The 288,358-nt window shown below is 37.0% G+C and overlaps 3 protein-coding genes, 1 non-coding gene and 2 pseudogenes across 7 annotated transcripts; 4 read left to right on the forward strand and 2 right to left on the reverse strand.

Moving 5' to 3' along the window:
• Positions 1-57,015: 57,015 nt before the first annotated feature.
• Positions 57,016-200,557, reverse strand: Commd1 (copper metabolism domain containing 1). Of its 3 annotated transcripts, none has more exons than XM_047522927.1 (3): positions 200,474-200,557; positions 144,184-144,465; positions 57,016-57,230 (listed from the first exon to the last, which is right to left on the reverse strand). In XM_047522927.1, the coding sequence occupies exons 2-3, from the start codon at positions 144,445-144,447 to the stop codon at positions 57,123-57,125; spliced, it is 372 nt and encodes a 123-aa protein (XP_047378883.1). In that variant the 5' UTR covers positions 144,448-144,465; positions 200,474-200,557; the 3' UTR covers positions 57,016-57,122. The 3 variants fall into 3 exon arrangements, with proteins under 3 accessions (XP_047378883.1, XP_047378881.1, XP_047378882.1); XM_047522925.1 differs by lacking the exon at positions 200,474-200,557 and adding an exon at positions 188,542-188,718; XM_047522926.1 differs by lacking the exon at positions 200,474-200,557 and adding an exon at positions 187,997-188,224.
• On the forward strand, positions 59,575-59,869 carry LOC124963484 (small nuclear ribonucleoprotein G-like; annotated as a pseudogene).
• On the forward strand, positions 127,200-128,669 carry LOC124963485 (cysteine-rich PDZ-binding protein-like; annotated as a pseudogene).
• On the reverse strand, positions 169,011-169,114 carry LOC124963763 (small nucleolar RNA U13). The gene has a single exon (XR_007104801.1). It is a non-coding gene; the product is annotated as a small nucleolar RNA U13 (small nucleolar RNA).
• A 94-nt stretch (positions 200,558-200,651) lies between the features above and the next one.
• On the forward strand, positions 200,652-216,231 carry Cct4 (chaperonin containing TCP1 subunit 4). Its single transcript, XM_047522923.1, has 14 exons — positions 200,652-200,909; positions 204,141-204,193; positions 205,206-205,295; positions 207,280-207,388; positions 208,098-208,240; positions 209,271-209,392; positions 209,715-209,847; positions 211,663-211,802; positions 212,792-212,888; positions 212,969-213,079; positions 213,196-213,326; positions 213,715-213,949; positions 215,342-215,455; positions 216,020-216,231. The coding sequence occupies exons 1-14, from the start codon at positions 200,783-200,785 to the stop codon at positions 216,032-216,034; spliced, it is 1,620 nt and encodes a 539-aa protein (XP_047378879.1). The 5' UTR covers positions 200,652-200,782; the 3' UTR covers positions 216,035-216,231.
• A 4,722-nt stretch (positions 216,232-220,953) lies between these two features.
• Positions 220,954-239,668, forward strand: Fam161a (FAM161 centrosomal protein A). 2 transcript variants are annotated; one of them, XM_047523016.1, is made up of 7 exons: positions 220,954-221,212; positions 227,031-227,263; positions 228,851-229,990; positions 230,344-230,511; positions 232,489-232,588; positions 238,171-238,325; positions 239,102-239,668. In XM_047523016.1, exons 1-7 carry the CDS (start codon positions 221,027-221,029, stop codon positions 239,244-239,246), a joined length of 2,127 nt encoding a protein of 708 aa, XP_047378972.1. In that variant the 5' UTR covers positions 220,954-221,026; the 3' UTR covers positions 239,247-239,668. The 2 variants fall into 2 exon arrangements, with proteins under 2 accessions (XP_047378972.1, XP_047378973.1); XM_047523017.1 differs by lacking the exon at positions 230,344-230,511.
• Positions 239,669-288,358: the final 48,690 nt, after the last annotated feature.

Consider the following 288,358-nt stretch of genomic DNA (forward strand, 5'->3'; position numbering starts at 1 on the left):
CAGTTTCATTTTCTGTAAAATGGGGATGCTAAAACATACCTACCTCTCAGGGTTATTTCAAGGAATCAAGGAAATAAGTACTTTCTACAGTGTGAAGTCTCAAAGTCAGTATGAATCACAAAAATGAGTGATTTCCCTGTCTAGAGCCCCCACATGGCCCCAGATACACCTACATCTCTCTCAGTTGCCCTTCAGAGAAGACTGTGACTCTCTGCTCCAGAGGAAGTTGTAATTTTGCCCCAGAGACAGGACAAACACATGCAAAACAATTAGAAAGGGATGCGCAGCTGTGTCTGATTAAGTGCTAAATTGTAAGGTACAGACAAAAAAGCTCCAAGAACAGAAAAGGGAATGATGAACTAGGTTTGGAAAAATCTGGGAGGCTTCCTGGAGAAGGTGGAATGGAGGGCGCCCAGATTGCTCACTTATCCTAAGAAGATCATTTGCGAATATGTCCCTTTCTTTGTGGTTGCAAAGACTGTTGATCTGACATGGGTCTATAAGAAGGTCCTAGGTCCTAGATTTCTCTCTTGACATACCTGCATCTCAGTTTATTCTTGCTCCTGGAGCCCTGTCCCCTCTCAGTCATACTCATTTTCTCCTCCCAGGGGGACCTGCAGCCTAGGCTACAAAATGAATCCAAGTGCTTTACCCTGGGTCTCTCATCTTTGAGTTTCCCATGTCACCCATTTTTTCTGTTGAGGAAATTGAGGCTGACCTTTACCAAATTTCCCATGCCTTCTCTTTGGTTTTAGTATCCACCTGGTATTTTTTGCCTAGCCAGACAGCAAGCACTTGAGTAAGCAGACTTGGATGCCCCGCCTTCTTGGTTTTCAAGCTCTGTAGTTTGCCTTACTGTACCTGGCCAAGCTAGGGTACCTGTGTGCCCACACAGCCAAAGCCCAGGTCACACCTGACTCCTTTGTTCTTTACTGCCTCTGCCTTGCTAACCCAGGAGTACCCACCAAACCATTTAGTATAAGCCCCTCACAGCTGCCACCCTGGACCTGAAGTTCAAGCATCTTGAAGCCCAGAGCTGGATTCCACCTCCTTGATTCTAATGGAATCAGTTTTTGTAACCCATAAGCCTGTGGCCTGGTTGACACCTCAGCCCTGTACCTCTTCCTCCTTTCCCTACAGGCCCATCAAAGCTCCCAGTATACCTATGGGCCAGGCACACATAGATAGCATCAGCAACAGAAATTCTCAAACCTCATGCATTCTGTGACCTTAGATTGTTCTAGAAGGATAGCAGTGTTTTCTAGTCTGTTAATCAGTTCCAGGTGGGACTATGAAAACAATCACTTGCCAATGGATAAAACATTAATTATTGATGGGAAGTATGGAATCTTGGCACTAGGATTCTTAAGAATTCCAGTTCAAATCTCTTGGAACTGGCAAATAAGCAAAAGGCCCCAAAAGTAGCTTCCCAGAGGCCAAATACCTGATACTAGAGATAGTATCTTGAATGCTAAACAATTAAGTCACAGGTTAAAAACCACCTGACTCCTAAAGCAGTCGCTTTGCTCCCAAGGTTACTGTGACTTTGCAACAGCAGAAAAACATAAAGCCTCATTATCAGATGCAGATACTAGAGACAAATGTCATGATTCCCAGAGGACTTGCTCCATATTCCACAATCCTGATGCTAGAAGAACTCAAAATTCCCAGGTTAGTGAAGTCCAGCTTGTAATGACATTGTGGTGGAGCATAAAGTCAGCCATTGAGGGGGCATGAACAGCTGTCTCTATGAGGGTCATCACATTGTTTTGGAAATGGAATCCTCATTAAGGAGAAATGCAAAATCATACTCCTAATTATCATTAAACTGCAAAATTATGTTCAGGAGAAGAGGCCTATAACTGCAGCACTGAGCATGAGACAGTGCTGTTAATATGATTATCAGGGCATAAGCCTATTAGAGAACTTAATGCCTCTTTGCTGGCATCATCTCCTGTAAAGCTTCCCAGGGTCTAGAAATCATCTCAATTGTAAACATAACTGTGACAAAACAGTGATTTCCAAGGGGCAAAACAAAAATCTGCTGACCTTTACCAAAGGCCAAATCTGCCTGGCTAAGGAGAAAGAGAATATTTCTGGAAAATGAAGACTGATCAGCAACTCTGGTTGGCTCTTATTGAGGAAGGAAGTACATCTGGCTGAGTCCCATGGAACCTTGCAGCAACCCAGTGGTGGATATAATTGTGAGGTCTAAACACCAGCAGGAGTTATGTATGAGTGAACTCAGATGGCCACAGTGACCCAAGTCTCAGCTGCTGCTAGTGAAAAATCATGGTATGAGAGTCTCCAAACCCGAGTTCAGATCCCATTCTGGGAAAAAACTGAATGTAGTACTCATGGGAATAATAAGAACTATTTGAAAGAGTTCCAAGGAAGAGGAAAGGAAGCTGTTTATGTCCAAGTGCCTGCAGACACTTGGTGTTTAATAAGTGTTTTTTCCCTCCTTTTTCTTAGTCATAGGACCAAGTCCTAACAAGGATGAAGTATGGGGTGAGTGGTATCTACATTCTACAATGCTAGGCAGTATCAACATTAGTCCTGGGTCACAGGAAGAAGTGCCATTTTGTCTTCATTCCAAAATGTTCTGATATCATCATCATCATCATCATCATCATCATCATCATCATCATTATCCAGAACAGAAAAACCAATCGGTTATCCCTGGGAGGAACCACCCGCTTGGTCTTTAGGACCCAGTGCTGTTTGAAACTCAGTAAGTCCATCCCACAGCAAAACCACCACCAGGAGGGGCATGGCCTCTTTCTTAAATATGACAGTTGATAGGAAAATCAGAGAGCAACAGACCCCATGAATAGTCTTAAAAGCAAATCAGGATACATAAACATGTAGAATCTGAAAACGCCAAATGAAAGAAGTCTTATACGAAGAATATATATAAAGTTCAAGAACATAAAAAAGTTCATCTTTAGCAGTAGAAATCGGAATACTGGATGTCTTTGGGATCAGGAGAGGATTAACTGGAATGAGATATGAGAGAATTTTGTGGGATAAGAAAAATATTCTCTTGACTAGAATTGTTGTTCCATAGGAGAATATGATTGTCACAACTCATTATACATGCATTTCAGATTTGTACTTTCAAAATAATTTTTAAAAATAATCTTTTTACTGGTTAACTGCTTGATGCAAGTGCACTTTGCGAATTTTCTTTTTCTTTTCAAAAAAAGAAAAGGAAGCCACCATCTTTAGAGAAAGGGGAGTACAGGCAAGTAGAAAAATGAAAGGGGCTCCCCACCCATCAATCCCACAACCATCTGGGGCAATTTCCCCAGTGCCAAACTCTAGGACAGTTAGAAACTGACATTACAAAATAAACCAGATAGAAGGGGATGCATTTTTTCTAAAAATTAATATCTTAGTCTGGGCTCACCATTTAGGATCAAGCCCTGTTCCTTTACATTTTGAAAGCTTTTTCATCACCATTTCCTTCCTTTGTCATCTTAGTGAAATGACTTTTCAGAGTCAGTATCCTTCACCCCCAGCAGCACACACCTATTGCATAACATTGCCTTTACAAACTTGGTGCTCATAATACCATAGAAAAACAAAGCCGCATTTAGTTGATCTAGTCAATATATATTAATGATCATCAAAACTCAGAAGAAAGAGTGTTCGGGTTACCAGCAAACTTCCAAGAACAAATTCTGACAATTAAGTTTTCAACAAACAAAGACCCTTAAAGGGTAAGAAAACAGACTGGACCACTGAAACTAGAACAAATATCACACACTGTAGATGCAACACCATCATTAGGTGCCTGTGTGACAGTTCCCTTCTGTGCTGTCAAAAGGGACTCATTGCACATGACAAGAAGATTGTAGGCAGGGCAGGCTTCAGCCCAGCATGTTATGGCTCTTCTTCAGTTTGACTTTCCTGCTGTTCTCTTGGCTCTGTCTTCCCACGTCTGTTCTTTTCCACAGCTATTTCAGGCATCTTATTCAGAGTCAACAACCAAAAAAGGGACTCTTTCTTCCCTTGTCTCTTTTTATGACCCAAGAAACCTTTCCTATAGTTCCCTACCAGATTTCTCTTCCCATCTCTTTGGCTAGGATAGAGTCAAATGACCCTTCCTAAGCCAGTCACTGGCAAAAATGAAGGTACCACCCTGAATCACTTGGGCCAATCAGGATTTACTCCTGAATCTTCACATGAAGAGAGCATGGTCCCCTAGACACAGTCAGGGCTCTACTGGCCAGGATAAATCAAGTGTTGCAGGTAGAGTTTCCCAGCCTGAGAAAGAGGTTTGCAAATAGGAAGTTTGTTGGGGAGTACTCTTAGCATCAACACCTGAAGGGAAGAGAAGTAAGCAGGAATGGACAGGGAGAGAAACTGAACAGCAGTGCAATCCTGATAATGGCCTTCACTTATCTGTCAGGGAACTCTGGTACCGGGATGACTCAGAGTCGTTCCAAATTGGATGAAAGGACTAGGCCTTTTTACACCTACATCAGTCAGTCATTGGGTGTAGGCTGCCCTTGGTTAATGAAAACATGATTTTAGGCAAGGTCCTTCAGCAGAGGACAAATCTCAGAGAGGGGCTCAACTGAAAGTTGCTGCCATCAACTCTTCTAGTAGAGAGACAAGGGTATAGTTTAGAGGTGGCACATATGACCTGCACCATGCACAAGGCCCAGAACCAAAAAACAAACAAATCAAAACAAAAAACCCAAAACAAAACCCCAATCCCAATAGACAGGGTAAATGAGTGCATCTGTCTCAGAGGGAAGATGGGTTTGGGAACATGTCATCCACTTCAGGGGAGATGGATATTGCCTGGGCAATCCCTCAGATCTCCTAAAAATCAAACTGGAGTCCACACTCTTGTTTGGAGAAAATATTATGTGGCTACCTTTACCAGGAATATCTCTGGAGTCCCATTATCTCCTTACCCCTCCACCTCCTTAAGGAGAGGGGACAGGAGACCTTCCATGTGTCAGCTACTACTTTGGTCTTTATGAGGACAGCTGAGAAAAGGCTCTCTAGACTAAGTTTGGGTGGAACCCAAGCCCTCAGACTTAAGGGGCATGATGCCCACAAGAATGAAAATCCACAGGATTAATTTTGAACAAGCCAAGAGCCTGCTAAGCCCTGGCATCTGCTGAACTTCCCAAATCACACACATTAGACCATTCAGTTCCACATTTCTACAGTGTGCTTCCTGCCAAGCTTCCCAACACAGTTGACACAATAGGAGAATCAAAATGAGCAGTTAGAGCAATTATGGATATGCAGGTCAAATAAATAAGCCTTTATCTAGAATTTAAACAGACATAGTCAACAAGGGTCTAATCCAAAACTGAGTTTTAGACAAAGAAAGGCTTTCTAAAACAAAGGGGAAGAGGGAGTGGAGATGTTTTTTCTGCCTCACTGAAAATACTAAAGAAATATTTTATCCAGTCTCTCCCTGCTGCCCTGACGCCCTACCTCCCCATCCTCCACACCTTAAACATTCCCTAGCTATATTACAGCCTGACCACAGGGTCAACTCACAGGAAGTGTTATGCTAGCAAATGAAAACAGTTGTCATTGAAAGGAGCTGGGGAGGGCTGGGGCTGTGGCTCAGTGGCAGAGAGCTTGCCTACCATGTGTGAGGCCCTGGGTTCAATCCTCAGCACCACACAAAAATAAAATAAAGGTATTATGTCCACATACAACTAAAACAAAAACACAGAAAGAAAGGGGCTGGGGAAACCACTTGTTCATTGTTATATAGTTAGTAGAATGCTTAAGAATTAGAACCATATACGTGAGTATTTGTATTTGTGTGTATGTTAAGGAAGTACAGAGATTTTGTTGCTTACTGACACCTCAAGTATGTCAATCAACTGAATAGGTAAATTGAGGAACTTGAATCTGATACTGAGAGGTGTTACAAAGCCAGAGGAGCTACAACTTTCTCTTCTTTTTTTCCGGGGGTTGAGGGGGAATAGTGTGCTCGGGATCAAAAATCAGGGCCTTGATCACACTAGGCAAATACTATACCTCCAGGCTCACCCCTCTTTTTTTTTTTTGGCACTGGGGATTAGACCAGGGGCATCTTATCACTGAATATACCCCCAGTCCTTTACTATTTTTTATTTTGAGACAGGGTCTTACTAGGTTGCTTAGGGCCTTGCTAAGTTGCTGAGACTGGCCTCAAACTTGTGATCCTCCTGCCTCAACTCCCTGAGTCTCTGGGGTTATGGATGTGTGCCACAGAGTTGAGTCCCTATTTTTTTTTTTTTCATGAGAAAAATTGTATACAAGTTTCACTCCTCATTTTAGCAGTGGAGACACCAAGTCCCCCTAGGAGGAACTATTGGAAGACCTCTTTGATTGTGTAGCTGTAAGGCCAGTGGATTTTTGTTTTTCCAGGGAAAAGGAAATTAAGAACAGTTTTGTTTTCTTTGCCCTACCCCACCTGGCCTGACAAAAATCACTCCCACTCAAACAACCCCACAATCTTCCCTAAAATTATTTTTATTTCTACTTTTATAGTTTTGGTGCATGGGATGAAACCCAGGATCTCATGCATGCTATGTACCTGCTCCATCACTGACTACATCCCTAGCTCTCTCTGCAACTCTAAGTCGGTAAAACTGAAAAATGAAAATTTTTTTTTTTTTTCCCATAAGATGGCACTAAAACTAAACTGGCTGCAAAATCTTAAAGGAATTTGTGGGAGAATAGTTAGAGTTTTTATCATTCCCACTTTATTTATTCCCTCTTTATTTACAAATATGTTAATGTGTTTGATCACAGGTGCTGCTGGAAACACATTACTATATCTAGTGAAGGATATTAAATAGTATACAGTATGTGTACCCTGTTACTTCCCTAAAATCCACAAAGTTCTAATTTCTGAATAAGAAGTGTGGGCCTGTATTAGACTCTGATGTAAGGACCCAGGCGAGATTAGAATACGGGATCATCTCCCTCAGCCCCCACTCCCCAAGTACTGGGGTTTGAATTCAGAGCCTCACACATTTCAGGCAAGTGCTGTACCTCTGAGCTACACCCCCAACCATGCATCATCTTGACAGAGTGACCAAGGTTTAGCTCTAGGGCTTACAATGGTGGGGAGGGAGGAGGCAGTGTGTGCTGCCAGTTCTGGGCACAGCAAGTAGTTGATGGGGAGCCACCTGTGCAGTGGGACAACAACCTAGCCCATCCTGTCTTTGGTGGACAAAAGCATCTATTTCTGTTAGCTAAAATACCCAGGTATTGAGCTGCTGGAATATATATATATATATTTAGTTTTAGTAGCTACTGCCAAACAGGTTTCCAACATTGTCATACCAATTCATATACTCCCATCAGTATAAAATTCTAGTTGCCCCAAATCCTTAGGTCTTCTAAAATATTAGCTGTTTCATTGGAGCTGTAGTTGTGCCTCACTGCGGTTTTAAAATGCATGTCCCTGATAATGACAGGAAGTACCCTGTCATATGCATGCTAATTGTTTAGATATCTTCTTTTGTAAAGTTCCTGTTTGTGTCTGTTGTGCATTTTAAATAGTCTTTTTCTTATTGATTTATAGGCATTCTCTATGCATTCTGGATGAATCTTTTGTTGACTATATATATAGTAAATGTCTTTCCCAGACTCTAAATTGTCTAGATTTTTTGGGGGGAGGGGGATAACTGGGGATTAGACTCAGGGGCACTCAACCACTGAGCCACATCCCCAGCCCTATTTTGTATTTTATTTAGAGACAGGGTCTTACTGAGTTACTTAGTGACTCACTTTTGCTGAGGCTTACTTTGAATTCGTGATCCTCCTGTCTCAGCCTCCTGAGCCACTGGGATTACAGGTGTGTGCCACCATGCCTGGATACATTTCTTTTTAAATTACAGATTCCTTGCACTGGGAGGTGGACATGTCATTTCTTTAATCACTCAGTGATCAAGGTGGAGCAAACAATCAGGTGAACAGGAAAACTTCCACATAACAGGGAGGCAGTGATCCTGAATGTTGGAATCAATTTTGGAACTTCCTCCCATTTGTTATAAATAGGTCCTCTTGTTCCACTGACAAGAGGCTAATGTTCATCTGTTCCAAATAAACTCTTTTGAATTTAAATTAAAAACAACAACAATCCCCTGGATCAAGGAAAGTGACCTGGGGAGAAGCAAGGTTAGACGGGGATACCAGTTAGAAGGCTGGGTGAAGAGTATAGATAAGAGATGGAGGTTTAGATGAATGTAGCAGCAGTGGGTATGGGGAGAAAGATATTTATGAGGCAATTTTACTGACTATTAGGGGCAGGGATGGGAAGATTGTGGAAGAGAGAAAAGAGTTGGAATAACTGGGTAGATGATGACAGTGCCCTTTATTGAGTGTGGGAAAACAGGGAGAGTGAGGAAGAGCAAAGTGGTAGGGAAGGTGAAGATCTGGTAGAAACCATGAGTCTGAGGTGTGATATCAAAGTAGAGATATCATGAGACAGCTGGATAAGATCTAGAACCCAGAACAACCAAGAATGAAGAATCTATGGGAATTATCAGCATACAGATGATAACTGAAGTCATGGGAATGTTTAGAATGGTCCTGAGATTGAAAGTGAGTGAGAGGAGAGAGCCTAGGATGGCTTCTCTGAGGATCTAATTTAGCAGATGGGCTAAAAAAAGAAAATCTAGCAAAAGTAAGCCAGGAAGAACTGAGAAAAAGAAAGCCCAGAGAATGGAAGTCCAGCAACCTAGGAAGAGTTCATTTCCCTGTGGGGGGTGGTGATTAGTGCTGGTTCAAGGAGGTCCATGACTGACCATAAGGCAGCTAATGGATTTGTAGTCCCCAAAGTCTTGTCTCCTAGGAGGTTGAGAACATGTCTTCAACTTATTTTATCTTTTTAACAGCACTGATCTGTGTGCGCTTTGTTCATTGCAGGTACTCAATAAAGACTTGTTTATTCATTGAATATGTGAATTACAGCCATAGATCAGAGGCAAACCTGCTTAAGAGAAGCCTCATTTGGGATAAAAAGACGGGGAAAATGACAGAAAGAACCCAGAGCAAGAGCACCAAAATGACTGAGAAGCAAGAGAAGTTTGTTCACTGCCATGAAGAGTTGAAAGAAAATTTTACTTCTTACCAAGTAGAAGAGTGACAGGTCTGGGCAATGAGATAGTGAACATTGCTAAATCCCTGAGGTAAAAATAGGAAGAACCGTGGCATAGAGGAAGTAAATTAATGCAATAAATATTTGATTCTTAAGCTCTATAAATCAGAGCAATTTATAGAACCTTAGAGATAATTAAATCAACTGTATTATTTCACAAATGAGAATGAGAAGTAAGAAGGGTACTCAGAGAGCTGAGAGACTCGCTTAAGGAAGCATCTACTTACTGGCAAAGCTTGGACTCAAACTGAGGGCTCAGTCCCAAGACTTGTGCTAAAGGACAAAGGTGTCTGGTACTATGTTCACTATAAGCATAAAATCTCACTACTAAGTCCTTCTTTCCACTTCCTGTCCATTCTTTTCATTTGCCTATGAGTGAAGTGTGGTTAGAAAGAACATCTAGGCAGCTGTGACCATCCGTGTGAAATCATAGACACTGAGACTATAGTACTCTCAATGGTCGATGGTACCATGAAGGAGTTGGGGGCCAGAAGTGGAGGGTCTACTCATCCGGAAACCCCTGAGAGGGAAAAGTCAAACATGGCTTCAGAAAATTACTTCAGAGGAATCATTTAAAAATGCAGTGGGGGAGAAGACAGTGTGCTATTTTCTAAATGGTAATTATTATTTTTCCTAATCAGAAACATTCTTTTTTTTTTTTTTTTTTTTATGTGTGTAGGCAATTGGGGGAAAAGAGTTAAGTAGAAACAGACTTTTGTCAAAATGACCAGCAACCATTTAGAATCAGGATGTGCCAGATGAAAACAAGGTAGCGATTGATGGGAAAGTGTTCTACTTCCCCTCCCTTCTTGTTTTCATTTGTCTCAATTTGTGGGTTGTTGGTTGGTTTAAAGGTAAATTTCAGGGCAAGGCAGCAACTTGCATAAGGGGGATGCGGCATATTTCTTAACTTGGTGAGATGGAGACCAGTCAAAGGAGTCAAGGGGATAAAAAAGAAATGGACACTGGAGAATGGGGTGAAGTCATATGACTTTGAGGAACCATTCAATGAAATATTACCTAAGTACCTATTATGAGCAAGAAAAAGAAGAATGGAATGGGGGCCTTTCTTTAAAATGAGTGCAGTTGGATTCACTGCTCTATTCTCCCATACTCAGCATGGAAGAATAGGATGTTCATTCTTGAAAAGATGCACCACATTCTGTCCACTGGAAAAGGTTCTCATACCCTTTTCTTTCAGTTTTAGATCCATTAATCCCAATAGGTACCCTGTGCTCCTGGTACTGAAGGGCCATCATTTCCCCTCTCCTGATATTCAACACTGCTGGGCATTACATACTGAGTCTGTCTTTTGAATTCCTGGGCGTTGAGAGAAGACCCAGACCCTACTGGACAGTCAACTGAGCAGGCAATCTTCTCCAAGACTGCTCAGTCCTCATGCCTAAGGTCAAACATATCATTCTGACCCATAAGCTCACCCCCAGGGGCAGTTTCTTCCCTATTTAGTAGCAAGATCCAGGCCTGGCTGATGTGCTATGGTGTCACAGGCCAAAAGCTATTATAATTTACTCCCCAAAGTCACTTTTAGGTCCCAGAAAAAGGAAGTTATCTCCTCTACAACATGAAACACAACACTGCAAAACAGCTGAAAAGGTCTTAGAAATTTCTCAGATGAGATTAATTCCAACCTTCCCCTCCCTCAAGGGTCAGCTCCTGCTGTTCACTGAGACACCCCGAGTTGCTGTGCTGTCTGTGGGTAAATGAGCCTTCCAAGGACTTGAGAATCTGGTTTGGAACACAGTGTTGTGTAGTAAGTGTTGGCTGTCCCTAAGACGGAAAGTTTCCTGCCTCAGATGTTATAAGCCACAAGTGTAGGAAAGCCCAGAGGCATTATTGCCAGGAGCATTAAGTATGGTTCATAGCTCTAATTTTCAGCCAAAGAAATTCTATCCTCCAGTTTCACTATGAAGAAAACATCTCATGGCATGGAAGCACTAAGCTCACCATCAGAAAAACCAGCTTTGCTTTGAGAAGAATTCAGGGGAATCAATCTCTCCATCCCATGTCTATAAGCTCTTACCACTGACATGAAATAAGAGGTTCACCATAGAATTGAGGCAGCACCTGACTGACTCTTGCTACTGCAGGAGATTTCTTAGTGCATAGAGTTGAGCCTAGCCCTGGCTTGGTTACATACTGCTTGGAGGCATTTCAGGAAAAAGGGAGACATTGTCCTCAACAGGATGCACACCCAACCCAAACACAGGTTGGTTTCTCTGCCTATGGATCAATGACATCCTTCTTAACAAATGTCAAATGTCTTTGTGCTTTAAAAGATCCATGTGAATGGATGTGCTGAGGCATCTGATTATAATTTAGGGGTTTTTTTTTCACCCAGTCTAAGTAAATATTACATACAGGAAATGATGTCACATGCTGCTAGAAAACCAATGTAACACCCAGGCCCCTAATCTCAAGGAGCTCATCATCTAGTGGTGGAGAGCATGGGGCATGTCAGCTATGAACTCTGCCATACCCAGAGTCCCCAGAGACTAGACAATGACCTAGTATACTTTTGCTATCTGGTTTTCTCTGTGTACTGATACATTATACTCAATTCTATCAACAAATATTCTTTGCTTCATAGAGGCAAGATGGCTGGGGAAAAATGTTTACTCAAACTGGCCCAGTAGGAGGTGAGGGTGGTGGGATGATAGGAAGAAGGAAGAGAGTCACCCCTCAAAGTCAGTAAATCTATTGCATAGGGGCTGGGGAGGTAGCTCAGTAGTCGAGCACTTGCCTAAATTATGAGGCCCTGGGGCTTCAGCTCCTGCACCACAAAAAAAGTAAAAGTTAAAACTTAAAAATGCATTGCATAAAAACCAAGTGAGGAGACACTTGACATGGTGGCTCCCTTTCCCCAGAATGAACTCTAGGTCCAACCTTCTGTTAGGCAAGAAAGGTTCTCTTCTCAGATAAAATTAGTTTATTTGGCTAAAAATGCTTTGTTTTGAATGTTTTATTGCACAATCACAAAATAATCAAAAAGTCTCTCTTGGTGAGAAGGGCCATTGCTCTGCTCTAACTATACAGTTAATTTACTCAAATTAATGCAGCAGAAGAAGAGTGGGGGTGGAATCTTCTTTTCTATCCCATTTTTGCATTTTTAATACTGATAAGCTTTCATAAGCTGTGCTCTTGCAGCCTTTAGTTTGAGGTTAAAGAGAATGAGTTGGAAGGAATAGGATTATATTTATTTTGATAATTTACCCTCTCAAAACAATGAGAAAAAGTACATTTTAGATCTTCTAAAAAGAACATTAAAATGCTTTCAAATAATCCTAAGCTTTCTCTTGCCTCTAAAAAGGTACTTTTTCTCATCTCTTGGTGCATATTATCTTGTTTGCCTGGGATCTGCTTTTAAAGCACATTTCCCACTAGGCCAATTCAACAGCAGTCTACGAAATGTCAGATTTCTTACCTAAAACACAAATGGAAAAACACAGGATCTGAATTCACTTGTTCCTTCCCCTCCCCCATCCCTTTTAAATAAAGGATATATTTATTTCTTTCATCCTAAGGCTTTTGGCAACAGCCATTTAAAAGAAAGAATCATACGGTAATTATTAATTTTGCATGAAATCGACTCTGGCCTCAGCTTTCATCTGAGATGCAGTTACATGAAAAACAGACTGCGATAATTTCATTCCTCTGGGGTTGCTTGGCAACAAGGCCTTGTTCCAGACCATCTCTTCTTGGCCCAGTGTGATCTCTTTGGGGTGTCTCTCATGCTAAGGCAATCATCACCCTGTTGCTGTTTCTTTTGTGTGTCTTATGGTCCTGGTGACCCAGGGGGTTAGTGGCTTTGCCCTAGTCATACTGAGTAGAGTCTGTATAAGTTCAGACTAGCTGAGATAGTAAACTAGGCTTGGAGAGTTTGGATTTGTGCTATCCAGGTTAGACAGAAAAGACCTATCTTTTCTGAGCCTGAGAAATGTCTGAGGTGATGCTAGAGAATAATTGGGCTGAGATGAGGTAAATAGTAGTCCTTAAAAAAAAAAAAAAAAAAAGCATTACTATGTTCTACTTCAGAAATATTTCTAAGTTACATTGCTAAATAATAATGCAAGGTCCAGGACAGTATGCCTTAGATACTAGCTTTCGCATGTATGCAGAGAGAGAGGGATTAAGAACATATTTTGCTTATGTTTGCATAAAGAAAAATACAGATGGTCACCTGTGAGTGTTTGTGAGGGATAAAAGTGGTGTATAAAGGGCAGAATCCAGAACAATATTTTTCACTGTGTATTTCTTTATATTGATTTGCTTTATAAACTCAAAGAATGTGTTACTTAGTCTAAAAAAAAAACCATCAAAAATGTTAGCAATCCAAGTTATTAACATTTGGGGGAGTTGAGAAAACTGAAGGTTTTTCTTTGTTTTTGTTTTTGTTTTTGTTTTTTATTTATTTATTTATTTTTTGGTTTGGTTTGGTTGGTTGGTTTTTGGTGAGTCTGGAATTATTTCAAACTTTAAAGTTAAATGTATTAACAACCCAAACAGATTTTGTGTACTTTTCTCTTACGGTTTAAACCCCATTCTTGACATCCTATTTTAATAAAGGAAGGCAATCTGTACATTTTGAACATTTTGAGTGACTTTGTAGGAAACAGGAGTATCAATGAACATTTTGAGCTACAAAGAAAAGCCTGCAGGAACATTAGCCTTCATCAGAGTGTGGTTCCATTCCTGCCCTGAATGGCTTCTGCTGTGGACCCTGGGGGCTGGCCTCTGAGTGTGGAACTCTCATGATGAAGGCATTTCTCTTTTATTTAAATAAGCCCTTGGTTTTGCCTTCCTGGCTTTCCTGGACATCCAGTCTTCTCACTTAGCAAAAAGCTATCTCCTCCTCCTTTCATTGTTCATGTGTATCACTCTAGTTATATCTTTCTCCACTAGGTTTAGCTCCTTGAAGGTAGGTTTGATGGCTGAGTTATCACCTTACATGGTTCCCTGGCATAAATTTTTTTCTTAAGTTTTTATTTAAAAATAATTATAGATTTGCACGAAGTTGCAAAAATATATTCTTTGGTCACATTCTGCATTCCATCCTGGAATGCTGCAAGCTCCTGAATGATTCTTTAAAAATTTGTGCATATAAAAAAATTTTGTGATATAAAGTTCTATGGGTTTTGAAAAATGTTTACTGTCTTGTATTCAGCCTTGTAGTATCATAAAGAATAATTTGACTGCTCTAAAACTATCCCTTGTGCTTCACTTGTTCAAGTCTCTCCCACCCCAAAACCCTGGCAGTCTCTGATATGTTTACCATTTCTATAGTTTTGCTTTCTTTTGAATGTTAAATAATTGATCTCATGCAATATCTTACTTTTTTTTCCTGATTGACTTCTTTCACTTCACTGTGTATTAAAAAGTCATCCATGCCTTGAACAGCTCCTTCCTTTCTTTTCCTTCTTCTATTTTTTTTCACCTCTTTTCTTTTTTGGCACTGGGGGTTGGACCCAGGGCTTCACACATGCTAAGCATGTGCTGTACCACTGAGCTACAGCCCTAGCCCTGGCTTCTTTCTTTCTTTTCTTTTTTAACATTTTTAGTTGTAGATGGGCACAATGCCTTTATTTATTTTTATGTGGTGCTAAGGATCAAACCCAGTGCCTCACTCATGCTAGGTGAGTGCATTACTACTGAGCCACAACCCCAGCCCCCTTAGCTTATTTCTTTTTATTGCTATATAATATTCCATTGTGTGGATGTGCCAGTTTGGATTTCTAGCACCATAATCACAATTTAGAACAGTTCCATAACTTTAAGGATCTCTCTTTGTTGCCTCTTATAACCATAGCCATTTCACCACTCCTCCCCAAGAATATTATATAAATCAAATTATTTAGTTTGTACCTTTTGGGATAGTTTCTCCCCACTGATGCAACACAATTTCCTTGAGATACATCCAAGTCGTTCCGTGTATCAATAGCTCATTCCATTTTATTAATGCATAGCATTATATGATAAACAAGTACCAAAGTTTGTCTAACCATTCACCTATTGACAGGTGTGACACCTGAGTTGTTTCCACAGTTTGGCAATCATGAAAAAAGTTCCTGTAAACATTCATGTGCATGTTTTTGTGTGAGCATAGATTTTTATTTCTCAGGAGTGCAATTGCTGGGTCAAATGTGTGATTTTAGGTTTATAAGAAACTGCCAATCAGTTTTCCAGAGTGGTATATCATACACTATATTCAGCAATATTTGAGTGGTCCAGTTTTTCTTCATCTTTGCTAGCATTTGGTTGCTAGCCTCCACGTTAGGCTCTTGGAGTGTGGAGGAGACCCCATTCCTGAATGTGAGGGATTGGAGGGCAAGTGCATGAGAGGAAGCCAGTTCCTCCAATGTCATTCCTAAGAACCCTACAGTCTCACAAGTAATGATGTGTGTTGAAAGATAAACCCTGAACCCCTAACAGAAACCTGTATCAGGGACAACTTTTCTATGGACTGCCCAACTCAGAGAGAAAAAAACAACTATAGAAGGTGTTACAGTTGGGGGCTGGGGATATAGCTCAGTTGGTAGAGTGCTTGCCTCACAAGCACAAGGTCCTGGAAAAAAAAGAAAAAAAGGTGTTACAGTCGGGATATGAGGTGTCCCCTAAAAGCTTCCTTGTTAATGCAGGCATATTCACAGGTGCAATGATTAGTTTATGAAAGCTGTAACCTAATCAGTCATCCTAGTTTGAATGGACTGACTGGGTTGTAACTGTAGGCAGGTGAGGCACAGTGCAAAGAGGTGGTTCACTGGGGGCCAGTCCTAGAAGGGTGCCTCTTCCCTGTGGCCCCTTTCTCTTTCTCTCTCTGTTTCCTGGTTGTCATGTAAGCTTCCTCTGCCACAATCCTTCTGCCATGGTGTTCTGCTTTCCTCAGGCCCAAAGCAATGGTTAGCTGACTATGGACTGAACCTCTGAAATCATGAGCCCAAAATAAACGTTTCCTCCTCCAAGTTGTTCTTGACAGGTATTTTGGTCACAGTGACATAAGGTTGACTAATACAGAGGAGTAAAGAAGAAAATCACTGTCAGGATCCAATAGAGGCTCAAGTCAGCGGTTTGAAGCTGTGGGTAAAAGGAATGACATTTACTGTTTGGGTCTTCCAAAAGTAGTTCATATTCTACCTGTGTTTTGCAAAGAAATAAAACGAAGCTAACAAAGGCTCCAGCCTATGTGTGGCAAAATTGGACTGATTTTTTTTTTTTTTTTTCAGTATTCAGGGCCTTGTGCTTGCAAGGCAAGCACTCTACCAGCTGAGCTATCTCCCCAGCCCCTGGACTGATTTTTAATCCGAAAGAATACCCTATCCTTTCCCAGTAGATTTTGCTAAAGAAGATTCCTAAGTCACGGTCTAAGACCTACTCTCTCATTTTCTTCAACTTCCATCTATTTAATTAAGCCTAGGACAGTAAGTTCTATTTACTGGTAGTTGTGAATGTGGACAAAACCATGTTTCTATATAATTAATGGATCTCAGTTATCTAAGGAACAGAGGACTTTGATTATTAAAAAAAAAAAAAAAATACCTAGCTTTTAAAAAGCAACTCTTCAGACAAAAGTTAGTTTTGTCTGAAATGGCACAGAACACTGTGCTTAGGACTTCATAGAGGAATAATGCTATCAGGGAACTTTCTGTCCTTCCCTGCATACCTTTCTCCACCCCTGTCCTTCCTGGCTTCACCCTAGGGGATATCTATTGTCCTCATTCTAGTCAGACTTTTTAAAAGTATTTATGCCCCACCCTACTCCAAAAAACTTTGAAGAAATTTAAAATTTGAAATATTTTCCTCTGTAAAACTGCACAACAAAAAGGAAAACTGAATCAAAACCACTTAAAAGAAGCAGAAAAATCGATGTAGCCAAATTTGCATTTGTCATTCATAATGATCTTACTTGGCTTTAAGAAATACTCCTAGTATCTAATACTCTAATATAACAACACTTTTAAAAAGCTATCACTTGACTTTTCCCATATGAAATCTCCAAAATTCATTGTATACTCCCATATTTTCCATTTCATGATTTTGTTTCTCAGTCACTGAGCTCTTAGTGACTTACACACTTAAATGAACATCATAAGGATTTTCTAGTAGTCTGACTCTAGTTGATGGCTATTGTTTCTTCTAGAGAACAATACAGAGGGCATTTCTGTTGCTACTATGGACAGATAATTCATCTCAAAAACTTTCTGATGATAATTTGCAAAGATATGATAAAAACAGTGCTATCAACTGAACTGTGTCCCCCTCACACTCATATATTAAGGGGCTGGGGTTGTGGCTCAGTGGTAGAGCATTCACCTAGCATGTGTGAGGCATTGGGTTTGATCCTCAGCACTACATAAAAAGAAAAAAATAAAACAAAGGTATTGTGTCCATCTACAACTAAAAGATAGGTTAAAAAAAAAAAAACTCATAAGTTGAAGCCCCAACCTCCGATGTAATGTTTAGAAGAGGGGCCCTTGGAAGGTAAAAGTAAGATCTTCATGATGAGATTAGTGTCCTTCAAGGAAGAGGTAGAGTATGCAAGATCCTCTGCACCCCACCCCAACCGACCCCACCATGTAAGGACATGAGAAGGCCATCATCATCAGCAAGCCAGAAAGTGTGCCACAGGGACCAAATAGTTGGCACATTGATCTTGGACTTCCCAGACTCCAAAACTGTGAAAAATACATAATTGTTTAAACTATCCAGTCTATGGTATTTTGTTATAGTCACCTAAGCTGATTATGTTGACCAAATCAGCCAATGAATAAATACATTTTGAGGTACTCCTATTGATAAATGCTATCAGAGAGTAGAGGTCTTGTCTTTCTTGTGTCCCTCACACAATGCCTAGGACAGAGACTCAAATACTGACCCACAGTTGTTGTGTGCCTTCTCTGAATAGCATACTGGTCTTACACCTTCTAGAAATATGCCCAGATAAAGAATTCAGGGGTTCATGACCAGCACCCCCCATGCTCACCCAAGGCCCATCATGGCACATATATTTATTGGTGAGAAAAGGCTTTGACCTCCTAGGCAAAAGCCTTTCAGATGACCAAAGATTCCCATCTTCCTTGATGACCACAGAAACCCTATGCAGGCCCATCACATGGAAATGAGAGGAGCATTATTCACTAGATGTAGGGAGGATGTAGTTGTGCAAAGCCTTGGCTAGTTGTAGGTAGAGATGCACTAGCACACAGTCACCCGTTTAGCTACTCAGCCTCTGGAAATGGCACAGTGCCACCATGTTTTAGGGAACCACAGAAGCAAGAAATCAAGTGTGAAATAACCCCTTAGGTCTTATTCTCTGAGGTTGTAGTTTATACCAGTGCATAAAACTGGGACCAGATCTTCCAAGCCACAGGTGCTACTAACCTTGCACCCTCCCACCCTGCCACCAGCTATGTTAACATTGCCACCTGACTTCCCAGCTGCTACCTCTTTTTTACTTTTTCTTTTTCTTTTCTTTTCTTTTTTTTTTTTTTTTCTTGTACCCAGGATTGAACCCAGGGGCACTTAACCACTGAGTCACATTCGCAGCCCTTTTTATATATTTTTTATTTTGACACAGCATCCTGCTAAAGTTGCTTAGGGTCTCACTAAGTTGCTGAGGCTGGCTTTGAATTCCTGATCCTCCTGCCTCAGCGTCCCAGGCCACTGGGATTACAGGTGTACACACCACAATGTTCAGTGCTTCATCATCTTTTCCAAACACTTTGCCATTAGTTTAGGATGGCGCTCAGAGGCTGTAGCACTCTAAGTTTGGTTCTTGTCCCCTCAGGCAACAGGCAAATGTTTAGGGCAGGAGAAACAACCTAAAGATCAACTAATAAACCATATGAGATACTTACTCCCCACATTCCAAAACACAAACCTGAGAGTAGTCTGTTTAATTAGACCTCAGTCTTTCTCTTTTCTGATAAAGCCACTGAGTAGAGTAAGTTCTTAACCTTGGTGTTATTAGCATTTTGGTTCAGATAATTTTTTGTTGAGAGGGCTGTTCTGTGCATTATAGGGTTGTTTAGCAGCATTCTTGGTTTCTAATCACTAGATGCCAGTAGGAGTCACCCCCAACCAAAAATGTCTACCAACATGGTCAGATATCACTGGGGTAAAGTCAGCAACACAATCTGAAGCCCAGGTGTACAAAAAAAAGTCAACGAATGCATTAGCCACAGCTGGTGGAATTTGTTCTTAAAAAAGAGTCAAAATGTCAGTAATTGATGAAACTTGTTAGTTTCTGAAAACTTGGACTTGTTTCCAAATCCAAAGTCTTAAAAAGAGAGAAACAGATATCACTTGGATTGTAGAAGGAAGGAAGGAAGGAAGGGAGGGAGGATAGAAGGGAGGGAGGAAGGAAGGAACTTCATTGAGATAATTCATATATCAAACTATTCACCCATTTAAAGGGTGAATTTAACTCCATGTTTTCCCTTAAATTTCATTTTAACATTCCACTTAAAGTCAATGTTCTTTAGTAAGTCCATAGGATTATGCAAACATAACCACAATTTTAGACATTCATTCCCCCTAAAAGAAATTCTACACTTGATACCAGTTGCACAGTTTGCTCACCAGGCAACCACAAACCTACTTTGTCTCTACAAATTTACCTATTCTGGACATATATATAATTTTACAAAATGCGGTCATTTGTGATGCATTCTTTCACTTATAATAACATTTTTTGAGGTTCATCCATATTGTGGCATGTATCATTACTTTGTTCCTTTTTATTGCTAAAAAATAGTTATTGGTGAATGTATGTTTTCATTTTTCTTGAATTTACATGTGGGAGTGGAATTACTAGATCATATGGTAACTTTCTGATTTTGAGGAACTGCCAAACTGTTTTTGAAAACTGCAGCATACATGAAGCCCAGGGTTCAATCCCCACTACCATACAAATGTGCACACGCGCACACACACACACACACACACACACACACACACACACAAAGACTGCACCATTTTATATCCCCACCAGCAATGTATAAGGGCTTCCGTTTCTCTTTGTCTTCCTCAATACTTGTTATTTTCTGTTTTGGGGTTTTTTTTATTTTTTATTTTTTTAAGTCATAGCCATCCTTATCTCATTGTGGCTTTGATTTGCATTTCTCTACAGACTAATGATGTTGACATCTTTTCGTGTACTTAGGGGCCATCTAGCCATCTTCTTTGGACAAATATCTATTCAAATCCTTTCCCATTTTTTTCAAATTAAGCTTTTTATTTTAAGATATAGATTTACATGCACTTCTAGGAAATAATACAGAGGTCCTATATATCCTTTACTCAATTTTCCCATGGTAACATTTTATAAAGCTATAGTATAATATCACAACCAAAATATTGACATTGATACAATCAAGATACAGAACTTTTCCATCACTGCCAGGATCCCTCATGCTGCCCTTTTACAGCCAACCCACTTCCCTCCTGCCCCACCCTGGCAACTCTTAATCTGTTCTTCAAGACATTCTGTCATTTCAAGAATGTTATAAAAATGAAATAATGTGACAGTTTGGGATCCACCCCCCACCTCAGTATAATTCTCAGGAGATTCATCCACATTGCTACATAATAGTTTGTTTCTTTTTATTGCTGAAAAGTACATTATCCTCAGGATGTATCAATTTGCTTAATTATTTACCTATTGAAAAACATGGAGTAGCTTTACAAGCTACTATAAGCATATTTATAGGTTCTGGTTTGGACATTTGTCTTCATTCCTCCAGGATGAATGCCTGGGATTGAAATTGGTGGGTTGTACATTTAATTTTCAAAGAAATTGCCCAACTGATTTTCAGCATTGCCATATCATTTTACCTTCCTTCAGCAAGGTATGAGCAAACCAGTTTCTATACAAAAGTACAGCTTCTGCCCTCTGGGTGAATACTGAGTGGGAAAACTGAGACCTGGTCTTCTCTGAGGCACGGGTTGGACCAGAAGGGGAAAGGTAAATGAGCCGGTTTATGTTTCAATGCCATAGACTCTCTGTTCTTACAGAGAGATTTTAGCAGATTTTCTTGAAAGAATGTTTCTTCATTTGCCATATGCCCTAGAGACTTCTTTTAAAAAATTGCTAGGAAGAGGATCTGCTTAGCTCCTTATACATTCTGGAAGTCCCAACCTCCAAGCTTGATTTTTATTTTTAAAAATAGACAGTCACATTATGTTACCCAGGCTCATAACATTGATAGACATAATACCAATATTGAACAGCCCATGCAACCTAGAGGTCCCCTGCTCCTAGGAGCCACCATATTGATGTCAAATTTAGTGCAGACACCTGATCAGCTTAGCACACTACAGTCTCAAACTCCTGGGCTAGGTGGTCTTCCTGCCTGAGCCTCCCACTTAGCTCCCACAGCATTGCACCTGGCTCTTGGTTTTTGATATGACCAAGCATTTGGTAAAGGGGAAAAATTCCCCATCCTGTCCCCAAATTCTAGATCCTCTAACAGAGCAAGCATTCCAAGTCCTCCAATGGACCATGAGAGTGGAAATGTTGCTGCCTTCCAAAGTCTTGGTTGCCTGTAAGGCTGGATGAAGTACACTGCCCAAACATCTCAGAGGCTGGCCTGTCTTGAATTTAAAAAATAGAGTCTCTCCTCTCCTCTCTTCCTCTCCCCTTCTTCCCTCACCTCTGTCTTCTTTTCTTTTTCTTGAAGGGGTTGGATATGTCAGATAATAATAATGAATTCATTCTGGAAGATCAAAGCTATTTAGTACTTTTAAGTTTTATGCCAAATATACTTCTAGTTCCAGAAGCATATTGTCTTTGGAGCATCCAGTTGAGTAGCTTATTAAAGCTAGTCACCAACAGGGGAGTCAGTGGACCAAGTTAAAGAAGTAAAGCAAAGACAAAATTTTTTGTTTGTTTAGGGTCGGGGGTGCAGCTCAGTAGTAGAGTGTGTGCCTAGCAGGTGTGAGGCCCTGGGCGTGATCCCATACACCCTCCACTCCCAACACACACACACACACACACACACACACACACACACACACGGACACACAGAATTTTTAAAAATTACTATTATTGGACAGCACTGGGAAATAGTTTACAGAATGGCACATAATAGGACTTCTGCCACTCCTATTCCCCTGCCACCCAATTCTCCTCTACTGGCAAGCCATCCATGAACTTAGTCCCTTATATATCTTTCCATGGATATGCTATATAAACAATATGTATCTTGTTTTCCTCCAAAGCCTATGTTGAATTCCAATTTTGTTCTTTACTAGCTGAGTGATCATTAGCAAGTAAGTTAACTCTTTGAGCCACAGATTCTTCATCTGAAAAATGGGGATAATGATACTTACTGACAGGGTTAGGGTGAGCACTTTTGTATTTAAGCCAGGCATGGTGGCACATGCCTGTAACCCAGCTACTCAGGAGGCTAAGGCAGGAGGATTCCAAGTTCAAAAGCCAGCCTGGGCAAATTAGTGAGACCCTGGCTCAAAATCAAAATTAGAAAGGGCTGGGAATACAGTTCAATGATAAAGCACCCCAGGGTTCAATCTCTAGTACTAAAAGAAAAGAAAAAGATTGTGGCTTTTTTTTTTTCAGTACTGAATATATTCATTTTATTATTTGTTTTTATTTTTGTTGTAATCTTTATTGATGTGGAATTATTAGCCAGGTTTACTGGAATGGAAGAGAGATGGGTAGGTTAGCAGGAAGTTGATGGCATTAATTAGTGAGAATACCAATGATGAAAGTTCATTAGACTAGGAAGAAGTTTTGGAATATGATCATTTTTTTAACTCTATTCCTAAAAGTGGTCTGGTCTAATCTCCAGCCTTACAACACATGACACTGAATCATCCCACACTAATATCTTTCATAATCTTAGATTTTTGACATCATCCTTAAATAACCCATTCCAATGTTAAGATGTCCTTGATAACGTTTTCCTCCTCAGTCTCTTCCCAATGTTTTTTTGTGTCTTTTTCCTTGTTTCTCTGCCTGAATGAGAAATGTAGAATAACTACAATCCACTCTGAAAATCATACACCTTCAAATTTTTGAGGACAAACTTACAACATTCCTGAATTTTATTTTGTTAAAGACACTTCTACTTCTTTGTGATCATCACTTATGGCATAATATTAAAAAGTGATAAATGACCAGATGATTATTTTTTTAAGAAAGTTCAGTGTATGTAACCCATGTCAGCATTTCAATATGTGTGGTCATTTGATGGGCTGCTTGATGAAAGAGGCACTTTTGAACCAGAGTTGAATGGACCAGATGCCTGAAGCATCTGTGTCAGGTTAGTCAGCAAAATGATCAGTAACATGCCCATAGTCCCTTTTTATAATCTTTTAAATTGATTCATCATCCTTTAAATTTAAACTTCTAGCATATAGCAAATCTGAAACTAAACTAGCTTATTAGCATTTTAACATTCCTCACATGAAGAATGCATTTATACTTTTTATATGGGATCATAGTTATAAGATTTTCTACAGACCATCTGCATGTCTCTTTTTTTTTTTTTTTTGACCCTTTTTTTTTTATTGTAAACAAATGGGATACATATTGTTTCTCTGTCTGTACATGGAGTCAATTTACATAGGGTAATGTTGTTTGATTCATTCTGTTTTTTTTTTCTTCCCCCCCACCCCTCTTTTCCCTCTATGCAGTCCTTCCTTCCTCCAAAGATTGTGTTTAATGGTACTTTTTAAATAGAAATATAACATACCAATGCCAGCTGTTGTTCTAATGGAAGCAGCTACCATGTACCAATAGGGAGGTAAACTAACTGTATTCGGTAGGTTCTCCAGAATGAGAACCATTGGTGCAGGGAAACACCAAAAGTGGATTGAGAAAAAAAGAACATAAGCCATTGTAGTTAAAGTAGGTATAAAGTAGGATCTGAATCATTTGCAAGGGAAGAACTCTGGGGAGTCAGTGACACACAAAAACTATCAGGGTAAATTAGAGAACCTTTTCATCTATCATCCATGGACTGATGGCATTCTGCAGGGTTCAAGCCTCTATGTGACCCTTCTCCCCAAAGAAGCCCACTTTTGAATCAGTGACAGTGTTGGGTTTAACCGAATATAGACTTGAGTGGGTTTGGGTCTTCCAACAACCATGTGGAAAGACTGTTTCAAAGATTATCTAGAATCCAATTTATAACAGGATCAACCTAGGAGATCTGACAGAGACTCAGGCCAGGAGACTAAGACTCACACTGAGGTAAGCATACATTTGTTTCCAACCTTCTCCTTGACAGAATGAGTAAGAATAGCAGCAGGCAAAATAAGAGAAAGAGAGGGGATAGAAAGTTCAAAGCCAGCCTCTGCAACTCAGCAACACCCTGTCCCAAAATAACAAATAAAAAGGGCTTGGGATGTAGCTCAGTAGCAGAGCACTCCTGAATTCAATCCCCAGTACCACAGAATAACAACAACAACAACAAACAAAAACCCCACCAGCCAAACAAACAAGCAAACAAAAACTACCCAGAGAAATTCTCATACATGCACACAATATAACAATTTAATTTGGTCAGTATCATTCCCTAATATCCCCCCTTTCCCTCCTATCCCATACTCTGCTGATCTCCCTTCATGAGTTCCCCAACTCCACCTTTCTTTTCCTTTATCCTCTCTAGCTTCCATATATGAAAGAAAACACAACTCCTGACTTTTTGAGCTTTGCCTATTTTGCTTAACATAATGTTTTCCAATATCCCATAAATGTCATAATTTCATTCTTCTTTAAGGCTGAATAAAATTCCATGTGTATATACCACATTTGATTCATTCATTAATCCACTGATGGACATCTAGTTTGGTTCCATACTTGGATATTGTGAATTGTGTTGCTCTAAACATGGATATACATGTATCACAATAGTATGCTGACTTAAATTCTTTAGGATAACCCCAGGAATTGGATAGCTGGGTAATATGGTTGTTCCATTCATAGTCTTTTGAGGAACTTCCACAATGATTTCCATAGTGGCTGTGCTAATTTACAATCCCTCCAACAGTGTGAAAGTGTTTCTTTTACTTCACATACTCTCTAGCATTTATATTTATTTAGGTACTCCCCCAGGGGTGCTTAACAACTGAGCTGCATCCCAGCCCTTTTTATTTTTTTGAGACAGGGTCTCACTAAGTTATTTAGGGCTTTGCTATGTTGCTAGGCTTGCCTTGAACTTGTGATCCTCCCGCCTCAGTCTCTGGAGTTGCTGGAATTACAGGCATATACTAGCACACCCAGCTTCCAGCAATTATTATTGTTTGTATTCTTGATGGTGGTCATTCTAACTGGAGTAAGATGAAATCTCAATGTAGTTTTGATTTGCAATTCCCAAATTGCTAACAATGATGAACATTTTTTCATTTATATGTCAGTTATTTGTACTTTCTTCTTTTGAGAATTGTCTGTCACTTACCCATTTATTAATTGGGTGACTTGTGGGTTTTTTTTTTCAGTTTTTATATATTCTGGATATTAATCTTTTGTGAGAAGAGTAGCTAGCAAACATTCTATTGATCTCTCTCACATTCTTTATTATTTTCTTTGCTGTGCAGAAGCAAAGACCTCAGAGAGGACTTTTACCTCATTGGTTAGATTTATTTCTAGGTGGTTTTATTTTTTTAGGCTACTGCAAATGGGATTGTTTTCCTGATTTCTTTTTCAGCAGATGCATTATTGATGTATAGGAAAGCTACTGATTTTTATATGTTGATCTTGTGATCTGCTACTTTTCTGAATGTTTATTAGCTCTTATACTCTTCAGGTGGAACTTTTGGATCTTCTAAGTGTAGGATCATATCATATGTAAACTGTGATAATTTGACTTCTACCTTTACTATTTTTAATTCCTTTTATTTCCTTTACTTGCCTAATTGCTCTGGTTAGAATTTCAAGTGATAAGAGTGAACATTCTTGTCTTATTCCATTTTAAGCATTTTAAGGAAATGCTTTCAGTTTTTCCAGATTCACTATGATATTGACTTTGAGTTTGTCATAGTCTTCATGATGTCAAGGTATGTTCCTCCTATCCCTAGTTTCTTCAGTTTTTTATCATCAATTGGGTTCTGAATTTCACTGAATGTTTTCTTTACATCTATTGAGATGAGTAACTAATTTTTGTCATATATTCTATTTGTTATGAATTACACTTATTGATTTGTATATGTTAAATCATCCTTGCATCCCTGGGAAAAAACCAACACTTCCAGAATGAATCTGGAAGTGTTCCACCCCTTTCTATTTAAGGGAATAATTTGAGAAGCACAGGCATTACTTCTTTAAAGGTCTGTAGAATTCAGCTGAGAATTCATCTGGTCCTGAATTTTTCTTTGTTGGAAGGCATTTTACTTCTGCTTCTATCTCATTGTTAGTTATTGGTCTGTTTAGGTCCTCTTGATTCAATTTTGGCAGGTCATGTGTGTCTAGAAACGTATTCACTTTTAAGTTTTCAAGTTTATTGGAGTGTGTTTTCCAAAATAGTCCTTAATGATCCCCTGCATTTCTATGATGTCTGTGGTGATTTCTCCTTTTTCATCTCTAATTTACTAATTTGGGTCTTCTTTCTTTTTCTTTTGGTTAGTTTGGCTAAGGGCTTATCAATTTTATTTATCTTTTCAAAGAGCCAACTCTTCATTTCATTGACCCTTTGTAATTTTAATTCTCAATTTTATTGATTTTTGGCTCCAATTATTTCCTTCCTTCTATTGATTTTGGAATTGATTTGTTTTTGTTTTTCACAGGCTTGGAGGTTCATCATTGTGTTGCTTATCTAGGATATTTCTAATTTTCTTATGCAGACACTCATAGCTATAAATATTCCTCTCAGAACCACCTTCATAGTTTCCCAGAGATTCTGGTATGTTGCATCTCTATTCTTGTTTTATTCTAAAAAACTTTAAATTTCTCTCTCATTTCTTCTATCACCATTCATCATGCAAAGTATATTGTTCAATTTCCATGTATTTATATAGTTTCTGTATGTTTTTTATTTATGGTGTTGATTTTTAATTTCATGCCATTATGATCTGATAAGATGCAAGGAATTATATCAGTTTTTTTTTTTTTTTTTCACTTTGGTAGACTTTCTTTGTATTCTAGAATATGGTCTATTTTGGAGAAATTTCCATGAGCTGCTAAGAACAAAGTGTATTCAGCTATTGTTTGAAGAACTATTCTACAGATGTCTGTTAAGTCCATTTTATTTATTATGTTATTCACATCCAAAAAGTCTTTACTGAGTATATCCCTGGATACACTGTGTATTAGAGAGGTGTGTTGAAATTATCCAGTTATTACAATACTGGGATCTGAGTCTTTGAGTCTTTGAGTAATTAGGTGCACCAATGTTTGTGGCATAAGTCTTCACTATTATTATGTCTTCTTCTTGGATTATTCTCTTTACCAGTATGAAGTGACCTTCTTTGTCTTTTCTGATTAATTTTTGTGGTTCAAAATCTGCCTTGTTGGATATAAGAGTAGCTACTCCTGCTTGTTTCCAGGTTCCATATGCTTGTTATATTAATTTTCATCCTTTCACTTTCAACCTTTGGCTCTCCTTGCCTGAAAGGTAAGTTTCGTGTAAAATCATATAGTTGGATCTTGTTTTTTAAATTCATTCTGCCAGGTGATGTCTTTTGATTGGGGAGTTGAGACCATTAACATTTGATGTAATTACAGAGAGATGTTTGTTAAATTTGATAATTTTTATTTTCTTTCTTTCTTTTTTTCTTTCTTTTTTAGAGGATGAAGTTTATTTTGACTGACAGTTTCAGAATTTCAGTCATAGGGAGCCTACTCCATAGTTCTGGGTGGAAGGTGGGGCAGAACAATATGATGTAAGGAAAGCAGCTCAGTGCATCACAAACAGGAAGAGGAGACAGAGACGGGGGGGGGGCAGGAAGAAGGGGGAAGAGGAGGATCCATTTTGATCTATTTCTAATGCCTAATTTGGTCCTGTTTCTCCTTTGTTTAGTTACTCTTCAAATGATATTTGTTCATTTGTGAGCTCTGGTTTGTTTTTTTCCCCTCTGTGTGAAGTAGTTCTTTAAGTATTTTCTGTAGTGCCAGCTTAGTAGTCATGAATTCTTTTAGTTTTCTGTTTACCTCAGGAAGTTTTTGTTTCTCATTTGATTCTGGATAGATTTTTTTTTTTTTTTTTTTTTGGATATAGCAATCTTGGTTGACAGGTTTTTTTTGTTTGTTTGTTTGTTTGTTTGTTTTCGGGGGTGGGGGGCACTTAGAATATGTCTTTCCAATCCTCCTGGATTTTTAAAATTTGTGCTAAGAAATCAGAAGTAATTCTGATTGGCTTGCCTCTCAATGTGACCTGACAATTTTCTCTTCAGGTTTTTAAAACTACCCTTGTTTGGTGTGGTGGCATACACCAGTAATCCCAATGGCTCAGGAGGCTGAGGCAGGATGATCACAAGTTCAAAACCCAGCCTCAGGAGCTTAGCAAGACCCTCATCAACTCAATAAGACTCTGTTTCAAAATAAAACATAAAAATGCTGGGGATGTGGTTCTGTAGTTAACCCTCCTGGGTTCAATTCCTGGTACCAAAAAAACAAAACAAAACAAAAACTCTATCCTTGTTCTGTATGTTAGGCATTTTAATCATAATGTGTTGTGAAGTGGTTCCTTTTAATCTTGTCTATTTGAGGTTCTGAATGCTCACAATTTCTGGAAGTCCATCTCATTCTCAATGTTTGGAAATTTTTCTCTTGTTATCCTGAAGAGGTTATTAATTTCATTAGCCTGCATCTCACAACCTTCTTCAATTCCAATGATTCTTAAATTTAGCCTCTTAATGTCCCAGAGTTCTTGTATATACTGGTTATGGTCATTTTTATTTATTTATTTATTTATTTATTTATTTATTTATTTATTTATTTCTGGGAATTGAACCCAGGGGTGCTTAACCACTGAGCAACTTCCATAGCCCTTTTTTATATTTTATTTAGAGACAGGGTCTTGCTGAGGCTGACTTTGAATTCATGATCCTCCTGCCTCAGCCTCCCAATCTGCTGGGATTACAGATGTGCATCACTGCACCTGGCTTTTTTCTTTTATTTAATACTGCCTGAATGTTCAAGAATGATCACCTTGTCTTTCAGCTCTGAGATTCTGTCTTCATCATGGTCTATTCTATTAGAGGCACTTTCAACTGAACATTTAATTTGATTTATTGTGTTTATCATTTCTAAGATTTATGTTTTATTCTTTTCCAATGGCTCTCCTTATTGAATTTCTGATTCATATTCTACACTGACTTCCTTAATTCATTTAGTTGTTTTTCTGTGTTATCTGGAACTCATTGATCATTTTTATAATCACTCTTTTGAATTCTTTATTTGGTATTTCATCTACTTCAATATCTTTGGAGTCAGTTGCTAATGATTATGAACTTTAAGAGGTGTTATGTTACCTTTTTTTTCATATTTCTTGTATTCATGTGTTGGGTTTTATATATCAGTTGGGATGGATTTCTCTTCATTCTTAAGTGTGGGCCTCTTAAGGGCACAGCCTTCCCTTGCCAAAGTATCCTACAGTCATCTAGATTGAGACCCCTCATAGGTGTGGTATCCACAGACTTTGTGTTAATTTTGTTTTTGCTGCAGAAGTCAATGTCCATGAGTGGGCTCTGAGCACCACCCCAGCCATTCCTACTTCGGCCCTCATCATTTGTTTGGGTTTTTTTTTTTTTTTCTCTTTTATTCTTTATATTAAACTATATATAGTTGAAGTTTGAGTGTGGTTAATTTGTGTGGATTAGGGTGTGTTTTCTTGGCTTGGTTTAGTTCAGCAACAGACTCCCTACCCTGTGAACTTGTAGCATCCCTCTAGATTCCAAGTATCTCACAGAAAAGGGAGAAACAATAGCAAAAACTGAAACAATACACAGAATTAAAATAAAACACCTGGTTCCTACTATGACATCTACAACCCTAATTACCACAAAAACAGGAATGGTGGGATGGGCAATTGCAAACAACAAAAATAATAAATAACTATGAACAGGATCAGACATTAAAGTAAACAGCAGGTGTCAACTACGTCATCCATAGTACTAAAAACTGCCGTAACATGAACAATGGGGGCAGGAGTTAAATAAACCAAAACTTCTAAAAGATGGTAAAAATACAGTTTGTTAAGAGAAAATAAAACATGATAGGAAGGTAGAAGAAAGTTTAGAATGTTCAAAATGTGAACAAAGAGATGCAGAAGAAATGTAGCAGGTGATGGGTGTAAAGGAGGAGGAGAAAAATAGAAAAGACAGAATAAAGGGAGAAAGAGAGAGAAAGAACAAGAGAATTTGGCTATTAGAAGAACAAAGATAAAGAGAAACAAAAACAACAACAAAACCAAAACCAAAATAAACAAACCAAATACCCTCAAACAACAAGAAGGAAAAATGACTATTTAAAAAATGCTAAAAATGAGAAAAAAGCAACAAAGGTATATATGAACCCATAAATCAATCAGCACAGCAAGAAGACCACCACCAACAATTGAAAGAAAGAAAGAAAGAAAGAAAGAAAGAAAGAAAGAAAGAAAGAAAGAAAGAAAGAAAGAAAGAAAGAAAGAAAAAGATTCTTAATGAAAAGTTTAAAACATCTCCAATGAGGTGGTCAAAATAGGCAATGAGGATGGATGGTTACTGCCTATGCTGACTATCCCTTCTGTTTCTTCTTGAGCTATGTTCTGAAGAGCAGGAGGGGCAGAGAAAGCAAGAGCATGTGCATGCAAGGACTGGGTGTTGTTAACCCCCTCCTCTTTTTGTGATACTTACCAAGCTGTCAGTTTGAGTGGCCTAAAACTAATGCTGGTTGAAATAGTTCTCAGTTTTTCTTCTCACCAGTATAATGTGGGATAAAATGGGAAGTACTGTTGATAGGAGTTTTGTCTGGACAGACCAGATGGATGCACTCCCAGGGTGGGATTGCTACATAGTTCTAAGAGGGCAGTTCTGATGACTGGGACTTAGGTCTAAGCAGGTCTTAGAGGCTTTGTTGGGTGGTATCTGCTCTGAAGAGATTAGATCAACATACCACAAGGCCCAGGCAGATGCTCATCTCTGCTGCAAGTCTGAATTTCAGAAACTTCCCAAGAATTCTACTCATGAGGCAGAGAAGCCAGTCCTCCATACACTCCACTGCCCAAGAATATGGCCTTCCCAGGCTTAGTTCCTGACTGTACTCACACCTGCCTGTTAAGTTTCCTGACCCTCTTCAGCTGGTCATGTTAGCTGCTAGATTCAAAAGGGAAAGTGCATTGTACTCCTCTGTACTTGAATTCCCTCAGGTACAATCTTCTCTGTGCCTGTTTTCTATTCTGCTAGTTCTGCCACAGACCAATAGGGACAGTATGGCAATGTTTGCTATGATCTCCTGAGCTCTGGTAGCAGCAAGCTGCAGTGCGGTCTCTTTAAGATGGCTCCCAATTCAGTTCTCTATTTGCCAGTTGAGAAATACAGAGCACTTTTCAAACAACAGTTTTCTGTGCAGCATCTAGATGAGCTAAGTTCAGGCTGCTTTTCTGATCCATAGGTTTTTTCCCTTACCAAATTTGTCCATTGTGTTTCTGTGTATCATCTCTCTGTGTATCATCCCTCCTTTCTGCAGTTAAACAGCATCACTGACACTGCTTCACTTGGCTTGCCTCCAATGTACTCTTTATTGTTCTTTGTTCAATGTACCCAATTTCTGAGTCTCTAAGAGGCTGACTGTCTGATATGAATTTTAGTGAATTCCCTTTCACCCACCTTGCTGAAAAGCAGTACTCCCATTGATTAAATACTGATTCATGGAGCAACTGGAAATGCAGCCATCCTTTAAACTGCCATCTTGAATCTCCTCAAGGTCTCCTTTCAGAATTCACTAAAAGTAGTATTAATTGGCTGGGGTTGTAGCTCAGTGGTGCAGCATTTACTAAGCATGCATGAGGCCCTGGGTTCCATCCTCAGCACCACATAAATAAATAAAATAAAGGTATTTTGTTCAGCTACAACTAAAAAAAAAAGTAGTATTGAACAAGGGGGTTGGGGATTAGGAGGTTGAGGCAAGAATGTCAGGGAATTGACAGATGGATTAAAGAATTGTCCTCTCTAACATCTGTATTACTATCCAACTTATGTCGATGTCTTCAAAGATAAAATTTCCCTGAACAGCAAATTAGAAGCAATCAAAATTGCATCTTACAGATAATCACTCCCAACTAAGATGACACATAAATTATGTTTCCTTCTGCATGGGTCTGCTTTTATAAGAACTGGCCACCTCCTACATCCTGCAAAGGAGGGATTCTGGAAACCTTCCATACCACACAAAAACTAGTTTATGTATTAGGCAATGTAGCATCCTCAGAGGTGAAAGATTGCATTATGAGAGCTATAACCTCATCAAATTAATCTATGTGATGGATTAGTAATTTGAAAGGACTGCTGGGTAATAATTGTAAGTCACCTGGGGTAGCTTTGAACTATATCTTGTCCCTGGCTTCTTGCACACTCTCTCTGCTTCCAGTTGCCATGAACTGAGCAGCTTTCCTCTGCCATCTCCTTCTAACATGTCCTGCCTTGTCTTGGGCCCAGAGCAATGATCAGCTGACCAAGGACTGAAACTCTGAAAACATGAGTTCAAAATTAATGTTTCTTCCATTAAACTGTTTTTCCCCCCACCCCCAAAACTTGTTGTTTTGGTCACAACAAGTAAAAACTAACACAGAAATTGGTTCTGGGAGTTGGACCATGAATGTGACATAATTGACCATGTTGCTCAGAAACCTTTGAAACTGGTTTGTGGGAGTTTTGGAAAGTTTGGAGATGCAGGCTGGAGAAGTCTTAGAATGCTATAAGCAGAGTTTAGAGGATCCAAGATGGTGGACTAGAGGGAGATTGCGTTCCTTGTTGCTCTGTAACTCGGGTTTCAAGCAGAGGATATCTGTTCTTTGGTGAGGCAGTCTTTGCTGCTTATGGATCCCCTGCTGTTTACCCCATTTGTCCAGTGTTATCACCTACAGTCTACCAGCTTATCAACATCTTTTTGAATGCAGATTGCTCACTGACTGGTGCCTATCATCTGCCATTTGCCTGCCTCTTGCCTGCCCATCACCTACCTTTCCCCTACACATCACCCACTGCCCAAGGTCCCCCTGCAGATCATCTGCTGGTGGCCTGCAGACCAACCGCAGACTGCCAGCAGATCACCAGTTGCCTGCTGTTGCCTGGAAGTCCATTATCACAGTATCCGCACATTTGGTCACACATGGCTACCACAATTTTGACACAACAGCCAGGACCTGTAGGACCCCTGGTGGGACTGACCAAGTCCCCTTTCCGGGGCCCCTGGACCAACTGACCATGCCCCACCTCCAGGACCCCTCAACCAGACTGACCATACCCCACCTCTAGGACCCCTCAACCAGATTGACCACACCCTGTCTCCAGGACTCCCAGATGACCATGCCCACACCTCGAATTGTAGTTCCCCATTTGCCAACACATTTGGAAGCCAGAGTGGCCATCTTGGATTATCCTGGAAATGGAAGCTCCCATCTTTAGGTGGGGCAAATCCTATCCTGAGACACCTGCTGGAGACTGGAAGCTCATTGTCAGAACAGGTTTTGGAAACCTATAGGATCACTATAAGCCTATAGGGGGGAACTGCAATACCTCAGATCTGCACTGAGGGGAAGATATGTGAACAATATGAAAAACAAGGGAAGAAAATGTTCCAAACAAACCAAGATTGTATATTAATAGAATCCAGCATGGTAGAAGAAATGTCAGAAAAGGAGTTCTGAATATACATAATTATAATGATTCATGAAGCAAAGGATGAGATAAGAGAGCAAATACAGGCAATGAATGATAAAACCAATAAGCTGAAAGAGCAACTGCAGGAAGCAAAAGATCATTCAACAAAGAGATAGAGATTCTCAAAAAAAGAAAACACAACAACAACAAAAAACACAGAAATCCTTGAAATGAAGGAAACAATAAACCAAATAAAAAACTCAATGGAAAGCAGTACCAAAAGACTAGACCACTTGGAATACAGTGAAGACAATGAAGACAAAATATTTAATCTTGAAAATAAAGTTGACCAAACAGAGAAGATGGTAAGAAATCATGAGCGAAACCTCTGAGAACTATCGGATATCGTGAAAAGACCAAATTTAAGAATTATTGGGATTGAGGAAGGCACAGAGATACAAACCAAAGGAATGAACAACCTATTCAATGAAATAATATCAGAAAATTTCCCAAGCCTGAAGAATGAAATGGAAAATCAAATACAGGAGACTTACAGAACACCAAGTGTACAAAGTTACAACAGATCCACACAAAGCACATTATAATGAAAATGCCTAACATACAAAATAAAGATAGGATTTTGAAGATTGTGAGAGAAAAGCATCAGATTACATATAGGGGGAAACCAATAAGGATATCAGAAGATTTCTTAGCTCAGACCCTAAAATGTAGAAGGACCTAGAACAACATATTCAAGCTCTGAAAGGACATGGTTGCCTACCAAGAATCCTATACCCAGCAAAACTAATCTTCAGATTTGAAGATGAAATAAAATCCTTCCATGATAAACAAAAGTTAAAAGAATTTACAAATATAAAACCTGTGCTCCAGAACATTCTCAGCAAAAATATTCCATGAGGAAGAAATGAAAAACAACAATGTAGGTCAGCAAAGGGAGGAACTACCTTAAAGGAAAAATCAATCAAAAAAGAAACCAAGTCAAGTTAAAGACTAAAAATAAGCCCAAATGACTGGGAATACAAATCATATCTCAATAATAACCCTGAATGTTAATAGCCTAAACTTATCAATCAAGACATAAACTGGTAGATTGGATTAAAAAGAAAGACCCAACAATATGCTGCCTTCAGGAGACTCATCTCATAGAAAAGGACATCCACAGACTAAAAGTGAAAAGATGGGAAAAAATTTACCATGCACATAGACTCAGTAAAAAAGTGGGGGTTTCCATCCTTACATCAGAAAAAGTGGACTTCAAGCCAAAGTTAGTCAGAAGGGATAAAGAAGGACATTTCACACTGCTTAAGGGAAACATAAATCAGGAAGACATAATGATCATAAATATTTATGCCCAAAACAACGGCACATCCATGTATATCAAACAAATCCTTCTCAATTCCAGGAATCAAATAGACCACAACACAATTATTCTGGGTGAATTTAACACAGAGTTTAATGGGCAATTCTGGTGTGAACTCAGAAGTCCAGTATGTGGACAAAGAATGTGCTCATGAGTTCAGATGGAAATGAAGGTACTCAATTGGGAATTGGACTAGAGGCCATTTTTGTTATATTCTGGCAAAGTATTTTGTAAATGTACTGAAAATCTCTGTGAGGCTGAATTTATTTATATATTTGTACTTTTTCTCCAGTTTTCATATATACATACATTTTTCAGGATGATAAACATAGAATATATGTAATTTGATCTTTTACTTTGTAACTTAAAAATCTCTCAATGTTGCTATAGAGTCTTTTCCCCCCTCTTCATTAAACTTTGTCTTATTGAATCATAAAACTCTATAAAAGATTTTTAGTCAAGTTGTTTCCATTGAAAAGTACTGATTTTAAAAACTAATAAATTAAAACTTTCTGTGTGACTGAATTTAAAGGTGATGGAGTAATTCATCTGGCAGAGGAAATTCCAAAGCAGCCAGCAGTCAGGTGATGGCATGCATATTGCTGGTTGATTTTAGCCAGGTTTACTGTGATAATCAGGAGAAGAAATATTTTTAAAACTTGGAGTTTGTCCAGAAAAGCATGTGTAAAACTGGGGCCAAGGAAGACATGGTTGCTGAAGAGATTACTGTCACTAAACATAAGCTAAGTACTTTGCACAGAGACAGTGGGAAACATATCTTGATAGCATCTCAGGAACCAGCAAGACTAAATCCATCACAGGCTTAAAAAACTCATTTGGAAAGACAATGGGGGCATCTGCTTGCACACAGGTGGCTTGGGAGTAGTTTCCCCAGAATTCATTTCATTGTGCTCAGCAGCATAGGTACTGAGAAGTCATTGCAGTCATAATCCAAGGGGTCAGGTTACTGCTCAAGCTGGCAGCAGATTTCTGCATCATCCACATGACATTGACTCTACAGGAATGCAGGTGGCAGGAGTTAGGGGATCTTGGAGGCTTCCAGTGAGATTTTAAAGAAAGATCTGGAAGGACAGGCAAAGTATAGTAGGGTTGAAATCGCTATAGACAGCTCCTAGAGAGGGTGATGTTTGAGGCTGTGAGAAATAAAGTCAAAGCTGGAACAGAGGCCCCAGGGATTAAGAGATGCTAAGACATGGGAAGTCTGTTGAGGTAAGCTGCAGGAAGAGAGCAAAGGCAGGCCAAGAGAGGTCATGTGGGCTGCAACTATCAAAGCCATGGGGCAGGATATCATACCTCACTGCCATGTGCCCTATATGCCAGATGTGTAGCTACATTTTAGTCTTGTTTAGTCTTATTCTTTCTTTTTGTCCCTATTCCTCTCTTTTGGAATAGGGATATTTACTTTGTGCCATTACATATCATATGTATGCAATTTGCTTGCTTTTGATTTTTACAGGGGTTCATAGACAAGAGTTCACCTTGAGTCTTAGAGGAGACTTTGGACTTGGGACTTTTTAGAAATGCTGGAACTGATAAGATTATGGGGACTCTTGGATATGGACTGAATGTATTTGTTTTCTTTTCTTTTCTTTCTTTCTTTCTTTTTTTTTTTTTTGGTGGTCAATGGACCTTTATATTTTATTTATTTTTATGTGGTGCTGAGAATCAAATCCAGTGCTTCACACATGCTTGGCAAGTGCTCCACCACTGAGCCACAATCCCAGCCCATGGACTGAATATATTTTGCATGGTGAGATGGACATGAGCATCTGGGGAAAATGTTTAGGTCTAAAAATGTGCCCCAAAGACCGCATGTATTAGGCAATGTAACAATGTCAGAAGTGAAGAAATCGGATGATGAGAGTTATAACCTCATCAGATTAATGCATTTTATTGGTTAATAATTTGAATGGGTGCTAACCGTAGGCATGGATGGAGGAAATCAGATCATTTGGGGGTGTGGCCTTGAATTAAACTGTCCAATACTTCTCGCTTTCTCTCTCTCTTGCTTCCTGCCTGCCATGAGCTGAGCAGCTCTATTCTACCATACCATTCTACCATGATGTTCTGCCTTACCTCGGGGCTAGAGCAATTGGAATAAGCTGACCATGGACTAAGTCTGCTGAAACCTTGAACTCAAAATAAACTTTTCTTCTCTAAATTGTTATTATCAGCTATTTTGGTCACAGAAAGGAAAAGCTGACTAACACATAGTTCTTTCCTTTTCCTCTTTCTTCAATACTGAAGCCACGGGCACTCTACCACTGAGTTACTTTCTCAACCCTTTTTACTTTCTATTTTGAGACAGGGTCTCCTAAGTTGCCCAGGCTGATCTGGAATATGCAATCCTCCTGCCCCAGACTCCAAGCAACTGGGATTACAGGCCCACCATGCCCAGTTCAGTCCCAGTTCATATAGCAGGCACTCAATACAATTTGAGAATATTCCTCCAATTTCATTCTCTAGGATAGACCAAAAACCTCTTGATGGGCAACTGTTTCCAAACTACAAAGGCTCCTATAAATCATTAAAAGAAAAATAAGAGGAAAAGGTGCAAAGGACCATTTTATGAGGAATAAAAAATATATAGCAAATATGTAAAGATGTTCAACCTCAGTGGGAAAATTGAAAAAGTTTTTGGCTCATATTGGTAAAGATGTATTTTATCAAACATTGTCAAGAGTAAAGGGAAACAGATGCTTTCATATACTACTTGTGTAAGTATAAATTGGTCAGGTTACTTTAGAGGGCTTTTGGCCAACATTTGATGGCATTCCATGTTTGAGGGGCCATTTCAAGAGTTGAATATGCATTAATGTCACATTAGTAGCTTGAAATCAGTCATGGTAGGAGAATTCACACAATGGAAATCTCCAAGTGCTACAAATCAGTACCTATCAACCCACTCCCATTTTTTTTTTAAAAGACTGATTATTAAACATTTATCTGCACTCCACACATAACCCATAACATGGCATGCTATAGTTTGGATCTCAACTGTCTCTCAAAGGCCCATGTATGTGTTAAAGAATTGGCCTCAAGCTTGGTGCTTTTGAGAGGAGATGTAACCTTGAAAAACTGGAGTCTAGTGGAAGAAAGTTAAATCATTGGGTATATGCCCTTGAAGGGAATTATAGGATCCAGATGTGTTAGTTAGCTTTCTTGTCACTGTAACAAAGTACCTGAGAAAGTTAACATATAAGGAGGAAAGATTTATTTTGGCTCATGGTTTCAGAGATTTCACCTCTCAACATCCTTTTGAGGGGAGTGCTGATAAATGTCAAACAATTAATCTTAAAAAAAAAAAAAGAAGGTGGGGTGTGTTGGTAAGTGCTGATTTGTAGCATTTGTAGATTTCCATTTTGCCTTTGGGCCTGTAGTGAGGCAGCATATTATGGTGGAAGACATGGTGGTAGAAATTGCTCATCTCATGACAGTCAGGAAGTGGGTAGAGAGAAAGAGGGAAAGGGAGTGAGAAGGAAAGAGAGGGAAAGAGAGGAGAGGGAAAGGGAGAGGGAGAAAGAGAGAATTTTATAAGGGATCAGTGTTCCAATATACCCTCCATGGGCATAGCCACAATTACCTAACCTCCTTCCACTAGGCCCTACCTCCTAAAGGTTCAACCTTCTCCCAGTAGTGACACAGGTTTGAGACCAAGCCAACAACGCAACCTTTGGGAGACATTCAAAATTCATACTAAAGCACCTGATATCTCTCTCTCTCTCTCTCTCTCCCTCTCCATTTTTCATACGCAGCCATCAGCCATGAGATGAACAACCTTCCTCTGCCATGAGGAACTATGCTGTCACAGACCCACCAATAGAGTCAATTGGTCGTGGACTGAAATCTCAAAAACCCGTGAGAGAAGTCTGTCCTTTTTATCAGTTGGTCATCTCAGGCATTTTGTTAATAGTAATGAAAATCTGCCGAACACAGCAATTCCTGGGTTCTAAGGTGTATGTAAACATACATACAGGGAGGCATGTGTAAGGATGTTCACTGTAATGTTGTTTGCAATGGAGAAAAGTTGAAGACAAACTAAAAACTCATTGTTTAGGGAACTCAAACAACCACAACGTGTTGTGGCACTTGAAATTAATGAAGTAAATTTATATTTAACAGTTGGAAAGAAAAACTTATCTATCACTGACTTGTCAGTGACCTAGGAATTAACTGACAACAGGCAAATGAACAGGAGAAAAATGTACATGCAAGGAGTACCTCAAAGAGAGTAATTTAGGAGTAAAGAAACATCAGCTTAATAAAAGCAGAGGAATTTAGGACTTCAAAGGGTGGAAGGTTTTGAATGAGGCTTATTTATACACTTTTTTTTTTTTTGGAATGTCCTTGTGCTCAAGGTTAGTAACTCCCTAACTGGAGCCCTTCCTGGGGAGGGGCTGGTTAGGGCAACAGATTCCAGTAAAACTCTGCTTTCACCAGATAAGAGAATTACAGATATTTTTTTCTATATCTTCTGTAGGTCAAATGTTTCTACTCTGAAGTATTTCCTAGGACAATTTGATGAGTAGTTGGTCTCTTTAATACTAATACATAAGTCTTAAGACATACTGTGGGGTGGGGGAGAATTTCCAAGACAATACATAATGACTATACTTATGTTATAGAAACACAGAAAACAATACTGTAAATGTGGACATACCTACAAGTAGGTAAACAAAAAAAAATCACAGAAAGAACCTGGAAGGTAACACAATCAAAATGACAGTAAAGGTTATTGCTGGAGAAGTAGAGAAATAAACTAGGATCAATGGTATTGGTCATGGGGACCTTTGTTTTAACTATAAGGTTTAAATGTTTCTCAAGTATGAGATTTACATGCATTATTTGTGTAGCTGAAATAAAATAAAATTCCTTGAAGACAGAACGTCCATAAGCTTCCACCCAAAAGGTCAAGAAAGCAGAGTTCTGTGCTCCTGGAAAAAAGCACCTTACTCCTGTGATATAATCCCTTCTTCTCTAGTGACCTAGGTCTCTTGAGGGGTCCTATACTTCTCCCCACAGGATAATCTGTAGGATATATGGCTAGATGAAGACTCTTAAAAGCCCCTGAAAAACACTAAAAAGATTATGGTTCTCCTCCCTCCTCCCTCCTCTACATTTGGAATTAAAAAGAAAAAAAATCGTTTCTACAAACTTCCGATTTTTCCTATTATGACTACAGTGATGCTTTTGATATTTGAAAAAAATTAATTTCTCAAAAAATTGTGACTTAATTGGAGGCTTGTGCTTAATTCTGACTTACTGGGTCATTTAGCATGTGGCAATATAATGAAGGGAAATGGCACCATCAACTTTTGGTCATTTCCCAAAGAGAAGGATAAAAGAATGGAAGGAAAAGGTAACAGTTTAATCACTATGAGCCTCCTCAAACCAGAACCTTAACAACCATGTACACAATTAATTGGGTAAACTGCCAGACAAAACTAGGTGTGGCACTTGAGCTACAAAGAATGGCACAGGCTGTTGTTACTGTAGTAACCACCTCTCTCCCAAGGCTTGCTCAAAGCAACAGGGACTTACTTGCTGGGTCTTGCCCCTCCAGCAGTGATTCTCGGGCTGGTTGCCCAAGGGTGCTTCAAGTTGATTCTCTCAGGGTTGGGTCCCCAGTGAGGAGATTTCTCCAGCTCTTCAGGGACCATCAGAATGAAATTCCCTTAGCTTTTTGCTCAACTGTTCTCCATGTGTGTAGGGAAAGGGAAGGATGCTGTTTGTTAAAATTTTGCATTAACATTCCCCGTTTATTAAAATTACTTTCATAATGATGAAAAGTCAGTTTTTCCAACCTGTCTCATTAAGGGAACTGGGTGGTCTTGAAAACTTACTAGATGCTCCTGGTCCCACATTATTCTGGTCATTTTTAAACTTCCTGATGTTGGGAGAAAATATTCTTCTCTGAATTCCTCCTAGACCATACTTATAGCAGTGGTTCTCTATCCAGCAAATGGATATATATATATTATATATATATACATATACATATATATATACATATACATATACATATATAATATAGCCATATAATATATATTATATATTATATATAGCCATATAATATATATGATTTAAATGCATCATACATTAACTTATGAAATGATTTGCTTTCTTCCAACTCAAAGGGAATCCCAGGAAAGGCATCTTCTTGGTCTATGCACACCATCTGCATGCAGAGGATTTGGAGTCTCATCTCTTGCCCCACCTGGCCAGGCAACAGGTCAGCCTGAGGGTCTGTGGATAGCCTGCCTTCTTGTGCCATTATTAGGCTAACATGGGTTGTGTTGTGGTTGAGATATGAGGTGTTCCTGAAAAGCTCACGTGCAAGATAATGCCAGAGGGTTTAGAGGTAAAATGATTGGGTTTTAGAGTCTTAACCTAATCAGTGCATTCATCCTCTGATAGGAATTAATTGGGTAGTAACTAGAGGTGTGGCTAGAGGAGTTGAGTACCTGGATGCATGCCTTTGGATTACATATTTTCTCCTTGTTGAGCCAAGTTCTCTGCTTCCTGGGTGCCATGTTCCCAGCTGCTTTCCTCTGCCACATTCTTCAACCATGATGTTCTACCTCACTTCATACTTCAAAGAATGGAGCTTGGTCATCTGTGGGCTGAGACTTCTAAAACTGTAAGCCCCAAAATAAACTTTTCCACCACCTCTAATTTGTTCTTGTTGGGTCTTTTAGTCACAGTAGCAACAACAACAACAAAACAAAAACAATAACAAAACAAAAAACCTGACTAGAATAGGTTGATGGGTAAATATAAATCCTGGGACGAAGTTAGTTTTGCACAGAGTAGCAGTCTTCATTCCTTTTAAGTCTTCCACAACTGAATTCTGCTTTGAAAGAAAGGTCAGGAAGAGATTTTATGTTTTTTTTTTTTTAAACCCTCATTTTCTCTGGCAATCTGCTTGGGGGATATGAATAAATCTTCTAGGTTAACAGGACATTGGTTCCTTTTTTGTATTCCACTCACTTTCCCTTCCCTGTACAGGATCTAAGCTCTAGTGACTCTATTTCAGGAGGCAGGGAAGAGGCCCCTGAAAGACATCACCTTCCTTCTGAGGCAAGTCAGAAAGGCCCCACAGCACTCTCATGGATACTACAGAAATTGCTTCATGTCTCAACTCCCCAGGGAGGCAGTGAGTCTTGGGATTTGTTTAGTTGCACAGTTCCACTTCTGTTAAGGGTCATAGGTTCTCTTATCCAGCTATGTTTGGCTTTGTTTGATTGTCTTCCATGGGAACACAACTGCCTTGCCTTCCTTTTCTGAGTTCTCAATTTATAAGAACTTGTCACCAAAAACCTGAGCCCTAGATAATGAGCTGGGTGTGATCCAGGTTTGTAAATATCAAGGGGAAAAAAAAGATCCCTTCCATGAAGAGGTGTGACCACATTCATTCTTGGACATATGTTCCCATCTCACCTCCAAATCCACATTGTTTTTACCTTCATTTATTTGGCTTCTCTACCCAACTTAGAATACTCCTCTGATTCTTTTCAAATTTGCCTGATTTTTAAAAGGTTTTGGTCTTTCCTAAAGTCCCCAGGTCCCTCTGCCCTTTCTCTTTGCTAAAACTCACAGCAATTGCAGTTTGCACCACTTATTTTAGCAAATGAGCTTTAATTGGCTCCTGACTTTTATTACTTGTAAATTGTTACTGGTTTCAGTTTCCTAAGGAGACAGTTCCTAACAGTAATGATAATAATAGCAGCAGCAACAAACATTTGTATGTGTTGACTCAATGCCAGGTAGTGCTCCAAAAGTGGAAACATTAACTTATTTTATTCCAAATATTCTATATTCTACCAAAGTAGGTACTATTGTATTATCATCTCTTTTTTTTTTTTTTTTTTTTGCGGTACTGGGGATTGAACCCAGGGCCTTGTGCTTGTGAGGTAAGCACTCTACCAACTGAGCTACATTCCCAGCCCCTCATCTCATTTTTTTACAAAGAAAAGGCACAGAACTGTTAAGGTGCCCAAGATTACATAATTAGTAAGTAAAAGAGCCAGGATTTTATCTGGATATTTTGCCCTTAAGTCTCTAAAAGATGTCTTTTAGATTGTCTCCTAAATCCCATTTACTCCACAGTACCTAATCCTGTGAATTAGATTTATCATCCCTATTTTCATATGAAAAAACTAAACTTATAAACCTGGTGCAGAACTGGGATTCAGATCTATGTTTGACTCTAATGCTATCTTTTTCCTCACCAAATATAATATTCAACTCAATCATCACATCTCTCTCTCTCTCTCTCTCTCTTTTTTTTTTTTTTTTTGTGGTACTGGGGATTAGAACTCAGTGCCTTGCTCATGCTAGGCAAGTGTTCTATCACTGAGCTACATTCCCAACTCTCATCACATCTCTTGATGCTCGTTCATCTCATGCACATTTGTAGAGAGACTTGGAGCACAACACAAGGTGAGTAGAGGGGACCCAAAAATGTATAATATGTGGCCCCTGCTCTTAAGGAGTTCACAGCCCTGTAAAGACAGATGTGAAGACAAGGAGGTCTACTAAATGTAGCTACTGAGATGGCAGCTGGGGAAGTTCAGCAAGCACAAAGACAAAGTTTAAGTCCTTGGAGGTATCTGGGACTGACGCATAGAGAAGTGGACTCAGAATTTACAATTTGTTATGCCTAACAAAGATCTTCACTATAGGAAGTATTTTCTAAATACAGTGAGCAAGGACATAGATGGTTTTGTAAGCATATTTTTTTTGAAAGGTCTAGCAAGCAGAACATAGAAATGAAAGACAGTAGCCCTGAAATTTCTTCCTGACCATGCCACTGTACAAGTCCTCTGCCCTTTTCTACCCAGATGTTTTCTTATGATTGACAAGATTCCAAAATAGCTTCCACCAGAACCTACAAACCAGTCATTCTAAGATCTATACCAATTCTTAGCCATGTTTCTAAAAATAGAATAAAATCATATATGATCCCCAAATTTCTATTTCTTTAATAAAAAAACCATAATAACATTAAAGGAAAGAGATTTTTAAAAATATTTCATCCTAAAATTCTTTTCTCATTGTAGAGGTCTTTCACCTCTTTTGTGAGATTGATTCCCAAGTATTTTATTTTTTTCGATGCTATTGTGAATGGGGTAGTTTTCCTAATTTCTCTTTCTGAAGATTCATCACTTATGTATAAAAATGCATTGGATTTATGAGCATTGATCTTGTAACCTGCTACTTTACTGAATTCACTTATGAGTTCTAAAAGTTTTCTGGTGGAATTTCCAGGTTCCTCTAAATATATAATCATGTCATCAGCGAACAGGGATAGTTTGAGTTCTTCTTTTCCTATTCGTATCCCTTTAATTTCTTTGGTTTGTCTGATTGCTCTGGCTAGAGTCTCAAGGACGATGTTGAATAGAAGCGGTGAAAGAGGGCATCCCTGCCTTGTTCCAGTTTTTAGGGGGAACGCTTTCAGTTTTTCACCATTTAGAATGATATTAGCCATGGGCTTAGCGTAGATTGCCTTTATAATGTTTAGGAATGTTCCCACTACCCCAATTTTTTCTAGTGTTTTGAGCATGAAGGGATGCTGTATTTTATCAAATGCTTTTTCTGCATCTATTGAAATAATCATGTGATTCTTAACTTTAAGTCTGTTGATATGGTGAATGACATTTATTGATTTCCTAATGTTGAACCAACCTTGCATCCCTGGGATAAAACCCACTTGATCGTGGTGCACTATCTTTTTAATATATATTTGTATGCAATTTGCTAAAATTTTGTTGAGAATTTTTGCATCGATATTCATTAAGGATATTGGTCTGAAATTTTCTTTCCTCGATGTGTCTCTGTCTGGTTTAGAACTACAGAACACTAAAGAAAGAAATTCAAGAAAACCTTAGAAGATGGAAAGATCTCCCATGTTCCTGGATAGGCAGAATTAATATCATCAAAATGGCTATACTACCTAAAGTGCTATACAGATTCAATGCAATTCCAATTAAAATCCCAATGATGTACCTTGCAGAAATAGAGCAAGCAATTATGAAATTCATCTGGAAGAATAAAAAACCTAGAATAGCTAAAGCAATCCTCAGTAGCAAGAGCGAAGCAGGGGGTATTGCAATACCAGATCTTCAACTCTACTACAAAGCAATAGTAACAAAAATGGCATGGTATTGGTACCAAAATAGACAGGTAGATCAATGGTACAGAATAGAGGACATGGACACAAACCCAAATAAATACAATTTTCTCATACTAGACAAAGGGGCCAAAAATATGCAATGGAGAAAAGATAGCCTCTTCAACAAATGGTGCTGGGAAAACTGGAAAACAATATGCAATAGAATGAAATTAAACCCCTATCTCTCACCCTACACAAAACTCAACTCAAAATGGATCAAGGACCTCGGAATCAGACCAGAGACCCTGCATCTTATAGAAGAAAAAGTAGGTCCAAATCTTCAACTTGTTGGCTCAGGATCAGATTTCCTTAACAGGACTCCCATAGCACAAGAAATAAAAGCAAGAATCAACAACTGGGATAGATTCAAACTTAAAAGCTTTCTCTCAGCAAAGGAAACTATCAGAAATGTGAAGAGAGAGCCTACAGAGTGGGAGAATATCTTTGCCAACCATACCTCAGATAGAGCGCTAATTTCCAGAATCTATAAAGAACTCAAAAAACTCTACACGAAGAATACAAATAATCCAATCAACAAATGGGCTAAGGAAATGAACAGACACTTCACAGAAGAAGATGTACAAGTAATCAACAGATATATGAAAAAATGTTCAACATCCCTAGTAATAAGGGAAATGCAAATCAAAACTACCCTAAGATTTCATCTCACCCCAATTAGAATGGCGATTATCAAGAATACAAGCAACAATAGGTGTTGGCGAGGATGTGGTGAAAAAGGAACACTCATACATTGCTGGTGGGGTTGCAAATTAGTGCAGCCACTCTGGAAAGCAGTGTGGAGATTCCTCAGAAAGCTTGGAATGGAAACACCATTTGACCCAGCTATCCCACTCCTTGGCCTATACCCAAAGGACTTAAAATCAGCATACTACAGAGATACAGCCACATCAATGTTCATTGCTGCTCAATTCACCATAGCCAGATTGTGGAACCAACCTAGATGCCCTTCAGTTGATGAATGGATAAGAAACTGTGGCATATTTATACAATGGAATATTACTCCGCAATGAAGAATAATAAAATTATGGCATTTGTAGGCAAATGGTCGAAATTGGAGAATATCATGCTAAGTGAGATAAGCCAATCTCAAAAAACTAAAGGACGAATGATCTCGCTGATAAGCGGATGAGGACATATAATGGGGGGTGGGAGGGGCTAGCATTAGGTTTAGGGTTAGGTTTAGAGTTAGGCTAAGGAGAGCGGCAAGAATGAAGGAAAGAAGGACTGTGTAGAGGGAAAAGAGGGGTGGGAGGGGTGGGGGGAGGGGAAAAATAAAATAAACATCATTACCCTATGTAAATGTAAAAAAATAAAAAAATTAAAAAAAAAGAAAATACAAATGGACGTTAAGATTTGATCATCAGTCTAATTGATGATCCAGAAAATGCAGATTGTAAAAAAATAAAAATAAAAATAAAATAAATAAATAAAATTCTTTTCTCTTCTTCCACTTGAGCAATCAAATTTTTCCCCCCTTTTCCTCTTCCCCACTTGCATCCTGTGAATCAACAGATTGAACACCTCACACCAGCCGGAAACCAAAATCAATCAAGAGTAGGTGAAAGAGGAAAAAAAGGCCTAATTATACATCTTAGTGAATAAATGATACAAATATGCATATTTTGCTATCTGCTTATGTACAGCTTTAGTATTTTATTCTGATAATTTATGCACTGAACTTTTAAGTTCTGTTAACTGGCACCCTTATCTGAGAGGAAGCAGTTCTAAGCAGATTCCTTTACAATAAAGGCTAGCTCAATGTGGCATACAGTTGTGATGTTATACAAGACAACTGTGGTCCTCTCCATGTAAGGGCCAATTGACCACACTTAGATAAAATTGGAGGTTAAAAACTATCCACTCTACAACTAGAGTTAAACATAAGCTAATCATATTCTATTTAGGTTTTCCCTTCTAAAATATCCCAACATCTTGTCTGTAGAGGTGGAAAGCTAAGAATTGGAAGATAGCAGATGTCCCACAAAGGGGTGCAGCATGCTGTTCTCTTAAAAAGTATTCCAATCATTTCTCAGCTGACCCTAGGATTCTTTCTATATCCTTGTTTCTTTCACTGGTCTAGGTACATACTGTTCACCTCAGGAGACAATTATTTTCTAACATCTGTTTAACATTTATTTTCCTTTAATTTCTATTTATATTCTGTTTTCCAAATTTTCACCCAGGTCTATAAAAAGAACTTCAACAATTAATAGCTCCACATGATGCTAGCTATTTAAGATTTTAGATACTCAGTGTCATCCTTTGTTTTTCACTGCCTTCTTGCATTTGTGGGAAAACAGTTGAATAAGGTTTTTTAAATGCTGTAATTCTTTTTGAATCATCATTAAAATAAGACTGGGGAAAGAGAGATTACATAAAGGAAAGAAGAGGCCACACTAGTGGAATTCAGGTCTCCACTGATAAAGCTGATAAATCAGAACCAGAGCTTCCAAGAAAGCCAGACCTGAGAACAAGGCCGAACCCTGCTTACTATCAACATGAAACTATCAAAGTCTGTACTTTCTGACCAGATTTTGACTTGGCTGGATTGCTTCTAACAGACTGAAGTTAGAGTGCTTATTGCTGAAGTAATTCAAGAAGTCCTGATTCAGACTGAGAATTATTTTTGTCTTTTGTTTCCTGAACTTGAAGCAGTTTAAATCTAGGATCACTAAAGTAGAAAACCTAGTGGAGTCTCTGGAATATTTATGCTAGTTTTCTTCCTATGTGCTTTCTTCATGCTTGCATTGTAAATGTCTCTTACAAAAATTACAAAAACAACTTAGTTTCAGAAAATATAAAAAATATTCAATCAGGTGAGGAGTGATTTATTCTCATACTTTCTAAGATCAAATACAAATTTATATAACCTTTCTGAAGAGCAATTTGGCAGTGTTTATCAAAATCTTAAAAACCATGTATTCTACTTCTAGGAATTTATTCATGGAAAGTAAACTCTTTTCCTGGTTCTCTCTTTACATTAGGTTGATGGGTCATTTAACTGTTTTTGTTTATTTCTAAATTTTTATAGTAGACTATAATAAACATATACTCCTTTGACAATAAAAAAAAATCAATAAATATAAAACACCCTATTCAAAACCACTTTCATTCAAAAGTGGTTAGTATTAAGTGTGGGAACCATCTTCAGCATTTTTTAAAGTTATTTTGGAAAACAGTACACATTAATGGAAGTTTTTCTCACAACCTAAGGACTAGGGATTTAAGAAACAAAAAAACTCATGCCCACTTTTGTGACCATTACTTTCATGGGATAATAAGCAGACTCAAACCACACTAATGAGTGGCCCATGGGCCATTCCTTCATGCTTCCACAAACTTGCATGGGCTCTGTAAGTCAATACTAATGTGGTAGCTATAGTTCTTCCTTCTAAGACTATCTGAAATTCTATTATCTGATGATATTCTTTTCCTCCATTTTACAGCAGGAGACATTATCTAAATTCTCCTTATTAATGGTGGTAGCCTGGGGAACAGAAAGCAGTGTTAATAGTTTATTTATTTATTTATTTTGCCAAACCACATGCCTTTTCTGAATCTACTTAAAGTACTGTTTCAAAATGTTTTCTGAGGGGTCCATAGGGGCTACATTTAAAACCTCTGGTCAATGTTTGCTAACTGCTGGGATGGTTTTAATCAGGGAAGAGGCCAATATTTTCAGTTTGAGTGTTGGAAGAGCTCCTAAAATATCTCTAAATTATTTAAGAGAAGCTCCTTAATAGAAGAGGACTTATGCCTATCCTAGAATAAACTCATTAGAACTGACATACAACAAAAGACAAAGAGAATCACATTTTTTGAACATGTTATATCCCCAAATCAAGTGAAGTTTCTAAATATCATCAGTATTAAATGACGAGGCTGTTCAAAAAAGGACTATAGCCTCAATGTGCTGGTTGACAGTTTCCCTCTATTGAAATATTCTTGAAGTTTGATAACTTACTATGGTTTAGATGTTAAATATCCCCCTAAGCCATTTGTTGAAGGCTTAATTGCCAACCCTTGGTGCGATAGGGAGGCAGTGGAATCTTCAGGAGGTGGGACCTAGTGGAAGGAAGTTAAATCATGGGGTATGTGCCCTTGAAGAGGATACTGGGGCCCTTGTTCTATTCAACTTCTTTGGTTCCTGGCCATCATGAGGTGAGCAGCTTTGTTCTAACATGTCTCCTCACCATGATGTTCCCCCTCACCACAGGGACAAAAACAATGGTTCGGGAGATCCAAGATGGCAGACCAGAGGGAGGCTGCGTTCCTTGTCGCTCCATAACTCCAGTTTCAAGCAGAGGATATCTGTTTCTTGGTTCACCTCCCGATCGTCCGACAACAGTCAGCAAACTGATCGCTGACCACCAGTGGAAAACCAGTTACCTGCTGTTGCCTGGAAGTTCACTGTTATAGTACCTACAGGTTTGATTACATGTGGCTGCCGCCATTTTGAGACAACAGCCAGGCCCCAGAGGACCCCTGGCCGGACTGACTGAGCCCCTTCTCCAGGATCCCTCAGCCCGACCGAGCACTCCCTGCCTCCGGGGCCCTCACATCGACTGACTGCTCCCTGCCACCAGGACCCCCAGACCAACTGACTGTGTCCTATCACCAGGATCCTAGACCAACTGCACCTGGCCTCCAGGATCCTGCAACCACACCAAACACACCCAAGTTCCAGGACCCCTGCCTGACCAACTGCACCCCGCCTCCAGGACATCCAGCCGACCAAGTCCACATCCCTAGCTGCAGCTCCCCATTTGCCAACACATTTCAAAGCCAGAGCGGCCATCTTGGATAATCCTGGAAGCCAGAACTCCAATCTTTAGGTGGAGCAAATCCCATCCTGAGACGCCTGCTGGAGCTTTGAAGCTCATTGTCACGTACCTCTCATGCATCAGGCTACTGAAGACTGGGAGTTTCATTACTATATGACTGTTATACTGTAGATTTTCTTTTTTCTCCTTATTGAAAAAATTTAAGTTTTTATTTCTTCACTTTTCTTGCTCTCTTTTCCTTTTGTTTACCTGTTCCCTCAGAGTCTCTTTCTCCCTTTTTTGCATGCTAACATCCAATTTCTTTTGATTACACTCTCACCCTTTCTATTATCTAGAACTTCTGTATATTCTTTTCTTATCCCATTAACAGCCACATTCTACATCCCTCTGCATCCTCTTTGTCCTCCATTTGAAACTGCAGACCTTATTGCAAATCTGTTTGTTTTACTGAAGACAATATTTGAAATCATTCTGTTTATTATGACAATTTTGTTATTGTCCTCATAGGGGCTATTTGGTCTAGGATTGCATAGTGTCTGAATTGGGCACTGCTAATATTGATCTCCCCTTAAAGAAAGGGTTTTGGAAACCTGTAGGGCCACTATAAGCCTATAGGGGGAAATCTGCAATACCCCAGATCTGCACTGCTAGAGGGGAAGATACATGAGCAACATGAAAAAACAAGGGAAGAAAATGATCCAAACAAATCTAGATTCTATATTAATAGAATCCAATGACAGTATGTTAGAAGAAATGTCAGAAAAGGACTTCAGATTACACATGATTAAGATGATTCGCAAAGCAAAGGATGAGATAAGAGAGCAAATGCAGGCAATGAATGATAATACCAATAAGCTGAAAGAGCACCTGCAGGAAGCAAAAGATCATTTCAACAAAGAGATAGAGATTCTCAAAAAAAATCAAACGGAAATCCTTGAAATGAAGGAAACAATAAACCAAATAAAAAACTCAATGGAAAGCATCAGCAAAAGACTAGACCACTTGAAGACAGAACTTCAGACAATGAAGACAAAATATTTAATCTTGAAAATAAAGTTGCCCAAAGAGAGAAGATGGTAAGAAATCATGAACAGAATATCCAAGAACTATGGGACATTGTGAAAAGACCAAATTTAAGAATTATTGGGATTGAGGAAGGCACAGAGATACAAACCAAAGGAATGGACAACCTATTCAACGAAATAATATCAGAAAATTTCCCAAACCTGAAAAATGAAATGGAAAATCAAATACAAGAGGCTTACAGAACACCAAATACACAAAATCACGACAGGTCCACACCAAGGCACATTATAATGAAAATGCCTAACATTCAAAATAAAGATAGGATTTTGAAGGCCGCGAGAGAAAAGCATCAGATTACATATGGGGGGGGCCAATATGGATAGCAGTCGACTTCTCAACCCAGACTCTAAAAGCTAGAAGGGCCTGGAACAACATATTTCGAGCTCTGAAGGAACATGGTTGCCAACCAAGAATCCTATACCCAGCAAACTAACCTTCAGATTTGAAGATGAAATAAAATCCTTCCATGATAAACAAAAGTTAAAAGAATTTACAAACAGAAAGCCTGCGCTACAGAACGTTCTCAACAAAATATTCCATGAGGAGGAAATGAAAAACAATGTAGGTCAGCAAAGGGAGGAACCACCTTAGAGAAAAACCACTCAAAGGAGAAACCAAGCCAACTTAAAAATGAAAAATAAGCCAAATGACTCGGATTACAAATCTTATCTCAGTAATAACCCTGAACGTTAATGGCCTAAACTCATCAATCAAAAGACATAGACTGGCAGAATGGATTAAAAAGAAAGACCCAACAATATGCTGCCTGCAAGAGACTCAAATCATGGAAAAGGACATCCACAGACTAAAGGTGAAAGGATGGGAAAAAACCTACCACGCACATGGACTCAGTAAAAAAGCGTGGGTTTCCATCCTTATATCAGATAAAGTGGACTTCAAGCCAAAGTTAGTCAGAAGAGATAAAAAAGGACATTTCATACTGCTTAAGGGAACCATAAATCAGGAAGACATAACGATAGTAAATATTTATGCCCCAAACAATGGTGCATCCCTGTACATCAAATAAATCCTTCTCAGTTTCAGGAATCACAGAGACCACAACACAATAATTCTGGGTGACTTTAACGCACTGTCACCATTAGATAGATCTTCCAAACAAAAACCAAACAAAGAAACTATAGAACTCAATAACACAATCAATAACCTAGACTTAATAGACATATATAGAATATTCCATCCATCACCGAGTGGATTCACTTTCTTCTCAGCAGCACATGGAACCTTCTCGAAAATAGACCATATGTTATGCCACAAAGCAGCCCTTAGGAAATGCAAAAAAATAGAGATACTGCCTCGTGTTCTATCAGATCATAATGGACTGAGAGTAGAAATCAATGACAAAATAAAAACCAGAAATTACTCCAACACGTGGAGACTAAGTAATATGCTATTGAATGAAACATGGATAACAGAAAACATCAGGGAGGAGATAAAAAAATTTTTAGAGGTCAATGAGAATGACAATACAACATATCAAAATCTCTGGGACACTATGAAAGCAGTACTAAGAGGAAAATTCATTGCATGGAGTGCATTCCAGAAAAGAATGAAAAGTCAAGAACTAAATGACCTAACATTACAGCCCAAAGCCCTAGAAAAAGAAGAACAGAAGAACAGCAAAAGTAGAAGTCAGGAAATAATTAAAATCAGAGCTGAAATCAATGAAATTGAAACAAAAGAAATAATTCAAAAAACTGACAAAACAAAAAGTTGGTTCTTTGGGAAAGTAAACAAAATAGACAAACCCTTAGCCACACTAACAAAGAGAAGGAGAGAGAAAACTCAAATTACTAAAATTCATGATGAAAAAGGAAATATCACAACAGACACCACTGAGATACACAACATAATGAGAAGCTACTTTGAAAATCTGTATTCCAACAAAATAGAAACTACCGAAGACATTAACAAATTTCTAGAGACATATGCTCCTCCCAAACTGAATCAGGAGGACATACACAATTTAAACAGATCAATATCAAGCAGTGAAAGAGAAGAAGCCATTAAACCTACCATCCAAGAAAAGCCCAGGACCAGATTCTCAGTCGAGTTCTACAAGACCTTCAAAGAAGAACTCATTCCAATAATTCTCAAAGTATTCCAGGAAATAGAAAAGGAGGTACCCTACCGAACTCATTCTATGAAGTTAATATCACCCTCATACCCAAACCAGGAAAGGACACATCAAGGAAAAAAAATTTTAGACCAATATCCTTGATGAATATAGATGCAAAGATCCTTAACAAAATATTGGCAAACCGTATCCAAAAACATATTAAGAAAATTGTGCACCACGATCAAGTGGGGTTCATCCCTGGAATGCAAGGATGGTTTAACACCTGTAAATCAATAAATGTAATCCATCATGTCAATAGACTTAAGGATAAGAATCATATGGTTATTTCAATTGACGCAGAAAAAGCGTTCGACAAAATACAACACCCCTTCATGCTCAAAACACTAGAAAAAATAGGGATAGTAGGAACATACCTGAACATTGTAAAGGCTATTTATGCTAAGCCCATGGCCAACATCATTCTTAATGGAGAAAAACTGAAACCATTCCCTTTAAAAACAAGACAGGAATGTCCTCTTTCACCACTTCTATTCAACACTGTCCTCGAAACTCTAGCCAGAGCAATTAGGCAGACCAAAGAAATTAAAGGGATACAAATAGGAAAAGAAGAACTTAAGCTGTCACTATTTGCTGATGACATGATTCTATATTTAGAGGATCCAAAGAACTCCTCCAGAAAATTTCTAGACCTCATCAATGAATTCAGCAAAATAGCAAGCTATAAAATCAACACGCATAAATCTAAAGCATTTTTATACGCAAGCGATGAAACAGCTGAAAGGGAAATGAGGAAAACAACTCCACTTGCAATAGCCTCAAAAAAAAAAATAAAATAAAATACTTGGGAATCAATCTAACCAAAGAGGTAAAAGATCTCTACAATGAAAACTTCAAAACATTGAAGAAAGAAATTGAGGAAGACCTTAGAAGATGGAAAGATCTCCCATGTTCTTGGATAGGCAGAATTAATATTGTCAAAATGGCCATACTACCAAAAGTGCTATACAGATTCAATGCAATTCCAACTAAAATCCCAATGACATACCTTACAGAAATAGAGCAAGCAATCATGAATTTCATCTGGAAGAATAAGAAACCCAGAATAGCTAAAGCAATCCTTAGCAGAAAGAGCGAAGCAGGTGGTATTGCAATACCAGATCTTCAACTCTACTACAAAGTAATAGTAACAAAAATGGCATGGTATTGGCACCAAAATAGACAGGAAGATCAATGGTACAGAATAGAGGACACGGACACAAACCCAAATAAATACAATTTCCTCATACTAGACAAAGGGGCCAAAAATAAGCAATGGAGAAAAGATAGCCTCTTCAACAAATGGTGCTGGGAAAACTGGAAATCCATATGCAACAGAATGAAACTAAACCCCTATCTCTCACCCTGCACAAAAATCAACTCACAATGGATCAAGAACCTTGAAATCAGACCAGAGACCCTGCATCTTACAGAAGAAAAAGTATGTCCAAATCTTCACCTTGTTGGCTTAGTATCAGACTTCCTTAACAGGACTCCCATAGCACAAGAAATAAATGCAGGAATCAATAACTGGGATAGATTCAAACTAAATAGCTTTCTCTCAGCAAAGGAAACTATCAGTAATGTGAAGAGAGAGCCTACAGAGTGGGAGAATATCTTTGCCACTCATACTTCAGATAGAGCACTAATTTCCAGAATCTATAAAGAACTCAAAAAATTCTACACCAAGAATACAAATAACCCAATCAACAAATAGGCTAAGAATATGAACAGACACTTCCAGAAGAAGATCTACAAGCAATCAACAAACATATGAAAAAATGTTCAACATCTTTAGTAATAAGAGAAATGCAAAGCAAAACTACACTAAGATTCCATCTCACCCCAATTAGAATGGCGATTATCAAGAATACAAGCAACGTGTTGGAGAGGATGTGGAGGAAAAGGTACACTCATACATTGCTGGTGGTGATGCAAATTAGTGCAGCCACTCTGGAAAGCAGTGTGGAGATTCCTTAGAAAACTTGGAATGGAACCACCATTGGACCCAGCTATCCCACTCCTCAGCCTATACTCAAAGGACTTAAAGTCAGCATACTACAGAGATACAGCCACATCAATGTTCATAGCTGCTCAAATCACAATAGCCAGTCTGTGGAATCAACCTAGATGTCTTTCAATTGATGAATGGATAAAGAAACTGTGGTATATATATACAATGGAATATTACTCAGCTATAAAGAATAATAAAATTATGGCATTTGCAGGCAAATGGATGAAATTGGAGAATAATGCTAAGTGAGATAAGCCAATCTCAAAAAAACCAAAGAACGAATGATCTCGCTGATAAGCGGATGATGACACATAATAGGGGGTGGGAGGGGGGCAAGAATGGAGGAAGGAGGGACTGTACAGAGGGAAAAGAGGGGTGGGAGGGGTGGGGGGGAGGAAAAAATAACAGAATGAATCAAAGATCATTATCTTATGTAAATGTATGAATATGCAAATGGTATGCTATTACTCCATGTACAAACAGAAACAACATGTATCCCATTTGTTTACAATAAAAATAAATTAAAATAAAAAAAAAAAACAATGGTTCGAAGCAACCATGGACCTTTGAAATCATGAGCCAAAACAAGTTTTTCCTCCTTTTGATTATCTTAGGTATTTCTGTCTCAGAGATGGAAAGTTGACTAACATCCTTTTCCACTAGTACCTACTTTTTATTATACTCATTTTTCTTGAAGACATGTTCTGGAAGAGCCTTCATTTGATAACTCAAATAAAATTTTCTGAGGTAAAAGACTTCATATCACCTCAGCAGACATTTTCCCCTCCTCATAATCCCAACTTGAGTCAAGAAAAGGGAGGGAGTTTCTTTGTTTGGAGGCCAGTTTAGTTTTAGGCTCCACAAGTCTCAGTAGCTAAGATCAAACAAAATCCTCCCAAATTTAGGCAGAACTAATTCAATTATCTGCAATCAGTTTGAGAAGACTCTTAATAGGGTCAGGTAAATCTCTTCTGCTCCAGGTAGTTTCCTCTAGGCCTTAGCTTAGGATATATGACATTTTGATGAACACTGTATTTTTAAGACTAAAATGTTTTCTTCCTCCTTTACTAATTCTTGCATGATTTATCATATATAAATTACTAAAATCTTTCTAAGGAATAACCAAAGGAAGGAATACCAAAGCTGACCCCTCATACCCCAATCCTCGTTCTAAATCTCTGAGGATAAGGCCCTAAAAGGCTGTGTGTGTGTGTGTGTGTGTGTGTATGTGTGTGTGTGTGTTGGCAGTGGTGCTGAGGATCAAACATGAGGCTTCACACATGATAAACAAGGGTTCTTCCACTGAGCTACATCCCTAGTGTCCCCACCTTTAAAATTGTTTAATCTAAATGCTTTCAAAAATACCCCTTATGGTTTTTCTACATGCTAAACTACAAGAACCTTTACATTAGAACAACTGTAAGAGTAAATGAAAGGGAGAGGGAAGAAATCTTAGGAAGCAGAAGCAGAAGCAGGCAAGATTTGACTTTTGAGAATTTAATACCAATGGGGAAACAAAATTTTAAAAAGGTCAGTAGGGAAGGATTGTGAACATTGTTTCAACAATTTGAAGTCTTTCCTACATCATCTTCAGTTAGGCTGGTTGCATCAGTGTGCTGATAGTTTCTTCTACCTCTGAGAGTTTCTTCAAGATTTGGTTGACCTTGACCTCATCAAATTCCAAACAGAGAAATTCAGATTCCTGTAAAACATAAAAGGATGTTTTAGAGGGGATCCCTAAGATAGCTAAGGTTTTTCATTTAGCAAGCTCCAGAGACCCAACCCAGCAAGTCCACCAGTTCAGGCCTTAATACCTAAGTGATATATTATTCCAAAAAGCAAATCCCTGTTATACTCTAAATGAAATTGCTTATATGATGGTGTTTCATAAAATGTAAAGAGGTATACAGATCTCAGGTACTCTCATTATGAGGAATATAAAAAAATTCTTCCCATTCGTCATCTCATTTCATCCTATAATAATTTTTAAGTACTCAAATATTGCTATTTTATAGACAAGAATTCTAGGGTACAGAAAAGTTAAACTGTATCAAAAAAATTAGAAAAACGGCAGAGTGAGATTATGAATTCCCAGTATTGGCTGACTCCAAAGTCCATACTATCTCCACAGCACCCTGTAGAATAACAATGAAAGGAGGATTTTGATTTGCTGAGTTAGTTTGGGTTAACTCAGATTTAGTGGTTAATCTAGAAATTGTGACAAATTCCTTGGGAAACATTAGTCAGACAATTAAAATACCCAGATCTTGAAACAGCAACAAATATTTCTGGGGTCTTTCCACTTGTAAGATTGCCTTCTAAGGTTGCCCAAATAAATTCCCTTCAATTAATGTTAAGCTTACTATATCAATCCTAGATTAGGTAGGTCTCCCAAGTGTGGCAGAAGAAATTTCAAATATACTGGACAAATCCTAGGTATGCAATGTCTTGAGAGAAAGGAGAAAATTATATGTATCCAAGAGTGACAATATTCAAGATCCTTAAGAAAAATAAACCAGTAATTTTATAGTAGTACAAATCCATAGAGATCATATAATCCAATTGTTTTATTTTGTAGCTAATGAAATTAACATACCAAGTAAGTTAAATAACACCTAAATTCCCTCTGTGTGTTAAGGTAGAGTCACCAGTTAATGCTCTCTTCTCTACATTTTCCTCTCTAAATACTAAAGGGGATCAGAATATCACCCCAAAATATGTCACTTTGGAATATGGATTATTTTGAACTGAGGTCAACCAAGAATCAAAAAGTGGAAAAAGTCTTCTTGAAGTTTCCTTTATTTGAATAAAAAAGCAGAAACTTCTGAGAAATGAGGACTGCCTTATATAAGTCCCTCCTTTGGTAGAGTCTTAGGGAGATGAAGAAGATGGAAAGTTGGAACCAAGATGAATCTGCACAAACAGGATTATTAGCTGGGTCTGGGGGTGAACTCCCATAATCCTAGCTACTCAGGAGATAAGGCAGAAGAAACAAAGTTCAAGGTCAGCCTGGGTAACTTAGAGTACTCTGACTAAAAAGAAAAGAGGACTGAGAATATAGCTCAGTGGCAGAGAACTTGCCTAGCATGTGCGAGGCCCTGGGTTCAATTTCCAGTACTGCAAACAACAACAAACAAGCTTACTAAAAACCCCTTATCTATCATTAGTTCCCCCATATAGTTATCTTCCCACAATTTACCACCACTAGTCACTTCATAATTTATCACCCTTTTATTAAGATGGTATATCAGATTTCAAGACTAACTGCCTATTTGTGTTTTCAGTTTTGTTCTTTTTTCCTGTAAAGTCCTTGTGCACCTAATATTGAAAATATCAACATTAGTAAAATTTGGTAACTTTTCCTCCTGTTAATCTTTTCTCAGTTTAATTTATAGGTTTCATTCCTAAAACCAGAAAGGTAGAGGAAAAGCTTCCCTCCTACGGCACTTCCCACTCCCATCCCCAAAGGTGCAGGTAAAACAAAGGCCAACAAATCTCTTCAGAAACTAAATCCTTAATGCTTTAAACTCATTTCCTACCAGGATCTGAGAGTATAATTATTATTAGTCTGTAGAATAACTAAAGGTGGCTATTAAGCAGATATTTGGTTCTTTTCATCTACATACTACATAACCTCTTTATGTATAACTTCCATTTATATGATCTTTCTAGGTCCTATAAGCTATTTATATGATCTTATCCTATAAGATCCTATAAGGATCCTTATCCTATTAGGTCCTATAAGCTATACTTGCAAGACAATACTATGGTGTTAAAATAATAAAATTAGAAAATAAAAAAGACATGACATTAAATGCTTAATTGGAACAAATTAGAACAAATCAACTAAACAAAAATTCTATAATTTTCCATTATTTCTCACTTAAAATTTCATGAAACTGTATCAATTTATTGATCTCGTTTAATGATATAATGCAAATTTGGCAAGTTCTAATGTGTTGTGTTTTCTTTTAAAAATGATAAAACTGGTGAAGTAGGCCAGCAATTTCATTTCAAAGCATCTCTGAGCTTGCCAAGTAGACAACATGAGCAAAGCTCACCCTCCTAAACTGAAGAAAATTTATGGAGAAGTTACTGAAATTAAATGGTGGCAGACATGTCCAAGGAATATTGCAGGGATTTGACCCCATTATGAATCTTGTGATAGATGAAAGTGTGGAGATGGCAACTAGTGGGCAACAGAACAATATTGGAATAATGGAAACACAAGGAAATAGTATCATGTTAGAAGCCTTGGAACGAAGAGAAATTCATGTCTCCTCTCCAAAGAGTCTGTTTAAGTCTGACATAAAAATCAGGTCATATACATTTCCATATTAAACTTTTTTGTTAAATAAACTTTTAATTGTAAAAAAAAAAAAAATGATAAAATTAGGGGAAAAAGGGTGCCAGTAGGAAAGGGTACCTTAGGGTCCAGATAACAAGTACTAATTAAAGAGGTTCATGTAAAAAGCTGGCCAGGTTTTATAAGGCTTATATGCAAAATTTTTCTTTTGATTTCACCTGTTGTTACAAAGAGACTACTTACTGAGCACAAACTCTGGCCATAAAGCCTGTCATTTGGCCTGGCCTTTCATAAATTTAAATAACCCTCTGACTTACAGCTATGCAATCCTGTATATTCTGTGTTTAACAACTGGGAAGAGAGAAAGAGCATGGAGGTAGCGGTTAAATTGGCACTGGGGTTCTTGAGATACAATTTTCTAACAAGTGAGATATCCGGTAGCTCTGAAATTGTCCACCAGAGAAATTCAGAACATCTTGAGAAGTAAACTTGTGTTCTCCACTCATTCCCACACTTAATGTGGCATTCTCAGAATCATCATTGATACTGCTCCTTAACTCCTTCAGGATTCCTTGAATCTCAGAAATAGCTTCTCTGCAGCAAGACATCCAAGTTCCTAAGGAATCATTTATTCAAAATTAAAATTTTATAGTTCCCTGAAAACTGTGATTATTCTCCATTGGTCCTATCACATCCATTCTCTACCATTCTCTGCCTGCCTTGAGGCTGTTCTCTGAAGGCACTGTCACTCTTTCATTCTCTAGCTGACAGCTGGGTTTAGGCAAGAAGAGAGGTCATAAACTTTATTCCCTAACCCCCAACTCCTCTTCCTCTGCCATTTTCAACACTGTTTACGTGGATATTATTTCTTCTTTTCCTACCTTATTTATTGACCTCAAGTACTCTTTTTGTTTCACACAGAGCAGAGTCTCTTCAAATACATAATTACCAAATACAAAGTCAAAAGATGAGGAGAACAAATTTATCATGCCTAAATTCATAAGCCTTTTTAAGTGATAACACAATGATCCAGAACCAATACAATAGCTGTACCCCCTTTCATGGGGGATATGTACAAGATCCTGTCCCAGTGGATACATAAAATCATAGATGGTACTAAAACCTAAATACACCATGCTTTTTTCCTATACATACACATGCTAACTTACTGCCTTTTACATCTTAATGAAGCACTTATCTTGCATGGTGGCTGTAACTTTTCCAATATGAGGTGTGACAATAAAACTAGCATGAATTTCTTTTTTTTTTTTTAATTTAGCTTTTAATTTTTTACAGACTGCATTTTGATTCATTGTACACAAATGGGGTATATAATTTCATTTCTATGGTTGTACACAATGTAGATTCATACCATTCATGTAATCATACATGTACATAGGGTAATGATGTCTGTCTCATTCCACCATTTTTCATACCCCCCTCCCTCTCATTTCCTTCTACATATTCTAAAGTTCCCCCATTATTCTCTCATTCCCCCCCACGCCGCCATTATGTATCATTCTCCGTTTATCAGGGAAAACATTTGGCCTTTGGTTTTTTGGGCTTGGCTTATTTCACTTAGCATGATATTCTCCAATTCCATCCATTTATTTACAAATGCCATATTCTTCTTTATGGCTGAATAGTATTCCATTGTGTTAGCATGAATTTCTTTTTCCTTCTTCACTATTACATGGATAGAAAATTTATTCTTACTGTAGACCTCCATAACCTAAGCATACAATTTTTAAGTTGAGAACTTTTCATCTGTTATTTTATTATTATTTTTAAGTGACACTTAAATTATACATACTTATGGGGTACTATGTGATATTTTGATACATGTACAAATTGTGTGGTGTTTAAATCAGATTATACATAACTATTTCCTCAAACATTTAATATTTCTTTATGGTAAAAACATTGAAAATGCTTTATTCTGGCCTTCTGAAATATACAAAATATCATCTCTAGTCATCCCCAGAATGCCTTATGCCTATCTAATTATGAGTTAGTACCTACTGATCAAACTCTCCATTTTTCCCTCTCCATTATTCCATGCAGTCTTTGGTAACCACCACTCATTTCTCAACTTCTATGAGACTGACTTTTTTTTAGTGCTGGTGACTGAGCCCAGAACCTTACACATATTAAACACACACTCTACCACTGAACTATAATACCCCCAGTAAGATAAACATTTTAATATTCCATGAGTGAGATCATATAGCACCTGTCTCTGCCTGACTTATTTCACTTAACATAATGTCCTCCTGTTCCATACATGTTGTTGCATATGACAGGATTTCATTCTTTGCTATGGCTGAACAGTATTCCATGGCATATATGTACCACTTTTAAAAATTCACTTGTCTATCAATGAACACTTAGGTTGTTTTCATTTCTGGTTATTGCAAATAATGCAAAATAAACATGGGAATACAGATGTCTCTTTTGACATACTGATTTCATTTCCCTTTGGCATATAACTTAATAGTGGGACTTCTGGATCATATGGTAGATGTAGTATTAATTTTTTGAGGGACCTCCACATTGTTTTCCATAATGGCTGCACTAATTTATAATTCCACCACAGTGTGAAAGTGTTCCCTTTTCCCTATGTTCTTACCAGTACTAGTTCTCATTTGTCTTTTTGATCATGGTCATTCTGAATGGTGTGAGGTGATACCTTGTGGTTTTGGCTTGCATTTTTCTGATAATTATTAATGTTATACATTTTTTTCAAATATCTACTGGCCATTTCTATGTCTACTTTTGAGAAAATGCCTACTGCCCATTTTTTAATCAGGTTATTTGTTTTTACTACTTTAAGCAAACATCCTACCACAGAGTTGTATCCTTGGGTGCTTCTAGTACATTTATGTAACTTATTTATTTAATTTTGGCACCAAGGATTGAACCACTGAGACACATCCCCAGCCCATTTTTTTAAATTGGTTATACATGACAGTAGAATGCATTCTGACCCATTGTACACAAATGGAGCATAACTCTTCAGCCCATTTTATTTTTAAATTTTGAGACACAGTCCTGCAAAGTTGCTTAGGGCCTTCTTGTTTCTGAGGCTGGCTTTGAACTTGAAATCCTCCTGCCTCAGCCTCCTGAGTCCCACACTTATTTATTTTTGATACTGGGAATCGAATGCAAAGGTGTTTTGCTACTGGGCCCCTCCCCACTTTTTAAATCTTTTTGTTTTGAGTCAGGGACTTGCTAAGTTGCCCAGGCTGGGCTCAAACTTGCCATCCTCCTGCCTCAGCTTCCAGGTTGCTGGGATTAATAGGTGTGCCACCATGCCTGGTTCTTATAGTTCTTTTAAAGAAGTATTATAAGCATTTTCAGGTCTTACATTTTTAAGTCTTTAATCCACTTCAAGTTGCTTTTTTTAATCTGGTGAGAGATGGGTTCAGTTCATTCTTCTGCATGTGACTATTCAATTTTCCCAGCACTGTTTATGGAGAAGACTGTCCATTCTGAGAAGACTGTCCATTCTGCAGTGCACATTCTTAACAGTTTCGTCAAAAATTGGTTGTAGATCCATGAATTACTTCTATGCTCTCTCCTCAAATCCATTGGTCTATGTATTCTTTTTTGTCATGACAATATAATGCTGTTTTGATTACTACAGCTTTATAGTATATTTCAAAGTCGGGTAGCATAATCCCTCCTGCTGTGTGTGTGTGTGTGTGTGTGTGTGTGTGTGTGTGTGTAGCCGGCACTGGGACTGAATCTAGGGTCTTATGCATACCAGCGCTCTGCCACTGAGCTATGTCCCAGTTCTTTTTAAATTTCTATTTATTTATTTATTTATGTTTGTATTTATTTATTTAACAAGGTCTTGCTAAGTTGCTCAGACTGGTCTCAAACTTGGCAATCCTCCTCTCTCCACCTCCTGAGTAGCTGGGAATACAACCATGTGCCACTGTGCCTGGTCTCTTGCTTTATTCTTTTTGCTCAAAGTGACATTGGCTATTTGGGGTTTTGTGGTTCCACACAATTTTTAGAGTTTTTTTTTTTTTTTTTTCCTAGTTGTATGAAGAGTGCCATTGGTATTTTTACAAGAACTGAACCGAAACTCTCAATTGCTTTGGGTAATCAGAACATTTTAACAATACTGTTTCTTTCAATCCATGAACACAATATGTCTTTTTTTCCAAATGAGTATGTATTTGTAGCTACTATAAATGGATTTTCTTTTTACAGTTAATGTGATATTAGTGTATAAAAAGGCCACTGATTTTTTGTATGTTGATTTCGTATCCTGCCACTTTGCTCAATTTGTCTATTAGTTCTAATAGCTTTTGGTAGAGTCTATGGGGTTTTCTAAATATAAGATCATGTCACCTCTTTTCCAGTTTGGATGCCTTTTCTTTCTTTTGATTGGAGGCTCTGGTTAGGATTTCTAGTACAATGCTGAATAAAAGTGGTAAAGTGGGCATCTTTATCTCAGATGTTAGAGATTAAGCTTTTAGCTTTTTCCCATTTGATATAATATCATTTGCTAGCTTATTATATTTGGCCTCTATTATTTGGAGGTATGTTCTTTCTATATCTAATTTATTCATTTGTTGTCATAAAGCATTACTGAATTTTATCAAATGCCTTAGATTCTACATCTATTGAAATATGCTTTTTTCCTTCATTCTGTTGGTGTGTTGTATCATGCTTCCTGATCTGTGTATGTTGAACCATTCTTGTATCCCTGGGATGCATTCTACTTGAACAACCTTTCTTCTTCTTCTTTTTTTTTTTGTTTGTTGGGGAGGGTGCTGGGAATTGTCTGGAACATGCTAAGCACAAACTGTACCAGTAAGCCACACCCCTAGCCCAATGGTGAGTAATCTTTTTTTACTGTGTTCTGGATTTGACTTGTTACTATTTTGTGGAGGATTTTTGCATTCATGTTTATCAAGGATACTGGCCTACAAGCTTTCTTGTGTCCTTGTTTGGTTTTGGTATCAGGGTAATGTTGGCCTCACAGAATGAGTCTGGAAGAATGTCTTCTTCAATTTTTAGAAGAATCTAAGAGGAACTGGTATTAGGTCTTCAAATGTTTGATAAAACTCAGCAGAGAAGTCATCTGGTCCTGAGCTTTTCTATGATGGGCAACTTTTTATTAGGATTCAATCTCATTATGTGTTATTAATCTGGTTTTCTATTTCTTCATGATTCGATCTTGGTGAGGTTTATGTGTCCAGGAATTTGTCCATTTCCTCTAGGTTACCAAATTTGTGGCTGTTATGGTTTAGATATAAGATATTTCCCTACAGTTCATGAGTGAGACAATGCAAGAAAGTTTAGAGGTGAAATGACTAGGTTATAAGAGCCTTAATATGATCAATGCATTAATCCACTTGAATGGATTAACTGGGTGGTAACTGTAGGCAAGTAGGGTGTGTCTAGGGAAAGTGGGTCACTGGATCTGACTACATCACATCAACCCTGCAAAAGGTTTTATAGAAAGAGATTAGAATTATTGGGACGAACTTCAACTGTTACTTCCACAACTACTTTTGAAAATTAAGCCAGAAAGAACTTTTTATTTCAAACGTCTTTAAAACATAAATACTTTGAATAGCAGTAATGCAAACAGTCAGTAACACTTTAATATTAATTGAATATCAGGAGATTTGGCTGGGTATATTGATCAGTGGTAGAGGGTCTTGGTTCAATCCTCAGCACTGATAATAATAACAATAATAACATCAACAACGATTGTATCAGATTTATTTTCTCCCAGGAAGACTGCACTCAAGTAGCCTACCTAACTCATGGTTTACACATTAAGAGGGGCTTGTGGGTGGAGGTGGCACAAAACATAAAAGGACAAGGAAAGTACCAAAAGCAAATTCCTCTCCTTACCTAATAGCCCCTATCAGATGCACATATATATCCATGGTGAAAAGTCTTCAGTTACTCAGATGCCTTGGTTCACACCCTCCCTGTTCTTCTAATTAGCCATTAACCAAGGCTGCTAGGCATTAGGGAAACCTGGGGACCTTACAAAGGAGGAATTAGCAATATAAACTCAATGAAAACTGTCTAAACTTTCCATTGCTATAACACATACCTCAGATAATCAACTTATAAAAAACGTTTATTTTGGTTCACAGTTTAGAGGTTTCAGGTCACAACTGATTGGTGTTTCTGCTTTGGGCCTGGGATGGCATGGTATGTGAGTGGGAGTGCTTGGAGGTAGTGCAGGTCTATTCACTTCAGACAGGGAAGTGAGACAGAGGTAGGTGGACGGTCCCACTATCTCACTCAAGGGCACACCTCCAATGATCAGAGGATATTCAACTAGGCTCCACTTCTGAAACTTTCTATTATCTTCCAACGTGCCAAGCTGGGGACTCGTCTTTTAACACAAGAACCTTTGGGGGACAATTCAGATCCAAACTATAGGAAAACAAAGCTGAATGCATACACGCACACCCACGACCACCTACACCTCACCCGCTACATACACATTATTTTGCTGCTGTGTCTTCACTTCTATCTATAGGCTTGGGGTTGTGAGTTAACAAGGTAAGGAAATTCCAAGAACACTGTCAACTCAAAGTCTTTTAATTTCTAAAAAGAAAGAAAATGGGAATATGTCAAAAACAACACCTTAAGATTCTTCTCTGGGTTTAAGATTTCTTAGCTGGAAACAAGCTAGAGACATGATTTCGAAGAAAACTAGACTAGCCTGCCCTGCTGATGTGTGGACAAAAGAAACATGTATTTTGGCTCATGTAATGCTGACTTACTTCTAAAAGGGAGAAAAATAGTCTTGTTCTTACAAGAATGGGTGGAAGAGGACCTATCACTGGATAAATTATATATAGTTGAAGACTAGCTGGGCACAGTGGCATATGCCTGTAATCCCAGCAGCTGTGACAGGAGGATCCCAAGTTCAAAGCCATCCCCAGTAACTCAAAGGGGCCATACCTCAAAATAAAATACTTTTTTAAAAGGTTGGGGATGTGGTTCAGTGATTAAGCACCCCTGGGTTCAATCCCAAGTACATCCCATTTCCCGCCAAAAAAAGACTAACACTATTATTTTTCCCCCAGAGAGTTCAAACAGCCTGACATACATTCTACTCCCCATTACAAGTCAGTAAATAATGAAAGGTAGAGGTACCATTGATCATCATTTTACTATGAGAGAAAAACAAACAAACAAACAAACCCACCCAGAGATGCCCCAATTACATTAAGTCCAGAATTCCCAGTTTGATTCAACCCATGTGACTCTGAGTTCAATCACTTTTGAATCTGATTAGTGTACATTTAGAATAAAAACTCATTAGTAATACTAGATTTTATGTTGTATACATCAGCTTGAGGACCTACACCTTTATAGGAAATTTTAGAAACATCCAACAAAAGAAAACAAAATATAGCCAAGTTATATAAACATTAAAAGCTGAATACCAATGAATCACTGGATAATTTCTGTTTTTTTTTTGTTTGTTTGTTTGTTTTGTTTGTTTTTTTTTTTTTTTTCAAAATATCATACCCCAGTTCATTTTACAACTTTTCATTTTGGGCAGGAATTAATGTTTAGCTGTTAAGATTTTCTGTATTTTGAAAACCTTTGGCTGAAAAATATTTTGGTATAAAACTATTTTTAGGTTCTCTGGTTTGATCTGCAGGATGCCATGCTAATTTTTGACAATGGACTGAGTACCTGAGGAACAACTATTAAACAGCTGAAAGGCAAACCACACTGAAGGGAAGGAGAAATTTCACTTAAATCTTTAAGAAACCAAATGTCAAAATTCCTAGCACATTAAAGAAAGCATATTGCTGATTTTAGATTGAAATTCAAACTGGAACTCATCATCATTCCTGATGAGGTACATACTAGAGCAAACTCATTTGCAAATAGTCCATAGTATATTTACATGAAAGGAATTCAGATTACTCCCTCCCCCACAAATTATTAAAGTCATCTAGAGTTACCATATTTCATTAGTGAAGTTGGAACAAACTATGCAATGGCACTGGCTTTCTAAGGGGTTCTTAATAACCTACAGATTAAGATCAGAAACACAGTGTAATATATCTAATATAAAAACAGGAGAGCAATGATGAATGACAATCTTCTTGGCAGGGAGAAAGGCAGAAGTGGTACTAATCAAACCAATTCTGGGATTGTGGGTTTTCTTCAACTAAAGGAAGCACCAACTTGCTCTGCCAACAGCACCATCTATTTATTTCCAGCATTCTCAATGTGGTTTAAGTTATTAATGACAGTATTATTAAGCAGAAATAGGCATAGTTGAAAGCAAGAAAGCAACATTTCCCTGTCCCTTCTCTAGAGGAAGCAAATAAAGCTATGTAAGAAAGGCAATGTTTAAAATGACCAAGGGCAGAAAGATTTTCAAATTCAGAATGTGTTAATTCAGGGAGAGAAGTTTTATGTATATATTTTTTTCTTTCTTTTTTTTGGGGGGGGGACGGTGGGAAACTGGGGTTGTTGGAGACTGATTTTGTGGGGTTCCCAGTTGCAAAATGTCTTCCTATTTGTACCCCTGTATTAGTGTTCTAGGGTTGTCATAACAAAATACCACAGATTGGGTGGCTTACACAACAGAAATTTGTCACCTTTCTGTAGCTTAGATGCGCAAGATCAATTGGACAGAAGGTTTGGTTTCTTCTGAGCCCTTTCTTCTTGGCTTACAGATGGTTTTCTTCTCATGTGCCTTTTCTCTGTGTATAAGCACCTTTGGTGTCTTTCTCTTCTCATGCAGATACCAGTCATTTAGTATTCAGCTCTACCCTAACATCCTCCTTTTAACTCAATCACTTCTTTAAAGAACTTATTTCCAAAAATAATTATATTCTGTAGCATGGAATAGAATTTCAAAATATGAATGGGGGACACAATTTAGTCAATAACAACCCTCAATGCTTAAGGGCTCCTGCACTTATCAATAATCTGGTATTTGTGGTTGATATGATGAGAACACCAACCTCACACTTAACTTGTAGTTTGCTGGTTGTGTTGTACAAAAATGAATCTCTAGTAATTAGTTCAGAAATAAGGAAAAAAGAATACAAATACAGAAAATCTACTGATTGGCCAGCTCTGCCAGCCCAGTTTGACAGAAGTCATATATGGCCTCACCCTCACTGAACTTTATTTTGAAGTATCATTTAATCTATAGTGCTGCCAGGACAAAAGCTGTCAGGAAGGGGATTATATAATGGCACAAAAGAAATCTCTCCTAATCCCCATTTTTACAAGGGCTTGCCTGCCATGTTGTGTCCTAAAGTCTAGACTTGGGATTTGGCACACCACTCTGTGAAAGAATAATGTGGGCCTGAGGGAAGGAGAAAGGACTTATAGAGTCATGCATGAAGTTAGTCAGTCACCTGCCCCTCTAGTTCAAATAGTTTACTGCAAACTTCTGGAGGTGGTATGCAGAGAGAAAAGAAGAGAGGAGGCTGCATCTTTATTATCTAGAATTGAGTTCTGACATAACTTGGGTTGCTGGGGACTTTGTTCAAATGCAATAATCAGCCCTCACATTAACACAGTGCTTTATAGTTGAGAAAGCCTTTTCACATGCACAATCTCATTTGATCCTTAGAACAGTCCTGTTAACTAGGAAGAGACAAAGTCAGAAGGTAAGCTACTCTGAACAATTACAAAAGTGACAAAATTTGCGCATCTGACCCAAAGCAGATCTTCAAGCCATTTCTAGCAGAAAGACTTGGTCAGAAAATGTAATAGGTTTTATAGGCTTTGATAAGCTCTGATCCCAAATATGGAAAAAAATAAGCATCATTTATTTAAAATTGCCCAAAATTCTACAAACTACAGCTTAAAAGTTTATTTCTTTGCAAAAAACAGCAGGCAATTAAGTCCTAACTAGGGAAGATGTACGATTCTTACTTGGTCATCACCACTCATGCGGTAGACTTTGGAAGTAGTGAAGGGAACAAAAAAGTTTGGAGATGGGTGGGATACAGGGATCATCTCTGGGCCCTTGGGAGAAATGAAATGCCATCATTAAAGAAAAATAAGCATGGAAGATAGGAATTGAAGAGATTGTAGGAAAAGGTTGACAAATCTGAAGACATCAGCAATTTAGGGAAAGAAAAAAATATAGTAAAAATAATAAAATATAATGATAACATTAATAAATAATGATAATTAACAATGGCTAACATATTAAAAACATACTAAATATCAAATCTTATATACACATTATTTCAGGTCATTGAGGATAATTTTATCCCATTTTACAGGGGAGGAAAGATAATATGTAACTTGTTCAAAGTAACACAAGTAGTAAGTGGCAGAGTCAGTTTTAAATCCAAGACTGGCTTCAGAACCTGAGCACTTAACCATTTCACAATACTGACTCACATTCATATATAACTTAAACCCCATCACTAATAGTTACTAAGTGCCCACGTGTGAATGCTATTCCATGATTTAATTAACTTTTAAGACTCAAAGGATGGCTGAGTGTTGCCAAACAGATACTCAAAGTCAATCTACAGTGACCAATAAAAACCCATTTGTAGATAAGCACATCCTGGCTCCATTTGGAAAACGTCTAAAATGAAAATAGTAGTGTGATGGGGCAGCAACACAGCACAGTGAACGTGTGCATGGAACCCAGGTAAGAAGCATATTTTAAAGAGATTAAGTTCTTACAATGCCTTTTATTCTTTCTTTCTGTTGGTATGGAGGTTGGGGAGGCCGGGAAAAATTCACAATATTGCTAGCTTCTTGTTACCATCAGCAAGAGAGCTGAAGCAAGGTTTACCTTTGTTACTCTATGGACCAAAGTGTGGAGCTCTGGGAATGAGATTCTCTCATTACCCTAAGTCTAAGTCAGTAGAACCAAAATATCTGCTTAAACCCATGGTTCTTTCAATCTGTAATCAGGAAGAATTCCCAATTCTGCCTTGTGTCTGATCCAAGAACACCAAATTACTCATCTTTTAAAAATCAAATCAGCATTTATAGACACTTTTGGAATGCAAGAAGATAAACATTAAATTGTGAGTTTAAACCTTTAACATTCTTCATATTGGCCCACATCTATTCCTTAAGCCAAGAGTAAGTAGGACTAAGTAGATGGAAGAAAGGGAAAGAGAATCCTGATCTACATAACATGATCAAGGCTTGACTGACAACCAGTAAAACATAAGGAGAAGGCAAGTAATATGTAGATTGATATAAATAAACACACACAAATAATTAGTAAAAACAAATGATTCTTGACTTTGTAGCTTATCCTTTCATTAAAAAGAAAACATTTACCATGCTACCCAAGCTTATATTAATAAACAAGAACAATGAATTACATAGGAGAAATAAAAAGAAATGGGAAGAAAATATTAGCCAAACAACTAATTATTTGGAAGAAAAATGAGGTTATGTCCCGAGTGGAGATATAAGAAAAACATCTTGACAATATGACTTGGGTATTTTCTTTGTGAAATCAGTTTGTCTTGCTAACTTGGTTTGGCAAATTCTTTGCCAAAGGAGGAAGTATAAATAAAATATGGACCTTAAATCTTTGTGAAATGCCTCATCAATTAGGTTTTGCTGGTTTCTGGAGAATTTTAGCTACATTTATAGAATGTAAGACATCTGACATTTTTTGGTCACATAATTTCAAGCATAAAATATAACTAAAATATTGCTTTTCTTTACCCAAATTCACCAATTTTTCAATTGTTTACACTTTGCTATATTTGCTTTATCATTCTACTTCTCTCACAGCCACTTGAGAATAAGTCGGGGATGTTGTGCTCTTTTTTCCTTTATATTATATTTAGTGTAAACTTCCTAAAGATGAGGACATTCTCTTATATAGCCAGTTATATAAAATTGAAAAATTGGGGCTGGGGTTGTAGCTCAGTGGTAAAGTACTTACCTAGCATGTGTGAGGTACTGGGTTTGAGCCTCAGCACCACATAAAATTAAATAAATAAAGATATTTTGTCCATCTACAACTAAAAAATTTTTTTTGAAAAATATTGATAAATTAAGATTGAGCATCCATAATCCAAAAATCTGGCATCTGAAATACTAAAATATCCAAAACTTTGAGTGCCAATGTGCTAGCAGATGGGGAAAATTCACACTTGATTTCCTGTGACAGGTCACAAAATATAGGTTCACTAAAAATACTATATAAAATTACATTCAGGTTGTATGTATAGGCTGGTGTATGTGAAACATAAATGGATTTCATGCTTAGACTTGGGTCCAGTTCCATTCTCCAGATAGCCTATTATTATTATTATTTTGGTAACAGGGATTGAACTTGGTGACCACTGAGCCACATCTCCAGCCCTTTTTATTTTTTATTTTGAGACAAGGTCTCAATAAGTTGTTTAGGGCCTTGATAAATTGCCGATACTAGCATTGAACTTGCGATCCTCTTGCCTCAGAACTCCTAAACTACTGGGATTATAGATGGGCACCTGTACCCAGTCCTAAGATATCCTTATTATATGCAAATATTAAAAAATCAGAAATCTTTGAAAAACTTCTGGTTCCAAGCATTTGGGATGAGGGATATTCAACCTATATTAATGATCTGTCAATATTCAAATTTTATGAAATGACCCCCAAAATATGATTCACATATTTGTTTTTTCCCAGTCTGAAACCAAAGCCATAATCACACACTGCATTTAGATGTCATTAATGTAATACAAAGCTGCTCCCCTGCCCTTTACGCTGCATCGCAACCTAGCTAGTCAGTCTGAAAGCTGCTCTCCCTGCCCTTTAGGCTGCAGCCATTTCCCCGCCTCCCAACTACTTGTCAGTCTGTGAACATCCGAGCTAGCTATTGGTTCATCAGTCAGCTTGCAAGTATCCTTCTCCATTATTGGTTCCCTGTTAGCCCAGCGGAATTCAACTGCTTAAGGATAGCTTCCCTGCCATCTTTTCTCTTGCTTTCTCTCTCCTACTCACTTTCTTTCTCTCTCCTCCTTGCTTTTCCACTCTCTCTAGCACGTGCCCTTTCTCTTTTCCTCTCATTTTCTCTCTTACCCTGCAGGGAGACACTCTGTTTGCTTAATAAACCCTCTTATGTGATTTCCCATGTCCAGCGTGGTTTTCGTGGGTTTCTTACAATTATTCTCATTAATCTTTTATCTTTTACCCGAACTATTATTCCCACAAGGAGAGTCCTCACTTCTAAATTTTACATATCTTCAGAAGACTAGAGTAAGTTGTACTTCCTTAATGAGAATTTTCTTAATCCTTTCATTCAAATAAGTCTGTCCTGCCTCTGAATTTCTAGAAAACTTAGTGATCTTGTAAATGTAACAACTACTGCTCACTCTTTTATAGTGTCTGATTCTGTGTGCATGTGTGTGTGTATGCCTATTACTAGTTCCTATCTCCAATGACTAGTGAACATAGGTTTTGAAGTTGTACAAACCTAAATGAAAATCTTAATTGAAACTCCAGTACTTCCTAGCTGTGTGGTTGGTTAAGTTTTAATTTCCTAATCTGTAAAACAGTGATTTTTACAAATTGATGAGGTTTGTGTAAGGATTTTATGATAACACATCTAAAACAACTCAATAGTTTCAGGGGCAAAACTATATCTTATATCTCTCTGGTTTTATCACAGCACCTCATACCCAGCAACGTTAAAATTACATTTGTTAGTTAAGCAGTATTTCTTATTTTCCAAAGGGAAAAATAATTAGTTTACTCTGACACTAACACACTGTACCTATAGCAATCTAGACTGGCCAACATACTTCACTGCCATCCTGAAATCAGCAACAGGATCCTTTCCTCTGAGGTTTGGCTGTGACAGTGATTAGAGCAGCTCAGTAGAAGAGTATGACAGGGCACAAATGCAAACAAGGCTCCAGACTAGAATTGCCAAGAATGTGCACCTGTTTGGGAGACTATTAATGAGCACTCTGACTAAAAGGATCAGGAACTCAGGTGCAAACTCTTCTTCCTGTCTGTCCATCACTGTCAATCCTAAGAAGAGAATACCCAAATCAAACACTTTTCTTATAACCAAATTGAGAGATAATTTTAATATTCAACAATAACATTGAAAAATCATAAGTACATAGTTCAAATGCCATTTATATTTTATTTTCAGAACTTCCTTGCTCTTAGTAAAAGGGCAAGGGAGCTAGTATGCAGAGCATTTCCAATCTATTGTTTTGTATGGTAATCTCATCTTCCCCATCTGAGAAAATATCAATAAAGTTGTTTATGTTAAATGAATCCTCTATGTCAGATATTGGAATAAACAAAACAAAACAAAAACTACATCATCTGTAAAACTTTAAAGTATGAGAGTATAAACCCACTCTAAGATTTGCAATCAAATTTGAGTTTTTTCTGTCATTAACTCAAATACTCCATCATATTTCTTTTTCTCCCCTTTCTATCTATTGGAACTGCAAATGAAAGTCACATGTTCCCTAGGGGCAAAAAAATAAAAATGAAACAAACAAGAAAATCCCTATATCCTTCATTTCATGCTGCAAGGATGGGCCTTCACTAAAGCTAATAAGGATTTACATCTATGATCTGAAAACAGAAAAAATTCTAAAACAAAACCTTTACTTTTATTTTCATCAATGAAGAGTAAAAATACTGAAACATGAACATTAAAATGGAATGTTCAACAATTTTGTCATTTATAGAGCAGAGGCCCTAAGTTTGAGACTTCCTCTGAGAAATACATTAAAATAAACAGTTTTAGAAATGTGAACTCTCAACTCATGACAATGAAAATGCTACAACCTGAAGGTATTATTAGCCTCTGTTCCTTTGGATATAATGGCCCCTTTGAAAATTTCCATAAATTCACAAATCCTTTTTTTGGGTAGGGGAAGGGTACTGGAAATTGAACCCAGGGGCACTTTACCACTGAGCTACATCCTAGCCCTTTTTTATTTTGAGACAGGTTCTGGCTAAATTGCTGAGGTGGATCTCAAACTTGTGATCCCCTTGCTTCAGTTTCCAAAGTGATTAGGATTATAGACATTAGGATTATAGGCACCACACCTTCCCACAAATACTTCCATGGATATCTTTAATTTGGGAGAGAAAAGCTCATCTCTCATTACTCTGATGTGTTGGGGCTCAAAAAAATGATACCCCAAAGTATAGTATTTTGACATGCTGATCTAAAGAAGTAGTTTCAACATCTCCCTGACCTTCTCTCTGCACCCTGTATCTCAAGCCTCTTTCTTTCCCAAAGTGCAGGGTAGGACTTTTCTCTACAGTTTATCTACTAAAGACCAAATCTTGCAGAAGAAAGAAGAGAGACTATAGATAACACCAAAAGCACAGGTTGAAATTTGTCTCAGGTTATTGTGTCTATTCTTTAGGCTGTTCACACCCTCTACTGCAACCCCCACCCCAAATTATTTACTCTTCCCTCTTCCTTAGGAAAAGCATATTTAAGCCTTAACCGTCTGCTCCTTCTTTGAATTTTCATGTTGGATGACTCCCATTTGTTTGCATATTAATACATTTATAATATTTATATATTATAACTCATTCATCTCATTTTTTTTCAGTCAAACCTACAAAAGACAAAGGGGAAGTTCCCTTAGTCTCAGCAACTGCAACATTCATGAGCTCTTCATATGATGTTTAAAAGTTAAATATATATAAAGCATTTTGAATTTTAGGGTTAAAAAAGGAGTCTTTGTATGTAAATTCTGCTATTTTATACCCCACTTCCCTCTCCTTCTGTAGGAAAGTCAGGAATTGAGCCCTCTCCATCACTACTATGGAACCCCAAGCAATATTAATGGGAAAAAAAAAATCAGTGACTTGATAATTAGGCTATGTGGGTTTAGATCTGGCTCCAACATTATTAGTTTTATGACCTTGGAGAAATTTTACTTTTCTTAAGTCTTGGTTTCCAAATATAAGAAAATGGAAAAATAATGCCTACTTTGTAGGAGTGTGTAAGATAGCACATGTACAAACCCCCAGACTATTTCCTGTATGAAACAGGCTCTCGATAAATGTTAGTCTCTCTCCCTACCATACACATATCCTGTCCCTTAATACTTTATATAGAGACCTACTAAATACTTTGACTACCAGCTCTGTTTTCTTCAAAAAAAAAAAAAAAAAAAAAAAAAAAAAAAAAAAGGTGCATGGTTCTTAATAGTGACAGTCATGTGAAAGACTCCTGGGGCCTGACATTGTCCCAGAGAAACAAAAAAAGTTCTCATACTGGTGAACGGCACCAACTGCTTCAGGCTTTAACAAGCCCCAAACAGTAAATCCCTTCCTGCATGTTTTTTAGTGTTACTTAACATCCTGAGAGTCTGGGCTCTTCCATGAGTCTTTTCTCCTTGCAAGGATCAGGCACACTGTTTGCCCTATTTTTCCTTCTTCATAGAGGTCTTTATTGAATAAGACCACCCACTGGATTAAAATATTAGGAATCAAAAAAGGCCAGGTACAACCAGGAAGAAAGTGACAGTTTTAGTACTAAACAGTAAACCCTTCTTAACCTTTTAGAATTTGGATTTTTATACTTTCTAATCTCAGAAAGAGCAAACTTCCTAATGCACTGGTTCAAACATGTCTGTGTATTTCCCTTACCTATACTACCAAAAAACTATTACTATGTGGGAGACTTCCTATTGAAGTCGAGTGTCAGACTGCAACTATAATTTTTAAAAGCTGTACTTCTCAAACTCTCCCTTCATAGGCTAGATAAACTTTGAGACACACACACCTCTTGGGAAGCTTTGAACTAAAGTGACTTAAAAGCAATGATGGCTACTGCATCCCAAAACTCACTTTAAGAAACCAGAATATACCACCTCAACATAACCTCTTTGTCAACAAGGACTATTTTGAGAAACTGCAGACATAGGAGAAGTGCTGAAAAGTTATCCTTTTGTTAAAGAAATTTATATCAAAAAAGGAAATCTCCATTTGTAAGAGTATCCTCTCTGTGCCAGCAAGAGAAGGATGACCAGACCAGTAGAGGCTCTTAATGCAGAAAGCACAGACTTAAATCTGCATAATAAATCTTAACCTTTGTTTTATGGTGCTTTCCTGGGCATGTTAGTCAGGTCTTTCTTTCCTTCAGAGAATGATGGTATTTAAGCCTCAAGTTTAAACTACCCCTTTGAGGTCTACTGTAGAGACTGAATCATCTCTCTGGGTTATCTGCTTTATATATTGGAGCTATGTAAGTTAACTTGTTTTTCTCTTGCTAATCTATCTTTTCTTTAATGGAGCATCCCAGTAAGAACTCAAGAAGGGTACAGAAATTATTTTTCTTCTCCTACACTACAAAGGGTTAAAGTACAAGCAGCACTGAGAAAAGGTATGCCACCTAACACAAACTTTACCACATAAGCTCACTGTTTCAACTCCAAACAGCTCAGAGTCAATGTTCACACTCTCTTACAGGGCTGATCATTCTGTCAGATCAAAAGGAGAAAGTATACCTCAGAAAGGCAACAAATACTGACTTTCAGCAGCCATTTCTTAACATAAGGATTGCAAAACCTTAAGTCATTGACAAAGGCATAAATTACTCAGTGTCTTATATTTGCCAGGAATAATTCTAGGCAGTGGAGATTCAGTTTTAAATAACACAGAGTTTCACCCCTTAAGGAACTCCCCAATTTTAATGGAAAAGACAGAATAAATTAAAGCAACTTAGAAAAGCATTTCAATAGGTCTTGTAGTTTAACACTTCATTTACAGTAGACATGTAGAACAATACTTTTGATGTCATCAGAAAACTGTTAGCTATATCCCAAGTACTTTATTCAAAGGGGTAAAGAAGACTGAATGAATTATAGATAGAGGCTGACCTAGTTCCAAAATTCAATTCTTACATTACTATTTGCTATGTCTAGCATCAAAGCCTCTATATTTTGCTAACATACAAAAGCAAGGATGATATATATCATTTATGGGGAGATAATGAAAACCCAGACAGTATAAAGTTACAGAACACAAAACAAGAAATCAGATCGAGGATCTACTTCTAATTCTATCGCTTGATAGAATTAGAGGAACTTGGGTAATTCACTTAAACTCTTAAAGTCTTAATTTCTTTATCTAGTCTGTTCCACTTCATAGGGCTTTTAGCAAGTTTTAATGAATCAATAAAAGAAAATATTTGAAAATATTTAAAACATCGGGCAAATACTAACTACACTTGCATAATCAAAATGTTAGGAAGTTCAAAGGAGAAGAGACCAAACTAACTACTTTAAGATCATCATAAGTCCTTGCTCCTGTATATTAGTTGTTTTTAAATTGTTGCTTCCATATTCTTTCCTAAAGAGACACTCACCTTTTGGAGAAATAGATCCCCCAGAATGTTGTTGTTAGAGCTGCTAAAGGGTGACAAACACCTTTAGGAGGAAATTTCTACATTAACGCACCTTCAGAGTATCCTTTCCTTTTGATTCAGCAAATCTTTTTGGAGAAATTTAAAATGGGAGTTCCTCCAGTCAAGATTACCAAGCAACTCTTTTTCTTTTAGGCACCTAAACTTGGCTTGTTGTAATACTAAATTGAGCATGCACAGAAGCATTTGTGTCTACCACCTTGTAAACGTTCATATCTACCATCTTAAACTTTTAACATACGATCTTGACCTGGAGCTGGGCATGCCAGAAATGTACATCCTATACTGAGAGTGCTCAGAAATGTGCCCACTCCTAAAGTGCCTTCCTATATGAATTGGTATAGGCTCCCCAGCAAAACCCCATTCTTTAAGGAAACTAATGCTTTACAGATAACTCTGGTGTTGGTGTTCTCCTTACTTGTGAGTAATTAATCTCTCTTTCAAGGGCCTAGCTCATGTTGGTCAAGCACTCTACCACTAAGTTACAACCTAGACCTTTAAAAAATTTATTCTGAAACAGTGTGCCACTATGGTGTCCAGGCTGGACTCAAACTTGGAATCTTCCTGCCTCAGTTTTCCAAGAATCTGGGATTACAGTCATGCACTGTCACTCTGACACTCTTTCTCCATTGTTTTATCTTCTGATTGTGCTTATTGGCTTCACACTTTTTAAAAAGCAAATCCACTGTATCTGGACACAATGTCAGGCTAGGAGCCATTTTTAGTGATTATCCCCCACCTCATTGGGCCAAGACCAGAAAATTATTCTCATGTTTCATTTCTTAGTATTCTGTTCCATGATTAAATGCCCTTGCTGCTAGGTGCTAAGCAAGGTAGGCACCCATAGCGGGCAAACTCCTATACTTACAGAGAAAAAAGCTGCTGCCCTTTTAAAAGATTGTTTATGTGCCTTCAAAGTTGTTTTTTTCTTCATGTTTCAGCTAAGACTCTTTGGAGAAACATACAAGGAACCAGTCAACATTACCAAGTCACTCTGACTCATTCTTTTAGGTAACTTAAACTTTGCTCATTATGACATAGAAGAAATAAAATGAGATAGGCAGTAAGGGGGAAAAAAAAAAAAAAGGAAGGAAAAAGATACTATACTTTAAAAGTCTTGTACTAAAACCTCACACCTTTCTTCCCCAAGCCAGTTCTCTCTCCCAGGCCTGTCCCTTCCAAATTTCTATAAGTCTTCACTCACAATCTTAATATTACTGGAAATTAACCCACTTATGAAAACTGCCCCATGCACTGTTAAGTGGCCTATAAATACATGTATTTTTATAATAGATGCAGAAAAGGGAGATACATAATGTAGAGTGCTTTCCTAGCATTGTTATCTATTAATCAAATAATGAAAAAGAATCAACCTAAGAAGCCTAAGAACTACCGGACCACCATAAACCATTTTGTGATCACCAGACTGATATCATCTTCAAAAACCTTCCCATGGCCACCCCTCACCAAGTTTCCTTTAAAAGAAGAGCCTGAGAACTCCCAAATTGCTTCTCACTCTTGAGATGGTCCACTGAAGAAGATAGAACAGATAATAAAATGGTCAGGCAGACAGGGTAAAGGGCCCCAATCAAGCCCTTGTCAAATGTGAAAACCACTCCATGAGGCTAACCTGTAGAAATATTCCAGTCAACTTCTTTGTCCCACAATGGTAGGAAAATGGAAGATGGTGTGAACCAAATGAGAGTTACAGGAGGGATTCAAATTCAAAGGCCAAAGGACACAGTCAACAGCCTTGATACATTTTCATAGATACCCGTTTAACATAGATTGTGGCCAATAGTCTTGATACTTTTTCATTTAACACAGATTTAGTCAATGCTCATACCCAAAAACTATATAAGCCCCACGGCTAGAACACCAAAAAAAATGGTATCCTGCTCTCAGGTCTCCTCCCATATCAAGGACAGTTCTATCTCTTCTCACTTAAATAAATTCTACTCCATTTACTCTTCCCTTTGTTATTGTCCATGGATTTTATTCTTCAAATTTGTAAGACAAGAACCCAGAGGAAATTGGCTATAAGTTACTGGGGTTTTCCGCGACACTAAGAGCTGTACCACACAGCTTGGTAGTAGAAAAGAATCTAGTTTTGCCAGTTACAACCCTTGGGGCTGGTGCCGGCAGGTATAATCTGCTGTGTCTAGCTGCTAATACTAAAATGCACTTTCTTGGCTATAGAAGCCTGTACCCTTGCACAAACCCTATTTGCTAACAGAAGCAGGGAATGTAGTTTTCTCTCAAATTCTGGTTTCACCACAATATCCCTTGAATGTGTACTCCTTGCTTTCCTAAATAAATCTCCGTCCTGCAATATCTGATACATGCTTAAGTTCTTTTCTATCACATACACCAAGGCCTCTACAGTCCTAAATTGAGGAACCCTCTTTGGGCCCTCTTAGAATCTCCTCCAATGACAATTATAATACTAAACTCCCTGACCAGAAAGGTTGGTGTCTGCCATCTTCCTTTATGAACATGTAAATTATGACCCTCAACTAAGCATGCTCAGGAATGTGCCCATTCCACATGTGCTTTCCTGCAGGTTCCCCAATAAGATACCCCTGCTTTCTTGTTTGAAGACAGTACTGCTTTGCAAATAACTCCAGGTTCTCCTTACTTGCTGCAAGTAATCAATCTTTTCTTCATTCTTTTATTTTCTGGTTGTGCTCATTAGCTTTCCACTTGCCAAGAGGAGAATCCATTATGTTCAGTTACACTTACTGTATGAGTTATTCTTGATGATTACTTTCAACTTGGAGGTAAAAGGTAATGATGTGAGCAGTAGAACCCATGGTTAAGGGAATAAGTCTATAAACTGGACCTACTGTGCTGACTCCCATATGCTTTCTTTTAAAAAGCAATTTACCTGCAGCCCTACCTGGCTTAACTCAATAGGATATGCTATATTCCTCAAAAGACAACCTGTTATCTACAGGAGAAATGCAGGCCTGAAAGCCTCATCCCTGCTAATAAGAATATGAGTTACCTTGAAGGGGTACTTTTGTGATCTTTACAAGATCAGATTCCAGGATTCAGGAAGATATAATAATTAGAACCAGTAGAAGTCTGATACAATCCTGTAATCAGTCAAAAATCAAGAGGTGGTGGGCTGGGGAGATAGCTCAGTTGGTAGAGTGCTTGCCTTGCGTGCACAAGGCCCTGAGTTCGATCCCCAGCACCAAAAAAAAAAAAAAAAAAAAATCAAGAGGTGGACCTGGGCTGGACTCTCTGGAAACTTCCTTGGGACTCCCAATAAAACTGGTTAAACTGGAGGACAGGAGGGCACACTATCCCTCTCCTCTCTCAGTGTACCCACTCTCTCCCTTGAGAGTGTCCCCTATTTCCTTTTATCTATTCCTTCTCATAAACTCATGCCTGCTCCTCTGAGCAACATGTCAGAAATCTTTCCAGTAAGAATGCCAAGAACTGCTAATGGACAGACCACCATAGCTGTCTCAGCTCAGTGGTGGGTAGGAATTTAAGCATACAGTCACCTCTCTTAGCTATTAAGACCTTGATTATCAAGCACCTTAATAACTTTTCTTCTTAGAAAACTGCCCTTTTGTTCTCCAGAGTTATTTCAATAGTTACTATTTTAAAATCAGTTGCATATGGGTCAGGAGGGCCAAGTAGAGAGTTAAAGTAAGCTGTTGGAGCAATGTGGGGAAGAGAACAAGGAGTGATGGGACTGAAGTGATGAGAGAAAGAATCATCTAAAGGGATAATCGTTTCTTAGCTCTAGCCTATTGTTGGTAGAAAATTCAGCCCAGTATTGCTGGATCTTAGTTATTTCAAAAGATTTCAGAAACTAAATTCTTGTGTGACACAGGAGCAATTATAAATAGAAAGGAACCATAACGTGTTGCCCTAAAATATGCTATCATGGCATAAGGATGATCTTGAATTGTAGCCACAGAAAAACTCTACTTCCCCCTATTTACCTAAAAGCAGAGCATAAATTTCTCTTTGAGGAGGTGTTCCCCATCCCTCTCTCTTTCATACAGGAAAGCAGAACTACTCTTAATCACCTGAGAGGACTCTAGATTCTTATCAGTCCATAGTTGGAATGACAGAAATCTGCATAAAAACGTTACCTAAAACAATTCTTATCTTCCACTAGTGTACCCATCCACTACCTTCCCACAACTTACTAGCCCTAGAAAGCTCAAATTCCTTTCCCTTTGTCTTTTCACATATCCACAAATTTTACTCTTAGGTCAGAATTCTGAGGCTTATTTGGGTCTTCATTCCTTTTCTATAAAGTCCTTTATATGCAAACATAAGAAATAATTTCTTCCATTAATGTGTTTTCTGCCAGTCTAATGCAGGGCCCCAGGCACTGAAACTAAAAGTAGAGGAAAAAATTTTTTTCCTATAGGTTTCATTGTGTAGACTTCTTTTGCCTATTTTATGAAAAACTGAATTATTTATTTTAAAAGTATTTATTGGTGCTGATATGTAATTTATCATTTTTTCTGATATGGGGAAGTAAATATTAAACCAGGCCTTGCAAGCTAGACTTGGGAAAGAGGACAATTCAGGCTAGGCAAATGTGATATGCAAAGACAGGAGGTAGAAATATGCCTGGCATGTTGGGGGAGGAACGGAGATGAACAGACTAGTTTACTAAAAGATTAGATTCCTTTAGAGAAGTAGAACATAGGAAAAATTGTGAAAGATAATGAATTCTAAAGATTTTTATGAAACCTTTTTTTCCCCACAGCTTTACTGAGGTAAAAGTGAAGTGCAATAAAATGCACATATTTGAAGTATTCGATTTGATCAATTTTGACATGTATGTAACTAATACAATCAATATAAAAAGCATTTCCATTACTTTTTTTAAAATTTGAAATCATGCAAACTGTTTCCTGCATGATTCATTACATTAGAAATCAATCACCTTAAGATATACAGAACCACCCCACCCCACATGTCAACTATTTCAAAATTAAATGGCACATTTATAGATATCTCACAGATCAAGGAAGAAAGCACAAGAAAAGTAAATAAAAAGTGATTTGAACTAAGTGAGTATGATCTCTGGGATGAAACAGCACTCAGATGAACATTTATAACTCAAAGTACTTGTGTCAGAAAGAAGCTAGAATAACAAATTTGAAATTATTTTCAAATTACATAGTAGGAAGGAAAAAATAAGAGTATAAATATATGAATTAGAGAAGAAATAATAGTTAAAATTTGATAAAACATAAATAAGTCTAATCAAGAAAAAAGCAAGAACACAAAAATTAGTATCAATGGAAAGGAAGCTTTCAAGATAACCCTACAGATGCTTTAAAAATATATTAAGGTAATATTACAATTGTATGCCAACATATGTGATAGCTTACATAATATGGTCTATATTAGAGAAGGAGTCATGTGCTGCTGAGAAGAAAGTATATTCAGTCATTTTTGGATGAAATATTCTATATATGTCTGTTAAGTCTAAATTATCAATTTTATTTTTTACTTCTATAGCTTCTTTATTTAGTTTTTTGTTGGGAGAATCTATCCAGTGGTGACAGAGGCATGTCAAAGTTATCCAGTATTATTGTATTGTGGTTTACCTGACTCTTGAAATCGAGAAGGGTTTGTTTGATGTACATGCTTCATTGTTTGGGGCATAAATATTTGCAATTGTTATGTTCTTGTTGATGTATAATTCCCTTAAGCAGTATGAAATGGCCTCCTTTGTCCCTTCTGATTAACTTTGGCTTAAAGTCCACTTTATCTGATATAAAGATAGAAATGCTTGCTTGTTTACGAAGTCCACATGAGTGATTTTTTTTCCATTCTTTCACCTTTGGTCTGTGAGTCTGCCTATGAGGTGAATCTCTTGGAGACAGCATATTGCTGGGTCTTGTTTTTTAATCCAATCTGACAGTCTGTGTCTTTTGATTGATGAGTTTAGGTCCTTCGTGTTCAAGGTTATTATTGAGGTATGATTTGTATTCCTGGTCATTTTGGTTTATTTCTAGTTTTTAATTAGAATTAGTTTCTCCTTTGATTGACTACTTCTTTAGTGTAGTTCCTCCCTTTGCTGGTTTTCACTTTTTTTTTTTTTCCCATTTCATCTTCATGGAATATTTTGTTTAGAATGTTCTGTAGTGCAGGCTTTCTAGTTGCAAATTCTTTTAACTTTTGTTTATCATGGAAGGTTTTTATTTCATCTTCAAATCCAAAGCTTAATTTTGCTGGATATAGGATTCTTGGTTGGCATCCATTTTCTTTCAGAGCTTGGTATATGTTATTCTAGGATCTCCTAGATTTGGGGGTCTGGGCTGAGAAATCAGTTGGGATCCAAATTGGTCCCCCCCATATGTAATCTGATATTTTTCTCTTGCAGTCTCTAAAATTCTATCCTTATTCTATGTGTTAGGCATTTTCATTATAATGTGCCTTCATGTGGGTCTGTTGTAATTTTGTACAAAGGGTCCTGTAAGCCTCTTATATTTGATTTTCCACTTCATTTTTTAGGATTTTCTGATATTATTTCATTGAAAAGATTATGCATTCCTTTGGTTCATATCTCTGTGCCTTCATCTATCCCAATAAATCTTATATTTAGTCTCTTCATGTTATCCCATAGTTCTCAGAAGTTCTGGTCATGGTTTCTTCTCTCTGTGGTCAACTATATTTTCAAGATTATGTATTTTTTCTTCATTGCCTGAGGTTCTGTCTTCCAAGCGGTCTAGTGTGTTGGTGATGCTTTCTATTGAATTCTTAATTTGGTTGTTTTCTTCACTTAGAGAATTTCTGCTTGTTTTTTTAAGACTATCTGCCTCTTTATTGAAGTGATCTTTCACTTCCTCTCTGATTTCATTTCTTATACTGTCCTTAGTTCACAGATCAGTTTAACTATGTACTTTCTAAACTCCTTTTTTGACAGTTCTTCAACTGTAGTGTGGATGGATTCTGTTACTGGAGTATCTTGGTTTGTTTGGGGCAATTTGTTCTCTTGCTTTTTCATGTTGTTTGTGTGTCTGCTGATCTAACAGTATGGATCTGAGGCAGTAGAGTTTCTACCCTGTGAACTTATAGTGCCCCTTAAGGTTTCTAGTACCTCACTGTTTAGGGAGAGACAAATAACAACAACCAATGCAAACAAAATACAGCATTAAACCAAATAGATCCTACAATGATGCCTACAATGTTAATTATCACAATAAAAAAAAATGGTATGGTCAAATATTGCCTACAATAAAAATAGCAAGTTTGCAAAAGGGTTTATAATTTCAAATGGTGGGCAGGAGAGAATGGAAGTGATATAGGATGTGATGATTATGAGGGAGAAGGAGAGAAGAAGAAGAAAAAATTAAAGGAGGAGTGAAAGAACAATAGAGATTGGCTGTTAGAAGAAAAGAGAGAATCAAGGGAAACAGAAAAAAAATATATAAACATTTTTTAAAAATTAAAAATACAAATAAAACAAAACTAAAAATACTAATCAAACATCCTAGTTCACAAAAAAAGTAATCCATGAAAAATAACTGGCTTCGAAAATGCTAGAAGTGAGAAAGAAACAAATATGAATATGTGTAAATGTCCATGTACCATTAAGGTCACAATTAAAGAAAAAGAATTTTAATAAAGAACTTGATAAAAAGAATTGTTTCAGTTGGAGTTCAAAAGATTCTCAGTTTCTCTTCTCAGTAGTTTTAGGTGGGGTTGTCTAGAATGTGATGTTCCACCCTCTGGATTGGTGGAGTGAGAGAGGTAATCCTATAAGTGGAAATCCTAGAGGCAGGGTTTAGGTTTAGGTGGGTTCTAGGATCTTTGATGAATGCCTATTGGTCTAGAGATTTTACATCAGCGCACCTCCAGCACCCAGTATTTGCTGGTCCACGCTAGAAGACTGTACTCCAGGAATCTCCCCAGGGTTCCACTCGTGGTGGGGGACCCAATTCTTAGTCCCCACATCACCCTCAACCCCACATTTACTGGTCCGGAGTTCAGTTTCCAATCTCTCCCACCCCCGCCCTTCTGAGTTCTGGGCCAGATGCATCTCTGCCAGTCAGTCCTGCAAGCAGTTGGATTGGAGTGGGAGGGATAGAGTCAGGTGGGTTTCCACAATCAGTTGTCCCCTGTTAAACCTCTCTCCACGTCTGATTTTCTGCTGGTTACATAAGCACACTCTATGCTGTGCAGTGTGTATTTTCCAGGACTGTATCTTGGGCCAAACTCAGGTTGCCAGGAATCGGCCGCTTTTCAGCTAGCTGCCTGCCTGCCGCTCCCACAGTGGCTGCAAAATGGTTCCTTCCTTTGTCTTCCGCATGCTGCCTGGAAAGATGGCAGCTTCTTTCCCCTGCACATGAATATCATCCTTGATCTCTTAATCCTCTGTATCCAGATAGCCTCTGGCCTCCCAAAAATGCAGGTTTCTTTAATTCCCTTATCCCTCCACTATGTTTACAGAGGGAACACTCTGGCTAGACCTTCTGGCCCTACTGTGCTGCTGGGGTTTTTCTTCCTTATTTTAATTATATCCAACCTCCTGAGTTCCTCATCTGCTTTGAATGTCCTGTTTTAAATTCAGTAAAGTCCCTGCCTTTTTTTTCCCTCCCCACCTTGCTGAGAAGCTGCCTGTCTGCTTTCTTGGTTTCGTTCCACTGAGCAGACAGGAAAGCAACCTCTTCTATTCTGCCATGTTGAAAAACTCTCCTTTTCATGGATAACTTTGAAAGGATAAAATCTATAGACAATGGAGAACCATTATGAGGAAAGATATCATCATACAGTATTTCCTATCTTGTCTATGCTTATGTTACTGTTCTTTCTGTTTTTGGAAAATAGAATGTAACGTTGAAATGCTGACCCATGAAACCTGGAGTTCTGAAAAATTCCTAAATGAATACCAGTTTAACCAATCACACGCTAAGTCAACTCTGTTGGCAATGTGGTGATTAAGGCTTTCAAAGCAAAAATTAAATGATCTTTAAAGGCCTATTTCTTTTCAATCAATAAAAACATTTAGAATTTAAAACCCAAAGAAAAGGATACTGGATAGTTTGGCACACTGTCAGATTCATCATCAGGCAGTGCTTTCATCAGTCTGCCTGTCATTTGGCAAGAAGCTCATTGGGTAAGTTTGGCCTCATAAAAGTCTTTAAGCAAGAACAAAAGCCCAGAATGCACTGCCATCCATGTTCAACAAGTAGAGACATGTTCATGTTTCAGCCTTAGAGGCATTCTTGTTTTCTTCCATAACACATAATTCTGGGATTATCAGTGCAGGGATACTCTTAGTAAAATTGCTGGACATAAATGGCCAGAAGAATAGAGCTAGTGACTTTTACCATGACCAGAAATATTAAATTATCAAATTAAATACAACTTTACTCTTTTAAAGAAAGGATTCTAGAGGACAAATTGCGAAGGTCCATACACATACCACTGAAGAACTTAAATTTCATTACAAGGCAATGAAAGAACTGTTAATCAATTTTGGCCAGGTAAAGAATATTATTAGACTGTAAGGAAAACTAACCCGGTGGCAATATTCAGGACAGTTCAAAGTGAAGACAAAGACCAGAAGAAGGTAGAACAATTCAAGCAAATGCATGGAGTTGAGAATCAACAGGGTAGATCTTCAGGATAGGCCCAGTATGGGCCTCATGAGCCCAGGAAACTATCAAGAACTGTTGCTATTCTTTAAGAAGCATGTGTCTCTCGCTCACACACACATATGCTCAGACATGAATGTGTACTTCCCACAAAGAGTCTCTACTTCTGTTTACTAATTCTGTTTTCCCCCCTCCCTTCTATAAAATTTTTACAGTATATAGATTACCAGTAATTACTACCCCAACTCAAGCTCTATCTGACCTCTCAGTTACAGTGCACCTGACCATCTAGCAGCTTTCCTACATCAATAAATTCAAAACCCAGAGAAGAATTCATCTCACACAAAAATTATCATCTCCACCTAAGCAGAGCACATCACACCTAAATATGTCACAAATACTTATGAATTGGTCACCCTTGTTCAAGGTTTCCTTTGATATCAGTAGTTGGGTCCAGTGGGGATGGTTGAAAGGCTGATATGACATATTATTCATATAGCAAGGAAAGGGGGAAAGTAGTTTCTCTTAGGTCAGTTAGCCAGAGAGTATTTTGTGGTGCTATAACAGATTTACCACATCCTGGGTAACTTATAAAGAAAATAAATTTATTCTTTATAATTTTGGAGGCTAGGAAGTCCCAAGACTGAGGGGCCTGCATTCAACAAGGACCTTCTTGTTACATCACTCTATGGCAGAAGTGGAAGAACAAGAGAGCACTTGTGTGAGATAGCCAGAAAGAACTCAGAGCCTTAAGTCCTAAACACCTCCCCAAATTGTTACATTGGGAATTAAGTTTCTAAAACATGATTTTGGAGGGAACATTCAGACCACAACTACAAGGCAGGTAATGATAAGCTATTTTTTGCTATTGCCCAGGAAGAACAGAAAATAAAGCCACAGAGAACATTTAAAACCAAATAGAAATGATAGCCATTTAAGATCAGCAAACATGTAAGATTAATAGGTACTGACAGAAACAAATTGAACATTTGACTAAGAATGGTGAATATGTGCCTCTTGATCTAAGCAAACTACCACATATAACTAATTTCATACAAGTGGAAAATGTTTATTTTCTGAAGGATTTCACAGGTCTTTTGAATATAATTCCCTTATGGCTGGGAATGGAGCTTGATATTATTTGTTTGATTAGCATGTACTATGGGGCTTGATTCCCAGAACTGCTAAATAAACATATAAATAAATTCCTTAATACTGAAAAGTTAAAGTTTCAGAGATTTAATATTCTCTGAACTTATATATTATTCTAGGAACTTACATATTATTTACAATGACACATTGATTAATAAATCATATTTAAATTTACTAAATTCTATTTAGGTTTAATATTTATATAACATGATGTACTATGGACCTCAAAATACAACCTAAACAAAATTTGGTAGCCAAATTGAACATCTGACTAAAAATGGTGTATATCTGACTAAACATGGTATATGTATGTATCAATTTGTTTAGGTAAAGAAGGTGATAGACAATTAAGGATTTCAATTTTAATTTAAATTCAGTGCAAGCTATTTAGCCCAGATTGTGATAACCAAGCAGAGATTGTCTATGTGTTTTCTTAGCATTTTGTACAACTCATTCTACTCTATGCTATATATAGTTTATTTCTTTACATGGCTATTTCCTGAATCTAGGACACAAACTGTGTTTTGTTTATAGTTGTATCTTCAGCACCTAGTATCATACCTGGCAAACAACAAGCATTTCTAAGGATGAATATGTGGCTGGTGGGAAAGATATATAAACAGGATAAGAGATATTTAGAATCTAATCATAAGCTTTAATGAAAAGAAGACAGAAGGGACACGTCACAACAGAGAATAGTTTACTATGAATATTAGAAGGTTCTACTTATATTTCAGGCAACATCTAAAGACAGCAACTTTTTCTGAGCTTTTACTGTATGGGAAGCAAAATTATTTTTTCTAGTTATATATTTAGGGGTAATATTAAAATCAATCAATTCTTGAAATTGCTCAACTGATCTGCTCAATTAATTATAGAATTCAATTAAAATTTGAAAGCAAAGACTACTACATGCAAAGTTCTATACATAGTCTCCACCTACAATAAACTCAAGGTAATATGGAAGAGGTGTATATAAATGATGAACTGCAATTTGAAGTAACATATCACAGATATAACAGAAAAGCTTTACTCCAGATTATTGTACATACATATAGAAGGGGAATATTAAGTCTGGCTAGAGGATTAAAGAGACTTATGAAGAAAAAGGCATATGTATCAGAATTTTTAAAGGAAGAAAAAGAGTAAGGATATTTTAAATAGAAGGAACAGCAAAAGTATAAAATGGTTAAAATAGTTGAGAATATTTATACAAAATTTAAACATATGATCTGCTAGAAGAAGAGTTGAGGTGGGATTCAGTCAAGGTGAGAGGTCATAATAAGGCATTAGAACTTCATACTTCTGGTGATGGGAAGCTGTGATACAAAGGAAAATAAATATTTGGTCTTTGTCCCTGGTTTCTGACACGTAGCTCCTAAAATTCTTGCTATCTCCAGTGATAAAAGTATTTCTAATGTGTGCTACCTTGCCTTATGCATCCTTTCCATTTGACTGTCACTAAGTAGTATCTTTTACAATAAACTGGTAATTAATACATAAAGTACTTCACTGAATTCTGTGAACCATTCCAGCAAATTATTGAACCTAGAAGGGGATGCTAGGTATATTGTCTAGTACTGGGGAACATTTAAGTGTTATTTTCACTGAAGACATTTAGATCATAAATAATAAAAAATAGTGTGTCCTTATTCTTTGTAAAGATATATTTTAGATGAGAGGGGCCATCATCAAGTATTTATTAAGCACCCACTAGAAATGTTTAGTTAAGCATGATTCATTTCATGCTCTCATCTTTTGTTTAGAAAAAGTTCAAACTAAATTATAACAATTCTTATAGTCCTGAATAAAGCAACTGTGAACTTAAGAGTGGTCTAGAAAAATTAAGAAACAGTTTTTAAAAATTCATCCCTACTTTTGCTTTTATTTCTATGTGAAGCAGAATTCTAACCTCTTAAGGACCACAGCTACTTCTGTAAATTAGGGTAATAGTATTTGCCTGGCCACTTGAAAATTATGAGATAATATTCTCGTAACTCTTTGAAAAGAACACATGAAAGGCTTTAATTAACAGTATCAGGGGAATTACTCTGATGTCATTTTTCCTATCAGGTTTCCCTAAAGTCTGTGCTTGGAAAAGGCTACCAAAAATAATAATAATAAAATAATCTTTAAATATAAGTCTTAACTTGTCTCATCTAGGTGTAGATCAGTTATAACAACTATAGAACTTATGTAGAGCACATCAAAGAATACTAGTAAGGGCTGGGGTTGTAGTTCAGTGGTAGAGCAGTTGCCTAGCATGTGTGAGGCCCTGGGTTTGATTCTCAGCACCACATGTAAATAAATAAAATAAAGGTTCATTGACAACTAAGAAAAAATACTTTTAAAATCTCACTTCCTATTTTAAAAAAAAGAAGAATACTAGTAAGACAAGACATTTTGTAAAACTAATGGCTTCCATGTAGAATATAGATAACCACTAAAAAGCAACTGATGGTGGTGGCATAATTTCACTGAATTACAAAGAAGAGATGTCATAAAACTGAGTGTTTTTTAAACGAGTTAGGAAGTCATTATGTAAGTCATCCAAACCCCTGATATATGAAAATGGAAGTTGTGTTTAGAGTTGACTCTATGAAGAAAAAGAAAACAAATGACACTTTTCTAGCTACCACAAAAGGGGAATTTATTTTCTAACTTATATACTACACGAATAAATTCCCAATGTTAATGCTAAAAAACAACAGAAAAATCCAAAACAGGAGAATATTTTTAGAAGATATCTATACCTAAAACCTAAAATAAAACCATAAGAAGATTGACATATTTGGATACCTAAAAATAAGTCCTTCTAAAGAAAAAAAGCATCATTAACAAAATAAAAAGAGCAGTGCAATACAGATTTAAAATTCCTGTAACAAAAAAAGCTTCTGTAAATTGATTTAAAAATCATAAATAAATAATTTAAGAGAAAAAAAAAGGCAGAAGATGTGCACAAGCAATTAATTAATATGAGATTTTGATAGTAAATAGATATGAATGAACTGAGTCTCACTAGTAGACAAAGCAGAGTGAACCATGTACGTATGTCAAAATACACTCTACTCTCATGTATATCTAAAAAGAAGAAATAAAAAGAAAAAAGAAAAGCAGAGTGACACAATAATGGGATATCATCTTATAAATATCTAGGTTAAGCAAAATTAAAGAGTGATAACGGGCTGGGGAGATAGCTCAGTCAGTAGAGTGCTCGCCTTGCAAGCACAAGGCCCTGGGTATAATCCCCAGCACCGCAAAAAAATAAACAAATAAATAAAAAGAGTGATAACATTCAGGGATGTCAAGAATGTAGGTAAAGGAACAATCTTAGGTACTGGCAAAAGTGTGAACTAATGCAACCTTTGAAAAGTGATCTAGTAATAGCTATTAAAAATTAAAATGTGTGTGCGTGCGCGCGTGTGTGAGAGTGAGAGTAAGAGTGAGAATGAGAGAGAAAGGGGCGGGGGGAGAGAAAACTAAAAAAAAAAAAAAAAAAAAAAAAAAACATAAGAACACATACACACAACTTCATCCCTCCCTCCCTCTTTCCGTCCTTGTTTTCCTGTTAGGTATTTATAGTGGCAAAAACACCAATAAAAACAAAGTCAAAACATCTTAAATGTCATTAATGGAGAAGCTGCCTAGAACGTGGAATAAGTACTACGCAGTTGTTAGAAAAGAACAAGTTATGCCTGTATCTACTGAGTTCAAGTTGCCCAGGATCTATTTAGTGGTAAAAGTCACTTGCTTGAGCAATGTGTATAATATAATCCAATTTTGGTGAAGACATCCTCTACCCTCCCAAACCCCAAAGTATGATTATGTTTGTATTTGTAAGGGATGTGATGTGAAAAAATACTACCAGTGGTAGAACTGGTATATATCTCATTAAAGTTTTGTGTATTTTTATTGTTTTCACTATTTTATGAGTATTTCTTTTGTAATTTTTTAAAAGGCACTTGATGAAATTTTCTTAAGACAGGAGATCTTTATCCTATTTAGTGACTATTTAAAGAGAATTGAGACTATAAAACCCTTGTTTCTCTGCTGAAAGTTAATCACATCCAACAATTTCCACTGATTTCTCCCTCAGACCACAAAGCAAACCAAAACATGTCTTATGCACCAATTAACAAATGGCAATTACACAGGTTATCCATGTACTCAAAGCATATTTATTTTCCGTCAACTCTTCTAAGTACAAGGGACAGAGCAATGAATACAGTAGGCTCAGTGCCAGCTTTCATTCTGGGCATTCTCTCTCTTCTTCCTTTTTTTTTTTTTTTTTTTTTTTTGGTACTGGGGATTTGAAACAGGGTCTCACTAAGTTGCCCATGCTGCATGTACTCTGACACTGAGCTAACAACCCCAAATCCCTACCTGGCATTCTTTGGAAGCCTATTCTTGTGTGTGTGTGGTCCTGGATTCCATCTCCAGGACCTCACAAATGTTAGGTAAGTGTACCACTGAGCTACATTCCTAGCCTTTTTTGCTTTATTTTTTGAGACAGGGTTTCACTAAGATGCCCAGGCTGGCCTCAACTTGGAATCCTCCTGCCTCAGCCTCCCAAGTACCTGGGATTACAGGCATGTACCACAGTACCTGGCTAAAAGTATATTCTTTATTCAATTTGTATACCATAGGTAGGTACCAGAGCAAATAATACTGAATGCCAGCCATTTCTACAAGAAGAAATCTGAAGTGGACATATGTTTATATTTCATAGGAAGCAGGATACTTTGAGGCACTTACTTCAGACCTTTTGGAACGATTATTTTCAGAGCTAATACTTTTTAATGCTTCATATTCCACCACTCCATATTTATTTAAGTGTTGCATACAAACCTTATTTATCAATTCACAGTGAATTTCCAGTTCATTCAATTTCTTTCTTTCTGTCTGACAGAATTTGCCTTTGCTTTGGAAAGATCTCTTTTTAAATGACGTCCCCAGGAAAGTAGTCTAAAGAAAAAAATAGTTTGTTTCTAAGTGCCAACCATGTCTATTCACCAAGTTAGCTACTAGAAGCACAAAAGTAATAAGACTAGGTCCCTGTTCTGAAATTTGTAGTCTCTTAGAGCACAGACACAAGTACATAGATCCTATCCATAAAGTGAAGTAACATACAACAAGAGGGTTATACATAGGAAGCTATGCAGGTTGCCTGTGACACACATAACAATGTCAACCCTGCGTGGCAGGCAGACTGTAGAAAAGCCCCATGTGAGAGAGAAAAATATCTCCAACTTAGGTGTTTACCTTCAACCATTCATTTCTCAAAACGGAAGCTGGGGTTGATTTGATTAACCCTAAATTCAACTCCCTGTTTAAAATTCACCATTTTTCCCTTTAATAATATTTATTCTAACAAGTATAATTAACAAAGTTAAATTGTAATTATTCCAAGTTGAAACAAAAAGTAATCTTTTCCCTATCTTAAACAGAATTAAATATGTAGTTACCATTTAAACATGATACTGAACTAGCCTAATAACAATTATTCTTAATAATAAATGCAAAACTGCTTTTATTCTCCAAAGGTAGTATAAAGGATCTTCATTTCTTCCTCTCATTCAGTAAACAGATGTTTCTCAATTTTCTGGTTTTTTATCTAACCTTCCTTACTCCCTCCCTGGGCAAATGTGAACCAACACACTGCTAAAACAATCAATTCATTACAGATTATTTTCAGATTAATAATTCAGACCCTGATACATCTTCTGTCCACAGTTCCTGTATTTCTAGCAGTATGCTAGACACTGTTCTAAAGCCATCCTCCTAGTGCCTTAAACCTAACATGTCTAAAAAAATGAACTCTGGCACCACATAGCCCTCAGTTAAAATTCTAATTCTACCACTATATTAGCTGTGAGAACCAGGTAAATTACTTAAATACTCTGAATTTATTTCCCCCTGTGTAAAATTCAGATAAGGGCATTTCTTTCAGCAAAGTTTATTATGATGCCTCAAGATAATGAATGTAGACCTAAGCACAACACCTAACACACACATATGCACACACACACAAATTAATAATGTATTGGCCCCTTCTCTAGTGAACTTGCTCATTATCCTGTGTTCCCTATTTTGCCAAAAACACTACTTTCTCTCTTGGGAGGGCCTGCTCCATGTTCTCCCTAGAGAATACTTTCATTTCAACACTTCATGCTTTTTCTTTAAAATGAAACAAAACAAAAACACTAACATCCTTCTACTCATCAAACTCAACTCCCACAGTTCTCTCTGATACTTTCCTTTTCCTTGTGGCTAACATCCACTTAGTTGTCAAATCTTTCAATTCTGTCCAAATAAATTCAATTGCAACCAACAAGCATTTAAGGAAACTCACTCTGTTTATAGGGAGGGATTGAAAGAAGAGTATGATATATAATCTACCTTCAAGAAGGTCACAGGGCATTATCCTCAAACACTAAAACCAGTATGAATCTACTCTTTTTGTGCCACTGTCACCACTACTACCTAATTTTAGGTCTTCACCTTCTACCAGTTGGACTACTGCATTCATCTCCTACAGAGGCTCCCTGCTAGCTTTTTCACTCCAATACATCCAAATTATTCACCATAAACAGAATAGCTCTCTGAAAGATGCCTATAGTTATTTTACTTCTTTTCTTAATCTCCTACATAGTTTTCCAACAAACTACTTTTTCTTGGTACATGCCTCTACTTTTGATTCCTTTCCTTTATTCTTCCTATTCTTTCATTTCTGTCCCATTTTGTTGTTTATCATGTACCCATTTTTCAAGATGTGGGCCAAAGGCACCACTCTTTTATGTATTCCTTTCAGAGGGCAACTCCACCTCCCCCTAATTTTGGTCCATCTCAGAACTTTATCTGTCCACTCTCCTAGCAATAATCCTTTCCTAACAAAGAATATAGTTACATATCTCATACCTCCTCTCCACAGGTATCTGATTCATTATTGCATCTACAAAGAATTTTGAACATAGTAAGTGCTCAATAAATTACTGAGCAGTTGATAAAAGGATGAAAGTGCGTTTGGCTCATAGTCAGTCAGTTGGGGAGAATGAGAGTCATCAAATTCATTGCATGCTCCTAAATACAGCCTGAATGGCTAAAACAGTGAGGAGGGGATATAATAACTACAGAATTTTTTTCCTTTTATCATAACCTCCCTTCCTAAAATTCAGAGGAAAAGTTCTAAAGAACTTATTGCCAGAGTGCTCTCAGACTCTGAAGAATTCCAGCAACTCTGCTGGAAAATACCTTTCTCAAGGACGTTCATGATAATGGCATGAGAAATACGCTTCATACAATCAGATACTAATAATTTATTGCTTAGCTTTTATTTCCACGAACATTTATCATACTGCTACACTGAGCAAGAAGTTGTACTAGACACTTGAACATGTGTTGTCAGTATCTGAATTAAGCTGCAACTCTCAGGATGGGTGAGAAGCCAGCATGTGTGGCTAGGTAAGCAGAACTAAAATCAGTGAAGAACAAGATCTGAATTCTAGTTCTTCCATATATTATGAAGCTTTGGGAATCATTTATCCAGTTTTATTCTGTTCAACTACAAAACAGGAGTTATAATATTTACCTCATATGATTATATTCAAAATTAATTGAGACAGCATAAATAAGGAAATTTAACCAGAGACTGAGACATTATAGTTGGGCTCTTGTTTTCTCCCCCTGAACTAAGAGAATTTTCAAAAATCAAATTTCAAGATGGGGACAAGGTGAGGCAATGGGGGTAATAATTGGAATAAACTGGAGACTTATAAATTTTAAAGGGGACTGTCACTATTCCACTCCATCCAGTTATTTTTATAAAGGAACACAGGCCAAGTGGTGTTTTTGATATTTTTAAGAGAAGAGTCAGAAAGTTCCTATTAGTGTGAACTCTACCACTAAAAAAATTGACATGCAATTCAAAAAAAAATTTTTTTTAAATGTGTGCACCAAATAAAACATTTGCTAGCTAAATTTTTTAAGTCACTAGGTTATAATCTAAGCTTTAATGGCTAAGACAAAAGATAGAAGCAGTAAACACAGTTCCCTTGCTAGAAATTTCTAAAACTTGCTAAGAGTAGAAAGTAATGCCTTGTTATGTTTTTTGTCACTTGGTTCTTAAATTTTGCTATACTGCAAAGGTGATAATAGATATGAGGTGGGGTGGTGGTGTACAGAAGAAGGAGGAGACAATGATGACAACAATGATGACAACCACCACAACAAACTAAATACTGCTGTTCAGAGACTGTGCCAAACACAAAAAATAAAAGTCTTGAATATTCCTTAGCTGTCTGGGTTCAGAGTATGCCATAACACAAAATTTGACTGACCTTTGTTCCAGGTTCCTAGTAGAGAACATCTAAACCTTTGGAATTTCATCAATGGCAGGTGTGCCTTTGGTGGGCCCTAGCAGGCCCTGATAGTTTGCACTAAGGAAGTAAGTCACTGTGGGATCCTAGGGAGCTGTGCTAATGAGATAACTCAGCAGAGAGGCAGACCAAGTTAGAAAGATTAGAGGGTTGGTACTTCAGCACTAAATATCAGCCCAATCTCTGGGGACAGAGAGAGCTCTTGACTGAGTTTAACCATGTGGCCAAAGATTCAATCATGCCTATATGATGAAACCCCATTAAAAACTCTGGACACAGAAGTGAAGTGAAAATTTCAGGTTGATGTACTGATGTGGTGAGAGGATGCCACACCCTGATTTCAATGAGAGAGGGCATGGGTGTTCTGCTTTTGGAACCCTTCTAGTCTTAACCCTATGTGCTTCTTTATCTGGCTGGTCTGATTTGTATATTTTATAATTAAACTGTAATCATAAACATAATGCTTTCCTGAGTTCTGTGAGATGTTCTAGCTAATGATAGAATCTGAGGAGGATTGTAAAACCTCCTCCCAGGTTTGTAACCAGTTGGCCAGAAGTGCCTGTGGCCTGGGACCCCCAAACTTGCAACGGGCATCTGAAGTGAAGACTGTGTTGTTGGGAATTGTCTTTAACCTGTGGGGTCTCTGCTAACTCTAGGTGATTAGCATTAGGATTGGAATACTGCAATATTTTGAGAGCAATTCCTCTAATCCTAAGATTTAGCACTATTAACGCATTTTGATAGACTTAAATTATTGGTGCTACAAAAAAATTCCAAACTCAGGAGTAAGCAAGAGCCAATAATTTAGCTTACAGTCTAAATTCAACAGCTTGTATCTCAGTCACAAGTGCTAATGTTAGCAAAGCAAGTGACAAATGTTTCCTTGAGAAGACAAAGACAACTTGGAAATCATCTTTTTCTTAAAGCAAACCAGAAAACTACATTTATTCCATCTGAAAATTTATCATCACATGTCTTTTAACTAAGAGATACAACTTCCTTTAGATCGCAACAGTATGTAGTATTTTCACTCAACTTTCAAGTCTTTGCCCTACCACCATCCCCATCAACCTTTCTTCAACTGACTTCTCACCTGAGTGTCTACTCCTAATGCTATCTCAGCTCTAATTATTAAACAAATAACTGGCCTCAATCAATGAGAACTTCTCCTTCCCTCACATCATTCCCTATCATATTGCTAACTTATTTTGGCTTCTCTCACTGAAAAACTTCAAACCTCCCAAATCTGCCTCTGTTCTTTTTCTACAGAGTCCTAAAACACATAGTTAATGCCATGTTAAACATATGTCAACACTAGCAAAGTAAAAAATAGAGCCAGAATATAAAATATCTGCCTTCTGTTATTCAAAACCAAGTTTTCCTAAATCCCCAATATTAAGGCTCCAGACAAAACTATTAAAAAGCTGGAATTATTAAATTTTGCCAGTAGGTGGGCTGGGGATACAGTTCAGTGGTAGAGTGCTTGCCTAGCATGTACAAGGCCCCAAGTTCAATTAACTGGGATTTGAGAAGGCAATGAGAATCCTAAGCTTGTATTCTCTCATTCATTCACTCTCTCTCTCTCTCTCTCTCTCTCTCTAAGCACACACACACACGTATATATTCTTTACATATGTCTTATATTCCTGCAGAAGTTCTATCATTTATGACCTTGATACCATAATATCAAACCAAATACTTCAAAATATGGCACCCTGGCATACTGAATATTTTAAGCTTAAGGAAACTGAGAAAAGTTTTGAAGCACACAGATCACTCTGACCTTTTTTTTATAAAGACCTCATGTGACAGGTGTCCTCCCCTATCCCAAAGGGAACGAATATTATACAAAGAGGCATAGAAAAATTTGGACAGACCTTGCTAGGTTCCCCGTAGTTTATTACCATTGGGTCGTACCCTTTTTGTCTAATTATTCTTCATTAAGCCCAAGCACTTAAATACATAGTTTTCTCTGGGTCTTTGGGCCTTCATTTCTGAAGGCTCCCTAGTCCTACAAAGTTTATATTTCAATAAAGATATGTGCTCTTCTCTTATTAATCTGTCTTTTGTTATAGGACTGCTGAGATAGGAATTTGGGAATAAAGAGAGAAATACTGAGCCTCAAACACCCACGTACCACTGAAATGAAGAAAGCACCCACGAACAGTCACAACCCCTGAGTAACCCAGTCCATGCCTTTGTCTGAAAAAAGTAACATAAAGGTAATGTGCAAGCTCAGGAAAAAAATGGTATGAGATTGTATAACTCTACCCTGGCTGTATCTCTGGTCCAGTCCCTGGCAACCTCCCATTATAAATATTAACACCCCACACCATTGGGTTGCTGTTTCTCCCTCTGGAGATAGCTCATGTTCTCCCTTGAATGTGTATTCCTTGCTTTACCCCCAAAGGCCCCTCTCTCTCTCTTAAGATTGCCCCCATTACCCTTGAATACTTTCCTGAATAAGCCTCTGTCTATGCCTTTGTCTGGCACATGCTGAAATGTTTTTTCTGTTACATATGCCAAGAACCCCACTGGTCCTGAGTCAAATTACTTCTCTTAGGATCCCTTTTTGAAGATACCTGTTCTCCTGTGACAGTGTTAGCCATGAACCCTGCAACGGATGATGAAAAGATACTGCTTTTTCTCCCTTAGGACCAAAATCACATAATTTCCATGGGTCTTGGGGAAAATGATACCTAACAACAAAGGACTCTTGATGGTCAAGTGACAAAAAGGAAAGGAAAACACCTTAAATGAACTACATAAATAGAAGACTTATTCTAATTTTTCACTGAGGAGACCAATTTTAACTAATCATAAAGATCATGGTTCATTTTTTCCGTACATCTGACATGAAAACTTGAACCTAGAACTTTAGCAATAACAATAGTCCACCAAATCTGTTTAGATTTGATCTTGATTTGCATCACTGACCAGCCATTATAAAAGTGAAGTAGCTGTAGTCACAATTTCCCCTCATTGTCCCCTAGGAGTTTAGGCATTTTCATAATCACTTTCATGCAGACATTCTACCCTCCTCTCCTCCCTCATTCTACAATATAGGTATTTAAATGCCAAAGAAACATCATCTTAAAAATTAGAGCACAGTAGAGAAAGGAGAGGTGGCAGGGGAGGCATTCCTATAGGCATTTCAGGAAATAACTGTAAGATTAGAAGTGATAAATAATTCAAGAATCCACTTGTCTTTTCTCCAGTTTTATCTTCCAAAAGAAATGAGGACAAGTACTCTTAGTAAATTCAAATGAAGACTGAATAATGTCATTTTCATCGCCTATAATCAGCCAAAATGAGTGGGAAATTCTGATGTACTTCTAGGGTGGGCGGTAATGGAAAGACCCAACCACCACACCTGGGTATGTCACACACCCCTTACATTATGACTAGCTACTTCCCAACCTTATTTGTATCTTTTATTTTCTTTCAGAGTTCAAAAATTTGATGTTAATAATTAAACTGCATAACAGAATTCAAATAATCACAGAGTTTTCCCAGTTAAATGGTTCTTTCTTTTCTAAATTAAACAGGAACATTTAAGTTAATTTTTGCCTTGAGGCATAATCTATCAAAAGTTTCACCCAGAAACTTTTATTCAAAATGAATTAACAATTATAATAAACATCATACCACCATCTCAATGATATTATTACTGAAAGAGCATCTGAAATGAAAATAACAATTAAATTCAAGGTTCCCTTTAAATCAGTGTATACAAAATGTCACTACTGTACTTGTCTGGGTCATGGTGGCCTAGTGTTATGATTAGTTTAGGTTCATATATTTTGAACCTCTGTATCATACTTCTAGAATTTCAAACTATATCATATACTTGCCAGGTAAAAACAGTATATTATAATGAAAAATACTGATACAAAAAGACTGATTGTATTCCTTTGAATTATGTATTTTCATCCACCTATGCTAAATACCTTTAATAATAATTAAAATAGCTGCAGTTTTTCATTTTTGAGAATATGGTGAACAAAATATCCTAAAATATATCTCTTAAATGTTGGCTAAACACAACACATATGCTTTGCGTGTGTGTGTGTATATATACAACACATTATTGGAGATTAAACTAGGGGCACCGGACCATATCCCCAGCCATTTTTAGGTTTTACTTTTGAGACAAAATCTTCCTAAGTTGCTCAGGCTGCCCTCAAATTAACAATCCTCCTGAATCAGCCTTCTGAATCACTGGAATTACAGGCATGTGCAATTACGCCTGGCAACACATATGCTTTTTTTTTTTTTTTTTTTTTTTTGTGGTGCTGGGGATTGAACCCAGGGCCTTGTGCATGCAAGGCAAGCACTCTACCAATTTCCCGAGCCCCCACATGTGCTTTTAAATAAATCACCAAAGCCTATAAGAAAGCTAGGGAATGCTTAGAATGAAGAGGAAAGTTGAAAAATCAGTGAATTTACTGATCTCACAAGACAGAAGACAGAACCCAAGGCTCATACGAGGCAGAGATGGAATGAAATCACCTCTATGTAGCTGCAACCTTCAGAGAGCTTTTTCCTCAACAAAACTGCAGACAAGACAAAAAGCTACTTATCATAAGAGACAAAGAGATCATGTGATCTCTTAATCCAAAGCACAGGAAGATAAATGCTAACATGAGTGAGAATAAGCAGAAACAACAGAATTTAGACCTTAAAGAACGTCACAAAATGGAATCATCAGATAAAGAATAAAGGACATTATTGTAAATGAACAGGAAGATTTTAAAAGAGTTAAATACAAATTGTAGAAATGAAAATAAAACCACTAAATTCAAGTGGTTACTCTAATCTCAGAGAAAATTATAAAAATGTCCACATTGATACTGGAGTTTATACAAAAGAGATTCTTATGCTAATTTGTGTATAGACTATCCTAGCAAGGAAAAAACACAGACTAAATCTTTTACTAAAAATACTCAGAATAATTAATATAACAACATTGCTTTAAGAAATATAGTTGTGTGATCTGAAACTTGATAAGAAAACTGTCTCATTTACTCAATCATTTAAGAAACATTTATTGAACACCTACTATGTGCTAAGCAGATATAAATAAAATTCAGGAATATGTATCATCTGTTTGTATTAGACAGAGGTAATACTTGGATGTAAAAGAGGAATTTGACTTTTATGTCAAGCTTCAAATAGACTAAATGACCAAGTAAGGTGACAAGACTGTGAAGACTTTGATGACTTAGTTTAGCAAAGAATGTATGACAGGTGATCAGAATATTTATGCAGTTAACAAGTTCTCTGTCACAACTGTTCATCTGTTAAACGATAACATCCCTACTTTTTTTTTTTAAACTTCTTAGAGAAACTGTGAGGATAACACACACACACACACACAAAAAAAGATAATAAATGGGTTTTAAATGTGCCATAGAAACAAGGAATACACCAATATTTTAAAAAGAAAAAAGTACATCATCTAATTTGTCCTACACATGTTGATCCATGTAAAATTATGTTTTAAAATAAAATCTTGGGTCAGGTGTAGTAATACATGCCTATAACTGCAGTAACTCAGAAGGCCAAGGCAGGAACATCACAGGTTAGAGGCCAGACTTAGCAACTTGGTGAGACCTTAGCAACTCAGACTTAGCAACTGAGTCTCAAAATAAAACATAAAAAAGGAAGAAGATGTGACTCTGTGGTAAAATACCCCTGGGTTCAATACTTCCACCCACAAAAGAAATCTTAAATGATGACATTGAGAGTCATATCTCCACAAGTCTTTACTATTTCTACAAATTTTGTGAGTATGCTGCCTTTCTTATAAATTGTCTCTTCAAGAATATTAGTATAGTAAACAGTTTTGGAAGACAGAGAAGGGATCAACCTCCAGAGAAGAGGTCAAGTCTATTTACTGCCAATATAAAAATCTCTGCCCAGTATTCAGGATTCTTCTCCTATAACGCACCCAACTACATGTACAGGTTTGACCTGGACCTCATCATTCCAGTAGAAGAGGGACTTAGGTAATTGGTGTAAATTCAGATGCACTGGCTACTGCTACTACCGTGAATGAAAAAGTTCTTTGTCTCTAACTCAGGAATTTCATGACTGCTGATAGCATTCATAAAACCATGCAGACTGGGACTTGGGATTTAGCTCAGTGGTAGAGCACTTGCCTACCCTGGGTTTGATTACCAGCACAAAAACAAAGAAACAATGACAACGAAAACAAAACAAAACAACAACAATGAACAAAGCTAAGACAAATTTAGCTTGCAAGTAGGGTAAAATTTCAGATCCTTCATAGTTCTTTAGATAAGAACAGTAGTATTGAAACCAAAGTTTTGAGATGAAACTCAATTCCCCTTCTGTTGGCGAGGTGAGAGTGGAATTTCTCTGCTTCTGCTGGTGGGTGGGGTCTGTATAAGGCTGCAGCCAGGAAGTGTTGTAGCTCGTTTTTTTTTTTTTTTTTTTTTTTCAGTAGTTGTAGATGGACAGCATGCCTTTATTTTATTCATGTATTTTTATGTGGTGCTAAGGATGGAACCCAGAGCCTCACACATGCTAGGCAGTGCTCTGCCACTGAGCTACAGCCCCAGCCCTGTTGCAATTCTTAATGGTGGGCTATGCCCTCCAGTGTTGTAGCAGACCTCAGCAGTTCACTATCAATTTCTTCTTTCCAGGTCCTTGTCTTATACATTTGAAAAATGAAACCCATAGACCAGGATGTGTGTGAGTGTGATAGTAGAATTGTTTGAAGAATAAAAACAGGAACAGAATTCCTACAGTGCAAGAAGGACATGGTAGCAGCTTTTTCTCCAACCAAATGAGCTAGTTAGTGTAGGGGTTTATATAACATTTGGGTCACTGTTATTGGTTCACACTTAATCCTATTTAGAGTTTGAGAAAGTACAAACATGACTGGTCAACTCTTGAGTCCCAATTTCCATTCAGGTCTGCCCATTTCCATTTTCTTGCAGCAGGTCATAAAGCAGGAAGTCAATTTCATAGGATGGTCTACGCTCACAAATTCCAGGCTGCAGCACCTTGTAGAGCAAGCTTTATGATGAACTTCTGCCACAGGCATCCATACTGTGCCCAGGCCTGGTCACTAAAGGGTAACAGGTTGGTGCACCTTTGCTCACAGTGCCTCAAGATCACCAGGCCTGCATGGTGAGTTCCATGCAGACTTGGGCTCTGCTTGCCACCTGTGCTCCACCCACATGGTCTACCACTCCAACACTCCACAGTTCTATTGCCATTTCTTGGCAGGGACCTATAGGCCAGTTGCATGAGTTGACAGCTGGATAGCCGTATCAATGTTTCATCTCCATCTTTAATTAGCACAGCAATCTAAGAAAAGGAGAACACACTGTTTTGTGATCACTAACTACATAACAATCCAACATAATTGTCACAGAAAACGGTTTTTCAAAGGTCTGTATTCTTCTGCTTGAAGATGATCTTTGATAGCTTTCCAATTTGGTATTATGACCTATTAGTACTCTTCAACAGGGTCAATCCTGCATCTATCATTTCACCATAAAAATATTTAAGGACAAAATTCCTCATTCCTGCTTTCATTCTTAGGAAAATATTTTTATTATGGTAGGCAGAATTTGTATTAATATTTGAAACATCCTTTTGAATTCACAGGATATGAGTTTTAATAATTGAAAGAAAGGGCAGGGAAAAAATAGCCCAAGGAAAAGCAAAAGCAAAGTGTAATAAACCATGTAAAGGTGAAATCTGTCAGGACCTAAAACATTTTAGTACATTTTTTTTCCCTCATAAACTTACGCAACTAGATTCAAGATCTAGAGATCTATACTAGTGCATGCTTTCCATTGGAAAAACAACTCAGAGTGCACATCTCAATTAGATTAGCAAGTTTATTATCCAGTGATGATAGAAGTCTGATATGTTTAGTAGTTTTGTCTTGACTTAAACAGCAGCTGGTTAAACAGCTGGTTTATAGCTTGTATTGAGTGCAGTTGGTGGGTAATGCATTATTTTACTACTAGGTGATGATGACCTAGGGACAAGTAGTGGATGTACTATCAGCATCCACCAGACATGTGAAGACCTTAGCAAAACTCATAAATTCATAAGCTTCTTGGATTAAAAAAAAAAAAAAAGAAAGAAAAATCCCTAAAACTGCGATATTTTCTGTTAACTGAGTTAATTACCTAGAGATAAATTTTACTGCAATTAAGAATATCCAAACACATATGCGTATGCACATTTTGGAAAGGTAAGACTTAAGCACCCAACAATGTCCTACTTTCTTCCCTCAGGTAGTAGTTTCCACTTGCCATTAAGTACTACTTTTTTTCCCCCCAGGGCTCAGGATTGAATCCAGGGCCTTGCAAAGAAAGCTTTCTATCACTGAGCCACATCCCTAGGTCCTACATTTCATTTTTTAATTGAGCTATTTTGTATTTCTCATACCTCAAATTCTATGGACTCAAAAGGATGTTACATATATTAACATTAGGATGGAGCACTTACTTAGCACATGCGAAGGTCTTTCTTGATTTGGTCCCTAGCACCACAAAAATAAATAACATTAGTTGCATCTAACATTTTTTTTTTATTGTAAACAAATGGGATACATGTTGTTTCTCTGTTTGTACATGGAGTAAAGGCATACCATTTGTGTAATCATAAATTTACATAAGGTAATGTTGTTTGATTCATTCTGTTATTTTCCCCTCCCCCCCCACCCCTCCCACCCCTCTTTACAGTCCTTCCTTCCTCCATTCTTGCCCCCCTCCCTAACCCTAACTCTAACCCTAACCCTAACCCCTCCCACCCCCCATTATGTGTCATCATCCACTTATTAGCGATATCATTCGTCCTTTGGTTTTTTGAGATTGGCTTATCTCACTTAGCATGATATCTCCAATTTCATCCATTTGCCTGCAAATGCCATAAATTTATCATTCTTTATGGCTGAGTAATATTCCATTGTATATATATACCACAGTTTCTTTATCCATTCATCAATTGAAGGACATCTAGGTTGGTTCCACAATCTGGCTATTGTGAACTGAGCAGCTATGAACATTGATGTGGCTGTATTTCTGTAGTATGCTGATTTTAAGTCCTTTGGGTATAGGCCAAGGAGTGGGAGAGCTGGGTCAAATGGTGGTTCCATTCCAAGTTTTCTAAGGAGTCTCCACACTGCTTTCCAGAGTGGCTGCACTAATTTGTAGCCCCACCAGCAATGTATGAGTGTACCTTTCTCCCCACATCCTGCCAACACCTGTTGTTGCTTGTATTCTTGATAATCGTCATTCTAATTGGGGTGAGATGGAATCTTAGGGTGGTTTTGATTTGCATTTCTCTTATTACTAGAGATGTTGAACATTTTTCCATATGTTTGTTGATTGCTTGTAGATCTTCTTCTGTGAAGTGTCTATTCATTTCCTTAGCCCATTTGTCAATTGGATTATTTGCATTCTTGGTGTAGAGTTTATTGAGTTCTTTATAGATTCTGAGTGCTCTATCTGAAGTATGATTGGCAAAGATTTTCTCCCACTCTGTAGGCTCTTTCTTCGCATTGCTGATAGTTTCCTTTGCTGAGAGAAAGCTTTTTAGTTTGAATCTATCCCAGTTGTTGATTCTTGTTTTTATTTCTTGTGCTATGGGAGTCCTGTTGAGGAAGTCTGGTCCTAAGCCAACATGTTGAAGCTCTGGACCTACCTTTTCTTCTATAAGATGCAAGGTCTCTGGTCTGATTCTGAGGTCCTTAATCCATTTTGAGTTTACTTTCGTGCATGGTGAGAGATATGGGTTTAGTTTCATTCTGTTGCATATGGATTTCCAATTCTCCCAGCACCATTTGTTGAAGAGGCTATCTTTTCTCCATTGCATATTTTTGGCCCCTTTGTCTAGTATGAGAAAATTGTATTTATTTGGGTTTGTGTCCGTGTCCTCTATTCTGTACCATTGATCCACCTTTCTATTTTGGTGCCAATACCATGCCGTTTTTGTTACTATTGCTTTGTAGTAGAGTTGAAGATCTGGTATTGCGATACTCCCTGCTTCACTCTTTCTGCCAAGGATTGCTTTAGCTATTCTGAGTTTTTTATTCTTCCAGATGAATTTCATAATTGCTTGCTCATTGGGATTTTAATTGGAATTGCATTGAATCTGTATAGCACTTTTGGTAGTACAGCCATTTTGACAATATTAATTCTTCCTATCCAAGAACATGGGAGATCTTTCCATCTTCTAAGGTTTTCTTTAATTTCTTTCTTTAGTGTTCTGTAGTTCTCATTGTAGAGGTCTTTCACCTCTTTTGTGAGATTGATTCCCAAGTATTTTATTTTTTTCAATGCTATTGTGAATGGGGTAATTTCTCTTTCTCAAGATTCATCACTTATGTATAAAAATGCATTAGATTTATGTGCATTGATCTTATATCCCGCTACTTTACTGAATTCACTTATGAGTTCTAAAAGTTTCTGTGGAATTTCCTGGTGCCTCTAAGTATATAATCATATCATCAGCAAACAGGGATATAGTTTGAGTTCTTCTTTTCCTATTTGTATCCCTTTAATTTTTTTGGTCTGTCTAATTGCTCTGGCTAGAGTTTCGAGGACGATATTGAATAGAAGTGGTGAAAGAGGGCATCCCTGCCTTGTTCCAGTTTTTAGGGGGAATGCTTTTAGTTTTTCACCATTTAGAATGATATTGGCCATGGGCTTAGCGTAGATGGCCTTTACAATGTTAAGGAATGTTCCCACTATCCCTATTTTTTCTAGTGTTTTGAGCATGAAGGGGTGCTGTATTTTATCAAATGCTTTCTCTGCATCTATTGAAATAATCATGTGATTCTTGACTTTAAGTCTATTGATATGGTGAATTACATTTATTGATTTCCTGATGTTGAACCAACCTTGCATCCCTGGGATGAAACCCACTTGATCATGGTGAACTATCTTTTTAATATGTTTTTGTATGCGATTTGCTAAAATTTTGTTGAGAATTTTTGCGTCGATGTTCATTAAGGATATTGGTCTGAAATTTTCTTTCCTTGATGTGTCTCTGTCTGGTTTAGGTATCAGGGTAATATTGGCTTCATAGAATGAGTTTGGGAGGGTTCTCTCCTCTTCTATTTTATGGAATACTTTGAGAAGTACTGGAATGAGCTCTTCTTTAAAGGTTTTGTAGAACTTGGCTGAGAACCCATCTGGTCCTGGACTTTTCTTTGTTGGTAGGCTTTTGATGACTTCTTCTATTTCATTACTTGAAATTGGTCTATTTAAATTGTGTATGTCCTCCTCGTTCAGTTTAGGCATTTCATATGTCTCTAGAAACTTGTTGATGTCTTCGAAATTTTCTATTTTGTTGGAGTATAGATTTTCAAAATAGCTTCTAATTATGTTTTGTATTTCAATCGTGTCTGTTGTGATATTTCCTTGTTCATTCCCAATTTTAGTAATTTGGGTTTTCTCTCGTCTTCTCTTTGTTAGTGTGGCTAAAGGTTTATCAATTTTGTTATTTTTTCAAAGAACCAACTATTTATTTTGTCAATTTTTTGTATTGTTTCTTTTGTTTCAATTTCGTTGATTTCAGCTCTGAGTTTAACTATTTCCTGTCTTCTACTACTTTTGGTGTTGGTCTGTTCTTTTTCTAGGGCTTTGAGCTGTAGTGTTAGGTCATTTATTTGTTGAGTTTTACTTCTTTTATTAAATGCGCTCCATGAAATAAATTTTCCTCTAAGTACTGCTTTCATAGTGTCCCAGAGATTTTGATATGATGTTTCTTTGTTCTCATTTACCTCTAAGAATTTTTTAATTTCCTTCCTAATATCTTCTGTTATCCATTCATCATATAATAGCATATTGTTCAATCTCCAGGTGTTGGAGTAGTTTCTGTTTTTTACTCTTTCATTTATTTCTAATTTCAATCCATTATGATCTGATAGAATACAAGGTAGTGTCTCTATCTTCTTGTATTTGCTAACATTAGCTTTGTGGCATAATATATGATCTATTTTAGAGAAGGATCCATGTGTTGCTGAGAAGAAAGTGTATTCGCTCTTGGTTGGATGGTATATTCTATAAATGTCTGTTAAGTCTAAATTATTGATTGTGTTATTGAGATCTATGGTTTCTTTGTTCAATTTTTGTTTGGAAGATCTGTCCAGTGGTGAGAGAGGTGTGTTAAAATCACCTAGTATTATTGTGTTATGGTCTATTTGGTTTCTAAAATTGAGAAGGATTTGTTTGACATACATGGATGAGCCACTGTTTGGGGCATAGATGTTTATGATTGTTATATGTTGCTGATTTATGCTTCCCTTAAGCAGTATGAAATGTCCTTCTTTATCCCGTCTAACATTGGCTTGAAGTCCACATTATCTGAAATGAGGATGGATAGTCCAGCTTTTTTGCTGAGTCCATGTGCATGGTATGTTTTTCCCCATCCTTTCACCTTTAGTCTATGGGTATCTCTTTCTATGAGGTGAGTCTCTTGCGGGCAACATATTGTTGGATCTTTCTTTTTAATCCAATCTGCCAGTCTATGTCTTTTGATTGATGAATTCAGGTCATTAACATTCAGGGTTATTATTGAGATATGATTTGTATTCCCGGTCATTTGGTTCATTTTTTAAACTTTATTTATTTATTTATTTTTTTGACACAACTTGGTTCCTCCTTTATTTGACAGTTCCTTTAGGAGAATTCCTCCCTTTGCCGATTTGCTTCTTTGTTTTTTATCTCTTCCTCATGGAATATTTTGCTGAGAATGTTCTGTAATGCTGGCTTTCTTTTTGTAAATTCTTTTAGCTTTTGTTTATCATGGAATGATTTTATTTCATCGTCAAATTTGAAGGTAAGTTTTGCTGGGTATAAGATTCTTGGTTGGCATCCATTTTCTTTCAGAGCTTGAAAAATGTTGTTCCAGGCTCTTCTAGCTTTTAGAGTCTGGATTGAAAAATCTGCTGATATCCGTATTGGTTTTCCCCTGAATGTAATTTGGTTCTTTTCTCTCACAGTCTTTAAAATTCTGTCTTTATTTTGTATGTTAGGTATTTTCATTATAATGTGCCTTGGTGTGGGTCTGTTGTAATTTTGTGTATTTGGAGTCCTATAAGCCTCTTGAGCTTGATTTTCCATTTCATTCTTCAGATTTGGGAAATTTTCTGATATTATTTCATTGAATAGATTGTTCTTCCTTTGGTTTGTTTCTCTAAGCCTTCCTCAATCCCAATAATTCTCAAATTTGGCCTTTTCATGATATCCCATAGTTCTTGTAGATTCTGTTCATGATTTCTTACCATCTTCTCTGTTTGTTCAACTTTGTTTTCAAGGTTAAATATTTTGTCTTCAGTATCTGAGGTTCTGTCTTCCAGGTGTTCTATCCTATTGGTTATGCTTTCTATGGAGTTCTTAATTTGATTTATTGTTTCCTTCATTTCAAGGATTTCTGTTTGGTTTTTTTTCAACATCTCTAACTCTTTATTGAAATGATCTTTTGCTTCCTGTATTTGCTCTTTTAACTGTCGATTGGTGCGATCATTCAATGCCTGCATTTGCTCTTTCATCTCATCATTCAATGCCTGCATTTGCTCTTTCATCTCGCATCTAACATTTTTTAATACCTTTATTTTATTTATTTATTTTTATATGGGACTGAAGATAGACCCCAGTGCCTCACACATACAAGCACTCTACCATTGAGCTACAACGCCAGCCCCCTAACGTTTTTTAACAATCCTCCATAATACTAGGTCTATCTATGTAAAGCCATAAGGAGATAATGCAAAATCTTGGCAGTATAAATGAACAGAGTCTTTTGCTTCCAAAACTTTAAATGGAAACAAAACCTTGGAATCACAGAAAACATTTGGTTAATATAAGAGCTGGGACTACAGTTTAGGTCTCTTAAACCTACAATCAAGTTATTCTGTTATCACGCTGCTATCTTATTTCTAATTTTCAATAATGGATATAGAATACCAATAATATCTATATCCAAAATAGCCGAAGAGAAGAATCCCAAGTCAATACTTGAGTCATTCTTTCCTATTCTCTTTTTGAAAAACACCTTAAGGTACATTTTTATTTTTTTAGTTTTTGGTACTAGGAACTAAACCCAGGGGTGCTTTACCACTCAGCTACATCCCCAGTCTTTTTTAAAATTTTTTACTTTGAGAGAGGGTCTTGCTCAGTTGCTTAGGGGTTCTCTGAGGCTGGTCTCAAACTTGCAATCCTCCTGCCTCAGTCTCCCAAGTCACTCAGATTACAGGTATGTGCCACCATTCCTGTCAGGTGGGCTTTTTGCTTGTTTTTTCTTTTGGTGGTAGAGAGGACTGAATCCAGGGGTACCTTACCACTGAGTTATATCCGTAGACTTGTTTATTTTTTATTTTGAAAGAGGGTCTTGCTAAATTGTTGAGGCTGGCTGGAACTTGGCATCTTCCTGAGTCAGTCTCCTGAGTCACTGGGATTGTAGGCATTTATTACCACCTCCAGACTTTAGGTGGTTTTTAAAATTTGACCAAAGAAAATTGTTAAGTAGTGTGTTTAATCTACCAGCCTACAAAGAAGAATTACAGAAACTAGATACAATCAAACAACCAGAACAAAAACTATCTGTAAGAACTAAAAATGGCACAAGACAAAAAGTGCCAGGTAGTTAACACCTAAAATGGCATTTGGCTAGGAGAATTTACTGCTTCATCCCATGTTCTCTTTTAAAATTTTTCAACAGATTTCTGCCAAGAGCAGGCTCCAGTGAGTGCTGGGTTGGCAACTAAAACTCAGGCAGATATCTGCAGGCTTATTGGCTTATGTAGGGAATCAAGATGACAGAATTTGAGGATATTATACCAGACAGAAATTGAAGGAAAGTCCTTTAAAGAAAGACAATAATGGAAAAGAAATACACACTTTGCATATAAATTTTACTGAGATTTCTGGCTGATAGGTAACCTCTAAATGTGTAGGACAGATTCTAAGAAGTCTAGATAAAGCTATGACATGAACAGAAATTTCAGCAGTTACCCACTGTAGGGGAAACCGAGTTTGGTATCATGTTCAAAATCAACACACACAACACACACGACTCACAAAGTGCAAACACATACACACATCATCATCATCATGCTAAGAATATAACACAATTCATAATATATAGATATCATCACAATGTCTAGTATATACAATTATTAGACATATGAAGAAACAGGAAAATGACACACATACACAAAAGACAAAGGATAGAGATCAAATTTGAAATTACCTAGATATTATAATTAGTAGATAAAAGCTAAGGATAGTTATATGCTTAAATTTGTGAAGAAAAATGTGTTTGAAATGAATGCACAGGTAGGAAACTCAGTTATGTTAACACTAAAATAATTAAATCAATATTCTAGAATTGAAAAAATATTTCAAGCAAAAAATTTACTAAATGGGCAAAACAGCAGATTATGGATGACAGAAAAGTTAATGAACTCAAAAGACAGATAGAAAGAAATTATTCAGTTTAAACAGAGAAAAAAGATTAAAAATAAAAAAGGCCTAAGAAACATGAGACAATATTAAAAACTTTAATATGTATAATTGGAGTGTCTAAGGAAAAGAAGGGCAGTGCGTTAGCATGTGCAAGGCCCTAGGTTCGATTTCCCAACAAAACACACACATACACACCTATGTACATGCACGCAAAAAAGAAGAGGAATGAGGTAGAAGTAGTATACATCCAAAAATATAGAAATTCCAGAAATAAGCAATTCCTAAGTTTTAAATTGCATACACTTCTGAGGAACATGATGAAATCTCTTCCCATTGACTCGCTCCTATCCAGGAGGAACATAAAGCATGCTTTTGTTCATCATATCCATGCTGCATCCAGTGCTTAGTCACTACTAAGTAATCATCTTGGTCATCAGATCAACTATTTCAGTATTATAGTTCCCACCTTCGATAACCCTTATTTTAATTAAATACTGGCCCTAAAGTGAAAGAGTAGTGATGATGATAGTTTTATTACAGAATATTATTATAACTGTTCTATTTTATTATTAGTTATTGTTGGTTATCTCTTACTGTACCTAATTTAAAAAACTAGATCACAGGTATACATGTATAGAGAAAACACAGTATATATATGGTTTGATATTATACATGGTTTCAGGCATCCACTGTGGTCTTGGAATGTATTCTTTATGGATGAGAGATTAATAGACTAATAAATGCAACAATAAGGATGAATCTCTAAAATATGCTGACTGAGGTCAGTCTTTTACAAAAGAATACATACTCTGATTTCATTTAAATTAAGTTCTACTTTAGGCAAGCTAATCTATGTTTTGTTTTGGTTTTTTTTTTTTTTTTAGAAGTTATAACAGTGATTGCTTTGAGAGGCTAGGATTATCTGGGAAGAGGCAGGTGAGAACTTTGAAGGGTGATAGAAATGTTCTGTTTTCTTGATAGGGAATTTAATTACACAGTGTATTCACTTTTCAAAACTCATAAAAAGACACACTTCAGATTTCAGCACTTTATTATATGCCAAAGTTACCTTAAAAATGATAAACAAATTTAGTTATGAAGTGTTACAAAAGAGTTAAGGGGAGAAGTATAATGATGCCTGCAAATTACTTTCAAAATAAAAAAAAAAGATGGATAGATGGATGGATGAATAGAACAAAGCAAAAAGAACAAAATGGTAACAATTGTAGCATATATGTGCTGGGTACAGAGCTGTTGCAGTAGAAGTCTTTCAACTTTTCTGTTTAAAAATTTTCATAATAAAATGTAGCAGGGAAATTACTTTAAAAAAATTAAGACAGGCAGCCAAAAGTAGACACTTGAAAAGTGTGTGGTTCATAGACTTAACTTGGTTTACATTTTTCTACCCAATTTATAATAATACATAACATTGTTTTTTAATATTTTGCTAACATGTCCACTAAGTTTCTTGTAGTTATTTTATATTTATAATGTATTTCATTTCAATTTTTTTCTATAACAACTCCATTATTTTCTTAGGTAAGTTAAATTCTTTTGAATTTCATATACAAGTTTTTTTGTAACGTGCTTTGAGAAAACTGAAAGTGTTGCACAATAAAAAAGGTCCTAAAACGCCTAGTTTAATAAAGGAAACTAAATTCTTGGTTTTCCAGGCTTCATTTTTAGATAGAAAAAAATATATAATTATATGTAAATACTTTATGTACACTAAAAATATGCAAATAACTCATGCACAAAAGGCCCTCTTCTCTGAGGTAAAGGGTGTGACATCAGTGTGATATCCACGAACAGACCTGTTCTTTCTTGGAATTCAGTCAAGTATGTTTTCAGATATCCTGTTAGACACTGGCATTATGACCAATTCAATCATTTCAGTCATCCCTGAAATCCTACTGCTGAGGCCGATCAATTCCACAGGAATTCACTGTGCTCATTTGGACAATTCAGGAGGAGTTGGCCCTTTCTACTCTTTCCTCATTCTCCCAACCTCAAACTCAGTTCATTAGCTTCAAAACTGCACGCTGACTGAACATTAAAAGTTGAGAATTAACAATGTTTTCTCTCATTCACTGGGAAAGACAGAAGCATCATCCCATTTTGTTTCATTGCACAAAACCTTATTGATAAAAATCTGATACCAAATACACACACACACACACACACCTACCTCTCTATATATACTATCTCCTAAAATATAGGGGAAAATTATTGCCCATTAGCTGATCTTGGCCTTCATTTCTTTTCTAGGGATCCCAGCTTCTTAGGTTCTATGTTCTGTTTCTATATTCTGTCTTGTATTACCAGGGGAACTTTTTTTAAAATCAATACTCTATTTCTGTCATTTTTTGCCTCTGAGTGCTCCCACATTCATCTTCTTCTCATTATTTTGTGACTAATCTTTTAATATTCTCATGTATTCAGGAGGTGAGATAACAACCTTATCTTTCTAAGGAGGTAAGCTATGCATCAAAAGATATTGAGAATGATACTTCTTCTTCAGCCTAGGTTTTATGACCAGGACTCTGAAGACTGGAAGGATCTTTCATAAACATAACAACTAGTCAGCTGACTCTTTGATCCAAATGATAAACTATGTTAAGAGAGAAAGTAGTCTCTAGTGATGTACAGAAACTCAAAAGGATGGTGGGGTTGTGGCTCAGTAGTAGAGTACTTTCCTAGCATGCGTGAGGCATGGGTTGGATTCTCAGCACTGCATATATATAAATTAATTAAATAAAATGTCCATCAACAACTAAAAAAATTTAAAAAAAGAAACTCAAAAGGATAACAGATTATGTAAATATGCTGATGCAGAGCTCATATCAGGTTTATTTTTCCCCTGCTTTTAGTCTAAAGTTATTATCAATAATATCCTAAAGACACTAAGTTAAAACTGACATAAAACCATTGAAATCTATTCTACTAATCTATTCTACTCAATGACAGCAGATGAAACAGTAAACAATCTGTTCCAATATCCATCTTTCCCTCTTCTATAGTAATAAATTGGACAGGCAGCCACCCAGAATAAAACATTTCCCTCCCTCCACTAAAGTTATACATGACCACATAACTAAAATCTAATCAACGGGAATATAAGTGCAAGACCTATGAGTAGCTTCTGCATCCATTACCTTAGATGTGAATATGATAGTCCCTTGGGCCATGAGGTAAAGGGATTATACCCAAGGGACAGTGAAGTAATCTGATGAAAAAGCTTGGTGCTCTGAAGATTACATGGAACAGTGCCTATCACTGAACTTTTATTAAAAACCAAATCAACAAACAACACTCCTGCTCCTGCTCCTCCTGCTTCTTCTCCTCCTTTTTTTCCACACCCCCCCCCCCCCCCCGCCGCCGCCATGCTGGGACTCAAACCCAGGGCATGCTAGTCAGGTGCTCAACCACTGAGCTACACCCTACCCCACACTTCTATCTTTTTAAAGCCTTTAATTTGGATCTCTGTTACTTGTTACTGAAGTTAACTGATACAGTAGATAAGGAAAAACAGAATGGTTCAGAGACCTCTTCTGAGTAAGATGCAGAGTCATCCAACTGAGGCATATTTTAGGTGATACATTTTCTGAAAAAAATAGATGAGGAACTTTTTAGTACTATTTGTCTGCAGGATTTTTTGTATAAAAATTGAACTCAGCTAAGTAAATGTACTAAGTCTTTGGCATATTTACAGAATGTTAATAGTTGCTATGGAGCCTAATCACATTGATAACCTGACAGAGTATATGAGCTTACGAAACCATTAGCATGCTTTACTGATCATATGGCTGTTAAAACCTTTGGACTACTTACAGTGTTGCTTTCAGTAAACTGCAGGAGGCCCAAATGGAACCAATTATGATATAATGATTAAAAGATTAAAAATTCATTTCTGAAAGATTCACACCTAAGGAACTCTGTAAGACAATTATTATCAACAGTAGAAGAGGACTAACCAACCAATGGAGTATAACAAAATTGTTTTCAAAATTTGTCTTTTTTTTTGTTTTGTTTTTCAAGGCACTGGGGATTGAACCCAGAGTTTTACTCATGCAAAACACATGCTCTATTCTAGAGCTAGAGCCTCAGCCCAGAAACTATCAATCAAGAGGCTTGAAAGATTAAAGTGTCATGAAAACAAAGACCAAGGATGAGTAGAAGAAAGTCTGTCATAAGTTACTGACATTTTAGATTGACAAGATGCACACATGAAAAAACTTGCAGAGCATAAGTTAACTGCTTATCAATCTAGAAGTCTATCACAAGATATACTGAACCTGAGTAGGTTATAAGATAAATAAGCTACATGAAAAACAGAATAAAGGGTAATTTACTCTAAAAATCTGTAAATTTCTTTATAGCTTTGTGGCTTGGTTCCCCATCTTGCAACAACTGGAAGGTAGTTGAAACTTCAAGAGGTACACCAACCCCTATCACATTAAACCACATCCACTGAAATGGGCCAAAACCAGATTCTGAGTATGCCAGACACTCTTAAGAAGTCTGAAATCCATTAATGAGGAAACACTAAAACCATAGGGTGGAATGATACTACAATACTGGAATACCCAAGTACACCCTGTCTCTCTATCTTATCAAGGCCTAATCAACAACTTTGACTTTTCAGTTACTTGAAATGCCCACCTAGGGCAGGGTTTCTGAACCTTAGCAATATTGACATTTTAAGTTGGGTAATTCTTTGTTATGGGTCTTTTCTGTGCATCATAGGTGATTTAGCAGCATTCTTGGCCTCTACCACTAAATACCAGTAGTATATCCCCAAAAGAATCTGTAGGGGCAAAAAGGTGTGAGAATTTTTTTCACTCACAGTAAGGATCTTAGCCAACACTCCTGTAACAAAAGACAGGTTAACAAGAAAAAAGTGTCAAAAATTTATTTAATCTCAAGTTTTACAACACAACCCAGGGAAGACTATTTTTATGTTTACGCTGAAGAAGAATGTATAAACCATGTGGAAATATGATAGGACAAAAGAATATGATGTAATGAAAATGGAGAATGGGGAAACCCAGCAAAGCCCATCTGTTAAGATTCTTTCTGGCCTCTGTGTGAGCACTTCTTCCTCCAGGAACATAGAGGACCTCTATGGAATGAATACCAAAAGGGGAGAAAGCCAACAGTGACCTTTTCTAGATTTTTAACAGTTTGTTTCAAAGGAGAGGGAGTCTAGATTTCATGACATACCTTGACAAAGAGGAATTCTGATGAGGTGGAAGACAGGAAGATGGGAGAAGGTAAAAAAAAAAAAAAAAGACCTTGGTGCTGAGGGTTTTCCAATTTCCCTCAGTTCAAAGTACTCACCTTTGGGATTCTGAGCCAACAGGTCATTCATGTAATTATTATATTTTTCCCATTTCTATCCACACACACAAATATATATATTCTGCTAGTTACTACAAGAAAACCTATATACCTATACCTCTTACAAATCACACAAATTAGCATTGAGAAAAAGCTGATACAGAGCCTAACCTGTAAGAAATAGAAAAAAATAAACATGCCAAAAAAAACCCTAGCTCAATAAATTTAGAAATAAATGATTTAATGTTCCCATGTATCAAATAAAATCAGCATACTACAGTGATGCAGCCACATCAATGTTCATAGCTGCTCAATTCACAATAGCTAGATTGTGGAACCAACCTACATGCCCTTCAATAGATGAATGGATAAAGAAATCGTGGTATATATACACAATGGAATATTACTCAGCCATAAAGAAGAATAAAATTATGGCATTTACAGGCAAATGAATGAAGTTGGAGAAGATCATGCTAAGTAAGATAAGCCAACCCCAAAAAACCAAAGAACAAATGATCTCTCTGATAAGTGGATGATTATACATAATGGGAGGTGGGAGGGAAGCAAGAATGGAGGAAGGATAAGATTGTATAGAGGAAAAAGAGGGGTGGGAGGGGTGGGGGGAAGGAAAAAATAACAGAATGAGACAAACATCATTACCCTATGTACAGGTATGATTACACAAATGGTATGACTCTACTTCATGTACAACCAGAGAAACAAGTTGTACCCCATGTGTTTACAATAAATCAAAATAAATAAGTTAATAAATTGTAAAAAAAAAAAAAAAAAAAAAAAGCAAATTATTGCCAGGTACATGCATGTAATTTCAGCAGCTTGAGAGGCTGCAGTAGGAGGATCTCAGAGCAGAGTTCAAAGCTAGCCTCAGTAACTTAGCAAGGTCCTAAGCAACTTAGGGGTCTCAAAATAAAATATAAAAAGGATGAGGGTGTGACTTGGTGGTTAAGGGGCCCTGGGTTCAATTCCAGTACCAAAAAAAAAAATAGACAAATTATCACCCACTTCATAAATTTACATAGGATCCTCCTTCCAGTTAACTTTCTTTATATTCATGATTAATATTCTTCTTTCAACCTCTACTTAGGTCAAGATAGTTCACAAGATTTTAAAGGAGAGTCATTAGTTTAGGGAACTAAAATTCTGGAGAGTTGAGTCAGGCAAGTCTTCACTAAGAATTACTAGTTTCTCATAACAATAACCATTTGCTTGTTAATGTATTAAGTTTGTATTTGGTACCACTATTCCTGATAGTGCAATTCAAAAAGAAGTAAGAATAGCACAATTCCTATTTTCATGGTCCTCAAAGTCTGATGAGGCAGGTACAAGCAGGTATGAGAAACTACAAATGTGACAGGCCTGATAAAGAGGAAAAGGGAGGAATTATGGAAAATAGTATAATATGGGAAATTCACTCAGACAGAGTAGTCAAGGAAAAAAATCTCCACTGTCAAAAGACATTTGAGACATAAAAGATGAAAAGGAACTGGTTAGGTTGTTTCCCAGAACAAGCACTTGTGCTTCCTTCCTTGGAATTCACATGAAGAATAATAATATTCCTTTACCTTCTCTCTCTCTCTCTTTCTGTGTTGAGGATTAAACCCAGGGCGTTGTGCAATCTAGGCAAACGACTACCACTAAGCTACACCACCAGTCCTCTTTCACCTTCTATCTTTATTTCAAGTTCATTCTATTTCAAACCTCAAGACATCCTGAATTTAACAGCTTGTACATGTGTAGGCAGGAGAAAACTACAGATAAGTCTATCTCTGCCACTGTTTCCAAATATTTGATCAATAGATTTAATAGGCCTAACTTCCAGAAGTAAAGTTCAAGTAATTCAATTTTAAGCAAGGACAGAACAATTAGGACATACTTTCTGCCTAAGGGATACCCCTAAATGGGAATTTTAAAATTTTTAAATCTTTCCTCCTTCCTTGTGAGACTGAAAAATGATTCCAAACAGAATAAGTATTAAAAAATAAAAACATAAAGAGATGAAGGGAGTGCAGTTAACAAATGTGAAATAAGGTAGTGAACTCAAGTTTCTTACTTAACCTCCAATTGTCCAAGACACACACTATTTACTTTGCCCAAAGCTACATCCAGTATTACTGGCTGAGCTGGTATTTCCAAAAGCTCTGACTCAGACAAATCTCAAGATGATGATAGAGTTTGGCATTTTTGAATAAAACAATGTGTATTTAGCAGATGAAAGACTGCATACTCAGTGTTCATTACTTTAACCTTCTCAAGTATCTAAAGCTTCATAGAACAACAGTTTTAGAGTATTCTTTGGTCTTAAAAATAGAAAGGTTATTTCAATTTCTGGTAAATACCTTTGGAGGTAGAAGCATTAACCAGCCTGACAGTTCATATATATCAAAGGGTATTTACACTTGGAATTGTTTTACCCGAGTGCCAGCATACAAAATACACAAAACAATTCAGTAATTACTCTACCCCCTTTGTAATAGAGCTGGCAAAGGGATATTACTAAAGGGGAAGGAAAGAAAAAAAAATAAACTTCACAAATGTAATTTATCAAGCAAAGAAATCTAGAAGTATTTTTCACAGGAAAAAAAAAAACAAGATCTGGCATTTTTAATCCAGAGGTAGAAATGGATTCATTTCAAATAAACTAAAGACATGAATAAAAGAAAGTTTCAGGTTAAAGCATATCCTGTTAGATGATGTACCTACTGACTAAAATGTAATACTTTGTCCCTACATTAGTCATGGAAGAGCAATTTCTGTTGTCGTGGACCAAAAAGATGCCCATAATGTTTTGAGGGTAAATATAGCAGTGTGAAGAGAAAAATGGTGATCAACAATCAAGGAAAATTCTTGTACTAAAGAATATCACAAAAATGAAAAGTAAGCTGATCAGGTATACAACTCCCCCATCAAATCAATCTTGGCAATATATAATTGTAAGACTTCAACCTTAATTTTCTTCCTAAAATATTTTATCTTCTGAATTTTAATTTTTACAGACATCATGAAATTTACCTATAAACCATAAAAGTAGTATTCACTTGATATAAATTGCTTTAAAAGGAATATATGACTTCGAAATATATTTCAAAAGTATATGGAAAGTAAGAGGTAACATTTCATAAATGATCTTCCACTGAGAAAGAGCATGGTTAGTGGAAAAGATGAGTTTTAAGTTCAGAGAGAATGCATTCAACTCTCTAGCCCTACTACTAAAACATATGACTTTGGATACATTGCTTAACATCTCTGAACTTCTGTCTTCATTTATTTATCTTGAAATGATTGTTTTAAGAACTGGCTCAAAAGAGGTACTTGCAACAAGTGCATATTATTATAATTATTATGGAAATGCTACTTATATAAACTTTTTCCATGAGGGCTTTTGAGCAATAAAGGACCTGCTTTTGTGTAAGAAAATACCTAACCAACTAAAAGTTTTATAATTCCTATGAGGATTCCTAGTTCTAAGAACTTTTTGTTTAGTAGAAGTTGTTTTAAATAAGGAAAAGGAACATTCTTGTCAGTTATTGTTTTGCTAACTTTCAGAAGATAGAAATTATTACCTGATATATCCATAGGTAGATACATTTCTGCATCAGATAGGACTGTGCTTTATTTCCCCTAACTACCAACCAGAAACTGGACAGCTATGCTAAAAAATTGTCATTGCTAAGACAGTAGAATAAATCTAACATAATTTTCCTGTGTACACATATTAAAATATGTGTACATATTAAATATGTGTGATCCCACTGTCACACCCACCTGGAGAATGGGGTTCTAATTAGAATAAGATATATCCTATGTTGCATAATTTTATCGAAATGGATTCTACTGTCGTTTGTAACTAAGAAGAACCAATAACATAAAAATTTTTTTTAAACTGTATTTGCTGCAAAGAGCACCTGATGTTCCCTAATTACCTATCTATCCTAGAGATTGAACCCAGGGGCACATTTCACTGACCTACATCTTTCCATCCCCAGTCCTTTTTATTTTGAGACAGGATTTCGCTTCCCAAACTCAGCTTCCCAAGTCCCAGGGATTACAGGTACTTGGCCTACTTTCCCTGATATTTAAAAGGAATATGCTGTGAAAGAGCTAGAAAACCAGCCAGTACCACCTAAGGACACTGTGCTATTCTCACATACTATCTTTGAGTCAAGTTTGCTAATCAACTTCTCAAAGAGAAGTCATTCTGACGATCACATAAAAGGTTAGTTCTCTTTAAGACTGGAACAGTTGGGTTCGATCTCTAGCACCGCAAAAAAAAAAAAAAAAAAAAAAAAAAAAAAAAAACAGTTACACTTCTGAATAAAATCTATTCTTTTATGTGTGTCCCTGTGATTTCACAAGTTATACAATTTAAATAATATACAAGCTAGGAATAGTTTCCTCAAGAGAATGTGAAGATTATATTTTCTGTTTGAAGGAAAGAAAGGATATGACATCCAACTCAACCAAGCAGAGTAACTTAACAGTCAAATTCATAAATATGCTAAGCCAATTTTCAGGCACAATATTTTTCCAAGTACTTTTAATTTATCTACTTGTGTTCCCCTATGATTTATCAGAGATCATATTCCAACTGTTCCTGACAATGAAAAATAATTTTTATTTTAAAAGTCAATTATCACAAAATGACAGCCTTTTTAATAAAGTTCAGTGCAAACATGACATCATGAAAGTAAGTAATCAACAAAATTTAGTTCAACATAAATAGCAACAAGCCCCCAGAGAAAAGATAAGCCCTGTGAAAGATGATACCCTGACTCTTTGGGTTAATATAAAATAAAAAGAGATATGAGTTAGTACATTTTTAATCATCAACAATCTTCACTGGAAAAGCGTATGTACAGAGAAGTAAGATTTTTAGTTTCTAACCACCAATGAATACTATGCTTCTTAATCTGCTTCAATAGAGTAAACCAATGGGATGAAAAAACTATAATCTTTAGTAACAGATTAGAGTACTTAAAAAGATTTGGGTTTCTAAGTAAATCTGATTAAAAAAGAAAAATACTCATTAAACACAACAGCATTTCAGTAGAATGAATCAGACATAACTTTCCTATGCTCATATATGAATATGTTCATAACATCATGTACAACCACAAGAATGGGATTCCAATTAGAATGTTATACTCCATGTATGTATAATGTGTCAAAATACACTGTCATGTATATCTAAAAAGAACAAATTTTTAAAGTGTAGAAAAAAACAGTAGCATCTATTTCTAATTTAATTACATTTTGTTTTATGTCATAAGTAGGCCTAGTTCACTAGAATCAGGGTTGATTATGTCTAACAATAGTAAGGGTTTACAAACAGAAATAAACAAAGAAGCAAAGCATGGTGGCACATGCCTCTTATCCCAGCAACTCAAGAGGTTGAGGCAGGATGACTGCAAGTTCAAGGCCAGCCTCTCAACTTAGTGAGGCCCTACGCAATTTAGCAAGACCCTGTTTCAAAAAATTAAAAGGGTTAGGAATGTAGCTCAGTGGTTAAGTTCCCCTGCATTCAATCCCTGGTACCAAAAAAAAAAAAAAAGAAAGAAGCCAAAAGTTAAGGCAACCACTTTTTAAGCCAGCATTGATAAGTTGGTCAGACAGCACAGATAGCCTAAAAAGAAAATAAAGGCAAAAGGAGGCCAAGTTGCTGGCACACACTTGTAATTCCAGCTAGTTAGAGGCTGAGGTAGGAGGAGGACTGCAAGAAAGAGGAAAACATGGGATATTTAAGGAGGTCCTATCTCAAAATAGAATTTAAAAACAAAGGCTGGGGATGTAGCTCAGTAGTAGAGCACTTGCCCAGTATGTACAGGGCCCTGGGATCAATCTTGGGGGGAGCAAATGTAGACAAATAAAGTAACAAATGGCATGTAATCCTTTCTTACTGGAACAAGCAAGTTCTCATGCAATAAAAAATGAAAACGGTTAAGTGGTACGAAGACCAAGGTCAACTGCCAAGAGAGATGAGAATAGTAAGGCATTGGCCAACATGGACAGAAGATGAAGAACTGACAGAATGTTTATAAAACCTTAAAGGTACACTTAGTCTGCATTTTCCCTACCATTTGGAATCCTATTTAACATCACTAGTATCATCCTTTGAAAATAACTGGTATTAACATTAAACAAGGAGAATCATCTGCATCTATAATCTATAAACCTAAACTCAAAACTGGGAGGCTGTAAGTGAAAAAAAATTTAAGAAGATACAAAGTCTATGTATCTTCTTATTTTTATCAAATTGTAAAATACATTGGTTCTTTCTAAGACCAAAAATAAATAGTAAAATAGCTAATGTATTCTGGTTATTATTATATAGCATACTCATATAAATGTTAAAACTAAGACTTATGATGCTTCGGGAAATATTTTAAGTATACAGAATGTTAAGAGAACACATATGAGAAAGGAGATAAAATGAGGAGATGCTCAGAAAGGAGAGAAAACATAGTAACCACATATGATGGATTCTTGCCAAGAAACTAAACTTGAATCTGATTAAGTTACTAGATTAGCAGTTCTCCACTAGGGGCAATTTTTGCCCCCAAGGAACATTTGACAATGTAAAGAGATATTTTTGGTTGCTACCACTAACTGGTAGTGGGGGGGTGAAACTGGCCATCTAGTGGTTAAGAGACCAGAGACACTTTATGCTAAACATCCTACTAATACATAAGGCAAGCCGTCTTAGTTAGTCAGCTTTTCATTGCTGTAACCAAAATATCTGACAAGAACAACTTAAAGGAGGCAGTTTATTGAGCTCATAGTTTTGCAGGTCTCAATCCATTATTCACCTGACTCCATTACTCTGGGCCAGCTGTGAGGCAGAGTATCATAGCAGAAGGGCAAGGCAGAAGAAAGTGCTCAGGTCTTGGCAGTCTGGAAGCAGAGAGAGAGAGACTGAGGTACCAAGGACAAAAATATAAGCCCCAGTGGCATGCCCCCAGTGACCCTCCTCCAGTCACATATTACCTGCCTATAGTTACCAACCAGTTAGTCCATTTAAATTATTAATCCACCAAATAAATTAATCCACTGATTAAGTTCACCTCTTATAATCTAATCAGTTCACCTCTGAACATTCTTGCATTAACACTGAAGCTTTTTTTTTTTTTTTTTTTTTTTTGCGGTACTGGGGATCAAACTCAGGGCCTTGTGCTTGCTAAGGCAAGCACTCTACCAGCTAAGCTATCTCCCCAGCCCAACACTGAAGTTTTTGAAAGACAGCTCATATCCAAACCAAAATATCATCCACAACAAAAAATTAATTATCCAATACAAAATATCAATAGTGAGAATGTTTTAGTCAGCTTTTTTGCTGCTTCGAGTGGAAGACCTGACCAACACAATTGTGAAGGAGGAAAAGTTTATTTGGGGGTTCACAGTTTCAGAGGTCTCAATCCATAGACAACTGATTTTATTCTTCCAGGTTCAAGGCGAAGCTGAACATCATGGCAGAAAATAGTAGTAGAGGGAAGCAGCTCACATGATGATCAAAAAGAAGAGGGGGAGAGAGAGAGACAGACAGACAGACACACACCACTGGCCAGATACAAATATATACCCAAAAACCATGCCTCAATTCCTATCTCCTCCAGCCACACCCTACCATTTCAGTTACCACTAAGTTAAATCCTATAAGGGGATTAATTCACTGATTGGGTTAAGACTCTTATAACCCAATCATTTCTCCTCTGAACCTTCTTCCATTGTCTCACACATAAGCTTTTGGGGGATACCTCCCATCCAAACCTCAACAGAGAAGCTGAAGGACACTTCTCTAAGTCTAATGGGAAACACAGAAGTCAGAGAAACATGCTGAAACACTTTATGGGGACGCAATCTGCAAAATCCATTACATAGAAAACTTTATGGGACAAACATAATACCTTCAGCAAATAAATTGCAAGAAGGAATAGGTACATGGTAATGGGTACATGATTTTTTTTCTCTAATACATGTTTGATTAATACATGTTATAATTTTCATTATAAAAAGTTTTTTATTTTTTAGTTGTAGGTGGACACAATATCTTTATTTATTTATTTTTACTTGTTGCTGAGGATCAAACCCAGTGCCCTGCACATGTGAGGCAAGTGCTCTACCACTGAGCCACAGCCCCAGCCCCTATAAAAAGTTTTTAAGGGAGAGAGTTAGTCTTTGAACTTTATGAATACATGTATTTTGTCTTATTCTCTTTGGCTAATAACATTATACCAAATGACAGCTGTGTCAAATGTGTGTAGCCATCAGATTGGGATACTCAGTTTTAAAAAACAGAATGTACATTCCCTAGTAATATCAGCATTTCTAGTTTAGGTACTGTACAGCAATACCTCATATATAGGAATCTTATATCTATAACCATTTATAATCACTACAAAGTGATCACATGGTAGTTAAACAATTCTAGTACATACCTTTGGAGAATGAACCCATATTCTCCTATCTCATAAATTGGATGGTAAAGCCAATTTCTTCTAACTTCTGGTAACCAGAATGCTACTATTAAGACCAATAAGAGAAAAGCAGCCCAGAGGCAAGAACTATGAATTAATATACCAGTACCTTCAAAATAATAATAGCTAATATTTATTATGCCCTCCCTATGTTCCAGATAGTTTTAAACACATTTTCACAGTGACTCATTCATTTTTTTTGTCATTTGTTCTTAAATAACTGAAACAAAGTATTCATTAAATGTTCATATAGTTACAGAAGAATCAGGAATTATTACAAGTGACTAAAGATAAAATCATTTGCCTATATCTCATTAATGGAATGCATTCAAAGGAAAATCACCAAAGACAACTGCAACACTAAATCTTACAATTCATCTAATAGTTTTACTACCAATATTATTTTGATAAACTTTGATAAGCTGATAGAGCTATTTACTTTTCATCAAAATTTTTAGATGTTTAAAAGTTCAGTGAAATGATAATCATCTTTCTCAGAAAACAATTTACTTTCCTTCAATACTGGGAAAAATAATACCTTACTACAGATTTATGAAGAAACTTAAAGACAGAGTGATCATGCTGAAAACCTGTCCTTTGCAGAAATTCTTACATAAAACCACAATCACTGAAGTCATCTTGGCAGCAAAACTCTATGTGGTAGCTGATAGTTCCTATTCTATTCTTCCAGAACACTTTGGAAAGATAACTAAGTCTCAATTCCAAAGTGAAGAATATGTTCTACTCCACTGGTTTTATTTTTTTAATGTCCCAAAGAGGCTAATATGAACAATCAGAATTAGGAACTTAATGGAGTTGTTATTAGTATCTGTTTTTAGATTAAGGCATAGGGACTTGAAGACAATGCTGTCCTTTTCTGTCACAAAAAGACACTACCAATTTTAGTGTATCCAAAAGATACATAGAAATGCACAAATTTTAAAAAGTTCTAAAGGAGGTAGTCTCATGTTGTCAGTAACTTTTACCTAACATGACATGCATGATTAAAAAAAAAATGAGTGAAAACATCCTTATGTAGGGTTATGTTACCCAAATCAAAAATAATATCATGATTGCTCTTGCTGGTGCATGCCTGCAATCCCAATGACTCAGGAGGCTGAGGCAGGAGGATCACAAGTTCAAGGTCAGCCTCAGCAATTTAGTGAGGCCCTAAGCAACTTAGTGAGACCCTGTCTCAAAATAAAAAATAAAAAGGACTGGGGATGTAGCTCAGTGTTTAAGCACCCCTGGATTCTCTCCCTGGTACCAAGAGGGAAAAAAAATCACAATTATTCTTAGTGGAATAATTACCAATGTTCTTCTAAAGATAAATAATAGTTAAGTCAACTTGTTAGATCAAATTACCATAAAGAAATGATAGTAGAATGAGTCCAACATTATTACCCTATGTGTATATATGATTACACGACCAATGTAATTCTACATCACGTACAACCAAAAGAATGAGAAGTTATACTCCATTTTGTGGCTCGGTGGTAGAACGCTTGCATGAGACACTGGGTTCAATCCTTAGCACCACAGTAAAAAAAAAAAAAAAAAAAAAAAAAAAAAAAAGAATAAATAAAACAAAGGTATTATGTCCATCTACAACTAAAAAAATTTTTTTAATTACCATCAAGATAGTAAATATAAGTATGATTTTATAAAATCTTAAAGTTCTTGGTTTTTGAGCTGCTGCTGCTTTAAAGGCGTTTGAAGGAACGGAAGATGGAAGAATCGTATGCAAAAAATGTGAAAAGAAACTTAGTACTGTTATCACTCCAGATACATGGAAAGACAGTGCAAGGAATACCACTGAAAGTGGTGGAAGAAAGCTGAATGAAAATAAAGCTTTGACTTCAAAAAAAGTAAGATTTGATTCATATGGAAAGAATAAGTTCTCCACTTGCAGAATTTGTAAAATTTCTGTGCACCAACCAGGTTCTCATTACTGCCAGGGTTGTGCCTGGCATCTGTGCCAGGGCATCTGTGTAATGTACGGAAAAAAGGTTTTGCATACAAAAAAACTACAAGCAAACATCTCTGTAGATGTACTGATGTAGTTACTGGTTTTCTGTGATTTTCCTTTCTGCTTTGAATTTTCAAGGCATAACACAGATGTTCAACTTAAAAATAATCTATTGCAGGACAAATGATTAAGTTTTAGTGAGGAAAGTTGATCAGTATTCATTTTTTTGCTCTCAACAAGTTCTAAACAGCAACAATGTAACTAATATTTTGCTTTAAGTAGTTATTTTTCTTATTGAGCATTTTCTGAACTAAAGTAGCAAATTTAATGAAAAGGTAGTTCTGAGTTCTGTACCCACTTTTTACTTAACATTATTTTATCTTATCCTCTCCATCTGCTTTTATTTACAGATATTGCAAAAGTTAGGAAATTATTGATATTTTGCTTTGAACTTGGTATCCAGAATGAGAATTCTTACCTCATTCCTTTACTGGTGGCATAGTTCTTAGAGTCAGCAGTCCCTTAATGAACTGCAGTTTCAGAGGATATTTATATGTTTGAGGCCATTATTGCTGAATGGTTTCTTAGTAATTAGTCCAGACCCAAATCAAAACAAGTTGGATTTGTGATTTCTAAAAAATTTCTTCTAGAAGCCAAAGTGCCAGTTCCTTTCATATATGAACAAGAATACAAGGAGTACCCATGTATCCAAATGAATTCACTGGATTTCAGAAAAACATACTACACATATTGATTGCCTTGAATTCAAATTGTCGTGAAAGTTATGAGAATAGTATTGATCCTTGTGGATGTGCATTGAAAATGAATCCCCCCACACACACTCCTTTGGGAAAGCTCTTTGAAGCAAGTAACAAACTTTTTTTTTAACCTCCTTCCTACCCCTCAAAGAAATAAACAGAACAAAGCAACATCTTGACTCTTTTTTATAAAGTAGATAACTTTGAGGTTATCTACTTTGAGAGATTACTTTGAGGTTTCAAATAAAGATCTTTCTTATACTGCCTTCACAAGTTCAGAACTTCTCCTTTTAAAATTTGCAGCCTACTATAAGCAACCAAAAGGATATTTCCTATTTCCAATTGCAGTATGTATAAATGTGTGTCACTATAAAATATGTAGAATATTGTAGATAATGTGATAATATACATGGTAAAGATATTGGTTTTATTGTCTTAAAATTACTGTGAAGTTTTAACTGTACAAGATTTTTTGAATAGTATTTTTTAAGATATAATATTATTTGCATATATCCAGAAAGATTACAAGAATAATGAAAAATAAGTATCTCTGAGAGCAAGAAGTATCCTCCCATGCTTTAATCGATCCATTAAAAATTGGATTGGTTGACTTTGAAAAAAAGCAAATTTCTCATGAATTAATTGAGACTTGGACTTGTACAACTCACCTTTTATATACACTCCTTGAGTAGCCACCCTCTTTGAGAGGTTCCAATGGTCAGACTGTGGAGTTTTTTGTTAGTATTATACCTCAAAACAAAATATGTTAGTAATTTTCAAATTATTTAAATAATGGTAACATAACTATTGTAAATTGAGTAGAAGTAGCTACTAGATGAGAACGAAAATCCCAAAACAGAATGTGAACATAATGGTATAATGATTTGGCCAGTGAATATCAGAAGTAAGAATTAAGTCTAAGAATGTCAAGATACAAATCTACCATCTTTCTTCTATGCCTTTTGTGATTATGACATTTCCCTAGAGAATGTAGTGAACACAGTATCAAGGGATGAGGTATACTACCAGGAGAAGATATACCTGGTTAGCTTAAGTGAAGGATATTATTAATTGTATACCTACAGGTAGCTAGATGGGTTGCTGGGTTCTGATGTAAAATCTGGAATCTGACACACACAAAATATATAAAATATCTATCAATAAGAAAATTTAATCAGACCCAACCTCCCTCTACAAACAAAAGTTAAATCAAAATGGATCAATGACCTAAGCTACACAGGGATAAATCTTCATGACTCAGATTTGGCAATGGATTCTTAGATTCACAGCAAAAGCCTCAACAACAAAAAGAAAAAAATTACCAAGCATGGCGTAATATAATATAAAGCTGCTTCCCCACCCTTTCCACTGCAGTCATTTCCCCACCTTCCAACTTCCTGTCAGTCTGTGAACATCCTAGCTAGCTATTGGTTCATCAGTCAGTTTGCAAGTATCCTTCTCTGTTATTGGTTCTGTTAACCCACAGAATTCAACTGCTTAAGGATAGCTCCCTGCCATTTTCTCTCTCTTCTCACTTTCATGCTCTCTCTCTTCTCCTCACATTCATTCTCTCTCTCTCTTCCTCGCTTTTCACATTCTCTCTTGTGTGCGTTCTCTCTCTTTTCCTCTCATTTTCTCTCTTATTCTGCAGGAGACACTCTGTTTGTTTAATAAACCCTCTTATGTGAGTTCCCATGTCCGGAATGGTTTCTCTGTTCTTACACATGGTGTCACATGCCTGTAATTCCAGCAGCTCAGAAGGCTGACGCAGGAGAATCACAAATTCAAAGTCAGCCTGGGCAATTTAGTGAGGCCCTGAGTACTTAGCAAGACTGTGTCTCAAAATTAAAAAATGAAAAATAAATAAATAAATAAATAATGAATGAATGAATGAAATAATGGAAATAATAATGAAAATAAATGGGCTACTGACCAGGAAAAAAATACCTACCAAAGATTTGGTAAGAGTTTAATATCAAGAATATATTTTTACAATTTTAAAACTCAACAACAAAAACATATGACCCATTTTTTTGAGATATGCATGACCTAAGCACACAGCATTCTTTTCTATGGTGTTCTCATAGCTATAGAGGGTAAAGTTATATAGACATGCCCTCAACTTTGCTTCAGAGGTAGTTGTTTGCATCCTTTCACTTCATACAAAAGCTAACGTCACAAACTTTATGATGTAAAAGATTTCAGTTTGTTTGACTCAATGAGTTTACATGAAGATAAACTGGAAAACTTTCTATTAAACCCACCATGTGAAACAAAGCAATACCACTGTCAATATATCTCTGATTCTGTACTTCCCATTTCTCCAATCTGTTTATGACCCATTCTAAGATGACCACTCTCAAGAGTCTTTTTTCCATTTGTTCATTAAAGGTGTGCATTTCTCAAAGTTCTACTCCTAGTTTTCCTTTTGGTTATTGTTTTGATATGAGGTGTCCTCCAAAAGCTCCTATGTTAATGCAGGAATGTTCAGAGGCAAAATGATTAGATTATGAGAACTATAACCTCAACAGTCTATCCTAGTTTGAATCAACTGCCTAGGTGGTAACCCTAGGCAGGTGGGGCAGAGATGGAGGAATTGAGTCACTGGGGGTATGCCCTGAAAGGGTGCATATTCCTTGTGACCCCTTCCCCTTGCTTCTCTCTTGGTTTCCTAATCCTACCACTGAGCTGAGCAATTTCCTCCAGTGTGCCCTTCCCCCATGAATGCTGCCCCACCTTGGAGTTAGCTGTCTACGAACTGAGAACTCTGAAACTGTGAGCCCCAAATAACATTTCCTTCTCTAAATTGTTCTTGTCAGATATTTTGGTCACAGCAACACAAAAGCTGACTAAAACACTTCTGCTCTTCAATAATCTCTTTAACTTCAAATGAAAAAATGTTCATGACTCTCAGACCTCTGTTTGCCAAGCCTACATTACCAAAATACAAAACCAAATTTCTAAGTTTCTAATAAATATCCTCAGAACGTTTTAATAAAAAGGAGTCAAAGGGGCTAGAGGTGTGGCTCAGTGGTAGAGCGCTTGCCTACCATGTGTGAGGCCCTGGGTTCAAACCTCAGCACTACATATAAATAAATAAAATGAAAGATCCACTGACAACTAAAAAATATTTTAAAAAAAAAAAAAAAAAAAAAAGGAGCTAGAGCCAGGCATGGTCATGCACACCTGTAATCCCAGTGGCTCAGGAGGCTGAGGCAGGAGGATCACAAGTTCAAAGCCAGCCTCAGCAACTTACTGAGACCCTGTCTCTAAATAAAAAATAATAAGGACTGGGGATGTGGCTCAGTGGTTGAGTGACCCTGGGTTCAATCCCTGGTGCCCTCTTGTAAAAAAATAATTAAAACTTGCTGGTTTTGAATAGTCCCAATCTTTCCAAATGCAAACAACAGGAAAATAAGAAACAAATTCCAAGCAAAATTCAAATCCAAGGCACTGTCTAGAAAACATGGTCTTAAAAATGAGACTGTAGTTATAAAATGTCAGAAAGATCTAAGATGATGCCTCTGAGCACCATCAGTCAGACAAAAGGCCTTTTAAAGATTTTAAAGGTATGACTTACAGATTATTTTAATCAAACAGTGGAGCTTCTAAGAAGTTCAAAGGCATTATAAATCTGGAGAATGCCAAAAAAGTGAACAGCCTGTCTCAAAGAGATTTTTAGGTGTGACTTCTGTCTAATTAAGTGAGCCTGAATAAGATCTATAGGAGACCCACAAAGTTTCACAGAGAATTAAATTAGCAGAACATTGCCCATTCAAACAGAAACATAGTACAAAACAAAAAGAAAGTCTTTAACATCAAAACTGCCACAGTTGGAAGTAGGTATAGGAAACTATGCAGCTACAGTCTACTTTTCATTGAAAAAGGAACAATAACTCAGAGTATGAAACCAAAAGCCTAGAAGACAGAGCTAAGAACCAGGAAGAATTACTCCCAGGCACTGAACTCTAATCAAGGAACTACCAACCTGTACCCAGTTGGATTTCAGAACTAGTATGAAGCAATGACACCTTTGTGCCAACATTTTTCCTTCTTTTTGAACAAGAATACCTATAGTAGCTATCTTATACCAGTTCACAAGGGGCGGGGCAGATAATATGCCTCTTTTAGTTTAACAAGTCTTCAGATAGGACTCAAGGAGCTGAAATTAAGAATCTACTCCCAAGGACCCATGTAAACCTGGACCTAATTTGGTATAATATACTAAACAAATAATCCGATGTTATAAAAGAGGAATTCTTGTGGAAGAGGTGAGTATATTGTGCATGTGGAATGAATGTAAGTAATTTATAGCCACAGAACATACTGTGATCACCTAAAATATGTTCACAAATTCCCTGACACTTTCTTCAAACAGTAGAACCAAATTCTCCCACTTCTGAATGTGGGATGGACTTAGTAACTGATTTCTAAAATAAATAAAATAAACTTCCAAAAAATAGAGTAAGGAGAAAGAAAAATAGTAAAATTACAGTGCAGGAACCTAGTAAATGCTATCTTGACCAAGAAATGAGCATTAATATGAATAGTGAGATTACGCAGATTGCACCTATACCCTAAAGTGATAATGACAAGAAGGGTACTTCGCCTCTGTTGTATTCTTTTCCAAAACCCGTCATTAAGGATGGGTTTCCCAACAATTATATGTTAGAATCTTGAGTGTTGAGAGGTGGAGGTCAGGGCTTTCAGGTATTTAGGTCACCAGAGCTTTACCCTCAAGAATGGATTAATGGCCTTATAAAATGGCTCGCAGAACTGGATTCACTCTTTCCTGCTATGTGAGGATACAACATTCATCCTTCCATCCTTTACCATGTGAAGAGAGAGTTTGTTCACTCTGTATGATAAGCAGAGACAGAGCCTTCACCAGATACCAAAACTACTGGTGCCATAATCTTGAACTTTCAGCCTCAAGAGTTATAGAAAATAAATTTGTTTTCTTTATAAAATAACCCACTCTCAGGTAATGTATTATAATAACAGCAACAAAAACACAGCCAGTCTAAGCATGAGAAAAATGTCAGGCCAAGACTAGGAAACATACTACAGTATATCTGGTGAGTAGTTTTCAAGGCTGTCAAGGTCATTTCACCAGGTATACATACATCAAAACATCCAGTTTTACATCTTAAATATATACATTTTTAAATTTGTCAATTATACCTCAATAAAGCTGAAAAGTAAAAACTGTCAGGTCATGAAAAACATGGGAAGACTAAGAAATAGACATTCAAGGAAATTGGGGAGACATGAGAATTAAATGCAATTTAGGTAGTTTAGTTAGCAATTTAGTGGTACTATGGATTGGATCCTGGAACAGAAAAGGAATATGAATGAAAAAAATGAATGCAAATAAAATCTGTAGTTAATTAACAAAGTATCAATGTGAGTTTCTTATATTGACAAATGTACCATGGTAATGTAAAATGGAAAAACTGGTTGAGGAGTTTAAGGGAATGTATTGCCCTATCTTTATAACTTCTGTGTGAACCTAAAATTAGTTAAAAATAAAATTAATCTCTAGCCAAAATAAGACAAAACTACATTGTCTTAGTCTGTTTTGTGTTGCTATAAAAACAAACAAACAACAACAAAAAAAAAAAACCAGAGACCAGATAACTTAAAAAAGAAAGAAGCTTATGATTCTGATGGCTGGAGAGTCCAAATAGAATGGCACTGGTGTCCTGGCAAGGCCCTCCACAGTATGTCACAATATGGCAGAGAAGCAAAAAGGGAACTGGCTAGAAGGGGCAAGGCAGCAAGAAAGATTCAGAGGAAGTGCAGATTTGCTTTTGACAACCTACTCTTGCACAAGATCCTACAAGAGCAAGATCAAACTCCATGAGAAAAGCACTGATCCCCCTTAAAGACCTAATAACCTGCCATTATGTCTCATCTCTTAAAGATCCAATATTTAAATACCATTATATTGGGTACCAAGTTTCTAGCATATGAACCTTCAGGGGACACACCCAAAGCATAACACATACTTATCTCAGAGGACTGGTCACTGCACAAAAATATGTTTAGAAGAGTGACTGGAACATGGCAAGGATATAATAAATATTAGCTATTTTTATTCTTGTATTAAGTGGAACACATGATAATAAGAACTATCTTCATTAATTCCATACTTGTTATACTGCCCTATTTATCATTATTTCCCAGCATAAATAAATTGTGATATGTTAATTTATATTTCTTAAAAGCAGGAGTAATGGTGAAGAATGAGAAGAAGCAGCAGCTCACAGAATAGGTCACTGAAGGCACTGCAGTTGCCTGCATACATGCAGACACATTCATATTCTATCTCTTTCTCTTTCTCTCTCTCTCTCTCTCTCTCTCTCTCTCTCTCTCTCCCTCTCTCCCAGTTTCCAAATTTTGGGATAATTAGGTGATTAATACATGCACTCTCCTGTTATTAATTCATTCTATAAATATTTATCAAATGCCTATTACCTTAATATTTTCAGAGTATAAAAGATGAATATTAATAATAAATCACAGGTGTCTTAAAGACATAAGCTAACAAGACTGTAGTGGACACATAATGATTTTGCTTGTCTAGCATGCCTAATCCCTTTGGGGAACTGCTCCTTAACTATTCCCTAGTAATATCTGCTGTTAATCTATCTTACTTTATCCTTGGTTAAAGAGTTGGGCAGAGTTCAAAGCCAGTCTCAGCAATGGCAAGGCACTAAACAACTCAGTGAGACCCTGTCTCTAAGTAAAATACAAAATAGGGCTGGGGATGTGGCTCAGTGGTTGAGTACCCCAGAGTTCAAACCCCACATCAAAAAAAAAAAAAAAAAAGATGGGCAAATACTACAAATATAAATTACCCTAAGTTCTATAAACAGTAACTATTCCATGTGACCTAAGCAGGGAAAAAAAGAATTTACCTTTTATCAACATACAAATGTTGGAAAGAGAGATGAACTTAAAAAGACAGATCTGAGTCTGCCAGGTATCATCTTGCCTCCACATGAAGTCAGCGTGTTTAGAGAATGATATGAATAGAGCCAGACAGTTACGAGATATCTGAAGCCAGGAACAAAATCTGAGTTTCATAAGAAGCAAACCCACTGACTTCCTTTTTGGCTTTAGTTTAACACTAATATAATTGTTTTGTTTTTTAAATCCAAGTTGTATTAAGTGCTAGAGAAAGGTTCAGAGTATTCCAGCAACTCATCAGATTTGGCTGAAGTAAGTGGGGAGAAATTCATGGCAGAGGTATTCAGTAACATGAAGAAGTAAAAGCATTTCACCAAATGAAAATGTGAATGGAGCTGCCAAGCGTGGTGGTGGCACCCCTGTAATCCCAGCAGTTTGGGAGACTGAGGCAAAAGGATCACGAGTTTAAAGCTGGTCTCAGCAAAAGCTAGGTGGAAAGCAACTTAGTGAGACCCTGCCTCTAAATAAAAATACAAAATAGGGTTGAGGATGTGGCTTGGTGGTCAAGTGCCCCTGAGTTCAAAAACCCGGCTATCCAAAAAAAAAAAAAGAAAGAAAAGGCAAATGGATAAAGAACATTCCGAGTAGCAAGGGGAAAGAATATGGCATGTATGTAAAATGCAGTTCAGCTTGGTTAGACAGTATAATATAAACAGATGATAGATCACAGGTGCCTTAAATGATATTCTTACAAGACTTAGGCTGTTTCTCTAGACTAGGGAAATGACGATGAGGGGATATCACAGAAAGATAGATCAAATTCCTTTTGTGATTAACACTCTTTGGTAATTATGCACTTATTAGTCTTATCATCATAATTTGGTGGTTTTATACTGTATCCATAGAGAATTAAATGACTTATTAATTCAGATATACTTCCTCTGTTATTGACATCTAATCTACTTAGGTAAAAAACCCTGGCAATAAAAAAGAACTATAGTTTATATGGCAATTAATCTGAGCTGGTTCCTGGTGATCACTCATTATTGTCACCTGCATCTCAAGTAATATCATTGAGCTCTTTAATTAATTATACACAAAGCTATCTAGAAAGTTTAAAAACATGATAAACCTAAAACTATTTGAGTTCAAAAATACCACTATTTTCCTGGTAACATAATTCATTTAAAAAAAAAAAAGTATTATAAATGACCTTATACCATACAGAAAATTAACTCAAAATGGATCAAACTGGAGTTAAAACTTTAAAACTCTTAGAAGAAAACAAAGGAAAATATTCATGGCAATGGATTTGGCAATGATTTCTTGGATGTGGTATCAAAACAAAAGGTAACAAAAGGAAAATTAGGTAAACTGGATAATATCAAAATTAAAAATAGTTGTGCATCCAAGGACACTACCTAAAGAGAAAACTCAAAGAGTAGGAAGAAACATCTACAAATCATTTATCTGATATGGGATTGATATTCAGAATATATAAAGAACTCCTATAATTCAACAATAACAACCAGATTTTTTTTTTAATGGACAAAACTTGAAGACATTTCTCTAAAGAAGATGATCAACATCACTAATCATTAATGAATTCAATGCAAAACTACAATGGCATACCCATTAGGATGCCAACTATAAAAAAAGAAAAAGAAAGTAAGAGTTAGTGAGGATGTACCAGAATTGGAACCCTCATGCATTGCTGGAAAGACTACAGAATTGTGCAGCCACTGTGAAAAACAGTTTGGCAGTTTCAGGGTTCAATCCTCAGTACCAATAGGTAGGTAGGCAGTTAGGTAGGTAGGTAGGAAGGCAGATAGATAGGTAGACAAAAAAATAAATAAAGTTAAACACAGAATTGCCATATGATCCAGCAAGTCCAATCCTAAATATATACCCAAATGAATTAAAAGTGGGGACTCAAATAGGTATTTGTGCATCAACGTTCATTATTCACAATAGCCAAAAGGTTGAAAAACCCAAATGTCCATCATCAACAGACAAATGGATAAACAAAATGTGATATAATAGGATATCATCCAGCCTTAAAAAGGAATGAAATTATGACACATCCTACAATATAGATGAACCTTGAAAATACTATGATAAGTAAAATAAGCCAAATACAAAAGGACAAAAATTGTATGGTTCTATTTATCTGAGATATCTAATAGGCAAATGCACACAGAAAGCACAACAGAGGTCAGAGAGAGGTGGAAATAGGGAATTATTGTTTAATGTGTATTGAATTTATGTTAGGAATAATGAAAAAATTCTGGAAATAAATAATGGTGATGGTTATATAACAATGTGAATATACTTAATATCACTGGACTGTACACTTTAAATGATTAAAATGGTAAATTTAGGTTATGTATATTTTATCATAAATCTTTTAAAGTGCTAAGAATGGGCTAAGACCAGAGGCCTTCTACATTTATCTTGGCAGTAGAGCAGTGGCATACATGGAATGAAACTCACAGTCAACCAACCAGTACTGAAATACTAGACAAACATAAGCAATTTAACATTGCTGGGCATGATACACTGTTGCCCTGACTTTAGGACAAGGGACTCAAATCCAAATATTGTTTCCAAGTCCTCTTAATGCTTGGTTTCCTGGATTCCTCTCAAGCACCTCATCTGTCCACAAGAATAGAAAGAGAGACTGAATGACAGCAATCTGAAGTCAGTCCAACACCAAGGTCTGTTGGCAGGCTAGAAAGAGGCTGAGGACTTCTACAGTGCCAAACCCCTGTTCTCATAGGATCAGCGAGTTTGCAAAGATAATAGGCCCTCTCTCTTTCCCTTCTTAAAACTTTTTCTTGATATATAATATACATACAGAAAAGGGTATCATAAGAAACAATGATTTTTTTAAAGCCTATTAGGAAAATTCTTTAAGTTCAGTAATCTTAAATTCATTTCTTTAAAAATTGAAGTTTAAAAATAGATTTATTTCATCACAAACAGTATTATCTTAACTGTCAAGTGTTAAATAATTTCATTTGTTTTCCCCCAAGTAGAAGGGCTAAAGCTATGAAAACAGTCAAGTTGCATATTAGATGGTCAACTTAGCAAAAAGACTGTTAAAAAGTGACCAAGTAGTACCTGTTAATACTAACATTCAAACAAGAAAATACAAGCAGTTACCTCAATTCCTCACTTTTTCTTGTTGTCTACATCATTCTAAGTCAGCTCTGAGCAACTTCACTACATTCAAAACACATTCCCTATCTGTTCATTTCTCTCCACTCTGCTAAAACTGTCCCCATCTTCCTCAATAATATTATCTTACCTGTACATGGTAGCAGCCCCCTTAAGTGGTCTCTCAGCTTTACCATTTTTTTTTTAATCCCACAACACAAATTTTTATTAGTTATCCTTGGGCCTGGCAAAAAAATTTTTGAACACAATATAATTTTAAAAAATTTTTAAACAAGGGAATTGTCATAAATGAGGAAAAGAGATGAAAATGTCAAAAGACTGTATAACTCCACCTCTGTTTTTTTTTAAGTGAACCATTAATATTGCATCCATTCACCTTTGAATACCTAAATCTTGTTAACAGAATGAAAGATGAAGTTTTTTTCTTTTTTTTTTTTTTTTTTAACTTGAGATCCTATTATATAGAGGTTTGGAAACAAATGAGAATTGTCCTTAATGTGCACAAATCAATTTCAAACTTAGTGATTCTCCCCCTGGGATCTCAGTATCCTGGCTTCACTCTTGACCATATACACTCCATTTTCCACAGGTGACTAAAAGTGATTCTATTAGGATATAAATCATATCATATGATTCCCTTGTTTGAAACTCTAATTGTTTGCAATAATACTTATAAATAAAATTCAGATTTTCTCTCAAGACTAACTTCTCACCTTGACTGTTCCCTCTGTATTTTCTGCCCCATATCTTCCTGAGGGTGGCCCCTTCCTGTGATTCACACTTAGCTCGCCTCCTAGGAGAAGTATTCCCTAATCAAACTAAAGCAGTCATCCTTAACTTTGAGATAGAGCCTGGGCAGCTATAATTTGTTTTTTAAGCTCCTCAGGTGGGACTAATATATAGTGATACTAAGAATCACTGCACTAATGAGTTTTGCTTTTGCTTATGATAGTTTTATTCCAATTTATTTCTTGCTACTTCTCACTGCCTGTGGGTTGAAAAGTGGGAAACTACATGTATGAAGTGGTAAGAAAAAAATGGCAATCATGAGAAACCTGTACTAAATCATTGCCAAAGGACATACCTATCTGTTAAATGCAAGTGAATAGAATTTGTTCAGCCTGTATCAATTTTTTGTTGTTGTTATTCATGTCTCTCAGCCCTGGATCACAAAGCTGAAATTGTCAGAAAAATCAAATGCTTTCTTAGCCCATGTTACCAAACCAGGACCATTTTGCCCACTGCATAGTATGTTAATCACTGAATTGACAAGTCTTGCAAAAGAGTTTATTCACATGAAAGTCAAGAGATATGAAGAGATGGGAAACCTAAGTCTCAACCACACAGTCCCAAGGATATAATTAAGGAGTATATAGGAAGAAGTAAGGTGATTCAAGGCATGGGGAAAGGTGATTAAAGGTAAAGCAATCTGTACATGTACATGTATAATCAGTCTTCACAGCCCTTCACAAGATGCATGTTCACAAAATGGCAGTTTGCAAGATCTGAGGGTAGAGTTTTTGGCCCTCTAACATCAAAAGGCCACCCATCAGACACTTACAAAGACCCAAGTGAAGAGAAGGGTTTTGACACAAGCAGTCCTGAAATCCCTGAAAAGTAACTTGATGTATCCCACAGGTCACAGGAATTATCTGCAGCAAAGCTAATGAGAGACTATTAATAACATATTGCTCAACTGCATGACCCTCAAAATTAGCAATTTTTAAAATCAACTAAAAGCAAGTGAAACTAGAGTTTTTATTCAGGTGTTTCATGGTTTCATTCAGAACTATCTTAACTTTCTGAGAAAAGATTACCTTTCTTTTTTCCAAGTCTTGGTAAAAAGCTTCAGTTTGATATAATTTCTTAACACTAATTATTAATTTTCTTTACTATGAACTCCATAAGATAGGGGATTTGTCTGTATTGCTCACTGATAATTCCCAACTCTTAGATAATGCCTGATATATAGTAGATGTTTAGTAAATAGTGAATGATGTGATTAATTTATTAATTTATTCATTCAACAAATAGTTACCATGTGCCAGGCAGCATTCTAGACTTTGAGGCTATAGCAATGAAAATTACAGAAATTATATTAAGTAAAGCAAGCAGCAGAGGACTGAACTTTTAAAAAGATAGCCAGTAAAGGGTTCACTGAAAAGGTGATTTTTAAGAAAAGACATCAAGAAAGTGAAGAAGCTAGCTATGCAGATATCTGGGAAGATCAACCCACAGGGAATACCACTGGCCCTAAAAACATGTCTGGCATGTTCCAGAAATCAGCAGCAAGGAGGCCAATGAGTCTAGTTAGTGTAGATTAAGGTAGAAGCCTATTAATCTGATTGAGATAAGAAGGCACTAGAGTAAGATGGGAAGTCATAAATACATTATTGAACTTATGCTTCAACAGAGTCACTTTGGATACTATGTATTGAGAAAAGGCTGAAGATCGAAAGCAGAGAAATCAGTTAGGAAGATGTTTATAATCAGAAGAAAGATAATGGTAATTTGAACACAGTAGTAGGTGGGAGGGGGAGTGGACAAACTTTATTTTAAAATAGACCCAGCAAGATTTAATGAAGGACTGAATCTGGATGTGAAGGGGGAAAAAAATGGAGGATATGTACTGAAAGAATGGAGGTACCACTAACTGAAGTGAGGAAAAAACAAAAGAGGAGTAAGTTTGAGGAACTTGGTTTGGGACATATCCAATTATTGACGCCTTTTAAACATTTAAGTAGAATTCTCAAGTATGTCATAAAAACATATCTGGAATTTAGTGGAGAAATTTAATGTGGAGTTATAAATTGGGGAGTCATCAGCATATAGATGGTATTTAAATCTATGGAACTCCAACATCATTAGGGAATTAAAATTAGGGAAATGTAAATCAAAACTATACTGAGGTTGCATCTCATACCAGAATAGTAGTCATCAAGAATCCATATGACAAAAGATAGTGGACTGAGACAGACACTATTACCCTATGTACATGTATAGTATGAATGGTGTGAATCTACATTGTGTACAACCATAGAAATAAAAAGTTGTACCCCATTTGTGTACAATGAATCAAAATGCAGTCTGTAAAAAAATGAATAAATGAATAAAACAATATATGTGACAATAAATTCTAGAGAGGATGTGGAGAAAAAGGAACACTTATACAGTTGGTGGACTGTAAATTAGTACAACCACTATGGAACTCAGTATGGAGGCTCCTCAAAAGACTAGGCAGCCACCAAAGGACCCAGCTATAACACTCCTTGGTATTTTTGCTAAAGAATTTAAGTTATCATAATATAGTGATACATGCATAGTCATGTTTATAGAAGCACAATTCACAATAGCCAAACTATAGAACCAGCCTAGGTGTCCATCATGGATGAATCGATAAAAGAAAATGTGGTATATGTACACAATGCAGTTTTATTCAGTCATAAAGAAAAATGAAAATTATGTCTTTTGCAGGAAATGGATGGAACTTACTTTATGTTAAATGAAATAAGTCAACCTCAGAAGGTTAAGAGATAAATGTTTTCTCTCATATGTGGAAGCTAGAGAGGAAAAAGGAAAAGAAAGATGGGAACAGATTTCATGGAAATCAAACAGATCAGCAGAGGAAAGGGATCAAGTAGTGGGAGGCAAGGAGAGAGGGGATAGTACTGGGGAGTGATATTGGCCAAATTATACTGTTATACTGTGTGCATGTATGAATATGTAACATAGTCATCATTATGTACAATTATAATGCACCAATTAAAAAAAAGAAACAAAAGGAAATATCTAAAGAAACCTACCAGCTTAAAAAATATATATTCTCATCATTCAGAAGAAAAGAAATAATTTTCTATTATAGAATATAATAGAAGCATTTGTTTCATTATTTATCTGAAAAATAATTTTGATTATCTAATTTAGTGATCTGGTTATTCTCTTATTAATTTCCAGTTTCTCCCTCTCTGTCAAAATACATAAGCCAGGTCATTAAAAATCTGATTTGGCAGGCATCTGGAGCACAAACTGAATGACCTAAAGAAATACCACACTAAGATTATCTAATATAATATAATGACTGTACAGAAGGCAAAGAAAAACACTGTTTTGTAAACAATATCAAATTGACAATTACTTGTGAGCTCAAGGTCAGAGACAGCACACTTGAGACTTTAGGAACAATACATTAATGTAATTAAAATACACTGTCTCCTACATCTTACTGACCATAAAGATAACTGGGTAAAACTGTTTTGTTCTGTGTTGTTTAATATCAAATCTTGTTCTTTGTTGGTTTTTCTGTTGTTGTTTTTGCAGGACAGGGGATGTACTAGGGACTGAACTCAGGGGCACTTACCCACTAAGTCACTTCCCCAACCCTTTATTTAGTATCTCTGCTATTACCTTGGAGAGTCTGATCAAATTGCCAAGAATTTTGAAATCTAACTAAAATGTAGTAGGAGGCAGCTTCTACACAATCACTTTATCAACCAGTTCTCTGTTCTGAGAAAACTGCAAAAGATCCTGAGACTGGTTCTAAACTCTGCCCATAATAATTAATATCCATTAATATCTATTTTTAGATGATTCTACCTCTGAAAAGGGATTCAAGGCATCAGGGTCTCTTTTTTTATTCTTTTTATCTCAGCAAAGAATACTGTTAATAAAAATCAATCTGAATGTATGGGGTAATACATAATGGAAAATATAGTTTACAAAGATTCATTGAAGTTGAACTCACCTGTCCACTTTTCCCAAATTCTAGCTCTACTATGGCAACAGGGGTGTGTATTTGAGATGAGTGCCTTGACTGGGACTTGCCATCAACTCTCCAGCTCAGGCCCCGAAGTCCATTGTCCCAGCGACTCTGGTTCATGAGGCTCTCTCGAATTTTTATCTTGTGGCTCTTCCAGAATTTGGAAATGACAGCAGCCTGGTCAGATGTGATCCCACCTTGCTTTTTGGTTTGAGCAGTCAAGAATGCCTCCAGCTGGTTGAAATCCATGTCTGCAGATGCAATAGACTATAAAAATGACAGAAAAAGCAATAAATTTGAATTTGGTAGATAATTAGAAAAACAGCTTCTTAACTACAGAGCATATTTTGAATGATTCTTAAGTACTAACTATTTCTCAAAAGCTCAGTAAGGGAAGTGCAGAGCCAAAGTCTCCTACATGGTAAGCCATGTTTCCCTCTAATTAGTTTTCATAATTGACTACATTGGAGTAGATTCTGTATTATTTTCAGTGAAAAATATCTAAACTGGTACATTCTGCCAACAATGATTCAGAGATACCAGCACCTAAGGAGTAAATACAATGCTTTATTCATGACCTTTAGAAACTATGAGACATTAAACAATACACAGACTATCACCACCATCTTTTTATTTAAGACTTGGTTATTTCAGTGAGGTAAAAAATACATAAGTGTTAGTTTGAAAATGAATATCAAAACTGAGAGATAAAATTGAGAAGACAGTGTGGAGTCAGATTATAAGGTGCCAAAGTCAGAGGTTTAGATATTGTTATATATAGGCAATAAGGAGCCACTAAAGCTAGGTAAGTGGGTAATCACAATGCAAAGCTCAACCTGAGCATTAATAAAATAAATTTGAGAAAAGTAAGTAGCTAGACTGAAGGGGGAAATCACCAAAGGGATGAACAATGGGGCTTGGGAGAGGAGAGTGACAGTTAATGATTTAAAACCAGGGCAAGCTTTCCCTTGCCTTTTCTTTGATAGGTCCCTACTCTCTCCTGGTCATAAGGGCTGATATGAATTCCAAATAAGAATATCCTCCTCTTTCTGGGAACACTGACTGGTCCAAATTAATTTCCCAATTTAGAGCAGAAGGACAAATGGTCTTGCCTTTCGGGATCATAGTACAGAACGATATTTATTTTTGTAAGTATAAATTGGTGGGGTTTCAAGGTATCCTTCATTAACAGTCCCTCCCTCATTTTAATTATTTTCTTGAAATGGAAGTAAAAAAGAAAATTTTAAACACAGGAACTCTGCATTGAATTCTATCATGCATGCATTATCTTTTAAGTGTGACAGAGGTGAATAAAAAATTGAAAACTTATAGGCTAGGGCAGTTGTTCTCAATGAGGCACCAAAGGCACCTGAGGAATACTGGAGGTTAAGTTTGGCTTCACCATGATTGGAGTATGGCTATCAATATTCCAATCTCCAGCAGGAGCTAGGGATGGTAGGCGTCCTGCAACACTCAAGAAAATGGGTTGGCAGATTTTCTATAAAGGTGTTATCATCTTTGTTGCACATTTTCCTTTTATTAATTCTGAAAATATAAAAACTATTCTTAGCCTTTGGACTATTCAAAAACAAGCAGCACAGCCTGTGGGCTATGGTTTTCCAAATCCTGCTCAATAACATCACAGAATAAACTGATTCATGACTGCAATGCTCCACCTGACATTATGTGAGAAAATCTGTTTATTAAAGTCTAAATAGTAACTATTTTTTACACAAAAGTGTTTTTTCCACAGGTTTTTTAAGAAACGTCTAATTTTTCAGGGATGCATCTATTATAACTTACACTTTGGTTTGGTCATAACTTCACAAACAGGATGTTAAGCATTTTAGAAAAATCATATTATTGGGGGCAATACTGTTTAAAATATCTGAGCTACCAATGTAACAGATTTGTGTGTATGTGCATATGTTGCCAAACATTCATAATGACTCTACATATAGGTGCAAGCATCTGATTGATTCATTGTATGTTCTAATTCAATAATGTTCAAACATTTATATTTTAAAATAAACCTTTTTTATGGCATTTGCAGGAAAATGGATGAAACTGGAGAATATCATGCTAAGTGAAATAAGCCAATCTCAAAAAACCAAAGGACGAATGATCTCGCTGATAAGTGGATGATGACACATAATGGGGGGTGGGAGGGGTTAGTGTTAGGGTTAAAGTTAGGGTTAGGGAGGGGGCAAGAATGGAGGAAGGAAGGACTGTATAGAGGGAAAAGAGGGGTGGGAGGGGTGGGGGGAAGGGAAAAAATAACAGAATGAATCAAACAACATTACCCTATGTAAATTTATGATTACACAAATGGTACGCCTTTACTCCATGTACAGAGAAACAACATGTATCCCATTTGTTTACAATAAAAAAAAGGTATACTCAAAAGAAAAATAAAATAAAATAAAAAATAAACCTTTCAAATTATGTTAGTTTTCTTATTTTTTCATTTATATTACATTTGTCATTAGAAATCTATTAGATCTATTAGAAATTATGCATGTTAACTTTATTATATATGAATAATTACTATATGAGAATTCCACTGAAAGATAATAAAAGGGCATTAGAAATGTTAACTATAAAAAGACACCAGGCTGGACTGGTTTAAGAACCACTGAAGATTGAATGTAAGCTCAATGAAACAGTCCCTGGCTTATTTTTTAAGTATTTATTTGACAAATTCCTGCCTCCCACATTTAAAGCTCAAACAATAACCTGTTTGCAACCACCCTTCTTGCAATCCTAATATCGCTGTTTCTTTTTGTTTGTTTCTGTTTGCGCTATTCTAACTGCCTAAAATGTCCTTTTTTCATCATCCTCATCTTATTAATTTCTATTCATCATTCAAGACTCAATCCAAGCATGACTTCCCTAATATTCCTCTTTCCCTAGCAAGATAAATGCCACCTTCCATTCAAAAAATGCCTTAATATATCTATCATTCCACTTACCTCAATAGAATCAAATTATATGTTTACAAGTCCATTTCTTCCCCAGACTCTTTGAGGGCAGGGTCTATACCTTTCATCTAATGCCCTCTTCGAGTAGAATTCAGTTTGTAACAGGTACTCACAACCATATCAATTACTTTTCAAATCCTAAAAGTTGCACATAAATATTAAGTCCAGAAGCATAAGAAGTTTCCAACTTTTTTACTTTACAGAATCCTTCCATATATATTCATAAATCATAAACTCCTTTGAAATAATGGTAGAAAATAATCCAAGTTGTTGATTCTTGTTTACCTAACCTAGCCTTGGAAATTAACAAAGGCACAGAGCCAAAAGAAAGTTAGGTTAGGAAATCAGAGGAAAGGAAGAACTTGAGTAAAAAATGAAAATGCTATTCATCAAAATTAAATAACATTGTGATCTTACATGGTATAGCTGATGGTAGGAAACTTAGAGAAACTGGTGGTCTCTTAGTCAACACAGACCAGCAGCAATTTGCAAAGATGTACTTGACTTATGATCCAGTAATAATTTGGGTGGTGGGAGATGCTGGGGATTGAACCCAAGGTCTCCCACATGATAAGCACGTGTTCTACACCCTCAACCATGCCCAGCTTCAGACCTACATTTTGCTATGAAGTGTAAGTGTGTTAAGAGGACAAGGATTAGCAGTGCATGGTGGCACATGCTTGAAATCCCAACTTTTGAGGAAGTTAAGGCAGGAGTATCCCACATTTGAGACCAGCCCGGGCAACTTAGATCCTGTGTCAAATAGAATAAAAAGGGCTAGGGATGTAGCTCAATAAAATGCTTACCTAACATAAGCATGGTCCTGGATTCAATCCCTAGGAGCGAGCACACACACACACACACACACAGAGGGCAATGATTTTGCCCCAATTATTTAATATTTAGTCCCTGGGGCCTGGCACATTGACTAGCACACAGTAGGTGCTCTGTAAATACATAGTGAATGATCAGCAAAACTATGGAACAAATAAAAAGATTAGAAGTTTCCAGGGGTGAGGACAGAGAAAGCAATAAATATGTTCCAATAGGATTCTCAGGCCCATGAAACTTTTCTGTAGGACACTGAGAACAGATAAATGTCTGCTCTTATATGTGTCAAAACTCATAGAATGTACAAAACCAAAAATGAACTCTAACACAAACTATGAACTTTGAGTATTAATAATATGGTATTTAAGTTCATCTACTGTAACAAATTTGTCACTGTGGAATAGGATGTTGACAGTAGGAGAGGCTATGGGTAGGTGGGAACAGGAGTTACATAGGAACTCTATTTTCTGTTTTATTTCACTGTGAATCTAAAACAGCTCTAACGAATACTGTTTTTTTACTGTTTTTTTTTTTAAGTTAATTAGGGGCTGTGGGTAATAGCTTAGTGGTAGAATGTGTGTCTAGTATGTACGAGGCCCTAGATTCAGTGCCCCAGCCCCAGCATCACCAAAAACAATGAACCAAACAAAACAAAACAAAAAAACATCTGGCAGAAGTGAGGCTATGCCAATTTTCTGGTTCAGGTTTTAGGAAACTGGCAACTTCCACTTTTGTCTAAGAGACTTGCTTTTAGAGCCCACACAGTAGGCTATAAGCAGCATATGGAGAGTCCTAAGTTAAAACGACTCTGGCCTTCATTTCTCAGCCTTGGCTGAGCTCCCAGCAAACAGCCAACATTGAATTGGCAGTCATATATCAAACGAAGCATTTTGGAAGTGAATCTAGTTGAGCAGCCCTTATGGAGAGAACTTTCCTGTCTAAGCTGTATCTACAGTTCAGATTCAGGAGGCCAATAAATAGCTGTTGTTTTTAAATAAAATAAACAAGTACATAAAAGTAATGATCCCTGTTTCAGTAAATTGCTTAAGCATCAACTGGGCACAGTGGTACACATCTGTTATCCCAGTTACTTGGGAAGCTAAGGCAGGAGAATCACAAGTTCAAGGTCAGACTGGGCAACTAGCAAGAAACTACCTCAAAATTACAGTAAATTAAAAAAAATAAACAAATAAAATAACAAGGGCTAGGGAGTATCGTCAGTAGAGCAGGTACAAAGTCCTGGGTTCAATCCTTAGTACTGCCAAACAAAAAACAAAAAAAACCCTTAAGTATCAAGTATATGACCTGTCTTTATAGAGAACTAATCAGTCCCCTATAATTTCATATTTATTTATAATCATGAATTTCATCCAGCTGATTAAAAAGAACAGTATTTAAAGTTGGTGCTTGAGGGCTGCAGATATAGCTCAGTTGGTAGAGTGCTTGCCTCACAAGCACAAGGCACTGGGTTCAATCCCCAGAACCACAAAAAAAAAAAAGAGTTGACTTTAAAGTTGGTGCTCAAAATAATCCAGAGAAAGTCAGTTCCTATTTCTCTTTGGCAGATAAAACAGCTTTTCCATTAAGCTTCTATTTGTGGAAGTGGTATTTCAAAAACCAGGTGTATAATTAAAACAAGCCAGGAATAGCAGCAGACACCTATAATCCCAGCAACTCAGCAGGCTGAGGCAGGAGGATTCCAAATTCAAAGCCAGCCTCAGCAATTTAGCAAATTAAGCAAATTAGTGAGAACCTATCTCAAAATAAAAAATAAAAAGGCTGGGGACGTGGCTCAGTGGTAAAGAACCCTGCATTTGATTCCTGGTACAAAAAAAAAAAAAAAAGAGAAAGAAAGAAAGGAAAGAAGAAAGAAAGAAAAGAAAGAATGAAAGAAAGAAAGAAAGAAAGAAAGAAAGAAAGAAAGAAAGAAAGAAAGAAAGAAAAGAAAAGAAAAGAAAAGAATAAATAGCATTTACCAAGAAACATATATTTCCTCGGTTTATACCCAAAGGACTTAAAATCAACATACTACAGTGACACAGCCACGTCAGTGTTACAGCAGCTCAATTCACAATAAACTATGGAACCAACCTAGATGCCCTTCAACAGATGAATGGATAAAGAAAATATGGTACACACACACACACAATGGAATATTACTCAGCTTTAAAGAAGAATGAAATTGTGGCATTTGCTGGTAAATGGATGGAGTTAAAGAACATCATACTAAGTGAAATAAACCAAACCAAAAAAACCAAAGGCCAAATGTTTTCTCTGATATGCAGAAGTTAATTCACAGTAAGGAGGTGGAGGGGGTAGGGAAGAATAAAGTTACTTTATATTAGGTAGAGGGGAGTGAAGGGAGGAAAAGGGGTATGGGGGAAGGAATGATAGTAGAGTGAAACAGACATTATTATCTCATGTACATGTATGAATGCATAACTGATGTGATCCTGCAATATGTATAATCAGAAAAATGAGATTACACTCATGTATGACCTATCAAAATGTATAAATGCATTCTACTGTCATGTACAACTAATTAGAACAAATAAAATTTAAAAATATATTTTACATATTAAACTTTATATATTAAAGTTAAAAAGCAAAACTGTTACATATTTTCATTTAGTAGAAGTACATCAATAATAGGCATGGTGGCACACACCTATAATTCCAGCAACTAGGTAGGCTGAGGTGAGAGAACTGCAAATTCAAGGCTAGCCTCAGGCAACCTAGGAAAGTCCTAAACAAATTAGCAAGACCCTGTTTCAAAACAAAAAATAAGAGTGCTGGGACTGGGGAGACAGCTCAGTTGGTAAAGTGCTTGCCTCACAAGCACAAGGCCCTGGTTTCAATCCCCAGCACTGTAAAAAAATAAAAATAAAAATAAATTAAAAAAAAAAAAAAAAGAGTGCTGGGGATACGATTCAGTGGTTAGGCACCCATGGGTTCAACCCACAATACCAAAAAAGAAATACACCAATAATACATACTTCCATCATATTTTTTCAACTAAAAAATGGAAATAGTCCTCTGAAAAATAAACTCCTGATGTTGTACAGTCTGGAATTTTTTTTGTTTTATTTTTTGTAGTATTAAGTATTGAACTGAGGATTTCACACATGCCAGGCAAGCGCACTACCACTGAGTCACATCCTCAGTCCTTTTAATTTTTTATTTTGTGATGGGATCTCAATAAGTTGCCCACACTGTCCTCAATTTGGAATCCTCTTACCTCAGCCTCCTGAGTAGCTGGGATTGTAGGCATGCATTACCAAGCAGGGTGTTCCCCGTGAGTTTTGATAATTTGTATCCACCAAGATGGAATCATATGAGAGTTTCCCTGCATTTCTGTTTCATCTTTTCATCTCTCCCTCACCCTCCCAAAATATTCTATAAATGTCAATTAGATCCAGTTGATTAATCAGCCTGTTCAGTTCAACCCTATCTTTAATGATTTTTGTCTTCCAGATCTGTCCATTTCCAAAAGAAGGGTGCTGAAATCTCCACTACAAATGGTGGAGTCATTGACTTCTCCCTGCAGTTCTACTAGTTTTTGCTTCATATATTTTAATGCTCTGCTGTTCAGGACTATTGTTTTCTTAGAGAGCTGACCTCTTATCATTAAGTAATGCACTTCTTTCTCCCTGATAACTTTCCTTGCTCTGTAGTCTTTTCTACATGAAATTAATAACTACTCTCACTTTCATTTAATTTAATGTTAGATGGTATATCTTTCTCCATCTTTTTTCTTTTAATTTGTATCCTTAAAATTGGCTTCCTGTAGAACATATATTTGGGTCTTGCTTTTTTTAATTCACTTTTAACTGGTGTAAAACATACATGCTGCAAAAACTGAGAAATGCAAAGAGAAATAGACAAAGTCACTTTTGTAGTTGTAGAATTCAATACCTCTCCATCAGTAACTGACAGATCTAGCAAGCAGAACATAGTTGAAATGAACACTATTAATCAGCTGGATCTAACTGACATCTACAGAATACTTCATTCAACAATAGCAGAGTACACATTCTTCTCAAACACACATGAAACACTGACCAAGACAGAACACATTTTGGGCCATAAAACATATCTTATTTTAAAAAAATAGAAACCAGTCAGGCGTGGAGGTGCACACCTGTAATCCCAGTGGCTCGGGAGGCTGAGGCAGGAGGATTGCCAGTTCAAAGTCAGTCTCAGTAACTTAGCAAGGCACTTGGCAACAAAGTGAGACCCTATCTTTAATAAAATATTTTAAAAACACTGCGGATGTGGCTCAGTGGTTAAGCACCCCTGGGTTTAATCCCCAGTACAAAAAAAAAATTTTTTTTTTTACAAAGTATGCATTCAGATCACAATTAAACTAGAAATCAGTAAAAGAAAGATTGCTAAACCACCCCCACCAAATCCTTGGTGATTAAACAACACATTTTTTAAATTATACAAGAGTCAACAAATGAGGCTAAAATTTTAAAATAGTTTGAGCTAAATGAAAATAAAATACAACTTATCTAATCAGAAAAATGCATCAAAAAGCTACATACAGTGAAATTTATGGAAGATCATATAAGGAAAATTGTATCATATCAGTAAATGCAGAAAAAGCAAAACAAAATGCTAACAAAGATATGAAGCAAAAAGAATTCCCACTCATTGTTCATCAGAATGAAAAAACCATACACTCACTTTGGATGACACTCTAGCCATTTCTTACAAAACTCAACACATTCTTACCTATGACCCAACCACTGCTTTCTTTGGTATTAACCAAATGAGTTGAAAAATTACATCTATAGAAAAACATGTACATAGTTGTTTACACTACATTTACTCCTAATTGCCAAAACTTGGAAACAACATGTTCAACAGTAGATGAATAAGCTGAGATACAGCCAGTGAAATATAATTTTGCACTAAAAGGAAATGAGTTATCAGGCCATGAAAAGTTATAAAGGAACATTAAATGCATACTCCTAAGTGAAGAAGCGAATCTGTTTTGGCTACATATTGTATTCCAAATTTATCACATTTTGGAACAGGTAAAACTATGGAGACTATAAAGAGATCAGTGACTGTCAAAAGTTTAGGAGCAGGGAAGGATGAATAGGTGGTATACAGAGGATTTGGGAGGCAGTGAAACCACTCTATATGATACCATAATGATTGATAGTCACATGTCATTATATATCTGTCAAAATCCATGGGATATATACAAAGAGTGAACCCTACTATAAGCTATGGACTTTATAACTTAGAGTAATGTATGAATAAATAATGAAAAACATAAAAAGAACTCTTACAAATTAAAAAGACAACCACATAAAAATCTGATCAAAAACAGGAATGGACAATTAATTAGAAGAAACCTAAAAAATAAAATACACATTAGTTCAACCTAACCAATAATCAAAATGATACAGATTAATATTATTTCTTATCCACTATACTGGCAAAAATTTAAATGTCCTAGAATACTAAACATTGTTTTCTCATATCCTCCCCAGGAGCTCTAAAATATTGTTGGGAATGAAACATTGTGGAGAATAGCTAGCAAATGTTGGCATTATCTACCAAAATTTAAGATTTACATATTCTCCAACACTGTGATGTTAAATCATTAGAGTAATTCTTGCATCTTGGCACTGGAGGCCTGCAAAGATTGGTTCTACCAAATTATAATGAATTCAAAGGGCTAAAACAAAACAAAACAAAAACAGAAAAATAGTAAGATCTCAATGATGGGCTAAGAAACACAAATGAATTAAAACTACATGACTGCAGGCCTGGGGTTGTAGCTCAGTGGTAGAGCACTTGCCTCACATGTGTGAGGAACTGGGTTAAATTCTCAGCACCACATATAAATAAATAAATAAAAATCCATTGATAAAATAAAAAATATTTTTAAAAAAACCACATAGTAAAGCACAAACATTTCATACTGAACAATAACAAAAAAGTGAATTACAAATATTATTTTACAAATAATATACTATTTTCTCCTTACTATATACTCTACCTTTAGCAGGAAGTCATGTGAAACCCACACTTAAGAAATAGGGAAGGCTGGAAATGTAGTTCAGTGGTAGTTTTATAATGTATGGGAGGCCCTGAGTTTGATCACCAGCACTGGCACAAAAAAAAAAAAAAAAGGAGCCAGGCATGGTAGCACACGCCTATACCAGTGGCTCAGGAGGCTGAGGGAGGAGGATCACCGGTTCAAAGCCAGTCTCAGCAACTTAACAGGAGGCCCTAAGCAACTCACTGAAACCCGGTCTCTAAATCAAACACGGAAAAAAATGGACTGAGGATATGACTCAATGGTTAAGTGCCCCTGGGCTCAATCCCCAGTACCAAAAAATAAAAAGGAATAGGGAGTTGTAGTGCTCCACCTCGTTGAGGGCAAAGTGTCTGCATAAATTACTTGGAATTCTTCTGCACAGGTCTATGTTTTTAAAAACACAAAAAAATTTTGCCTCCCTATCCCACCCTCCCCCATAGACTCAAAAAGGGAAAGTAAAATAGTGATAGCAGTAAGATTAGAAATCATTATTATTTTCTTCATTTTCCAATTTTTCTTTAATGAGCATTTTTACTTACATAAAGGGATTTGTTTTTGTTTTTGTTTTTCTGTTACTGGCAACTGGACCCAAGGGTACTCTACCACTGAGCTACATCTGCAGCGCTTTTTATGTTTTATTTTGAGACAGGGTCTCATTAATTTGTCCCAGATGGCCTCAAATTTAACGATCCTCTGGTCTTAGCTCCCAGGTAACTCTGGTATTGCAGTTGTGCACCAAAGATTTGTTTTATTTTAATCATGTCTACAATAATTATAGTCTATGAATTATCTCTCCAGTTTCACTAGAGATCAGAGGAAGAAAGAAAACTTGGTGGTCTAACTTAGGCATGGTGGCATACACCTATACTCAGTGACTCGAATGGCTGAAGCAGGAGGATTCCAAGTTCGAGCCCAGCCTCAACAAGTTAGATGCCAGCCTGAACAACTTAGAAAGATACTATCTCAAAATAAAAAATAAAAAAGGCTGGGGACATAGTTCAATGGTAAAGTGCCCCTGGGTTCAATTCCCAGTACTGCAAAATCAAAAACAAAAACCTTGCTAGTCTAATATAAATCTAAATTAATTTGAAAAAATCTTGGTTCTTATAACCAAAAAGAATAAATATTGAGGACATGAATTCTATGAGCCAAAAGCAGTAATTCTTAAAAGTGCACCAAACAGGGTGGGGCTGTAGCTCAGTGGCAGGGCATTTGCCTAGCATATATGACACACTGGGTTCCACCCTCAGTACCACAATAAAAATAAAATAAATAAAATAAAAAAGTATTGTGTCCATCTATAACTAAAAATATTCTGAAAAACAGAGTGCACCAAACATACAAAACAAGTTGATGCAATCTAATAACTTGTAGCTCTTTTTTAATAAACTAGGTAAAATATTGTCAGAGACAAATAACTTTTAAATAAATATCATGTTTACCCAAATATAAGATGATCTTGAATTTAAGTAATCTTATTTTTCCAAGAAAGACAAAACATTAATTATAGGAAATATTCTTTATCTAATTTGCTAATAATTTACTTACATACTTTTTTAAAATACAGAAAATCCCACAAATAATATATTTATTATTATTATCATTCTGCTTGGAAATAACTAAAGCCTTTTTCCACTTACACTACATGTGAGGTTTTCAATACCTTACATGTAAATAAAAAAGGAAAAAAAATATTTATGGATTATGCCAAAGCAATTGTTTGAATAAAGGATAGCTATTTCTTTAGTGACCAAGCTATACTTGGGAAGAAAGAATGACTGGGAATTAAATAAGATTATACATAGATATAAATATTTGCCTCTCGAGCCACTTACAAGGAACAGTTAAAGATTTCAGAAAGTTATACACTACCCTAATTTCTATTAAGTGAACTAGAACACACCACACAAAAGTTATCATTACTTCCAAAGAAACTTCTTTTCAAGACTTATAAACATACAAAGTTCAAGAACTAACAAAAGTTCAATTCCCATAGGAACTAGAAATGATAACCAAAATCACATATCTTTACTTGTCAACAATTATGCCAAGGTTCCAAGAATCTGTTATGTCATAACAAGCAGGCGTTAAGCCAGAAAGCCATAAATGCATTGAGTAGTCAGTACAATGAAATTAAGACCAGGAGGAAGTAAAAGCAATCTGCCTCTTATAACTATTAATATTAGTTTGTTAGTAAATGGCCTAAAAGAGAGTGTGTTTTTCTCCAAATTTATTCCATCAGAGTTTCTTCTGTGAGAAATATAAATTTACACAAAGACCAAATAACAGGTCAAAGGAACTTACCTGCATATCCATAGCTTCCCAGATAAATTATATAGTGTGCTAAAGGGAGTAAAACTGTCCAAAAATAGTTTGGTAAATGTTTTCTAACACTCTTATACATTTTCTTGTTTTAAAATGATCAGATAATTTCCTTGGAATTATTTATGCCATTATTTTAAGTAAAAAATGGCACATAACTTAAATAGAAATAGTTCAAAAGAAAAGCAGCTTTATTTTATCCTTTTGTTTTCACCTTCAGTATATTAGAGAAATATGATTTACTGGACTTATAGTTAGTTGTAAAATGGAATTGCTGTTCCAAACTTATTTCTCTGGAGTTTGGTTTCCCTAATATTAAACAAAGAAAATGTCCTAAATTATTTCTATGCACTCTTAAGTAGTTACATTCCATGTCTCTATATTCGCAGGTAGAACCACATAAAAGTGCCACTATTTAACTGTTGTTGACCTTCAAAAATGGTAATTCCAGAGTCAAGTGTGGTGGTGCATGCCTGTAATCCCAGCAACTCAGGAGGCTGAGGCAGGAGGATCACAAGTTCAAAGCAGCCTCAGCAACTTAGTGAGGTCCTAAGCAACTCAGCGAGACCCTCTCTCTAAATAAAAAATAAAAAGAGCTGGTGATATGACTCAGTGGTTAAGCTGACCTGGTCTCAATCCCTGGTACCAAAAAAAAATCATTCAACTTTACAAAATCTTCTAAATTTTCTATCCCCATATAAACTATCTTTGCCTTTTTCTTAAAATAGAGAAAAATGTTTAGCTTTATTATGAAAGCCAGTGGTTAGAGTTGGTTCTCAATTGTTATTCAAGATGAATGTACTTTATTAGAAAAAAAATTTCCCATTGTGGAGGAAAAAAATTTAAAAGGCCTATTTTATCTGGTAGAAAAAGATGATAATCTGATATGAAAACCTTCTTAAGTTACTACTTCACCAGTTTTGAATATTCAAGAATTTGTGCTAGCCAATTCCATTATTCCATTAATGACCCCACTTGTTATCAGTTAATAATCTGTGTCTTACACTATAGTATTTACCTCCTGTCTAGTATGTATCAGGCCCTGTGCCAACCTTGAATAAGAAGATGAATAACTTGGCCCTAGCTTTGAAAAGCTTTCAAGCTGGTTGTATAACCAAAAGCTCAGTATAGTACAGCATACTCAGCTTTCCCCATTTGCTAGAAAATCTAGAGCAGTACTACCTACCAGTGTGGTTCAAAGAACAGTGGCAATCCACAAGTTTTGCTAACTGACTCCACTACAAACAGATTACTAAAATGAGAGTAAACATTTAGAAACTTGTATGGTGATGTGACAGTATTTTTATTAATTTTTTATGAGGGATTGAAAATGTTTTAAAAAACCACCACACACACAACAAAACTGGTCCACAACAGACATCAGTTAAGCACTGCTGCTGATGGTATAAAGATTAGAAGGTGTTATCTTTACAAATTAAGGCTGTTGAATTTAAAACTAAAAATAGTCAATGTACATCAGACTTCATTAATTTAAGACCTACTTGGTCCCATTTATATAATACTAAAAATCCTGGTTTCAAGTGAAGAAAGAGAAAAAGGAGAAAATACGGTGTTGGTTATGGACAAGTTGGAAAGGTAAGTCGAAACTAAAAATTACAAAGAAAAAAATGTTACTGCTTTTTGCTGGGAAGAAGAAAAATATTTCAGGTTGACAGCAGATTTTTTTTAAAAAATATATTTATTTATATTTTAGTTCTAGTTGTATACAATTCCTTTATTTTTATGTGATGCTGAGGATTGAACTGATGCCTTGCACATGCTAGGCAAGTGCTCTACCAATGAGCTACAACCCCAGCTCACTGACAGCAGATTTTTAAAAACCACTTTTGTGTATGCCTGGATTTACTTACAGAGGAAAAAAAACTGCACTAAACCTTTAGAATTTCTCAACTTACAAAATTTAACAACTTGAAAATTACTAAAAAAAGGGAAAATGTATCCAAAAAAGAAGTAGATTGGATTGGGTAGGGTGACTTCATTCCTCACAAATTCCTGTAATTAATCCTGTTTTTGTCATCTGTGATAAAATAACAATGTTTCTATTTATCTGATATTTCCAAGCCCTGGGATATCACTGGAACCTTTATACAAAGTCCAACCATGTTTCATTTGGCACAGCTAAAAACAGAAGTGGAATCAAATTATATGTGAAAAATCAATTCATATTTCCCATTGCTAGATTTAATACTCAACTGACTGGAGTTCCTTTTGGCTATTACTATCATATTCCACATGCCAGCTTAACAAATTTACACATTAAAAAAAGAAACTAATGTTGTGGAGTTTAACAGTTAATCAAGCCCATAATCTAGCTAGTGAGAGTGAAGGGGGGAAAAAATGAGTACATATATAATATAAAGAGTTGGTGTGAGCCAGGCACAGTGGCACACACCTGTAATCTTGGGATTGTAATCTTCAGAGCCTGAGGCAGGATTACAAATTCAAAGCCAGCCTCAGCAAAAGTGAGCTGCTAACCAATTCAGTGAGACCCCGTCTCTAAATAAAATATAAAATAGGGCTGGGAATGTGGCTCAGTGGTCGAGAGTCCCTGAGTTCAATCCCCAATACTCCCTGCCCCTCCCAAAAAAAGAGTTGGTGTGCAATCTAATCAATACAGCATGTAATAGAACATCAGTGACAACTACAGTCTGAACATTCACAATTTCTAAACCATCTCAAGCAATCAGAACATTTCTGACATGCAGCAGTTGGCCACAGAGTTCAGATATGAATGGTATTAACATTAATAAAAGAGTTCTAGTCTAACTGGATTAGAGAAAAATAAGCACTTACAAAAATTGAATACTTCTAAAACTCTCAAAAATATAGAAAATTAGGGGCTGGGGAAATAGCTCAGTCGGTAGAGTGCTTGCCTTGTAAGCACAAGGCCCTCGGTTCGATCCCCAGCACCCAAAAAAAAAAAAAAAAAAAAAAAAAAGAAAGAAAATTAACCCAGGGATTTTCCAAGTTCACATGATTTGGATAAATTTTTGGTATGCCAATATGTTTACTGCATGTTTAATATTATAAAACTTACAAATTTGAGTCAGGCGCAGAGGTACATGCCTGTAATTCCAGCTACTTGGGAGGCTGAGACAGGAGGATCACAAGTTCAAAGTCAGCCTCAGCAACTTGGTGAGGCCTAACCAACAGAGCAAGACTGTCTCAAAAAAAAAAACAGAAAGAGCTGGGGGTGTAGCTAAGTGGTGAAGCACCCCTGGGTTCAATCCCCAGTATCCCCCCCCCAAAAAAAAAACCCTTACAAATTTGACTTTAGTCAAAATCAGTCACTGTTCTGACAAAATTCATTTCAATAATAATGTGTTTTATGTCTTAGAAGTAGTTTTCCCAAATCTATTTGGTAACTCAAACTTGAAATTTAAGTTATACTAAGTTAAATGATAGTATTCATTAACTATCTAGTCATTTCTACATAAAATACTGAAACAATTACTGAATATGTTTACATTTATACACTTTCAGATTCTTATTTTTAAAGAGGCTAAAGATATTTGAATCTATTTGAGACTCAAAATATTCTTTTTCCCACAATGGAGAAGTTGTACTATGAAGAAGCATATGATTCTAGAACATGTGAGATGCCATATTAATAAAATTGGCCAATAGTAATGGTTAAAATGATAATCAATATATATAAACAGATCTACTAGAAACAGTAAGGGTGAATGAAAACAACTATGTATAAAAAGTATTCAAGGGAAATAAAATGTTTTGGTTAAGGGAAAAAAGAGTAACTTTGTCCTAAAGTAGCTGTTTATAGAGGTTGTTAAAAGGTTGTTTCAGAATAAGAAAGAGGAAAGGAAAGTGAAAGACAAAAACATGGATGGATACACAAAGTTATAAAGAGTATGTGGAGAATAAACAGAAAGGCTCTTATATCAAGTCACAATTCAATAATCTTTAATATCAATAGTGTATTGATCCAGTGCTAGAGTTTGCATCTCTCTTAGAAGACAAAAGTTTCTTGGACTATTGGTCTGCTCTTTATAAACAATTGTGGGATTTTTTTTTTTTTTTTCATTTTATAAGTAATCTACCTGGGAAACAAGGATGCTCTGTCTTACTGGGATAATTTCTGGTGCTTAATCATATCTATGGTTACTGAAGAGAATCCAGTCTTCTAAAAGTGATCCGGCATCCTATTTAATCAAGCATTCAAACCTTTTGACATTTTGCCCTCTCAAAATGCAATTCTAAATAAAATCTTGGTCTCAAATTGACTTTGAGATTTCCCAGAGGGATCCTAGACAATCTCAAGAGTTTGTTCTTTCACTTTTAAAAGTGAGATTTTAGGGCTGGGGAGATAGCTCAGTTGGTAAAGCCCTCGCCTCGCAAGCACAAGGCCCTGAGTTCAATCCCCAGCACCGCAAAAAAGAAAAAAAAAAAAGTGAGATTTTAAAAATAACTATATGTTTGATAAACTTAAGTTGCATAGGAAGCACTGTCAAATAAGACAGTATGTTCCAAAACAACCAAATTTCCTTGTCAATTGCATTATTTCACAATGTATTCTCCTTAAATCTTTAACCATAGCAATTTGAAGTCTTTTGCCATTCATGTACGGTGAACTACTTTATTCAGATGACTCCCTAAAGCTCTTGCAATCCAGGACAAGTAGAAATCTTCAACTTAAGTGACTATCTTAGAGACCTATGGAAAGGACTATGTCAGGTACTCTGAGGTACAGATTTCTGATGGTGTTGTTTACATAACTTTGATATAATTTCACTGGACTAAGGATTTCCAGAACTAGTAGAGATGATAGTTCATAAAACTGATAACTCAAAATTAAGAAAACAAGAATTATATGGTACAAACATATGTAAATTTTATGGCTTCTGTGGTTGCCATTATTTGGCATATTGCTAAGTCTTTCAATTTTCTATTTTCTGGACATAAGGAATGAAGGGTTGTGGAAAATAATATTCCTACAAGACAGCTCCCCAAGAAAAATGGAGGGACAGTGTGGCTTGAGAGGAGGGAGGGGAAATTAGCCAAACATTAAACCTCTCCCAGTAAATCCTAACAATGGGCCCTGAGAGGAAAAGCACACTTTCATCCCTTCCTGGGTTCATCCCCAGCATCTCCACCAAAAAGCAAACATTTACCCCTTCCCAACTCCAGTGGATCCTGAAGGAAGGAGGCAAATATTGAAACAATGAGACTTTTACCCTTTCCCATTGCAGAAGAGTCCTGGGAGGAGAAAAGCAAATAGTGAAGCTCCAGGTAACAATGGGTCCCAGAGGAAGGATGATAAGCCCTGAACTTTTCCCAGTGACAATGAGTTTCAGATTGACTTTTTTTACAACTACCTTCCTGAGGTAAAATTTTAACCTGGACAACTAAGCCCCTGAATGTCCAAACTGCACATATGCAATCTCCAATGATTAATTCACCTTCATTGTAAACTATAAAACCCAGACTCCTTCTGTAACTTGGGGGCCATCTCCATACCCAGAAAATGAGCCCTCCCGTGCCTGATTGATTGACTTTGCTGTAGAATAAAGGAAAGCTTGCTGACCCAAGGTTTGCTTCCCCTCTCCTGCCTACATTACTTGTGGACCATGAGCTTACATTTTTGGTTCCCTGACCAGGAACAGGAGCAAGGTAAAATTCCCTTACCCATCACACTTGCCTTTCCACTGCAGTTAAGTTAAATGACTGCTAGGACCTGGGAAATGACCACTGAAGTGACCAGCACTCCCAAGGATCTCTGAGGTTGGGAGAACCCCAAGCCATGACTCATGCAGCTATGGTTGAATCCCCAGACTGACTGCTTCCCTCACCTCTTTCTCCACCCTAATGAAAGAGACCCTCCACACCCTCCAGGTCCACTTTGGCTGAAGAGCTACTGGTGTGTGACACTGAGCTAGGTTTTCTATGTGGCCGGAACAAGAATTTATATTGAATCCTTTATTGGTGCTGGAAGCATCATCTTTCTGACCCCCTTCAGAATTTGGGGAGCTTTCAGAATTTGGGGAGCATCAGGGCTGTGGGACTGATACAAGTGCCATCCACTCCCCAATCCCTCCCCTTTCCCCTATACCCTGAAAACCTCCAGATCAGAGACCCCTTTCCCTTTTTGTTCCTATATCCATATGAAGTCCTGAACTTTATCATATAGTCCAATTGACACATTGTTGTAACATAGAGTTTTCACATTTAACATATGTTTTGTGAGGCATTATATGGTAGTTGAATAGGTCCAGACAATAAAAGGTATTTAATACACAAGTTGTGAGATAGAATTCCTTATGAAAGGAAATATTAGACAGGTAACACTGGGCTGGGGATGTAGCTCAGTTGGTAGAGTGTTTGCCTTGCATGCACAAAGCCCTGGATTCAATCCCCAGCACCACAGAAAAAAAAGAAAAAAAAAGAGTAACATTTTAAAACTTCTTATATTGAAAATTGCTGTTCCAGATTTGAAAAGGTTCCTGCATCAGATCTATTTTCCATATTCCAGGTGGTCCTAGAGCTGTTTAACCTTGTCTCTTTCCATTCCTGATTGGTTTACATAGAAACAGCATTCTTTCCTGACTGGTTTTGCAGGATGACAGATGCCAGGGAGTCCAACTGATTTTGTAAATTCAGAACCAAATCAGTGACCTGTTGAATATCTGCAATAACCTGTGCTAGTTTTACAGTGAACAGAGGTTCCCAATACTGCTGCTCCTATGTTAATCACTCTGGATGTTTTCAGCCCTGTGAGTAAGGAAATGAGGGGGGCAGGGTTCTTATATCTGGTGTGTGCTGTTATTGGAATGGGCAGGTTTTGGTTGTGAGGTAAAATGTCAGTTTGAGGAATAAGGAAGATTTACAGAGGCCAGTTTAATTTTGGTAGGCAGAGATAAATATGAGTCTCGCAAAGGAAAAAAGCTTCAGAATTTGGGAAGCATCAGGGCTGTGGGACTGATACAAGTGCAGGTCTTAAATTCCACTTTAAAGAACTATTGTTTTTCTTCTAAAATGCCCAGGTATGGCTGTACTTTGGTTTTAACTGTTTTTTCTAGGTGTTCAAGATCAAGCTGGTCAAACTGACCTTGTTCCTATCTGCTGTTAAGAGTCAGCTGAAAATTAAAACCACCCTATGATTTCATCTAACTCCAATTAGAATGGCTATTATCAAGAACACAAGCAATAATAAGTGTTGGCATGGATGTGGGGAAAAAGGCACACTCATATATTGCTGGTGGAGTTGCAAATTGGTGCAGTCACTCTGGAAAGCATTATGGAGATTCCTCAGAAAACTTGGAATGGACCCACCATTTGACCCAGGTATCTCACTCCTCGGTTTATACCCAAAGGACTTAAAATCAGCATACTACAGTGATGCAGCCACATCAATGTTCATAGCAGCTCAATTCACAATAGCTAGATTGTGGAACCTACCTAGATGTCCTTCAACTGATGAATGGATAAAGAAACTGTGGTATATAGACACAATGGAATATTACTCGGCCATAAAGAAGAATAAAATTATGGCATTTGCTGGTAAATGGATGAAGTTGGAAAATATCATGCTAAGTGAAATAGGCCAATCCCAAAAAACCAAAGGCAGAATGTTTTCTCTGATAAGTGCATGACAATATATAATGGGGGTGTGGCAGGGGGAAGAGAAGAATGAAGGAACTTTGGATGGTGTAGAGAAAAATGGGGTGGAAGGGTGTGGAGGACAGAAAGATAGTAGAATGAGACAGAAAGTATTACCCTATGTATATGTATGATAACATGAATGGTATGAATCTACATTGTGTACAACCATAGAAATAAAAAGTTGTACTTCATTTGTGTACAATGAATCAAAATGCAGTCTGTAAAAATAAAAAAGAGTTTAATAAAAAATAAAAAGAGCTGAGTTCCAACAGTGGTCACTCTTGGGGAACTTGAGAGCAGCTTCTTAGCTCTTCTAGTGCTATCTGCTAGGATGTTACGGTTTCCTTGATGAGGTGGCTTTCCTTGGAAGCATCAAGGATGTCTCCCTTCAATAATCCTCCTCTGCAACAGGTGCACTGATTGGCTTTCTGTTCTCTAGTGGTCTCATTAAACTCCCTGATTGGGAGGTCATGTGGCCCAGAGTTGCAAAGTTCCTTAGAAAGCTCTCTGGTTCCCTGGGTTCAGGCTGACTCAGGACAAGAGCCTATTGGTTTTCTTGGCCTTTTTGTTTTAATCTTGATCTTAAACTTGATCTTAAACACCAGGCAAGCCAGTCTCACCAATCGTAAAGTAAGAGTACTGGGCTTTAACTTTAATGTCTATAACCTTACAGTTATTTACCCCTTTTATTTAATTGGGGTCTATATTAGTACTGAAAGTTAGCCTTATATCCTATCTGTCCTGTAAGTGATGGCTTATTATCTCAAATTAACCCAGGTTGTGTGTTCATGAAGCAGTACCTCTACAAAATATTAATAGACAACCGTTACACAGTTTACAAGGAAAATACAAAATGAAATTACCAAGAGTAAAAATATATTCAGTTTGTGTAATAGCTATCTCGAATTTTGGCTGAGTTATACATCATATCCCCTGTTTGAGATTACAACAAATATCAATCTTTTGAATACAACTTTAAATAAGCTGGAATCTGGCCTACTTTGGAGTCATTCCAAGAAGCTGGGATTACAGGCGTGCACCACTACATCCAGCAGATATGAGCAGAATTTTAAAGAACTGAAGGTTGACTCAATGGAGTCAATGCCTGCAAAGACCTCTTACAAAAAACCACCTGACTACAGTATTTCTATACTTACAGATAAATAAAACAGGTCAGTTCCTCACAGACAGAACATTAGGAAATTTCAAGGACCTCCAGAAGAAAGGATTGCACCCACATTTATAGGTACTGCAGATAAAATCTGGTTGACAAGTTCTTGGCTTCCTAGCCTAAACATCTAGAAATCTTCTCCACTGGCTACCCTCTGATATCACAAACTAGGTTTACTGTCTACTTCAAACATTAATCTTTATTTTTCTTTTTGTTCCCTCATTCTTATCTATGTTCTTTCCCTCTGTAGATGTTACCTCAAAATTTCTAAATTGATTCCTCTTCACTGCAATTAACCTCGCTGTATGTATGTGTATGAAATGGTAATAGGAAAGTTTCAGATGAGGGAAATGTGGAAGTCACTTGTAAATGTTATTATGTGGGAGAACAGGACATGCCATCTTAAAATATGCCTTTTCTGGCATAAAGATCAATAAACTGAAAGCAAGCAAGGAGAAGCAGATGCAGAAAAGCTATCTGTCTTCCCTTTATTTGCCTAAAAGTAGGACATATATTTACCAATACCAAAGAGATCCTCCTTCTGCCCCTTTCTACCAGAGAGAACAAAAGACAACCTTAGACCCTTAAGGGTCTAGAGATTGTACCAGAAGAATTTACATCAACTAGCTTTACTAACCATGCTTTATCCTCCATTTATCTATCTTACCACAGTTGCAGTCCCTAAAGACTCAAAATCTTTTTCCTTTGTCTATAACTAATCTAAAAATGTATTGTTCTCTGGTTGAAGACATTATGTCAGCTTGAATTCAAAGACATCTCTTTGAGAACTACCGTCTCACACACACACACACGCATATACACGTGTATGTGTGAATACCTGTGTGTTTGTATATATGTGTATGTGTGTACGTGTGTGTGTGTACATGAACATACAAGTCAGTAAACTTCTTTTGTCATCTTGTGTTAAGGAGTTGGTTCTAAGAAATTTTGAAGGCTGAATTTTTTTCTTCCCTATACAGTCAAACCAGTGGGATACTATGCTACCCAGCTCTTTCTCCTTTTTGTTTACTTCTTAATTTCACATCCCTGACCTTCTTACTGGTAACTGAAATTTTCAATCCATAACATGAATGTGCTAGGCCTTTTAACAGAGGAACATGAATTTTATTTCCTGAGGCAAAACTCATTTTGTGTGTGTGGTAAAGACATCCCCTGGTTCTCTCTTTATAAAGCACCACCTTAAGGTACCCTCCAGGGCAGTCACCCCAACTGTGCCACCCAAGCAATAAGCCTACTAATAACTAAAATTTACTTTTCCTTCTATACTATCCCCCATATGACACACACACACACACACACACACCCCACATCAAATTCATTTTGTATTTACACATGTATAGTTGCTAAGGTAGTTTGGATTTACTAAAAAGAAAAACAAGTTACTTGTTTACTTTTTCTGTTTGACTCAGTGTAAACCACGGCTACATTTATTGGTGAACCAAGAACTGAAAACAAAAGGGAGCAGAGAACATAAAGCCAAAGATATTTTAACACCTGTCTCACTTCAGCTCCATGCACAGAACAGCTGTCTGATTATAACTATTGAGGAGTCTGTAAAACATGGGTGGCATTTGAATCTCGTGGCAACTCAGACAACTGAAATAACAGCAAGAAAATGCCATGAATGAGAGTACTGTTTTATATAAATCTACCTGTGGCCTTAGTATACATTTTATCCAAAGAACTTGGCAGATTTAGACATTACTGCCAGAGAATAATTAAGAATGTAGATAGAAAAGGAAGAAAAGATTTACAGCAAATTCAGAAAAGGAGACAAGGCCTCTTCAATTGGTAGAGTTTGCTGAAAAGGTGGTTTGCATTACCATCAATGTTAAACACCCAATCAACGTTAAATAAGAGAAAGGCAGAGATTTAATCCCTGAAATGCTGCTTGGAATTTCTATGTTTGTGATGGATAAAATGGTGAAAAAGAGTGTCTGCTGCTAACGGGATTACTTTTTTATTATCTACCAAACTTAAACTTGAAAATAACACAGACATGATTGCACACACTGAGCTTTAAAGCTTTATTCTAAAAAAATGGAACAGTTGATTTGGGGGATCCAGAAACATGTAGTATGACTCAGGAACTACAGCAGACTCAGAGAAATTGACATAAAGGAACAATGAAAGCTGTATTCAGATGAAAAGGGCATCTTGCAGTAATAAAGGCTCCCAACTATGAATATTTTTCTATCTACATTACAAATTAAAACATTCAGTTATCCAGTGGCAAGTACTTGAGTGCTCATCATTGCTCAAGCAACTCAACTTGATAAAAATCACAAGAGTCTTTCAAGGGTCTTAAAGACACACAACTGAGACAGAAATCCTGCAGGGTTCTACAAAATTCCCAAATTCTTTTGGTATATATATTCTTAAAATTCTAATTCTTCAAGGATGCCTTTCCTAACTGAAACTAGCAAAACGTTTCACTAGGTCTTCTGGGATTTTACTTATCCTAAATCCTTAACATATCTGAAATGTGGTTCTTCCTTCCAAACTCCAGACACACGGTGCCTCAACACCCTCTAATCCAATTTCATGCCTACCAAGCAATCTTCCAATCTAATTTTCTTGACCTTCCACATAATTTGATATTAGAGGTATCTTTTTTCTTTTTTCAGAGAGGGGCTGGTGGAAGCAGTACCAGGGACTGAAGGGGGTGGAGGGAGCTCTACCACTGAGCCACACACCTAGCATTTTTATTTTTTATTTTGAGACAGGGTCTTGCCAAGTTGCAAAGGCTGCCTTCAAACTCTCAATTCTCTTGCCCCAGCCTCCCAAATCGCTGGGATTACAGGTATGCAACACTAGGCCTAGCTAGAAAGAAGCATTCCCCCCCGCCCCCGGGATTGAACCCATGGCCAACTGAGCTATATCCCCAGCCCCAGAAAGAGCACCTTGAATAATGGATGCAAATACTCTGATGACTGAATAGGTGAACTCAACCATAAAGTGACCAAAAATAAGGTGCTCTGACTTACCTAAGAAGTCTACTTTGATCATTCTCTAAGAGGCTAATTGGTTCTAAATGCCAGGGCATTTAAAAGTTTATCAAATGTTATGGTTTGGATCTTAAATGTCCCCCAAACACTCATATGCTAAAGCTTAGTGGGAGATAGTGGAACCTTCAGAAGAAATAAGGTCATTGGTAAATAGATCTTAATACATAATTCTTGGGGGTTCAGATGACCAGAAATGCTGATAGAAACATGAACAGTAAAGATTGTGATGATGAGGTTTCCAATGGGAATGAGGGACTCTACCAGAAATTGATCTAGAGGCCATGCAAATTACATTCTGGAAAAGAACTTCCCTAATTTTTACCCATGCCTTGAGACTATGCATGATGCTAAATTTAATGGTGACAGACTAATTAATCTGGCAAAGGAAATTTCAAGGTAGCACAGCATTCAGAGAGTTCAGTCCCCCATACAGGATAATAGGGGTGGGACGGTGGCACAGAAGTGCTTCAGGTCTTTGATGTGTTAATGCCCATCTCCAAGAAAGAAATATAATATGAAATATTTTCCAATCTTAATTATCAGTAAATGATTTTTCTCCCCCTCCCAAAACAATAACTTGAGAGACATATTCACAGAATATGAATCAAATTTTGAAATGTTCTAATTTATCTCTAGATCAATCATAATAAGGTAACATTTTATTTCAGTAGTTAGAGAAAAAGAAATAATTGATAAACCTCATGTTTCATGGGCAAACACAATGTTCCTTTTCAAATGTTTGCTATCAATGTGCCTAACAAATAGTCTTTTTTTCTTAACATCAAATGGGTACTTGTGCCAACATCAAAACAAGGTTTAGAGGGAGGAAGATCTCACACAACTGTGTGAACACCAATTATCATCTTTATGAGTTTAAAAGGATCACAAGTAGCCTTTCTGAAGTTTGCTAACATGGTTATGGTTCTTGCTTTGGTCAGAAGTCACAAAGGGATTGAATTTCACCTTGGCCACTGCTGCTTCAGTGATGGCTGCATAATGGAAAAGGTCTATACAAGATATATTCTGGGGCTGGGGTTGTGGCTCAATGGTAGTGCTTGCCTAGCATGTGTGAGGCACTGGGTTCAATCCTCAGCACCACATAAAAATAAATTAATAAAATAAAGGTATTGTGTCCATCTACAACTAAAAATGTATTTTTTTAAAAAAGTAAAGCAGTGTTTCACCTTAGTAATGATGCAGAAAATTAATTCATCAGTTTTCATATTAAGAAACATACATAAGCTGGGTGTATGGATACATGCCTGTAATCTCAGTGACTCAGAAAGCTGAGACAGGAGGATTACAAGCTATAGGCCAGCCTTAGCAGCTCAGCAAAGCCCTAAGCAACTTGGCAAGACCCTGTCTCAAAAAGGGTTGGGGGTGTGGTGATGTGGCTCAGTGGTTAAACATCCCTGGGCTTAATCCCTGGTACCAAAAAAAAGAGAAAAGAAACATATTTGAGGGCTGAGCTGGGGGTGTAGTTCAGAGATAGAGTGCTTGCCTAGCACACAGGAGGCCCTGGATTTGATTCCCAGTACTGCAAAAAAAAAAAAAAAAAGAAGAAGAAGAAGAGGAACATACTTGATCACAAAAAAATTTCAGTCTTTTTTTTTTTTTTTTTTTTGGGTGCTGGGGATCAAACCCAGGGCCTTGTGCTTACAAGGCAAGCACTCTACCGACTGAGCTATCTCCCCAGCCCCTTCAGTCTTGTTTTTAAAGTGAACAAGAGAGAGTTGTTTTCCCAGGGCTTGACATAACCTACCTACTAAGCAAAGCTAAAACATAAGACCAAACCAACACCAGAGGATAAAAATACCCATCCAATGTCTATTCTGTTTACTGCTTGCTCTCTCTGCACAAAGAACAATTTGAATTTGATAGATTTCAAATAAAAGTAACAGATTTTGATCATTTGAATCTAAAGAACATCAAACTGACTGAATGAAAGATTCTGATGACTAGTAATTTCTCATCAGAAAAAATTTACATACAAACAAAATAATAAGCGTAAAGATTAATTTCCTTCTGGGCATCGTGGCACATGCCTATAATCCCGGCACTCTGGAAGTTGAAGCAGAAGGACTGCAAATTTGAGGCCAGCCTGGGCAACTTAGTGAGGTCCTAGGCAATTGAGTGAGACTGTCTCAAAAAAAATAAAAATAAAAAAGGGATGGGATGTAGCTCAGTGGTAAAGCACCCCTGAGTTCAATCTCAGTAGCAAAAAAAGAAAGAAAGATTAATTTTATTTTTAAACTTGTGGTATTAAAACAATGTATTATCATGGCAAAATGTTGCAGGATGGTACAAACTGAATGTCCCATTCCTGCCCCAAATTCACATGCTGAAACTGGGTGTGGTTGCACATGCCTGTAATCCTAGTGACCAGGAGGCTGAGGTTGGAAAATCACAAGTTTAAGGCCAGCCTGGACAATTTAGAGACCCTGACTCACAACAAAATGAAAATGGGAATGTAGTTTCCTGGAGAGCAACCCTGGATTCAATCCCAAGTACCACCAGAAAAAGGAAGAAAAAAATCGATATGTCAAAGACTTGTTAACCCATGATGGGATTAGTACTCTTCTAAGACACCAGAGAGCTTGTTTTATCTATTAGCATAACCACACACAAAGAGGTCATGTGAGCACATATTGAGATAAAGGTCACTTATAAGCCAAAAGAGGTCTCAGAATGAAGCCTAGAATTGAAGAAATAAATTTCTGCTTAAGCCAACCAGTCCACTTTATTTTGTTACAGATGCACAAGCAGACCCAGACACAGTAGAAATGTAAAGCAATTCTAATGGCTTACCTCATGTAGAAACTGATTCAAACCACTGACTCATCAGGTTGCTGATTTCCAGACTTATGCCCATTAACTTTTTAAATGAGTTTGCTATAATGACTATAAATTCACAATAGGATAGGAAATGAAAGCAACAGCTAATAGGCTATAATAAGCAAAACTGAGGAATTGGGACTGTGAAAAAATCAACATTAAAATTCAGGATCAATCTCCCACCTTATGAACTGTATCTGTTACCCTGCTTCCTTCCACAGCACTCATGTGACCACTTTCTTCTTTACTGAGAATCTCAGCTAAATGGCAAAAGGGTGAAATTCAACTTTATTAATTTTGATTCCTCTCAGCAACCTTAATTTAAAAATGTCATTACATTTTAAACTATGTTCTGTTTGAAGATCATGATTTTCAAGATGACCTCTGACTTTAAAAACCAACAACAAGAGTGAAAATGAGTTTTCTAGACTACTAGAAAGGAGGCAGACCCCTGGACACTGGATTCTGCCTTCTTCCCTAGACAAATATGAAGTCTTACAGATACACATTAGGTGTTTTAAACATTTCTTAATCTGGAAGGGTGATATGAATCAGTTTAAAAGGACAGTTATGTAGCAAAAATTAAGTGTTGCAGGCAGAGTAATAGTGGCAATCAAATCAAATACAATTACACCTTCTCCTGCCCTTTGTGACCACTTCTTAGATTTTATATAGATGATTAAGTAAATCAGGAATTCAATCTAACTTCATAATGGTAAGGGTGGGTGGGTCTATGTGGTCTCTGCACCAATAAGTATACCACTTTGAAATACTGCAGAGCTACAATGTGTGGTAGCTACCCTGAAACAGTTCATACTTCACACTATTCAAGAAATTCTCTTATAAATCTGAGTTTATGTTACTCGTTCATTTAAACTTTTCCCTGCCTCCTTGCTCCCCACAGAATGTCCATATGTATTAATAGAACACTCTTGAAAATTAGGTCCTCTTTATCATCTTGTATCTCACGTTTCACTGTGACCTTGGTATTTTTTAATTTAACATACATTTCCATAGTATTAATGCTGTTCTTCCTCCATAGAACCCCTTATTCTGCTTGTGGAAATCTTATCTTGCAAGCCCAACTGAAATGCTATAACCTAGCAAATGGAATTAATTACAACTCATTCACTAGGTTTTTAATTTTGTTTTCAAATCTTATCCTTTAGATACATATTCATATTTCCGAGTAAGCACTAAGCTCCTTATGAAATAGTGTTTTACTCACCTTTATATTCCCCTAATACTTAGCACAATATTTGCACAAAGTTTAATGTGTACAGGAATGAAAAGACTCCATACTTGTTTTTATTACCTGATTAAAAGTAATACTCCAATTCTACATTATCCATCATTCAGCTTACCCACCTAGACAAAGGAAAATTAATGACTATGCCTAACCTAATGGAGTATTAAAGGGACTTACAATTTAATAATGAGAAAAATCTTGACAGGTATTCCACAAAAGTGGTGGTTTCTGTTTCCAAGTTCATTAATCAAGCTAGCCCTCCAATCTTAATATCCCGAATGTCTAAAAGAACAGCTTAGTATCAGCTTCAGCAAAATCTCTTGAGGCTAGATATCTTGAAAGCAATTTGCTGCCACATTACCCACGTCTAATTACAGAACATTACATTAGGATTATATTAAATTACACTGTTATTCAACAAAATGATCTATAATTTTAGTCACTTTGGTACTAATTTACATGTTAACCCTAGAATCCATGCAAAACAAAGTCAATAGTGAATTCATGAATTTTATTCTAAACATTTTCCTCCAAACAATGTTCATCTTCATTCTCCTACATAGGTAACATACAATCTTTGGCTAGAAGCCTACATAGGCTGTTTTAAAGCAATTATAATTAATAGAATCTCCAGAATTACTCTAAATTTGTTTATTTCAAATAAATTTCAACTTGAATAAACACAAATGGAGAAGAAAACCTCAAAAATACTTATAATAAACAAAATAAAAACCTATAAAAATAGGAAACAGAATCTTTAAAGTCAGACTAAGAATTTGAGATTCCATCTTTAGGATAAACCTTCAGAATGCTTCCAATGCTCACCCAGACTCCTCGAAAAGATAATCCCACATCAGAGTTAAATACCAAAATCATAAAGTTTTCTAACATCATAATATGAAACCTTATTAACCAAGACCATTAAACCAAGATCTGGTCATTCTCTGTATTTAAGGAGCTACAGAACTAATTATAGGCAATTAATTAATTGTCTATATTTCTTCTTGTATAGTCTGTTATTATAGTAAAATGGTCCTAAATTCTCAACAGAACACATCAAAAGAAAAGCAACTGTATAGATGAGGCTTTAAAAATCAATTTTCTAGGGCTGGGGTTGTGGCTCAGTGGCAGAGTACTTGCCTAGCATGTGTGAGGCACTGGGTTCGATTCTCAGCACCACATAGAAACAAAAATAAATAAATAAATAAATAAATAAATAAAGTCCCATTAACAACTAGAAAATATTTTTTTAAAAAATGTCTAGTTTGCACTTGCATGATTAAGTAAGTACAGTATATTAATAATTGAAGAAATAAAGCAGCAGGCTGTGGTTGTAACAAGTAGGCTGTTATTCAACAAAATGATAGTGAATAGCATGTGTGAGACACTGGATTCAATTCTCAGTACCACATATAAATAAAATAAAGGTCCAGGGCTGGGGATATAGCTCAGTTCTCAGTGCTTGCCTATCAAGCACAAGTTCAATCCCCAACACAGCAAAAAGAAAAAAGTCCACCAACAACTAAAACAATATATTAAAAAAAAAAAGAAATAAAGCAGCAACAGCACTGCCAAACTCTAAATTACATTCTAGTAGTACAAGCTCACTAACTGGCTTTCATTCTGCGGTTTACTTTTTCCAGTAACTTATTTTGTCATCAATGTTCTTAACATTTTATATATGACACTTGTCTCTATCAGCATGGGGGGGAAAATCCATAATGAAGCACAACTAGTGTTTACTCCTATTAAATGCTTCCAAGTAACAGATTAGCATTTAACTTCATGGGGAAAGAATTTAGCCTTTTCAAAAACAAAATAATAATATTTTTGGCCAGTTCAGAGATGTAAGTGTGGGAAAGTCTCCAAAAGAAATTACAAAGTTAAAAAAAACAAAAAAAAAAAAAAACAAAAAAAAAAAACTCTCTCCTTCCCCCTTCATTTTTGGAACTATTTCTTGCAATACTGCTGATAGCTCCGGAAGTTTTCTCTTGGGAAAACAGTACTTGATTAGTGTAGTATCCAACGAGTGCCTAAGTTAACATATTTTTTAAAATAACTGTTTAAGAATCAGAACTGCTAAAAGGTCATCTCTTATCACAACCAGAGTCCCACTATTAAGCAAAGGTCATAGTCCTATCACAGAAGACATATCTCTGAAGAAGGGTCCAAGGAGTTCCCAGAGAAAAGGGGAAAATGACCCAGGACTAGCAGTGTTCTTAGCATAAGACAGAAAAGAATTTCGGCACATGCCAGAAAAAGGCATAGACAGAGAGATTTATTTAGAAAAGTAGATACATAGTCAAGAGAGAATGAGGGCAATCTCAAAAGAGACACCTCTGAGTAAAGCAAGGAATAAGCATTCAAGGGAGAACAGGGCCATCTCCTGGAAGAGAGACAGAAACCTATAGGTGTGGGGTATTTAAAATCTATAGAGGGACAGTTGCTGGGGGCTGGACTATAGGTGAAAACCAGGGTGGAGGTATATAATTTTACATCAGTTTTCCTTTTGCTTGCTTAGATCCTTTATTTTACAAGGGCCTAGGCAAGATCTCTTAAGAATTACAACTGTTCCTAAGCACTTACTCAATGGCTCATGGGCACTTCCTTTGAGATTCAGCATCTCTCTCTCTCTTCAGTACCAAATTCCTATCTCAGTTATATAACAGGAAAATTACTGGGCCAACAGAAATTTAAAAGATTTAATAATAAGAATGAGAACAAGATAAAAAATAAATACTGCAATTAGCCAGGCACAGTTGACACATCTCTGTAGTCCCTTCACTCAGGAAGATGAGGCAGGAGGATCACTTTAGCCTAGGAGTTCAATCACCTGGGCAGCATAGTGAGACCCTGTCTCTAAAAAAAGACATACTAGGGGCTGGAGTTGTGACTCAGTGGTATAGTGCTTGCCTGCCATGTGTGAGGCTCTGGGTTCGATACTCAGCATCACATATAAATAACTGAAATAAAAGATGCATTGACAACTAAAAAATAATTTAAAAAAAAAAATACTAGGACTGGGGAGATAGCTCAGTTGGTAGAGTGCTTGCCTCACAAGCACAAGGCCCTGGGTTCAATCCCCAGCACCGCAAAAAAAAAAAAAAAAAAAAAAAAAAAAAAAAAAATGTGAGATTTTAAAAATAACTATATGTTTGATAAACTTAAGAACTACTAAAGAAGTTATAAAGTATATGACAAGAGATAGTAATAAAAGCATAATTTATTTCTCAATGGAAGAGACATAATGAATAAAGAATGATTTTCTAACATTTACAACAAATTAAGTTACTTTTAAGTTACTTTTTATGATTAAAAAGTAGGGTCCTATGTTCGTAACAGGCAAACTCAGGCAACTTCCCAAATGCCCATCAACGGTAGAATAGATACATATGTTGTAGTATATTCAAATATCAGTATACTCAGAAGAATTGGCAAAATTCTGTAAAAGGCCAAATAATAAATATTTTAGACTTTGTCAACCATCCAGTTTCTACTATATCTACTCAATTAGGCTCTGAGGCAAAAACTCCACACTTTATTATGGATATTGAAATTTCAATGTCATGTAATTTTCACATTACAAGGTACTCTTTTAATTATTTATTTATTTTAGACATTTAAAATATGAAAACCATTCTTAGCTCACTAGCTGTACAAAAACAGGCAAGGGGTCAGATGTGGCTTGTGGGTTATAGTTCCCTGCTATAGATGTAGATCCCTGCTCTACATCAGTGACAACGAATGATCTACAATTACACGCAATAATGCTAAAATTTCATAAAAATAATATTAAGTGAAAGAAGTCACACACAAAAGTACTAACTACTTTAAAATTCCATTAAAGTTTACCAATAGGCAAAACTATACTATGGTATTAGAAGTTAGAAAGTGGTTCTCTGGGGGTAGGGCACTAGTGAATATAAGAAAACATAAGGGGGTTTTACAGTGTTGGCAGTATTTGTTTTCTTATTCTGGTGCTGATTACATGGGTGTATTCAGCATGTGAAGATTCATCTTACGTATGTAAGATTTGTGTACTTTGCTGTATGCATGCTATATCCAATAAAAAGTTTTTGAGCCAGACATAGTAGTACATGCCTGTAATCCCAATGACTCAGGGAGGCTGCGGCAAGGAGGATCAAAAATTTGAGGCCAGCCTCAGCAACTTAATGAGACCCTGACTCAAATATAAAGGGCTGGGGATGTAGTTCAGTGGTGGAACAACCCTGGTTAAATCCCCTTTAGTAGGTGGGGAGAAAGTTTTTAAAAATTAAGTGTCCTTTCTATAGAGCTACATAAAAGGCCAGAAAGAACTTAAAGACCTACTGACTTTAGGAATACATAGCTAGCTGAAGAGAGTATAAGAAAAAATAAGCTAGATATATGATATATGTGTAAGTGGGATCCATAGGGTAGAATTCTCAATAGAAATATTAAGTTACTTTACATCTCTATGAAAAAGGAATTACAAAGCAAATTTGACTGACAAAAATATACACTGGGAGATTCTGTTCTAAACATCAAGTTTGTATAAAATTAATTTGAATATTTATCACTTTGATTATAATATCTACTTGTTTCCTTATAAGAAAGTCAAGGAAAATAATGAAGCAAGATTCACTATCCCAGGTAAAAGTCTGTCACTGACCTTAAGGGATCAAAAAATTATCAGAGGTGAAGACAAAGAGGGAAGTATATAAAAAAATGAGTATTTTTCTGCCCTCATTCCTTTTTGTGCATTACTTTGTTTACTATCAGGACACTCCCCTGCAACAGTTTCATGAAGAAGGAAGTTGTTTGGTTCACTAATGTTTCCAGGGCCTGTAGCAGGTACTCAATAAATGTTCTCTTGAAAAATCATTTTTAAAGGAATTATAAATAATAATGTTATTTCTTTTTTTTTTTTTTTTTTTTTTTGCGGTACTGGGGATCGAACTCAGGGCCTTGTGCTTGCAAGGCAAGCACTCTACCAGCTGAGCTATCTCCCCAGCCCATAATGTTATTTCTTAAGAAAGAAACATAAGAGAAATGTAAGCATCTCATAAATGGTGATAGGACTGTAGAACACTATTGGGAAAGAGAACTATATTACTTATCATATGTCACGACAGGGCATAATGTCCAGATTAGTATCTTTCAGAGATAATCCCATACTGGCATATAAAGATATTAAAAGACATTAAAAATTACTCTTTGGGCTGGGGTTGTGGTTCAATGGTGGAGCACTTGCCTAGCATATGTGAGGCACTGGGTTCGATTCTCAGTACCACATATACATAAATGAATAAAATAAAAGTCTATCAACATCTAAAAGAATAAAAAGTAAATAACTAATTTTTTTAAATAACTCTTTTACAGGTTGAGCATTACTAATCCAAAAATATGAAATCCAAAATGCTTCAAATCCACAAGTTTTTGAACAGACATGATGTCACAAATGGAAAATTTGTATAAGACTACTTCCATGTTATGTATATCAGGTATATACAAAACATAAATGAATTTCATGTTTAGATTTGCATCAAATCCCCAGTATATCTCATTGTGTATACATAAATACTCCAAAATCTGAACAATCCAAAATCCAAAATGCTTTTGGTTCCATAAATTTTGGATAAGGGATATTCCACCTGCATAAAAGTACACGTAAGCCAGGTGTGGTGGTACATGCCTGTAATCCCAGCAACTCAGGAGGCTGAGGCAAGAACTCAAGTTCGAGACCAGACTGCATCTTATCGAGGTTCTAAGCAACTTAATGAGACCCTGTCTCAAAATTAAAAATGAAAAAAGCACTGGGGATATGGCTTAGTTAAATGCAACTGGGTTCAATCCCCAGTACCAAAAAAACAAAACAAAACAAAACAAAAAAACCCACAAACATAACAGAAAAAGTACCAAAAAGTTTTATAATTCAGTATTTTTTAAATAAAGGAATTAGTTGAAACAAATTTTTATCAAAGATAAGTAGTGGAAGTGAAAATTTACAAAAATCATATTCTAAATTAAGACAAAGTCAAAAATGTGAACATTTTATTACAACCAAAATCTTGATTTTTCATATTTCTGCAGTTTAAAATAGAATCCACTTCACCACACCTCATCATTTATGCTTTTCTTATGGCATTTATTCTTTTTTAAGCCAAAGAACTCTGATACCTTGTATACAAAACAGGGTAGAGCACATTAGGAGCTCAGTAAATATTCAGTGCATACGTTGAAGATAGACATATCCTTTAAAATCTCCTTATCCAAGTATTCATTCAACCCAAGTCAAGTTTCCATATCCAGAATAGTTGTTTTGAGAAAAGGAGAACAAAAAACAGATTAATAAATACAGGTTTTGCCCTAAACTAAGAAAGAAAGAAAGAAAGAGAAAGAAAGAAAGAAAGGAAGAAAGAAAGAAAGGAAGGAAGAAAGAAAGGAAGAAAGGAAGAAAGAAAAAGAAAGAAAGAAAGAAAGAAAGAACAAAAGAAAGAAAGAAAGAAAGAAAGAAAGAAAGAAAGAAAGAAAGAAAGAAAGACCGGAACATATCCATTACAGGTCATTTGAGTCTATTAAAATACTCTGCAAACCTCAGTTGAGTGATCCACAATTGCTGTTTATCATGTGATATCCAGTAACATAAAAAAGTTACATCAATCAATTATCAATGTCTTGTGTCTTACCTAAATTCTCAAAAATGCTCAATGAAATCAGGAAAACTCTATTATATAAGAACTAGAGAATTACAGCAAAAGAAATTGTTTACAGAACTTCAAATTGTCCAGAAAATGATATTTCTAAATTCAAAATACCTAGCCAAATACTTAGACTTCTCCCCCTGCCCCTGTGCTGGGGATTGAACCCAGGGTCTTGAGCTTGTGAGGCAAGCACTCTATCAACTGAGCTACTCTATCAACTGAGTTACATCCCCAGCCCATAGACTTCCTTTTAAATAAGAAATTCTTATCGTTGAGTAGCCAACTTTTTAAGCAATTTTTGAACTTGAACATTCCAGAGAAAACATTTCAACATTGGTGCTTCTAGCATAACAGTACATTAGCAAACCAATGTTCTACTGCCACCTACAGTACAAAAAACAGAATTACAGCTTAAAGTTAAGACCTAGTAAGTCAAACGTGACCAGTAACGTTTTAAAACCATATAGTTTGTATCTATTTTACTTTATACTCAGTGTATTACTGATTATGTTGTCTTACTGTATGAACGTGAAATTCATTCTTAAGTTGAATATCAAAACAATACTGCAGCTGGGGATGTAGCCCAATCGTAAAATACTTGCCTAACATGCAAGAAACCTGAAGTTCATTCCCCAGCAGCACAAAAAGGGAAAAAAAAAAAAAAAACTTCATTACACATTTTTATTCATTTGTATAAGGATTCTGATAGTAGGTTTAAAAAAATTATCTTTATACAGTTAAATATTTCCACATTATACAATAAATGCAAAACTTCTTGCAAAGACAAAAAATGATCAATTATACAAACCATTGTTTTATTTATTTTTTTTTTAGTTGTTGATGGACGTGTATTTTTTTATATGTGGTGCTGAGACTCGAACACAGTGCCTCACATGCAAGGCAAGTACTCTACCACTGAGTTACAACCTCAGCCCCAAACCATTGTTTTTTTTTTTTTTTTTTTCAAGAATGAAGTACTTGGGCTGGGGAGATAGCTCAGCTGGTAGATTGCTTGCCTCACAGCACAAGGCCCTAAGTTTGATCTCCACTACCGCCAAAAAAAAAAAAGAATGAAGTACTCAAATATATTCCACAAGATAAATCTCAATATAGAAGCTGATAATACTGTTCTTCCATAATACTATTCTTCGATGATTAAAAAAAAAAGTACCACTAACAGGCAACCTGAGTCATATTGTGAATTTAATACCACATGCACTTTTAGGGTCTGGTCTGGTCTGGTCTGGTTTGAACCCAGGAGCACTCTACCACTGAGCTACATCCACAGCTTTTTTAAATTGTGAGACAGGGTCTCCCTAAGTGGCCCCAACTGGTTACAGGTGTGCACCACGCCCAGCTAGGCTGTAAACACTTTCCATAAAACTTTCCAGGTATTTAGAAATGAGGATCAAATTATGCTTTTTAAAATAATAAACACTATGTATGCAAAACATAAAATTATTGGAATATTAAAAAGATTAAGTGTTCTTCTGCAGACATTTAATCTCTTCTATTTATATCATATCCAAAAATAACTTAAATATGATGTTCCTCAAAAGGAGAGTTTTCATCAGTGCTAGAGAAAACTGGACTAAATTCTAACACTTAAGAACTGCATATGAAAAAAATCAGAGTGGAGATGAATAAATTTTTAAAAAGTAAAATACAAAAAGTTATACAAAAGCAAACTCCCCCTTATGTTTGAAAAACTACTTGGCTAAACACAGTATTTTGTTCAATGAAAAGAGAACTACCGGAAATTAAAAACAGGATCAGAGCTAGGGTTGTGGCTCACTAATAGAGTGCTTGCCTAGCATGTGTGAGGCACTGGGTTCCATCCTCAGCACCACAAAAAAATAAATAAAGGTTCGCACACAGCTAAAAATATTGAAAAAAAAATTTTTAAAGGATCAAATGAAAAATTCAAATGAAACGTTAAAAAACAAATTTGAGAAAATCTATCAATAAGTACAAGCAAAAACAAAGAAATGGAAAGTAGAAAAAATAAAAGAAAATTAGAAGATTATCTATGAAGGTCTAACATTTGAAAACCTAGAATACTAGAAAGAATATAGGGGAAAAAAAACTAAGAAAATAATCAAAGTAGTAATACAGTTGATCCTGGGAATCTGTGGTGATTAGTTCCAGGACCCCTGCAGATACTCAAATCCATGAATGCTCAAGTCTCTTATGTAAAATGGCACAATGTTTGCACATAACCTAAACACAATACTTTAAATAATCTCTAGATTACTTATAATACCTAACACAATTTAAATTCTATGTAAATAGTTGCTACCCTGTATTGTTTAAGGAATAATGACCAAAAAAATAAAAAGCCTGCACATGGTCAATGCAAAAGCCATATCTTTTTACTGAGTATTTTTAATCTACAGTTGGCTGAATTCTTGAATGTAGAATCCAAATACTCAGAGGGCTGACTGCACAACTTTTCCCACAACTAAAGGTCATCAGTCTCCAGACTGAAAGGACAAACAGAGGCCTGAATAATGAAATTGTAGTCACACACCAATGACAAGGAAACAAAGGATAACAAGAAAATGGTAAAAGCTTCCAGAGAGAGAAAGACAGGTTACATTCACTGAAAACAATGCCTTCAAAATTGTGAGTCAGTTATTTGACAACCTAGAAATATATTCTCAAACTACTTAGTGTGAGACTAGAAATAAAGGCATTTTTAATAGTAATGCCCTTTCTTAAGGAACTACTTGAGTACATGCTTCAGGATCTGACAAGAGATAATGATCCCCAGGAAGAAGGTGGAAATGCTACGCTAACACCTTGGCCTGATCAGGTCATGCTTTGAGACTGAATTTGTCATCAAAGAAACTTAAAATTAGAGTACCAGAGCAGCCAAATCCTGACTCTAGAAAGAGCCCAGCCAGTCATATTCACAAGAAGCTCCTTCTTTTAGACCAGGGGCTGACAATCAGAGCAAGGAAAACTAGTTCCATGCTATTTCTATCTTTTTCTTTCAGTCTAATAAGTAGACCTTTTTCTTTTTTCTTTTTCTTTTCTTTGTTCATGTTGTACAGTAGACTAGGAACTGCTCTACTGTAACTACTGTCTTAACGTCTATATTCTGTAGGAAACTACATGATTCTCCAGGACAAAAACTACAGCTTCAATGTTTACTGCTGTGTCCTAAATATAATGCATGGTGTATAGTTAAGATGCTTAATAAGTACTTGTGAGATGAATAAATACACAAAAATATTAATACTGGTTATTACCTCAGCAGATAATATTAGATATGCTTTTACACATCTCAAATTTCTATATATTAATGTAATTAAATAATGTTTACCACAAAGAGTTCATAAGATGGCTAAAGGGTTGTAAAAAAAAATATTAGGCACAGCAGCACACACCTGTGGTCCCAGTTCTATTTATTCATTTATTTTTGTACTGGGGGTTAAACCCAATATAAAAGGTCACTTTACAACTGAGCTACATACAGTTTTTTTAATTTTTTGAGACAGGGTCTAAGTTGCTGAGACTGGCCTTGAACTTGAGTTTCTCCTGCCTCAGCCTGGGAAGTCTCTGGGACTACTAACAGATGTGTGCCACTGAGCCCAGCTCAGGTGTTCAAATAATTCTTTTTTTTTTTTTTTTTTTTACTTATAGGTGGACACAATATCTTTATTTATTTTTTATATGGTGCTGAGGATCTAACCCAATGCCTCACATGTTCCAGGCAAGTGCTCTACTACTGAGCTACCCCAGCCCTCAAATAATTCTTAATCTTTTACCATTATAATTATTAACATCACATTTCTGATTGGTTTTTTTTCTGTAAAATTTAAACTAGCTTTCATATGTTGGTAAAAACTTGATTCTAAGGCTAACAACATTAAATTTTATTATTTTTAATTACACTAATAAGCATAAATTTTACATTCTTTGAATATGAACAAAATTTTCAAATACAAATTCTATGTCTTACTAACAATGCATACTTAATACTACAAAAACATTAATGAGTTTTTGTTTTTGTTGTTGTTGTTGTTTCTGTTAATCACAGATCTCAAATCTTAAGAACAAGTTAGTACAAATGATGCTGGGAAAACTAAATATCCACATGTAGAAGAAACTGCAAATTAGTACAACCACTTTGGAAAGCATTATGGAGATTCCTTAAAAGACTAGGAATAGAACCACCATATGACCCAGCTATCCCAGTACTCAGAACAAAAATGAGCACACTACAATAATATAGGCACATCATTGTTTACAGCAGAGAAATTCACAATAGATAAGTTATGGAACCAGTCCAGGTGCCCATAAACAGATGAATGGATAAAGAAAATGTGCTATATATACACAATGGAGTTTTTACTCAGTTATAAAGAAGAATGAAATTATGGCATTTGCCAGTAAATGGATGGAACTGGACAACATTATGCTGAGCAAATTAAGTCAGAGTCAAACTCAAAGTTCAAATGTTTTCTCTCATATATAATCTAGAGCAAATCAAGGGGGGAAAAAAGGGAGTAAATCCCACAAAAGTAGAATGGAAATCAGAGCAGTAGAGGAAGGAGACTGAGAGGGAGGGAGGAGAGACAGGAAAAGGGAGAAAATGTGGAAAGAAAATGACAAAATTATGCTATGTACATAAATGAATATACCAAACTGGATTCCAACTTTATGTATAGTGATTTTAAAAAACAATAAACAAACAGAAGGCAAACTGAAGAACAGAAGAAGGGGAATTAGAGGGAGGGAAGAAGAGAGGAAAAAGAGGACTGAAATAGAGCTAATTATATTCCATGCATGTACAATTATGTCACAATGAACCCTATTATTATGTATAATTATAATGCACTAATAAAAACTTAAAAAAAAAGAACAAGTTAATAAAACTTGTCAAGAGGCCCAAGGAAGTACCTATTTCCAATTTTTAGGTATCTTTCAAGTAACCAACTTATAAACATAATTTACATATATGTAATTAAACATAAGTTACATATATTATAAACAGATGTTTGAAGCAGGAGTCAGCAAACTGTTTTTGTAAGCACTCAGATGGTAAATATTTTAGCTTTAAATGCCACATGATATCTGTCACAACCACTCAACTGTTATTGTGACTAAAGCTGCCACAGACAAGATATAAATGAATGAGCATGTGGCAATGTTATAATAAAAACTTAAGAAAAGCAGGCCCCAAGAGGGTATATATAGCTCAGTGGTAGAGAACTTGCCTGGCGTATCCACCCCCTAGGTTCAATCCTCAGTACCATAAAGCAAAACAATACAGCCAAGGTTAGGGTTAGAGCAGGGGGAAATGGGAAAAGAGCACCAGGTCACATTAGACCCATGGGCCATGGTTTATTGCCCCCTGATTTGGAGTACTACATTTTCCAGCTCTCCCAAGTAGTACAGGTTTTCCTTCTGTGTTGCCCAGGCTGGCCTTGAACTCCTAGGCACAAGAAATCCTCCTGCCTCAACCTGCCATGTAGCTGGTACTATAGATGTGCCACTGAGTTTAGCAACAATTATCTTTATAGTATAATCTCCACATTTAAGTACTATCCATTCACTTATTGTACAAATTTTTTATTAAATGCCAACCACATGCCAGAAAGAGTATTAGGAATAAAGAAGAAAAAAATAAAGTCCTGTCCTCTTAATACTTACATTCCAATAAGGAAGTCAACAAATAAGCTAATAAGCAACAAAATATAAATTCAGATAGTGCTAAGTAGGAAGAAAAAGTACAGCAGGGAACAAGGGTGAGGGCAGAAGAATAAGACTCTTTAGACAGATCAGAGAAGGACTCACAGGACAAGACTGTTAGGTAAAAAATGAAGCAAATGCATCCATATCAATATCTGAAGGAAGAACACTGCAAGCATTTGGAATAGCAATTGGAAAGGCCCTGAAGAGATTCAGGACTGAGGTTGTGGCTCAGCCAGTAGAACACTCACCCAGCACATGTGAGGCACTGGGTTCAATCCTCTGCACCACATGAAAATAAATGTGTCCAACTACAACTAAAATATATATATTTTTTTAGAAAAAGAAAGCACTTAAAGATAGGAGGATCCATATGCTAGAAATCAGAAATGAGATCAGAGAAATAGGTAAGGGTGAGATCACACAAGAACTTGTGAACTTATGGTAAAAGTTATGGGTTTTATTCTAAGTTGTATGTGAAGCCATGAATATGAAATGGTTGAGAATAGGAGAGTAAGAAGGTATGACGTACATTTTAAAAGGATCATTGGTAGCTATGTGGAGAATAGACTGTAGATCCAGGAATGGAACAGAAAGGCCAATCCACAAGCTGTTGCATATATTTCTAAACTACTACAATAGAATCTATTTGCCTAGTTATAAGCATGGGCCCTAGGTTCAATCCCCAGAACCACAAAAAAAAAAATTTTTTAACAAAATAGGATACAAATGTATTTTTAAATTAAAATTATAGATAGAAAGAGAATGACTAAACTGAACTTAGTTCAGGAGTGTATCAATCAATAATAGATGAAACTTAAAAATGTTTAATACTAGAAAATTTCACCAAGAAAATAAAAAATCACCACCACCAGAGGGCAGCAGTGACTAAAGAAAATAAGGGAACAAAAGATGATCTATCCTCACACCTAAGATCTTTCTTTAGAATTTTAGTAAACCAGAATTAGACATACCCACAACTTTGAAAGCAACAGCAAATAAGAGTATGAAAACTCATAAGATGCTGAAATTATAAATGTTAAAAAATTATATAAAAATAGCAGTGTACATCAAGCAAAGTACTGTATTATATAGGATGTCATCTACCTAAAACACCACTCCCAATTCATTTATTTCATTGTTCCTGGAGTTACCCAAAAATAAAAACCAAAGCAAGTGATTTGCCTGCTGCACACATCTACAAGAAGAGAAAGTGTCTGTCCTTTTATGTTTAACTAGGCTGGGGTTTAGCTCAGTGAGGGGAAAAAAAAAAAAATGAAGGCTATTAACATTTATGATACTGAGCCAGAAGAGTCAGTACATTGTGCCTATAACCCCAGTTACTCTGTAAACTGAGGCAAGAGACTCACAAGTTCCAGATCAGCCTGGGGAGTAGAATACCCCTGGATTCAATCTGCATTGCAGGGAGGGGCTGACACTGAATTTCTTGGTGGTCACACATCCATTCCTTCCTTTTCTCCTACCCCTATAGTTCCCCTCCATTTTCAGTTTCTTCACAGACTGCGATTATCCTGCAGATGACTAAAAGCTATGAACTCTGATGTCACCAATATGTAAAAATGTATACTTTGCTTAAAAGCAGGAATAAATATCAGCAGGATTAAAGGGACAAGGGTTGTTTGACTTTTCTTGTCTACTCCACCAATGATCGAATTGGACTATTCACCATTTCCCAAACGTGCTTTACATTTTCCCACCCCACCTCCATTTTGTTAACCTAGAATACCCTGTGTAGCTGGCCCCTTGTTTCAGTCTTAAAATATTCTTCATTGCCAGGTGTGGTGGTGCAAGACAATAATCCCAGCAACTGGGAAGGCTGAGGCAGGGGAATCACAAATTCTAGGAGAGCTTGAGCAATTCAGTAAGACCCTGTCTCAAAATTTAAAAAATAAATAAAAAGGATTGGGGATAAAGTTTAGTGGTAGAGTGTTTGCATACATGTGTGAAGCCCTGTGTTCAATCTCAACACCACCAAAAAAGAAAAAATTTCACTTTCTTCAAGAGCAACGAAAATGGCATCCTCACAAAGCCTGTCAAAAAGAATTCCTCTTTACTGTCCACAACTGCTTAATCACATCTTTGTTTAAAAATACTATAGCTATTCCTGCTAGTATTCGTGCATATTTGTGCATGTCCCCTCTTGAAGATGGACATTCTATCTCTGCTCAAAGACTTTTGTTTAAACACATTTGCTTTTCATGTTTCCATAAAAATTAGACATTTAACCTTCAGTACTGCTTTTGAGATAAATGAAGATTAAAAGTAGATGTCATCCTGAGCCTGTGGTTTCAGTATTAAGTCAAACAACCAAAAACTTTCTTCCTTGGTTTCTTAGATCAATCAGTTGTGGCAAACCCTGCGCTATACAGGCACAGGCAAATTTTCTAGCACCTTCTCTCAGAACCAAGAGAGCCATGCCAACTTTGCAACCCAGAATCACTCAGCAAACTTAAGTATCCTGGATATTATTCAGCAATGTATTTAAAAGAAAATAAAGGAGAACGTTTTCAGGCAATCTCTTCTCTGAACACCCACAATTTTTATCTCATGACAAAACCAAGCACCAAAATATGTTCCACCTAAAGAGTAACAGCCCCCAATTTATGAAGATCCTAAGACCAACTAAACATGACTACATGCAGTCCCTTATCCTCATCCCCGTAAGCATAGTAAACACTCAAAACTCAGTTAAGATGTCAAATTTTCTAGAAAACCTTCTCTGATACTTAAAGTTACAAATTAACTTAATTAATTAAATTAAATTAAATTAAATAGAAGGATTTAATAGTGGTTTATGCAATCCCAGCTACTCCACAAGTCAGACAGCAGGATCATGAATTCTAGGCCAGCCTGGGCAACATAACAAGACCTTGTCTTCAAAAAGATGAAATGGGTGTTCACCATGTTTTTGCAAAAAACAAAGGAAGTAATATGTAAAATGCTTAGTACAGTTCCTAACACATACAAGACCCACCAAAAAGTCAATATTTTTACAGTCTATTTCCAGAGTACACTTTGGCACTAGATGTATTCCTATGACTAATTTCTTGGTTTAAACCAGAGTTGTCCAATACTGCAGTAAACAACCACATGTAATTACTGAGCATTTCAAATGTTATTAGTTAGAATTGATATGTGCTTTAAGTGCAAAATACAAACCAGATTTCAAAGACTCGGTGAAAAAAATTACAAATTCTTACTATTTTGTATCCTGATTACATATAAAGTGATAATATTTGAAAATACTGGGTTAAATAAAGCATTAAAATTACTTCACCTGCTATGTTTGTGTCAGATATTTTTATGGGGGATCCTGATCCATATTTTGATTTCCAATTGGTAGAAATGCTCTCTTCTACATACAGTCGACTTAACAGGTGTTCATTTTGGCTAATCCACCCCTTAAATGAGCCAGAAAACAATAGCTCATTTTAAGGCTCTCAAACTTCCACAACCAAGAAAACTGGCGAGCGACCTATTGCTCTTAATTTTTAAAAGAGCCCATAGAAAGCGGAGGAAACGGGAAATTGATAACTACCCAAAAAGAGAAAAGATGTCTTGACGGGTTAAAAAAAAAAAAAAAAAAAAAATCAAAGCAGTCCCCTGAGGGTGTCGGTCAGCCCTTGGGTAAAGCAGAAGTCACCCTTAGGAAAGAGGTGGGGTGACAGAATGAGTTTCGTGGATCAGAAGCGGCGCAATGTGGAGCCCACTGAAAAGAAGCCTGAAGAGGAAAGTCTTTTCAGACTGGGGGCTTGGGGCGAGTCTGAGGGCAGAAAGGAAGGGGCTGGGCTCCACAGCAGAAGCTTCAGGGAAAAGCAGTACCTTAAGAATCCCCCTCATCTTCGCCAAAAAGGGACGGAACTCCTCGGGCGGCACCTCTGGATAGAGCTGGCTCCGCAACAGCTCCTCCGTGATGCCTCGGTGCCCGTGGAAAGCGTCCTGAGCCAGGCCGCTCAGCAGCCCACTCAAAGACTTGCCTCCCTCAAGCTCGCCCGCCATAGTCTACAAAGGCCCCGCCTCCTAACAGCTGAAAGGCGGCTCTGCAACGGCGGCCGAGAGAAGTCTAAATTGCCCCAGCAAAGGCACGCAGGGAACAGAGCGGCGTTCTACCTGGGGTAGGTGATGGCAGTTCCCAGTTTTGCTCGGTAAAACCCATTCCCTTGGGTTGGGGAGATAGTTCAGTCGGTAGAGTGCTTGCCTTGCATGCACAAGGCCCTGGGTTCGAACCCCAGCACCGGGGGAAAAGGAAAAAAAAAAAAAAAAAAAAAAAAACATCCCCTTAGGATGGCGTGACCACCGGCATACACATTATATTCCAAGTAGGCTTACTTTGTTACCGGTGATTTCCTTCATCACTCCGAATCCTACTCAGGATGATCACTCGATGAACATCCCTTGAAATAAGAGTTTCAACTTTTTGATGGCTGCATCTCAGTCCAGGACTTGCCAGCCCATTAACTGAATACAGTCTACCACTCGGCTAACCCTTGTCCAAGAAAACTATATCTTGATAACATAATTGGTTTGCTTGCGTTGTTGATTGCCTTTTATATACATGCATCTCATGATGCCAGCTAGACTAGTGGCTCTGATACAGTGTTCCCTTCCATAACAAATATTTTGCTAATGCTGCCTTTGCTATCCTGAAATGCATTGACAATTTAACTTCTTATTCGTGAAATTACAAAAATTCCATTTATTAGTCAGCCATAAAAAAATGAAGAACCAATACATGCTACAACATAAACGAACCTTAAAAACACACTAAATTAGTTCAAGGCAGGCGCGGTGGCACGACTGTAATCCCAATGACTAGAGAGCCTGAAGCAGAAGGATGGGGAGTTCAAAGCCAGCCTCAGCAACTTAGCAGGAGTCCCTAAGCAACTCAGTGAGACCCTGTCTCAAAATATAAAATTGAAAAGCCTATGGATATGGCTTAGTTGGTTAAGTGTCCCTGGGTACAATCCCTGGTATGGCAAAAAGGAAAAAAAAAAAAAAAAAAAAAAACTCCAGTATCTGGCTACATGAAAAAAGGCCAAATATATGAATTATCTCTCTAAAAATCAATATAATGACCTGATTATAATTTTGTATATTAAAAAAGAAATAATTTATATGAATTATAATGTGTGTTTAGATACAACTATACTAGGTGTAGTATAGAAGACATATAATGTAGCCAGATGCCTGCATCTTTTTTTTTCCAAAGAAATATGAAACAGTGACTTACAAAAGATGTGAATGTATCTTAAATGAAAAAAATATCTCTTCAGGAAAAATCAAAGACTCCTCTCACCGATGACCAATACTGCATTAATGATTTGATTAAAAGTATATTAGTGCTGGGCACAGTGGTGTACACCTGTAATTGCAGCGACTTGGGAGGCTGAGGCAGGAGGATCACAAATTCATAAGCAAAACTCAGCAACTCAGTGAGAACTTGTCTCTTAGATAAAATAATTTTTAAAAGGGTTGGGGATGTGGCTCAGAGGTTAAGCATCCCTGGGTTCAATCCCTGGTACAAAACACACACAGGCACACAAACAAACAAATCAAACAAAAATAAAAAGTGTACTAGCAATGGCTATAGATTTTTTTAAAATTAGATCTGAAATATCAACATAAATACTGTTGGGGAGGAGTGTTTTAAGCCCAAACTCCAATATTCCCATTGTGTCTTATCCTGTTATACTTTGTAAAAATCTTAACACAGAGATGCCTACATTTTTTATGTAGAACTACTTGTGATTTCTGTGGATGCAAATTGATACAAGTGTGCAGTGTTGGTGACTCCATAGAGACATCACTTGCTATTGGTAACAATGATATTCTGAAACAAAGATTGGTAAAGTTTACCAAACACTAAAAGTTTCTGTCACTTAATGCAGTATTTACAAACCTGCAAACATGGAATGTCTGTATATATTTAAACCAATCTAAAAATACATCATTTTTATATTAGGTTTTAGGCTCAAATAATTAGGTTTTAGGCTCAAATCATAACAAACAGGGCTTTTACCTAGCATGGCAGGATGTCTCTCAAATCCCTGGCCTCTGTTCAACCTGTGCTATCCCTACTCTTCCATTAATATGACAACTGAAATGCCCCTTTCAGGGCAATGTTAGCCTACTAAGAATTACTAATCTAGACTGCTTTAAGTTTATCTGGGGTTTTCAAGATAGTAGTTTGAAGGCAAGATATTATAATATAAAAGATCTAATATATTTCTTTCCCTAGAATTAATTTTATTTTTATTCTTGCAGTACTGGGGATTGAACCCAGGGGCACTTTACCACTGAGCTACATCCCCAGAACTTTAATTTTTTTTTTTATTTTTTATTTTGAGACAGGATCTCATTAAGTTGCCCAGGCTATCCTTACACTCCAATCCTCCTGCCTCAGCCTGCAGAGTTGCTGGGATTGCAGACATGCACCACCACAGCTAGCTTTATACTGTGTATCTCTCAATAACAGAATGGTTTTTATTTTCTTCTTTCTGCTTACCTGATTTTTCTAAATGTCTACAATGTACATGAAATACTCTTGTAATGAGAATATAAAATAAATATTATGTTCTAAAAAATGTTTTTTGTTCCAGAAATTGAACACATGGGCACTTAACCACTAAGCCACATCCCCAGCCCTTTTTATTTTGAGGAACAGAGTCTCACTATGTTGCTTAGGGCCTCTCTGAATTGCTAAGGCTGGCCTGGAACTTGCAATCTTCCTGCCTCAGTTTCCTGAGCCACTGGGATTATAGATGTGTGCCACAATGCCCAGCAGTATGACCTAAAATTTAAGAAGAAAAATTTTTGGTGCTGCTAGAATCAAATCCAGGGCCGTGAACATGTTAGATAAGCACCGCACAACTGAACTACATCCCCAACCTCTAGAATCAAAATTCTTTAAAAGTTTTAAAGAATATCTCTATTCTAAATTATAGAGAAAAGTCTACAGTCATACCACCCTGAGCCTGATCTTGTCTAAATTACAGAGAAAAGCCATGAGCCTTACAGAATCTGATTAAAGTTTCAGATACTTTCTCCCCAAAATGCAAGTACACATCAAATACAGTCTAAAAGTTCTATGGATTAATTTGCTTCTCTAAAGTCTTTCTATAAACTCCTTAGTTTTCCATGGGTCCTAAGAACTCCTTATTGGTACACCTAATTCTAAAACAAAATAGATTTTTTTTCCTTTCTGGTGCTGAAGATGGAATGCAGGGCCTTGCACATGATAAGCAAGCATCCTACCACTGAGCCATATCCCCAGCTTGGGATTACTCTTTTAGAAGCAGGGAAATAAACTGTACATTCTTATCATTATTTAACTCTTAGCCAAATGTACATATAAGAGAGGCAAAATTTTACCTCTTCCCTCTTAGGTATTTTAAACTGGGCCAGAAAATTAAACTGACATAAAACAGATTAACAGAAAAAAGTATAGAAATGTATTTGATGTAAATTTTACACAATGTGGGATGAAAGAAATGAATGTGGCAAGACCTAGACACTTTATCAGTTTGAACAAAGAAAAGCAATTGTGGAAAGATAACTGGACTAGTCAGAGAAACTAAAGAACAGTAATTATTTTAACAAGATCTGGGTTTGTTTGTTTTGTTTTTTGTTATAGGTGGATACAATACCTTCATTTTATTTTTATGTGGTGCTGAGGATCAAACTTAGGGTCTCACACATGCTAAGGACACACACTACCACTGAGTCACAACCCCAGATCTTAACAAGACCTGTTTGTAGAAAGTTTTCCCAATCTCCACTTCCTGTCCTTGATAAGAATCTTTCTGGTATACAGGGAGGACTTCTTGTCTTCTGCATAAAGCTTTTATCTCCTGCTTTGTGGGAGAAAAGGGGGCAGCATCTGAGTGCCCTTCTGGCATCTATTTTTAAATACTTTTACTCAAAATAGTCCTTATGCCAAAGTGGCATGTTTTGGGGTGACATATTCTCCCACATTTGACTGGACATGCCAACTGCCTACCAGACCCATTGCAAGTTCCAAAACACCAGTTAATCAATAAAAGAAATTTATTCCTATGCCACCAGGGACTGTTACTGCCAAAGCTGCTGTTAAAGGGTGTTACCAGCTACATTTTTAGAATAAAAATGTAGGCTCAAAGTACAAGGTTTTCTTTTATTAAATTTCAAAACACTATGTTTTGTAGATAACAAACCTAGGAATAGACCTAATAAGGGAATTGCCAGAAGCAATTCAAGAACAAGAAAAAGAGACCAAATCCTTTGTTCAAAGGGAAACCCCAAACAGCTAAATAGCAGCCCTCCCTTATAAATATGTTTTCCTTTCATTGTGGCCAAATACTTTACCAATCTAAGTTTCATTAAGCAATTGGTTCCAGGCAGGCAACTGGTGTTTTTATAAACATTAAAATATACACTGTGAAATCATGTGTAAATACAAGAGTTCAATAGTTTTGCAGTAAACTCTCTGTGCCCTGTCCCATGACTCTTCTCCGATTCTGACTTTATCATCATTCACCCTCCTCTCAACCAGCCACTCAACAGATTTTAGTTGAGAGCTTTGTGCCAGAAATTCCGTTAGGCTCCAGGAGATATGGAAATGAATGATAGTCTCTGCTTCAAAATTCTATATTTTGGTAAGGGAAAGTTATATGTAAAAAATAACAAAAATACAACAAAACAAACTAAGGAGTTGTTACTGCTTAGTACCTAGAAATAGCTGTGAGGTTTGGTACCGCCCAAAAAAGAAGAAATTGATTAACTCAGTTTGAGTTGGTCAAGGATGGGTTTCATGGTAAATTGCCAAACATATTGCAGGTGAAAAAGCATGTCCCTGTGTATAGAGGCAGGAGACAGAGTAGTGTCTTGAGGCATTTGTAAATAGTATAGCAAGAATAAAACCAGGGGGCTGGGGGGATAGCTTAGTTGGTAGAGTGCTTGCTTTGCAAGCACAAGGCCCTGGGTTCGATCCCCAGCACCGCAAGAATAAAACCAGGAACCTAGGGTAATAAATCTGAAAAGAGGCAGGCTCTAGAATATATAGATGGAATGTTTACATATAATGCCCATTTTTATACTTGGTCATGAGTTGTTGTGTTGATCAAAATAGCTTTCCTGGCAAACATTTGGAATGAAACCGTCACAGAACAAAATCATTATTTTGCATATTTTTAAGTATTTTAATTCAAATGCAGACTCAAAGATTAGAAAACAGTATTGATTTTGGAAAGATGTAAAACATTCGGAGAAATCTAGTCTAGTCTCAGTCTTGGTTCAAGTATCCAAACTTTTTTTTTTTTTTTTTGCAGTGTTGGGTATTAAACCCAAGGCCTTGAACATGCTAGGTAAGTACTCTACCACTGAGCTACCCACTTATGCCCCATTTTTTCAAAAGAAACATTTTTGGGGGGGAAGTACCAGAGATTGAACTCAGGGGTACTTGAGCTCTCCACATCCCTGTTTTGTATTTTATTTAGAGACAGGGTCTCACTGAGTTGCTTAGCACCTCGCTGTTGCTTAGCACCTCGCTATTGCTGAGGCTGGCTTTGAACTTGTGATCCTCCTGCTCTCAGCCTCCGGAGTTACTAGGATTACAGGCGTCTGCCACTGGGCCCAGCAAAAGAAACTTTTTCTTTTGGAAAATTTCAAGGAATACCAAGTCAAAAGAATAGTATAATGAGCTCCCACATCCCCATATCAGCTTCAACAATTACCAACACATTGACTATCTTTCTTCATCTGTACATACATCCACTTCTCTCCCCCTTTGCTATTTTGTAAAACCCCATATATCATAAGTTCATCTGTAAATATTCCAGTATGTTTCTGTAAAAGAGGTTTCTTAAAAAATACTCATGTGGGATGTGGGGCTGTGCACCTATGGTTCCAGCTACTCCAGAAGATGAAGCAGAATTGCTTGAGCCCAGTGTGTGCAGCCAGCCTGGGCAATACAGCAATATCTCATCTCCTAAAAATTAAAAAAAAAAATAAAGCAACAGTGGTGTACACCTGTAATCCCAGCTACCCAGGAGGTTGGGAGCATAGCAAGTTCTAGGCCAGTCTGAGCAACATAAAACTTGTCTCAAATGACTAAATGAATAAATAAAACCATTTTATTAAAAATAATAAATTAAAATAACATAACCATAGTACCACATAAAATAACTTCTTAATAATCATTAAATATCAATCAGTATTCAAAATTACAATTATCTCACATTTTAATCATCTACATATTTAAATAGTAAATTGCCATGTGTAATTATTTAATGTCAATTGAATTTTGCAGTTATGTCATTGTAGTCTTCAGTCCCAGGATTTGTTTAATTCTTTTTTATGGTTTTTTCATTAACTTTCTCACTTTCCTAATTTCATTAAGTCATCTATGTTTTCTTGCCTATCTTTGAGCATCTTTAAGATGATCATTTTGAATTCTTCTCAGGCAATTCAGAGGTCTTTATTTTTTTTAGGATTCATTACTGGAATATTATTAATTGCTACCTTTGTGTGTTTGTGCTGATATACAAAATATTAAAAAACTGGGTCATTTATAAGGAATAGAAATTTATTTCTCACAGTTCTGTTGGCTGTAAAGTTCAAAATCAAAATGCTGGAATCTGCCCGGTTTGGTGGCACATGCCTGTAATCCCAGCAGCTCAGGAGACTGAGACAGGAGGATTGCAAGTTCAAAACTAGCCTCAGCAAAAGAAAGGTGCTAAGCAACACAGTGAGACCCTGTCTCTAAATAAAAAAAAAAAACAAAATAGGGCTTGGGATATGGCTCAGTGGTTGAGTGCTCCTGAGTTCAATCCCTGGTACCCCCCACCCCCAAAATGCTAGAATCTGATGAGGGCCTTATTACTATGTCCTCACATGGCAGTAGGTGGAAAGGAGAGAGGGATGAACTTTGTGTCCTCACAAAGCAAAAAAGAGTGAACCCACTCCTATAAGTCCTTTTTATAGCAGTATTGGTGAGTAGCTTCACCCTCATAAACTAAACACTTTATAAAAGGTCCCACCTTCTAATACTGTTGTATTGGAGGATTAAGTTTCCAACACATGACTTTAGGTGGGCACAAGAACATTCAAATCTTAAAGGTTTTTCTTTTTGCAGGTGTCATGTCTGTCTAATAGTTATCCATGGATATTTACATTGGTGTCTGTGTATTTAAGGTAGCAAATACCTCTTCCAGTCTTTGTAGACTGGTTTCAGCAGGAAAAGGCCTTCTACTAGTGGATCCCTAGACTGATAGGATTGTCTTTAGGATTGCAGTCAAGTGGGGTTGGAGCTAAGTCACAGTGGGGTCCACTTTTGGTGGGCCTGTTAATGGAGGTTCTAGTGGGCATGGATCCTGTCTGGTCCCTGGGTAAACTGAACAGCCCCTGGGACCTTGGTCAGTAGGGCTGGTGTTGGGGTTATGGTTTGCTCTAGGGTTTGCAGTCAATGGGGCTATGACCAGGTGCACGGATTGGTATGGCTTCCCTGGTAAACTTCCTTCTGGGTCACTGGGTAAGACCCTGAGCAAGCAGCATGAAACCCTAACCATGGGTGAGAGGGTTTGGAACCAAGTTACAGGGCTGTTTCAAAGACTGAATTCTTTAGGCAGGCCTGCTTCTTGGGGTATGGATGGTCATGTTACCCTCTGGGTCTCTTTATGGCTACTACTACTCTCAGACCACAGCTGAGAAGGATTAGAGCAGAGACTGGGAGTTATTTCAGGGTTTGCTATGGGACTGATGATAGCAGGCCTGTTATCTGAGATACAGACATGACTCCTCCCAGGCCTCTTGGCAGAAGGTCCTGGTAGTAGGACCTGGGCTGAATTGTGTTATAGCCAAGTCCACAGGGAAATGGGGTCATTTCCAGGCCTGGAGCTGGGACCTGGGTCAATGAGTCTGCAACTTGACCTTGATTCTGCCCCCTCAAAATATCCTTTCTGTATCTGGGGCTCTACCAGAGTTTCATAACCTCCTACATCTCACATTTTTGTCTATGGATGACTGCAAAATTATTGTTGCTATGGGAGTGGCACAGTTCCCAGTCCACCATTTTGCTACCATTACTCTCATAGTGAATGACTCTTAAGTCTCTCTTATTCATAATTCCATAGTGTTCCTTTTTTTTTTTTTTTTTTTTGGTACCAAGGATTGAACCCAGGGGCACTTAACCACTGAGTGACATCCCCAGCCCTTTTTATTATATTTTATTTTATTTTTTTGAGACAGGGTCTTGCTAAATTGCGTAGGGCCCCACCAAGTTGCAGAGGCTGGTCTTGAACTTATGATCTCCCTGTCTCAGGCTCCAGAAACCCTGTAATAACAGGGGTGTGCCACCACACCCCATCTTAGATTTTACTGATTGCATCTTCATGCCATCATTTTAAAAAATATATTCTTCTATACTTGCATTTCCTGTAAATCTAGGTAGTTTGATCTAGGAAACCATCTCTTTTTTTATTTTTTATATCTTTATTTTTTATTTATTTTTATGTGAGGCTGAGGATTGAATCCAGTGCCTCACACATGCTAGGCAAGCACTCTACCACTGAGCAACAACCACAGTCCAGAAACCATCTTAATTAGAATAATATTCACATCACTTTTCATGTTGTGCCCCACTGCATGCTGGACCCCCAAAACAATAATCATGTATTTTGTTTATAAATTTGCAACCTTGCAGTTTTTTTTTTTTTTTGTAGTTGTAAATGGACAGCATGCCTTTATTTTATTTGTTTTTATGTGGTGTTAAGGATCGAATCCAGTGCCTCACATGTGCTAGGCAAGCACTCTGCCGCTGAGCTACAGTCCCAGACGCTCTTGATAGTACTATGATAATTAAAGATTAGTTCATTCCCCTTTTCAGATAGAAAAGCCATCACAAAACTTCTAAGTTTTCTAGCACCCTTCATTTTTTGTTTGTTCATTGTTTGGTTTTTTTGAGACTGAGTCTCACTACCTTGTCAGGCTAGTCTCAACTTCTTGGGCTCAAGCAATCTTCCTGCCTCAGCCTCTTGAGAAGCCTGGACTACTTTGTGCACACCAATGTTGTGGGGCACAACTCAAGAACAGACTGATCACCACTGAGAAGTCCAAATTTGAGAGTATTTATTAGCCAGCCGGCTGACTGTCTCACACAATGGCCAAAATAGCTATTGGGAGAACAGCCCTGAGTGTATAGTTGCAGGGGTTTTTATACCATCATTCAGTACATCAATCGTAAGTGTCTATTGCTATGATTTAAAACTACAAACTAACATCATGAGATCTAAAATCATAAGCAGAAGGGGAAATGGGTCAAAATGACCTTAGTTGGGTACAAGTTAAAGAATGGGTACTAACATCTAGACAATCATTGCTGACAGGGTACATTGTCCAAGAAAAATGGGAACAGAAAAGAGAACAATTTTACATTATATAAGAATTGCCATTTTGTGTTGCCAAACATCTATGCTTAGCAACTGTTGATGGGTACAGAGGCCGGTTGTTCTCATGGGAGAAGCATTTCCTACATAACATGGAGTCTCAGGGTAAAAAGGAGTTTGTTTACTCATTGCCCATATATATAGCCTGGCCCAAAAATTTCCATGGAGTCAAATATGTCAACCAGTCACAACCAACACAGCCCAGCTTCTTCCATGATTTTTCCTTTTCCCATTTTCAGATAGATATAATCAGGAGTTTACAAAGTGACAAAAATGTGAAATAAAAACCTTTCATGCATAGTCAATGTATTTAATGAAAATAGGATTCTGCTTCATGTGAACCTTAATGTGAAAAAAAATTAAGCAAACAGCATAGCTTAGGAAAAACAAGTCTTAAACTGGTCTCAGTAACAAACTCCTGTGGAGAAGAAACATAAAGTACAAAGTAACAATAAAATTGTCTTTGAAAGGGAGTGAAAACCTTAGATCACAGACAGACATCCCTCTCTCTTTTTCTGTATCTAACTAGTACCTGACTCATTCCAATTACTAAAGAGGTCTAGGATGTGGAAGATTATCCATTCAAGAGAGAATCTTAATTTTGGTTAGCCAAGTGTTGTTTTGTAAAATACAATATATTAAAGAATTTCTATAAGGCTATTATTTATTGACAACATTTCTACATTCACCTTATATCTGCACGTATCTGTTAGGAGAGTTAGTTGTTATTGTTTGTTTTTTGCAGTGCTGGGGATAGAACCAAAGGCCTTAAACATGCTGAGTGAGCACTCTACCACTGAGCTATATCCCCATTTTTAAGAGAATATTTAAAAAATATTTCTGTCCTTTAATAGTGACAATGCTTTTTTTAATATAAAGTACACTACACAAGCTTTTAATATTTGTTGAAATCCTATTCTAATGGAGAATCATGTACGTCAACACTTTAACAGTTAGTTGACATGGAAAAAGAAAAAAAATGTGTATAACTTGAAAGATTTCAAGAAAGTAAAGCATTTGTCATACCCATGGAGGTGTCCCAAGAAACCAATAAGATCAGTTTTCAAATTCTCCTTTCTTCTGTGGCTGATAGGTCTACTCCTTACACTGATGGAACTAGAGTTTAATAAGCCTCTATAGATTACCTAGTTCAACCTTCCTATTTTATAGATGAGGAAAGTAAGACTTAGAGAACGTTTAAGTGGTTTAACCAAGATCACAATGGTAATAAACAGTAGAGCTGGCACTCAAACCCAAAACTTTCAGACCCTCAAATTTATGCTATCTCCATTATCACATACTTGTTTCTATCATATTACATAAGTTGTTTAAACAAAAAATCAGAATATTTATGGGCTACATGGGAGTAAATTGTTCCTTTGAAGATAAGTTTATCCCAAAAGTTTATGGATCACAGAGACCTAGGAAGTTCATCTCTTAGAGTTAATAGCCTGCTTGAATGTAAAAACACCTCATGATCACAGCATTACGTCCTTGGAACAATCGTCCTTCGACCTACGGCAGACATCTGTCACTTTATGGGGCTTAATACTTAATGAACCTCCTACAAAAATCTCCCTATTCACATACAGTGGTAATGGGAAATCAGCAGGTTAGACATGACAGTCCTTGCTCTGTATTGGAATAGTGCTTCCATCTACTTTTACTGGTTTATCTTAGGCTTCAGTTATCCCACCAAGTAAAGATAATAATATCTATTTCACAGGATTATTGTCGAGGATTAAATGAGATAAAATGTGTAAAACTTTAGCATTTTGCTTAGCAGGTTAGTGAACTAAATAATTGCTATTGTAATGTTTAGGATCCCTAAGAGTCAGTGGCTAAGTCGTGGAGGAGAAACTAGTGTTAAGATGAGTGGGTTGTACTAACGGGGCAGACAGTCCTTATTTGACAGGTAGTCATAAATCCAAAAGTTTAACATTCTCTGGTATTTAACCAGGATATATTTAAGCATATATAAAAACCAGTACGGGGGCTGGGGAGATAGCTCCGTCGGTAGAGTGCTTGCCTTGTAAGCTCAAGGCCCTGGGTTCGGTCCCCAGCACCCAAAAAAAAAAAAAACAGTACGAAACAACTAACCCTAACACTTAAAAGAAAACATTCACCCATCGCAAATCGCTCTCCTCCGACTTCCTTTCAAACTGAACAAAATAGAATAGGATTCAAGCAGACGGCTGACTAAAGGAAACCTGAACTACCAATTCCAGAGCAAAACCGGCGCGCCCACGACCGCTGCAACAAGACCACACTGTTAGCGGAAGGGACCTCAGAGTCGCGGAGGGTGGAGTGGGAGATGTGGTGTCCCCAACACTCGCCTATAAAAATGGCGCTTTGCCATGGGGCGTCGCGTGAATGTGCCCCATCGCGCTTGCAGCTCCCTTCGCCCTGGGATGACAGTCCGTAGGCCCGAATGCGGCGCGCCACTGCCTCAACCGGCGCGCGGCGGGCAGCCTCTTACGTCAAGCCAGCGACGGCCACCAGACAGGCCCCTTCTTCCCCTCCCGGCGCCGGCGCTTTTTTCTCGAAGGTTCGTGAAGGCGGTGGGCGCGTACCGTTACTCAGGCCGGTCCGAATCCGCGTCCATCCGCCCTTCCTGAACCCAGGCAGACTTAGCCAAGTTTGCTATGCCAGAGAACGTGGCACCCCGGAGCGGGGCGCCCGCTGGGGCTTCTGGCGGCCGTGGGAAAGGCGCCTATCAGGACCGCGACAAGCCGGCCCAGATCCGCTTCAGCAATATTTCCGCTGCCAAAGGTATTACCCCCTTCTTTTCCAGCCCCAAACCTGATCCTCCCGGCGGTATGGGTCGAGTTTTGCTCTCTCACCCTGGTCTTGGATGGGTATGGCCCACTGGCCCACTTCTGTTTCTTCAAGGTGGTCCTTTCCCAGTAGAAGTACTATGAAGGGATTCTTTCTGTGTGGGGGCCTTTGTGTGTGTGTGTGTGTGGTGTCAGAAATTTCCCACCCCGCCTGAGGAGGCCTTTGGGCCTGTCCCTTTTTGGATTTTAGTCATCCGTTGTTTTCCGCCAGGGCTTTGTTTAATCACGGTGGAGCCGAAAGCATTTCAGTCTAGACTGCCGAAGACTGCCTGCAGCGTCTCCTTATCTGCTTAATGAACCCACTGACTGTTGCTTTCACAGTATTATTCAGCTGTCTCATTAATTTTTTTTAAATCTAAGTAAACTTTCCTCGGCACAATTATTGGGACTATTTGGGTAACCTTCGCGTTTAAACTGGGGTGGGACCCATTATATTATGTGGTGTGGGGGAACTGACCCACCTTTTGGGGAGTGATTATGGAACGCTACATTGTGCTTGTGTTATCTCTGCCCTTTCTTAGTTCTTAAAGAATAATACGGCAAATAGTGGGAAATCAAAAAAACCTGTTTCTTTCTCTGTTTATGTGACTTTGTGACCTTTCCATCTCTGAACCAAGATTTCCTTACCCGTAAAATTGAGGTGGAAGTGTTTGCATTTTTTTGAGTTACTAGGTCTAGTAAAAATCGAATTGAATAGCAAAGCGTGGAAGGAAATGTGAGAACAAAGGCTTAGAGATCCTGCCCAGGTGTGTATTGAGTATAGTAAATAATTTGGTTTGGAGAAAAAGATACTTAAAGAAGCAGTGAAATTGGAAAAGTAGGTTGGAGCCAGTCTTTAAAGACCTGGTATCCTGGAAAGTGTTCATTCTTATCTCCAGCAGGCTACAGATCATTCTTCAGTGGAATGAAGTAATGACTAATTTGTAGAGTTACTGTCCGGATTGAATGCGAATGTGTGTTTGATACATATATGTACATAAACATACATACACATGTAGGTATGTGGTGTGTGTGTGTGTGTGAATATATATATATGAATGATATATATCACACCTTAAAACTACTGACTGTCATTAGTCCAAGTGACTAGAAATGTGTGTTGTTAAAAGATAGATGCTGAATGGTCGAAGAAAATATAATTGTTCCTGTTGGAGACTAAGTTGAAGAGGTCAGATTAAGCAGATGATCAGATTCATTCAGAAGTTCAAGAAATAATACCCCTGGAAATGGAGATTGTTGATTTCATGTGTTGTCTATGGAACCGTAGTTGAAGTTTACATCGATTAGGGTCAAATTGTTGAAAGAAACTGAGGCCGTTGGGATGGTCAGGTGATGATAAGCTATCCTTGATTTTCAACAAACAAGATACAAAATGGGAAATGTACTCTAGTAACATTTCAAACATCAGTGCACAAAGACTTGAAAAAGAACAAAGGAGGTATGCCTGTAGGAAGAAAAGAGCACCTAGATTATCTAAGAACCTAATCCACAGATCTTAAGTCGGGAGATGGCAGAGAGGAAAAGGTCATAACTAGTTTGTCTGAGTCAGACAAAATCTCAGTTGAGAAAAACTTCTACCATTTTATTTTAATTCTAGGAGCCACCACGACAACAAAGATGAGAATACTATTTTTTGAGGAAAACAGCACACACCCAAAAGTAATAGTTTTAGTACCGTTCAGTATGAATCATTTAAGTTTTGTACCTACTTATGCCACATCATTTTTGTTAAACTTCAGACACTTTCAGAGATGTAAGAAGTCTAGAATACAATGTTAATATGGATAACATTTTTCCAGGGTGTTCACATTGATAAAGATCAAAGCATTCTTAAGAGTTTCTCTTGTAAAATTGTGGTATGCAGGTCCAATAAAGTCACCTGAAGTTGTAGTATTCACCAAAGTTTTACAAAATGAGTAAAGTAATAGTTTTAAAATTATACAAAGTATGTTCTGCTAATTTTTTTTTTTTTTTTTTTTTTTCGGTGCTGAGGATTGAACCCAGGGCCTTGTGGTTGTGAGGCAAGCATTCTGCCAACTGAACTATATCCCCAGCCCCTCTGCTAAATTTTTGAAGATTATTGCTAGGTCATGGCACATCCCTGTATTCCCAGCAACTCAGGAGACTGAAGTTATGAGGATCACAAGTTCAAGGCTAGCCTCAGCAACTTAGTAAGATCCTGTCTCACCATAAAAAATGAAAAGGGTTGAGGAGTTCAGGGATAGTTCAAGGATAGAACATCCCAGGATCCAATCCCCAGTACCAACAAATAAAATAAGATTGTGTGTCATTGTTCACACTGTATGTGTGATAGCATTTGCTAGTTGTGGAGAATAGAAGAATGACTAAGGAGGCAATCTGTTTTATGTATGGGAGGTGCAATGGTATGTGAAAAGGTGGAAAGAACTAATCATTTGTCCTGAACTAGTCAAAGAAAAGAGGAGAGAGTACTGTTTCTCAATTCTAATTACTCTTAGAAAAATAAGTGAATTAATAAAATAGAAACGTCCTCATGGATATATAAATAGGAGCATAACTTTGGAATTATAAGTCCTATCTAGAGATGTTTCATGACATGCTGATGATGACTAAAGACCATGATTTGAGAGTTTATTTTAATTTTGTTGGTTGGTGTAGTGTTCTACAGCATTTTCAGGGGTTATACCACTAAGGTTTGCTCTGTTGACAGTGTTAATGTTAATTTCTCCTGTGAGCCATGTATGTAACTTGTTCATATTACTGAACAAAACTCAAGTTTTTGATCTCAAAGATGTTCTTGGGAGGAAAGAAAAGTAAACAAAGGAATTACATAGTAAGTTAGGAAGTCTAGTCTTTTATTGGCTTGTTCCTTTTTAAAGGAATAGAGGAAATAATGCAATCCTCAGTCAGCTTGTAACTAGATTGTACCCTTTTGATGTTTAAAGAAATCCTTATAAAGTATTCTGCCAGAGGCAGAGCACAAATATGATGCAGAATGCCTATAACAAAAATGTGAAGCATTATAAACTTAATAATAAAGAGTACTGTTTTCCTATGTTATTATTAGACATGAATTTTCTTTAGTGTACATAGTATATTATTGTATACCACACCCTAACAAGGACAAAAATGATCATTTGAAAGGAGAAACACTGATTTTTTAATGTTTTTTTTCCCCCTTTTATAGCGGTTGCTGATGCTATCAGAACAAGTCTTGGACCAAAAGGAATGGATAAAATGGTAAAAAGGAAAATCATTGAATACTTACTAAACACCACTATTTGTACTACTTAATATGAAGGGTTAAGATGTGCTGTTTAAAAATTTCTTTAAAAATGTTAAAGTACCCTGAGAGTTCAAAGGAAGGAGAGATTATTTTGAAGTGAACAGGACTTAATTCATATTTTGTTGGATGCTTTTTAAACAATGAGAGTGCATTACACAAAAGTAGTTAAAAAGTAATTTTGTAGTTAAATGAAAAGTATGTCCAGGTGTCAGGGCTTGAGTTCCTGTGGATGAAACTGCCCTGGTAAGGGTCTACGGGATTTTAGTTGTGTTTTGGTTAACTTGCAGCATAAAATAAATACATTTCAGTAACTTGAATGATATACGCTCAAGTTCAATGCTGATACCCAAAAAAGAAAGAGAAAGCAACATATCATGTACTCTGGATGAAATAAGATTATTATTTCCTCTGGCTTCTGAATCCTTATGTCTCCTATGATTGCTTTTGTCCTTTTTAAGGATACTATGAAATAAGCTACTTATATTAACCACATTACATGGTTCTGTCTTCTTGGACATCTGGTGGAAAGGGTGTTTCTAATTATTAGTATGAAACCAGAAATGATAATGGGGTTTTTTGTTTGTTTGTTTTTTCCCTAACTTTTAGTTTTAGATGGACACAATGCTTTTATTTATTTTTATGTGGTGCTGAGGGTTGAATCCAGTGCCTCACGCATCCTAGTCAGGCCCTCTACCACTGAGCTGCAACTCCAGTCCCCATAGTGATTCTTTGTAATATCTTTTTTTTTTCCTCTTTCGTGTGTGCATATTCCTTCACTTTTAAAGTACTCTGAACAAAGCCAGTTATTTCTTTCATAAAGTTAGACTATTCTTAGATTATTTTATCAATGTAAGGAAAGAATTTGAAATTAAACTGTGTAGACATAAATTAACTTCTCTGAGCATTAAATTTAGTAGAACTTTAATGGTATTACATTGAAATATAACTTAAAATAACATTTTCCAGATTCAAGATGGAAAAGGTGATGTGACCATTACAAATGATGGAGCCACCATTTTGAAACAGATGCAAGTGTTGCATCCAGCAGCCAGAATGGTAAGTATAATTATAGGTAAAGTTTGTTTATTTTAGTGTATTGTTTGCTATTTGATAAAGTTTAATTTATTTGGTAAAGAGTTAAATTTGTTTATTTAACCACATGATACCATTTAAATATGGTAAATTTTTTTTTCTGTTAACTAGGTATATTTTAAAAATATTTTGTGTCTCTTCAGTGTGATAGTAAAACATGAGTCACCTTGTCCATAGGAATGTGCCATACATTTGAGAAGGGGGAGATAAAAACATAAATTGTACTTTTTTTAATGTGGGTTATTAGTTTAATAAGTGTTTGCTGAAAGATAAGAAAACGCTTTTGTATTTGTAGTGCTAGAGATTGAACCCAGGACCCCACAACATTCCAACCAAACAGAGAACAAAATACTTTTAATTGTATATAAAAGAAATTGTCAAAATTTATACCAAAAGGGCTGGGATGTGGCTCAGTTGTAGAGAACTTGCTTGGTACATGTGAGGCTCTGGGTTTGATCCTCGACACCACATAAAAATAAATAAATAAAATAAAGGTGTTGTGTCTACCTGCAACTAAAAAATTTTTATTTTATTATTTTTGTTTATTTATTTATTTATTTATTTTGTGTGTGGTGCTGGGGATTGAACTCAGGGCTTTGTGCTTGTGAGGCAAGCACTCTACCAACTGAGTTATATCCCCAGCCCTAAAATTTTTTTTTTTTTTTTTTTTTTTAATTTACACTGATGTTTATCTAAAATACCAATTTAAAAAAGGGTCAAAATGATGATTCTCATGTCAAGGGAGAAGTTATCATATCAGGGGGATTTTTTTAAAAGGCCGTATGTATTAAAATGTTCTGCTAGACACAGGTGTGTCTGCCTATAGTCCCAGGCATTCATGCTGAAGCAGGAAAATCCCTTGAGTTCAGGAGTTCAAAAGCAGCTTAGGCAACATAGTAAGCTACTCATCTAGAAATAAAAAGGCCCTTTTGTTTTATAAAGGTGACTTTTAAAATGAATCAGATTGTACTCAGATGGGGTGAGTTCTGGTAAACTTGGTAAAGGACTTTAAACTGATACTCCATCCTTATTGGGAATGCCTCATTTCATAGCTTCCAAGACTGTAGGTCCCTACAATACAACATTGATGCTTTTTGGTGCTGGAATACTTCACCACTGATCTACATCCCCATTCCCTTTTATCTTGAAACAGTCTCATTAAGCTGCTTAGGGCCTCACCCTCCCAAGTTGCTGGAATTATGTATGCCACCGCATCTGGCATCATCAATACTTTGGGTTTTTGTTTGTTTGTTTTTGTTTTGATATTGGAGATTGAACCAGAAGCACATACCCACTGAGCCACATCCCCAGCCCTTTTATTTTGAGACAAGGTCTTGCTAAGTTGCTGAAGCTGGATATGAACTTGTGATCCTCTTGCCTCAGTCTCCCAAGCTGCTGTGATTACAGACAGCATCACCATGTACAGCCATTGATGCTTTTTGACTGCAACTTTTGAGAGAATTTTTTGAGAACTTCTCTTTACAATTCATAGTCTGAACCAGAAATCATAATATGACTTTGTATAAAATTTTGTAAGGAATGTCTCAGTCGGGTACAGTGCTGCATACCTGTAATCCCATCAGCTTGGGAGGCTGAGACCAGAAATTGTGAGTTCAAAGCCAGAATCAGCAAAGGTGAGGCACTAAGCAATTCAGTGAGACTCTGTCTCTAAATAAAATGCAAAATATGGCTGGAGATGTGGCTCAGTGGTCAAGTGCCCCTGAGTTTAATCCCCGGTTACCCCCCCCCCCCCCCAAAAAAAAAAAAGAGGAGGTGGTCTTTTTCCACAATTGTACAGCTTTCATTTTTAAATGAAATCCAAGTCACACGACAAATCAGAAGGCAAAATTATATTGAATCTTCAAATTCTGTTTGTGACTGATGTGATAATTTGATGTTATTGGGTTCTCATTTTTTACTGAGCCACTTGGCATGTTCTGTTCACTAGCTGGTGGAGCTGTCTAAAGCTCAAGATATAGAAGCAGGAGATGGCACCACATCAGTGGTCATCATTGCTGGCTCTCTCTTAGATTCCTGTACCAAGCTTCTTCAGAAAGGTAGGTAGGAGATAATTTATTACTGAAAATTTAAAAAAAAATTTTTCAGAAAACCAAGTTATTTTTAAGAAATATAGTACTTAAGATTTAGTTTGAATAGCTGCTCTTTTTATTAGGAACTTTTAGATTTTGCTGTTTTGTTTCTGGTTTTTGCCAGATCTTTTTTTTTTTTTTTCTTCTTTTTCTTTTTCCATGATTTTTAGAAATGAAGTGGCAGTATTATTAATCTTAAGACTCTAAGATAAGACATGATTTGGAAGGAAATACTAGGGATCTTTGTTAAATAATGTTTAATCATAGTAGTGATTCTCTAGTTACTGACTCTTATGTGGATGTGTGATGTTTTGAAAAGTTATAGAACTTGATTTTGATCTTAAGTATCCACATGAATTTGTAATTGATGTTTCAGATTAAGTGGAAGTAAATTATTAACCAAGGTTAGCAGTTAAAGTTATATAAACCTTGATGTTTCTAACCGAAGTGTAAATTAGTTTGTATTAAGAATATTCATGGACTGGGAAAATATACATAGCTCAGTGCTGTAGCACTTGCCTAATGTGTGAGGCCCTGGGTTCAATCCCCAGCACCACAAAAAAGAAAGAAAGAAAGGAAAAAGCATTTGTGAGTGATATTTTAATGAGTAGAATAATTTGAAATCATAATATAGATTTTCTGTTACAATAAATAACTAGACTTTCATAAATGGCAGGGATTCATCCAACCATCATTTCCGAGTCATTCCAGAAAGCTTTGGAAAAGGGTATTGAAGTCTTGACTGACATGTCTCGACCTGTGGAGCTGAGTGACAGAGAAACTTTGTTGAATAGTGCAACCACTTCATTGAACTCAAAGGTGAGACAAGCACTAAGGAGTAGTTGTCAAATTAAGTCTTGAGAGACTAGGTAACTAAGTTGTAAAACTGAATTGGTTTAAATTATGAGATGAAATGATTGATAAGACTAACAAAAAGTAATATGTACCATGTCCATTTCCAGTTTTTCATTTAATGCATTTTAACACCATTTTTTAAAGCTAAATACTTCTAATTTGCTACACTTTTTTAAACTGCAATACCTGTGCTATTTTTTTCTTTTTTTTTTTTAGTTACAGATTTAAAGCAGTGACAAGCTTTTACATTTTGGGGGAAATATAAAATGAAATATAAAAATTTCAATATTAAATCCACATATTCATTTTCTTTAAATGTTAATGGAGAGCTAGATAGTGTTAGTGGCACTAAGTGATGTTGAATGGCGCCCAGAACTAATAATATAGCATAATGGTTATAAGCGCTAGTTATAGAGTCCACACTGTTTTTGTTCATTGCTGGCTTCATGATTTAACTAAGTTTTGTGATTTTGGGCATATGACTTGGCCTTGTTTTAGTGCATCTGTTAGCTCAGTGGCAGAGCCCTGGAAAAAAGAAGAGAGTGAGTGTATGAGGTTGTTAATATGTAAAGTACTGCAGTCACTGCCTGTATATAATAAGTGACCAGTGAATGTTAAACATTATCTGTGTTTGCCAGCCCCTCAGAATTAAGGGCACATGTATATAACTTGATCACATTTGTTTTAGGTAGGAAACCTCTACATAAAATTAGTAGGATGCTTTTTTGGATGTCCTGTAAAACTTTTTTGGTAATCTGGATGGTCCCAAATACTATATTAATAAAAAAGAAAAACAGGTGTTTTTATTCTGTGCCTGGTGACTGCCTGACTGGAAAAGGCAGTTTTATATGCAGTGTCCAATCATGTGGATCCTTTTCCCCATCCCACCCAAGAAAGGTGATTAGGATTTTTTTAATATCTTTGTCATTGAAAAAGTAGGACTTTATTTTTTTTTTTTACCATAATAACTGGTTTTTATTTTTAATAATTATAGGTTGTCTCTCAGTATTCAAGTCTGCTTTCTCCAATGAGTGTAAATGCAGTGATGAAAGTGATTGATCCAGCCACAGCTACTAGTGTAGATCTAAGAGATATTAAAATAGTTAAGAAACTCGGGTAAGCATCTCTATTTATAACTTTTATATTGCCAACAATTAATCTGGTTAAATGAAAAGTACCTAGATGAAAGTCAAAAGCTTGCTTGCTTTCCGGTTTTTGTTTTCTTAAGAACATGTTAATTTGGGAATTTCAGATTGTTACTTATATTCCCTTATATTCCTTATATGATGGTAGAGACAGTAGGGGATCAGAGTTCTGGGAATGGGATACTAATGGAGGCTGAAGCATGTTTCTTTGGACTGATGATTTTTAATCTGCTCAAAATCTGTTGAACTTTCATATTTCTTACCACTTCTAAACTTTTTTTTTTTTTTTTAAGTGGAACAATTGATGACTGTGAATTGGTGGAAGGACTAGTTCTTACCCAAAAAGTGGCAAATTCTGGCATAAACAGAGTCGAAAAAGCTAAGATTGGGCTTATTCAATTTTGCTTATCTGCTCCCAAAACAGATGTAAGTAGATTCCAAAAGAAACTGGTTTCCTATTTATTGTTTGACTTTATACTAATTCATATATTTAGTCATTAAAATAAAGATAGAAAAGACTGCCAGGTATAGTGGTACATGCTTGTAATCCCAGCTGCTCAGGATGCTGAAGCAGGAGAATTGCAAATTTGAGGCCAGCCTGGGCAACTTAGTGAGCTCTCACTCAAAAATTAGAAAAGTCTAGGCACAGTGGCACATGCCTGTAATTCCGGTGACTCGGGTGGCTGAGGCAGGAGGGGATTGTGAGTTCAAAGCTAGCCTCAGCAACTCAGCAAGACTGTATCTAAATAAAACATAGAAAAGGACTGGGATGTGGCTAAGTGGTTAAGTGCCCCCTGGGTTTCAATCCCTGGTACCAAAGAAAATTTTAGAAAGGGATGAGGACATAGCTCAGTGGTCTCAATCATTCCTTGTTACCTTTAGAAAAGAAAGGGGCTGGGGCTGGGGCTTAGTGGCAGAGCATTTGCCTAGCATGTGTAAGGCACCAGGATCAATCCTCAGCACCACATAAAAATAAACAAATAAAGGTATTGTGTCCATCTACAACTACAAAAAATATTTTAAAAGAAAAGAAAAAAAATGCTGATACTAGTGATTTTTTAAAAAAAATCTTGACCTAGGTAGCTAAGTGGTAGAGTGCTTGTATATCCTGTGCAAGACTCTGGCTTGATCCCTAACACCAACAAAACAAACAAAAACCTATAGATTTCATATGGGTCAGTAAATTGAGACAAAAATAGTGTTGTTATCACCAGTGACAAGTTAATTGAATATTCATTGAACTTCTGTAATACATATATACTTCACATTAGAAGATAAATTGTGATTGGAAATATATATCAAATAAAAATAGGTAAGTTACAAGTGTTCATGGAAGTTTTAGATTTTTTTCTAGCTTTTTGAAAACATTAACTTCACCTGTGCAGTAGCTTTCAGATGTTTCTTGTATAAATTCAACCTTAAATCAGTTTACTATGCATATTATGAAGAAATTTACTTTTACTTAAGATATTCCAATATCTATTAGTGTGAATGCCATTCTCTAGAAGAGGTGGGTAGCATCTCAGATTTGCTTTCATGATTCCTTGAGCTAGTGTACCGGTTTCCTGTTCTGTATTTTGCCCATATAAAAATTAATGTAGTTTAATGTGGTAACAAGGATGGCTTTCAACTTGTGATCTTCCTGCCTCCGCCTCCCAAGTGGCTGGGATTACAGATGTGCACCTCTGTGCCCTGCACTTTTTGAAAAGTCATAGAGTAAAAAGGATGCAACTAAAATTATTTGTTCATATGTATTGTGGGGGGAGATTATGTGAAAAAGATTGCCATTCCTACGTTCTTTGATTATCAAAAATTTTGGGATTTTGTTTTTGTTTTTTGGTACTAGGGATTAAACCCAGGGGTGCTCTGTCACTGAGCCTACATAACCTATCCCATTTTATTTTTTATTTTGAGACAGGGTCTCACTAAGTTGATTAGGGCCTCACTGTATTATTGAGCCTGGCCTCGAACTTATGATCTTTTACCAAGCCTCCCAAGTTGCTGGGATTATAGGCGGATTCCAAGCTTAAAATTTTTTATATAAGACAGCAGTGGATATAATTGAGAGTAAAAGACCCAAGTTTGTGTGTATGTGTATATTTCCAGACTTTTCTATGTATGTCTATATAATTTGTTTTGTATGATTTTCATTGACTTTATATATAATAATTTCACTTGAAAGTCTTCTCATTTGAAATTCCTTAATTGTATATATTATTAATAAGTTCTTTTTCTAAACAGATGGATAATCAAATAGTAGTTTCCGACTATGCCCAGATGGACCGAGTGCTGCGAGAAGAGAGAGCCTATATTTTAAACTTAGTGAAGCAAATTAAAAAAACAGGATGTAATGTCCTTCTGATACAGAAGTCTATCCTAAGGTGGGACTGTGTTTTGTTCATCCCCTAATTATAATTGGTTTTGGATAACTACTAGCTGATTCCCAGGGTTTCGTGCAGGCCAGGCAAATTGCTGAGGCCAGCTTCAAACTTGGGATGCTCCTGCCTAAGACTCCCAAGTTGCTGAGATTCAGGTGTGCACCACCAGGGTCTTTAATAGCAAGTAAAAATGGAATGCCTTGTTTTTAAAAAACTGTTTAAGCTGCGTGCAGTGGGGCTCACCTATAATCCCAGCTACTCAGAAGGCTGAGGCAGGAGGATTAAAAGTTCAAGGGCAGTACTGGGGTTGTAGCTCAGTGGTAGAGCGCTTGCTTGCCGACCAAGTGAGAGGCACTGTGTTTGGTCCTCAGCATCATATAAAAAATCAAAAAAATAAAGGTATGTCCATCTACAACCTAAAAAAAAGATTTAGGCCAGCCTGGGCTATTTAGAGTCTTTGATGAGCAAGACTGAGTTCTATTCCCACATTACATAAGAGCTAGTGACATTGAACAAATTGCTCCTAAAACAGTTTGTAACAACAGAGATAATTGAAACAAATAGTAATATCTATCGTTTCAGTGTCATAGGGTTGTTAAAAGGATCCTTCTAGATAATTTAGGGGAAAGTGTAAATTTGTGGAGTCTGAATCACATTTCTAAATCCATCAAGTATCAGTAAACTTTTAATCATAAAAATGCATCTGTTGATGAAGAAAAATGATGACTTAATTCTCTTTCATGTGTTTCAGTGTTTTATGGTGTTAGGAGAAGATCCACTTTTAAAAAGTTTCACAGTTGTAGTAATTTCTAATAGAATTGGAAATTGCTTTTAGAATTATAGCTTATAAACTTAATGTTTAAAGAATTTTTCTTTACAAATAATTGGCCATTTGAACAACAGTAAAAAAAAATTTTAAACTTCCTAAAAGCTGTTGAACAGCAAAATATTTTTTCATTAGCATTAACTAAATACTGATTTTTGTATTTTAGAGATGCTCTTAGTGATCTTGCATTACATTTTCTGAATAAGATGAAGATTATGGTGATTAAGGATATTGAAAGAGAAGACATTGAATTCATTTGTAAGGTAAAATATTAACATATGTATATATACAGTGTTCATTGATCAAATAAATGTGATAATTTGTGGATTTAATTTTTTTTCAGACAATTGGAACCAAACCAGTTGCTCATATTGACCAATTCACTGCTGACATGCTGGGTTCTGCTGAGTTAGCTGAAGAGATCAATTTAAATGGTTCTGGCAAACTGCTTAAGGTAATTAGTATTTATAGCTATTATAATTAAGCTTGCATTCACCTGGGTTGGTTTCAGGTTTTATTTTAGTTTTAACCTTTGCCTCAGATACCTAATTTGAAAGTTGTTTACTAAAGATTACAGGCTGTGCAAGCCCTGGAAAAACTGTTACAATTGTTGTTCGTGGTTCTAACAAATTGGTGATTGAAGAAGCGGAGCGCTCCATTCATGATGCCCTGTGTGTTATTCGCTGCTTAGTGAAGAAAAGGTAATGTAAACGCTAACATTGACTAAGTAATATTTTGAACATTAAAACATATATATTTTGCTGGGCATGGTGGAACACACCTATAATCCCAGTGACTCAGCTCACAGATCAAGACACAGGAGGCTGAGGCAGGAGGATTACCAGTTCAAGGCTAGTCTCAGCAACTTGGGAAGGCCCTTGGCAATTTTGTGAAACTCTAGTCTCAAAATTTAAAAAAAGAGGGCTGTGGTGTGACTCTGGTAAAGTGCCCCTGGGTTCAATCCCCAGTAATCTTCTCTTCCCTCCCCCCCAAATTCTATATTTTGGCTATTTTTAAGTATAAATAGCAAATTATTAAAAATAGCTTTCTGTTGGATTAAAATAAGCTAAAAATATTTTGGATTTTCAGAGCTCTTATTGCAGGAGGTGGTGCTCCAGAAATAGAGTTGGCACTACGATTGACTGAATATTCACGAACACTGAGTGGCATGGAATCCTATTGCGTTCGTGCTTTCGCAGATGCTATGGAGGTCATTCCATCTACGCTAGCTGAAAATGCTGGCCTGAATCCCATTTCTACAGTAACAGAACTAAGAAATCGGCATGCCCAAGGAGAAAAAACTACAGGCATTAATGTCCGAAAGGTAATAACATAATCTTTTAATTATTGCAGAAAACGTTGATTAATATTAAAATATTAAAAACTTATGATTATAATGGAAGGCTTTGTAGTTAAAAGTAGCATGAAATTTTAATTGAAAAATGAGAAGTGTCACAGGTTAACATGTGCCTTTGAGAATGAAAATGATGCCTTAGTTGGGAAATATTATTTGTTCATTAACTCTGCCACTTATTGATGTTACTTTTTGTAAGGTATTTAGTCTGTTCTTCAATTTCCTCAGTTGGTAAAATAGAGATAATTAATAGTTACATCAGATATGTTGTGAGGACTAAATGTATTACTAATACCATGTAAATATTAACCATTTCTCCTGTGGTTGAGCATCAGCTTGTATAGTAAACACATAAAACAGTAATAATACTCTCCATTTTTTATTAATGCTTAATTGAGACAACATATGATGGGGGGGTAGAACTAGTAATTAAAGATGTTAGTTTTTGAATGGTACAAAACTGCAAAAGAGTTTCCCTGGTTAGGGAAAACTTCTATGAAGATGCAACTTTGGTTAGGAGAAGATGAGGAAATGTCAGAGGGAAGTAATATACAGGGGAGAGACCAAGAGAGTAATTGCACTTATCTAGAGAAGAGTTCTATGTTGGTGGTATAATAGATATTAAAGTTGGAAAGATAAAAGCTAGAATGAGAAGGCCCTAGAGTATTGAGGCAGGCATTTTTCTTCCAGTGGTGAGATCCACCAAAATTTTGAAAATAAGAGGGTAAACCAATGCAAAACAAATTTTTTTTTTAAAGGAGTGAAAACTGGAGGTAGGGATGCCTGATAAGGCCATCACTAGTTTTCCTGAGATAAAGGATTAGAGTGGTATAATAGAGACTTTAAGATAGGAAATAGGAGATGTAAAGGAATAGTAAACCAAACTTGGCCTCTCATTCAGAATTAAAACTCACCATTGATTTAAGCATTGAAGGTCTCAATTTTTTAACTACTATAGTAATCAACCTAGTTCTGCTGGGATGTTTTTAAAGAAATGATATTTAGAAGTTCTAGAGTTGGCTGGGTGCAGTAGCACAGGTCTGTAATCCCAGTGACTTTGGGGTCTGAGGTAGGGGGATTATAAATTCCAGGCCAGCCTCAGCAACATGAGACCTTAAGCAAGTTAGTGAAACCCCCCTTTCAGAATAAAAGGACTGGGGGTGTAGCTCAGTGGTAAAGTGCCCCTGGGTTAAATCCCCAGGACTGAAAAAGATGTGGAAAAGAGCTTAGAATTTCTTACCGTAACCTTACCTAGAACCAAGAAAAAACTAGATTTAAAAAGGTCTTAGCATTGTGATGACAGGTTGGTCGCCAATGTGTTTAATTAAAAGCACTTTCAAAGCAACTTGTGGTGATTTGCAGGGTGGTATTTCCAACATTTTGGAAGAAATGGTTGTACAACCCCTGTTGGTTTCAGTCAGTGCTCTGACCCTAGCAACTGAAACTGTCCGGAGCATTCTGAAAATTGATGATGTGGTAAGTATATATAGGTTGTAAATTGCCCTGCAAGTTTAGTTTTACTGATAAATGTTTATTGTCAAGGTGATAACTGTTGATGGGGTGGGGTTGTGGCTCAGTGGTAGAGTGCTTGCCTAGCATGTGTGAGGCTCGGGGTTTGATCCTCAGCACCCCATATAAATAAATAAATAAAATAAATAAATAAATAAAGGTCCATCCACAATTGAAAAAAATTTTAAAGAATAAAACAGTTTATAGTTTTGTTTTTTTTTTTTTCCCTCACCTATACAAATGAGAGGAAGCGAGGTACATTCATACTCATATGATCCCAGCAACTCAGGAGGCTGAGGCTGGAGGATGGCAGGTTCAAGGCCAGCCTGGGCAACTTAGCAAGACCCTTTCTCAAAATAAAAAACAAAATGAACTGGAGATACGTATGGTTCAGTGTTAAAATGTCCCTGGGTTCAATCCCCAGTACCAGAAAAGAATGATGAGGGGGAATTTGGATGATTGATTTAAAATGTCTTCCAACCCTAAGATATTATCATTATAGGTTTTTAAACCTAAATTATTTCTTTTCAGGTAAATACTCGATAAGCTGGATAACATTGGCTGGCTGCCACCATTTTGGCCACCAATACTGTGATTAAAGTGGAAGAAGATGGCCTTGGTGTTCCTTGTTGTCTAGAAGATTGTTCCTCTGAATTCCTGGGCTTTGTCTTCTAGTTTGCATTTGCCTGAAATTGTATTGAAACACTTCAATGAAAAAATTAAATACTTGGTTTCAAACAACAGATTAATTCCCTCCGAATGTTGTATTAATTCTGATACTTTTAAAAAACATATATAAGAAATGTTTGCTTTTACATTGACTTTCTTAGGGCTTAATCCTGGGTACATTCCTCATTCCATATCCTACTTACACGCTTACCCATTCATTGGTGTAAATTTTTTAAAATATTTAGAAGAAAAAAATGGTCTAGTACATTACCACTGATAAATGCCCATTAGTATAAAAACATGAAAATATCCCTTTGCCATCTATGACTTTTCCCTAAGAATGACTATTATTCATTGGAGGATTCCTTCTAGAAATAAAAATATATGCTGAACTGGGGTATAGCTTAGTTGTAGAGTGCTAACCTAGTATGCACAGGGCCTTGTGTTCAATCCCCAGCACCATACACACAAAACATGCATATATGTAGGATCAAAAGGAATTTTTAATCAATATGCCAATTTTTAAAATCTTGATTTCCACTGTCTGATCCATGAATAGTATAAGATCCAAGTACTCCTCCCCTTGCTTTAGCCACTTGCCATTGTTCTCCCACACATTTTGGCTAGTAATTGTTTTAAAGTTGTCAGGCCATACATTTTCCTGAAGTGAGTTCCTTGATCAGAAACAGTGCTATAGCAGTGCATAATCATTGTTAACATAGGTGGTAGTTCTGGCAGAAATACTGCATGGAGGGAAGATGTCCAATCTAGTGTCTATCCCAGTTAGGACAAAACAGTACTCTCTGCTTGAGGGAAGTAGTCCAATGTAATCAACACACCACCTGGTAGCTGGAGTGTGGTGCCATTTCAGGAACTCTGTTGGTCTCTGCTGCCAGCCGGTTGGATGGCTCAATAGTGATCACATTTAGGACATCCTTGGGAATGTAAATCCATGTTGCTAAATAACCCCATCCACCTTTTCCCTGCCACCATGACCACTTTATGAGTACTCTGGGCTTCCTGGAGTGGGTCTGTTATTCTCCACTCATTAGAATCCTCTTCTGAGGTAAGAATCTCTAGTGAGCATTCACATGAAATGTAAGTACCTTCATATATTTTGCCCAGATAGGTCCACTTACCTCTTCCCCAAATTATTACCAATTATCCAAATCATGATCCTTCCAAATCCCTATCTACCAAACCTTTTCCTACCACCTAGGAACCTATATATCAATTCACTGCACATAATTTCTCCTTTCAAACAGTGCACAACTAAGTGTACTGACATTTTGTCCTGAATGATTTCCCTTCGCTACTGTCCTTCAGGGATATCCCAGAGAGGTCATGTGGTTCTGCAACTTTCTGTTTTTGGGTGGTGCCTGCATACCACAACCATCTAAATCAGGTTTGAGCCTTCTCTTCCCCTATCAATTTAGTGTTGGTGACCTATGAGGCCTTAAGTGCAGACTGGTAAGCAGGAGTGTAAACCATGGGTATTTGGGTCATTTCTTTGATAACTTATGCCTTCAGGGCCTGCTCAGACCCATTCATGTATATACCACTTTTATTTGATGATAGAGTACTGCTCTGCACGTCCAACTTTATGGTTTGGCGGGTCAGATAATACCCTGTTCATTAGGGGCAACTCAGGTCAGGTAATGGTTGCCCATGGTGTTAAGCATTGCATCTCTGCTAGGACCCTATAGCAGGCCAAGAGCTTTTTCTCAAAAGGAGCATGGTCTACAAGAGATGGCAGGGTTTTGCTCCAAATTCCTAAAGGTCTATGCTGCAGTTCAATAGGGGCCTGCCAGTCTCCAAACAACATCTCTATCTGCCACTGCCACTTCAGGCATCATTGATTCTACTGGTTCATATGTCTGAGCATCAGAACAGCTTGCACAGCAGCCTGGATCTGTTGGAAAGCTGCCTGCTCCAGAGTCCACTTGAATCTAGCCGTGTTTTAAGTCACTTAGTAAACGGGTGGAAATAGCAAACCCAAATAAGAAATATGTTTCCTCCAAAATCCAAAGAGTTTCATTAGATGTCCCTCTTTTGTATGAGGCACCAGATGTAACAACTTTCAACATACCCTACAGTACTGAACTCAGAAATTTCACTTAGATAAAAGACTCTTGGGCTTCCAGAAATGTCTCCCACCCATTGGCATACAAATGTCTTACATGTCTACGGTAGTTGCTAGTTCCGACAAGGGCCGATCAGCATAGTGTCATCAATATAATGGACCGGTGTCATTTTGTGGAAGAGAAAGGCAATCAATATCCTGTGAGCTGGGCATGGTGGCACACGCCAGTAATCCCGGCAGCTAGGGAGGTTGAGGCAGGAGGATTGTGAGTTCAAAGCCAGACTCAGCAACTTAGGCCCTAAGCAACTCAATGAGGCTGTCTCTAAATGAAACAAAAAAGGGCTGAGGATGTGGCTCAGAGGTTAAGTGTCCCTGCGCTCAATTCCTGGTACCAAAAACAAAAACAAAAAAACCCTGTGAAATAAATCGATATGTAACCCTGAAGCAGAATAATAACAGTATATTGCTGCCCTTAGCCAACTGAAAGCAACTTGCCTCTGACAGACTTTATGGACAGATATGGAGAAAAATGCATTTGCCAGATCAGTACCTGTATACCAGTTACCAGAAGGTATGCTAATTTGATGAAGCAGTGAAACCTCATCTGGTCTGGCAGCTACAATTGAAGTCACCACTTGATTAAGCTTAAAATAATCTGTCATTCTATAAAAACCATCTATCTTCTATACAGGTCAAAAAGGCAGGTTCAGAGGGAATTTAGTATAATCACCAACCCCACATCTTTAAGTCCTTGACTGTGGCACTAACCTCCATTATCCCTCCAGGAATGACTGCTTCTGATGTACGTTTTCAAGGTAGAGGTAGTTCTAGTAATTCTTTGGTTTTTCACACCATAATAACCCTAGCTCCATGACATTAAAAAAAAATCATTCCACTTCTAATGATGCTAAATTTGATCACTTGGCAAAGTGGTGGCCAAAAGATCTCTCCTTTACACATTTTCCCCTTTGCAGTTATTAATCTGTGGATAATACTTTAATATCATGCAAATACCCTGTACTCTAAAGTATGTTTGTTTCTTAAAACTTAGCTCTCGTAACTCTGATAAGCAATTTTAACTATAATAAGGACATAATTAGGTGAAAGCAATTTTAAAAACTTTTAGAAACTGAGGCAGGAGGACTGCAAGTTCAAAGTCAGCCTCAGCAAAATCGAGGCGCTAAGCAACTCGGTGAGAACCTGTTTCTAAATGAAATATAAAATAGGCCTGGGGATGTGGCTCTGGGGTCGAGTGCCCCTGAGTTCAATCCCCGGTACACTCCACCCGCCAAAAAAAAGGATCTGTTTCACAGAGGCAATTGCTCAGTCAAAACAAAAGAGCAGTCTGAAGGAGGTGGCGGAGTGGGGAATTTTACACTCTCACGCTCCCAACAGAGAAACAAGTTTGGTTAAAAAAAGGGGGGGAGCCCAGAATTCAGAGATGGGTTCCAGAGTAGGCACCCCTCATAACGCGGGGAATGCGCCAACATTACGGTGAAGAACAGCAGCCTTGGTCTTAGGAAGTAGCGGTTTAGGAAACAGGTGGCTGAGACTTAACCACGCCCGCTGTTTTGAGACTCGACCTCTATTAAAGTCACGTGGTGCAGAAGGAAGGCGCAGTTTGAAGTGCCCAAATCCCGAGTGGGAAGTTGGTGTGGGTGAGGTGGAGGTGGGGGTGTCTGTGGTCACTGTTGGGTCCTCGTGCCATCCAATCCAGCCATTCCCAATCTCAAAGAAGTCAAAGCTGAAGACCCAGACTCACACTACCTGTACGATGACTAGTGAAAGCGCCAGGCACCACCCAACTCTGGGCTTTTCCTTGGTCAGGCCAAGAAAAACGCAGGCGGGACAACTAGTAGCCTTCTTGTAATTGGTCGATTCCTGCTAGTTTTCAAGTCAATCAGCGGAGAATGCACTACACTACCCATTCTCCGGATCCGGGGGGAGCCATGTTAGGCAGTCGCACGTAAACCCTGCTGCTTTCCTGAGGCCGTCACACAATAGCACCTCCTGCTCTCTCCCCTTCCGTGTCCTATCATATTATTACAACTAATAAAATGCGTTCTTTTCTTCATTCGTGTAATGTGAGAAGTCTGCGTCTAGGAGGTTAGACACGAAAGGGGAAGAAATGTTCCGTTCAGTCAGTCAACTTTCTAGATCTGTATCGTGCCAGGCGCGGTGGCACATGCCTGTAATCCCAGCGACTCGGGAGGCTGAGGCAGGAGGATCAAAAGTTCGAAGCCAACGTCAGCAACTAAGCGAGGCCCTAAAGGAACTTAGTGAGACCCAGTCTCAAAATAAAAAAAGGCTGGAGATGTGCCTCAGTGGTTAAGCGCCTCTGGTTTCAATCCCCAGTACCAAAAAAAGAGAAGACTCAGTACCGACTCCCATTGTCTAGTAAACAGCAAGTTATATGAATTAGTAATAATTATAAAAAAAAAACTGCCAACGAGACTGTCGTTTGAGCTACTCTCTGGAAGATTAAATTCGACTTTGGCTTGTTTGTATAGTTGCAGTACTAATTTCAGAATGCGTGGTTAAACTGCGATTTATATTATGAACTATTATTACCTTGGAAGAGAAAGGTTGAACTGAGGATTTGGGGCTTCTGGGAGCAAGCAAAGATTTTTGCGTGATTCTTGATCCCTAGCGGCTCCTGTAGCGTTCCTAGTAACCGCGCCCCTAGTAACCGCCCACCCCACTCCAGGAGCCGCCAGGTTGCTAGAGACCGAGCCAGCTTACCCGCCCCGGGCCAGCGCTGGCGCTCAGGCCTCGGAGGCGGGGTGATGGCCGCCGCCTCGCATCGAGACGCGAGGATAGCGGCCTCCAGTTTCCACATGCCGGTAAATCCCAACACCGGAGCGCGGGTCGCCCACTACGAACGTGAAGACCCGCTGGAGGCCCTGGCGGCTGCGGCGGCAGCCCTGGAAGAGGAGGAGGAGGAGAAGGTGTTGCGGCCCACGCGGGCGTCGGTAAATCGGGGCGGGACGCTGGCCGGGACTGGGCACGGGCTGAGGGCTGGTCTGCTTCCCCGCCCAGCAAGGAGGCGCTGGAAATACTGTGCCCTATGCAGACCCTCCCTCCCTAATGATCCTGGTCCACCACCATCTCCTTTCTCCCATGAAAAATACTTAAAACTAAGGTGTTGAAAAGTTTTTAACTTTTACTGAAGAGATTGTTGTAAATTTTTGATAGGGAGAATTTTTATGACTATTTCTAGAGAATGCAAAGTTATATTCCTTACTCTGTTGGGACTGGATATTTCCTTTTTTTTTTAACTTGAAGAAAACTGACTATCCTCTTAGTGGATAGGATAATCCGTAAAAACGCATGTGAATCTCTGTGCTGTCAGGCGCGTGTCTCATCACCTTAAGACCTGGTTTTAGCAGATTTTAACATATACATTAGAGGTGAATGTTTAAAACCATCAAGAGTTCAGTGGATGGATGAGACGCGAATATAGATTAAGCATCCAGACAAGCAAATTACTGAGATCCCAATGCCTCCCCGAGGGATCTGCGGGTCTGCAGGGTGAAGTGGGACAGCCTTTTCACAGATCACTTTTCAGTGTCGAATGTTTCCTGGACATCTGTCCAGCAGATGGAGGGAGGGTAGAGTTTGGCATCGTTATAGTCGCTTAAAAGATGGACACCTTGAATTTAAATCAGCAGTCTGCACATAAAAATTTCCTTATTCCCAGTTAAATTCTTAATGCCATATATCCAGAGCACCTCAAATACAAAACATTATGGTCCAGGACTAGAAGAAATCTCTGGGTATTTTGGCATTCTAATTCTTTTTTTTTTTTTTTTGGTACTGGGAATTGAACCCAGGAGTGATTTACCCCTGAGCTACATTCCCCAGTGCCTTGTATTTTTTTATTTTAAGACAGGGTCTGGCTAAGTTGTTGAGACTGACCTCGAACTTGAGACCCTCCTGCCTCAGCTTCCCTAGTCGCTGAGATTGCAGGCCTGTGCCATCGTGCTCAGCTTGAAATTCTAATCTTTTTATACTAAAACTATTCATGACAAAACATGAATCATGAGATGTGACAAAATCTTTTATGACCAATATTTTACTAAGACACCTTGAAGTTATCCAGAATGAGGCATATTGAGACCATGAACATGAATCAGGATTAGAGTCCTAGAACCATTTTCAATTATTCACAATTGACAGTAGGTAACAAAAAAGGCAAAATGATGGAGGAAGAATATTTGAATGTAGAAAAAGATTTGAATGTAGTCCTGGATTAGAATACATTCTCAGCCACTTGCTAGGTGATGAGAGAACATTCTTCCTTAGACCTCAGTGATCCTATTTGTAAAAGAACTATAATTGTCTCTCATCTCAGCTGTTAATGAAAACCAGTATATATACAACAGCTGCCAATGGAACTGTCATTTGAAAAACTCATTTGAAGATTAAATTCTACTTTGGTTTTCTGTGGTAGGAGTTAGTCATTTCTGCAAAGCAGAAGTAAGGAGACTGGTTAGGAGTCTGTTGGGTGCCAGGGGCAGGGGCTTTGACTTAAGAGTCCAGTGGTGATGACAAGAAGTGGACAGATTTCTCTAGAATTATTAGGACATACTGCTACATTACATGTGAGGGCAAGGAACAGAAATCAAGAATGCTTACTCCCAGGTTTCCAGTTTGAACAGCTGCATGGAATGTAATGCCATTAACTGAATTGGGGACAACTGCAAAAAGAATCTAGATTTGAGGGGTGGGTAGAAACCAGGGTTTCAGTTTTTGACATCTCAGTTTAAACTTGAGATGCCTCTGAAACTACCAAGTGGGTAGGAAGAAGATGGGCTTAAGAAACTGAAGTCCTATGGGCTCTAGGCTGGAGATTTATGTCTGGGAGTTTTCAGCATTTCTAAAACAATGAAAATGGGTCACAAATCACTTAGGGAGAGAGTGTACAGAAGGGTCCTAGTATAGAGCTCTTAAGAACCTAAACATTTAATAGCCAGATAGAAAAAAATAGGCAAAAAAGATTAAGGAGCCACCACAGTGGTAGGGGAATATGACAAGAGGGTGCAGGGTTCACAGTCATTGTTTTTAATGGTGGAGGTGTTATCTGCTGCACTTCATCCCTGAAATATGAAGGAATGAGAAAAGGGTCCCAAAAGGAAGTTTTGTAGATGAGGTAATGAGGGAGCTTCCCTTTGATGGTTTCTGTATTCCTAAAATAAAAAGGTTAGGAGGCCAGTTGAGGGGTGGGGGCAGAGAGAGGCAAGGGAAAGGTAAGCAGAATTGAATTGCTGGGAGAGTGGGAGCCATCTTCTAGAAGAGATATGGGATACTGGGTCGGCCAGCTGTTCATTAGACATTGCTCTGAACATTCTTTGTCCTTTTTTTTTTTTTTTTTTTTTTTTGGTACTAGAGCTTGACTCCTGGAGCACTTTACCACTGAGCTACATCCCCAACCCTTTTTAGTTTGTTTGTTTTGAGACAGGGTCTGATAAGTTGCCCAGGCTAGCCTCAAACGAGATCCTCCTGCCTCAGCCTCATGATTTGCTGGAATTATAGGTGTTTGCTACCACATCTGGCTTGTCTTTTTTTTGTAAAGTTATATTTCAATTATGACAATAATACGTGATATTTTAAAATATCACCTGTTAGTGGGGTACAGTGGCTCGAGCGCACACACACGTAGTCCTAGCACTGGGGGAAACTAAGGCAGAAGGATTGCTTAAACCCAGGAGTTCAAGACCAGCCCCGGCAACATTGTGAGACTCTATCTCTTTAAAAAAAAAAAAAAAAAAAAAAAAAAAACAAAAAAAACCACCACCAAATCAAATATTACATATGAGGCTTAGGCCCTTATAACACTTCTCCCCCACAAAAAAGTAAATCTGGATACCCACTCTTCCTGAGTGGTAACCACTGTTTTGAAATTGTTGTGTATTCTATTCTTCTGGACTTTTTTCTACCTCATGTATAATATTTTAACATATGGTAGCATGTTACAAATATAAACATAAAGATACAGATTGATATATAGTTCTACAACTTGCTTTTTTTCCTTTTTCATTTATTGGAGGTTTACCCATGTAAGTACTTGTAGGTCTGCCTCATTCTTTTCTGCCTCATTCCTTACAAATCCTTTCCAATGAAAAACAATTCTAAATAAAAATTTCAGAATTGCAGGTGAAACTTTTAGGTGGCAACACAAATAGTTCCTTAGAGATGCTGATGCCAGTGAGGCAACAGGTGCTGGAAAGGTTCATTATCTAAGTGGGTCAAGCCAATCTCAGGAAGATTATCCTGTAATCTAGGGGCAGCATTTGCAACATTCCATAAAAAGCCAAACAATTAGAGGGAGAGGAAGAATAATGTCCATGTCCATAAATATTTCTGGGTGGAGACAATTAAAGATGAAATTAGAATCGGAAATCATTTCTTAGCTATTCATCTGTTTTAGGTAAAACACTGAGATCAGTTTATCCAAAAAGTTCTAGCTAGTATTAATAGTATTAAGCTGAAAATTGAACATATAGTCAAGGTAGAGTTAATTAGACCTGCCACATCTCTTCCAAAGCTTCTCTCTCTTCTCTTTTTCAAATAATTCTTCCAGGTCAAAATAAATTTGATCCTTTTTGTGTAAATGATTGAAATAAGACCTTCTTTTAAGAGATATTCTCAAAGGATGAATGAGAGCACATGAATGCTTTTGCCTAAAAATAGTTTCTTTGGAATAATCTCCCTGTTTTAATTATAGTTTTTGGAATTTAGGTCTTTTCCTTATTACTCGGTAGAATGAAGACAGCTCTCCATGGCAGCCAGAATGTTTGCATGATTCAGTCATTTGAAGGGACTGGATTTTTTTTGCTTTATTTTGTTTTTCTTTGTTGGAAACTTGATTTTTGTTTGTTGGTTGGTTGGTTAGTGTACATTCTCTTGTTCAACAAATATTTCTCGACATCTGCCATTAACCAGATACTTTTGTAGACACCGGGAACACAAGAATGAACAAAGCAGACAGATCCTTGCCTTTGCAATGCCTGTTTTCTGGTAGGAGCAGGCTATGTAGACTGTCAGTTGGTGGTTGAGTACTTCTGGGAAAAATAAAGCAGAGAAGGAGGGCTGGCAGTGAGTTGGGGAGGAATTGGCATTTCAAATAGGGTAGTCAGTCAAGACCTTGTTGAGTGAAGACCTCAAGGGATAAGCAAGTGGGCTCTGCAGATTTCTGGAGGAAATCCTGAGGAGAGGGAATAAGTGTGAGGCCCTGAGGTAATTCTGCTAATTCTTCCAGCTACAAACTAGATTCATCTGGAATGACAAGGCACACATAGAAACAGCAAAAGATATCAGTGAATTCTCTTAATTAATTTGTACAACATACATTCGGCAATTTTTTGATTCATGAACTTGTAGGTAACAAATTTCTGCGTATCAGTTCTACTGAAGAAAACATGTTTTCTTTCTTTTGTTTTTGTAAGTTACCTCCAAGTGGTACAACACTGGCCTCTTGTTTTTAGTTCACTAAAAAACAAAAAACAGAACAAAAAAATCCCACATCTATAACTATTACTTACAATTAACTTTTCTGCATTCTCCTTTTAGGAAAGCCTAAACAGATTTATTTTCCAGAGTCTTATCAGTTTGAATCTGTAATTTTCTGTAGCAAATATGTTTTATTCATTTTGAGTCCGTTCCAGGTGGTAGGCTAAATTTAAAAGCATGGTTGACAGCCTTTATGCATAGTATCATGAATAATTTCAACTCTGCTTGATTGTGAACATATTAAAAGTTTTTTTTTTTATTTGTAGAGAAAATGAGGTTTTAGTTCTTTAGTTGCTTCAATTAAAAGAACTGAAAAATATGTGAAAGGAGTGAGGCTGGACTTGTACATAGAATATATACAACCATATATTTCTCCTTCTGTCTCAGTCCCAAAGATTCTGCACCCATGGGAGTTCCTGCTGTTGCTGCCCACAGGAACAATGTTCGAAGAGTGCCCTCCACCCACTCCATGTCCTCTTTCCTCTCCTGTGAGGTCTTGTCCCAGCTGACTCCTTGATAAACTACTGAGAACTTTGTCTCTGACCCCACTGACCCTCATTGCCTCCTCCATTCCCCTGCCTTTTCCCCACTGGCACACCATAGTGCCACACTGCAGGAGCACAGCTCAAGGGGTGGCATTAGTTCTGGTTGCTTAGTTTGCGACAGGAGGAACTGTTCCTTTCCACCTCAGTTAAAACAACTCAGGAGGCTCCTTATACAAATCCTTTGTAAAGGGTGGCTTGGTCCTATCCTACTATACTAGGAATGCAATGAGTCAAATACCTTTTGTTGGTTTATCAGAGAACCTAACCATCCATTATAAAATGCATTAAATAACTTTTATTTTCTGGCAGTTTGGACTCATTTTCTCTCTCATTATTTGTTTTGTTTTGTTTGTTTGTTTTGGTACTGGGGATTTAATCCAGGAGCACTTTACCACTGAGCCAGGTCCCCACCCCTTTTCACTTTTCTAGTTTGAGACAGGTCTCTAAGTTGCTGAGGACCTTGCTAAATTGCTGAGGCTGGCCTGGAACTTGCAATCTTCCTCTATCAGCTTCCGAGTTGCTGGGATTACAGGCATGCATCACTGCATCCAGCTGTCACTCTCTTGTTCTTAAAATATCATTAGGGGAAATATGGGGAAAAAATCATTAAGGGAAAATGTAAATAGCCTACAAGTAACATAAAATCTAACTGGAAGCAACATTTGAATCAATGTCAATTTAATTTGTCTTTTAATTCCAAACATCATATAACAGGTTTTTCCCTCTCCACCAGGCTGATTTTAACACCAACTTTTCTGGGGTGGATGAACATGCAAACTATGAGGACTTTGTGCACTTTTCTGATGTTTACCACTCTAATGAAGAATATTTCAGGAAACTAGAAGAGTTGAAGGCAGCCCACATAGAAACAATGGCAAAATTAGAGAAAATGTACCAAGATAAACTAAATTTAAAGGAAGTTCAGCCAATGATCGCTAAGGAAGATGTTCCTAGTGTCTCTTCTAGGTAAGTGTGTGCCTAATGTCATTTGTGGACTATAAAATAAAGTATGTTTAAAAGTGGGGAACAAAATTATTTTTTATTTCAGAATATTTACTCTTAAGTATTCTTTTGTACTCTTGGTGATAGAGAAGGAATTTATTTTTTAATTTTTTAGTTTTTTTGCAGTGCTGGTGATCAAACTCAGGACCTTGTGCTGCTAGGCAAAGTGCTCTACCACTGAGCCACATCCCTAGCCCTGGGGTGGGATTTTATTCAAAATGTCTAATGACATATCCGTTTTAGGTGATCTCTTGCTTTGAGACCCATTTGGTAGTCATTTGGCTTTTTTCTCTTGCACTCACCACTCACAGACCTTCACAGACCTGTAGACAAAGTTTCAAAGACTGGCCCATTTTAAATTATGAATTTCAAGTTTAATTAAAAAAACACTGTATCATATAGAGTAACATGAGCTCATTAAAGATATAATAAAAAGAGTTCAAGACTAGGAGATGTTAATCTTCAATGTTTTCAAAATCATCAGTATTTTTTTTTTTTTTTTTGGTGTCAGGGATTGAATCCAGGGGTGCTTAACCACTGAGCATATCCCCAGCCCTTTTTATTTTTTATTTTGAGACAGAGTCTTGCTAAATTGCTAGGGCCTTTCTGAGTTGCTGAGGCTGGCTTTGAACCTGCAATCCTCCTGTCTCAGCCACCACACTCAGGTCATCTATAATATTAAGACTCACTTCTGCTGTGAATTCTCTTGCTTTGAAACTTGAGGCCAGTCTCTGAATTCACCCAGTTGGTCAATGCTGATTGCACATTTCCTGTGTGCCAGACCTTGACTGGGCACTGAGAAGTCAAAACCAGGATGACCTCAAGGAGATCAAAAACTAACCAAGAACCAAAAATTGCATTGCAACATGATGTAATAGAGTGTTACAGAAATGAGGGAAGAAGCAGTTGATCATGCCAAGGTATTGGAGGGATACAGAAAGAATTTTCCATAAAAGAGTCACATCTGAGTTCAATCTTAAAGGACAAGTAAGAGATTCAGCAGATGCAGGAAGTAGGGAATGGCCTTCTAGGCAACAGAAAGCATGTGTGCAAAGGTATGGTGGCACAAGAAGTTATGATGTATATGAGGAACTTCACATGATTGGATGTGGTTTAAGAATGGTGACTGGAGGTAGGGAGTAGTGACAGGTCAGACTGGAAAGGTAAACAGGGACCAGTCCTGAAGGGCTTTGTGACCTAGACTTTGTAGCAATGAGAAATCATTGAAAAGTTTCAAATAGGGATGTAATGTAATCAGATGTATGTTTTAATATGATGACTTTGGAAAACATAAGGAGAATTTAATTGAGGTTAAACACAGGAGGCTTTGACATCTGCAGTTCCTTTTCTGTAAAATGAGACCATGAACTTGATAATTTATAGGCATCTCTCAGCTGTGTTCAAATAAAAATGATAATTTTCACAAGCCCTGTTCAGCCTCTCTCTTATAGCTAATTATACCCTGATCTTAGAAAATATGTAACTATTTTAATTTTAATATTTGGTCACATACCAAATTAAAAGTATACCCTAATTACCCTTCTCTCTTAGCTCTACATCAGAAAAGAACTCCTATCACCCTGATCCACTAATGACAACACTTTCGGAGCCTGATTTAGGCCGGTCTTCCTCCTTGCATACTTCTTCCTCTGAAGAGGATATGGCCAATCTAGAAAAATACACAATGATGAACTATGCTAAGGATCTCATCAACAACATGTGGACAGACTTTTGTGTTAAAGATTATATTCAGTGTGAAGATGCTGACATCCAAATACCCGAAAAAACAAAGAAAAAACCGAAAGAATGGGTGCCCATGATTACAGTACCTACGCCTTTTCAGATGATGATTAGGGAACAGAAGAAAAAAGAAGAGGCCATGAAATCTAAATCAAATATTGAAACGGTACATCAACTACTCAAAAAACAAGAAGAAGATTCAGAATGTAGGAAGAAATTCCGAGCCAATCCAGTTCCTGTATGTGTCCTTCTTCCCCTTTATAATGATATTGTTAAGCAAAAAGAAGAACAAAGGAAATCTAGGAAGGAGAAAAACAAAGAAGCTCTTTTGAACTCACAAAAGCCATTTAAGTTTATTGCAAGGGAGGAACAGAAGCAAGCAGTCCGGGAAAAGCAACTGAGGGACTTTTTTAGATCTAAAAAGAAAGCAAATTCATTTAAAGCTAGACCCATACCTCAGTCTACTTATGATTCAAATACCAGTGACAAGTTAAAAGAAGAAGAGCACTATAGAAACATTAAGGTGCAACCAAGATCCCAAGAACTTTTACAGAATTCATCCTCTGTGCCCGATAAGCCAGCTTGCAGGCATTCTAAGGGTCTGGAACAGGCTGGAAAGTTAAGGTGTAAACACAAAGCCAGGTGCCAGACTCATGATGTTGAAGACCTTCCTGAGAAATATAAGTCAGGCTTCTTGGAACACCAGGGTCCAAAACTCTCAACTATCAGTAAACCATCTGATCTTCGTACATCCTCAAGTGCATCTGCTAAAAGAGAAACCATTTTGACAGATATTAGAGCAGATGAAGAAAATTTGAAAGAAACACATTGGCCTTATCAGTCTGCAAGGCACAAGACACCAGTAAGAAGTGCAAGTGCAAAGGTCATGCCTTGTAACTGCAACCCTCCAGTGCCCACAGTCTCTTCCAGAGGACGGGAACAAGCCACAAGGTAAATAACTAGGACTCAGTACTGACTTGTGGTTGTTAAAGTAGTGTATGCAACTCTGTTGATTTTATGTAGTGAATTTGAAAATATTAAGAAATTATTGTACCTAAGATATTTTACTACATAATTTAGGATGTTTTTCTAAGGGTGTTGCTCTAAGAATGTATTTTTAATTTTATGAATCTTTGGGGATAGAAAAGGTTACAGTCGGCTTTGATTGGATTTCCAGTTTCACAAATCAGAACCTTCTCAAAAGGTTGCCTTTTTTCAGCCTTTGAAATATCCCTTGTTAAATTTTTGCTGAACAACTTTCTCCTTGGCTTAAAGTGAATTAAGCCTTAGTTTGTTGCCCTCAGGAGATCACTTGAGGAAAAGAAAATGTTGGAAGAAGAGAGAAATCGGATCCTAACTAAACAGAAGCAAAGAATCAAAGAATTGCAGAAACTCCTGACAACCCGGGCTAAGGCTTATGACTCACATCAAAGTTTAGCTCAAGTGTTTAAGTCCAAAGTAAAATATCTCAGGTATCATGAAAGAATCCTGAAACTCCAGAACATTGGTTTCCAAATTTTCTCTTTTCTTAATCGGTGACTATCAAGATATGTACAGATTGAAAGTGGTAATAGTATTTTAGTTTATAAATTCAAATTATAATTAGTAACCTATACTCAAAATGCATACACACGAGTGTACACTTAGATACATAGACACACATACCTTGTGGTGAGAACCAATATACACAACTCCATGGTAAGAATCATGAAGCTATGTTGATGAACAGAAACGTTTTCTACTGTGGCCATAGTTAATAGCTATAATCTTATGTCAGCATCTATATATGTATGTATATATATATTTCGTATGTGCACATACTAGGGATAAAACCTAAGGTTTTGTGCATGCTAACCACAAGAGTCTTTTTGTTTTTGCTTTTTATGTGGTGCTGGGGATTGAACCCAGGGCCTTGTACTTGCGGAGCAAGTACTCTACCAACTGAGCTATATCCCCAGCCCTATTTTTGATTGCACAGTACAATGTTGAGAAATTCTTTTTTAAAATAAATTATACTCTTTTTAAAAAAAAGTTTTTGTTGCAGATAGACACAATACCTTTATATTATTTACTTAGTTATTTTTTATGAGGTGCTGAGGATCGAACCAGGGCCCCACACATGCCAGGTGAGCACTCTACCACTGAGCCACAACCCCAGCCCAACCCTGAGAAATTCTTAATGCACATAGATAAAACTATTTTCTTAATAGCTTGCCATATAATTGAACCTAGGGCCCTGCTCATGCTAAGCATGTACTCTACCGCTGAGCTTGTACACCCCCAGCTCAGAATACTTTCTTAGTAAACAGATGTGTCAAGGAGTTTTGTTCTAAGTTATGCACAGAATTTGATGGCACAAATTAAAACATTGTAGATAATTAACATCATGTATGCCATGCATTTTTAACCTGTGTTAAATTTAGTGGTATATGTTACATTTTGTTAGTTTCACTATAATATAAAATACCCACAGAATATCTAGAACCCCTTCACAGAATACTAGAATTCTGTAGTACAGAGTTTGAAAACCAGTGTTCTGGATGTTGTACATAAAAATGTTTATGTTTAAGTAGGAAACTCTCTCCCAAATCTGGGTAAGTAATAATGGTTTATTAAATTTTAATCTGATTTATAAGAGTCAAGATGCATTTATTTGTTTTTAATGATGAATATTCCTTTATAATGTAGCTTTACTCATCTGATGCAGGGAGCTTAATTTGTTGAACTTGAGCAAAAAAATTCCTTAGAAATATACTATTTACCTATAGGGAGTAAACTAGCCTTTTCATGACACCAACTTGTATATATTAAGCATAATTATAATTTGAAAGGTAATTATTTCCTCTAATCCATGGAATCTTATTGGTTGCTTTAATATATCTCACATAGAGAAAAACAGTATAGTTTAATTCATTATATAGGATCCCGTCCAAAGAGTAAATATACTTACTGTAAGTGTATGTGTTTTCATTCTTGTTCCTCTGTATGTTATATTCCCATGCTCCCCCTTTCTCCCTTGACCTGCTCCCATTTAATTAATTTTGCCACTAATCTTTAGGAGATCTCACTTAAGAGAAACAATAAGCAGAAGGTCTTATTTTCAAAAGAACTATTTTAAGAGAAGATACCTATTTTGGTATTTTCTTGGTTTTATACACTTATAAATAGAGGGCATTCATTCATCTCTTCAGGCTGATTTGAAGCCCCTTAGTACATTATGCCTTGAAGATTTTGGAAGTCCAAGCATGCACACTATTCCCAGGACAATAAAATGTGTACTCTCAAAACTTAGGATTTTAATTCTACATTCCATGAGAATTTATCAGTTAGAAAAGGAATTGAGGTGAACTGGTAATAGCTTCTATTATCCATTAAGCTAAATGTTATGTGTGTAACTTCTTTTTTCTTAGATGACCTTTTAAAATTTCCTTCCTTTTATTTGATTTTAGAAAGAGTGAAAAGGAAAGGATGAGAGAATTCCGACAAGAAGTAGAAGAAAGAGAAGAAAAATTAAAAAAGAGGCCACTACTGTTTGAAAGAGTTGCTCAGGTTGTGTTTGTTGGAATTTAAGAGCTGTTGTCAGCCTCTTTGTTTTCTTTTAATATCTTTAGCTCCCACGTTTACAGTTTTTCTTATATATTTTGATTCTTGAGACATGTTGTTTCTGTGATGACTTCATCAAATCAGCCACAGAAATAATTTTGCTTAAATTCTAAGCATTGAATTTTGTTGATGAGGCACATAGCTTGATAAAGAACATGCTGCTAATCCAGTTCTCAAACTGTTAGTTTCACAACCTGTTTTTAATGGCTAGTCTTTTTTTCAAGTAACAAAGTGGTCAAATATTAAGATGAAGCTTCATGATATAATTGGACATCTTTGAAGAATTAAAAAATGAAACAAAATGACTAACTGAATCAGATTTATTTCTGGCAATTTTTAAAAAATAAATGTATGATTTAGTCTTATCTACAATTACTAAAAGAACTTACTTTTTATAGGAAAAACAAATTGGTCTTATGGACAATGGATCCTGATTTTTCTAAATTTTCAGTTTTATAATCTTTTTCTTCACAGAGATTTATCAATTTCAGGTCATCTTCTCCTTTGTAAGTGAAGCATTTTGTATGGGTCACATTGCTTAACAATAGACAAAATCACTGGAGGTTACAGGTGTTGTGCTGTGAATTTCAAGCTGTTACAATTGGACAATAGATAATTAGTGCACTCTGACAGATAAGCATAGTTACAGGACTAAACTTGTACTAGTCAGTGACTCACTGAGGACAATGGACATGTATTGTGGGTGAATCTCCATAGTACAGTCTCTCAAAGTTATGTAATCCTTTTACTTAATTGGATATAATTTTATATAATGCTTTTTGTATTAAGGAGTAGATTTTTTTAACATTTCAGTTTCAACTTTAGGGAGAAAAATCAGTTTAGGTTGTTCTATATTATGTAGTATAAAGCAAAAAATTGACTTTTGATTCAAGATGTTTATCTCCAGCTTCAAACTGCAAAAATTTTTGTTTTCACTACTCTGACAACAATCTCTACTCAGATTTCGTGTAAGCATCTTACATTTTTCTTCCTCCATGTTGAGGTTTTCCTCTTGATTTTTCTCCTTTGGTTGAGGGTATAATTCAGGTGACTGAAATAATAATTTGACTGAGCTGAATGCAGTTGTGCATGCCCGTAGACCTGGCTACTCAGAAGTGTGAAGCAAGAGTATAGTTTGTGCCTGGGCAAGATAGTGAGAACCCTATCTATTTTTTATTTATTTATTTATTTATTTTTGCGGTGCTGGGGATCGAACCCAGGACCTTCTGCTTGCAAGGCAAGCACTCTATCAACTGAGCTATATTGCCAGCTCCCCCCATCTCTTTAAAAAATTTTTTTCTTCTGTTATTTCTGCTTTGCCCTTTGTTAAACCATTCATTGTGTCTGCTCCTTGTCATTCCCATTCCCCTGCCAAAATGTTAATGCTGGGTAGGCAGTTAATAACCCTTGATAACAGTGCAATCATCCATTTTCACTGATTCTACTTTATTCTCATGTTCAGTGGATGGTATCAAAGGGTCTTATCATTAACTTCCCCAAACAATGCTATACGGTAAGTCTCCCCGTATTGCAGATGAAGAAACTCACACTCAAAGAAGGTAAGTAATTCATTAAGTTTATATTTAGTAAAACTGGGATTGGAACCCAGGTCGACCTACTTCTAAACACTTATCTCTAAGCTGTCTTGCTTCCTCCCAGAAGATAAATTCACAACTCTTAGCATGATAAACAGAATCCTCTGTGATCCTTGTTCATCTCCTTAGTCTGTCTCCAGCTGCGTTCTTCCCATCCCCCTCTTTTTTCCCCTGTGTACACCCTTTATTTTCAGGCTATTTCAGACTACTACTACTTTCAAATTTGAAGTCTGTATTCATGCTCTCTTCTAAACATCCTTAGAGTCTCTATCTTTACTTAAGTCCTCCTCATTCAAGTCAGCATACACTCACTTTTTGCATCATTTTCCCAGCTTGGTTGAGTGCCCTTTCCTTTGTGTTCTTTTACTAGCCTATGTACACATCTGTCTCAGCTCTGCTGAGATAGTGTGGAAACTATCTGCATGATGGTCTCTTTTCTTTTCTAACTGATTCTTTTTAAGGGTGTTGACCAAATCTTTGTATTTCTAGCACCTAGCACCTAAAATAATTTCTGGCAGAGTGGAGATGTTTGTAAGCAGGTGTTGAACCCAAACTTAACAATTATTTTCAAATTGGCCAGTGTTACCTTACATTTTCTTGCTGGGTTTAGCTTGGACTGAGGGCACTATTAGTGATGAGTCTCACTCAGCATTAGTAAACAGTTTGGTCATGCTGTGAATTCCACTGTTTTGAAGCACCAGAGAAAATGTGGCAAAATAAATGGTTGTATAAACATACACACAAACAAAATTATAAATGTTGAAAACCCAGGTGAGTTTTACAGCTAATATTTCTTCTCCCACTTTTGGCACTCACAGATAGATGCCGTTTCTTCACTCAAAACCCTTTTCTTTCCTCATCTCTCCCTACTTCCCATCAGTGCTTGTTACAAAATAAGTATTTGGTAATTGTTAAATAAATGAAAGAATTGCTACAAACTAAACTTCTGATGATAAATTTTTTTTTTTTTCCTTTGAACTAGGGCACTGGTTATAGACATACTTTCACTATCACTTATTATTTTGGTTCCTGGAAGAAATAAAGGCAGTCCTTTCCAGGAGTTTTTTGGTTTTGTTTTGTTTGTACCAGGATTTGAACCCAGAGGGGCTTAACCACTGAGCTACATCCTCAGCGCTTTTTATTTTTATTTTTTTGAGACAAGGTCTCAGTGAGTTGCTTAGGATCTCACTAAGTTGATGAGGCTGGCTTTGAACTAGAGGTCATCCTTCCTCAGCCTCCCGAGTTGCTGAGATGATAGGCATGTGCCTTGGTAGAGTTTTTTAATAGCTTTACAAGTATCCTAACTATACTTTTTATTTCATTGTCTTTATAGTTCTTTTGCATCGGGAGATGCAGGGGGGAAATAACACATTGTTTATCTTGAAGTAAAATATTAAAAGATAATTAACTATATACAGAGTGACTATGGCACTGAGTCACTATTTTCATTTTGTTAACAAATTATTACTTCTTACAGTCTGTTTTGCTGTGATTATTGCTGCTAATTAACAACTATTTAATAAATTCACTTGTAGCTTTATACATAGCTCATTTAAAGGAAAGAATTGTGGTCTCCCTGCTGTTGTGTTATCCCCTAGCAGAATATGCCCATGATTCACTATAGAACAAACCATTTTGTCCTGTTTCTTGGAAATTGTAGGATTTATTAATTGAGGAGATGTTAAGTTGAATTTTAAACCAAATTCAGATGGAGTATTCCTAGCATTGACTTTGGTTAGTGTCATTACATTTAGTTTGCTTAAATCAGAATTTACTATTCTTAATGCATCCAGAGTTAAGTTTGGGGTTTATTTATTTATTTATTGTCTCCCGCCATCTTTGGGGCATAGTACTCATTTCTCACTTTACCCTGTCTTTCAGTTCACCGAGCTTTGTCTGTTGGTATTCACAGCCTCTGGATGCATTTTCACTTCTTTTTAAAAAACTGTTATTCACAGTGGTTGCATTTTAGCAGCATTCGAATACTTCTTTAAAATTTTAGTTTCCCAGAATATCAGGAAATGCACTGGTGATACTGACATCCATTGTAATCAGTCTTTGCTATTTTGGTTTCTCCTGTGGAATGCTATACTCCATGGTCCCTCATCATACTGAAGTCCCTGGGTTAGGCAACTATCTGACAACTGCATTGCTGGTGTCAGGCTTTGGGCCACCTTTATTTTTTTAATTAATTAACTTGTTGGTACCAAGGATATTAAACACAGGGGATTTTACTACTCACCCTCCCTTTTTATATTTTATTTAGAGACAGGGTCTCACTAAGTTGACTAACCACTACCATGAAAAGAAAGCAGCATGATGGAGTGGAAGAGACTCAGAAAAGGGTCAAGAGACTTAGCTCTGCTACTCACTACCCTTGTGAACTGAAGCTATTTAGCCTCTGGAGTGAGATCTTATTTTTCCTTATTTCTTTTTCTTTCTTTCTTCCTTTTTAATATTTTTTAAGTGTTTTATTTTGTTTTTTGGTACTGGGGATTGAACCCAAGGGCTGGGTCCCTTTTCCCCCCTTATTTATTTATTGGTACTGGGAGTCGAACCTAGGGCCTTGCACATACTAAGAAAGTGCTCTACCTCTGAGCCACATTCCCAGCCCTTCGTTTTTTTTATTTTGAGACAGTCTCACTGATTTTCTTAGGACCTTGCTAAGTTATTGAGGCTGGCCTTGAACCCGCAATCTTCCTGCCTCATCCTCCCAAGTTGCTGAGATTACCAGCACATACCACTATGCCTTGCTCCTTATTTCCTAGGAGTTAGACTGGGTGCTGTCTCACAATTTTTACAGTTTGGGATGCCATTGGAACTGGGCCATTCCTAGTCACTTTGCTATAGGTAGGGGTCCAGAGAGCAATTTTGGGCCCTGTACTCGTTCAGATCCATTCACAGGAGCTAAAAGTAGACCAAAGCTAAGGCACTAGTATGAACACTGTCACTTTGCAGCCTCATAAAACCTGTGGCCTCAAGAACTGTGATGACTTTCAACTTGCAACAACCAGGAAACATCACAACTCCAATAGATCTCCAAGTCAGGAAATGACATTCCAGAGATTTGAACCCAGTTCTAAATCCATGTCCTTTTTGCTGTTAACCCTTGCTTCCTCCACAGAGTAAAAATAACAGTACTTATTTTATTTTCTTGGATGAATTTGGGGTATGGCTTAAAAAGAGCACATAAAATAGAAGAGCCCTCTAATAACTCTCATATGAACTTATTCTTACTGGTTCTGTGTTTATATAGTCATAAAAGTATATAAAGTAAATTCAGTGTAAAGAATGATTACAGAACAAGTCATGTGACCACCACCCACCCAGGTTAACAAACAGCATTCCAGCTCTCCAGAAGCCCCCTGTGTGTTCCTTCTAGTCACAACCCTCGCACTCTCCCTTACAGGCAGCCCCATTCTAACTTTCAAGATGAACATTTTCTTAGTTTTTCTGCACAGTTTTATCACCTATGTTCCTATCCCCAAACAATAGTTTACTTTTGCTGTTTCTGAATTTTAAGTAAATGAATCATAATAAATGTTCTCTTTTGTGCTTCTTTTGCTCAGTGTTATATTTGTTGTGGAAGATAGCTATAGTTCATTCATTTTCATTGCTTTATTTTTCTGGTGTGTGATTAGACATAACTTACCAATCTGTCCAGGCATTAACAGATACAGGGCTGTTTCCAATTTCAGGTTTTTACAGACAGTACTACCATCCTGAACAGTCTTGTACATGTATGCCTCTTGGGGCACAGGTGTAGGAGTTTCTCTGGATGCATACCTAGAAGTGTAATTGTTGGTCATATAAAACACATATTTAAATCACCTGTGATTACTGAACTTAATTTTCACTGGAGCTTCTAACCCATACATTTTTACTGGAAATTTAAAGTCTGTTCTCATCTAAAAAGGTTTGTCTTTCCTATAGAAAAATGCAAGAATGGCAGCAGAAAAGCATTATTCTAACACCCTAAAAGCACTAGGAATATCTGATGAGTTTGTTTCAAAGAAAGGCCAAAGTGGAAAAGTATTTGAAAACTTCGGCAATCAAGAGACGAAAAGTTCCTCTGAAGATAAAGAAAGGTAACATATGTAAGATGTCTGAACAGTTGACCTTTGAAAAATTCTTACTGCAGGAAAGCATACACTTCTGTTCTCTATTTAAAAAATCCTTTACCTAAGGGAATGCATGTGAACTGTTGTAAAACATATGATATTTTGGGCTGGGGAGATAGCTCAGCAGGTAGAGTGCTTGCCTCACAAGCACAAGGCCCTGAGTTCGATCCCCAGTACCACAAAAAAAAAAAAAAAAAAAGATATTTTATCATGTTTGACACAATCAAAATATTATGTTGTGAATGAAGTGTTTTGTTATTAAAGCAGAATAACTTAGATTTCTGACTGATATAAATAACGAAAATAATAGCATGCTTTCAGATGAAATTTAAAGAGTCACTCGAGTTTTGAAATAAATTGGTTCTCAGAGGAATATTTATAAAACTTTCCAGTTGATATTTTCATAGAGTTTTCTTGTTTTTTGTTACTGGGGATTGAAACAGGGATGCTTAACTGCTGAGCACATTCTCAGCCCTTTTTTATTTGTTATTTTGAGACAGACTCTTGCTGAGTTGCTTAGGGTCTCACTAAGTTGCTGAGGCTGGCTTTGAACTTGTGATCCTCCTGCCTCAGCCTCCCTGGCTGCTGGGATTATAGGCACGCACCACCTCACCTGGTTTAGAATTTTCTTGATAACATTGGAACTCATACACTTGAGGAAGACTGGCTACACTGCAAAGGGTTTGTATTCCTCTAAACCAACTCATTTTTCCTTTGAAAGATTGATAAATTTCTTCCTCTAGCTTTAATGAAGAAGAAAAAATAGAAGAGAGAGAGAATGAAAAAGAAAAGTATTTTATTGATACCAACAGCAAGGATTCTTGCAAGGAAAAATATGAAAATGATGAAGAAAGTGCAGAAGAAAACTCTGTCGAAGAACAAAACTGATTCAGCCAGGTCTCCCCGCTGTGCCCTGTGGGTGGTTGCAGCATCAGAACATCAGCAACTGCACTTGTGATGTTGAGAACATCCCTGGGACACCTCTGGTAGTGCAGGGCCATTGAACAAAGCCTGAAAATGCTGAATCCATCGAGTGGTGATTTGTCAGTTAGAGTAAGGCTTTGCCTATTCAGATTTTTTAAATTGCTATTAAGGTCTGTTCGCAACTATGATCTTGTATTTTTAAGAGGTGTTTGGGGGGGGAAAAGATTTGAGAATCAAAGATGTTACAAATTGATTAGTTTATAAAAATACACATTATTTGGTGGGAAAAATGGCTTAGTATTGAGAGCAAAGAAAAGTTTTGGCCTTTGATGATTAAATTAAAATATTTTCTAGAAAGCATGAATCAATAAAGATTTTTAATTATACTATTTGCCCATTCTTTTTCTTTGCAATACATTCCACAAAATAGATCCTCAAACTTGTTTTGCTAGGTGTTCTAAATTTCTTTAACCATTTTTAAGAATAAACTATAGATAAAATAGATACTTGCAAATTTACATTCATTTCTGCACTGATAATTTACTGTTAAATTATCTACACCACCATCTACACCATCATCACTTTTTCTTTTTATCCTTAGTTTTTAGTTTATTTTTTTTCGTTGTTGTGGTTTTTTTTTTTTTTTTTTTTTTTTTTTTTTTGTGCTAGGGATTAAACCCAGGGTCTCATGCATGCTAAGCACATACTCTACCACTGAGCTGCACTCCTAAGTCCCCCCAAATTTTATATATATATATATAAATATATAATATATATATAAATATTTATATATATTTATATATATATTTTTTTTAGTTGTAGATGGACACAATGCCTTTATTTTATTTTTATGTGGTGTTAAGAAATGCCATGCCTCACACATGCTAGACAAGTACTCTACCACTGAGCCACAACCCCAAAATATTTTTGATATGTAAAGTATTAGAAAAGTTTATATATTGATCTTTTTAATCCTGTGTATTATTACAGGTGGAAATAATTATGGCATCTATGAGTTATAATCTTAGAGTAAATATCATCCCTGTTTTATGTATACTGAACTTGTACATAAAAACATGAGAGGAATTCACATTTAATTTTTTAATCCTAGACTCATTTGTGCTCTACTCCATATACTATTGTAAACTCCCTGTCTCTGTGCATGATGTTAATTTGATTTTATGAATCATTTTTCGTCTTTAAGCAAATTTTTGTTTTAAAAATTCAAACCAATCATAAAATTGTTATAGGGTAAGATATTTACTTTTCTAAAAACAACCAGTATCCTTTAAAAAGGATAAATTAAAAAAAGGTATACATAATAGTGTTTTCCAACCCAATTTATGCTTTAATAAATAAGGTGATTTTTTTTCAATCAAGGCGAATGTGTACTTTTAATTCCTTTCCTACAGTTTATGTTAAACTATTTGTCACTGTCATTAGATTGTAAACTCCTTAAGAGTTGGCACCATTTTAAAAATTCATCTTTGTATTCCCTTCATCTTTAGCACAGGATTGTGCATATTGTAGGCACTTAATAAAGATTTGAATGAGTGAGTGAATGAATGTAATTTTTTGGTGGGGGGGTACCAGGGATTGAACTCAGGGGCACTTGACCACTGAGCCATATCCCCGCCCTATTTTTTTTTTTTTTTTGTATTTTATTTAGAGACAGGGTCTCACTGAGTTGCTTAGAGCCTCGCTAAGTTGTTGAGGCTGGCTTTGAACTCAAAATTCTGCCTCAGCCTCCTGAGCTGCTGGGACTACAGGTGTGTACCACAAAGAGCACCTGGCTGTAATTTTAATTATAATTATCTCAAAATGAGTACATATGGGTTTTAAATGTTCCCTTAATACTGAAACTTGTGAAACACAATTACAAATTGTAATATTTGAAATGTTACTTCCAAAGATTCTCTCCACACTGTCCCTCCTTTATGTCTTGGTAAAAGTGTGGGTTTTGATTACAAAAACTTGGCTTTATGACCAGTCTTTAGTTTTTTCAAAAATGGGGATAGCAGGGCTGGGGTTGTAGTTCAGGGGTAGAGTTCTTGCCTAGCATGTGTAAGGGACTGGGTTTAATTCTTAGCACTTCATATAAATAAATAAAGGTTCATTGACAACTAACAAAAGATTTTTTTTAACAAAATGGGAATAGCACCTATCTTAGGTGGTGTAGGAAGGAGCGGATGAAATCATGTATGGAAAAACTTTGTAAAACATGATATTAAAATGGTAGTGTCAGAGGACAGACTATTCCTGAGGAAACTTTTTTGGCGCTTGAAATCAAACCCAGGGCCTCATGAATACTAAGCATGCACTCTACCACTGAGCTACAACCCCAGCTCCTTTGTTCTTGTAATTAGGAAGTAACCATTGGGGACTGGAGTTGTGACTCAGTGGTAGAGCGCTTGCCTTGCATGTATGAGGGGTTCGATTCTCAGCACCACATATAAATAAGTGGATAAAATAAAGGTCTATCAACATCCTTAAAAAAAAGAGAGAGAAAAGAAAATAACCATAGGGTTGCAGGTATGATCTTGAAAGAAGGCGGGATACAATAACCACTGTTTCATTGTTTGGTCATTAAGTATTTTCCCTTTCTTCGGTACTGTTAAGTCTCTATTTTGCTGGTGGTAGAACCATGCCCAGCAAACAAAAACAAAAAACCCTCTTTATTTTCCAAACTTCCTTGCATCTAATGGCTATATGGTACCATCTTGGCCAGAGAAAAGAGGGTTTTCAAATCTTCCCCTTTAGAAGGTGCAGGGAAAAGGAATTGTACTCTGCCTCAGCCTTTCTTTCTCACAAGGAGGCCCTGAGCCAGTGTTTCCTGTTGCTCTCCTGTTTAGTTTTTCTTCTCCCAACCCCTCCAGTTTCTGATCTTGGTCCAGTGGGTGAACTGGACGGCCTCAGAAGGGTGCTCAGGCCTACGCTCATCACTTCTGAAGCCACAGAGTCTGATGGTTTTTAAGAAAAGAGGAATAGGAGAGTTTAAAAACAGCAACCACAAGGAAGGAGAAGCTTATCTTATTCAAAATAATAGTCTCTATTTTGTTTGTATTACTTTGTGTTTTTTAAGGAATTTCACATTATATTATTGGGGCCTCACATCCCAATAATGCAAGGCAGGTAGAGTACCTTTTCTGCGTTGCTGAGGAAGAAATGAAATAATACTGGTAATGTCATGTCACTAGTAATGACAAAATACATACCAGAGTCCTCTGCAGGTTCAACTGCCCCACCCAATAATCAAATATCAGTTTAAGTCTTTGTTTCTATGTCAGAAACAAAGTAGTCAATATATTCTTTAAATGATCACAATGTAAAAGCTTATTTATAATCCGTAGTATAAGTACTCTGCAATAGAAAGAATTCCAGGGTTGGAGGTGTAGTTCAGCACTTACCTAGGATGCCCAAGACCCTGGGTTCAGTCCCTACCACTGAAGAAAAAAAAAAAATTGCAAAGGCTTAAAACCTTGAATCAAATAGCAAATATTGTCTCCTTTGTTATAAAGTTCAGTAGCAAGCAACCTGGGAATATATTACAGGTACTGTTTTTTTTTCTTTGTATGTTTTTGTTCTTTTTATGTATACATGATAGTAGAGTATATTTTGACATACTATACATATATGAAGTATAACTTATTCTAATTAGGATTCCATTCTTGTGGATGTCTATAGGTACTGTTTTACATCCTCAATTTTGCTAGTTCCTGTAAGGTCCAAAAATATGTTCTAGAAAATAATATGCAAATAAGTCTTAGTATCACAATATAGCAGGTTAGTCATTACAGAAAAAATCTTTTTTATTCTTGATTTTGAAAAATTTCAGACCTACACAAAATTTGAAAGAGCACATTCAGGCGATTATCAAGAACATAAGCAACAATAGGTGTTGGAGAGGATGTTGGGAAAAAGGTACACTCATACATTGCTGGTGGGGTTGCAAATTAGTGCAGCCACTCTAGAAAGCAGTATGGAGATTGATTCCTCAGAAAGCTTGGAATGGAACCACCATTTGACCCAGCTATCCCACTCCTTGGCCTATACCCAAAGGACTTAAAATCAGCATACTACAGAGATACAGCCACATCAATGTTCATTGCTGCTCAGTTCACCATAGCCAGATTGTGGAACCAACCTAGATGTCCTTCAATTGATGAATGGATAAAGAAACTGTGGCATATATATACAATGGAATATTACTTCACCATAAAGAATGATAAAATTATGGCATTTGCAGGCAAATAGACGAAATTGGAGAATATCGTGCTAAGTGAGATAAGCCAATCTCAAAAAACTAAAGGACGAATGATCTTGCTGATAAGCGGATGAGGACATATAATGGGGGGTGGGAGGGGTTAGCGTTAGGGTTAGGGTTAGGTTTAGGGTTAGGGTAAGGAGAGTGGTAAGAATGGAGGAAAGAAGGACTGTATAGAGGGAAAAGAGGGGTGGGAGGGGTGGGGAGGAGAGAAAAAAATAACAGAATGAATCAAACAACATTATCCTATGTAAATTTATGATTACACAAATGGTATGCCTTGACTCCATGTACAAATAGAGAAACAACATGTATCCCATTTGTTTACAATAAAAAAAAAAAAAGAAAAAAAAGAAAGAGCACATTCATGTACCCTTCACCTAGATTCACCAACTATTGATCATGGTGGCAGATTTGCACTCTTTAAACATACTTGTTCCCTGAATCATTTGAAAGTAAGTAATCATTTGAAAGACATGGGCACACTTCTGTAATCCCAGCAAGGGGAAGCTGAAGCAGGAGAATCACAAGTTCAAAGCCAGCCTCAGCAACTTAGCAAGGCCCTAAGTAACTTAGACTCTGTCTTCAAATAAAACATAAAAATGGCTGCTGATGTCCTCAGTGATTAAGTGCCCTGGCTTCAGTCCCCAGTAGAAAAAAGAAGTAATATGCATCATGACATTGTGACATTTACCCCTAAACTTTTCAGTAGTAATACCCTAAGGACTAGGACTTTCTGTAGCCACAATACCATTATAATGCCTAAGAAACCACACATACACACACATCTTTCTTGTGTGCTGGGGATTAAACCCAGGGCCTTGTACATGCTAAGCATGTAGTTTATCACTGAGCTACTTTCCCATATAAGAAATATTATACTGATATAATAATTCTAATATGAAGTACATATTAAAAAGTACCCAATTGTCCTAAATAATGTCTTTTATAATGATTTTATCCAGTCCTGGATCCAGTTATCAAATATTGCATTTAGTTATTTAGTTATAATGTCTCTTTAGTTTCCTTTTATCTAAACAACCTGCTGTCTTTTTTTTTTTTTTTTTTTTCATTACATCATTACTTTGTAAGAGTCTAGGCCAGGCATCTTGTGGCTTGATATGCAATTTTGATTTCTGTAATTGTTTAATTTGATTCAGGTTAAAAATCTTGGGCAAGAATAACACATAGCTAATTTATGTACTTCATAAAAAGCATTACAGGAAGAGGCACAGAATGTCAGTTTTTCGCCATTATTGTTGATATTAAATTGGATCACTTGGTGAAGGCAGTATCCATCAAATATTTGCATCATAAAGGCACCTACCTCTATTTTATGGTGAAGTGATCAGGTGGGGTGATGCTTTGACACTGCATGAATATGCTGCCCCCCAACAAATTTATCACCCAATAGTTTTACTATTTCTTGATTATCCTTATCTGAAAGTGTTGTTATACTAGGAGTTGCAAAATGACCATTTTAAAGTTTCATTATTCATTCTATATTAGTTGACAGTCCCTGCAAAGAAGTTTTCCACTCTCCTTTTTTTGGGAGGGAGGGGTATTGGGGATAAAACTCTGGGGCACTCAACCACTAAGCCACACCCCCAGCCCTATTTTGTATTTTATTTAGAGACAGGGTCTCAATGAGTTGCTTAGTGTCTCACTTTTGCTGAAGCTGGCTTTGAACTCAAGGTCCTCCTGTCTCAACCTCCCAAGTTGCTGGGATTATAGGCATGGCCACTGGGCCTGGCAAATTTTTAAAATTATGCTCAAATTGTCCTAAATTTGGCCAGTTGAAGACCCTACAAACTGGCCTCTGCAGTTTATTACATCTCCCCATCTGTCTGTTCATTTTCTTATCTTCTGGCACCAGAAGCCCAAAGACTGTCTTATGCTTCTCTGCCCCAGCACTGGAATCAGTCATTTCTTTGAGAAGCCCAGAAACCTTTTATGGACAAAGGTATTCAGAAATAGGATCTGGATGTTAGGCATTCCCAGTGCTGCTAGGTCATTCCCATTGCCTCTAAGTTCATGTCAGTGGCCAAAACTAGGATGTATCAAGTAATATATATCCTATATACACGTTTATGTATATATACATTATGTATATAAACGTGTATATAGATTTATATGATTTATACTGATAAATCCAAGTCAAATTCAGCACCACAGAGTTCTTTGTCTTTCTTCCCACCACATAGTTACCTGTTTTCTTCCACAGTAAGAACTCTGGTTTCCCAGAGTCTATATATTTGCCCTACAATACACAAAAAATAACTTCAGAATTACTACATCAATATAGATTTTTCATTATTGTTTGAGACAGGGTTGAGCCGTGTTGCCCTGGCTGACCTCAAACTCCTGCGCTCAAGCAATCCTCCTGCCTCAGTTTCCTCCTTAGCTGGGGCTACAGGTGAATGTCACCACATCTAGCTTACCCATACCACTATTAACAACAAAATAAATAAAGTTTAAGTAAAGCTCAGGGTTTTTTGGTTTGGTTTGGTTCTTGGTTCTCAGAATAGATCCCACTAAACATGTACTGTAACTTTTGTATTCAAAAGCATTATAATTTAGAAACTTAAAAAATACCCAAGATATAATGTGTATACCTAAGAAAGATGTTACAGTCCTGATAAGAAAATAATTAGGAAAAACTAATGGAAAACTTTTTTTCTTTTTTCTTTTCTTTTTTTTTTTTTTTTTTTTGTGCTGGGGATCAAACCTAGGGCCTTGTGCTTACAAGGCAAGCACTCTATTGACTGAGCTATCTCCCCAGCCCCTTTTTCTTATTTTAAATGCATTCTTTTAAAGTATATTTACGGTTTTTAAAAAAATGTACATGTAAAAGGGTGTAAATATTTTTAAATAGCTTTATATATATTCTTTCAGAAATATGATATAGAAAGGGCTGGGGTGTAACTCTGGTGGAGTACTTGCCTAGTATGCATGAGGTCCTGGGTTCAATTCCAGAACTGAGAAAAAAAAGAAAAAGAAAATACACACACACACACACATGTGTGTGTGTGTGTGTGTGTGTGTGTGTGTGTGTATCCTAAAATGTATAAAAATATATACAATCTATATAGGTCCATATCTATATCCTATGAATGGTGCCATAGTTTTCATACATACTTGCTATCTGCATCATTCTCGGAGATGTCACCTCTTTTTGGACAACTGTGCTTCTCTAGACCTCTTAGACTTTGAACCTTTGACTTCCTCAACCACAGGCATCTCTTCTTTTCCACTTCAACTGCACGATCTAAAAATCACTCATTTGAACTTCACACACTGACTACAACTGCTACTGGCTTCAATTTCTGATTGATTTGTTGTTTTTTTTCTATTTACATCTTCTTGAAGGTTATTAAACTCTAGCTTGTATGAGTCACTGGGTTCGATCCACACTACCACATAAAGATAAATAGAATAAAGGTATTGTGTCCACATACAACTAAAAGTATTTTTTAAAAAGAAATAAATACAAAAGACAAGAAATATATTCTTCAAAGTGGGGGCATTGACAGGTGGAAGAGACCTGATGGATCTGATCCTAACAAAGGGAAAAACCCACCAATGCTTTATTTATAGTGAAACACACTAAAGGGATTCAGTGAGGAACTTCTTCAGGAAAACAGAATAAAGATGGGAAAAACAAGTTGTTTGGAGTTTGGCAGGTTATGCCCATCTCTGGGCAGCTGTGTTTGAATCTTGGGTGTTAACATGATCTGGTCTTTCTTGAACCAGGGAATTTCACCCAGGAGTTCCCAGAAAAGCAACCTTCCTGCCTTATGCCGGCTCAAACAAACTCATAATTCATACACGCCTTCCAACATCACAATCCTCCTTTCATGATATTTTCCGTTCTCGGTTATTTTTCTGCTGCCTTTGCTTGTGGCTTCTACTCCACCTCCCAGGCACTTCTTTGGGGTCTATCCCTGATCTCTTTTAGTCTCCATTAGGTGATTCCATCTTTTCCTTAACAACATCTACAGTTGAAAATTCTCATTTGCACACCTCAACCTTAGACTACCCCTCAAAGCTTTACCTTTTAAGGACAAAGACATCTCAATTGCAATGTGCCGCAACCCAATCTTCAGTTTTCTTGCCTTCCCCTTAAGTAGCACTGCCATCTCCTAGTTGCTCAAGTTAGATACCTGGGAGTTGTCATCCTTGGTCTTGCCGCACGTCCTGCGTGGGAAAGGGAAAGGGTTCCTGTCTGAGGGATGGGCTGGCTGTAAATTAATCGCTAAGAAATTTATTTAATAGAAAAACCACAGGCGACAATTGTCTTTTGAATCAGGGATTAGGATGGGTCGAGCCGTGTAAAGGGTCTGGCTCTAACAAACGGAGGAGCCCATGCTCTCCTTGTTTATAGCGGTACAGAACAAACAGGGAGGAGCTTCTTCGGTGAGAAATAGAATAGGGTGGAGTTAAGCAAGTCATTTAGCTTTAGTGGGTCATTGGCACACCCATGGCCTGCAAATTCCGGCGGTGAGCCAATCTGCACGGAAACCACATGCTTCACGCAATCTGGAACAATATTTCATGATAGCCGTATCTGAAGCCAGGTTTCCGTGTATGATGGCTCAACCAAGCCTGAGTTTATTTGCAGGCCATGGATGGCGCTCCACACTTGGTTCTTGCTTCTCTCCATCCACCTGTATCCAGGTCATCAGCAAATTCTATTGTAAATCCCTCCATAATGTATTACAATCGGGCTGCTGCTATTTCCACTGCCCCCATTCTAGTGCAAATCATTGTCATTTCTCATCTCGATCAGCATAGTCCAACTTTTTATGATTGTGTCCTCATTAGAAAAAACTGTGATTATGCACCTCCAATGTTTTTATTTTCATATAATATTTATATTTTGATTTATTTTATATTATTATACTTTGTAAACATTTTAGAAATATTTATTTTGTATATTGTTTATATGTCTGCTACTATGCTAACATAATATTATAAAACTATGAATAGTAATATCTCAATAGAAATTTTAGAAATATAAGAAGCACATAAAAGCATTTGCCCCATGATAGAAGGTGATTGCATATGCTTCTTTATTTAATTAATTTATTTATTGTACCAGGGATTGAACCCAGGAGTGCTTAACCACTGAGGCATATCCCCAGCCCTTTTTATTTTTTAATTTTGAGACAAGGTCTTGTTAAATTGCTGAGGCTATTGTTGAAATTGCAATCCTCCTGCTTCAGCCTCCCAAGCCACTGGGATTATAGGTATATGCTTCTTCAGTTTTGAAAATGTTGGTTTAGCACTTTGTGATGAAACAAGTTAAAGGCTTAGTTCTAAGTGGAGTATATCTTAATGCTGGGCTTGAACATCTGTCATGCAGAGAAAGAGACTCCATGAGGCTCAATGTTCAGGGTCAGATATTCATATATGGTGAGGTTATTAATATAGAGTACGAAAATCCTTATTTCAGTGGCACACACCTGTAATCCTAGCAATATGAGAAGCTGAGTCAGGAGGATCACCAAATGCAAGGTCAGTCTGGGCACCTTAGTGAGACCTTGTCTCAAAATATAATAAAAAGGGCTGAGAATTTAGTTCAGTGGTAGAACCTTCCTAGCAAATAGGCCCTGAGTTCAATCCCCCAGCACTGCAAACAAACCAAAGAAACCTTATTCCAATTATCTTCTCAATAATTTAAATTTTTTTACTTAATCCAAAGTAAGACTTGATTAGATCACCATTATTTTCATCACTTCATGTAGCCAATTAGGAGTTCTTAACAGGTACAGGAGAAACACTCTTCCACTTTCTTGTTCCCTTGAGCCTGTGTTAATAGTACTATTCTCGGTCTAAGGTTTCTTTGCTGGATTTCCTTTAGAAACCACTTGTTCATTTTGTGAAGATCAGTGAGGAAAGCTGCTAATATAATTTGTGAAGCTAGCTAATAGGGCACATGCTACCTGAGGCACAAGGCCAACTTCTGTATGAATAAAAATGAAGGGCCCTGCACATGAAGTATGTGGGCAGTGACAATTCATGTATTCAATTTTGGTCAAGTTTCTTTTCTTTTTTAGACAACACTTGTGGGTTTTTTGTTTGTTGTTGTTTTGTTTTGTTTTGTTTTGTACTGGGGATCAAACTCAGGGGCACTCTATGAATGGGCTACATTCCAACACTTTCTATTTTTTATTTTGAAACAGAAGCTTGCTAAGTTGCTGAGGCTGGCCTCGAACTTGCAATCCTCCTGCCTCAGCTCTCAAGTCACTGGGATTACAGGAGTTTGACACTACACCCAATTAGAAATTTTCTAGCAGTTTCTTTCTGTACAAAATGGAATATCTTGCTCCTTTCCTGTCCTTCAAGGTTGAGGCAGATGGATTGCAAGTACATGCCAGCCTAGGCAATTTAGCAAATCCCTGTCTCAAAATAAAAAGTTTTAAAAAGGGCTGGGGATGTAGCTCAGTAGTACAACATGCCTTGGGTTCAATCCCCAGTACTGCAAAAAAAAAAAAAAAAAAAAAAAAAACCGTACTTGGTGATATACTCAGTTTCCAGTAGGACAGGACAGAGACAATGTAAATCAGAACAGTCCACCACTATCTAGAGTATTGAGATACTTGAGGAGTTGGGCAAGGAACGAAAAGATCCTTTTGCTGTTCGGTCAAGGTCAGAATGCTTTATAAGGCGACCCAGGCAGTAGGGAGGGTGAATGAAAGGTAATAAGGTGAGAAAAGATATGAATAGGACTAAGGTTTCTTTGTGTAGATCTTAGGTTCTGGGAGAAAACCAGCTTGGAATGGAAGTCTTACTACCACCCCCAGAACAGAGCTTACCTTTCCTCCAAGGTGGGGGTGAGGAAAGCAAGGAAGACTTGGGTTTACCATGCCTCTCTGCAAAGTCAGTAGTAACTGGCTTAAAGGCTGATTTCAGTAGAAGCCTGAGGACGCAAAATTTGCAAGGCACAATAAAAGAAAAAAAAATAGTTAGTTCGTTATTTTTATTGGGAGGATTGGTTTGCCTTGGGTAAAAAGGAGGTTCAGTGGGAAAGGGACAGAAAATAGGGATAGGTTAAAGAGCTGGCTTGGGAAAATATGGAGAAAAGATTTCAAGGAGGTCCAGACTTCCACATATCCTTTCCTTTGGGCATCCAATCTGATATTATACTTCCTGTTCTGCTCAGAAAAGAACATTAGAAAATTTCCCAGGGCTGTCTTGTTTCTAGTAAGCAGGAAATCTTGCCCAAAATTCCTCATTTAAATTTAACTCAGTTCTTTCTTGTTAAAAAAAAAAAGTAATATGATGGAATTTTCAGGACAGCATGCCACCTGGAGAGCAATCAAAGGATTATTCAGTTGATCTATCTTCTCTGCACAAAATATAAAATGTTAAGATACTACCACCTGCGGTGGGTTCCTTTTCATTTAGCTCCTCAGTACACACGCCTTTCAGGGTGGACACAGAGGATTTTGCCAGTAAACAGCAAACATTTCAGGAGGGTGAGGCTTCTGTCCTTTGTACTGTATGTGCTCTACTGGAACAGGACAAGCAGCCATGAGGACATTAGTCATGACTCATCCCTCCCTTGAGGCTAAAGCAACTGGCAGGTTCCTTTCTGCTCTCCAGGTGCATCATGAAACAGCATTTTGGCATGGTTTTTGGACAGAGATTTTCCATCTAACTTTATAATTATATGGAAACTCTGAGAAAGTTCCTACGGATCCTGGTGACTTACTACAGAATAATAATTTATAACCATAATTTGTTAATTACATTTGTACCCTTAGAGGAGGAAAAACCTTGATTATATGGAAGGTATGGAGGAATTTAGGCCTAGATAGAAGAATTGACCCAGGGTTGTCTTTTCCTGTCCTGGGTCATCTGATGGGGCACAGCACTCTCTTTGTGGACCCCTAGGTTCAAAGCATAACTGTAATCCCACAGATGGTGACTGATTTGGGCAAGCAGGGCTGAACACTTACTCTGTAGAGTGGTGAGGGACCTGTGGGCTTGAGATGATGGCCAGGATTTCTCTTTAAGATCTTTTTTTGGGGGGTAGAGGGGATGCTAGAGATATACCCCAGGGATGCTTAACCACTGAATTACATTCCCAGAACTTTTATTTATTTATTTATTTTGAGACAGGGTGTGTGTGTGGGGGGAGATAAGCCATAAAAAATAATATGTTCATCAATTAATAAAGAAAAATAAAGCAGGGTGAGGAGACAAAGGATGGGAAGAGTGTACCTAGGGTACACTCTTAGGTACCCCTAATAAGGGGACATTTAAGCCAAGTCATGAAGGAAGTTAGGGCTATAGACAAGAGGATAACTGGGGAAAGGCATCACAGATAAAGGAATGGCCCTGAGGCAGGAGTGAGCCTGAGTTTTTAAAGAACTACAAGTGAGACCAGAACAGTGAGAGGCAGGGAACACAGTAAAATAGGAAGTCAGAAAAATAGCAGGAGCCAGATTCAGTGCAGCCTTCCAGGTCATAGAAAGGATTTTGCATTTTATTTTGAATGATATAGAGCTCTGGAAGGGCAAAAACTGAATTTACCATCCTTCTGCCTCAGACTTCCCATTTACTGGGATTACAGGCATATGCCACCTCACCAGGCTAAATCCTGCTTCTTGATGAAAGGGAGGTCAAAGTCGCATTGCAAAAGAGTACGCATATAGGAAGGGAAGAATGTTTAGGACATCTATGCAAAGAATCTACCTATCTCCCCAATGCTTCTAAATGGCACTGTTCTCCTTGTCTGAGTCTACTAGGGGAATCCAAATAAAGCTGGAGGTAAACAGGAATCAAAACTCTGGTACAGACATGCTAAGTTTGAAATGTTTATTGGAGAAATCCAAATGGAGATAGAATTGGCAGTTCAATATCTCCACATGAATATGGAATTCAGAACAGGGGACTGAGCTAGAGATACTCAGTTTGGGAATTACTGAAATGTATATAAGTATTTAAAGCAATGGGTCTGGATTAGAACATATAAGGAATGTATGTAGTGAAATACAAGGTTGAAAGACTGAGCCCTGGGCCACATCAGTGTTTAGAAGTCAGGGGAATAGAGGGGGCCAAGAAGGAACCCTGAGAAGGAGCAGCTAGCAAGGTCCTAGGATGACAGTGGATGAGTATTTCCCAAAAGTGATAAATTGTGAGAGAAGAGCACTCCATATACTTTCCACATAAAGAGACTTGGCATCATTTTTCCTATGGGTCATTTCATTTTCATAATCATTATTTTCTCATTCATTCTCTTAGAATTATTTCACAATGCAAAGGCAGAGGTAAGTAAAGCATTTATCTTTGGACAGATCTATAAACTGGAAAGGAGTTGAGAAGGAAGCTAGGAAAAGAACACTTCTGAGATTCAGCACAATAACAATTGTAATTAGTCTCTGTAGCCCTGTGAAATTTTCATGATTTTACACATTTTAGATCGAGTATTACCATGGAATTCCTATGGATCTTTCCAAAGATCTAGGAAGGCATTTTTTTGTTGTTATTTTTAGCTCCACATGACAGTATTTTGACATATTATACATGCATATTATATATATATATGTATATATATGTATTTTTTTTCCCATGCTGGGGATTGAACCCAGGGCCTTGTGCTTGCAAGGCAAGCACTCTATGAACTGAGCTATATCCCCTCTGGTGGTATATTCATATATGATCATAGGAAACTTATGTCTGATTCATTCTACTCTTTCCTATTCCCATCTCCCCTTCCTTTCCTTCATTCCCATTTGTCTAATCCAATGAACTTCTACTCTTCCCTCCCCTCTAAAAGTCATATTTAAAATGAAATCAACATTACTGTGTTTGTTTGCAATTAGCTTTTGATTAGTATCATCTACTCCCACCCAACCCTAAATGGTATTTTTCTGTGCTATTTGTACCTCATTTTATTTTACCCAGAGGCTTGGTCCCCTCCCTTTCCCCACAAGTAAGAATTTACCTTTTCCCCTCCAAGACTTCCTGAACTTATTCTTGTCATGCATTCCAAAACATAAAAATGCTATCATTTCCTGAATAGTAGTACATTCTGTGCCTAAAAGAAAGAATAAGAACTGACCTTAAAAACTTGGGTTCAGCTTGTAATTAGAAAACATTTCCCATTGTCTGTAAACAATTACTAAGAAGCTTTAGATATGTTTACTGTTAATCATTGAACATAAAAATACTTCTTTTGAAAAGATAAGACAATTTCCTCTCTTTCCTGCTCTCAGGCATTGGCAGATGGCAGGTAGCCTTATCACAGCCCTACTCTTCATCAAGATCCCTAGGATCATTTCCCAAATAAATACCTGCACCCAAATCCTATCTCAGGGTCAGCCTATGGGAAAGTCCAAACCAAAACACTGTTCTTCTGAATACCTCAATTGGCCCACACTTTACATGGCGAAGCATGACTGGAGCCCAGAAGCAATTGGCCCTTTCATGGACACATGCAGGCATCTGCTTTGCACAGCAGAGGCTTATGAGTTTTCAATTCTGCAGCTGTAAGATAAGGCAAAGGGAATTCTTACTTTTTACATTTTCAAGTACGGAGAGAAGAGACAGACACATTTCACAGCTTCAAAACTAGGGTGCAATTTGTGAAATGCACATAACTGAAACAAAACTAAATAGGTAACTAAAACAAAAAACTCATCCTTTTATAACTACCTTTTATTTGGCAATTTTTTCTTTTTGAAGCTTTTGACTTTTCTTGTTTATTTTCTCAAGTTGAGATTTTAAGAGTTTCATTTCAAGAACAGACTTTGATTTGCTTAATTTTTGTCCTCTGGGCCTTTCTTACCTCATTAGCTTGAGTGCTTTCAGGAGGACGTGGAATGCTTCAACTTCAATTAGCAAGCTCTCTTGGAAGAAAGAACACACCACTGTCACGTCTAAATTAATTCTACAACCTTACAAAATTTGATTTCTACAAAAGAATGTGAAAACCATCTTAGATAATATAGGCAGCAATTTCATCTGACAAATGTGAGATTCAATTCTTTCAAATAAAAAGGTGTGAAAAGCAACAATTGTTTCATGTGAAAAAAATGAGCACACATATGATTTAAACTTTTTAATATCAATTACTCATAAAATCCTTTCTCTACATTTACTTCTAAATTAGGTTAATCTGCTTGACAACCAAAAACTGAGAATTAGTATTAAAATTTCAAAACCATAAATCCCTCCTCTGATTTTAAGCTACTGTTAATTTTCCCCTTACCTTGGTGTTTAAAATGAAAATTTCATGATGACAGTGACACAGTAATAGGGGGCAACTGCAATCTCTGCCACATCTGAAGACTGTTCGTTGTAATGTAATGGTAGGGGCTAAAAAAAATGTGAGTTTTTAAACTGAACTTTAATATGCATTGATTGAAGTCCTGATGGCTCCCTCAGAAGAATGGTTCCAAATGTTCTGAGGATTTCGCACATAAATCAGAAGGATTTAGCACCATCCTTCTGATTGAAATTGACTTCTGAGCCTGGGGTTTATTCCTCTAAGCACCTCAACAGTGCCAAATACTACTTGAAAATAGGTAAATTTTTAAAAACTGAAAAGAGAGGCTCTTTCCACGGGACGATCCAAGATGGCGGACTAGAGGGTGACTGCATCTCCAGTCGCTCCAGAACACAGGATTCAAGAAGGGGAGGCATTGAATTGCAGGCCATATAGCCCATCTGGTAGAGTGCCTGCCTCTCATGCTGGAGACCCGGGTTCGAGTCCTCAGCACTCTGGGATTGTGGAAATAACAACAAAACCAAGAAGGGGAGGCATTGAGAGACTTGGACTAAAATAGAGCCATGGGGTGAGTCTCCCCCACCGGGTGAAGCTTGGTCTGGGCGGCAGGCCCGGATAGAGGTGGCTTATCAGAGTAGGGCAGGGCAGCTAGAGTCTTCCCCAGGCAGCCCTGCACACTCCGGCGGTGGGCTCCTCCCACATGGCCAGCTTCTCGGAGCAGGCCCCCCAGTGAGAGCCTTTCCCCACAGAGCCAGCTCCAAGCCCTGGACCAGTAGCCGGCTAGGGGCAGCTTTCTTCGGAAGCACTGCATTATCAAGTTCCTCCAAGACTTCAGGCTACTGAAGGCTGGGAGGTGATACACTGGAAATCTACAGGGACACTATAAGCCAATAGAGGAAATCTGCAATATCTCAGAGCCCCACTGACATCTGACCAATATGAGAAAACAAGGGAAGAAAATGTCCCAAACAAACCTAGATACTATATCAATAAAACCCAATGACAGCACAGCAGAGGAAATGTCAGAAAGGGAGTTCAGAATGTATATAATTAAAACAATCAGGGAAGCAAACGAGGAGATGAAAGAGCAAATGCAGGCATTGAAGGAGGAGATGAAAGAGCAAATGCAGCCATTAAATGATCGCACCAATCAACAGCTAAAAGAGCAAATACAGGAAGCAAGAGATCATTTCAATAAAGAGTTAGAGATACTGAAAAAAAAAAAAACAAACAGAAATCCTTGAAATGAAGGAAACAATAAACCAAGTTAAAACGCCATAGAAAGTATAACCAATAAGATAGAACACCTGGAAGACAGAACTTCAGATATTGAAGAAAAAATATTTAACCTTGAAAACAAAGTTGAACAAACAGAGAAGATGGTAAGAAATCATGAACAGAATCTACAAGAATTATGCGATATCATGAAAAGGCCAAATTTAAGAATTACTGGGATTGAGGAAGGCTTAGAGAAACAAACCAAAGGAATGAACAATCTATTCAATGAAATAATATCAGAAAATTTCCCAAATCTGAAGAATGAAATGGAAAATCAAGTCCAAGAGGCTTATAGGACTCCAAATATACAAAATTACAACAGACCCACACCAAGGCACATTATAATGAAAATACCTAACATACAAAATAAAGACAGAATTTTAAAGGCTGTGAGAGAAAAAAATCAAATTACATTCAGGGGGAAACCAATAAGAATACCAGCAGATTTTTCAATCCAGACCCTAAAAGCTAGTAGGGCCTGGAACAACATTTACCAAGCCCTGAAAGAAAATGGATGCCAACCAAGAATCTTACACCCAGCAAAACTTACTTTCAGATTTGACGACGAAATAAGATCCTTCCATGATAAACAAAAGCTAAAGGAATTTACAAAAAGAAAGCTGGCATTACAGAACATTCTCAGCAAAATATTCCATGAGGAAGAGATGAAAAACAACGATGCAAATCAGCAACAGGAGGAACTAGCCTAAAGGAATAGCCAAATAAAGGAGAAACCAAATCATGTCAAAAAACAAAAATGAGTCAAATGACTGGGAATACAAATCAGATCACAAAAATAACCCTGAATGTTAATGGCCTGAACTCATCAATCAAAAGACATAGACTGGCAGATTGGATTAAAAAGAAAAATCCAACAATATGCTGCCTGCAAGAGACTCATCTCATAGAAAGAGATACCCATAGACTAAAGGTGAAAGAATGGGAAAAAACATACCATGCACACAGACACAGCAAAAAAGCTGGAGTATCCATCCTCATTTCAGATAATGTGCACTTCAAACCAATACTAGTCAGAAGGGATAAAGAAGGACATTACATACTGCTTAAGGGAAGCATAAATTAGCAAGACATCACAATCATAAATATCTATGCCCCGAACATTGGCTCATCCATGTACGTCAAACAAACCCTTCTCAATTCCAGAAATCAAATAGACCACAACACAATAATACTAGGCAATTTTAATACACCTCTTTCACCACTGGACAGATCTTCCAAACAAAAATTGAATAAAGAAACCATAGATCTCAATAACACAATCAACAATTTAGACTTAACCAACATATATAGAATATACCATCCAACAAAGAACGAATACACTTTCTTCTCAGCAGCACATGGATCCTTCTCTAAAATAGACCATATTTTATGCCACAAAGCTACTGTTAGCAAATACAAGAAGATAGAGATACTACCTTGTACTCTATCAGATCATAATGGATTGAAATTAGAAATAAATGACAGAATAAAAAACAGAAACTTCTCCAATACCTGGAGATTAAATAATACACTATTATATGATGAATGGATAACAGAAGACATCAGCAGGGAAATAAAAAAATTCTTAGAAGTAAACGAGAACAAAGACACATCATATCAAAATCTCTGGGACACTATGAAAGCAGTACTTAGAGGAAGATTTATTTCATGGGGCGCATTCAACAAAAGAAGTAGAAATCAACAAATAAACGACTTAACACTACGGCTCAAAGCGCTAGAAAAAGAAGAGCAGATCAACACCAAAAGTAGTAGAAGACAGGAAATAGTTAAAATCAGAGCCGAAATCAACGAAATTGAAACAAAAGAAACAATCGGAAAAATTAACAAAATAAATAGTTGGTTCTTTGAAAAAAATAAACAAAATTGATAAACCCTTATCCACACTAAAAAGAGAAAGAGGGAGAAAACTCGAATTACTAAAATTCGGAATGAACAAGGAAATATCACAACAGACACAACTGAAATACAAAACATAATTAGAAGCTATTTTGAAAATCTATACTCCAACAAAACAGAAAACCTCGAAGACATCAAGAAGTTTCTAGAGACATGTGAATTACCTAAACTGAATGAGGAGGACACACACAACTTAAATAAATCAATTTCAAGCAATGAAATAGAAGATGTCATCAAAAGCCTACCAACAAAGAAAAGTCCGGGACCAGATGGGTTCTCAGTCGAGTTCTACAAAACCTTTAAAGAAGAGTTCATTCCAATACTCCTCAAAGTATTCCATGAAATAGAAGAGGAGGGAACCCTCCCAAACTCATTCTATGAAGCCAATATCACCCTGATACCTAAACCAGACAGAGACACATCGAGGAAAGAAAATTTCAGACCAATATCCTGAATGAACATCGACACAAAAATTCTCAACAAAATTTTAGCAAATTGCATACAAAAATATATTAAAAAGATAGTGCACCACGATCAAGTGGGTTTTATCCCAGGGATGCAATGTTGGTTCAACATCCAGAAATCAATAAATGTCATTCACCATATCAACAGACTTAAAGTTAAGAATCACATGATTATTTCAATAGATACAAAAAAAGCATTTGATAAAATACAGCATCCCTTCATGCTCAAAACACTAGAAAAAATAGGGATAGTGGGAACATTCCTTAACATTGTAAAGGCCATCTACGCTAAGCCCATGGCCAATATCATTCTAAATGGTGAAAAACTGAAAGCGTTCCCCCTAAAAACTGGAACAAGGCAGGGATGCCCTCTTTCACCACTTCTATTCAACATCGTCCTTGAGACTCTAGCCAGAGCAATTAGACAAACCAAAGAAATTAAAGGGATACGAATTGGAAAAGAAGAACTCAAACTATCCCTGTTCACTGATGACATGATTATATATTTAGAGGAACCTGGAAATTCCACCAGAAAACTTTTAGAACTCATAAGTGAATTCAGTAAAGTAGCAGGTTACAAGATCAATGCTCATAAATCCAATGCATTTTTATACATAAGTGATAAATCTTCAGAAAGAGAAATTAGGAAAACTACTCCATTCACAATAGCATTGAAAAAAATAAAATACTCGGGAATCAATCTCACAAAAGAGGTGAAAGACCTCTACAATGAGAACTACAGAACACTAAAGAAAGAAATTAAAGAAAACCTTAGAAGATGGAAAGATCTCCCATGTTCTTGGATAGGCAGAATTAATATTGTCAAAATGGCCATACTACCTAAAGTGCTATACAGATTCAATGCAATTCCAATTAAAATCCCAATGATGTACTTTACAGAAATAGAGCAAGCAATTATGAAATTCATCTTGAAGAATAAAAAACCCGGAATAGCTAAAGCAATCCTCAGCAGAAAGAAAGGGGGTATCGCAATACCAGATCTTCAACTCTATTACAAAGCAATAGTAACAAAAACGGCATGGTATTGGAACCAAAATAGACAGGTAGATCAATGGTACAGAATAGAGGACATGGACACAAACCCAAATAAATACAATTTTCTCATACTAGACAAAGGGACCAAAAATATGCAATGGAGAAAAGATAGCCTCTTCAACAAATGGTGCTGGGAAAACTGGAAAACCATATGCAACAGAATGAAATTAAACCCTATCTCTCACCCTGCACAAAACTAAACTCAAAATGGATCAAGGACCTCGGAATCAGACCAGAGACCCTGCATCTTACAGAAGAAAACGTAGGTCCAAACCTTCAACTTGTTGGCTTAGGATCAGATTTCCTTAACAGGACTCCCATAGCACAAGAAATAAAAACAAGAATCAACAACTGGGATAGATTCAAACTAAAAAACTTTCTCTCAGCAAAGGAAACTATCAGTAATGTGAAGAGAGAGCCTACAGAGTGGAGAATATCTTTGCCACTCATACTTCAGAGAGAGCGCTAATTTCCAGAATATATAAAGAACTCAGAAAACTCTACACCAAGAGTACAAATAATCCAATCAACAAATGGGCTAAGGAAATGAACAGACACTTCACAGAAGAAGATATACAAGCAATCAACAGATATATGAAAAAATGTTCAACATCTCTAGTAATAAGAGAAATGCAAATCAAAACTACACTAAGATTTCATCTCACCCCAATTAGAATGACGATTATCAAGAACACAAGCAACAATAGGTGTTGGTGAGGATGTGGGGAAAAGGTACACTCATACATTGCTGGTGGGGTTGCAAATTAGTGCAGTCACTCTGGAAAGCAGTATGGAGATTCCTCAGAAAGCTTGGAATGGAACCACCATTTGACCCAGCTATCCCACTCCTTGGCCTATACCCAAAGGACTTAAAATCAGCATACTACAGAGATACAGCCACATCAATGTTCATTGCTGCTCAATTCACCATAGCCAGATTGTGGAACCAACCTAGATGCCCTTCAGTTGATGAATGGATAAAGAAACTGTGGCATATATATACAATGGAATATTACTCCACCATGAAGAATGATAAAATTATGGCATGTGCAGGCAAATGGACAAAATTGGAGAATATCATGCTAAGTGAGATAAGCCAATCTCAAAAAACTAAAGGACGAATGATCTCGCTGATAAGTGGATGAGGACATATAATGGGGGGTGGGAGGGGTTAGCGTTACGGTTAGGGTTAGGTTTAGGGTTAGGGTTAAGGAGGGTGGTAAGAATGGAGGAAGGAAGGACTGTATAGAGGGAAAAGAGGAGTGGGAGGGGTGGGGGGAAGGGAAAAAAAATAACAGAATGAATCAAACAACATTGCCCTATGTAAATTTATGATTACACAAATGGTATGCCTTTACGCCATGTACAGGCAGAGAAACAACATGTATCCCATTTGTTTACAATAAAAAAAAAACTGAAAAGAATATGATAACAAGTCTAGCCAAAAAGATGCATAATCAAACTAGTGGTATCAATTTAGAAGAAAAAAAAATCTTAGCAGTAAAATAATGATTCTGGAGTTCTTGCATTACTCAGAAACTGCCTCTGAAATGAGTCCATAAGTGCCCAAAGTGTTTTGGGCAGTCTCAGCTTCATGAGGGCAGGGTCTGTGACAAGTGTGCCAATCGCTCTTCCCCTAGCACCTGCTACACAGTGATGCACAGTAAACATTGGTGGGATGACCTGATGAGTGAATGCATAAATTCATAGTGCAACTAATTCAAAGTAACTGACACTCTTTCTAATGCACACATTTGAAATTGTTTGTTTGTTTGTTTTTTAAAGAACATAGTTTCCATAATTTGTAAATTAAACAATGATCTGATGGCTTATAGGCAAAGTCTCAAACTATTGAACTTAACTTTTTTTCCTTTGGACATGAGACCATCTTCTGAATATAATCCCTTTGCAACATAAAAGGGCATTTTACAGTGGAGTTTTATAATTGAGAACACTGAGGTAGAGGACAGTTAAGTAATTTTTTCAACATTAGTATTGTGTTAGAATCCTCACTTAAAATGGCTAATGCCTGTTGCTGACCAAATCACTGGAAAGGGTCAGAACACCTATGGCATGGGGTGGAATCAGTTCCTAAAAGTGTGAAAGCTGTCTGGGGCAAGATGGGTACCTAAGCAAGACTGGGAGCTACTGGGAAGGAAGAAGGTAGGAGTGGATCCTGGGTAGATACTATGTCTCCCACATTCACATATTAATAACTGAGAGAATCAGATTCAAATCTAGCCCTACTGATATGAAATATAGAGCTTTGGTTTCAAAGGAATATTCTAAAACCAACAATTCCTTTTAAATTAAGCTTTCCGGAATTAATAAATTTTACCCAGATCAGCAATTTTATTTGGGTTGAAAAGTTGAATTTTATTTATGTACCTTTTCATTATTATTTTATTTTGAAACAGGGTTTTGCTAGGTTTCCCAGGCTGGCCTAGAGCTTAGGATCCTCTTGCCTCAGCTCCCTAGCCACAGGAATTTCAGGTGTGCGCCTCCAGGCACAGTATCTTATATGTTTTGATGTAGTTTGATATTCGCACAAATGAAGTTAGTTGTAGGTGAGAGAAAAATATAGATTTGAGTTTGTTTGTTGATTTGTTTTTAAACTTAAAGTTGTATTATATTATTCTAGGAGTTCTTTTGGTAGCATTATTCTAAGACCATTAACATTATTCAAGAGAACCTATGGAAGGTATTCCAGGAATTTTTGAGAATTTTCAAATTTTCTTTGAAATTTAAAATTTTTTTCTACAGAGGAGAATTGCTTTCTGTGAACTTTTTTTTTTTTTAATGACAGTAAGACTCTACTCAGAACTGTCATGTAGGAACTATTGTGATGAGACTTCACAGTGTGGGAGAGAAATTGGCCTGAACTTTGGATAGCTTCCTGTGAACTTCTGCCCTAAATCTTTCTAAGAAATTCCAGAGTTCAATAAACATCATATTTATAATACGCATCTTTAAGATACATATTATGCTGGTGTAGCAGACATTACAAGTTTCTTACCAATAGCCAATTTCTCCATTGTCTTTACTCACAGAATTCAATTTTTTCCTGGGCACAGTATGTCCAGTTAAAATCTTAAAGCTGGGAACAATGTCCTACACCTGTATTTCCAGTTACTAGGGAGACTGAGGCAGGAAGAGCTCTTGAGTCCAGGAAATTTGAAGTTAGCCTGGGCAACACAGAGAGACCCTTTATTTAAAAAAACAAAAAATCAAATTCCCAGCCTCTTTTGTGGTTGGGGGCACCCTATAACATGTTTCTGGTCAATTCTCAATTCTATTAACAGTAGCCTTGGTGAAGCTTCTGGAAATATGTCCATTGTCCCTTTCTTTTTCCTATTCGACTAATGATCATGATACTAGACAGTAAAGGAGCCATCTTGCCACGATGAAGATGGGAAAACAACCTCAGGATTAGAGAGGGAGTTCAGAGGAACCTGGCTCCTTTGAACAGCTGCAGCAGCCTCCCTGGATCACCCACCTTTGAATCCTTACCACGTGGACAAAAAAAAAAATCTCTATTTGATAAAAAACATTGTGTAGTTGGTTTTCTGTTCACATGCATCCAGATTCAATGCTGACTGATATATTTGATATCCATTTTTGTGCATTTCTTAAAGTTCTGTTGAGATCGAGAAACAGGATTGTTAAGGCTTGGATCTGGATTGTCTCCCCTAAAGTTCTTGCATTGAAAAGCATGATCTCCAATTCAGCAAGGTTCAGAAGTGGGGCTTTTAGGTGATGATTAGGGCTCCGATATCAAGAATTGGATTAATCCACTGATAGTTGAATAAACTACTGGGAGAAAGAACCTAGTTGGAAGAAGTAGATCACTGAGCATGCCCTAGAAGGCTTTATCTAGTCCCTGGCCTCTTCCCCTCCCACCCCTCTGCTTCCTGGCTGCCATAAGCTAAGTGGCTTTCCTCCTGCCACACCCTTCTGCCATGATGTTTCTGCCTCGGAGTCAGCTGATCATGGATTGAATCCTTTGAAACCGTGAACCAAAATAAATCTTTCCTTCTCTAAATTGTTCTTGTCAGATATTTGGGTCACAGCAAGAAAAGCTCCCTGCTTAACCTACTGAACATAGTTCATTCTTCCTTGACACATTTCTGAAACAATAGCTCACATGCTATTGGTAAGTAGGAGAATAAGGACAGCATAACATGGAAATTGCATTGGTTTGTATGCTATTGTCACAGCACATTATTGTTGTTGTTGTTATAATTATTACTATAATACATATATTTTTAGTACCAGGGATTAAACTCAGTTGCTTAACCACTTTAGCCACATCCCTAGCCCTTTTTATTAAGTATTTTTAAATATATTTTTTAGTTGTAGGTAGAAACAATACCTTTATTTTATTTTTATATTGTGCTGAGGATCAAACCCAGGGCCTCACATGTGCTAGGTAAGCATGCTACCACTGAACCACAACCCAGCCCTTATTATTTTTTTTAAATATTGCTAAATTTCTCAGGGCTTCACTAAACTGCTGAGGCTGGCTTTGAACTTGTAATCCTCCTGCCTCAGCCTCCCCAGCCACTGGGATTACAATGTGTGCCACCATGCCCAGTAGCACATTAATATTTTGAAGCAATGTATGAAGGGTTTTTGTTTATTTGTTTTTGCAGTACCGGCGACTGAACCCAGGGCACTCTACCAATGAGCTACATTCCTACTTTTTTATTTTTAATTCTAAATTTTGGTACAAGGTCTTGCCAAGTTACCCAGGCTGTTCTTGAACTTGCAAATTCCTCCTGCCTCAGTTTCCCAAGTATTTGGGATTAGATTACAGGTATGCACCACAGTGCCCAGCTTTAAGTACTATTTTTTATCAGAATTATTATTTGTGGTAGTGCTCTGCTTACAACATTGCATAAAATTTGATCAGTTTGCTTCAGACCAGTTGATTTTTGAGCATGATTTTACAAAATTCAATTTTTTAAAAAAGAAATGTATTTATCAATTGAAGCAGAAATCTCTGATTCTTAGAAATAGATATTAACCCTTTCCAGGACTCCCATTAAGAGCCTGTATAGGTCAAATAATCATTTTATTGGACATTTGAAAAGTGCATTGAGTAATGAAAATAATACCATGTCATGAATGGCCCAGTCACAGAGGAAATCTTATGCATCTTAGTGTACTTTACATAAAGGATGTCATTTTCATATGTTTGCAAGAACCCATATTTTCTATTTATCAGTGAATTCTGGAAACAAATCTCACAGGGCAAGCATTGTTTAGTTCCTGTCTAGCTAACAGTATCTAAACCAAGTGGCCACACTGTGAGTTGAGCAGCCTTTCATGCACCTTAAATGTTTCATGATGAACAACCAACTGCTCATCTAAATGCAATGCCACCAACAGATTTTCTAAGTCAACCTCCGTTCCTACAAAAAGACAACCTAAACACACCATCCATCCATAGAACCAAATAACACAGAGTCCGGAAGGAAGGGATGAGGAGAGAGATGTGTGAAACTTCTCTTTATCTTTTAACTAGAGTTCAGAAAATTAGCAATTCCTTATAAATTCTTTGTACAGAACTAGACATAACTCTTCCCCCTATTTTGCCAAGTCCTAACCAAAAAGTCCCTTATGATCTAGCTCCTGTCCTGCCCACCTCTCTAATTTCCCATAGTTCCACCACCACATACTCCACCCCAAAGCCACACTGGCCTTTTTGCTGTTCCTCTTGTTCATCTAATACTCTGAGCACCTTCCCACTTAGGGTCTTTTTTTTTTTTCTTTATTTTTTTTATTATTGTACACAAATGGGATACATGTCGTTTCTCTATTTGTACATGGCGTAAAGGCATACCATTTGTGTAATCATAAATTTACATAGGGTAATGTTTGATTCATTCTGTTATTTTTTCCCTTCCCCCCACCCCTCCCACCCCACTTTCCCTCTATACAGTCCTTCCTTCCTCCATTTATGCCCCCCTCCCTAAACCTAACTCTAACCCTAACACTAACTCTTCCCACCCCCCATTATGTGTCCTCATCCACTTATTAGCGATATCATTCTTCCTTTGGTTTTTTGAGATTGGCTTATCTCACTTAGCATGATATTCTCCAGTTTCATCCATTTGCCTGCAAATGCCATAATTTTATCATTCTTTATGGCAGAGTAATATTCCATTGTATATATATACCACATTTTCTTTATCCATTCATCAATTGAAGGGCATCTAGGTTGGTTCCACAATCTGGCTATTGTGAACTGAGCAGCTATGAACATTGATGTGGCTGTATCTCTATAATATGCTGATTTTAAGTCCTTTGGGTATAGGCCAAGGAGTGGGATAGCTGGGTCAAATGGTGGTTCCATTCCAAGTTTTCTAAGGAGTCTCCATACTGCTTTCCAGAGTGGCTGCACTAATTTGCAGCCCCACCAGCAATGTGTGAGTGTACCTTTCTCCCCACATCCTCGCCAACACCTGTTGTTGCTTGTATTCTTGATAATCGCCATTCTAATTGGGGTGAGATGGAATCTTAGGGTGGCATTTCTCTTATTACTAGAGATGTTGAACATTTTTCCATATATCTGTTGATTGCTTGTAGATCTTCTTCTGTGAAGTGTCTGTTCATTTCCTTAGCCCATTTGTTGATTGGATTATTTGTACTCTTGGTGTAGAGTTTTTTGAGTTCTTTATATATTCTGGAAATTAGCACTCTATCTGAAGTATGATTGGCAAAGATTTTCTCCCATTCTGTAGGCTCTTTCTTCACATTGCTGATAGTTTCCTTTGCTGAGAGAAAGCTTTTTAGTTTGAATCTGTCCCAGTTATTAATTCTTGCTTTTATTTCTTGTGCTATTGGAGTCATGTTGAGGAAGTCTGGTCCTATCCCACTTAGGGTCTTTGACAAGCTTTTTCCTCTGTCTGGAGTATTCTTTTCCCAAATAGTCACCAGACCCTCTCTCCCACCTCAATCAGATCTCTGTTCAAATGTCACCTCCTGAGAGAAGCCTTTCCTAACCCCCATATCTAAAATGACATCACTTTACATTTCCCATCTCTACCCACTTACTCTGTTTTTCCAAGGTAGAATTTATCATTACTAGGAATTATACATTAATTTGCTTATTTATTGTCTGTCATCTGGTAGAAAATAAGTTCTGCAAGTGCAGATATTTCCTCTGTTTTGTTCACTCTAGTGTCCTAGGGCTCAGAACAATGGCTAGCACATATCATTCACAATTTTCACTGAGCATCTGCTATGTGCTAGGCATTGTTTTAAGCACTGGGTTTACAGAAGGAGGGAACAAAACAGAAAACTCTCTGCCTAATGGAGCTTCTATTCTGGTGGCACATAGTAGGTGTTGAAAAATATTTGTTGAATGAATCTTCAGCCTTATAACCAAAATCCATTAAAACATTATACTCCCTAAGCTCATTATAATATTAATGATATCATAGTTGCATTAATTTCCTGTGACTACTTAATGATTTATCACAAACTAGGTGGCTTAAAATAACAGAAAATTATTCTCTAACAGTTCTCACAGTTCCAGAAGCCCAAAATCAAGATATTGGCAGAATGTGCTCCCCCTGAAGACTCTAGGGGAGAACTTTCCTTGCTCCTAATTCCTGGTAGCTGCCAACATTCCTTGGCTTGTGGCAGCATCAATCATTTCTATGCCTGTTTCAAATCTCCAACTGTTGCTCTCTTCCTAAGATATGTGTGATGGTATTTAGAAGTCACTTGGATGATCCAGGAAATTTTCCCTATTTGAAAAGAAATCAGGAAAAAAAAAAAAAAAAAGGCACATCTTCAAAGGCCCTTTTTCCACATACAGTAAAATTTGTAGTTTCAAGGGATTGGAGTTTATTCCACTAGTGTTCTGTGGCCAGAGGAAAGTTCCCTTTAGAATACTACCAGAAGTATCTTTTGCTTTCTGCATTTTTCCATTCCCATCCTCAGAAAACATGTTTACTTTTGGAAAACTAAGGTGATATTTTTAGTCTGTTTGGACTGTTATAACAAAAATTCAGAGACTGGGTGACTTAAACAACAAATTTATTTCTCACATGAAGGCTAGAGAGAACAAGATTTCAAAATGCATGCAGATTTTGTGTCTGAGGACCCACTTTCTGGTTTAAACAGTCATCATTTTGCTGTATCCCCATATGGCAGAAGAAGGGGAGAGATCTTTGGAGCCCCTTTTCAAGGACACTAATCCCATTTATAAGGGCTCCTCCCTTATGACCTAATGACCTTCCAAAGTCCCTGCTCCCTCATACAATCATCTTGGGAGTTAAGATATCAACATTTGACTTCGGGGAAGGAGGGTGATGCAAATACTTGGTCTATTGCAGCAAAGACTCTTTTTTTCTTATATAACAAAAAGAATTATATTTTCCAAAGAATCAGTGGAATAGTATTTATGACTCATTCATAAAAAACGTTTGATTGTCTTCCATCAAGAAACTCCTACAAAATTAAGTTAATGAGCAGTGGAGGCGGCAAAGCTATACTAGAGAATAAATTGTTTTATATCTTGTACCATTTGATTATATCATGATTTTCAGACAGAATATAAAATTATTAGCATTCAACACTTGATTCAATGTCACCAAATCATAAAATCAAGCTGTGACTAAAGTCCTTGCCAAATGCTAATGAATGCATAGGTATATGGCTTCATGGGGACACAGGGAGCCCTGGCAGACTTGGTGTGTTTGAAAGCTCCTAAGATAAAGGGACAAACACATTATTAACAATAAGGTCATTTGGGCACAATTAAGCTATCCTGAAGGCCCAGAGTTTAAACTTGTTCTGCTCTTTGCCTTCTTAAAAAGAAAAAAGCATTCTACAACTTTATTCAAATAAAGTATTTTGACACCTTCTTTGGTGGGAAAGAACATTACGGATTATTTAAACATGGGCATATTTAATCAGTGTAAATCTACATTTGTTTTTATAAGAGTATTTTGGTCTTGTAAAAAATCTCTTTTTTTGGGAGGGGGGTGCTGGGGATCGAACCAAGGGCCTTGTGCTTACAAGGCAAACACTCTACCAACTGAGCTATCTCCCCAGCCCCAAAAATCTCATTCTTAAGTAATATATATTCTATTGAGAAAGTCAGAACTAAGAAAAGAAAGAGTTGAATAATTCTTATGAATCTTATTTCACTTATAATAGACTTGGGGAACATTTTAATTTTATTTCTGACATTAGTAATTTAAAAAATCAAATTGTGAAAGTTTAAATTGTGAAAGTTTAGAAAACCTAGTCTGGGATTGGGTATGTAGCTCAGTGGTAGATCACTTGCCAGATGTGTGCAAGATCCTGGGTTTGATTCCTAGCACCACAAGAAGGAAGATAAAAACCCAAAATGCCTCATGGTATTTTGTTGTTTTTGCAGTGCTGGGGATAGAAGCAGGGACACACCTACAATCAATGACATCCCCAGTCCCAGAAAACTTAATTTTGAAGAAAGACTAAGTCCTATTTAGCCCATAAAATCAATTGCATACATATTTTTTCTTGGCAATTAACAATGCTTCAAATATGCTATTTCATTTGTTCTTGCACCTTTTATTCTCTGAAGAATTACTGATAAGTTCTAGGCATGGTAGCACTGAGGACATGAAAGTGAACAAGCCCCAGCTCCTGCCCTCAGGGAGTTTGTGGTTTGAAAGGGATGGAGACTCTCAGCCATAATGTGAGGTCAGAGAACTCTTCTGAAAGGAGGTTAAGGTCTGAAGAATGAGTAAAAGTCAGCCAGTTACTCCAACAAAGAGATCACAGGGTGCATGTGTATGATGACCCAGAAGGGAAAGAAATGGAGGCCCTGTAACATGAACAGCATGTTTAACAAGTGACAGGGAAGAGTTAAAAGAAGAGTCTGGGTCAGTTCCTGTGTGGCCCCATTTGCTTATGAGAATTTGGACTCCCAAAGACCATCGAAGGGTTTTCAAGTAGGGCAATCACACGCATTTTATAATAATCATTCTAGTTGCAGCAAGACTGAAGTAGAGACCTGTTAAGAATGGGGGAAGGGGGACCATGTTTACCTGAACTAGAGCTGGGGTGGGGGTGGGGGAGCAAAAAGAAATTTGAAAAATATATTCCCCCCAGTAATATTCTTGAAACAAACAATATAGTGACATGCTTTTCTGGAGCCATGACAAATATTAGTGATCTGTGATGAACGAGTTTTCAAATCCCCTGCCTAGAAATCTAATTATATATCTCCAAAAACAGGTTTGAAAATAGCTGTTTCTAATTTTTATTCCTAAGGTTATAGGACATTATCCTAAATAAGCAAACCTAGCCTGTCCACACAGTATGGAAACATGTCAAAGCTGCTGATCCCAATGGCCTTAGGTACGAAGCTGCGGGCCCTCCTGGGACTTGTCACCTGGAGGATTCACGTGCTGTGACCCCCACTTCACCCTGTTTCCCGCCCCACTCCCTCGTAAAATGAGAGATGCTGGTCGCACAACACGTCACACACATGGAAAGATCGAGAACCTCGTCTCCCCAATGCACACTATACACCATTCCTCCGCCTTCACTTTGGGCAGTAGGGGCGCCGCCTTTGAAGGAATGGCGTCATTTCCATGGAAATCACCGCTGTGCAGAAGGCGTAACAGGTTTGATACCACACAAACGTTCAGCGGCACTTCTTTTCTCCTCCAGCAGGTGGCGATGAGTAAGTGCCAAAATGCCAGAGAACTATTCAGAGTCAAGATCAGAAGGGCGCCAATATTGAGCATTCTTAATTAAATTCCAGCCTTAAAATATTTAAATTTCGTCTAAACTGGCATAAGATGTAAGGCCTACACAAGGTCGTAGGAATTGCAAACAATCATGACAGAAGTAGGGAATCTTAAAATGTTAGTAAAAATTGAATCCTCAATCTAATGGCATTTTTATATTAGAAGATGATGCCCCTGACCAGGGTCAGTGGTGAAACAGACAGAGTAGTATGTAGATGGTCCCAGGAGATAACTCTGAGCTGCCAGGACAATAAGCCAGCTGTAACCAAGGGTCTTCTTATTTCTCCCAAATACGGTTTCCCATGGCACAGGTGGCTTCCTCCATTCCAGCAAAGGGGGGGCTGCAACTTCCACGGACATGCAAGGAGTCCACACACAGGCAGCTGGCTTTCTCAGATAACTCCTGACAGCTGGCATCTAAACCCAGAAAACCTGATACCAAGTCAGTGTGTGGATCCAGCTGACAAGGATGTTCAAGATTTGACCTTGAGGCCTTTGTTCTCTAACAAAAGGGAAGAGGATGCCCCTCTGCTTGAATGTTCACTTGTGGCATGTCCAACAGAGTCAGGGTGTGCCTTTCTTGCAGACTTCTGGATTGTAAGTCTCAGAGCAAAGCCAGTCCTTCATCTTTGATGCCATGAATTTGCCTGAGACACATTGCCCAACAAATAGCAAGTGCTAGTGAGTGCTCCTCCTATCTTCCATGGTCTTGACCACTGTAATCTCTCTGGGGACTAACAGTATATAGAATGAGACAGTGTTCTAATTGTAAGAGGGTAAAGAAAGTCATGGTCTGTTTCTCAGTGGAATGTCTTTAAAGCAATTTTAAAAGCAATTTTGGATTTGGTATGAGTCTTAAGAAATTTCTACTTTTCATTTCTCTGGTTTTGTTGTTTTTTGTTTGTTGAGGTGGGGAGGGTTTTGTCTTCTGTATTTTTCTTTTTCTTTTTGAGACAAGGTCTCAAACTGGCTGGTCTTGAACTACTGGCTCAAGTGATCCTCTTGCCTCAGTCTTCCAAAAAAGTGAACTACAGGCAAGCTCCACCAGACCTAGCCTCCTTTGGCACCATCAGTTTAGTTGATTTGTAAAATTGACTCTGGCATTTTCTGCCATACATGTCTATGGAAACATTCAAGTTTTCTCAACACCCCCTTTCTATGAATTTGATGGAGGCACTGAAGAAAAGAAATCCTCCATTCTGACATCTGCTTGTAGAGTCTTCCATGCTTCAAAATAAATGGATAAAGACTTTATTAATCATAAAACATAGTATCATGATTTCACAACTTCTTGCAACATGTTTTTATAAACAAAATCTTTTATCTCTAGCCTACCCAACTAATGATTGAAAAATGAAGAAAAGAACAGGTCTCTAAGGTTAAATTGTGGAAATTCCTGCTACAGCAAAATTGTTATACAAAAAATGATTATTCTCTTTCTCTTTTTTTGCTGTTTCTACCAAAATATTCAATGAATATACTGCTAAATAAATTCAACAAAAGAAATAATAACACAATGTTACTGGTTTGAATTTCAATTCATAAAGTTGACATACAAACTATCTTAGTGCAATGTCCACAAACCTACTATTAGATGGGCTTACAGAAGGGATGACTTGGGGGCAGAGGGTGCCATGTTTTATCTCCCTCATCATAGATTACCTCAGCAAGCATTAGAACAGCCACCAAGAAAAGAGATATAAAACAACCCAAGTGTTTTTACATACAAACCTGTGCCTCTGTAACCAGCCACCTCCACACTGAACACAAAGAGGACAAATCATCTGTGAGACGCCTATGAGCAGATTGTTCTCTTGAACCTGATTAAGATACTGTGTTTGTAGGTAACCTTGAGGACTCAAACTTATTTTTAGCCAGAGATGTGACTAAATTTTATAAATTGCCACTGGATAGTCTTCCTAACCTGTAAAATTACACAAAACTTACAGGCTTTTTTCATTTTCTAAAACCCATTCTACTATAAGTTTACACACTTTTTCAAAACAAAAAATTAGGTTTTCAAAACAAAAAATTAGATTTTCAAAAAATTTATAGAAAACTCCTAAGTATTTTCAAAGGTATTCTTGCACTTAAAAGAAGACACATGTAATCTTTTTTTTTTTTTTTGGTACTGGGAATTGAACCCAGGAGTACTCAACCACTGAGCCACATTCCCAGACTTTTTCATTTTGAGACAGGGCCTCACTAAGTTGCTTAGGACCTCGCTAAGCTTCTGAGGTTGGTTTTGAACTCTAAATCCTCCTGCCTTGGCCTCCCGAGTTGCTGGGATTACAGGCATGCTCCACTGTGCCCATCTTCAAATGATTATTGTAAAAGATCAACCGCTAGAGAAAAAAATTAGTGAGTCAAACAGTATGAGTATTTAGATTTTGACAGATGTTGCCAAATAGTCCCCCCAAAAGCTCAAACTGCTTTCGGTTATTGTATAAACACTGTATCAGGATAAGGCAGTGATTTTCAGACGTTTATAATATGGTCAACCTTTCTTTGAAAGAAATTCTTTTTAGAATCTAGAATGTAAAACAGAAAAAGGAGATTCACTGTAGTAGAAGTCAGTACAGGGGTGGGACACATCAGCTCATTCCACCTGGCTCTTACCTTAGCCCTGTGACACTCGGAATAGCTTCCTGGAGCACAATTCAATACAGGTGGTTCCTTTCTTTCTAATGTAATTGTGTTTACATATATATGACTGACTGACAGTGAAACTAACATAATTAAGACCAAAAATTATTGTAAAATTTCTAATTACATCTCAATTTCAGACACCATTTTCAGGAATTTAGTCCCAGAACCTTTTACATGTTCTTTTATTGGTTTCTTTTCCAATGAAAATCTGACTGTGGCTGAATTCTGTTCCATTTAGGTAGTCGAATGATTCCCATCTTTATCTTAATTGTACAAAGTATTTGAAACCAACCTAAACATGCAATCACTGGCATTAGCTCTTTAACTTTTGTTCCCTTCATTTTAGTAAGAAAGGGGCCAATAATTGCATGGGCATAAATTTGTCAACAGCAGTAGTGACTGCTAAAAAGGGAACTGAAACTCTTGGCTATATTACCATATCAGAGTTCAAAATAGGAATTCATTTTTAAGCTGATACATTAAAAACTTGAATGAAAGGTGATTGGCATGTGACTGTATATATTCACAAGGGCAAGTCGCCAAAATTTAAAGGACCACCTACAAAGCACTGCAATCAGACTCTATCCAATGGCTTGCTGGTTCCAATTTTTTTAAAATAGTTTTATCAGTCTTTAACAGAAACGATGAAAAGCAAGTACACAGATAGAGAATACATAAATGTCCATTTAGGATAGGAGCCCCTATAACTAAGTAATCTTCAGAAACCATACATCTCTTCCAGAGGTCTCGCTCTGCATCTAAGCTTCAGTGAGACTCTCTCAAAGGAGGCCTCCAATCCCCTGATGTGCCAGGAGAATGTGAGTCTCTTTTTTTTCTCTAAACTTTTCCACTTATATTCTGGTTTTTATCCAATCGAAGAGAAATCATCCAAGGTTTATTTCAAGGTTGTTTCACACATGTATAATTAGGCTTATTATTTTTCAGCCAATCAGGTTTTGTCCCTTTTTTGATAATTGTATAATGCTTCCTTAAAGCTTCCAGAGATCCTGGCATTTAGAGACAAGGATGAAATGCATTTGACTATCGAAAAGCAGCAGATCTTTAGCCTCAATCAGATGCTTATTGTGAAAGAAGGGGGGAAAAAAAGCCAGTAGGAGAATACACACAAAATGCTAGAATGATTTTATACATTAGTTCAATACATGAATTCTTATGAAGGAAAGTGCTAGCTCTAAGGGTGTACAAAAATGCATAAATCACGGTCAATATCCTGAGTTTATGATCTCATGGGGGAGGCTCGGGATACCCACCAAAAAAGTTATGTGATATTTTAAGACTGCTTATGAATAAAATGTGATCTGTGTTCTAAAGATTACAGCTTCTACAGAAGTTCTGCTCTTGCGTATCCTCAGTTCATTAATTCCTTTACTTTTATGGGCCCTACTGCCTTCTGCAGAAGTCACATCCAGCCACTGCCATTATATCAGTATCTCAGAATCTTCTGCCCAATGATCTTATCAATCCCTATTCCTAGGTAAGGTCTGCCTTCTCAGTTTACTCCCCCAGCATGCTAAGCGTCACTGGAGAGAATTATGTTCTTTACTTGTTTTGTGGTGCTGGGGATCAAACCCAGAGCCTTGTGCTTGCAAGGCAAACACTCTACCGACTGAGCTATCTCCTCAGCCCTTGATTCTTTATTTGATAATCTCACAGTACCTTTTCCATTTTTCCCCCCCTACTTTCCTGGAGAACCTGATCCCTACAGAGGACCTGATCTCCCAAAAACATCTGGCTTGATTTCACTTTCCATCCTTCCAATCTGAAACTTTTTCTGACCCTCACTTTTCTTCTCCAAATATATCTAAAAAAAAACACAAGCAAACAAACAAACAAAACTTCTCTACCCTTTCTGATGATCCTATCCCCTACAAGCTTCTCTACAACCTAACCTAACTATGGTTCCCCACTTTCCTGTGGGATCTTCACTCTCTTGGTCTTCACTGGCTCCTTCTTCTCAACCCACAGATATGTTTAAGACTCTCCTCCTCCAAACTTCCTGCCTTTTTATCTATTACTGCATAATAAATTACCTCAAAATTTAATAGATTAAAATGACAAATATTATTAGCTTAGTTTTTGGAGGTTAGGAATATGAGATCAGCTTAGTTGGTGGTGGTGCTGACTCTGAGTCTCTGATGAGGCTATTCAAGATGCAGCCAGAGCTGCAGTTACCAGAAGACTCTTATGGGGCTGAAAATCCACATCCAAGTTGAGGATCTCACAACGTGGCAACTGGCTTCCCCTAGAGCCAGTGGTCCTAGAAAACCAACTAGAAAGAAACCCCAGAGCCTTTATGACCTAGTTTCAGAAGTGTTCACCATCAGTTTGCTAGAAGAAAGTCATTTCTACCCTGAACTGGTAGGAGAATTAGTTTCCATCTTTTAAAGAAAGGAAATTTTAAGAATGTGTGACCATATTTAAAAACCACCATTTCTCTCAAACCCATCTTCAAGGTTGCTAGTCCTTCAAGTTACTTCTCTGTTTCCATCTTCCTTTCAAGGCCACTCTTCTTAAAGTAGGGATTCCCTTACTTTATCTTCTCATCACTCAGTATTCAACTATTGACAGTTCAGTTTTCCCCTAACTGAACTACTACTATTGAGCATAACATCCAAATCAGTGCAATGCTCACAGGCCTAGGAAACCACAGCCTACCTTTCCATCTTCTCTCCCATGGTTTCCTTTCCCCTTTAACCAACAGGACTTCTCACGATTCCCCACACATGCCTCTGCTTTCCCACCTCTGTGCCTTTGCTCAGAGAGTTGCCCTCACCAGGAAAAGCCCTCTTCTCACTTTCTCACTTTTCAGCACCCAGTTCAATTCCAAGATTTCTTTGATTTTTCCTTCCCTCCTCCATACTCTCAGAGCACACTTTACCATAGTCCTCCTATTTTTCACTATTATAGTACTGGCATATACCTGCATATTCCTTTTGGCACCCCAACAATACCTTCCTTGCTCAGACTGAGTCCTTAATCATTTTTGAATGAATACATTTACCTAAATCATTAAAATGTAATTTTACTCTCAACAAAAGGCAAATTAAAGTCTCTATAATCTCTAACTCTATTAGATTAATATGTCAAGCCACAGGAAATTGCAGAATGGTCTCTGCTGGAGAAGAATACAGTTTTCTATTGTTTGAACAATTTTAATGGAATGACTCAAATCATGATTATTCACCAAAAAGATTTGCCTCTGAGATATGTTTGCATGTAGTATTTTTACAATTCCTGGTCAACATGAAATTTCCATGGAAACAGATCTCACACACACTAGAGAAGAAAGGAACTGAATTGTGTTCAAGCTGCATTTTGTCATTACCATGGAGCTATTTGTGCTAAATATTTGAGTGTTCAGGGAAACTGTAATTTAAAATCACCTAAGTAAAGATATAATATTTAATACTTTTAAACTGGCAATATCTCCTATTAATTTAAAATTTTATTAATATGTGGAAATGATATAAAAAGAAGTTTTAATATTTCTTGAATCATACTCTAATTTCAGCAAATTAAATATCCTTTTTGTCACTTTGCTAGTGCAGAAAAGGGAAAGGAATTAAAAGCCCAGCATGCAAAGGGTGGTGTTGTTATTTTTAGTCCATAGAAAAAATAATTTGTTCTGGATGTCATTCAACTGTTGAAACAAAAAAACCCTTTAGTCTGTAAGTCTATACAAAAAACCCCTTTAGTCTGTAAGTCTATGTTCATTTGTCTCACAGTGATCTATATAACAATTTCGACTCCATATATGACTAATTAAATAAGAACATGTAAAAAAAATGCATGTCCAGAGACAATAAGACACAAATTTTTTCATTCACTAAATGGTGCTGTGAATATTTACTTCTTTTTTTTTTTTTTGGTAGTAATACTGGGGATTGAACCCAGGGACTTATACATACTAGTCAAGTGCTCTCCCACTGAACTATATTCCCAACCCTTTCTTAAAATTTCGAGACATGGTCTAAATTGATCAGGCCAGTCTTAAACTTGTGATCCTCCTGCCTCAGCCTCCTGAGTGAATGAGATTACAGGTGTTCTGGCTAGAGCTGTAAATCTTTATCACTAATGTGTTCTTTTCTTAAGCAATGTAAAACTTACTAATGAACTTAAAATCATTGGAAATATTGTATCTTGAATATTGTCCTCTAATATTCTCTAATATGTCTTGGAATATTAATCTTTTGCTTGGTATAGTGGAGCACAGCAATAATCTCAGTGACTCTGGAAGTTGAGGCAGAAGGATCACAAGTTTGAGGCCAGCCTCAGCAATTTACAGAGGCCCTAAGCAATTTAGTGAGACCCTGTCTCAAAATTTTTAAAGTTTTTAAAAAATAAACAAAAGGATCTGGAGATGTGGTTCTGTTGTTAAGCACCCCTAGGTTCAATTCCCAGTACCCTCCCAACCAAAAAAAAAGTGAAAAAAAAAAAAAAAAAAAAAAGCCGAATGTAGTAGCACACACCTGTAATCCTAGCTACTTGGGTGACCAAGGCAGAATGGCAAATTTGAGGCTGGCCTTGGCAATTTAGTGAGACCCTGTCTCAAAATAAAGAGGGTTGGACTTTTTAAAAAATTATTGTAATCTACCATCTTAACAATCTAAAGAAGGAAAACAGTTGAGCTTGGTGGCCCACACCTGAAATCCCAGCGGCTCAGAGGGCTGAGGTAGGGGGATTGTGGATTCAAAGCCAGCCTCATCACCTCTTGGTCATGATTTGTTCTTTAAAACACATATATAGTACTGGATTCAAATTGCTAATATTTTGTTGAAGATTTTTGTCTGTCATGAGAGGCATTAACCTGTAGCTTTTGGTATCAGGGCAACAATAACCTGAGGAATAAAGGATTCGTTCCTTCTTCATTCCTAATCATCTTTCCATATTTTATCCTGGGCAACCTTTGGAAGTTTGTAGCTTGCAAGGAATTGGTCCCTCACATCTAAGTTGTTGAGTTTGTGGGTTCACAGTTTTTCATGATTCTCTTATTATCCTTTTAATATCTATGGAACATGTGATACAGAGTCAAGTTTTGGTCTGGGTACTGAAATTTGTGTCATCTTTATTTTTTATTTTTTTAAATATTTTTCTTTAGTTTTAGGTGGGCACAATACCTTTATTTATTTTTTGTGGTGCTGAGAGTTGAACCCAGTTACTCTACCTCTGAGCCACAACCCAGCCCTCATCTTTATTTTTATTTTGTCAGTCTTGCTAAAATTTTATCAATTTTATTGATTGTTTCAAAGAACTAATTTCAAGCTATTGATTTTCTCAATTAATTTTCTATTTTCAGTTTAGCTGTGCTTGTTATTTTGTTCATTCTACTTGCTTGGAACTTATTTTGCTCTTCTTTTTCTAGTTATCTTAAGATGAAAACTGAGGTCATTGGTTAGAGAGCATCTTCTTTTCTAATATAAGTATGTAATGCTAAAAGTTTTCTCTAGACACCATTTTAGTTGCATCCCACAAATTTTGATAGAGTATATTTTCCTTTATTTAACTTCAAAATACTTCTAATTTCGTTTAAGACTTCCTCTTGGACCCATGGATTATTTAGAAGTACATTGTTTAGCTGGATACAGTAATGTCAGTGGTTCCAGAGGTTGAGGCAGAAGGATCGAGAGTTCAAAGACAGCCTCAGCAACTTAGCAAGCCCCTTCTCTAAATAAAATACAAAAGAGGGCTGGGCTGTGGCTCAGTGGTTGGGTGCCCCTATTCTCAATCCCCAGTACCAAAAATCATTTAATATTTAAATGTTTTGAGATTTTCTTGTTCCTTTTCTGATATTGATTTTTAAACAAATTCCATTATCATTAGAGAACATGCTTTGTATTATTATTATTAATTATTATTATTTTGGTATTAGGGAAGAGCATTGAAGTCTCCAACTATAATTGTGAATTTGTCTATTTCTTTCAATTCTTACAAGTTTTGCTTCATGTATTTTGAAGTCCTTTTGTGTTAGGTACATAAACATTAGAATTCTTATATCCTCTTTTTTTTTTTTTTGGTGCTGGGGATCGATCCCAGGGCCTTGTGCTTACAAGGCAAGCACTCTACCGACCGAGCTATCTCCCCAGCCCCTCTTATGTCCTCTTAATGAAACTAACATCTGTATAAGAAAAAAATGAATTGACACTTTTTCACTGGGTACTTTCTTTGCTCTGAAGTCTAACTTGCCTGATGTTCATATAGCCATTTAAGTTTTCTTTCAATTAGAGTTGCTTATATTTTTCCATTCTTTTTACATTTAATCTCTATGTCACATTTGAAATGAATTCCTTAAAGACAGCACATATTGAGTCATAGGGTTTTTTGGGGATTCACTTGAACAATCTGTTTTTAGTTGATGTAATTGAGGACATTTACACTTTAAAAAAATTATTTAGTTGTTGATGGACCTTTATTTTATTCATTTATTTATATGCAGTGCTGAGAATTGAACCCAGTGTCTCACACGTGCTAGGGAAGTGCTCTACCACTGAGCTACAACCCCAGCCCATTTACACTTAATATTATTACTAATATATTTGGCTTAGGTCAATTTTTTTGTTTGTTTTTGGTTTGATCCCTGTTTCTCATTCCTTTGTCTCCCCTGAACTGCCCTCTGGTGTCTGTCCTGTTTTTAATGGTTGCTCTAGGAATTATAATATGGATAACTTTTTGATATGCATATACAATCAATTTATTATCTTAATAATATAACATATCAATATATTATACTTATATTACCACTATAAGTGGAAAAAAATATTGCCAGCATATAGCTCTTCCAAATCTAATCATTGAAAACTCCATCAGACAATGTTATAATTTTCATTTTCAACTGGCAAAAATGTTTTAAGGAACACAAAGGAGAATAATAATTTGTTGAATTTACCTATTTACCATTTCTGTTGCTCTTTCTTCATTCCTAATGTTCTAAATTTCCTTTTAGTATCATTTCCCTTTCTCATGAAAACTTCTTTCAGCAATTCTTTTACAGCAGGTTCTGCTTGCACCTGTTTTCATTCATCTGAGAATGTTTTATTTCCCTTCAATTCTGAAGAATTGTTGCTGGATATACAATTCTGAAATGAGTTTTCCACCACCCCACTGCACCCCAGTCCTTCAAAAATAGTTTACTTTTGTGATGGGCTGACAGAACTGGCTCCATGAGAATGTTATAGGCCAGACTGTAAGGGAAATGACTAAACACACTCCATTTTGCTCTGAGACTCCATGTTATGTAGGAAATAAGCTTCTCCCATGGGAACACCCCGCCTCTGTACCCATCATCAGTTACTTAGTGTGACATGTTTAACAATACAGAATGATAATTCCTATGTAAAGAAAAATTGCTCTCTTTTGAGTCCTATTGCTCCTAAACAATGTACCACATGAACAGTGATTGTGTGGATGTTAGTAACCATTCTTTCGTTTGTACCTAGGTAAGGGTCATTTTGACCCACTTCCCCCTCTGTCAATGATCTCATGATGTTAATGTGTAATTTCGAATCATAGCAACAGACTCTTATGATTAATGTGATTTATGGTATAAGAACCCCTACAACCCTGTGGTTGGGGCTGTTCTCCCAATAGCCATTTTTTGGGGCATTGTGTGAGACAGTCAGCCGGCCAGCTTAATAAAGACTCTCAAATTTGGACTTCTCAGTGGTGATCAGTCTGTTCTTAAGGTGTGCCCCATAACACTTTCTCTGGTTTTTATAGTTTCTTATGAAAAATCCACCATTATTTGAATCATTGATTCCTGTATGTTTTTTCTTCCAAGTTTTTTTTTTTTTTTTGGGGGGGGCGGGGACGGGGAGACAAAATCTCCATTAAGAGTTTTCCAGTCAGGCATGCTAGCACATGCCTGTGATCCCAACTGCTCAGGAGACTGAGGCAGGAGGAATGCAAGTTCAAGGCCAATCTCAGCAATGTAGTGAGACCCTAAGCAATTTAGCAAGTTTCCAAATTAAAAAAAAAAAAAAAAAAAAGACTGAGGATGTGGCTCAGTGGTTAAGGGCCCCTGGGTTCAATCCCCAGAATGAAAAAAAAAAAAAAAAAGAGAGAGAGAGAGAGAGAGAATTTCAAATAGCTGTGGAGATGGAAAGACTCCTAGTTTACCTGCTCAAAAATTAGAGTCATCTCTTCAACAAATAAACATTTTAAAAAATAATTTTCCTTTGTGCTCAGTTTTTAGCAGTTTGATTATGATGTATCTAAGCATAACTTTCTTTGAGCTCATCATCTGTGGGGTTTGCTGAGATTCTTGAATCTGCATGTTTATGTATTTCATCAAATTTAAGAAGTGTTCAAACATTCTTTCAATGTTCTTTTATGCACTACAGTCTCACCGTCTTTCTCTCTGGGAGTCTGAGAACATACATACTGGACCTTTTAGTATCATCCCACAGATTCCCAAGGCTCTGTTTTTGTTTAATCTTTTCCCCTCTGTTTTTCAGATTATTAATTTCTATTATATACTTTGAGGTCATTAAGCTTTCTCTGTCATCTGTCCTTGAGCTCATCTCATGAGCTTTAAATTTTAGTTATTATGTTTTCAATTCTCACATTTCCATTTGCTTCTTCTATTTCTTTGCTGACACTTTCTATTGTTTTCATTTATTTCAAGAGTGTTCTTGAAATAGTTACATAATAGTTGCTTTGAAAGTCTATCAGACAACTCCAATGTCTGTCATCTTAGTATCTGTTTTCTTTTCCCTGTTTAGATTGTCCCGCTTTTTTGAAAGTTGAGTAATCTTAGGTTGTATTTTGGACATTTTGAATATTATGCTGCATGACTATGGGTTTTTTTTTTTTTTTTTTTTTTTTTTTTATCAACACAAAATTTTATTTCTATTTTCTGTTATATATATCCTTTAAATCATTTTTGCATGCAAATGAGGATTTCTTTTTTTTTTTTTTTTTTTTTTTTTTTTACAGCTGAGAATTTTTTTTTTTTTTTTTTTTTTTTTTACGTTTACATAGGGTAATGATGTTTATTATATTTTTCCCCTCCCCCCCACCCCTCCCACCCCTCCCACCCCTCCCACCCCTCTTTTCCCTCTACACAGTCCTTCTTTCCTTCATTCTTACTGCTCTCCTTAGCCTAACTCTAAACCTAACCCTAAACCTAATGCTAGCCCCTCCCACCCCCCATTATATGTCCTCATCCGCTTATCAGCGAGATCATTCGTCCTTTAGTTTTTTGAGATTGGCTTATCTCACTTAGCATGATATTCTCCAATTTCGACCATTTGCCTACAAATGCCATAATTTTATCATTCTTCATTGCGGAGTAATATTCCATTGTATAAATATGCCACAGTTTCTTTATCCATTCATCAACTGAAGGGCATCTAGGTTGGTTCCACAATCTGGCTATGGTGAATTGAGCAGCAATGAACATTGATGTGGCTGTATCTCTGTAGTATGCTGATTTTAAGTCCTTTGGGTATAGGCCAAGGAGTGGGATAGCTGGGTCAAATGGTGTTTCCATTCCAAGCTTTCTGAGGAATCTCCACACTGCTTTCCAGAGTGGCTGCACTAATTTGCAACCCCACCAGCAATGTATGAGTGTTCCTTTTTCACCACATCCTCGCCAACACCTATTGTTGCTTGTATTCTTGATAATCGCCATTCTAATTGGGGTGAGATGAAATCTTAGGGTAGTTTTGATTTGCATTTCCCTTATTACTAGGGATGTTGAACATTTTTTCATATATCTGGTGATTACTTGTACATCTTCTTCTGTGAAGTGTCTGTTCATTTCCTTAGCCCATTTGTTGATTGGATTATTTGTATTCTTCGTGTAGAGTTTTTTGAGTTCTTTATAGATTCTGGAAATTAGCCCTCTATCTGAGGTATGGTTGGCAAAGATATTCTCCCACTCTGTAGGCTCTCTCTTCACATTTCTGATAGTTTCCTTTGCTGAGAGAAAGCTTTTTAGTTTGAATCTATCCCAGTTGTTTATTCTTGCTTTTATTTCTTGTGCTATGGGAGTCCTGTTAAGGAAATCTGATCCTGAGCCAACAAGTTGAAGATTTGGACCTACTTTTTCTTCTATAAGATGCAGGGTCTCTGGTCTGATTCCGAGGTCCTTGATCCATTTTGAGTTGAGTTTTGTGTAGGGTGAGAGATAGGGGTTTAGTTTCATTCTATTGCATATAGTTTTCCAGTTTTCCCAGCACCATTTGTTGAAGAGGCTATCTTTTCTCCATTGCATATTGTTGGAACCTTTGTCTAGTATGAGAAAATTGTATTTATTTGGGTTTGTGTCCATGTCCTCTATTCTGTACCATTGATCTACCTGTCTATTTTGGTACCAATACCATGCCGTTTTTGTTACTATTGCTTTGTAGTAGAGTTGAAGATCTGGTATTGCAATACCCCCTGCTTCGCTCTTGCTACTGAGGATTGCTTTAGGTATTCTAGGTTTTTTATTCTTCCAGATGAATTTCATAATTGCTTGCTCTATTTCTGCGAGGTACATCATTGGGATTTTAATTGGAATTGCATTGAATCTGTATAGAACTTTAGGTAGTATAGCCATTTTGACGATATTAATTCTGCCTATCCAGGAACATGGGAGATCTTTCCATCTTCTAAGGTTTTCTTTAATTTCTTTCTTTAGTGTTCTGTAGTTCTCATTGTAGAGGTCTTTCACCTCTTTTGTGAGATTGATTCCCAAGTATTTTATTTTTTTCGATGCTATTGTGAATGGAGTAGTTTTCCTAATTTCTCTTTCTGAAGATTCATCACTTATGTATAAAAATGCATTGGATTTATGAGCATTGATCTTGTAACCTGCTACTTTACTGAATTCACTTATGAGTTCTAAAAGTTTTCTGGTGGAATTTCCAGGTTCCTCTAAATATATAATCATGTCATCAGCGAACAGGGATAGTTTGAGTTCTTCTTTTCCTATTCGTATCCCTTTAATTTCTTTGGTTTGTCTAATTGCTCTGGCTAGAGTCTCAAGGACGATGTTGAATAGAAGCGGTGAAAGAGGGCATCCCTGCCTTGTTCCAGTTTTTAGGGGGAACGCTTTCAGTTTTTCACCATTTAGAATGATATTAGCCATGGGCTTAGCGTAGATGGCCTTTATAATGTTTAGGAATGTTCCCACTACCCCAATTTTTTCTAGTGTTTTGAGCATGAAGGGATGCTGTATTTTATCAAATGCTTTTTCTGCATCTATTGAAATAATCATGTGATTCTTAACTTTAAGTCTGTTGATATGGTGAATGACATTTATTGATTTCCGAATGTTGAACCAACCTTGCATCCCTGGGATAAAACCCACTTGATCGTGGTGCACTATCTTTTTAATATATATTTGTATGCGATTTGCTAAAATTTTGTTGAGAATTTTTGCATCGATGTTCATTAAGGATATTGGTCTGAAATTTTCTTTCCTTGATGTGTCTCTGTCTGGTTTAGGTATCAGGGTGATATTGGCTTCATAGAACGAGTTTGGTAGGGTTCCCTCCTCTTCTATTTCATGGAATAGTTTGAGGAGTATTGGAATGAGCTCTTCTTTAAAGGTTTTATAGAACTCGGCTGAGAACCCATCTGGTCCTGGACTTTTCTTTGTTGGTAGGCTTTTGATGACCTCTTCTATTTCATTGCTTGAAATTGGTTTATTTAAGTTGTGTATGTCCTCCTCGTTCAGTTTAGGTAGTTCATATGTCTCTAGAAATTTGTTGATGTCTTCAAGGTTTTCTGTTTTGTTGGAGTATAGATTTTCGAAATAGCTTCTAATTATGTTTTGTATTTCACTCGTGTCTGTTGTGATGTTTCCTTGTTCATTCCGAATTTTAGTAATTTGAGTTTTCTCCCTCTTTCTCTTTGTTAGTGTGGCTAAGGGTTTATCAATTTTATTTATTTTTTCAAAGAACCAACTATTTATTTTATTAATTTTTCCGATTGTTTCTTTTGTTTCGATTTCGTTGATTTCGGCTCTGATTTTAACTATTTCCTGTCTTCTACTACTTTTGGTGTTGGTCTGCTCTTCTTTTTCTAGTGCTTTGAGTTGTAGTGTTAACTCGTTTATTTGTTGATTTCTACTTCTTTTTTTGAATGCACCCCATGAAATAAATCTTCCTCTAAGTACTGCTTTCATAGTGTCCCAGAGATTTTGATATGATGTGTCTTTGTTCTCGTTTACTTCTAAGAATTTTTTTATTTCCCTCCTGATGTCTTCTGTTATCCATTCATCATATAATAGTGTATTATTTAGTCTCCAGGTATTGGAGAAGTTTCTGTTTTTTATTCTGTCATTTATTTCTAATTTCAATCCATTATGATCTGATAGAGTACAAGGTAGTATCTCTATCTTCTTGTATTTACTAACAGTAGCTTTGTGGCATAAAATATGGTCTATTTTAGAGAAGGATCCATGTGCTGCTGAGAAGAAAGTGTATTCATTCTTTGTTGGATGGTATATTCTATATATGTCCGTTAAGTCTAAATTGCTGATTGTGTTGTTGAGATCTATAGTTTCTTTATTCAATTTTTGTTTGGACGATCTATCCAGTGGTGAGAGAGGTGTGTTAAAATCGCCTAGTATTATTGTGTTGTGGTCTATTTGATTTCTGGAATTGAGAAGGATTTGTTTGACGTACGTGGATGAGCCAATGTTCGGGGCATAGATATTTATGATTGTTATGTCTTGCTGATTTATGCTTCCCTTAAGCAGCATGTAATGTCCTTCTTTATCCCTTCTGACTAGTTTTGGTTTGAAGTCCACATTATCTGAGATGAGGATGGATACTCCAGCTTTTTTGCTGTGTCCGTGTGCATGGTATGTTTTTCCCCATCCTTTCACCTTTAGTCTATGGGTGTCTCTTTCTATGAGATGTGTCTCTTGCAGGCAGCATATTGTTGGATTTTTCTTTTTAATCCAATCTGCCAGTCTGTGTCTTTTGATTGATGAATTCAGGCCATTAACATTCAGGGTTATTATTGTGATATGATTTGTATTCCCAGTCAATTGACTCATATTTGTTTTTGACATGATTTGGTTTCTCCTTTATTTGGCTATTCCTTTAGGCTAGCGCCTCCTGTTGCTGATTTGCATCGTTGTTTTTCATCTCTTCCTCATGGAATATTTTGCTGAGAATGTTCTGTAATGCTGGCTTTCTTTTTGTAAATTCCTTTAGCTTTTGTTTATCATGGAAGGATCTTATTTCATCGTCAAATTTGAAGGTAAGTTTTGCTGGGTATAAGATTCTTGGTTGGCATCCATTTTCTTTCAGGGCTTGGTATATGTTGTTCCAGGCCCTTCTAGCTTTTAGGGTCTGGATTGAAAAATCTGCTGATATTCTTATTGGTTTCCCTCTGAATGTAATTTGATTTTTTTCTCTCGCGGCCTTTAAAATTCTGTCTTTATTTTGTATGTTAGGTATTTTCATAATAATGTGCCTTGGTGTGGGTCTGTTGTAATTTTGTATGTTTGGAGTTCTATAAGCCTCTTGTACGTGGTTTTCCATTTCGTTCTTCAGATTTGGGAAATTTTCTGTTATTATTTCATTGAATAGATTGTTCATTCCTTTGGTTTGTTTCTCTAAGCCTTCCTCAATCCCAATAATTCTCAAATTTGGCCTTTTCATGATATCCCATAGTTCTTGGAGATTCTGTTCATGATTTCTTACCATCTTCTCTGTTTGTTCCACTTTGTTTTCAAGGTTAAATATTTTGTCTTCAATGTCTGAGGTTCTGTCTTCCAGGTGTTCTATCCTATTGGTTATGCTTTCTATGGAGTTTTTAACTTGGTTTATTGTTTCCTTCATTTCAAGGATTTCAGTTTGGTTTTTTTTCAGTATCTCTAACTCTTTATTGAAATGATCTCTTGCTTCCCGTATTTGGTCTTTTAACTGTTGATTGGTGCAATCATTTAATGCCTGCATTTGCTCTTTCATCTCCTCCTTCAATGCCTGCATTTGCTCTTTCATCTCCTCATTAGCTTCCCTGATCGTTTTAATTACGTACATTCTGAACTCCCTTTCTGACATTTCTTCTGCTGTGCTGTCATTGGGTTTTATTGATGTAGTATCTAGGTTTGTTTGGGACATTTTCTTCCCTTGTTTTCTCATAATGGTCAGTTGTCAGTGGGACCCTGAGATATTGCAGTTTTCCACTATTGGCTTATAGTGTCCCAGTAGATTTCCAGTGTATCACCTCCCAGCCTTCAGTAGCCTGATGTCTTGGAGGAATCTGATAAAGCAGCTCATTCGAAGAATACTGCCCCTAGCCCCCTACTGGTTCCACGTTTTGGAACTGGCTCTGTGCGGAAATGCTCTCACTGTGGGCCTGCACCGTGCAGCTGGCCGTGTGGGAAGAGCCCACTGCCGGAGTGTGGAAGACTACCTTGGGAAGACTCAAGCCGGAGTGGGCAGAGCCGCCTGAAGAGGTCTCCGGCTGCCCTGCCCTTATCCCTGAGGCTGACTGCAGATCGAGGCTCTCCGCTGGTTCTTTGCAGGAGTACACTGCACTGCAGGGGCTCCGGGACTCGGAGCGTGCTCTGTTCAGACAGGCTCTCACTAGCGGGCCAGTTCCGTTCCGAGAACCTGGAGAAGCTGGCTGTGTGGGCGGGGCCCACCGCCGGAGTGCGCAGGACTGCCTGTGGATGACTCTAGCTGCCCTGCCCGGCTCCGATAAGCCACCTCTATCTGGGCCTGCCACCCGGGCCGAGCTTTACCCAGTGGGCAGACTCACCCGTGGCTCCACTTCAGTCCGAGTCTCTCAATGCCTCCCCTTCTTAACTCCTGGGTTGTGGAGCGACCGGAGGTGCAGTCTCCCTCTAGGCCGCCATCTTGGATCGCCGACTATGGGTTTTGTTTAAATCCTATAAAGAACTTTGATATTCTTGTTTCAGAAGGTAATCAATATGGTTGGGATCATACCAAGTTTCAACCAGACTTCTCTAGGTTGTGATTTCAATATCAGTTCAGTTTTCAAGGCTTTACAGTGTTGTTTGACTCTATTTTGCATGTTTACCAACTAGTGGCCAATTAAGATTCTGGGTAGGAACAGTAGCTCAGTTCTCAAGGTCTATGGTATGGTGTTGAGGTTTAGATGCATACACTCAAAGCTTGGGAATTAACCTGGAAATCATAAATTAATTCTTTCCAGAGATCCTCCTTCTAGTCAGTCACCTTTTTTTTTTTTTAAATAGTAAATGATTATTATTAATTTTATTTATGTATTCATTTATTGGTACTGGGGTTGAACCCAGGAGATGCTTAGTCATTAAACCACCTCCCCAGTCCTTTTTATTTTGAGAAAGTCTCCCTAAGTTGCTTAAGGCTGGGTCACGTGCCACCACACCTGGCTGTAAATGGAGATTTAGAACTCACTTGAGCTTGGCCCATTAAAAACACCAAATTGAGCTGAGAGCGTTCTTGGAGGCCTTTAATCCTAGCAGTTTAGAGGCTGAGGCC

This window comes from Sciurus carolinensis, chromosome 13, assembly GCF_902686445.1.
Source record: "Sciurus carolinensis chromosome 13, mSciCar1.2, whole genome shotgun sequence".
Lineage (NCBI taxonomy): Eukaryota > Metazoa > Chordata > Mammalia > Rodentia > Sciuridae > Sciurus > Sciurus carolinensis.

Excerpts from the sequence above, each read along its gene's own strand:
- Commd1 (XM_047522925.1), bottom strand. The coding sequence starts at position 188,718 with ATGGCGGGCGAGCTTGAGGGAGGCAAGTCTTTGAGTGGGCTGCTGAGC. Across the intron at positions 144,466-188,541 it reads AGATGAGGGGGATTCTTAAG|TCTATTGCATCTGCAGACAT; the intron begins GTACTGCTTTTC and ends TCATTTTTATAG. Across the intron at positions 57,231-144,183 it reads AATTTGGGAAAAGTGGACAG|GAATCTGAATTTCTCTGTTT; the intron begins GTGAGTTCAACT and ends TATGTTTTACAG.
- Cct4 (XM_047522923.1), top strand. The coding sequence starts at position 200,783 with ATGCCAGAGAACGTGGCACCCCGGAGCGGGGCGCCCGCTGGGGCTTCT. Across the intron at positions 200,910-204,140 it reads CAATATTTCCGCTGCCAAAG|CGGTTGCTGATGCTATCAGA; the intron begins GTATTACCCCCT and ends CCCCTTTTATAG. Across the intron at positions 212,889-212,968 it reads ACATTGAATTCATTTGTAAG|ACAATTGGAACCAAACCAGT; the intron begins GTAAAATATTAA and ends ATTTTTTTTCAG.
- Fam161a (XM_047523016.1), top strand. The coding sequence starts at position 221,027 with ATGGCCGCCGCCTCGCATCGAGACGCGAGGATAGCGGCCTCCAGTTTC. Across the intron at positions 229,991-230,343 it reads GGACGGGAACAAGCCACAAG|GAGATCACTTGAGGAAAAGA; the intron begins GTAAATAACTAG and ends TGTTGCCCTCAG. Across the intron at positions 230,512-232,488 it reads TCCAAAGTAAAATATCTCAG|AAAGAGTGAAAAGGAAAGGA; the intron begins GTATCATGAAAG and ends ATTTGATTTTAG.